Source organism: Oreochromis niloticus, linkage group LG16, assembly GCF_001858045.2.
Source record: "Oreochromis niloticus isolate F11D_XX linkage group LG16, O_niloticus_UMD_NMBU, whole genome shotgun sequence".
Classification (NCBI taxonomy): Eukaryota; Metazoa; Chordata; class Actinopteri; order Cichliformes; family Cichlidae; genus Oreochromis; species Oreochromis niloticus.
In genome coordinates, this window is record NC_031987.2 from 2,501,099 (window position 1) to 2,789,456 (window position 288,358).

The following is a 288,358-nucleotide window of genomic DNA, read 5'->3' on the forward strand; positions in this document are numbered from 1 at the left end:
CTCGGTGCTCAATCAGTGTGGAGACCACTTCTTTCTTTCTTGCATGCTTTTTTTTCATTACTGTACTTTCAGGTGCTGTTTGAAGAAAAAACCCTCAGCTATAATGAAAGGAAAGGAGAGGGAAAGAACAAGTTATCAAAAACATGGAAAGCTTTTAAAGGTCAGTGTGTGTGCGTGTGTGCGCGCTGGTTTGTGTGTGTGTGTGTGTGTGTGTGTGTTGTTCAGGCAACAATTACACATGAATGCCAAATGAGGCATTCTCGCACACGTTTCAACTTCTTTCTCACAATTTCTCTTCTCACTCCCTCTTTCAGCCCTGTGACCTGTTCAAACCATGACCTGTTAAAAATTCAATTTATGACTGCTGTGATGTCTCCCTTATTATTTTTTGTATGTACTTTTTTCCCTTCCCACTTCAAATGCTATCTCCATCTGCCTCTTTCCTCTTTGTGGCAGGTCAGACCCTCACATGGTGGGAGAATTAAAAAAAACCCACTGTATGCACACAAACTAGCCTCATATCTTTCTTTGTCCCTGTTTGGTTTTTTGTTTTCAAAACATTTGTTTGAGATAAATAAAAAGCATTTAATAGACTGTCATTAAAGCCGAACAACATCTCCACAATGTGAAAATCGAAAATAACTGTAATAAAAAAGGCATCTTGTCACTGCCAACACTAGTTGCATAGAAAAGAAACCACGTTTAATATTGTATCCATCCCTCCACCCTTTTTCCTAACCATTCATCCTGGATGGATGGTGGTGCTTATCCCAGCCATCACTGAGTGGGACGTGGGGTACCCCCTGAGCAGGTCATCAGTCCATCAGAGGACTTCTGCTTCATCAATTCCAAAATCAAGAAAGAAAAAAAAGCTTTCATTTTGATTCCTGTTTGTTGTTCTCGTCCCTGCTTCCACACAGACAGACAAACAAGCAAATTTACAGACACAAAATCTTCTCTGGCCTGTTATAAAAAACAGTGTCCTTCTTTGAGGAGAGTTGAAATGAGTGATCTGAATTTACTTTAAAAGCAGAGATCTTAGTTAATTAGAGTCAGATCAGTGACTGATCTGACTCTAATTAACTAAGATGTTAAGTAACCAGCTGTCTGTCCCATCCCTGTTCTTTTAGGGGCATGAACGACTTCCTTTTGTCTGACTGTTTCCTCTCTTTCTGTAAATATACTGTAAAGATTAAGATGATCCACGTTAAATAAAAAACAAAGAGGTGTTGAAAACAACCAAAATCTGTTGGCTGTTGTGAAGTTTAGTAGTTTTTACTTCTGGTTAAGGCAAAATATACAGTAGATTGAAAATCTGCACACATGCTTCGGCAGAGCAAACTCAAACACATATGAAGCTGTTAGAGTCCGATTCATTTGCCAAGAGAGAGACAGGAATATACTTTGTAGGTGTAGCTGGTTCTTTCTCACTAGCTCATCATTACCAGTAAAACCCAAGTTAACTAGCAAACTGCATTCTGTTTGTCTGTGCTTACAAAAGAGACCAAGCCAATAAATAATAAATAAATTAACTTCATCCAGCAGTGCAGGTCAGCAGATCAGTGCCTGCTTTGCTTTGTTTCAGATTTGGAAGTGGGAACCAAACACTTCATCTACATGTTTCAGCATTAAATCCATGTTCCCACCCCAACCGGTCGCAGCAGATGGCCCCGCCCCTCCCTGAGCCTGGTTCTGCCGGAGGTTTCTTCCTGTTAAAAGGGTTTTTTTCCTTCCCACTGTCGCCATAGTCCTTGCTCATAGGGGGTCATATGATTGTTGGGTTTTTCTCTGTATGTGTTATTGTAGGGTCGACCTTACAATACAAAGCGCCCTGAGGCGACTGTTGTTGTGATTTTAGATCAAATTGAATTGAATAGAAAAATTAAATTGCTATTCTACTCTCAGAACAAACTTTGACAGATATCAATGCCATTGTTTGATGAACTGACACACCAGCCATGCCAATATAATACAGAGAGAGAGATGATGGGCCAGTTTAAAGATGCAGATTTGGTGGTTGAGAGGCTGGTGACAAAGTCACGAGTTTGTTTGCAAACAGGCACCTTTTCCCACCCTGCACAGTGCTGCACCGTGTTTTCATTTGCACCCTAATTCAGCTTTCTCTCGCTTTTATTCAAAACGTACAGATTAACAATATTAAACCTGCACACGGAAGAGTGACGAGAAACCATACGGGACGAGCTGGGACTGAGAACTGTCTCTGTATTGCCGTAAACCAGACCCACCACGGCACAGACGCCAAAGGTCACCTTGTTAACATAGTGTGAGACACAAGCAGCGGTGTTTGATGCCCTGGGAAAGAAAATGGGCCAATTAAATCATTAACCATGTGCTGGGAGAGAAAGAGCATTACAGTGACGTATCATATCAGCATATTTGTAGCTCATAAAATACTTTATAATTATCAACAAATGTTTCTTTTTTGCACACACATATTTGGTTTTGCAGTTGTACAGAAACTGAATTTCTGGGACACGAGGAGGGCTCGAACAGAATCGGTGACTTGCCTTTTTTATTGTCTTGATCTTCAGGAATGCACATATTGTATACACTTGAAAAGGAGCAGACCATTTGCATACAGGAAGCATACAATGAATGCTTCTTTGCAATTGCTGCCATTTCTAAGACAGCTTAAGAGTTTACGCACTTACAGTAGGTGGATATCTACAAGTGCACACCGGTAAACATATTATTCTCCGGCTTAAGGGCATCAACACATTGCATTCTGTGTAAAATTCTTTGAACTGCTTGGGGATTAATTCAAAGCAAGAGTCTGTGTCAATCTCTGCTATTATTTGCAGTGACAGTGTTAAGATGAATAAAGCAGGCCAAGACATTTCCACTGAGATTGTGTGTTTAACATAACAAAAGGATGTTTTTCCCTGCATCTTATTCTCTTTTCTGAAAAACCTTGATTTCATTCAGGCAGTCAGTCAGTTTGCTATAATCTCTCTTTTTCATTGCCTTGTTGTTTAAGCCCCTGTGAAGCCCCCATCTTTCTCTTACCCTTCATAATATTTCTCTTTCTTTCTTGCTTTCTTTCCTCTCTGAGGATTTGACCCAGACTTTTGCATATTAAATTATTTATTTGTTTCTTATTTGCATGAGGCCGAGGGTCTGACGGTGCACATGTCTGGGTGTGTGTGCGGATCGGAATGGAAGGGCGGGGGCTCGATATAAGAGGTCAAAGAATAAGGATGATGTGGTTATGGGTTTGCAATTAATGAATTTACATACGGTAATAGGGAATGTTTGGCAGGCAAAATGCTGCTCCCAGATGGGAACGAGTCTGACCTCTGACAAATGGATTGATCACAGAAGCAGAGAGAGAAGGAGAAGTAGGAAGAGAGAGAGGGACTGACCTGAGAGAAAACAGACCATTCTCCCACTTAATTTCACAGACACTCATTTAGAGACGTTTTCATATGAGAGAGCGCAAAGGAAAAGAGATTAAATTGCTTCATGCATTGATAATATCTTATATTTTGTTATAGATGGAGACAGGACAGAGCCAAAGAAAGAACGAGGGAGAGAGATCGACAGACTGACCAATCTCTGGGCGATCACCTTAATTTCACAGACGCTCATTTACAGGCGTTTTCATAGAGGAGGGAGAGATTAAATTGCTTCATGCATTGAAAATGTCATATTTTTTGTAAAAGAGTGAGAAAGGAGATAGAGGGCATGAACCCGCTGGTCTTTTGGTCTGCAATTCCTCTGAATCCAATTCAGAGTTACTGCTTCCTATCCCATTGCCCTATTCATTGGCTCACCTCAAATTCTGATTGCACTGAGAAGTGCATTGATTTGGAGCACCGGGCTGGTGATATTAAGTTTTTCTCATTGTCAACAAATCCCATGAAAATACCAAAACCAACAGAGAATTGATTCCACTGCTGCGACTGCAATGATATTTACTTGTTGCAGATATGCATGTTTTTCTCCTTTGCACATGACAGGTGTGTGTGTCTGGAAACAGGAGTGTGCTGAGATGGGGAAGGAACAGGCTGACCATCCAGTATGGTGACTGGCTTCCATTCCTATAGACCTACAGAAAACCCCAACAATCATATGATCCCCTACCCATATGGAAAAGATATATATATATAAATCTTATAAAGTTTGTATCTGTCTTGTGTGAAACTTGTATGAAAAGCATACAAGAGTGAAAACAGATATAAGATCCCTTGAAAAATTATATAAATGAAACTTGTATGTTTTGGATACTTACTAAAACAATATATGAAAGTAATGAGAAAGTGGCCACTTTCATGAGTAAATCATATAAGCCTTATATGATTCACTATATGAAGTAGGTCACATCTGATGCAAGTCTTTTATAAGTTTTTTCTATTTCTTTTCCATATGGGTATGAGCAAGCACTTTGGCGACAGTGGGAAGGAAAAACTCCCTTTTGACAGGAAGAACTCTCTGGCAGACCAGCCTCAGGAAGGGGCGGAGCCATCTGCTGCAACCGGTTGGGGTGAGAGAAGGAAGACAGGATAGACATGCTGTGGAAGAGAGACAGAGATTAATAACAAGTATGATTTAGTTCAGAGAGGTCTGTTAACACATGGGCCGGGTCCTCAGAAGGTCGGGTAGGCCAGAAGTAAACGGCTGTGGAATTGGACGGTCTAGCCTTCAGATTAGCGTCACCGCTGTCTCGGTGGAGTTTAATAAACTCGGCCGCCTGCTCCTTGCTATCTAAAATATAACAGGACACTGGCGTAAATTCTCGACCATCTCACACTTCTGTTTAATCAGTTTTCTGTTTGACGTTTATTAAGCTGTGTGAAAACCAAGGAGGAACCCACCCGGGGGATTAATAAAATTTTATTTTATCTAATCTAACCTAATAACTTTAATCTCAGCCAAACCGATTTACTCACGAACAAATAAAACACTGAAAAAAGCCAAACAATATCATTTTTAGGTTGTCTAAGTGACTTATATATCACGTTTAACCTGAGTAGCGAAAGACCGCGGTGATCTGAAAATGATGTGCCGGGAGTTTGCCGTTCTCGCCAGCTCTAGTGACCCCCGAGCTCCAGGCTAGCTATCGAGCTGGTGGGTAACAGACATCTCCGAAAACATCGGAGCACTTTTGCAAATATGTGATATCTTGATAAACCAAGCAGATATTTGAAGTTTACACAGCTGCATTCTCGCCTGAAAATATGTTAAAAGTTTATTTTGTGACCCAGAGTAATAAGAGTAATATTTAAACTTAGTAGTGGCCGCCATTGTTGAAAACTGGAATTTTCAACATCCTTCAAATTCGGGGAAAAGGAGGACACATTTGTCAGCTGCATTCGGAGGAGTCTACGGGGGTGTCCAAATTCATGGGCTGCATTCTCCTGAGGCTGCATTTGTAGGCTGATTACGTCACAGCGACACGACCAAGGCTGTCCAAATTCATAGACCTGAGGACCCGGCCCACGTAGACGGCGAAGGACGGGTCCTCAGGAGGATGCAGCATATGAATTTGGACACCCCTTACACGAATTTGGACAGCTTTCGTTGCGTTGCTGTGACGTAATTGGTCTACAAATGCGGCCTCAGGAGGATGCAGCCCATGATTTTGGACACCCCCATAGTGAGTGAAGAAGAAACACCCAGTGCATTATGGGAATCCCCCAGCAGCCTACACCTATTGCAGCATAACTAAGGGAGGATTCAGGGTCACCTGATCCAGCCCTAATATGCTTTAGTAAAAAGGAAAGTTTGAAGCCTAATCCTAAAAGTAGAGATAAAAGTAGGAGATGTCTGTCTCCTGAATCTGGGCTTGTTGTTTGTGTTCATAAAAAGATAAAGAAAGAAACAAAAAGTGATTCCTCACCTCGTGCTCCTCAACACTCCTGCCCTTTGTTCTTCATTGATCTCCTCCACTGCGTCAGAATGACAGCCCTTCAAACTTGACTTGAATTCACCATGACAGAAACGATTAAACGATGATTGTGTTGGCGTGGCAACAAAAATGTCTGAATTTGCAACGTGCTCTGAACAGGGAGCAGAGTTACAGTGACAGGTTGTTTTCATCAGATGTTCTCCATCAGATGCTTCATAACGTTAGAGCAGAGCTTGGCATTGACACTTAATCCTAGGTGATGAATTTGGAGTGCACAACCCTGTAACCACCGGGAACAGCAAAGCACGAGCACGGGAGCGGTACAGGGTGCACGAGGAGACAACCTTGAAGTGGATAGCAGCCAAACTGAAATCAGGTTTGGTATGAACTATTTATTCTTATCTGAGTTATGTTTGCTGTATGATTCCCAACTGTTTATGACACACCAACAGATTTTTACCTATTTTAAAGCTTTACATCTAAAAGGTGCAGAATTGGAAATGAGAACCGGAGCATGGAAGTATAAAGGCACCGGCATTGTTTCGATCTGGTCTGATCAGGAGTGACAAACAAAAATAAAAATAAATAACCAGCCCACCTCACAGGACAGGCCACATGTTGCAGGAAGCTTTGGGATATAGAGCATATCCCGTGTTTCTTTGCATTAAACAGTTTTCTCTCAACGCAGCTTATCTGCTGTTGACCACAAAAACAGGTTTGGTTGCTTCTTGGGTTTTTCTTTCTTCCACAGTTGTAAGTCTGTATCTGTTTTGACGTGACTGATCAACACACGCAACGTGCAAGGACATTTTTGGGATAAATTACACAGAAGTAAGTATTCCTTTTTCTTAGTGAAGTTAAAGTCAGCTTCGATGTATTTTAGCATTTTTCTGTGGCATCAGTGGCGAATGGAGAGAGTGTCTTTGTCACACTGTCACACACACACGTTCCCATCCCCACAGCTAATAGCTTTCAGGAGCTGTCGGAATAATTCTCTGCTTGTTATACACACATAATTAGTTTTTAAAGTAGCTTTCCATGAATATAGTATCAATTACTTCCTCTCACTTCGTTATCCTCCTTGGAGACAGGTGGATTTAGTTGGCTCGCGTTTCCTGACGTGACAGCGTGTTAATTGAGCTATTACCCAGAGGTGTGTGTGTGTGTGCGTTGGCGTGAAAGAGAAAAAACTCAAGGTGTGTTCGGGTTCAGTTCATGTAAACACATGCTTCTTCACAGGTGCTTGGTCATATTTTATTTCTTTCTTGTCTAATTAGCACCTGCTAACCACAGCAAACTGATAGGTGTGAAATTCAGAATTTCTCTCATTTTGGTTTATTCATGGATTTATTTTCAGTTCTGTCACTTTTTTCAGCGAACAGCAAAAAGAATGAATCTTTTCCACCTTTTAAGATTCTTCTATACATTTATAAATCAAGTACGACAAATTCAACACAAACACATGATTTATAGTGTTTCTATAGAAAAGAGAAAAAATGTGCACTCAGGTAAAAGTCAGTGTTTTTTGCTCTATGTTTCAAGTTGCTTTAGTTTAATCTTGGCATGCTGCAACATTCTCTGTCTTTTATACATAATATATTATCTTTCACATGCAGGGATCCAAGTATCATAGATTATATACAGTACTGTGCAAAAGTTTTAGCTAGGTGAGAAAAAATGCTGTAAACAAAGAATGTGTTAATCATTTATTTTCATCAGTCAACAAAATGTAGAAAAATAAATCACATCAGTATTTGGAGTTATCACCCTTTGCCTTCTTCTAGGTCCACTTTCACACAGTGGTTGAAGGAACTCGGCTGGTAGGTTGTTCCAAACATCTTGGATGTAGGCTTCCTCACATCCTTCTGTCTCTTCCTGTAATCCCAGACACACTCGATGATGTTGAGATCAGGGCTCTGTGGGGAACGTACCATGACTACCAGGACTTCTTGTTCTTTACGCTTTTTAATGCCTTTGGCTGTGTGTTTGGGCTCGTAGTCCTGCTGCAGAATACATTTGGGGCCCATAAACAATCATTTATATTTCTGAAAGGATTCTTTGTTTGCAGCATTTTTTCACACCTCCCTAAAACCTTTGCTCACTACTGTACACGTCTGTGTGCAGGTGCACAAGTATGTTTATAAAAGTGTGTGTGTATATATGTATATATATGTAAATTTGAATATCTTTTGATATGTTACTGGGGTTATAAAAGCAAATACATGTAACAAATTGTAAGGAAGAAGGAAGAATAATGATGGATACCGACATAAACAGGAAGAAAAGTTGTTGACTATTAGTTACTAAATAATATAAAAGAAAAAATAAAATAGGCTCATGCTTCTTCCTACTCCTTTTTGAACATGTAAGTTATTTATAAGTATTATTGTTTTGTTTTCCTCTTGTTTTGTTTTGCTTTGTTTGTTTGTTGCTTTTTTTCTCTGTTGCTGTTGTAATACTATTTTAACATGTTCAAAATGTAGATAGAATACAACACAATTACTAATGTCCACAGGGCGTAGTGATCGTGGGTATCTGTAATTCAGTCATTTCTGAAACACCGGCCAGTAAAACACAGTGAGTAAAACATGCTGATCACAAGGCTCCGTGCTGACGTCCACTGGCTGCTAAATTTTTGTGACTGACATAATTAAACTAGTCCAAAGATTATTACAAGCATCTTCAAAGACCATTACTAAAACTCTATAAAGATAAAAGTGGGAACAACACAAAACCAAAAGGAGCTGTTGATTAAATACATCAGATTACAAGTTTTATCTTCCTCAAATCTGTCAAAGCATAAATAAAAACTTGAGTTACTTCTAATTCTCTTTGAGCTTTTTTGTGTTTCTTGTGTATCCATATCTGCTTTGTAAACTGCTTGTGCTGAAATCTCATTTGCAAAAAATAGAAGGGATTTGGTGCAAATTTTGCACCAAATCTTCTAAATCTTCCAGCGCCTGTCTAGATTGAGACTTTATTTGGATACAGCTCATCAAATCTGTGCATAAAGCACCGATGTCAGGGTTTTTATCACAGAGCAAACAGCACAGCAGATGGTCACACATAGCCAAAGAGCAGTCTGCTTCCCTAAAGCCACAGAGAAGAGGGCACATATTAGCTCTTCTGCACCTTCTTTTTATTTTTAAATCTAACTTACATACAAACACATATTTTCTTTCTAAATGATCAAAAAAAAGGATAATCCTACTTTTTATTTCCCGTTATGACAGCTAAGTGGTTACTCTGGCATAAATTATGCACAGAATTCCACAGTATATTTGGTTTCCTAACACTTCCACCCATCAGTTAATCAGTCAGTTAATCCATCCATCCAGTGGAATTGTTTTTAGTGTCTGATAAAGGGAAGGGTGGTGCATGTCACAGTGAAGATCTCTGCTGGAACAACGAATGATCGATGGGGCTGCTGTTACTTCAGTGCATATGTGTGTGAGGTTGCGTGTCAGAGCATGTAGCGGAAGGGTCTATTGACAGCACGCTATTTTTTCCGCTGTGCAGCGAGATATGGGATTTGACCATTTGTGAGGATATGTGTGTGTGTGGGAGCCGGGGGTTTAGGGGTGAGGACAGAGTGCAGCTGATCAAAATCACCCCGCTGACAGGTCCTAGTATCGATCTGTCTGCATGTGCCCCACAACACACAAAAACACGCACACGGCACCAGACCGCAGGATGTAAGAAAAATCTTTCATTACCACGCTGAGTACCAAGTCGGGACATTTATTCAGTTAAGATAATTTATTGATAAGATCTGGAGATTTAGGATGCAATAAGGAGCGCGCAGGCAGAGTAATCCAAGCAGAGAAAAATGTTCAACATTAAAAAGACGGCATTATTGAAGACACCGATCTTGATATAGCATCCTTCGAGACGCATTCTTTATCATGCAAAAAGTGCGGTTTACAAATAACTTCATTCTTTTGTCAGCCCATTATTCAACGTGTCCTATTTCCATATGCATTTTAGGACCAACGAGACTTTATGTGGGTTATGTGCTCAAACAGAAATGGTGGTAGGTGGAATTACATGAATAAGTTCTGATAACACCTACAGCGCAGCCAAATACAATATTCATGCGGTGCTGTTAGGGCAGATGATAGCCTTGTTGTTCACAAATGCATCAAATCAAAATCCATCCCTTCCCTACTGTACTCTGCAAATGCAAATGTAAAGCAAAAGACCTTCAATACAAAAACTTTCGGGTGCTTTGCAGCTGAAACTGTCTGTGTTATCCAGCCGGTTGTAATAATCTGATGTGTAATCTGTATTGTTTTTGGCCACTTGAGGCCAAACAACAATGTGCAAAAACAACACTGAGGAATATCACATAATAAAGCACTTGATGTTTCATCTTTTTGATGTCAGATTATCTTTCAGATAGGGTTTGGATTGGAACATTTTTACAAAGGGCAAAAAACACCTAGTAACACCCACTTACATCTGGCTTTTATCTTCAGTGGAAAACGGTGCAATCGGCCTTTCTTTCTGGGTCAAATGACCTTACAGTGGTCTGGTATTTATTGGCTCCGGCTCCAGCTGGCAGTGATGGAAATATGTCACCCGGGTTGACGCCCAAAGGTTTGTTCCTTTTCCACTGCTGTGCGCTGTGCTGGGCTGCAAGAGTCAGCAGAGCCCTGGCACAAGTTTTTGAAACGCATATTGTCCAATCAAAGTAACTCACATCAATCACACATAAAGGATCCACTGTACTCATCTGAGTACAAGCAACTCAACATTAACTCTACCGGGTGGCCTTTCATTATAGGCAAAACTATAGTGCTGAACATATGAGGGGGGAAAAAGTACGGCTAAATATAAAAGGAGTCAGTCACTTTGTTTTTTTAACAAGTTCAAAGGCATATAATAAATTAATTCAGTACATGCAAGGGAATGAGCACTGTTTGTCGAAGCCAGATGAGGGGCAGCCAATCAGAAGAAGGGCACCTCTAGGAATGGGGTCTTTAAAGAACCAGCGACAGGGTCATGGGTGGCCAAGATCACTGATGCACGTGATGAGACTGAAGGCCGACCCGTGTGGTCTGACCCCGCAGATGAGCTACAGTAGCTCAAACTGCTGAAGAAGTTCATGCTGGTTCTGATAGAAAGGTGTCAGGATTCACAGGGCATCACAGTTTGTTGTGTCTGGAGCTGCAGAGCAGTCAGGGTGGCCATGCTGACCCCGTCCACTGCCAAAAGCACCAACAATGGATGCGTGAGCATCAGAACTGGACCAATGTTTGAAGGTGTCTTGGTCTGATGAATCACGTTTTCTTTTACATTACGTGGATGATCTAGTGTGTGTGCATCGCTTACCTGGGGAGCACCTGGCACCAAGATGCACTTTGGGAAGAAAGTGAGCTGGCGAAGGCAGTGTGATGCTTTAGGTGATGTTCTGCTGGGAAACCTTGCATTGATGCAGACCACCATTTAATGGAAACAGAACTCCCTGATGGCTGTGGCCTCTCTCAGCAGGACAACGCCCTGCCACAAATCAGGAATAGTTCAGGAGCGGTTTGAGGAACACAACAACCTGTTTGAGGTGTTGACTTGGCTTCCAAATTCCCCAGATGTCAATCCAATTGAGCATCTGTGGGAAGTCTGATCCATGGAGGCCTCACCTTGCAACTTACAGGACTGCAAATGTATCTGTTAAACACATTACAGTTATGTGTTTATAATAATTACTTGCATCTCTTTGTCTTCTTAAAAATGAAAGACTGTTTGCAACCTTGAGCAAAAGCCAAGAAGGTTTTATTACATCAACATTAAGTTTAAGGATTGGTCAAGATTTATAATTAGTGTTTGTTAGTATTTCTATTTAAATCACCCCTCTGTCTTCAGCCACATGTGCTGCTGTCTTGTCTTCTCCTCTGAAAGGTTTCTGTTCATTTGATCTCAAGCTGCCTAGTAAGAATATGAGCAAAGACTTAATATTCAGTGTTATTATAAAGGTTATTTTAGGATAAGAACAAATTATATGTCCATCTAATAATGTGCTTTCATGACCAGCATGTTCTGTATTTGTACCCTGTGTATGTGTGTTTGTGAGTGCTCGTGTTTTTCCATGCTGCAAGCATTACACAGGCATCTTTTAATACTCTACTCTTTCCCACTGTGCCTTTTCATTTTCTTCTTCTTTTTTCTTTAACACAGAACGTGTTCTACCACATTGATTTGTTTGCCGGTGACTGGATGCACCTGGGCCAGCAGCAGGGGAGCGTTCACATCCTAGCATGTTCACTGTGGTTCCTAACGGTTCATAATGGAGGAGGCATGACACAGAACACTGCTGAGGTTAGGATTTTACCATAAGGGGTGAGGAGGGGGCATGAACAGCCATATGGATCAATTGAGAAAGGTCTGAATAGAAGCGTGCATGTGTCTATGAATAGAAAAGTAAAGTGGGGATGTAGTCTGGCAGCTGTTCGAGGGTAAGGACTGGCTAAAATAGTCCATTATAGTTTGCATGTGATATCATCATCATATGTTCTTGATTGGCTACTTTTAAAAAATGTTAAACTAAACTAGCCTTTTTAACACTATTTTCTATCCTTAAAGGCAAAATCTGTCAATGCTGCATTTCTGTAGTCTTACAAAAGTGTAACAGTATTCTCTTGTTTCCTCTTTGTGCTTTCTCTTTAACAGAGAAAACATGATTGAACATGATTTTAATTTGCCAGACCTTTTGTATAGTTTGCATTGTGGTTGTAGAATTTATTATTTGGGTCTATTTTATATTATTTTTAGATTTGGCCATGATTTTAGTTTTGATAGAAGTCACTTTGTAAATATATTAATTAGCCACCGTGCTTAATATTTTACATGTTGTTTTCTCGTCACCTTTAAATAGGAAATTATAATATTGTGGATACAGTTTCAGTCATAGTGTTTTTATAACAGACCTTAGCAGCGGAGTCGGTTTGTGGAGACCGCCATGCTTCTGCCATCTGTACCACCGAGATGGACATCGCTGTTCTGTCTAATCGTGTATTAAGTATGTGGGTAGAGACTCATGCCTGCACCTTCAGATTCAACATATGAAGGGTCACAAGAAGCAAAATGCAAAACAAAGAGACAACGCGTGGACTTTTTGGGGTTTGGAGCTCCACGTGGTCTTTCAGGGAACTGCAGTTTTGGCACTTTATGTCAAATGTGTTCATTTGTTAAATCTCTTTAATTGTGTTAAAGAGGTTGCTGCTCTGAGGGACCAGACAAAGAGCGATTCAGAAGACCCGTATGAAAAGAACATCGAGGGAACAGTTTACCCTGCCCGGGATAGGGTTACCGGGGCCCCGCCCTGGAGCCAGGCCCGGGGAGGGTGCCCGAGGGCGAGCGTCTGGTGGCCGGGCCTTAGTCCATGGGGCCCGGCCGGGCACAGCCCGAAGAGGAGACATGGGCCCATCCTCCCGCAGGCCCACCACCCGCAGGAGGCGCCATAGGGGTCGGGTGCATTGTGTGTCGGGCGGCGGCCAGGAGCAGTTCAGAGTACCCAGCCTTCTTAGAGTCCCTGGGGGGGGTGCTGGAAGGTGCCCCACCTGGAGACTCTGTTGTCCTACTGGGAGACTTCAATGCTCACGTGGGTAACGACAGCGAGACCTGGAGGGGCGTGATTGGGAGGAACGGCCTCCCTGATCTGAACCCGAGTGGTGTTTTGTTATTGGACTTCTGTGCAAATCACAGTTTGGCCATAACGAACACCTTGTTCGAACATAAGAGTGTCCATAAGTGCACGTGGCACCAGGATGCTCTAGGCCGCAGGTCGATGATCGATTTTGTAATCGTATCACCAGACCTGCGACCATATGTTCTGGACACTCGGGTAAAGAGAGGGGCTGAGCTGTCAACTGATCACCACCTGGTGGTGAGTTGGATCAGGTGGCGGGGGAGGACGCTGGACAGACCCGGTGCACCTAAACGCGTAGTGAGGGTGTGCTGGGAACGTCTAGCAGAGGCCCCAGTCCGCGAGATCTTCAACGCACACCTCCGGCAGAGCTTCAACAACATTCCGAGGGAGGCTGGGGACATTGAGTCCGAATGGACCATGTTCAGCGTCTCCATCGCCGAAGCTGCTGCATTGAGCTGCGGCCGCAAGGTGGTTGGTGCCTGCCGTGGTGGTAATCCCCGAACCAAATGGTGGACACCAGAGGTGAAGGGAGCCACCAGGCTGAAGAAGGAGTCCTATCGGGCTTGGTTAGCCTGTGGGACTCCAGAGGCAGCTGACAGGTATCGACAGGCCAAGCGGAATGCGGCTCGGGCAGTGGCTGAAGCAAAAACTCGGGTGTGGGAGGAGTTCGGAGAGGCCATGGAAAAAGACTTTCGGACTGCCTCGAAGAGATTCTGGCAAACCGTCAGGCATCTCAGGAGGGGAAAGCGGTGCTCTACCTGCACTGTGTATAGTGCTGGCGGTGCGCTGCTGACGTCGACTGAGAAAATTGTCAGACGGTGGAAGGAATACTTCGAGGACCTCCTTAATCCCACTGACACGTCTTCCGAGGAGGAAGCAGAGTCTGGGGATGAGGGGAATGACCCGCCAATTTCTGGGGTCGAGGTCACTGAGGCAGTTAAACAACTCCTCGGTGGCAGAGCCCCTGGTGTTGATGAGGTCCGCCCCGAGTTCCTGAAGGCTCTGGACGTTGTAGGGCTGTCCTGGTTGACACGCCTCTACAATGTTGCGTGGAGATCAGGGGCAGTACCCCTGGACTGGCAGACCGGGGTGGTGGTCCCCATCTTTAAGAAGGGAGACCGGAGGGTGTGTTCCAACTACAGGGGGATCACACTCCTCAGCCTCCCTGGGAAAGTCTATGCCAGGGTGCTGGAAAGGAGAGTTCGTCCGTTAGTCGAACCTCGGATACAGGAGGAACAATGCGGTTTTCGTCCTGGTCGCGGAACACTGGACCAGCTCTTTATCCTCTCGAGGATACTTGAGGGTGCATGGGAGTTTGCCCAACCAGTCTACATGTGTTTTGTGGACTTGGAGAAGGCATTCGACCGTGTCCCTCAGGGTGTCCTGTGGGAGTATGGGGTGTCTGGCCCATTGCTACGGGCCATTCGATCCCTATACAACCGTTGTAAGAGTTTGGTTCGCATTGCCGGCAATAAGTCGGACTCGTTTCCGGTGGTTGATGGGCTCCGCCAGGGCTGCCCTTTATCACCGATTCTGTTCATAGTTTTTATGGACAGGATTTCTAGGCGCAGCCAAGTGGCGGAGGGCTTTCACTTCGGTGGCCTCAGAATCTCATCTCTGCTTTTTGCGGATGATGTGGTTCTGATGGCTTCATCGGGTGAGGGCCTCCAGCTCGCACTGGAACGGTTCGCAGCCGAGTGTGAAGCAGCGGGAATGAGGATCAGCACCTCCAAATCTGAGGCCATGGTTCTCAGCCGGAAAAGGGTGGAGTGCCCACTCCGGGTCGGGGATGAGTTCCTGCCCCAAGTGGAGGAGTTTAAGTATCTCGGGGTCTTGTTCGCGAGTGATGGGAGAAGGGAGCCGGAGATCGACAGACGGATTGGTGCTGCGGCTGCAGTGATGCGGACGCTGCACCGGTCCGTCGTGGTGAAGAGGGAGCTGAGTGTAAAAGCGAAGCTCTCAATTTACCGGTCGATCTACGTCCCGACCCTCACCTATGGCCACGAGCTGTGGGTAGTGACCGAAAGAACGAGATCGCGGATACAAGCGGCAGAAATGAGCTTCCTCCGAAGGGTGGCTGGCCTCTCCCTTAGAGATAGGGTGAGAAGTTCCACCATCAGGGAGGGGCTCAGAGTAGAGCCGCTGCTCCTCCACATCGAAAGGAGCCAGTTGAGGTGGTTCGGGCATCTGACAAGGATGCCCCCTGGGCGCCTCCTGGGTGAGGTGTTCCGGGCATGTCCCACCGGGAGGAGGCCCCAGGGCAGACCCAGGACGCGCTGGAGAGATTATATCTCTCGGCTGGCCTGGGAACGCCTTGGTGTTCCCCCGGATGAGCTGGAGGAGGTGGCTGGGGAGAGGGAGGTCTGGGCTTCTCTGCTTAGGCTGCTGCCCCCGCGACCCGATCTCGGATAAAGCGGATGAGGATGGATGGATGGATGGATGGATGGTGTTCATTTGTTAAATCTCTTTAATTGTGTTAAAGAGGTTGCTGCTTTAAAGAAGGTTTATTGGAAGTGTTGGAGAAAACTGCAAAATAAAATTAAATAGATAACTAAATGGAAAATACATAACCGCAAAAACTGCAAATTATGTTTAAATTAGTGCTGCCAATCAGGTCACATAATGAAAAGAATTAAATTATTTGGAACTCTCAGTCATTTAAAATCAAAATAAAATCACCATCTAATGTTTTTGCCTACAGCTATGAATTAATTCTATAATCATGTATAATGTACTGTAAAGATAAACATGGTAAGGGAATTTTTAAAAAAAAGGCTATTGCCAGTAACCCCTGATCTACTTAGTTAATGTAAACATTTTGAAATTATGCAAAAAGATTAGCTGCAAATATACGTCCAACTTTCAAACTTGCATAACAGAAAGAAAGAAGAAAGAAATGCATGCATGCACAATGCTCCTCCCCCCCTGGGTTTCATTAGTAGCAATGGAATTCAGTGACCCAGAAACTAAGCCTAGCCCTAATCAATTTGCAGACGTTCACAAGCATACACTTGAACTGCTAATTACAAAGCCAAACTCCTCCCCACAGGGAGGGGTTTCCTCTTTGAAGATGAGCCAAACAGTGAAAAGCCAAAATATTTTGTAAATACAGTATTTTCATTGGCTTCAACATCATAAGGATGAACTTGTGTCAGAAGATGTTCATGACTTTGTTTGGGTTTCACGATTAGTAAAATGGAAATTCAAAGCCTCCTGTATTTAATATTATTCTCATTTCATGTCAACTTCAGGTTTTATTATATGATACTTCAGACAGGAGGACAGCTGATTACATTTTGGACACTTGACATTAACCATGTTCATCTTAAGAAAAACATATTTATTGTCATTTCACTGTATTTTTGTATTAAATGTAACTTTGTAATATTCCCTTGAAACAGACAAAACCCTTGTGTTACACATTATTGAACATCTCACCAGACTGAATGCAGGCTAAAGAAGTTAAAATGAAAGATCAACAGGGTTTGTGTTTAATTAACTCTACGGTCTAATGAGGAGGCGATGATGCAGCTTTTCACACCAGAGGTAATGATGGCTCTACTCTAATGCACCTTCAAGTGTCCAAGGCTTGGCAGTGGAACAATAGGCCAGGATGCATTTACACTGATTCTCTCATTTACATCTGTCCTTCTGCTGCAACATGTATAACTGTATCGTATTTTATTATATGTTTAGTGGAGGTAGGTATACTTGTCATATTGCAGTATTTTATCAGTGCACTTGGCAATACTTGTATCAGTAAAAGACTTCAATAGCTAACAACTTCTGAGTCACAGTGACAAATCCCTCCCCGACTATTTACTCCAAGATTCCCGTATTCTCTTCTGCTCACGAGAGAATAACTCGAGTTCTCACATAACACAACTGAAGCCTGACACGACAGAGCTCATGATGTCTGCAGCGTGAGCCCTGGTAAGAAGTTATATGTGACAGTGGTAGTAAGGAGGGCTGTTGGAAACAAAGCAAATACTATTTGTTGACACTTTAATAACTCTTGAAGGTTAAGTGGATTTCTGTTTTATGTAGGACAACATTAAGCATTGTCTTTTTCTATGGTGTTTTTTTTTTCTTGCTAAATATTGAGCACTGCTCAAACAACAACATCTGTCTGAACACCGCATTGATTTCAGCAGCATTTCCATCAATCCATTTTCATCCATACTGGAGTGAATCCCAGCTCTCACATCCTGGACAGGTAGCCACGCTGTAGAGTTAGGTTTATCATTTGTTGGACAATGACACATTTTTATAGTTTCGTGGGGTTTTAAGAAAAACTTGGCTTGAACTGTCTAGGAATTGAATAAATGAAAGAAAAAAGACAAACAAAATAAACTACAGAGAACAGCAACAACTTTCGGGGTGGCCAAATCAACAATCTAGTACTTTTTTTAAAAAAAATTTTCAATGCACTGGTCAGCTCAGCAACACCAAAGATCCACCAAAAATTCCACAGATGACAGACTTATTTCCATGGTTAAGGGGGGAACAAGCCTTTCACCGTCATGGTTCTGGGTCATTTGACTCAGCATTTGGAGTTTATTGTGTTTTTGTGATTTCTTGTTCACACCGAACGCGATAGACGCGAGCGAAAACGCCCCAAACGCCCCTAATTTGACGTGTGCACATTCGCACCTCAACGCGTGTCCAAGAAAAATCCATCGCGCGTCAAAATTGCATATTTTGACGCGCGTGAACCGGAAATGTGGGAGGAAGTTTTGAGTTATGAGTGTTTTTGTGCTGTTTTTTCTATTGGACGTGATGGTTATCAAAACCAAACATGATAAGTTTGGCAAGCGCAGGAGACACGACACGGAGGAGATTTGTCAATCAGGCTGCAGAATGCAATGCGCATTGTTGAAAGCTGTATGGTGCAATAACAAAAATCAGCGAAATGTGACGGGTGAACAGCGGGACTACTGTATACTGTTTTATTAATAAACAAAATATATTCCTATATGACAACACGCATAAATTAACTGCCTACATTAATTCACTGTAAACCTTGTCCTTCTGACTGACACTCCCCTGCTGCCTCTCCGGGCTGTCCCTGGTCCTCGGGGGGAAGTTCTCCACGGTCCGCACCATATTGCCGCTAGTCTCCCGCGGGGTGAGGAAGGGGTCCAGAAACTCCATGACCGCGAAGAACTTCCATCTCTTCCCCGATCCTGCTGCAGACCCACTCCTCTTCTCCTTCTCTCTCCTCTTCTCCTTATTATGTGTCCCTGAGGCTCTTCCACTTTCTCCTGCAGATGTCCTCTGAATAAACACTTTATCTTGTTAGCGGAAAGGTATTTGTACATCAGTGGGAAAATAGCGGGACAGTATAGGCGTCAGAGCTATGTCACCAGGCTCCTGATTGGTTGTCGCGGCGCGAATTGACGCCGGAGTTCAGATTTTCCAACTCGAGCGGTAGAGGCGAAACACGCGTATGCACAAAATGCAACACAAAAACTCACGCGCGTGGTTTTTTTTCGAGAGTCAAACGCGCCAGACGCGATACACTGACGAGCGTTTCACGAGTTTTGGCATTTTCGCGACGCAAATCTGCTTCCGAATTTTCGCCGGACGTGCAATCACGTGTCATCGCGCTCTTTCCATTGACTTTACATGTAAACCTGACGCTCTGGCCGCCTCTATCGCGTTCGGTGTGAACGCACCGTAAGAGTTGTAATGATTTAGTTTTGTATAATTTAGGACTGAATTTATTTGTTTCCCCGTTACTTAATTACGTCTCTGTGCATATCGCTCCCCCGACCTCTGTGTATCTTAGCTGGGTTGTTGTGTTTCATCTCCCTTTTTCAGTTCACGTTCCTCTCCTTGTGTTTCATTCCTCACTCTCTCCCCCTCCCTCCCCGTCTCGTCTCCCTTAACTGTTTCCATCTTTTCCCTTCTTTGTCTCTTCAGTCCGTATAGTATCCAGGTGCGTTCCTTCCTCCTGGCTCTTGTGTCAAGCTGCGTTTCTTAGTCTGCATCTTTGTGTTTCCTGTTTTACTTTGACAGCCCCGTCTCCGTGTTCAGGATGTTCAGTTTTTCTTCCTCCTGTCTCGTCTCACCTAATTTGTTCCTGCTGTGTTCCCCATGTGTTTCCACTTCCCTTGTCACCCTTCTGTGTATTTATTGTGTGAGTTTCCCCCTTGTTTATTTTTGGGTGGTCTGTGCTTCATGGGTCATGTTCAGGTATTCATGTTTAAGTGTTCCAGTGTTTTAGTTTTCCCAGTGTAGTCCAGTTAGTCTCCTGCTGCCTTTTGTTTTGTATCGCTCTCCAGCCTAAATAAAGACTCTGACATTCACAACCTCTAACTAAGTCAACAGCCACAAGGAGGTAGACTTATTGTTGCCAAAGTCTACAAGCAAGATATGCCTTCATGAATGTAAATACAGAAGGATTACAACAAGCCACAAACCACTGGTTACACTCGAGAACAGAAACATGTAAAAGAGCCTGATAAGATTCAGTGTTCTGAAAAACAAAATGTTTTTGGACAGATGAAACCATAGTTAATTTGAATGAGAATGATGGATGAATTGTGACGTGTGCAGGACTACACTCTGCTCAGATTCAGCCAAATACTGCAAAACTGATCAGATTAGCATCTGCACCAGGACAAACCAAAAGTCTTTAGATTACTTACTGTTCAAACATCCAGTCTAGTTAACTTTATTACCTCTTGCAAGGAGGTTATGTGTGTCATAATATCTGCATACGTGACAGCTCAAAAAGTTTTGAATTAATTCTGATAAAACTTTGTAGGGCTGTAGATTAACAATCCATTAAAATTTTCTTACGTCCACCGAGGTCATCAAGGTCAGCGTACTTAGAAACTATGACTTTTACAAGTGTGGTGTGTGTTATCAACACATATAAAGTGACGTATCAAGATTTACATTATGTCAAAATTGACCTCTGACCTCACCCCAACCGGTTGCAGCAGATGGCCCCGCCCCTCCCTGAGTCTGGTTCTGCCGGAGGTTTCTTCCTGTTAAAAAGGACTTTTTCCTTCCCACTGTCGCCAAAGTGCTTGCTCATAGGGGGTCATATGATTGTTGGGTTTTTCTCTGTATGTATTATTGTAGGGTCTACCTTATAATATAAAGTGCCTTGAGGCGACTGATGTTGTGATTTGGATTCTGTATAAATAAAATTGAATTGAATTGAACTGAATGCTTCAAAGTCAGTAGACTGAAGGTCAAATAATGGTATATAGAGCTATTTAAAACTATGCTTTTTCAGATATCAGTTTAAAATCACTCACTCTTTTATGTCTTTACGAGGTGAGACCCCCACTCATATCATCGAGCTTCTTCACCCTTGCTCTCCAAACTGGATCCTTAGATCCACTGATGGTGGTCTGATGGCTATTCCAGAGACGCCCTTTCCAAACCCTAGCACCAATACTGTGAACCAGTTTACCTCCCACTCTACGCACCATGGACTCTGTGGCTTCTTTTAAAAAACAGTTGAAAACTCAAATATTTATGCAGGCGTTTGGGTAATGTTCTTGTGTAATATGTTGTTTTGTCTGATATGTTTTTATATTACCTGTAAACTACTCTGTCTTAAAAAGTGCTGTATAAATACATTTTACTTACTTACTTCTTACTGCTACTGTTTGTATTGACAACATATAGGCATATAGGGAAAAATACAGTATATATGTGGATTCTAAGTATCACGTTACCTTGAACCTCTGACCTCTCCTTTAAGGTCAAATAAGGTCAAACTTTCATAAATTTTCTTTTATCTTTAAAGCGATGCTAAAAGTCTAATGTGTTTGTTTATACTGCCAACATTCAGGAAATGATAGAGGTATATGGGGATTCTCAATATCACATTGTAGTTTGCATCCAGATATCATGTCGCATTTGACCTTTAACCTCACTTTTACATTTCACAGCTGACTCCAAAGGTGTGTTATGCCTTTAAAGAAAGTATTGTCAAGAGAAAGCGAAGCCGAGTTAGTTAGAAATACACTGTAGGATAACACCATATATAAACTCAAGTGTTTCATGTCCAGTTATTACAAATCAATACCTGTTATCGATTACCTGCTCCTACATAATGTTTGAGTAATCAAAGTAAACATCTGTCATGTAAAAGTAAATACTGCAGAGAGGGAGCTGCCTTAGAGAGGCTTGTGCTCTTGTTGTTATCATTATTGTCAGGGTTCATATAAAAAGCAGTAATATGAGGGACGCCAGCATCAGAGAAAGCAGAAACCTGCGGGTTAGCAGTCTGCTGCTCTAACATCTGGTCTGGTTAACTCGTTAATATAAGTTGACCATCCTAACACTGTAGGCTACAACCGGAATCTGGATCCCTGTGCATTACTCCCAGCTGCAGCATTAACTGGAGCACTTCCCCTTTAAGAAAGTGAACAGCGTGAAGCGGTGGAGGAGCTGGTCAGGAACTGGTCAGGAGCGGTCGGCAGTGAAGGAATCTCAAAACTTTTCCAAAACACAGTTTTACTGCTCCGTTACCTGCTCCAGTACACCCCCAGTTTACCGCCGAATATCACAACTGCGTCCCCGCCTTCTTACCGTGCCTGTCCGGGATGTAGTGGATGCAAGTGACCGCTTGGAAAAAAGGAAAGTTGGGAGAGGGAAAACTTGTGGAATGATGCCCGACCGACTGCATCCCTCCCTCCAAAGTTCAGCTAAGGTTGCTAACGTTAGCTAGCGAAGGAGCCAGCGTCGGCTAGCTGTTATGTGAAAGTTTGGATAAACTTTTCTCTGACTGGTAAAACACGTAGAAACACGGCATCTGTGATAGTGGAGGAAGCGTGTGGAGATCGAAGAGCTGTGACAGACTGAAAGCGTCCACCCCGGGTTTGTTATCATAGCCGGGGCTAGTGCAGCTAGCTGATACACAGCTAACTTTATTACAAGTTAACTAGAGTCGGTTAAGCCGCCGTGAGGCATGACAGGACACACCGCTCAGCTCCATCATGCAAACAGTAACAGTGCAGTACTTTAACGCTTCAGGAAGCTGTGTTCAGACCTGCTGAGTGGTATCCTTAGCTGTGCTTGAGGAGCGACAGCCATGGTTATCTTTGCATGTGAAGGCAGCTGGATGTACTGAGATCACAAAATGACTCTAATGCCTGTGGAGAGTTCTGGAAAGCAGTTTGGGTTTTAGAAATCTAACTTTTATTTGGATGCAGCTTTGTTCAAGCCACCTACAGCCAGTACTGTATTTTTACATTTTTGGTATTTGATGACATCCTTGCCTTCTTGTCAAGTCTTTCCGGGAGGCCTTCCTGCATTGTTATGAACATTGCTCATCATCTGCATCCAGAGGGCTCGGATCTGGGATAAAGTGGAGAGCAGCCATCATGAAGGTGACAGTAACATTTGGGCAGACAGGTGTGGTGGTGCCATGCAAGGAGGGATGGACCGTGAGGGACCTCATCCAGCAAGCCACGCAGAGATACAGAAAACTCCTGGAGCAGGTACTGTGGAGAAGTTTGCAAAGCACCTGTCTGTCTTTACAATTACGCCTGATAGCAGTCTTGGCACGAGAAGTGACTGTTTTATTCAACACTTGCACACATTAAACGCAGCACATCTTTATACTGTGACTGTGGCAAAAATCTTAGCTGCAGAAAAATATGTTTTTGTCAGTGATATCCCATAGAGCGAGCGCTCTGCTTGGGAAAAATGAACAAAAAGCACGAACAAATGCTGCCTTATCTCTCTCCGAGTCCATCTCACCCTTGAGCTGTCAGTTAGCTCCATTATTTATTGTAAGAAGTAGTTCTGTAATAATGTGTTAAGATTTTCATGAACTCGGAGACAGATAAGTTTTTATGAAACAGCACTTTCATAACATTTGAGGTTTTCCCCCTGAAGTCATGAAAGAATAATCGAGAGCTCAGTCATTTTTATATCATGAAAGGACCATATGATTTTCACATCTAAAAGTCTTGGGAAATTAGACAAAGCCATGGAGGTCCAGTTTTCCATAATTGCTGTATAAAAAATTAAAAGCATATCTGATATGAATTGTGATGGTCCAGACAGGAGCAGGCGAGAGTCATTTCCAATTTAGTTGTGAGTGTAAAATGCAAATGACTCCGTCTTGTGATTCCTTTATGACTGCTGTTGATTCCCGGCGCTGCTCTCAGGGCAGGAACCCCATGACCCCCATCACACAACCAAATCTTCTCAGTGACTTGCTTCATATTGGGTCCATTATTCAAAAGGCACAGCAGTCATATGGATGGATCGTCTCAGCTGTGATTGAGGGAGAGATGTCGAAGGTGTGTGTGTGGGTTTATATGAGAGAGTGCTAGAGATGCCGTCCTGTGTTTTTTTTTTTTTTTTTTTTTTTTTTTTTTTTTTTTGCTCCCTGGACCTTTTTTCCTTTTTAATCTGCTTCCACCTGTCCGTATATTACCCCTCACTGCACAACCCTCCTGTGTGTTTTGCCCCCTTCATCATATTTATCATTCTTATCTTTTACACAAGTAAATCTCCTGTTCACCTTGTATATTGCTGTGCACGTAGCTTGAGCCGTCGCGTCCCTTTCGTTTAAACTGTTCTTCCTCATTGAACACTTCCTCCCTCACATGCAGCTCTTCTTTAGAAGATAGCCCCATTCCAGCTAGAACTAGAAGGGTATGGATAGAGGAACTGTCACCATCTTCAGCTCAGAAAATGGAAGCTATGATGATGACTACCTCTAGAAGTAAATGTGTCTGAAGAAAAGATTCATGCGGGTACATGCCTTGAATAAATCAAAGAAAAGGGCCTATTTTCATTTTCACAGTAAAGATCAGTTTACACTGTTTTGACTGTAGTTTGTTTGCTCTTAAGCGTGATGTATGGTACTGTCTCGAATCCCCGCTGTAGCGAGTGATGTTGTTGTGTCTCCATTAGCTCTGCTATCACGAGTCTGATTGAGCCGATCATGCTGGAATTAGAGTCAATAAATCTTAGGCAACAGTTCACTGAAGAACTGACTCTCAAGTCTCCTTTTAGTAGCTCTGACTTTGTTTTAATAATAATACAGTTATTTGCTTTATAAAGGCATCATCCTTGTGGAAGGATGCTGTGTTTCTCAGACCTGACACAGCAGTTGAGGTCTGCTTTGCTGTAGTTACATATCGGGGAAGGTGGACTGCAGGCTACAGCATAGATCTAACGCGGTGCTATGAAGCTAGAGCAGGAACATCTGAGGTGTGCTGAGATGTGAGTGCCTCCCTGCTCTGCTGCTTTGGTCTGTTAGTGTTTAAAGTCTTTGTTTGGTGCATGTGTCAATGAAATTCTTTGCTAAGAACATGCTCACTCTGTGTGTTTTGGCCTGCTCTTCTCTTCTTCCTCTGTTTTCTTTCCCTTTTCCCGCTGTCTCCCACACCTTTGTCAGCAAGTCTCAGTCTCTCCTCCTCTTTCCACCTTCGCGCTGCACTTTGTACTCCTCAAATGGTTTTAGCCATTTTTCCTCTTAATCATTTTCACAGTAATTGTCCTGTTGTTTGTCTTCATTTTTTCAACCCTCCCTTTCAGAACTTTTGACATCAGACTCCAGTTCTGCTTCTTGGGGGGTGTGAATTTGAAGTCTCCTTCTTCTTCCTAAGTATTTTCTCTGTGTGTGTTTTTCTGACTTTCTTGTTGTCACTCAGTCATTTTTCTGCAACACTAATCTCTTGTAGCTGTATAATTATGGCTGTTAGCGTGTTTCGGGATTAAAAATCTAGGATATCTGTGTGTGTTGTACAGCAGTCCAGTCCCTAATCCTCCCTCCCAGTGCCAGGCAAATCATATTTTTATGTCACAGAGACTGGTAGCATTCTCTCTTTCCCCTTCCTCCCTATCTGCTTCACTCTACTTAGAGAGTATGCTGCTTGGATTAAAAGCATTTTATTATCTTGTGTTTCTGCATGCACTGTAGCTAACTGATACTGGCAGTACTATTTATCAGCTGCTTTGTTAGGTGTTCCCACAGTGGTGCTTAAGAGGAGCTAATGCACAGCACAGACATTAGCGCTACATTTGAGCGATCTGAAAAAGAGTTGGGCTTCATGAAATGTAGTCTTAAGGTGAGCTTCTGAGAGGATTTAATCCTGTTTGTGGTCATTTTAGTTTTACATTCATCTCTGAATTAAAACTCGTATTGGTTTAACCCACAGGGTGCACCCAGAGAGGATGGAAGAAACAAAAGGCTTTGATATGGCTGCTTTTTATATGAAACTACTGTTATTTACTGATACATTAAAGGTTTTTTTCTAACTTTTTCTAATTCGTTTAAAGCTCTTTTTAAAGATAAGGCAGGTCTCGCATCACTAAGTACCTAATTTAGCTTGGTTAACACGTTTTTGGATGTGGCTTTAGAACTCGTTCACCACACTGATGCTAAGCCGTAAATTCTGTTTTTATTATTATTTTGGGGGCTTTTATTAGTTTTTTTTAGTGAAGAGAAGGAGAGTGGGGAAGACATGCTGCAAACGGCGTCGGGTCAGAATCAAGCCTGGGTTGCTGCGATTGGTCTTGTGGTCTGTTCAATCACAGAACTAAACCAGCACCCTGTAAATGCATAGTTTCGCAAAATGAGTAAAGAAAAGCACCGAATGAAGGGCATTAGATAAAAAACACTGTGTGGAACCCTCACGTTATAATTACAGGAGCTGCTCGGTCATCGTGAACCATCTCATAAAGCTCCTGGTGCACAGACTTTGTGCTGATGATAATACCAGAAGATGTTTGAACACAGCTGATCTTGAATATTTGGAAGGGGTGAAAACTCACAGACTGACTTGTTACAGTAACAGACTTGAAACTGCTGAGCTCGAATGAGGCTGCTTTTGAAAGCTGACTGATATTACACACCTGTGGCAACGGGACTGAAAACAACAGACACCTTATATTAAGAAGTGTGAACCGGTTCTTTTATCCCTATAGTGTAGATGCATTGTTTATCATGTGTTTAGTGAATAGTTTTCCCCCCTTTCTTTCTGGCCTGATCTGTTTGCTGTTTGTTGCCCACTTCCTGATTTCTTTGTTTTTTGCACCTAAATGTTTCTGAGCTTCAAATAAATTTTAATAATAGACAACAACAATCTGAGTAAATACAAAATGCGGTATTTAAACAATAACACACCTGCCCCGTGTGAAAAACCAATTTCCCCCTAAACCTAATAACTGGTTGTGTCGCTCTTGGCAGGAGGACACACAGTTATGTGTTTATGAGTCTTTCACATTGTTGTGGAGGAATTCTGCTCCACTGTCCTTTACAGAACTGTTGTAATTCTGCCACATTGGAGGGTTTTCCAGCATGAATGACCAGTTTGAGGTCATGCCAAAATATCTGAGTCTGATTTAAACCACTACAAAACAGCCCCAGACCATCACACCACCACCACCATGTTTGACTGTTGCTCTGATGTTCTTTTTATGAAATGCAGTATGTAATGGGACTCAAACCTTCCAGAAAGTTCAGCTTTTTTTCTCGTCAGTCCGCAGAATATTTTCCCAGAAGTTTTGTGGATCATCCAGATGTTTTGTTTTGTTTTTTTGGCAGATGTGAGACGAGCCTTGGTGTTCTTTTGGTCAGCATTGGTTTTCTCTTTGAACTCTCCAGTTTTGCCCAGTCTCTTTCTTATTGTTGAGTCATGAACTCTGACCTTGACTAAGGCAAGCGAGGCCTGCAGTTCTTTACATGTTGTTCTGGTTCTTCTGTGACCTCCTGGGTGAGTCGTTGACGCGCTCTTTGAGTAATTTTGGTAGGCCAGCCACTCCTGTGAAGCCTAAGACTGATGACAGCAAGACACTGACTTAGTTTATCAGGTGTTTCTTTAGATTGTGTCACGATGTGTTGATTTTTGAGATCTTTTAGTCTACTTTACTTTGTCAGACAGCTTCTATTTAAGTCATTTGTGCCAGTAATCGGGCGCGGCTGCTGAAATTGAACTGTGGTTAATCACAGTTGAATTGGGAGAAATTATTTCCCACACAGGGCAGGTAGGTTTGGATAACTTTATTCCCTTAAGAAGTGAAATCAGCGTTTAAAAAGAAAAAAAAAAGGTGTTTTGTATTTACTCTGATTATCTTTGTGTAATATTAAAAATTGTTTGAGCTGAAACATTTAAGTGTGACAAATACGCAAAAAGAAAGAAAGAAATCAGGAGGGGGAACCGTACACATTCTCATGATGGCGTCCCTTCTGTAAAATCAAGTGAGGTTTGATTATGTCTTTTTTAAAAGTGCCAGTGTATGCCTAGTAAGTATTTTTACCATTCAAATAGTATCCATTTATTATAGTTAAAACATTTTTCGTAGACTTAGGGCAGTGTGAATGTATCTGATCCTGACAGTACTGGTTAACTGTAGCACGCCTTTAGGACACTCATGTAGATAAAGTGTAAATCCAGTTAGCTTTTAAGAGAAAAGCACAGATTAGTCAATTAGTCTGTAAGTTTTTATTCAGCAGATATCATTAGATTAACTGTCATCCACTTCACTCAATATATCAGTGATCTAAGAGCACTGTGATCTTTAATTATTTATCAGAGCAAACAAGCCTGCTGACAGCTAGAGCATAATATAGAGCTATCACTGTTGATGGATGATCATAGAGGGCTAGCGCAAATTATTGAATGGAAGCACCGAGCATGACTGTATCAAGTGGAAAAAATGGTGATATGCAGGGTTTTTGTAGAGCGTTGGCTGTGAGGAGATTAATAAACCATCTGAAGAAATCAGAACAAAAGCATTTGAAGATAGCAGAGAGAAGAGGAAGAGGGTGGGATGAAGGCGGAGGTTGTTTTTTGTGGAGAGTTGCCAGAAAGTTATCAGCCTAATTGCCTTTGGCCAAACAGACACGTGTGCGACTGTGTGTTTATGAGTCCCAGTACAAGTGAAATGCAGGTGGTGTTGCCTGTATAATCCAGAAAAATGACACTCAGCATTCTGTAATCATGTCAGAGTTTCAAAATAAAAAGCAGATCCCCACCATGGGAAAAGTACCTTTATTGTTTCGTTTATTAGAAACACAGGTTCCACGTTTAATGCCAATACACAGATCCTGCACAGGAGAGACCAGTTTTCTTTAACTGTACAGCCAGAATGCATGAATGGGACTTTATCTAGAAAACACTGATATGAAATTTCAGACCTTTAGGGCAAACTTTACTGGAGATTGCAGCTTTATTTTGTGTCTCTAAACCCTCTATAATATCTCCATTGCAATGGCCGAATTATGCGAATTGGTTTAAATAATTTCTGTGACATTGGAAATCATAATGAAACATTTTGAGTCCTCTAAATCCTTTCACCATTATTCCAAACACCGATGCCGTGCTTCTCTTGCTGCTAATTATACCAGGGCAATAATGGGCACAAGCAGGCTGTCCTTGTCCTACTAAAACAGAGACAGTGTTCGGACACTCGCATTTTGGAGGCCAAACAAATATTATGGACAACGCTGACCGGCTTTTCATATTGAGAGAAGTTTTCTTTTTATTTTCTGAACAAAGTGGGCAAACAGTGAACAATGAAATTTAATCAGTAATATTTGAACCTTGGTATAATTTACAAAGAATAAAACAAACAAAAATATTAATAACCGTTCCTTTGATCTGTGGACCCCCGTGCGGTCTGTGGATAATAACACATGATTGGACACTTCAAAGGTTCAGAGCTGTCACTGGGTTTTTTTGTCTTTTATATACCCTGCTCATCGTAGATTGATAGCAACAAATTCTTCTTGCACAACTTCACCTACTTCCATGGAGAAGACAAAGATCTGATGATCACTTACAGTAATAGGGATCACTTACACTTAATAAAGCTGTTCCCTATTACTTTTAAGTGTTGCTGGAGTCTTCACGTCATGTAAAATGAAGTAAACAGTTGAATTATAAAGAATCTAACCAATGCGAGCATGTGTAGTAATGGGAAAAAGGGAAAAAAAAAAAAAAACATCGTTATGTGAAACTTTCAAATGCTTTGAACTGGCTACAACAGGTCGCAGGTGGCTGTTAAAAGGTTAAGCCTATAACACTGAGGTCCTGGTGTTCTCTTTGCTTTTAAAGCCTGTGCTGTCCTGCCAAGATCTGAATGGTTTTCTAAGGTCTTCCAAGTTAAGACTGCAGATGGCTGTGAGTCAGCAATGTACAGGTTTCTAGCACAACCTGGCTTACTACCAGGGGGGCACGGAGGACAAAGAAGGGGAACAAAGTCTTCTAATATACAGAACAACTTTATTGGCTGACTGATGTGTATACAGTAATACATTAATGTAGTAAACTAGTTCTACAAAGTAAAAGTTCTAAGGATATGGGTCTGGGAAAGCATTCAAAAGGATTTTCAAATTACTTGAACAACTGTAACTGAGTGGACACTTTGTAGAGGATGGTCTAGCAAATTCACTGTGAGAGCAGTTAGCTGCAAACAGCATATGGACGTCTCTGTTTGAGCACTCAAAGCAGAAATGAGTCTCCAAAAAAGGAGATCTGGATCTGCAGGAAACTTTGCAGCTGTTGGTGTCATAGCGGTTGGATGTAAAGGCAAAAATCATTTTCAAAAACTGGACCTGCACCGGGTGTGTGTCAGAAATAAAAACGTCCAAAATATAGGTTGCAAATAAACGTGTAGGATCAGCAAATGCTCCTGTGCTGTATCTCATTGTACAACTATATAGTGACAATAAAGGCATTCTATTCGATTCTATTCTAAAATCAGTTTCAGGCTGACACGGTGAAACTAAAATAATACATGAACCATTACTTGCTTTCATTGCTTGTCTAAATGTATAAAACATAAATAAATAAAAGAAACAACCACGTGACTGCACATATTTGGACCAAGATAAGAAATCTAAGGTATAGATGAAGCCAGATGATACATATATTATGCTTTAAAAGCTGAAATCAGTTGGGTTTGTGGGCTGGTGGTGTTTTTACACTATTCCTGTGTATACACTTGTGCATATGGATTTCCAGGTGGATGTGTATGGAAGGGTTCTTGCCAGTGTGGGTGCACAGTGTAGTTTCATTAGTCGGGATAGGAATGCTGATGAGGCGTGGCCAAACAAGCTGATAAAATCGTACAAACATTCTGGCCCCATGCCACGGCATAGGCAATTATTTCTGAGGGCGAGGGAGAGGCCGGGAGGAGACACGTGCCTCCTCCTCTGTAGACAAACCACAGGAATGTGTTTATTGAGCCTGACTTTTTAGAAAGGACTCGGAAAGGTTTGTTTGAACGCACTGTTCGAGTTGGTGTAACCAAACCATGAATTTTTCTATACAACGTGACAATAAATGTATCTTTGCTTAATTGGATGATTGAAAAGTGAGCTTGTGCCCATCTTAAGTGCGGAATGCTGTTGCAGGGTCACAAGGCAGGTCGGGGGGTGATTCAGTTTAGATTGTTTATTTTGCTATTAGTCACTGCCTTTACAGAATTATCGATAATAAAATGATATAATACATACATACATTTCCTTCTTGACGTCTGTGATGATTTCAGACCTCTCAGTTCTGGATAAGGATCTGAATGTGGGCGAGTATTCAGCTGAAGCTGTGGTGTGGATGTTGCACTGCGTGACTCTTCAATCACACCTCTGTGGTTTATCGAGGTCCACTCATTTGCACGACCTTCAGTTTGAGAGCAGCGTGCATACCAGACTCGTTTGCTAAGCAGCAGACTAAAAAGGCGTACTGTTCAGAGATAAGAATGGGAGCGATGGTACAGAGTGTTTTCACTCAGGAGGGAATTTACTCCAACCTATTAATCATTTCCACATCATGTCACGAGAATCAAATATCCCAAATTACCCAAGATTATCTGAAATAGACTCAGGCAAAACACTGCATTAAGTGCTAATCCCCCTGATTTTTGGATTTGATCGCCGTGTTTACAACTCTTATCTTTAAACTTATATCTGCCAGTCTCTCTGGGTTTAAAAACCGCTAGAGTTGGAGGGACAGGATTTGGTGCTGACACTTTATCAGATTAGACGAGTGTGCTCACGGCTTATCTCTCAGAATCTTCATCTCTCGTCGGTACAGCTGTACGGCTTGCCTACTGTAACAGAGAAAGCCAAACAGGCGTTGATGACCTCATAGCAGCAGCAGGTCGCCGAAGGAACGAGGCTGTTTTCACTGTGTGTTTCTCATTGTGTTTCCAGGTTACAGGGATATGCTAGAAATGAAAAAAATGGGGGTGTAGTACGTGTTTCCCACTTGTTGTAGTGATTAGTCTGCTGATTAGTTTCGTGAACAATTAGTTGAAATTAAAAAGGTTCTGATCCACTGAATATGTAACAATGTAACTTGGAGAAAGACGGCATGGTGCGTGTCATCATGTGACCAGGAAACAATTTTAGCTATTTGACATCACACACAAGTCATTTCAGTCTCTTCAGAAACCACTGAAATGATTCTGTATCTAATTAGAATCAGCTGATTAATGTCAGATTTATGGTTGGGTGTATTTCATCTTTGACCTGATGTGGTACTTTCTCAGTACTTTACATGTTCTGAAATAATAAATTCTAATTTGCAAATAAGTCTTTACTAGTCAGGTTAAATATCATCTGACTCTAGTCACATGATTATTTGTTAATATTCAGTGTTAATGTGGCAGTCTTCCTTTTTTGCACCTTTTCACAAAGTTTAATGATATTTGTCTTTGTACCGTTTGTGTAATCCTGCTGGCAAACAGACAAACTACACTGTAAATCTGTTTGTGCACAGGATCTTTGCTTGCTCAAAGATTTACAGACCGTGTTCTGTGAAAATCAAGTTTTCCACCTTCGAAACATCAATTTGCTGAATCCAAGTAGACACACGAGCAAAATAAGCTGTCAGTGTCAGACTAACCATTTCTGCCTTGGTAGTAAAAAATAGTTAGTAGACGTTGGTGGGGGTATATTTAATATGAGCTAACTTGGCAGGTCAGGTGGTTGAGAACAAAATTTAGCTACCAGAGCGGTGAGTGAGCGTTGGAACATTTGGAGGCTGCGTAACTTTAATTAACAGAGTTTTTTTTAAGGGCTTAATCGATAATAACTTAAAGATGATGGATTTGGGTTTTCAGCAATAAACGCTTAAAAACCCATCTGTGCTAGTTTGTTGTAATTTGATGAATGACTCGTTGAGCTTTAATAGATTAGTTACAATTATAGGCGGAGTATAAGGGCTTCTGTGTGAATTGTACTTGGGTGGTGTGGATCAGCCCACACACTGAGAGCAGGCCCGGCTTAGTTTTCTGATGTGAGGAAGTAGAATACAAGCTGAACTCATCACGCCTATTTCTCGAGGTACGATTGCTCGTGTGGCGTCCCGGTGTTTGTGTGACGATGACTGATTGAGGGCTGGACATTAGAACTAATAAACAAAATTTAAAGCGCAGGCAGTTACACAAACACACGCACTCAGTGTGTGTCCTTGAGTTAACATTTTCCAAAGCCTTGATTGGTAGTGCTCAAGGGGAAAGAAGAAAATAAAAGCGAGTATTTGAAAATCTCTCTCTCATGCATCTGCACTGGGTCTCAGCCAAGTCATTGTTACAGCGGAGTCATACTATAAATTCCAGCTGGAAGGAAGGGAGGAAGAGTTACAGACAATAGAAGAGCATAAATGGTCTCAGTGTCGGAGCTTTGTGCAACAAAGATTGTTGAATAGCCATTGAAATGGCGTGTTTTGTAATTGGACGTGTAGAAAACGTGTGCACATGTACCTTTTTTAATTATTACAGTGTACACAGTCGACACTGATAGAAAGAAATGTTGCCCTTGCAGTGATACCCGTGGACACAATGGCTCATCTGATCTCGAAATCTTTCTAATGCGAGTTTTTGAAAAACATTAACGAGCATCTGACCCTGAAAGAGTGATTTACTGGAGCACCACCCTGTAGTGTTTGGAGTCGCACCTTTCCTTAGGCTGCGTGTGATTTGTCTTGAGTATGTGTGTGCATGCTTGTGTGTTGTCTCAATATGTTGTTCAACAACCAGCTCTATGCAGTCAGCTGTCCAGTACAGTTTCAAAGTCATTAATCACAGGCCCAACACGGCGGAGAAAGGGAGCGAGGAGGGAGAGAGAATGGGCCCAGCTAGAGCTGTAATCTGTACAAGGCACCTCGGGGAAGACGTGAGAGATGTGTGGAGCAAAGAAACAAAGGTGAGGCCAAAGTTGAGGGGAAGGGGAGTCGGAGAGCGAGGGCTTTAGAAATGAGGAGTTGGTGTGCAGTAGATTCTTGTAGGTGTCCATCAAAGAATTACAATAATTTTCATTTATTACTATGTTAATGTGAAACTTATTGGTCGCTGTGTGAAATTAAAGAGCCTCTCTCCATTGTTCTGTGTTTGAATTTGGAAAACTGAGGGTTTTTATTATAGGAAGCAGATGGTCAACAGTGCCTTTCTAGTCTTTTTGACCAATGTGTGATTCCAATACAAGCCACATTCATGTATCCGTGCTGTTATGTATTAATTAATGCCTACGGTGCAGACAACACCACTGGTGTTTGAATCCAGTTCACGTTTATTTATAGAGCACCAAATGCACAGGTTCAGACGAACTGGGATCATTTCCGATATTTAAAACAATTAGTGTGAGAACTTTCATTTATTTGGAATCTTCAAGTTGCAGAAGTGAGAAATACGTGAGAAATAAAACGCATTATGATAAAAATATCAAAAAATTGCAGTTTAGAAATCAAGTTGGAATAAACGCATGATTACGATTTAAAGAGAACAAAAAACACATTTTTTACAAATGTAAAAAAGATGAACATTTTCAGTGCAGTAATAGTGCAAGAAAGATAAAGTTGGTTTAACAAAAAGTAAATTTAATACAAATGCATTGGGAACAGAGAAGACTTGAGTTTTCCGGGACTTGGATTTGGACCTTGGAAACTGAACGCAGCTTCTCCATGTTTAGTTTTGACTGTGTGGGCTTCAATATGACCTTCCTCTGAAGATGGACGAGGGAGATCTCTCTTCTGGATTGACAAGAGAGACGATTCATCCTAACGTCTGCAGCACAGAGAGCACAACCTGTAACATCTCAGGCTTAATTCAGCTCCGGTTTAATATCAGATTTTGGCAGCTGTCCCTGAACAACTAAAGAAAAACATCCCTAAAGAAACGTAAGAATGCAACAGTGATGAACTCCAAGTCATTTCTGTGCTCTGTGATGTGTAATTTAACAGCAGTCCGTATCCTTCAGACTGAAGTGTGCCCATTTTAGGATTCTGACAGAAAATGTTGGATAGTTTTCCAGCATGTTGTGGTTAACAGTCCGACAATACCACGACTGAGACTCCACTGTCTGTGATGGCTAATGTCATTCCTGATGTGGAAAACAAAACAAGTGTTCTGTTAGAAATGTGTGCAGGTGTTAAAAAGCAGTTGTGGGGTTAGTTGATAAGTCTGTTCACAAGTCGCTGATTTGTGTCCTTTGTTGTAGGAAGGAGATTTCTTCATCCGGACGCACCATGTTGAATACTGTGATGGGGGGATTCTAGACCCCGACGACATACTCAGTGATCTGGTAGAAGACAAAGACAAGGTAAGTACATCCTCTGCAGAATATATTCTATTGTTTCTGTTTAAGTATGATTATGGGATTATACAGATTGCTGTATTTTTTTGGAACAGCTGACTGGTTTGAGTTTTTTATTTGATTTTAACCAAAAAACAGAAACCCTGCTTCTTAATTAATAACTCTGAAAAACAATATGTGAAGTTAGTTTTTGTGAGCTTTAACTGGAATAGCCTGTTTCCTGAATGACCAGCACAGCAGATTACACTGGCATGTGCAACTGACCACCCCAGACACGCACCAGGCAGCTATTGTTCTGTGCACGGTTACAAAATCACAGTATTTACTTTGGCCCATAAATATTTGCCACAATTTTTGTATATCTGCTTCTGTATACGATCGCTGTGGATTTAAAAACAAAATCCAATGAAATGCTATACTTCCTCTCTTGAGCTTCTCTCCACACCTTCAGTTGCTGTTGTGCATTCAGTTTTCCCTTCAGGTACTAAAAACTCTGCTCGGTCAGGTCCAGATCAGGTGGTCTTGTGTCATTTCACTGCCTTCAGAAACTCATGGGTGTCTCTTGCAGTTTACTTTGGGCTCTCATCCATTTGAACTGTGAAGTGCTGTGCGATCAGCTGTGTCTATCAGCAGTCAAACATTAATAACACTAGTGGCACAGTTGCACTGGCAGGCCATAACAAACGATTTTGCAGGATTGCACAGTTTGGTTTTAAATGTTTTCTGCCTAAGTCTGGCTTTCTTGTTGTTGTGTGTAACCAGTGGTTTGCACTTTGTGGTAAACTGTCTCTATTTACATTCATGAAGGTGCCTCTTGAATACAGACTGCCATCTCCTTCAGAGTGTTCTTGACTTGGTTAGAGGTTGGTAAAGCATTTTTCTTTCATAAAGGAAGCCTCCTGAAATCATCATCCACCTTAGTTGTGGTAATCTGGCCTCACCATAAAACTGCTTCAGTAAGCTGTCGAATTACTTTTGACCCTCTGAAACGAGCAGCTTCAAACAGTTAATACTTTTATACCTGAAAGTCTGCACTGCAATTTGTTTTTTGGAAATGTACAGATGTGTCATTGTCCAACCTGCCTTTAGGTCGACCTTCTGTATCCCTAAAGCTATAGAATACACTTTGGTTTGCGCAGTGCAACAGTGCATGGCAGTCCCGTGTATTTCTCTTCGCTCTTTGGTTTGATGCTAGGTCACGCGGAGAGCGAGTGTGTGCCAAATGCAAAAGCGAGTAACAGAATGCTGACTGCAGTTGATGCAACAGTTTTATGCTGATTACACAGAGAAGTAAGTGAGCACATGATACTGTGTGTCTGCTCAAAAGTGTTGCAAAGGCTGAAGTGGAGATCTTTGTCTTGTATATTGTGTGCCATTGTATGTGTGTGCAGAGTATTGAGCTGCAGTGGCATATAAGCCACTCCCTTGGATACAATAATGCCTCTTAAGCAAAACTCAGAGGTAAAGGTTTTAACTTGCCTTCAGCATCAGGCAGCATCATTAGTAATTCACGTTTGGAGACTTGAGGCAAACTTAATCCATATATTCCTGTTTATTCTTATTTTTCCCCTGAAGAATGTCATTTGTCATTTAACCCCTTTGGAAGCTGAAGTTTTTCATACTTTTTTTTAAAAGATCTGGCATTACACAGTGTGATCAATCCCATCCCCTACAGTAAGGACTGTTGGATAATTGCTCAGAGCCTTAAATGAATCCGGAGCCCTTCTCTTGGTGGCTCTGCACATTAAAACAGTGTCAACATGTTTTAATGAGCTTGTGTCCTATGGATAACTGAATTTTTCATTTAGGTCACTGCTAAAAATGTTGAAGAACCTGCTGGCTAGAAATTGTACAGATACAGTGCGTTTCCCTGTCCTTGGATCCTACTGTATGCCTTTAAGCATGTATAAATACTGCAGGATTTGTTGGAAATTCACCGAACTAATTAAGAACAAAGTTGCTGTAGTTAGCAATTTCTCTCGAGGCTGTAAGAATCTGTGGGAAGAACTGCTCTTAATTTAAGACTCAGGCTTTTGTGCCTCTGTTCATGTCAAAACAATCACTTATTTTACATTTAAAAGGGTAGTTTTGTTTTTGAGAATCTAGCTATAGCTAAAGGTTTTTAGCTTGATTGGTCAGTGTGCATGCCAACAGCTTTGGTGCATGGTTACATGCATGAAGTGGCCCAAGACTGACCTGAAGAAATGTTACTCGTGACTGTGTCTGTTACTAAGAATTGATATTCACACATGACATTTTAGAATTTCATGAAGCCTGGATTGTTCCTCCATCCTGAGTGAAACGTCCTGATGAGCTCTTGTGTGAAAATGGTGCGGTTACATGACACACCGAGCCGCAGCGCACGGCCGCATGACTCAATGACAGGAGCAATAAAAGAGTCCGGAAAGCAGCAACTGACCTAGAAGATTATTGTTCTGAGAGCCTGTTGCCATGGTTTTGGTGAGATTTGCAGTCCATCATGCACTGGTCCTGCTTTTGCCTACTTGTTTGTGGTGCTTAATGTGCCGGTGTTACAGTGTGGAGTTCTGTGATGATTAGTTCCTCTACGTTAGAAATAGCTGTGATGGTGTGTCTTCGATTTTGTCTAGACCATAGCACCCGAGCACCTGTTTCCTGAGAGAGCTCAGGGTTACAGCAGTTTCAATGTTGTCTTTCATTCTGCAGTTAGAGAGAAGCATTGAGTTAATGGTTGATATCATTTACTGAAAGTAAATGAATGTCTTGGTGACGGCGATCCCTAAAGATGCACAATACATCTGACGACTGTGTTGTATTTTTATTCAGCATGTCCCTCGATGCTCTCTTCTCTCATATTCGCTCAAATAGGATAGCAACGCTTGTAGGTAACATACTTCGAATGCAGTGAAACTGCCAAAGACATATTTTAGGGCATCAAATACGACAGCAAAACGCATCAAAACGTAAAGTATTAAAGCGCGCGATTTCTAGAAAATATATATTTCAGAGCTGAGATGAAAACAGTGCAACACACTAATGCCCCCAAAACACACATATGGTACACATACACACAGACACGCAAACAAATAAACTGTACAGAATCCTACTCGGCGATACACACTCCTGAGCACCAGAGATTGCATATGAAATGAAAGTGTGAAATATTCATTGGATTCTGAAGCGAGGCTGTCATAGTATTACTGAGCTGAGATGAATAAATGGCTCCTAATCCCAGATGAGTGTTTTACTGTAGGCAGACTCAGACTGCCTGGCTTTAGGTTTAAAACCACAAAGAAAATAAAAGATATTTGAGGTCTGCTGAAGAAAGAGGTCAGGAGTACAGTTTAAAAAAAAAAAAAAAATGGCTGAAATATACTCAGATACTGTTTCCCTCCTAAATCGCCACCGTATCGTGATTGCAAACGCCTCCACCGCAGTGATGGCGTCTGGGGTTGATGAATCTTTAGGATTATCAAACGTCACCTCTGTGGTGAGAAAGGAGCCTGAGCGAGTGTTTGTGGTCAAGAGGAACTCTCTAGATATGGTCGGCACATCTGTCCAGCTTTTAAGGCTCAGTCTGCAAGCGTGCTACAACTGAGTGTAATTCATTTAGCATTATTTTCCTCCCAACCCAAGTATCTGGAAATAAAATGCCTGACGGTATTTATCTGGCTTAATTAGGTGTACTGAACCATCACAATTTTATGACAAAACAAACGCCGTATACTGAACATTGTAGGAGGAATATAGAGTAGCGGTTCGGTCTAATTTACAAAAAGAAACTCAGCCTACAAGTTAATGCTGCTGCTGTGTTTGGATACAGATGACACGTTATCTTTGCATTAACATAGAAAATATTTTACTGCTGTATTTTTTCATTATTCTACAGCTTGATAGAGGACAGTCTCGTTTACATGGTGCTCCCCCAGGATCCACCTCTTAGGAAAATTATACTATACCAGATAAAATAAATGATCTGTGATGTGGGCTAACTGTTGTGCATTGTTGGTAAATGTACCTTTAGTCCCCCCATCCAACACCCTCTCACTCCAGCCTTTTTTCTCCATTACCCTAATGCCTCCCCTGCACGTTGTTTTTCAAGCACACTCACAGCTTTGTGCCAAAGGAAATGAAAAGTAAGCAGAAAATATGGATTCCCATCAGCATTTTCTATGTTGCTGGAAGTGTAATTCCTAATGTATTTTTTCCATCTCGGAGGTATGCAGAAACAGACTTACATGGCCTAGGGTGTGTTTAAAAGGTTAGCTGGTAATGGATGGATGGGGGAGAAACACTGTTGCCTCATATGATATTGATGTTTGTTCTGGGACATTAATGTCACGTACACTTGGTGAATGCACACACACTCTACATTTAGCTTCCCTGACAAATAAGATTTAAGATCAGAGAAACCACTCCCCACACCCTGAAACACACATCCTATCATGCTTATTATTGTGTCTTTTATAATGGATCCCCATTCAAACCCCCTCATGAGCGTGTACCCTTTTACCCTATCAAAACAGAAAGGAGGATATTTATTACACAGACGGCTAGCACTCTAAATATCTGCAGATGTTATAACAAAGGATGTCGTATAATTTTGCAAGCTGATAAATCGACTGCTCGCGTTCATAACATATGCACATATATGAAGGGCGCTCAGTTAATATATGTTGACTGTCAGTGTAGATTGATATATGTGTCAGCGTTGTGCAATTTACCAATGAGGCCGTAGCCCCATCAAATATAACTCACAGTCTGGCTGCTGGTTGATATCTGAGGTCCTAAGGAAAGAAGAGGTTTACGGCCATTCCACCCTTCTCAAGGACTGCGGGATACACCTGTCAATGCTCACACAAGACAACTCGTCAGTGATCACTATATAATGGCGAATGTCTGGCTGCATAAAGAAATGACACCTGAGTCATCTATAGCGGTCAGGAGGAACATTTTATGACTCGTATAACCTTTTGAAGGACTAAGAGGAGCAAATATGCACACAACCTAAAGACATATGGACACAGCCTGGCATTAATCTGTATTTAGCACTTCTAGATGAACCGTTGTACCACGGTGTGGACCAGCTGGAGTCCTTTATGTTGGCAAACCACAAGTCAGTTAAAACTGGAGGCTTGTTTTCCAGTTTGGTGCTACAGTGTCGTCATGCTGGATGACAAAGACTTGGGCCTGTAAGCAGGTTGCATTCATTGTTTTAAGGTCATGTTATATAAAGAATCCATCTCATGTTTGCACATAGAAGAGAGGGGCGGATACAGGCTAAGGATTCACTTGGCTTCATCATGCTAAACCTCTTTTCTGTTGTATTTTATGATTTAGTATAGCTAGAAAGATAATTTAATTTTACTGAAGAAACTGTTTTATTTCCTGAAGACTTTAAATGATTAGGCTGTAAAAAAAACATAAAAATGGTGCCCAGTAAATGACACTTGTGCAGCGTGTGAAGGCAATAATCGGCAATGCTTTCTTTAGTGGAAGGTCAATATTATTCTCACCAGCAGCCAGTTTATGTGGGGGGCTGAGGGGGCAAAGGTTGCTTAAGCACTGTTTTTGTGTGTGTAGTTGGCCTTTTGGTTCATTCACTTAACCTTTGAAAGCCGACATCAGACTTGGGAAGAGAAATATATTTGAACTTGGCTGTCCTCACAGATGTGTTGATAAATATGATTAGGACGGGCTGGAAGTGATAGAAGAAAGGTCCATATTTGAACACTTTAGCTTTAACACTTCATCCAGCTCAGTAGGTCTAATGATATTCCACATATCCAACATAATTTGTGAGATTCAAGACGTGGTACCAGTACAGATACCTTTACCAGATATATTATTTTCACTAGTTAAGAACATCTAACCAATCTATAATCAAAGCAAAGTCAGTGATGCAGGCTCAGGAAAATGTCAATGTGAAACACATTTGTGGAGTAGAAAAGGCTTTCATTAGATGAACCTGGGGTCAAGCCCAGCAGCCCTGCTGGCTCGAGATAACAGAGCAGCCACTCGCAGACCAAATCTGATGAGCGATAACTCTCTGCTGTATGTGGAGGCTTTTTACAGAGGGGCACAGAGAGGTGACACTTGAAACCCAGATGCTGAATACCCTAAAAAATAAAACTGGTCTTAGCTAAACTCAAGTTAAAACCAGAACAAATCAAATCACAGAAATGGGGAATTAATTCTTCAGTAAATTCAAATTAAAAGTTAGTGGAGAAACAATTCCTGCAAGACTTCCTGCTGCTGGCATAGTTGCAAAAATCATCATTAATTAGTGCCTAACACAATAATAATGGGATCATTAAGCTGAAGACAGAGGTGCAATATGAACAATGAGGTTTGTTGCACGTCTGTCTGCTTGTTTTAAGCATCAAGTTTTTGTTGCGCTGTATGGGATTAAAACGCTGTCTGGACTGCGTCAGCGTCCGCCCACACAAATAACCGCTTCTCACTGTGTCATATCACACTGCACATTTTTTTTTTTTAATCCCTCTCAAGTCTGTTTTGATCGGGTTCACGGTTTAATTAATGTTGACACGTCGACCGACATGACACGCAAAGAGAAATTCACAAAACTACCTTAACGACACGATTCCAGGCAAATGCTGCCAGACTGTCTGGTGTCTATTGTCTTCATTATCTTGTCACAGCAGCACAAGCAGCTATGAATAATCACATTGCAACTACATCATCTTTACCAATCAATGCTTTAACTGTGGCTTTGTCTGTGATTTCAGAAAATGGGGCTGGAAGCCATTTCTGTCAGCACGTATATACTGCAAGGTCTTAATGTTCATGTCGTTTCTGATGAAAACTGTAGAGGAGGATTACAGGGCATTATGCATAATAACCTTTCCAGCAGGGTCATAATTGCCTTATTCTAACTGGCTTGTGTTTTCTTCCTCAAAATGAAAGAGCTAAGCTGACGAGAAGGGAAAAAGGAGGAGGGGAAAGGGAAGAGAGGGAGGCATGTGCAGCAGTGGGAAAGCTGGGGACGGGTTGATGAAGAAGAAAGTCACACCTGAAACGGTTTTCTACTTGCAGATCTTTGTAAATGTAAATTACAAGTAATAACAACAGTTATTAAACATAAACCTCTGAGTCCATCTGATTGCCTACAAGCATTTATCCTTTCTGCTCGTCTACCTCAGAGATGGCTCGGTCCATTATTCACTGCAGGCTTCAGAGACACACAGATGTGTGATGCGATAGATAACCTGGAGTTTCCTGATGTGAGGAGAAACACAACTGCATGTGAACTTTTTGAACCACGCTGAGCATTAAGGAGCCCCACAGCTAATTGCCTTATGAAAGTTAGACTAAATGATTTCTAATGATGAATGTCTAAACGATTATATTCCAGCCTCACTGTAAATGCTATTATGAGTCCACACAATCAATGATGACTGCAATCAATCTGCAAATAATGCAGCACATACATTAGCTCGGCCAAATTAGTGTGTGTGTGTGTGTGTGTGCGTGTGTGTGTGTGTGTGCGTGTGCGTGCGTGCAGCAGCCTCGCGTTATAATTTCTGTCTCGTAGCTGCTAAACGCACATTTTGATCTTAATTGACTCATTTGTATCAAGAACTTAAGTTTAGCAATTACAGTTTTAATGTTCTGATATACTGTGAGTTACAAGGGCACTGCGTAAACTGCAGACTGGATAAAAAATGATCACGTTATGGAGAGTTGATACTGTAGTTAGAGATGGTAGATGTTTTCATGGAAGTGTACAGAAGAAGTACGGAGCAGATCTTCTGGTTCTGCAGTGACCTTATGGCATGATTATAATTACAATCACTTATAAGCACAAATGCCTTCAGCAACAAATGCGTCCCCCGGAGGTGTCCCTCCCCGGGGGAAGGGGTAACTTCTTGTTTCTGATGCTTTTAAGATGCTCAGGGAAAAAGTGATCGTTACTGTCGAGTAAATCTGAAGGACCAAAACTGGTCAAATTTAGGTCACCAGTCTCATTACACTGAGATTTGTAAAAAGGACATTTGTGTCTGGGTGAATCGTGTTGTTTTGCACTGCTACAGATGCATTTTGCTCCGTTTTTATTGCTCTTTTCTGTGCACAGTGGATGTCGTGTGTATAACTCGGTATTGCTGTCTAGTGATTTTTTTTTTCTAATTATTTTTTAGTTGGACTGATTTTGACTGAAACTCACCATTCGCCAGTTTTAACCTTAATTTCGAGCAATGTGCCGATAACGTTACCTAAGAATCCTCAATATTTCACTTCCTCAGACTCGGGCACTTCCTCACTATTTGCTGATTCTGATGAGTTTTGACAGTCGGATGGAACTGCATTAAACTTTGGCCCGATGCATGTGTAGTTTCTTTATTAAGAACCATTTGAAGCCCATCTGTATGTCTCAAAGTCTGACTGCTTAATGCTGTTTCTTCTCATCAGCCGGCCAGACATAATATCCACCACACATCCTTCAGTCTTCATCAGCGTGTTCTGTGCTCGGGAGCTTTGGTTGTAATCAACATAAAATATTAGAAGCTTGGGCTGGTGGGGGCTAAATGACTCGAGAAGGGCAGGTGCCTTTCGGTTTAATTAAAGGCAGTCATTTTCAGGGGTCCCGAGGATATAACCCCAGGGCTGCATGAGAAAAATTCATTTTAAAATGATCAATCGGACTGAAAGAAACTTTCTTTATTTTTTCCTTCTTCGTGCAGAGTTTTTGTGTTGCACATGTGCAAGCAGGTCATTCTCAGGTGATGCTACTCACTGAGCATGCCCGGGGCGAGAGAGCAGCCACATGTACCTGCGCTGGTGACCAAAAATACAAAAACACAAAGGCAAAAAAATGGAAAGAGGTATGAAAAGTCACAGATTCTTTAGTAACAAAGTTGCAAAGTTGGCAACAACATGAACTGAAGCGTGTTAATCAGCTGTGAGTCAGACAGATGTCAGAGGCCTATGCTGAGATGGGAAAAGCATGGATCCACATTAAAAACAAAAACAAAAAGTCTTGAACTTTGTGACACCAAAGATGTACCCAGGAAATAAATCTCAGCCAATAATCCAAGTGTAGCTCAGGCGTCTTTTGATTTAAACAAATGTTAATAAATGTGATCAGTGCTGCTTGAAGCTCTATGTATTTATTATAAACTTTGTCTGTGGTCTCAGCAAATCATCTGTTAGAATGCAACACACACACACACACACACACACACACACACACACACACACACACACACACACACACACACCAAGAGCACTAATGACTAAAACAATCTTTGACATTGCACTGCTTCATATGTCACAAGCACATCCTGCTTCACTTGATCAAATGCACAGATGGGTAATACAATATCACTTGTTTTGAAATGGTCTGTAATGCCTCATTAGTTTGATTGCTTACAGCCTGTCACACACGATGGGCAGAAACAATAAAAGCAGAGCAGACAAAAAATTAAATGGCTGTTTTAATGTTTTAATTTAATGGTTTAATTTTAATATTGCTCATTTACGACAAGAGTGACGCGATTAGATCGTTTCACTTAGACACAGATACACGTGCACGCCGAAGGCTCCGCACGCAGATATACTAATGCGTATACACACACACACACACATGCACACGCAAACACTTTTGAAAAGCAGTGGAGTGGAATAATGGACAAGTCAACGGAGTAGTGGGCAGATTTTATCATTCACACTCTCTTAACCACCAGCCATCTGCTAAATGTATGCATTCTTATCGTTGTGTCTGTGTGAATGTGTACAAACGCACACGTGTGCACACGAGAGGCCGGATCAAACACTTTACTCGACGGTGCCGTCCAGTTCAAACACAACCGCGTGTCTTGCTTTGCAGTTACAAATCAATGGGTAAAACAGTACAAACGCCATGTGACTGTGTTGATGTGTGATTTAAAGCCAGGCCCTGTTTGCAGTACCTGAGGGGTTAATACTCCTGCAAACACTCGTGTGTGCTGTTGATTCTGCACTTTCTTTGCAGTGATTTTAGCTTAAATTTGCTCTTTACAACAGTCGGAAAACGAGATAAAAGGATGAAAATAAATTGCAAAGTAATTAAAATAAACTCCAGAGTCTACTACAATAGCTTTAAACATTACAATAAACTGCTGTTTTAAGATAGATTTAGCTTGGCCTCAATTTTTTCCAATTAATGGAAATTTTCCCAGCTAAAGGTCATTCAGGCTCGGCTCATGTATCATTATCTCTCTGTTACATTGAGAGGTTGCTCATTATGACAGGATAAAGAGGAGTTGGACAGTTGGATTTCCTTATAATGAACCTACATGCTTCCTCTCACATGTCTACTTTTTCCCAGCTCTTTGTGCTGCTTTTCAGCCTCTCCACAATTTGTCCTCATCATTTTTCTCTTTCACTCTTTCTCTGCCCAACACTACCTGTCAATATATGGTGTGGTCTCGAAAATACAGATTTTATCTCTGTTATTTCACTGATGCTTATTATGTATTTATCTTTCCTCGTCTCCTCTTGTTCTGCGTCTTTCTTTACCCCGTCCTGATTTTTCTAGCAGTATTTATGGAGCTTTGGTCCCCTCCCTTTCCTCTCACTCCCTTCCTTTCCCTTCGCCCCTTACCTCTTTCTTTCACCATTTCCTCTAATGAATCCAATCATTTTTAAGTCACACCTTAGTGTGCTAGCATGTGTGTGTGTGGACCCTTCATTTGTCAGAGGCACAGATTGGATCCAGGCCTGATACATATGTTGACCCTTAGCCAGGAACCAAGGGGGTTAATTGAGTAATGGTATTTGAGAGAGACAGAAAAATAGAGCGAGACTAGTGGGAAGGAGGACGAGAAAGAGACAGCTAGAAAGAGGGGATTAGGAGAGTGACAGTGAGACAGATAGGTGTAATTTGTAAGAGCATATGAATGAGAAGCAGACGGCTGAAGGAGGAGAGAGGGGTTAATTGTTAGAAGTGAATAAAAGGGAGACAGAGGGAGGCTGGTAATTAAAGAACTGTGGAGGAGAAAGTGAAATAAAGACAAATGTGGGGTTAATGGTAACCGTATGTGAGGTGGGCATGAGGTGACAGCAGGGGGCATCTTATCGGCAGGGTATGGAGGGTTGATTTTAAGTGATAGTGAAAGCATTAACAGAGCGATTGAAATGAAACAAGGCAGAGGGTTCAATTATTATGAGAATAAACAATGAAGCCTGTAATCTTCATGGACCTCGGCTCTTAATTAAGAAAACACAGCCACACCTGGGACCCACCTACAATAGACGGGCACATGGTACGGCATCAAATTGTGTGTGTTATGAAGTCTACCTCATTATGGATTCATTGTGATGATGAATTATCTTAATGAAGTGCCTGAATGTGGGTTTTGGAGAGATGGACTGGCTAAATGACCAAATAAATAAGAAAAGCTGCATCGTCTGATCTCAAGGCGGCTCTCTGCATCCTCTCGTCTCTGCTTACTGCTTTGACTTAAGGACATGCAGGGCAGCACATTGCTATTTTTCATAAGCTTTAGTTATTAAATCAAACTACTTGTCTAATAGTTAATGTTTTTCCTTTGGCTTGAACGTATTAAGGAATAGACATGCCAGTGAAATTAGACTGAAACTGTTTAATTTTTATTAGAAGCATTTAAATGTTGAATTTTAAGACTAAATGAATAAATAGAGGGTTTGGTGGGTTTAATCTTTAATTTTTTCACTTATCTTCAGTCCACTCCTTGTACCTGACCACGTAACGCTGGCTTATATCACTGAAGCATATAAAGGCATCTAACAGAAGGGATGAACCAGTGTTGTGTCTACATGTAACAAACTTGGCAAAGAACCAGTTTTAACTTGTGCCTTTAGGCTCTGTCTTACGAAAAGCCTTCCATATACATACATACATACATACATACATACATACATACATACATACATACATACATACATACATACATACATACATACATACATACATACATACATACATACATACATACATACATACATACATACATACATACATACATAGATACATACATAGATACATACATAGATAGATATAGATATCTATCTGTATATACACATATATATGTGTGTATATATATGTATGTATATAGTTTGTTTCCATTTCTCTAGTCGAATCTACCAAAAATACCAAAGATGACGCAGTTTAATGGCCATTTGTGCACCAAATGCCTGTTGGCTTAAAACTTGACATGAAGTGTGTCCTTACAAACACTGAGCAATCTCAACAAAGCAGATGAACTGTATCTGAAATAAATCGAGAGCTGACTCAGGACCTGAGAGGATCCGCATCACATGCTTCAGTTGATTCATCTACTGTTCACTGAAGCCTCATCAGAAATGGTCTCAGCGGAAGGGAGTCTGCAGCCATCTGTGAAACATGGTGGAGGCTGTGTCAATGATCCCAAACACCACCAGTGTAATAAAAACATGCCTCGATAGAAAAACACACCATGGAACACTATCAGTCATGGATTGGCCTCCCCAGAGTCTGGACTGGAGGTCTGGCAGGCGACCCACTCTGACTCCTGAGAAGCAGCTGTGGGATCATCTTGATAGAGGACGGAACAAAAGGCAGCTAGGCTGTAGTGAAGAACAAAATTTAACTCTCGGGCTTTTTATAATTGTGCAAACTCTGCTTTTGGATTATGCTCTATATTTCCATGTATGCTTTTACCAGTTTCAACAAATTGCTACCCCATTTTCTCAGCAGAATATAAAGAAATAACGGGTGACACAAGTACAGTTTAAAAATCTCTTACACAGAGTGTCTGCAGACCTGTCAGTCTCAATTTGTTCACCGTGGTTAGAGCACAACAGTGCAGACAGCATAATTTGCTGCTTGAACTAATAATTTAAAAGGTTCAGTTCACAGCGTTCCATGCCTTAGGGCTGTTTAAACATAATGTTTTTAATCTACCTGTGAGATGTCAGTGTACCTGAACACCGGGCTGGACTAAAATGTATACTCCCAGACTGGTTTTAGACTACTTTAATAATAAATATTGTTTGCTTTTGAACTAAAAAAGTTTAATAATAATAATAATAATAATAATAATAATAATAATAATAATAATAATAATAATAATAATAATAATAATAAATTATTATTATTATTATTATTATTATTATTATTATTATTATTATTTACAGTTGGTCAAATCAAATATAAAACAGTGCTGTAGTACAATAACTGTATAGTCATTAATTGGCATATTTTACAGAAGCAACATAAATAAAATCAAAGTAATCCTTTGCTCTATAATGTATCTTAAATAAATATATACTTTGATTCCATGTTATGGATCATTACTATCCAGCTCTGCCTACACTTCCTTCAGTGTTGAGATGGATTTGATTTGTGGTCTTGTGCACAGACAGTGTGATCTGTTTAGAAGACTAATGTAATCACTGTGTTCTCTATGAGCTCCACTCGTCACCTCAATCACAGAGATGTTGGAAGGACCACCTATCACGTCAACCCTTTTAGAAGGAAAAGCAGTCAGTGTGTGAGGTGTTGTTCTCTCTCTCTCTCTCTCTCACACACACACACACACACACACACACACACACACACACACACACACACACACACACACACACACACACACACACACACACACACACACACACACACACACACACACACTGATCTGCAGAGCTAACAGCAGTTCACAGAAAGATTTAAATACGTTGAGAGAGTAATGTACCGGGTGGTGAGAGCTTTATGAAGAGCGAACCTGTCCCTGAATGTTTGAGTGATGTTAACAGGCTCATTTAATACCCTAACCTCTCACACGCTCACATGCTTTCATGCACACACGTGCACACTGACACACACATCATCAGCTCCCTCAGTAGGCAGTACATAATTTCTGTCACTCACCTCAAGTAGGTGGAGGTAAGACAGGATGATGGAGCAGCGGGAGAAGGAAATAAAGGAGTAACTGTCATCAGCATGAGAAACACATCCAAAGCTTATGAGAGGTCAGAGGTATTAACGCCGACTTTTTCTCGGCTTTCGCAAGTTGAAATTAATTGAATTCTTGTGCTCATTAGTTGTTTTACATTCCTTGTTCAGATAAGTAAGTTGAAGTATTAATTTCGGTGTCAAAAACATCTAATGCATAGTCCCCCACCTCTGCCTTATTGAAGATCTAGCCTATTGGGCCAGCTTCTTGTAGTTAATCCCAGCTCTGTTGCCAAGGATGAGATAATGTTGAATATTTTTAAATAAAGAATGATGACATGGAACATCTTTATTTTTGGCTGATGGCACTGAGCAGATGCTGGAGAGAAGATCTGGTCATCTTGCATGCTGTTGCTATGAGACTGGTCACACATATTTGCAACCTGTGCTTGCTGCTAAAATTGTGCCTGACGCTGTATCTCACACTGTCAGATGCATCCAATAGAACCACAATCCAATGGGAAAAATGAACAAATCGGGGCTCTCCTTTGTGAACTTGGCCACTGCGAGTAAGGTCTTGTAAACGGTGTGGTTCTACATGGGGTGCCTTTGTTGGGAGTCTAAAGCTTTTAACAAGGAAATTTTTTAAAACCTTTGAGTTGAGAGAAACACTGGAAAACTATTTTAAAGGAAGCAAAATGTCTTTTCCTAAATTTAGCATAAATTGCTCTTGAGTGTTGGATTATAGCAAATGTCCTTGGCAGCAAATTGATAGCAGATCCAGCTGGGTTTTTATCGCGTGTATATGAAGAAGTCTAGCTTTGAACCTTTAAACAAACCTTCAAACTTCAAACTTTCTTTTCTTATCATGGATTAGCTCCGCATGGGAAGAGAAGACAGCTAGAGCTGGACTTTACATAAAATCACTGTTGTGGTAACAATCGAGTTAATGATTTTTTTATTAACACTGTATTGCACTGTTGTTTTATTAAGAGTCAACACGTAAAGTTCTTTTCTCTGTGCAGTATAGAAAACATAAGTGCACAATGTTAAAGTGGACAAAGAGAAACTTTGCAGCAGTGTGATTGTGTCACCTCAATAACCAACACAGGTATATCACGTATATATGGTCAGCTGACTTGTGTGAAACAGGTTTGGTATTTGAAGCTTTGAGGGTGAAGGGATCAGAAATTGCATTTTAGTTTGTTTGTTGTATTACTGGTTTTACATGAGCCTGGATTATTGCAGCAAAGTTTGCTATGCTTAGACATTTGACCTTTTCCTGTGTATTTATATTTGTTTCACACTAATACCATTAGGAGTAACATTAGAAGGTAGATTTTGGTCCCATCAAACTCCTGCTGAGCCAACCTGTCGAGGATTATCTTGACTGTTATCTTGGTGTTGTCTTCAAACTGGTCGCAGTATTGGAACAATGAACAGGTGCACTTGAGTTAATCTTGCCAACAGTCCATCAGCATAACTATGAAGCACTTCAGCTCATGTCATCAGTGTCATCAGTTTCGCTCTGACATGTTACAGGCAGCATATTTATATGTAACCCCATAATGTTTTACATGCAATACACTCCCAGCTTCACATACATCACAGTTTAAAGCTTAAAAAAGGCCACTATGGTACAAATTAATGTTGTGTTTCCTACTTTCTATCAGTCAAAGTAGTAAATCCTCCAGAGAAAAAGAATGTATGGTACTCTAAAATGTACATATATGACCGACATTGTTAGAATATGCTAATCAGCGTATCATTGTTTTTGTGTCTGCCAGCAGCCAGAGATGATTATTTTGACAATATGTGATGATTCGATATTCATTTGATTGTTTGCTGTTGTTGTTCAGCATCATCAACGACACACAGAAAAAAAATTACCAAAAACAATCCATGTAAAAAATGTTGTGATAGTTTGATTGTCACTACTGGACCAATAGAGTCACTCGTTCATCCTGACTTAGGGTGGGTCAAATAACCTTTGTCATTCACGTGAAATGTTGACTGGAACTGATGAAAGCGATGACAGACATACGAAGGACCACACCATCAGTCCTACATTATATAGTACGATATAGCAACCCTCCAGCAAAACACATCAAAGGGGTTTTACAAGTTTAACAAAGTTAAAGTCGTTCGTGTTTGAAATGTACAAAATAAAAGAATACGAGCAGTCTGTCAGTTTGTATATGTTTGAAGAAAGCATCATTAACATAAATCATTACATCTCATTTTCCACTTTGAGATAGTTAACATGTGTACGAGGAGCAGATTTAGATCTACTCTGTAATTCTTGTGTGTTTTTTCTGTGTGCATTTGCATCAGTGTACGTGCACACGGCACAGATCACGGTTTAGGACTGTCAGCTTCCAGTGATTACCTCTTAAGAGTTTTGACCTACAAATCCTTTGGAGAACAACCACCAAAACACTGTGTGTGTGTGTGTGTGTGTGTGTGTGTGTGTGTGTGTGTGTGTGTGGGTGTGGCCTAATCACTGACATCTCACACATCCAGCAAATCCTACTTCAAAAGCCACTCATACATTCATTGTATGTGGAGATCCGACTGAATGGGATAAGATGCTGGGGGAGGAGAGGATGAAGGAAAGACAGCTGCATAAATGAGCCGTCAGAGGCTGAAGGCGCTGTGAACTAAACCTTGGCATTGATTTAAAGATTGACAACTTTTTGAGGCTGTATGCACAGCGCTTCAGCTTTGACGTCATTACATATTTTCTTCAACAAGACCATAGCTCCATATGCAAACCAAGGTCCATAAAAAAGGTGTTCTGGATGGAAAATACCAAAGTCCTTTGTTTTGTATTGAGATTTTTTTGGGAGTCAGCTTTTTTTTCCTTTTTGATCTTTTTGCATATAAGAATAAAGACCCTGATGTTAATTTATCTCATCTAAAACACAAAAACTCTGCTGGTTTAATTTAATTTTGTGTGTAGCCTGCTGTGGAGAGAAGGGAACGGGGCTCTGTTGTGGTTTTTCCTCATTTTTGGTCATATACACTTATATCCACTCATCATGAGCATGAATGCCAATTTTGGGTTTTACTGATTTCTTTGAACTGTCTATTTTTCATGGTGATTGTAAAGCATCGTCACTGTCCATAGTGAAGCCAGTTTTACATTGTCATGACATGGGAGGGTGCCCACCAATAAAGAAGCACCTGCTCCAGAATCAGCAGCTGCCCAAACGCCTTCTGGAGAAACGTGTGATGACCAGATGAGACAAAGACCGAGCTGTTTGCCCACAGTGAAAAGAAATAGGTTTGGAGGAATAAAGGTGACGGTTTCAAAGCTAACACTGTACCAAACATGGTGGTGCAGCATCATCCAGTACAGCCACAGTGGTACTGGTACATTCACAAACTGGATAGAATAATGAAGGTGGAGGACTACGGCCAATTTCCTCAACTTCACCTCAAATCATCAGCTAGATGCTAACTGTGTGTTTCAACAGGACAATGATCCCAAACCCGGATAAAAACTGGTTCTGGAATGGATTAAGCTTCTGGAATGGCCCTACTGAAAATTTGTAGATTACACTGAAAAGTCCATGCTGGGAAACCCGCCTATTTAAATAAATTCTGTCACAGCCACTGGTGAGAAGAGTGGTCAAACTTCCAGCCAGAATTATGCCAGAAACTTGTTGATGCCCACCAAGAATCTGGTCATGGTGCAACCTGTAAGAGACCTTTATCCAAATATTAGTGGGGTATTTTTGGTCCTGTGTGATTAAACAAAATCCAAAATAACTTCTGAATTTGCGCACTCAGTTCTTGTTGTTTAAATCATTAATAATGCATGCTGTATAATTCTTCCACTCTGGAAAATGAACCGTTCAAAGAAATCATTAAAAACCCTAATTGGCCATCGACCATTCAAGCCGATGATGAGTGCATATAAACTTCTGACCACAACTGTGTATACTTGTCTAAAGATTAATGATCATATTAAACATAGCCAGAGTTCCAAATAATGAGATCAGGAAATGGGCGAGTAGTCCATATGATCCACAAGCTCAGGCTCTAAACTGCTGGCTTCAGACAATGCACGTTTGGCTCTGCACACTGTATCATTTAGAGCTAATATCCGTAATAAGGTCATCACAGGCACACAGCTCTGGCTGTGAAGACAGAAACCCCTCCCAGCCTCCTGTTCAGACCTTTTCTTTACAAGGGGAGGTCAGACAGAAGAAAGCTGGTCTAAAAGGAAGGTGACGGGAACTAAAATAGCTGGTTTCAGACGGTGGGTGAATTCTTGTTCCAGTATAAGAATAATTAGAGTGTCTCTTAAATTGTAAATTATACTAAGCTACTGTAGTGGAGTACCAGGTACTGGTTGGTTGATGCAGGACCAGCTTGAAAACACTTTTTAATGTCCAGAATATTCGAATCGGTGTGATCATTATCAGTTAATAATACAGATTTGATGATTTCTCTCATTTTCATTCAGCGGGTGCCTAAACAGTTATCACTGGTTACAGGCTCTTCTGGCTTATGAGTGCTGTTTTTTAGACAGCTACTGGTAGATCACTGAGAATATGGCCAGTACAGAATGTGTCCATCTGTGCCAGTGTGTCTCCATAATGCCGTTCCATATGGCCAAGCGTGGTCTACACACAGCCTCAGGGAGATGGTGGTAGATGGCTTACAGACACACACACACACACACACACACACACACACACACAGATATTCTTTTTCATGCACAAACATAAATGCATATATGTAGGGATACAAACAGTCATGCACGCAAATATGAATGCAGAGGCGTACACACACCATCTGTAGGACCTTGGAAACAGAAGTTTTCATTATATTTTGGCGTTGTGACAGACACCGAAGTTCAAAAAGTCACTGAACAGTTGCGCTGCTTTACTCGCGACAGTTTCAATTTTTCTGCTTCCTCTGTCATTAGATAACTCTGTATGTCAGCTATAATATGTTTCTGTGTGCATTGTTGTCTGGCTGTCTAACAGTTGGAACTGTGTGTCTGTGGACCCTCTTTGTCTTTGTGTCTGAGTTCTTTCTTCGCAGTATTTCTGCCTCCCATTCATCTTTTCCTTCCTGTCTGTTTTGTCTGGATTTCTCATGCTCTGCTGAGAGGCAAGGTGACTGGAGATCAATAGAGGAAGAGAACTCGCATGCGCACGAAACTACACAAATACACACCTACACACGGCTGAAACTGCTGAGCAGTGGAATTTCATTCATCCATATTCTCCGTACAGACACAACCCCATCCTAATTATCGATTAGCACATCAACGGATCGATTGTAGCAGAGAGGTCATACTCAGTTTGTCCGTCTGTGTGTGCGTATAAATATTTTTGTCCCTGTCCTTTGGCATTTATGTGTAAGGTTAGCATGTACATCCTTTGGGACCGAATGTTTTCTAATCCATGTTCTGTTGTTAATGTTTGACTCATTTTTTTAAAGCATGCAAGAGAATAAAAAACACACGGTAGGGGACAAAAGCGAACCCTTAGGAATAAAACAGTCAGATTAAACAGAGTATCGAGACTGAGAGAGCGAGCGCGGGTGTATCAGATTCATGTGTTAATCGATAAGCTCTTTGTTGCTGTGTGGGGATATCCAATAGAGCAGAGTGCTGGAACATGGTGATTTACATCAGCCGATTTGTAAGGAGCCACTATAACTCAGAACATCACAGCGGATCTTAAAAACTGTTAAAACATTTAATATTCTCAAAATAAGACCTTAAAAGTATCGACTGGTTGTCAGATGTCTTGCATGTTTTTTCCTGACCTTTTATGTGATCAAATAAATACGGTAACATCATAAATAACTGTCAGATGTCTAAAATGCTTTGTGTATGGGTCTAATGTTACAGTGGAGGGTTTTTTAGTGCGAGTTGGATGTTGCAGCAGTACAGGCGGTGTTCCTCCAGTGCACTGGTTTGTTGCTCCGGTGTGAAACAGTTATCAGGAAATAAATCAGCATCGCACACCTTTACTTACGTTCTTGAGCCTCAACCAAAACACAAACACAGAAAAGCTACATCTACATGTCACGTGACATGGAACAGCCATAACTTACTCCTCCAGGTACACATTTGGGCAGAAATGTAGCTCTGTGGTTAAAACATTCAAGAAACAGTGTGGTGAGCTTCAAACACAACAATGAAATCCACGCTCGGCTATTCCCTTCTGCTTTATATCAAAGTGAAGTAGGGCTGCCACGATTAGTCGACTAGTCACGATTACGTCGACTATCAAAATCGTCGACGACTAATTTAATAGTCGACACGTCGTTTGAAGCTTTGTAAGATCGCAAAAGACGCAGGAATAAGTAGTAGGATTTAAGAGTGTAATAACGGACGGAAACAGAAGATGGCAGCACTGCATGCACAAGGATGCCAGCTGCCGTTAAACCCCGAAGAAGAAGAAACTGTCCCAGAATTCATAGCGCGACCCATCGCGGCCCTGCTCAGTTTCCAACAATGGCGGCAGCTAGTTAGTTTTAATGTTACTCTTATTATTCTTTCTGGGTCACAAAATAAACGTTTAACATATTTTCAGGCGGGAATGTAGCTGTGTAAACTTAAAATATCTGCGTAGTTTATCAAGACAACACATATTTTCAAAAGCGCTCCGACGTTTTTGGAGATGTCTGTTACCTACTAGCTCGATAGCTAGCTGGGGTTGACGGCTCACTAGAGCCGGTGAGAACACCGGACTCCGGGCAAATCGTTTTCAAACCCACCGCTGTCTTTCGCTACTCAGGTGAAACATGATATATAAGTCACTTAGATAACTTAAAAATGTTATTCTTTGGTTTTTTTCAGTATTTTATTTGTTCCTGAGTAAATCGGTTTGGCTGAGATGAAAGTTATAGTTTTTACACAGCTGAATAAACGTCAAGCAGATGACTGATTATCAGAAGTGTGAGATCCTCGAGAATATACTCCGGTGTCCTGTTATATTTTAGATAGCAAGGAGCAGACGGCTGCGTTTATTAAACTCCTCCGAAACAGTCTGCAAATTTCATTTAAATTCAATAAACTATCATCTTGTCTTTATTTTTAGTTAGCGCATACCTTAAACACTTAAAGCTGTAAGATAATGATAGTTATATAAGAGCAGATGCATGCTGGCGCAATAAGCTGTATGTTTTACGTTCAATGGATGCATGATCTGATTAGTCAACTAATCGCAAAAATAATCGGTGACTAGTCGACTGTCAAAATAATCGTTTGTGGCAGCCCTAAAGTGAAGTCAGGTTTTTGGAGAGGTGGAGGTCTGAAAAATAAGCATATTTGATGGTGAAGTGTCCACATACCCCAGGTGGAGCAGTTCAAGTGTCTCGGGGTCTCGTTTGCAAGCTGTGGATACAAGCAGCAGAAATGAGTTTCCTATGACGAGTGGACACCTGAGTTCTTGAATGCGATGACTCGACTACGAGGCGATGTAGGGTTTTCAAATTGATACCATAGGTGCATCTAGCAGGAGGCTGATTGTTGGCACCGTCAGCCGACTGTGAACATAGAAAAGAGTCAAAAATGACACATTATATGTAAAAATACCAGTATAAGCAGGTCATAATTGGCATTTTTAGTTTTTCTCCAAACTTTGGTTACTGTAAAGATAATCTTCAGTTTAATTCTGAATGAGATTAAAAGACCTGCACACACTTAAATCTACGGTAAACTCAGAGAACCATGTCAGAGGGGAGACGGGTTAGCCGAAGAAAGAAGCCATGGAAAAACAGTGTAAAATGAAAGGAAGGCAGGGGAGGAGAAAAGTGGGAAGCAAAAGAGGGAAGGCAAAGCAATGCCAGAGGGGGAAACGGGGCTAAGCAGGAATATCTGCTGATGAAAGAAGAAAGGCCAACTTGTAGCCTGGAACAGAAGAGCTGACCTGCCTCAGGGTTCATTCAAATTCTCTTTGTAATCTGCACAATTTATGCACGATTATTTTTATGGTCAGTACTCGCTCCACTTTAAAAGTATAATTTCTCCTGAGTGTTGTTCTTCAAGCTTAGCTTTAATCTGCTGCTCGAGTGGCCGTAGCTGCCCACAGCAGCAAACCAGATGTTTGTGGTTGGTGCATCACAATTATGTCACATGTTTTTAAACTTTGGGACTACACCTAAATAACTTATAGAGCAGGGAGTGAAATAACAGATAAAACAGGCTCACAAGCTTGTAAAGTTGTCTGGTAGTTTTAAAATGTGATGAAGTGTTTGTGTTTTCCTCTGCTTCTGGGTCACGTCTTTACTTATCTCTTTTTTTGTTGAAGTAGTAGACTCATAAATTACACAAAAGCAGACTGTGACGGTCAGAGGTAGGTGTGTGTGTGTGTGTGTGTGTGTGTGTGTGTGTGTGTGTGTGTGTGTGTGTGGCTTGGAAGGTGCAGTTTCTTTTGAGCGTGACTAGGTGGTGCTGTCAGTCTATCCTCTGTCAGTGTGTGTGTGCTTGTTTGTGTGATCATACTTGGTGTCTTTCTTATGTGGTGTCACAATAAAAGCTATGCGATTTTTGGGCCTGGCACACTTGTTTATTATCCTCAATTCACTGTTTTATTCGGTTCATCTTAGTTTATTATTCACATTTTTAAGGAAGGCAATCATGAAAAGTCGGCAGTAAATTAGCATATTTGCAAAAAGAAAAATGGAAAATTGTTATTTGTCGATCTTGTTTTTCCTTAATCTTCGTTTCTGTGTGTATCACACCCAAAGCCATCTCCAAAACCAACCTATAAAACAATCAGTGAAACAACATCCATAAACTATTCATGAAATACTCCCACAGTTGTGGTCATGTATGACTGTATTGATGCAGCTGTGGTGATGGAGTGGTCATTGCTACGGATATTGCTGACTGGATAAGATGCCAAAGTACGCACACAGACACACAAATACACACTTCATCATCATGGATTTTTTATGGTAAGTGGTTGTGAGTGGAAATCAAAGGTCAGTGGTGTGCGGATAGCTTAAGCGTGTTTAAAGATTGTTTTGTTTGGGTGTGAAAGTGAGAGTCCGCAAACTGTTTGTGAGCCGCGGATGTACTCGTGCATTTTTTCTGATTGTAGCGTTTTATCGATCCACACCAAACCAATCAATCGGGCTTTAATCGAGCCGATTAAAAAGCATATCATGCGGAAAAAGATGGTAATGGAGGTGTGTGTGCATGTGCACCGACGCCAATTCTGGACTGCTATTAATTTACCCATATCAATTTCATTTACTTCACAACAAAGGCGTAGGAGCCAGCTCTGCACTCACTCACACTAGGACATGCTGAGCAGTGTAAACATGGTGCATCATGTAAAACATTTTCCTTTCACTGAAGTGAAGTTACTTTATTAGAAAATGAGAAAATGAATGAAAAAAGAGAATTATCAGTGATGAGGCTTCACATGTTTAGATTTTATTTAGTCAATGATTACTGTTGTTTGCTAAACTGGGAATAATGACAGAGGGTTGTTCACTTGTAAACTGTGAAAGTATTAATTAAAAATAAAAGGACTAAAATTACATGTATTTTATTATGAAAAGACTTGGTGCCAAAAATTGGATGTACAGTATGTAGATCAGAATGAATCATGGAAACAAGCAAAGGCATACAAGTAAATGTAGTTGTGTAAGTCTTGTCACCTGCCTCTAAAAAAAGAAGAAAGTATTTTTGAATTAAGACTCACAGACAATTAGAAGACAATTCTACATGATGCTGTCAGCAACACGATCAAAGTAAAATGTGTGACAGAAGAAGGAAATAAACAAAATTTTACTGCCATTGTCTTTGAGTTTTGACGTTGAAGGTTAAATGTTATATATAATTACACGATTGAGATGAAGAGTCGCAGAGAGAAAAATTACAGTTTGGTAATAAAATATTACACAAATCATCAGGTTTTGAGTCAAATTTTGACCCAAGTTGTTCAATATTTTTCAGATATGTGACAGGGAATCTGTTTTAAAATTTCCTCTAAATAAAATGTCTGTGCTCGGCCTGTGACAGGTGAGCAGGGCTGGAACTGGCAGCATGTAACTTTTCATTTTGCTTACACGTCATTGCACATGACACAGTGACTCTCTGACAGTCTCCAGTTCCAGGTTTGCTTTTTGCTCTCTGACATCCTGAAGGTTTTTACACTACCACACATCTGTCAGTCTGCCTCGTTATTATCATTATAAGTCTCTCTCGTCTCCGTCTCTCACGTTCTCTGTGCCCATTTGTCTTTTTCGGTGCTTTTGCTCGGTGCGGTCTCACCTTTCCGTCTCTCTCATCCCGCTCTTCCTCGCGTGCTCAGGCTGTGGTGTCATTTTGTTTGGCAGGTCTTTGAGTTCCCTGTTGAACAGAACAGAAGCAGAGTCCTCCCATATCTGCTCCGCTTGTCTTTCTTTTCTTTCCCCCTCAGCTTTTTAAGAGACTTGGCAAGGCTCTGTTGAATTTGTCTACACATTTTTCTTCCAGTCATCCTTTCAGATGTTCTTTTTTTAACAATCTCTGCCACCGCTCTGTGCTTGTTTTTATCTGGAAGCTATTAGTCTTGTTCTTAAGCAGTTTTCTGGTGAGGAATGTGAGCTCTTTTTGTTATGTCGTGCCAACACAGACATGACTGGAAGTATTATCTTTTTAACTGTATGTCAGACTGTCCCGTCCTCTTGAATGTCTTGGAGGAATTTCTCTTACTCGACACTAATATTGATTCTTACATCCAGAAAGTTAAATGTTCTTCTGATGGTATATTTCTTTGATTATATGTCAAGCAGGTACATTGTATCCATATTGTAGAAGTTCAGAATGAAAAAAAAACCAAACAAACAAACTGGAAAAGGGTCCAAAATAAAAGTAACACCCCTTTCATCACATTTAGTGTTTTGCAGGTTTTCATCTTCCAGTTGATTGGTACTCTAAACCAGCGGTCCCCAACCCCCGGCCCACGGCCTGGTACCGGGCCGCGAGAGTTGAGGCTCGGGTGTGAAATTTATGGTTTTCAAAGTTTTTATCATTAACTCTGTTTCCCTGGGTCTTTTCCTGTGTTGTAGTTGTGTGTCTTATTTTGAAAGAAATATTTACGCGTCACCATAGCGACCAGAGAGCATTAAAGGGCAGAGAGGAGGATGTTACTCTCAGTGTTGTTGGTGCATTTCAGCAGGACGCTGCTAATAAAGTTACACAATTACACAGTAAACTCGCGTTTATTATTATATTTACAAAATACCACAGTTTGTGTCTCGGCCGTATCATTTTATTTTGTTGTTTTTATCCGCCACACCTTAAAGGCCGGTCCGTGAGAATATTGTCTGACATTAAAGCGGTCCGTGGAGCACACAAGGTTGGGGACCGCTGCTCTAAGCGATCGCCGTGAGTAACGGGTAGAACAATTATATTCTCTTCCACTAGAGGGCAGTACAACTACCTGCTATAATTAAATGGGTTGCCAACTGCCAGTAAAACAGAAGAAGTCGAAGAAGAAATTATATAATAATCACGCTGTGAGACAACGCAGCGCGTAATAGCAATAGATAAATATTTGAAAAGAAAAAGCAGCCAGTCTGACCTGGTCCTGGAGAAAACTCTGACCCAGGTGAAGGCCCTAGCATGAGTAGTGGTCAGAATAAAGCAAAAGGGGTATACTGGGGACAAACCGAGCCAATTCTGCTATGCCTGGTGTGCGGGGAAAAATATCAATATGCTTTTTGTCACATTTTTGGTTGGTGGTGTGCCGTGTGATTTTTCTAATGTGAAATATGTGCCGTGGCTCCAAAAGGTTGGGAATGACCTGGGGAAGGATAACAATGTCAACAGAAATATGGCAAAAAACGAAGATTTGTTATAAGAGGAAAAATTGAGTAAGACAAAGAGAGAAATCCGTGTTAGACAGATGGAAGTGGGGAATGTGACAGAACATGAATGTGTGAAAGATGGAGAGGCCTTGATTGTGCTGAATAGCTGGTGAGATTTGCTGGGAAGATGGCAAGAAAGGTGCGATGTTGTGTAACTTGATACTATTTGGCTCTTCCTGGAGAGTTTATGCTGGGAAAAAGCAAAAGTATGTACAGAAATGGGAAAAAGAAAGTACACCCTCTTTAAATGGTAGGAAATAAAATTATTTAAAATGATTTAATTATGATGAACTAAAAATCAGACAGATTATAATTTGTATAACAAAAATGAAGCCAAAGTGTAGAACAGCACGCTTAGAAGCCATGTGCTAATAATCAAATGCGCTGGATTAATTGATCATCAGTCTGACCGCCTCTATAAAAGCAGGCGTTTGGCAGTTTGCTGGTCGGGAGCAATGATCCAGGTGATGAGAGCCAGTTGTTGCTGCTCAGAAAAGGTTATATGTCCATTTCCAAACTGTCTGAATTTAATTGGTCTGCAGAAGAATGCAGATTTACAACATTCAAGACAGACGGCGGTCTTCCCAGGAGTGAACATCCCAGCAAATTCAGCCTGAGGTCAGACTGTGAAAAGCTCGGAAAACCTACAGAAAACAAAAAAAAAAAACAACCTCTGGACTGTCATGAACTTGAACACATCCTATCAGAAAAAGACTGGGAGAGAAAATCTCTTCTCTCTTAAGAGAACATGACAAGACCTGATCTGAACAAACTTCTGGAGTAAGAAGTTGACCAAAGGGGAGACGTTTGGTCAGGATTTGCACGACACATCGCTTGGTGAAACTGCAACACAGCATATCAGCACAAACACTCATACCCATGTCGAGCACAATGATTTGGCTTGTTTTGCACCACAGGAACTAAACCCGTCTGTATACTAAAGTATTCTAGAGCTAAACATGAAGCTGTCTGACAGCTAAAGCTTGGGAATAATTGGGCAATGCAGCAGGACAGTGATCCCAGGAGCAGTGGTAAATCTGCACATCTATGGCTGAAAAAGAAAAGAATGAAGTTAGTGTAATGGCCCAGTCAAAGCCCAGACCTCAACCCATTGAAATGCTGTGGTGGGTCTGTGTTATAAAGCAGAGTGGGCCAAAATTCCACCACAGTAATGTCACAGACTGATAACGTCATACAGGAGTGCTTCCAGTTACTACTGCTAAAAATGGTTCCACAAACTATTTAGTTCCCGGGTGTATGTAGTTTTTCACTTACTGCTTCTGCATCTTGGCTTAGTATTTGTTAAAACAATTATTCATCTCAAGTCGTATTTACTGCACTTAAAGATGCTGCAAAGGCTGAATAATTTCTTACTACGCCCTGATCTGTGTTTTTATTGATGTAGCTTCAGGTTGAGCAGCAGATGTAGAAGTATAAAGATAACACTGCTTGAGTTGACAGCAAGTTGTTACATTAAATAATAGCATCCCAACAAATGTTAACACCGACCTCTCCACAAACAGTGAGCCCAGGGAAAATTACTGTGAGACTACAAACAGGTGGATACTCAGGCAGGTCCTTAAGTCCTGTCACACTAAGCTTCTTCTACAGAAAGCTGACAATTTGTCACTAGCTGACAGTCCAGGCTCCAGTTGCGTAGGTGACACCTCTAACGTATTTACCAACCGCTTACATGTCAGTCTGCAGTGTCATTCACTCCCATTAGTTGTCACTTTAATTGCTCCCCTCAAAGCTGAGAGTTTAACTCTGGACCTGGTTCTTATTTTACTTGTTGCTAGTCTCTTCCTGTGTGCCTATTGTATATGAACCTGTGTATATGAGAAAGTTATAATAATGAGGTTCTGGAGTGTTTATTAATTACAACTGTGAATGGCTGCCAGCTAATGCAGCGTCCCAATCATAAAGGGTGAAAGGTGGGGTCTGCTAGCAACACACAGTGGAAAGGGCCGTACACAGTCTAACAGTGATGTTATGGTTGTGGAATTACAGTAACATTTAGTAAAACTTTACATCAAAATATATCGCCAAAGAACCCAAATATACAGAAATACATTGGTAGATTATTGATCCACTGATCCCAGTCCATGAAAAAAGATTGCACTGTGGGAACATAGTAGCATCTGCCTGAGTAAGAGACAGCAAACAAATCCTAGTTGTTGTTGGGTCCACTGTCACATGAAGCCTCTGGCTTTGCTGGCAAAGTCTCCTTTCTTTACTCTTAGCCACTATGGACACGATGCACATAAACACACACATACACACACAGGGCTATTCAGCCTGTGCGTGGAGGCCCCTAGAACACAGTGTGGACGAGCTCTGTGCAACGTTAGGCTAAACACAGACTGGGTGCAGTGCTCAATAGACAGGGATACCACCATATAACCCAGTTAGAGTTAGCACAGTGAGCACACATGCACAGAGGACATTAATGGAGTCAGTGGTTAATCAGTAGGACACGCTCTGTCACAGGAATGCTGGGCTCGTTGGATGTCCTCTATAGCGTGCTCATCCACAAGGTAACACATGTTGAGTGCTTGTGCATGCAGTAAACCAAACAGAGCTTCTATTGTTTTTGGTTTATTTAAAGAAGCCAGCAGGCTGTTTATGGATTAATGATGAAGTATGAGCACTGTTGATATCCATATGTTGGTTGTTATCTCTTAAACCTGCTTTGTTTTCTACAATAAGTAGTAAAAAACTGATATTATGTCCTAAAGCTTTACTCTGCTGCAGTTATTGTTTAAATGTGAAAATACCCAAACCAGAAAAACCTAACCTGCTGCATTTTGTGTGTTTTCCTGTAAGCTGATGGCCGTTTATGAGGAACATGAAGCCCAGCAGAGGAGCACGGCTAACGCAAGCCTGGCCCCGAGTCCTGACCACTACCAGTCTGAGCTCTCGGTTTTCCAGCCAATCACAGGAGGAGAGATTGAAGTCAATTCCACAGCCCTCAAGTCCAGTGAGTAATATTTGTGTTTCCGTCTAAAGCAGAAATGTGTTCTGAGCAAAGTCTGACAGGCCGGTGTGTCGGTGCTCACATCAGCCAGATGCACTAAACTAAGCAGGAAACCACCTGCATGTGAAAGACCGCAGCTGCTAATATAAATCCTGATCTACGCCCTGATTCCTCTTCACAGCTATATTAATGCACTTAAGGAGCAATGAATGTGGACTAAGTTGGCAATTATATTTAGGCATGAGGCAGCTTACACTGACAAGTGGAAACTATTGCAATCACTGTTTGAAAAGAGTGTAGCCCATGTTTTTGTAGCTCATATTTACAGGTTTCCCCTAAACGCACCACATGCTGGGAATCATTTGAAGACAATCATATATGTATATGTATATAGATAGATAGATATAGATAGATAGATAGAGATAGATATAGATATATATAGAGATATAGATATATAGAGATATAGATATATATAGATATAATGTGTATATATATATATATATATACACACATTATATCTATACATATATATATATATATATATATATATATATAGAGATATATATATATATATATATATATATATAGAGATATATATATAGATATATAGATAGAGATATATATATATATATATATATATATATATATATAGAGATATATAGATAGAGATATATGTAGAGAGAGAGAGAGAGAGATAATCACTGACTGTATGTCGCTTACAGCGTGAGTGAGTCTATTTATAAAAACATGTCCAGCTGTCGTGAGAACCCGTTTGAGTTTTAGACAGTCACAGCAACTGCATTTTTTTCATTTTTCAAACTCCTTTGACTTAAGATTTTGTTTCAGGCTTAAGGTAACAACTAGGTCAGGGTTAAATTGAGGGTTTGACTCTTATTTGTGATGGGTAAATGTAGGAGTTTGAGATTCCCACAAACATACGGACACACAGAGTGGAGCAGGCAGGCAACAAAGAACAACTCTTAGTAAAAATATGAGAACTACTTCCAAACAGCCTCACCTGCACCTACCGCTGCCCCCACCGGCACAGCCACCGAGTCTGAAGTAGAGTGGTTTTGATATAGGCAAAGAAAAGCTACACAGAGGGATTTCTCAGATTAGCCAGAATATGTGAAATGAGGACATCGTTTGACCCCCACAGCAGATTCTCTGTGAACCCCAGCTTACACCAATGGAACTTAGTAAAGCTTTCTAATTGTCACTGAAGAAGCGATGGGGTCCTGAGCTCTCCATGACCAAAATCAGTCAATATCTTCTTTCATTTAAATAAGAGAGCTGAGCTGTTCAAATTCTGGGAACCAGGACAAACTAACTGCATGACTGCTTAGCTAGCTAGCTAACTGTGTGCCGTAAAAACAGCTAGTGTGAGTAACTCAGAGAGCAGCTCCAGTGCTGCTGCGCTCTTATATGGATTTAAAAAAAGGAAAAATCCTGATCATAAGTCACATGACATATTAGTTTTACAGTCAAATTTGAAATTCAGTAAAACCTACTTTTCAGGCTTTTTACATTTTCTTGATTTGTTCTTTATTATGTATAATAACCACATGCTGAAAAAAGTCCTTCAGGAAGCTCATTGCCTTTTAGCTGCAGCCTGCAGGTCAGTGCATAAACAGGTGAGTGAAAAGAAACAAGTTTCATCCTCCACCAAATTACAAAGGAACTAATACAGTCGATGGTTTGAAGAAAGAATCTGTAATTTTAAAACATAAAACGTGTTTATGAGGTTCAGAGCCATTTTCTGAATTCCAGTAAAGACAAAGAACAGGACCTGATAGTCAGGACAGATTAAAAAAAATAAAAACATGATGGTGGCAGTGTGACGGAGCTGAGAAGGAGACACAGGAAGAGCAGTGTAGAAACTGATGCCTGTCTGGTCAGTGTTACCTGGCCCGACCTGTCTGCACGACTCTCTCTTTGCATCACTTTCCTCCTTCCTGTGTCTTTCTCGCCTTGTCTCGCTGTCTCTGTCTTATTTCAAGTCCTCGTTCTTGTTTAGGAGCAGTACTGTACATGTGAGTATAAAGCTGTCACAGTCACTTTGATTCAGCTTTGAAACAATGAAACTGTGCACGTTATGGACAGTGTCTGCTAACTTTTAGCCAAAGCAAATGTTAACATTTCTAAATATTTTAGCAAAATGTCTCTAAAACAGTGTGACAGTGCTCATTCATCAGTGTGCACAGAGATATTTCTGCATTCAGTGACCTCATTCTTCTCTCTGCAGCTTAAAGGACACGTCATAAACACATTGTTTTGTTTGGTAGCAGGTCATCGCACTTCTTTAGACTGAATTTCACACAATCGCTGCCACTAGTTTTATTTCGAACAGTAATACAAGAATTGACTTTTCGGCTTGTAGGATATGACCTTCCTTACTCGTAAAGCGGGACTTCACTGTATGATCCAGACGCTGTTAAGACAGGAAGTTTAGTCTGTTTCAGCGTGGTCGCCTGTCAGCAGAGATTAGCTGTAATGTGTGACTGTCACGGGAGATTAGAGGTAACAGAGCTCTGCAGACTATCACTGTCAGCGGGAGAAGGTCAGGCTTAGGCCTCTATCACCGTCTGAGCTTTTGGCTCTGAGTTAAGTCACTTGTCTTTTTCTTACACGTTTCCTCGTGTTCAGGTTTTACTTTCCTGGATTTTTCTTTTCTTTTTTTGTCTAGCTTAGTAATTGACACATTTCATTCAGTGAAACGAGGGACTCAAAAATATCAGTAGAGCGAGGCTGATGAGCCCGCAGTGCTTAAAATCAGGAATCAAAGTGCTAAAATTCCTCAACTAGGATACATAATCAGCATTAGAACGGATCAGGAAAGATTTCTCATAAGAGTCAAAAACCACTGATTGTAGTGTTTTCTGTAAGTGGCACACTTACCTTGATTCCAAGGTTTTTCCTGCATATAAAAAATTTGACATGTACTAAAGAGGTTTTAGCTTCCAAGCCAAAGGTAAATCACTGGGACTTTAGCGAGGAAATCTTTAAATCAAATAGTCAAAAATAACATGAAAATACCCAAACCTTTATAAACTCCGAACTCTGCGTGGACCAAAGATGCCTGAGTGCGTGCTCACCTCCCCGAGGCTCATTTTAAACCAGGAAAAAGCCAGGATTGAATAACTTCTCCTAATATCTACCTAATTCTACATACATGATATAATCACTGTCTGCTGTTCGTACAGTGAATATAATTTTCTTATCTCACCCTTTATACACAAACATGCTAATAATGTATGTGTAACTGTCCTGGAAGTCTTTTAAACCAGTAACATCCATCCATCCATCCATCCATCCATCCATTCAGCCGTCATCCATCCGTCCATTCAGCCGTCATCCATCCATCCATCCATCCATCCATTCAGCCGTCATCCATCCATCCATCCGTCCATCCACTCTCTTACTCCTATCCAATAACTAACAACATTTAGGCACGTTGATTATATTTAGATGAGAAACATTCAGCGTAAGATCCACTCACATAATCATGCTGTCATCATTACACACCACAGTTTGTCAGGAAGTGAACGTTAGTGACGATGACTAAAAAATCTAGAATTCTCTTTAAATTAGAATATCTTTTGGAATATGCCAAATATCTTATTTTAACCAATTTTATTGTTTTCTTTTTCAGTATTTACAGTATAGTCGTATTTTGTTTTAAATATATTTATATATTTTCTTTTCTTTCTGTTTCTCTGCCCTCATTTTCACCACTTCTGTCCTCCATCCATTATCCCTCTTTCATTGCTTTCTTTGAGGAGATGAATTCATTGAAGCGTTGATGTAATCCATATCCCCCAGCCCGTCTTAAGAGCACCAAGGGTCCATTTTGTGACGATCAATAAATGACCCTACAAATACCATTTGGCATGTTTTCTGAGTAGTGCGACCGTATAGAGTTCCCTCCACCCTCACCACCACCTTACTATACTATTCCCTATTGAACTGTAGACACTATCATGACAGTGTTCTTAATGTATGTATGGATTGATGGTCCCCATGAGCGGGAGGGGTAGAGTTAAGGTCTGGGAGTATACCACACATGTCATAGTAATGCCACTGCTAATAAATCTCAGTAATTGGCTTTAGTTTTGCAGTTTTTTCTTCCAATTTCACATTTTCTCCGTTCTGCACAAAGCAACGGCACGCTGTGTTTCATTTATCAGTTTCTGTTAAGTGATTATTTTATGTGAAGGGGTGATGAGATGCAAAGACGAAAACACTATCATATATCAGCAAACAAATGTGCAGATCAACCCTTTATGCATGAACATCAGTGTATACATTAACGTGTCACACATTAGAGCTCCGTGATGTTCTGGTTGCAGATACACACATTCAGAAGTGTCACCATGCCCTTCCTCACCGGGGGGAGCGTGGCGGTCCTATCCCTTCAAACTTTGCTTTATGTTAACAAGAATTAATTTGTAATTACCTTTACCAATGTGCTTGTCCTGGAGAGGGTGAGAAAATTGTGTTTTATACATTTCCCACTCCATCATAGCACATGACCACTGGTCTTCTTTGCTCCCATTGGTTGTTGCATCAAAGTTGAGGTTCGTTAAACCCAATGCCAGCTCTTATATCGACATGGATGGGATTCATGAATTTGCTAAATATGGCTCGTGTTCCACAAAGTACATCCCACTTAAGTAAATATTCTGAACTGTGGCTGCTATTCGCACGGCCTCACCAAAACTAGATACTAGAAGATTGCAGAAACTGTTCTGGGTCTAATGAGACTCCATTTCTTAATATTTTGATGGTAGGGTCAGAATTTGGTGTAAATGACATCAAGCTGTTCAGGGTGGTGGTGTAAGGGTGTGGGTCTGTGACACACTTTAGGACCCATAATGCTAATTAAGCGTCATTTAAATTCCACACGTGTCCATCCCTTTATGATCACAGTGGACCTTCCTGTCATGGCTGCTTCCAGAAGGATAACACACCATGCCACAAAGCTCAAATCATCTCTAGCTGGGCTCTATCATGAGTTCACTGTACTCTAATGGTCTCCAGTCACCAGATCTCAATCCAATAGAGCACATTAGGGATGTGGCGTAACGGCTGTTTCCCGCCACAGCTGCGTGATGCTGTCATATCAATATGGACCGAAATCTCTGAGGGTTTTCCAGCACCTTGTTGAATCCATACCATGAAGGAAGGATCCACCTGCTACTAGCAGGGTGTACTTTTAAAGTTGTCCAGTGAGTGTAAATTTATGGCTATTTAAACAAACCTATTTGTTAATCTACAAAGTTGGAGTTTACACACTAAACAATCACAATCTAAAATCACACACTTGTAAAATGTGTCTTATATAACAGTGTAGCTGCTGTAGCTGTACATTTAAAATTAACACATTAAATCTCAGGAAAACGTCCCAGCTGTGACCAGAACGTCACATTTATGTGTTTCCGTGTGCATTTCTATTTTTCTGTGATAAAGCTCTCGCCCGTCTGGCTGTGGAGCTAGGCACTGTCTGTTATTTTGGACTGACAGACAGAGAAGCTACCACAGGAGCAGAGTTAATGTGGCTTCAAACCAACTGTTGTGTGGTTAGTTGGTGGTTAGATTCATGCTATGTGCTTTTTCCTGAACACCACTTATGCAAAGATAGAAATGAGGGAAAAGTGGTTGATTTATGGGCTGCTGAACATCTTCAAACATTTTGAGTAATTAATTAGTGTGCACACTCAAGCTGCATAAACAAACACACATTTGTGCACTCGTGTATGTATAACCATGACTTTAGGCGGCAGATCTTCTCACTTTCAAATTCCTCTTGATTTTGCATCATGTTGCAGATAACACGTATATGTCTCTGTTAGTGTATGCTCATCAACTTACAATTAATGTTTAAGTATCTGCGCATTAAGTCTGTGGCTGACTGGATGCTGTCCTCTGTATGCTTATTATAGACACACCCCTGCTGGTGCGAAGCAGCAGTGATTCTGCCCTCAGCCCCCAACCAGCAGAGTCTGAGCCCTCCTTCAATGAAGACAACACTTTGATGGTAAGACCCTAAGGCCACTGGAGACAAAAAGAGAACAACACACAGCACACAGAAACACACTTAAAGACCTAAAACTAAAATATAAAAATACTGTAATACTTATTTTTCAAGGATTTTTCTGGTATGTATTAAAACAATACTTATATGTTCATATATATATCACGGGAGTAAATGGTAAATGGCCTGTATTTGTATAGCGCTTTACTTAGTCCCTAAGGACCCCAAAGCACTTTACACTACATTTAGTCATTCACCCATTCACGCACACATTCACACACTGGTGATGACAAGCTACATTGTAGCCACAGCCACCCTGGGGCGCACTGACAGAGGCGAGGCTGCCGGACACTGGCGCCACCGGGCCCTCTGACCACCACCAGTAGGCAACGGGTGAAGTGTCTTGCCCAAGGACACAACGACCCAGACTGTCCGAGCCGGGGCTCAAACCGGCAACCTTCCGATTACAAGACGAACTCCCAACTCTTGAGCCACGATACCCCCCCCCCCCCACGATTGGGGGCTCGTCTACCTATGACTCAGACTGGACATGAGGCACACCTGTGGTGTACGAGGCTAAACGATCAGGCCTTGGTCGGTGCAATAATGCTCTCCAAAGTTTTCCTCAAGCTTCAGCAGTTCAAGTTAATTGTGGTTAGTCCAGATGTTCCTCTATTATGGAAATACACATAATGGCTGAGTATACATTTACTGTTGTTAGCTGGATATTTACGGTCTTCTTCTGTGATGTACTGTGTTAAATAGGCACTGGCTAACTCCTGTATGACACCACATACCACAGCATATTTATTAAGGTTGAACTGATTGGTATCATTTGTCATGGACTAGCTGTGTGAAGGCAGATGAGGACCCAAACGCAAAACTCATGGAGACAGGAACTGTACTCAAAATCACTGCTTTACTGCAGGACTTACAAAGAAACAGAACTGAACTGGGTAAACTAAACTGAGGACTGAGGAAACACAGAAAGGCCCACTGGTTCGGGAAGGAGACATAGACGACGCGACACTGAACTGAGAGAGACATGCACATAAATACACAGAGGGTTAACGAGGGAAGTGGGAGCACACGGGGAACACAGCTGACACAGATAATCGCAACGAGACATGGCAGGAGAAACACGACACTGACGGGAGACTGTCAAAGTAAAACAGGAAGTACAGAGGTGCAGACAGGAAGAGAGAGAGAGAGACAGGAGAGCACGGGGAGAGCACAGGCATAGCAGGCTGGGGAAACATGGAATAAAACACAAGGAGGGGAGACGAGGGTTCACAGATACAGAAGGGCACACAGAGGGTAACCAAATAAGGAACATCTTAACTGAACAACCTAGGAACCAAGGCATAAATAAAGAACAAAATACAAAAATACACGACTACTAAGAATGCTGGGCCAACATGGCCCAGGATCTTGACATCATTAGGTTCTTCCAAAGTTATACTATCTTTTTAAAATGTGTTTGAATAGCTTTTGTAAGTTATTGATTTACTCTAATGTCTCATCATGGGCACTGTGAGCTTCCTTCTAATGCTGTTGTAAAAGGGAGAAACGATGAGATATTTATGCCCTTGTGGCTTTTGTTATAGCAGCGGTCCAGGGACAAATGCTCAATTTACCCCACTGCTCATAAAGCTTATAAAGAGTATAGCATTCAAAGTTTATATGAGCATGCAAACGTCTAATGTTGATGCTGCTGGGTTCATCGGATAAGGAAAATTCATAGTTTCTTTTCTAGTTGGAAGCATAAATGAAAGTAGTGGGAATACTTCACAGTTGGCCTGGTCTGCTGTTATTATTATGAATGTCTGGCCTTTTAATGTATGTAGGAAAGCATTATATACACTGTCAAAGGAGTTTGCAAAGAAAAGTGTCTGGACTTCTTTAAGTTGCTTGAAGACGTTTCACCTCTCATCCGAGAAGCTTCTTCAGTTCTAAGGTCAAATGGCCGAGAGTCCCAGATTTAGAGGGGTCCCAGAGGCGGTGGTTTACGACACCAACTGTCTGCCATCTATAATCCAGTTTTGAGTTCCCTCCCCAGACGCCTTAACGCCCACTCACATCCTGGGCCATCTGACCTCAGGAATTCACATGACAATGTGGGGCCAGGTTTCACAATGGGCTCACCCGAAACCCTGGCTGATTAGGTCCCACACCCGCTTTCACACCTTGGCGCATGTGATTAGAGGATCACCAGGGGGTCCTTTGTCCCTCCTTGGGGGGATACTCCCACTGGGTTTAAATCTGGGACTCTCGGCCATTTGACCTTAGAACTGAAGAAGCTTCTCGGATGAGAGGTGAAACGTCTTCAAGCAACTCAAAGAAGTCCAGACGCTTTTCTTTGCAAACTCCTTTGACTACGATGACCTGGATGACTGAGAACCTTCACAGACACATTATATACACTGTACATATACACAGTGATGTAAATGTAAATGCAACATTATTGCATGCACAATCCTGTCGTTTGAAGTGTTTTGTTTGATGTACGCTGCTCATGTTTGTCATGTTTAACACACGGTTACACGTTTATAACAGCAAGCTCAGGTGTCCTGTGGGTGGGTCAGCGTTGTATGCAGGGGTGTGTGTGTGTGTGTGTGTGTGTGTGTGTGTGTGTGTGTGAGGCACATGTGATTAAGGTTTGGGCTGAGCCTTTAGTGCCGTCATGTCCTTTCTCTGCAGACACACTTTGTCACTTCGGGCTCCGTTAACAAAGATGGATGAATACAGTTTTTCTTCCCTCTCTTTTCATTTTTTGTCTCTCCCTCTCTTCAAAGGTCATAGGGCAAACTCTTTTTTTTATCCTTTCCTCTCATATTCCCGGTGCTTTCCACCTTCTACACACTAATTTTTTTTTTTTTACATTTTTAACATTTTGACCCAGTTTGTGTCAGAATGACTAATTTGGACTCGCAGTAAATCCAAAGTAAACACAAAAGGAGCTGCTGTAGGAATACTAACCGTTTGTTGTCTCTCATGTTTGGGTTCTTCTCTGAAGCTGTTTGCACTTCTTTGTAGTCTCGTGTTCTTCTTAAAAACAGTCAGTCTGTCCATGCTGCATTTCTTCAGTTTCCTTTCTTTGTCCTATCTGAATACTCAGACCCAAAAATATAGCATGCACAAGTGCAGCGATGACACATCTACTTACATGTAGCGCGATAAACAGAACATGCATCTAATGGAGAATAGCTAATTTCACCCTAGCTTGAATTCAAATTGAACGTTGATTGAGCTCTGCCATCTTTAATCTATAACCTTCATTATCACGTTACTGTTTAATCTGAGAGTATTGGGCAGATTATTTAAAACATATATTACACATTACTTACTAGTTTTAAAACAAAGAATTACTGTACTTTGTCTGCAACTCCCCATTTACTTTCCAAGTTGTGCCTTAGTGTTGCAGCCAACAACCAACCAAACAGGCGTCGCATTTGCAGACAGTCAGCGTCTACCAAGCACATGATCAGGACTGCAGCAGCCTGCTGGCAACCAAAGCAATCACAAAGAGGCTTTTGGTGCAGCAGCAGCAGAAACCTGTTTGCTACTATTTTAACACTGACGACTGCCAGCAGCCTTCAGCTAAACAATTCAGGAATACATGTTTTTCTAGGTGAGCAGTGGTTACCAGTGGAGTCGGTCACTGGTCTGTGTAAATGGAGCTTTTGGCTACGACCACACGTACACGGGTATTTTTGTAAACTGAGATTTTTCATTTTTGTTTTTTTAAAAAAAAAAGGAAAAAACCCTGTCCACATGTAAACGCAAAAAACAAAGTCAAATGCTGTCAAGAACATGCCAAAGCAGCAGGCGGCAATATAATTGTAACCTTGTAGAAATGTTGGCCAATGAGAGGTCTGGAAGCCTGGGAGGGAAAGAGAAAAAACTGGAGATAATAAGATTAACAGCAAATAGTATTTTGTCTACACCTGCCATTGTAGAAATTCATCTCATGGAAACAATAACGTGGCGCACAGTGCGACGTGCGTGACTAAATCTCTGTTTTTCTCGTCCACACATAGTTTTCAAAAATCTCCGTTGTCAGTGATCTAAAACGCTGTTTGTGGATGAAAGGCTGCATAGAAAAAGCTGCATTTTCAAAAATGCGCGTTTAGGTGTGGACGTAGCCTTAGTGATCGTTTTCACAGCGGCTGGCAGCAACCTCAGTGTGTGACTGAGGCCTAACGTTGTCTTGTATAGTGGACACACATACTTCTTTATACGTCACAGTCTTTGTCGTTTCACATAACAAATTACAACAAGTACCACACAACTCCGCTGCTCAAATGCTATGGACCGCTCTGCAAAAGCACAAATTAAAGACACATTTCTTGTCTATACACATGTATCCAAATAATTAAATTAATCAAGTAAAACAAGTTATATAATGCTTTCATTTGTTCGCCTTAATGTCATTACAAATTTTTGAACCACTGAACAGCATGTCTTTATCCTGTCTTCCTTCTCTCACCCCAGCCAATCACAGCAGATGGCCCCGCCCCTCCCTGAGCCTGGATCTGCCGGAGGTTTCTTCCTGTTAAAAGGGAGTTTTTCCTTCCCACTGTCGCCAAAGTGCTTGCTCATAGGGGGTCATATGACTGTTGGGTTTCTCTGTATGTATTATTGTAGAGTCTCCCGAACTATATAAAGCACCTTGAGGCGGCTGTTGTTGTGATTTGGCGCTGTGCAAATAAAACTGAATTGAATTGAAGCGTTAAAATTCTTCATTACAAAAAAGTATAATATATTTTCTAATGCTTTATCCCATCATTGATAATTAAATACACCTGTTCATTAATAATTGACACGCATTAACAGAATATTATAATAAATAAAATCATTATTGTGTGCTTGTTGTGTAGACATGGTCCTTACATGTTGTTGTGGCTTTATTTACTCAGAAAGTCCCTCTAGTCCGCTGGTTAAAGGAAGCCCGTGCTTGATTAGACTCCTGAGTAGCGATCCTTGAGCCCTTGAGATTCCTGACTGGACAAACAGCCTTTCTTAATCACGCTGTTTTCCCCACAGACATCTCTGTTTGCAAGGTTTAGTGCTTTAGGGGAATGTGGTTGGTCCTCAGAGGTGGTCAGTCTCCATGCTCGTTGTTGCTGAGGATGACCTAACATGTTTGTGACTGTGCCACATGCATTTGTCCTGCAGAGTTCAACGACACCTGGTTGCACCTGTTGTCTCATGTCTTGTTGGTAGTTGTTAAGTTTTGTTACACTGACTTCACACAGGTGAGATGAGAAATAGACCAGTAACCCACAGAGCTTGGCACTCATAGTAAACTCCATTATAAATATTATGCACCTTAACTCTAATAACATTGATCTTTCCTGGAGAAATAAGGTAAGGAGGTTAGGGCCACAGAGTGTGTTATTCTAAACTCAATTTCCACTCCGTACAACTAAGCTGCTGTCACTCGTGCAGCTACTGATATGAAATATTACTGGATGTCAGTAATGCAGCAGGTCTGTCCAGGTTACGTGCTTTGAGGTGCTTGTATATTGGTCGACCACACAACAGCATATATGTGATCTCTCTTATAGATCATATCAGCTCCTCAGGTTTCCCCCTTCCCTCATTTCACACATAAAATCTCAGAACTGTAGTTTTCAACTTATATTACTCCTATTACTGTGAATTAATGTTCATGGTCTTTAATAACTACATTGTGTTACGTTAAAAGAGTCTTACCTGGACCAAAACCCAACCCAGCTGCATTTCTATCATACTGAAATTCTTACACATCCACATATACGTACACTTATCATAGGCGTGAATGTCATTATAATTTTGTGCTTTTAATGTCTTTGAACTGTTCTTTGTACATGGTTGGATAATTGTACAGCAGCGATTTTAAAACACAAGAATTTGGCGCACAAGTTTGAGTTTATTTTGGCTTTTGTCTAATCCACATAGATATAAAATACTGTGAAACTTCTGACCACAACTGTGTGTGTGTATAAACTGATCAGACATATCATTCTGATCACTAACAGAATGAAGTAGATAACACTGATTAATTCTCCATCATGAGGAGCACAACATCCAGTTTGAGGTGTTGACTTGACCTTCGAATTCCCCAGATCTTAATCCAATCAGGCATGTGTTGGATGTGCTGGACAAACGACTTCCATCCACGAAGGCCTGACGTGACTGTCATGAATCGCTGTGTGGCAGGCAGGAGATTGGACCCAAAATGCAGGACTCACGACACACGTGGATGAACTCAAAATGCAGCTTTATTTGGTGACACAAAGGAAACGGTACAAAACTAAACTGGGAAGCTCTAAAAACACGGGAAAACGCACACAACAATGAGGGACAACGCGACACGTAACTGAGGGAGACTCTGACATAAATACACAGAAAGCTAACGAGGGACGTAGGAGCACACAGGGAACACAGCTGACACTAATAATAATAATAATGAAACAGGGAAAAGAGCAAACACAACATGACGTACACTGATGAGAGACTGTCAAAGTAAAACAGGAAGTACACGACAGACATGGAGACCCAGACTAGACACTGAACAGAGGGAACACAGTACAGGGAAGACAAACACGAGGACAGAAGTGACCCTACACAGAACATGTGGGTACAGGAAACAAAACCTAAGCAGTAGGAATCTCAAACCAAGGAGAACAGGAGCTAGAAGTATAAACTGAAACCCAAAAACACAACCATCCTAAGAAAACACAAGTACAAAAAACTCAGAACACTGGGCCACCGACCCAGGATCGTGACACTCACAGCTTACAGGACGTAGAGCATCTGTTGCTAACATGTTCATGCAGATACCTCCAGGGATCTAGTGTAGTCCATGTGTCAACGGCTCAGAAGGACCAACACACATCTGTGTGTGTGTTTGCAAATATAAACAGTTACATCAGATTTAACCACCTTACCTACAAGTCCAATCGTGCCACCATACCAGAGCTGTAAAAAGAAATCTCTCACGTTTTTCCTTCACATTTTGTGTTTTGTATGGATGTCGGTGCCACACAGGTTCCCTCCATCTACCTGCTGTGCTGCAGTAACTACCATGTAAGTGCTGGAGTGCTTAATGGCCCTGTGCTGAGTGTTTTCTGAAGAAATTCTCTTTCTGTTTGTCTCTTCTTCATACGTTATTTTCTCAGTCGCTGTCAGTCTTTTTCTTTTTTCGTCTCTTTCAGCGTCCCTCACTCTTCGATTCATTCGCTCGTACTCACACATACACGCACACACTCGGTCACTGGCTCATCTGTCTCTTCTCAAGCAGCCAGGTTCAGATAGAGGTAATGGCTCTGGGTAATTGTTCAAATTGTCACTTGGCCTTTTGGTGAGAGCGATGAGGGGAAGAAAGTACTCTTCTTGGAGTAATTCTCTGTCTTTCTCCTGTCTCTGTCTTTTCTCCTTCTCTTGGTCCCCTCTCTTTATTTAATTTCGACCTGGAAAGATTTACTGGTGCAGCTCTTTCTTTCTAAATGCCAGACTCAAACGAGTACAGTACACCAAAAAAACACTCTTTTCCCCTTCTTACTGTCTGTCATGCTTACAGCACACACACAGACACACACAGACACATGCAGGCAGGGATACGTGTTGGTAAAAATGTGTTGCTCAGGCTGGGGGTGCTTATTATTGTCTAGAATACCACAGGGACACTGCAGCACTTATTTTTAATGCTACACCTGCGTGTGTGCATGTCTGCATGTCTCATCATGTCTTTTGTGCCACCTTTCATGCATGTTTGTCATTGAATTATTTTTTCATATACACGTCTATAACTGTGTTACTAACAATGTTTGGACAGAAACAGAAAAACGTTTGTTTGAAAAGCATCATTCTAAAAATTGATGTGAAAAACACAAAACACACAAAAAAGGGGAACAAAATGATGAAAAGTTGTACAAGTGGAGGAAAAATCCCAAACAAAGAAAAATAACACCTGGTGGAGTGAGTCACAGCTAATGGGGTTAATGAGAAACATGAGTGGGCGTAAAAAGGGCGTTCCAGAGAGAGAAAGTCTTTCAGATGTGAAGCTGGGGAGGAGTTTACCAGACTGTGTGGATGCTTAGTTTCTAAAATGTATGAATAATAAAACAATAATTTGAAGATTTTTATCATGAATTTCCATATTTGTACAGGAATCATTACTTCCTAATGATATAACATAAACCTAAGCTCCATAAGCTGCCACCCAGACAGAAGAGATGTTGCTTACTCGAGTCAGACAATCCCGCCCACTTGGAGCATTATGAAAGTAACTGGTGAGCAGCTGAAATTGTTAAAGAATAGGAAAATATTTGGCTTTCAGATAAAGCTTACAAAGTAACCAGAGCTGAGAAATGATGCCGGTGTTGGAATAGCGACACAAACTGCAGCTGCAGTGCCTCTAAGTGAAGTCTGCTGAAGGCTGGCTGCAAACACAAGCCCGTCTCCAAAGACTCAGTGTTAACATGACCAACTTCACAGCTTTAAAAAGACGGTTTCCAAACTGGTGGAAAATAATAGTTTTGTCCTCATCCACCTGGATGCTGTGGTTAGGGGCGTGGTCCGTATTGATTGACATGTGTCCCTGACACAGACAGGTGAGACCGACCACTGTGTGCTAGGCCTGCATTTTGTTTGAAAACCACCAGGTGGCGATAACAAAAACCCCTTCTAGTCCTGTAGAAGTCTTTGGGAAGTCTTGGACTCTGTAAACACTTTGCTGCTGAGTTTATGGGCTCAGTCACTTTTTCGGGTCATATTGAATATTCTCCATATTATCCATGATGTGCTTGTTGGCTAATGTGTTGTCTATCACAAGTCATCAGCCAATGAGTGAGAGGCCTGACAGTCAAATCACGTTTGGTTTTGGAAAACCGAGATGGGGATGGTAAGGATGCTAACGGTAAAAACCAAAGAATGATGATGTCACTGTAGCTAGTCTGTGGTTCAAACCAGTCCCAACTATAGAGTGTCTGTGCTTTTAAAATGTCAGCAGCGTGTTCAAAGAAGAAATGCTGCAGCACAGTGGTGAACACGCATCTCCTAAACATTTCCCTGAGATGTCTCGGTACACGTCCACTTATCCGGGAAAGGAAATTCCAGACAGGTGATTCGGTTCATCTAGACACAGTGTTTTCATTGGGACAAACCTGTATTACTCATCCATGGACTTCCCCGTCTCTGCTGACTGCACGCCCACACGGTCCACATCGTGAACAGGGAAGAATGCTGGTTTGAGCGAGCAGTCAACCGTCTCCGAACCGAAGAGGGGGTCTAAGAGTAAATCTATACTATCTCACAATGCTGTGATTGCAGTCAACCCCAGGTCTCTGTGAGTAGTAATCATAGCCATTAGTGGCCATGGCAGCTTGTGTGTGAACGCCGGTTACATGGCCGGGAAAACCTGCAGTCAGCTGAGACCGAAGAGCTCACCTGGATGATGAAAGGTTCCTCCTGCTGAAATCTTTGCCTCCAGATGAACCGAAGCAGTGTTGGGTTTTTTGAAGCTTTGAATTAATGATTCTGTTTTGAACTGAACTTGGTTTCATTAATTGCACTAAATGATTCTGACATGCACTAAAAACTACATTAATACCCAAGTGAAAAACACACACTTCAGTCAGCACGTGTGTGCTGTAGTGCGTGTTTCATGCTTCATGGATTCATTTACCTGCACAGACAAAAAAACATTCAAAAATAGTTTAATTTACCTTTAAAAATACAAATTAATTAATGAGAAAAAATATTAAATGTTATATCTCAGTGCATTATTTTCTTTGCTGTTCAGAATTAAAACAACTCCACATTTATTCATGCACATTACCAAAGGGAAGATGGATGATGTTGGGTTTGTCACTTTCATACAGATGAAGACACATAAAGTGCACACGCAGACACAGAATGCATTAATACTAATTCATCATCCCGGCTGTGGTAGCATTTTCAGGGAACACTTAGCCTGATTGGTCATTCAATAATTAGTAATATCACTAATAGTTTGCTCTTTTTATCCGCTTTTAGCATTTATTAGATTGGACCATGAACACTAAACGCTCGCAGCCCATTTGTTAAAAGCATAGTTATTCAAGGATTATCCATCACGGAGTCAAAATGGAAAATCTGCTTCTTTATTCTACATGTTTTGGAGAACCATTAATGCTCCAAGTATTGATTAAGCTGTCCAATTCTGACACACTAATATATTCATTTTTCCCTGCAGTGGTCCTCAACATATTTCAAATAAATCTTTGTCATTGAATAAATATATCTTTCTTTCTTATCAAGCTTTAGATCTTTCAATCATTACTTTTAATCAACTTTTACTTTTTGTCCAATTAAACTGTCTGTGGGAATGTTATAATTATTAATTCCTGTGGGCTGTGATTTACTGACACTGCTGCTCACGCTTTTCCTCTTCACTGAATTTGCAGCTTTGTTAATACTTCTAACCTCTAAAAACCAAATGAACTTTTATTGTTAATGTTTCAAAAACCCCGATTATCATCATGAAAGTGAGCTAATTCCTTAAAATAAGAGCAGTGACTGAAGTTTCCAAACTGCAAGAGGTTCAGTGTCTGTAATTAGAAGTGTTCAGAGGAACGCGCTCGTGTCAGTGTGAATAATGAGAAACATTTATTCGTTCAGATTCATTTACTTGTTTTAAATTAGCCTCTGATAAGTAACATACATTGGTGGCCTTTTGTAATTAATATGTTGCTCTTCCAAAGAGACACAGAGAGAGAGGCTGTTACTAAACACATTTATTAAATGAGACATACAATTAAGCACCAGAGGCTTTGCAGTTAATATACGAGTGACTGTTATGACAGCGAGGTTACTATAATTAATGTTACCTGTCATCCTGTTTCTAATTAAGCTCACGTGACGGCATCGACAGCCAGGCCAGACTAATTGATTTGCAAGCCGCCAAACCACAAACATATGTTTGCTATCTGTCATTCTGCGGCGAACGTGACCTTGCCTTCCTCCGTCTTGTCGTGTCAGCCGTTGTCTCTGACTTTACGTGTATTTCATGACTCGCCCCGACTTTCCTCTTCCTTACTCTTCCTCTCCGTAGTCTCATTTGTCTTCCTCTCAGCCGCTCTTCGTTCCATCTATTCCTCTCTCTGTCTCTGACAGGTGGAGTAGGTCATGTGGCGGTATTGGGGGGGGCTGAGGTCAGAGGTTAAAGGTCATATGAGTCCATTATGGTCTACCACTAACGGAGAGACTTATTGACCTGCGTGTGTTTGTCTCCATATGCTCAGACAAGCATGCTCTGATGTCCCCCTGTGATATTCACAATATTCATGTGTGAGTTTGGGTAAATCTTACAAATAATAATAAAAATTTCATATAAAAATAAATCTTCGGTTCTTTGCAAGTGTAGTTTGTGTAGTTTTTAGAAGTCTAAAAATGTATATAAAAAAATAATGGACGTAAAGTCTGTCAATAAAGATTGATTGACTGATGATATATCCAAAGGTATTATGCTTCACAAAAAATTGAATTTTGTGGATGTGTTCTTTCTGATTTTATTTAATTATAACGTTTAAACGTCTACTCTGAGGAGAAATTGACCAGTTATATTGTTTAGTTGATCCTGTGTTTGCGAGAGCTCCTTTCCACCAGCAATGACCTGATGCCCAGCCAGTTCTGCCGAGGTGCGTTTCCCAGTCTGATGATGAGGCAGCTTTACAGGCAGAAGCAGTCGAGTCATTCCCATTGGCTGACAGACCTGTGGCTTTTTGGCACCAGCACTCTGATTTTTTTGGTGCACTTTATGCAAACTTTACACTATGGTATAATAAATGTGATTCACACTTGCGTTTACCTTCTTCTAACAGGATCGGCTTCATATATGAATTGTTATTTGTTCACTTCACTCATTTCTTTATTCTTTCCCTTTATTAAACTCTGAATTTTAGGCAGTTTAAATCAAACACATAAACTTCCTCGGCTTAGTCACTCATTGCACTTTTATTTAAACCATAATTACTTAATTTGTCCACATGTCTACAGTATACGTATAATTTTTGTCTTTGGGGATTTTATTTTGCTGCTTATTTCTAACAACACTGTCTGTTCTGTCTGTTCTCTGCAGGCAGCTGGTCCCACTGTGGAGAGGCCAGCAGGGGTGGAGCGGCCAGCCAAACACCCCTTCAGTGGAAGGTCAGTGTGTATTTGTGTGTGTGCGACTGACTTATATGTGTTACTAATAGCTCACCTTGATAAACATGTAAAATATATTTTAAAGAAGTGTGGTCATGAAGCTGGTTGGAGCAGGGATGGAATAATGACTCACAGAGAGCAGCAAAGATGGTGGTAAAGCGTCTGCTGTTGTTTTGATTTGGTGCTATATAAATAAAGTTGAATTGAACTGAATTGAAAAAAGAAACAGTAAAAGTAACTGACTTTTGATAATGCTTCAAAAAGAAGAAGAAAAAGCCTGTTGTTGCCCAGGTGCGTCTCAGGATGGCTGCCGAGGGGTGAGGCTTGCTGCTAGAGAGGCTGTGGTTGAGGATAGTTCTTGTTTGTGTGCATGTTTGTCTACATTACTGTTTACTTCTGTTTATGTGTGTACTTCTGCCCTACTTTCCCTTCATTAAAGCTGTATTCTAATCCAGATCAAGGCCTTCGCAGATACAGTGCAAAAAGCTCCATCATTAGCTCACTACAAAAGATTGCCAAAACAGGGTCAGGGTCACAAACAGAAACGCAGAAACACACTCAGTGAACGCACACGGCCACGCAGAGACCGCCACACTCACATGGGCTGAAAATAAACAGCTACAAACACGCTTGCATCTTTTCTTTTCTTTTTTTTTTTACTTTCACAGGCAGACACACATGCAAACACTAATGAGTGCAGTAATTAAGTGTTCAGGGTGTAGAGTGCCCTGTGCCTCCTTTGGGCCTTTTAGGCATGTGTGTACACGTGCTTATTTTGGTAGTGAGGAGGGCAGGCTGCCACATTATAACACAGGGACAAACAGTCCACAGTATACGCAGTAATCTGTAAAGTACTGTAGATCTGTGCAGGAGTACGGAGAGTGAGGCTTTAGCCGGGTGTGTGTTTCTGTGGTCAAGCCCTGCATCAAGCTCCTCCCTCTACAGAAGCCTGTACTGTGAGTTGGCTTACTTTTACATGCAGATTAGCATGATAACGGACGCTGCACTCTCAGCTTGCTCTGGGCAGGTTATGTTAGACCCATCAATCGAGAGTGACCAATCGATTTTCTAGAAGACGGTGTCAGATTCCCAGAAGATCCCGAGGAGGGTGAAAACTTGTAGAGAGCTTGTAAAGGTTCATGTGTCCCTGACAAACACCAGTGAGAAATGCAGATTCTAAGCAGCAGCTTTCTACATTGTTTTTCTGTCTTTTGGCTCAATACTATTTAAAAGCAATTTCATTGTTGCATAAGCTTTAACACAGAAATATCCTGAAAACAGGCTACCTGAGCCTGGTCCTTGTTGACCTTATATCAAATTTGCAAGTAAGCCTCCTTCCCAGTTTGAATTATGTTGTATATTTGTTCTTTTTATTTGCGCTCAGGCTGTTCTACACCACTGGGATTGGCACTGAGTGCCTTTATGAAAAACTGGAGCCACCGCTCATTTATTCATATTTCAGTAGGAAAATGGGAAATGGATGCTGCAATTTATTGAAACGTGCAAACATAAATAGTTTAAGGATTGTAAGAAAAACCAGAGTTTGTGCAATTCTAACAAAGTTGTAAGTCGGTGCGAAGCCTCTGAGGCAACCTGTCGTGTGATTTTACTGCTTCAGGAGGCATAATCCGTGGTAGCGTGTTTCTATCCAGGAATGCTTTTATGGCATGTTTCAGGATGTTTGGGATCATGCTGAAAAATAACGTCATTGCCACCTTTGGTGCCATTTTAGCCGGCAGCAAAGGAAAATCACAAGTTCTGTAATGAAAAGATTCACGATAAAAATGAAGAATTCTGTAGGGAACTGCAGCACCAGCCTGTTTCTCTTCACTGTTAAAGTTCCAGTTTTATAACAGTATAGTCCTCTGATTAAAATCTAACAGGTAAACAACTTTATCTAGTTTTCTAACTTTCTGTGAATTGGCAACTAAGGCTGAGAGATGAAGGACGTCATCACGTACCTGATGCTCAAAGCCCAACATTGTTTTGGTTGACAATACATCCTTCTGATACTCATAGTGATACTTTCATTTTGCCAAAGCTCGACCACAGCTCGCTGTTTCTTCACATATTTTTTGTGTGATTTATTTATTTAGCAACAGTCACAAATACGAGAAATTCAGAGCTTTCTGTCAGACGTCGCAGCGCAGACTTGGTTGACGAGGCGTTCACTGTCAGAACTGTTCCAGAAAAATCCTGCATGGCATTTTTAACATGCTTTCCAGTCACAGAGTAACTGCCTGATAATCGTGACGTTACCTGAAAGAACAGTTTTATGTCCTCTCTCCTCGACTTGTCCATTAGTTGCCGTGGCACGAATGAAAACGACTACATGTACGTTTTGTTTTCTCGTTCTCTCGATTCGATGCGAAGGTCTCAGACAGATTCAAATGTGGTTTTCTGTTAACGATCGTGAAAGTGCCCACACACCCCAACAGAGTGACTAATATAAAAACCAAGACAGTAAATGAGTCAGCGGCTGTTACAAAGTGATCCATGTGTAGCGCTGACCTCCGCTAATGTAAAGTTTATTACCGAGTGCAGTTAACACTCAGTTAGAACAACATGTAGTTAACCTGTAAAGGGGAATTATGAATGTATGGTAAGAATAATGTGCCACCTTAGCCTCTGCTTTTAATGCTGTCTCCATAAGTGCAACCACGGAGCACACACAGGAGTTAGATCACACACACGTAGACGACACAGAAGCAGCCTCCGTGAAAGATGCGGGCAGTACCTGCTCTTTTTTCCGGCCTTTCTATGGCGTCCTCATTAAATCATGACTTACTATAACGCACAACTTTGCCTCCTGAATTAATGGACAGGCGAACTAAATGGGAACAACCTGAGTCTGATTACCTCTTGTGGCACTTTGCCGTTCAGTGCAGTAAATATAACAGTTAATATTTAAGACACCCGCTGAGATTTGTTTTATTTTCTCTATAACATTTTTTTTCTCACGCACCAACACTCGCACACACCAACCATCTCATCTGTGAGTAATGTAGAAGTGATGTAATGGTTTCCGTGGTCGCTGGGGAAACGATCCTTGAAATTGCAAAAAAGTCCAAAATGAGAGGAGGAACGCAGCCATAAATACTGGAGCAGAGAGGCATACGTTAGAGGAACACGTGCGTCCGTGTGACAGAGTATGAGTTTTGTGCGCCGTCGTCCTCCCGGAGTGTGTTTGCGTGCGAGCCTTCGTGCACCTTTAAATGTGAAGCTACACCTATAAATACGGTTATGGCTCATCATAATTTAACCGCGCTGCATGCACACCAGAAAACTCATTACGTTTGAATCAAAATGTCCTTTTTATACAGGGAAACAGATTTACTGTAAATTGGTTTATTGAAATAGCATTTCAGCTATATTATATTTCTTTGTGAATAAGGCAGGCAGAGTATCGGAGGTGTTTTAGAAGCTATACGAGGTGAAAAGGTAAGCAGGCTTCACTGAGTGCGGAAAACAAACTGGAAGTAAGAGGTTTAGCCTTGGTTTAACAGCGTATGAATATGTATTTTGGGACTGAACATTTCCATTTGTTGCCAGTGAATTTTACTGTGCTGGTGTTGTGATACTAATGTGCTTATTTAGTCTCTGCCTGCAGTTCAGGGGAGAAAAGTTTGAACCGAGATTGTGGCGTTGATTATTCTTATTCCCGAGGGGTCTTTTTATGAGGTGCATTTATGTGTGGTGTTGTGATATTCTTGGTCATAAGGAAAGTGGAAATGATGCGTTGCTATGGCAGGGATAAAGGACTGGATATATCGTGTCTACATTTAAGCATCAGTTGTATCGTATGTTTTTAGGATGTTAGGATTCCTGACTGTAAGAAACCTGTTATGTTGTGAACTGGGAAAAGAAGGACAAGCTTCATATAACTGGGGGTTAAATTACACCCTAACACTGTCATCCAGGTATCATGTAGGCTGCATGGAGTTACTTTGTAATTTTGGCTGTAAAATTACAAAATCTTTCTCATCCTTTAGGATAGGGCTGTGCGATAAGACATCTATCGTCCAATAACGATATAAATCACAAAAATGTAACATTTTCTGTAAATTCTGTGAATCTCGGGCAGCTCGACTTGCGTGAAGTGTTTCCAGCTGGGCGTCGCGTACCTGGAGTCGAGTGTTTTAACTGATGCATGAAACGATAGATTTTTAGACATAGGTTGTAACGGCCGCCGTTTTCTTTGTGAGTATTTATTACACAGCGTGCTGCGGGGAAAAGCCTGTTCTAACGTTTGAGTCTGAGGTTTATTTTTTAGCACCTGACGGCTATTTTTTGCTTCTCATCCGTAAATACTCTGCATCTTTCACGTGATTCAGTTTATTTTGAAAAGTCTCAACAGGATCTTGAGCTTTATTGTGAAAGGTTTATGTGGAACATAAACAAGCGGACACGAGGTGGTTTTACCGTCATAACGACATCGCATAAAAACAAGCGCTTGTCCGTCTCTAGTGTGGTTATATTAAATATAAGAGAAAGAGAGAACTTTAAGAATTTAATATAGCCACTACAGTGACCATCAAAATAATGAAAAAATATTGACGTAAACAGTTTATTTTGCGACACCACGAAACAAACGATAGCGTAAAATGAAACGATAGACGTTTTTAGTCATCCGATATATATCGTTATATCGAACAGCCCTACTTTAGGAACTGTTTCAGTTTTCTTCGTAGCCCAAAATGGTTGAGGAGTTACTAATGCAGGGGTCTGCAACCTTTTACACCCAAAGAGCCACTTGGACCCGGTTTCCACACAAAAGAAAACACTGGGAGCCGCAAATACTTTTTGACATCTAAAATGAAGATAACACTGTTTATATTGTGTTTTATCTTTATGCTTTGTGTGAACAACTAAGGTGTGCTGCTTATGAAATCCATGAAGTGCTACAGAGAAAATTAAATTATATTTATGTAATTAACACATTTTGAACTCTTAAAGAAATATAACAAAAGGAAAGACACCAACCTGAACTAAAATGATCCAGCAAACAAAAACTGTTGTCAGCCGCCACCCTTATATCGCCTTTGGGCTGTTGGAGCCTTGACCTGACTCTTAAAAAAATAATTGGAAAAAAGCACTATGCTGCTGAAAAATGAACAATAGATATTTGCAAAATTCTGCCTAAATATGTATTTTACCTGGTTAATGCGTGCGGCGGGGCGTGGTTTGCAGCGCCGCTGCAGGGGAGTGGGACGCACCTGAGCGACACCCGCAATCACGCCTCGCTGCCTTTACGTCTGTGCTATCTGTGCTGTTGTTGTTGGTGGTGTGAGCTGAAAAGCTACAGCCGGCTGTATGCGTACAGTAACTGTGTGTGTAAAGTGCTCAATAAAGAGATGCCCAAAAGCATGCTCATGGAAACATCGTCGGGTCTGCCGTGATTTGTTTACAATGGGACTTCTGCTCCTGAACCTCTGCGCACAGAGTCCGCAAATCGGGGTATACGAAGTCAGTTTACGCAGGACTGTAAGCTGTCATCTGTCAGGCGTGAACGGTGTTTGTCTTTAACATAGTTCACAGTGGAGAACAGCTGCTGACATAATGTGGATCCGAAGATCCATAATTGGCCTACCTGGGGTTGAAAGTCTCGATAAATGCACGGCGTTTCGGCGGGTACACCGGCTTCCGCGAGTGTGACGCTTATATTGAGCCAGGAAAAAATAATAGAATATAATTTTATTTTTATATTTCAAAATCACAATAATCTTCCAATTTAGAACTACGAGTTAAAAAGAACTAACATAAATAAAATACACTTCAGCTAAATACTTCTGATTTATTTGCCCAAACCACGCGGAGCCGCACTTTAAGGACTAAAGAGCCGCATGCGGCTCCGGAGCCACAGGTTGCGACCAATGGTTGCGACCCCTGCGCTAATGAGAAGCGCACATGGGAACATCTTTTTCTGTATTCATACCGCAGTACGCTATGAATGCTTTATGCTGCCATGATACACCAAATATCCTGGTACACTGCTTGTAAAGCTTGTCTACTGCTGCGACAATGGTTTAAAAAAATCATCAAAGTGACATAAAATAGTGCCGATTGATGATTTCAGTACAACTTTAGAGTCAGAGACAGTCTTTCCTTGGTAAACTCATTGCTGCTGGCAGGGGCAACACCAAAGTGGTCCCATGAATTCCTTTTTAGTGTTAATTTCCATTGAGTTACTGGTTCTGTCTGTAATTAGCGAACACACAGTAATGGGACAGACATGATGGGACTAAACAGGCTCTAAAACAAGTAATTAATTGGTTCAAACTCTTAAATCTAACTTCACAGGCAGTTTTAAAGCTGTGATGGTTTTTAGAGTAGGGCTCCATGGTCTAAATAACGGCTAACACATGCAGCGTTTCACATTTCAGCGCTTTTGCAGCCTCGGCTATCGCCATCTGGTGGAACTCGCAGAGAATGCAGCTTTAAAAACACAAAAATAAGAAACTTGGATTTTATGAGCTACAATGACCTTTGAAAGTTATTTGCTCAAATCAAACCAAAGTTAATCAAATAAAAACTAAATTTAAAATGTAGTACTACTATTTACTATTGCTACTCTCAGGACAGGAGTGGCTGTACTGCACAGATTGTCTCCAGTCCTGAAACTGCAACATCTGGGCAAAATCTTTGGTCCCTCTAGAAAAGCCCCGAATAAGGTGGTTTTGATTTTCCGCTTCACGGACTTGTTCACTTTTGAAAAGCTTCCTGTGCACGTGTCTGAAAATATTTGCGACGTTCGTTTGGCTCACTTACAGTTTGTTAAATACGCGTGCACAAGTTTTCCCCGACACACACAGATCAGGTCGTGTGTACATGTGGCGTTTTGAGAGTCTTCCTGAATCCATGCTCGTGCAGATAAACAACTGTAGGCTGGATTCAACTGCTAGAGGAAAACTGGGACATCTCAGCTTCCTGTGGAGTCCCGCGTCCTCAAAGAAAACAGCCGTTTTTTTCTAGATAAACAGAAAAGCTCATCAGGCCTCAACTAGAAGACTTACGCTTACCAGTTACAGATGCCTGGATCTAGTTATAGATCTAGTTGTTCCACGACACCTACATTATATCTACATTCAGAGATTAATTAGCATATTAATAGTGTTCGTCTGTCTGTTGTTTTCCCAGCAGAAGAGCATCCAGCATGTAGCAACAGCTTATTTAAACCATAAATAAACTTTCATAGGCATTTTTACACCTATGTGCACAGGAAGCTTTTTGAAAATGAAATGATCAAATTTGTGAAGTTGAACATGCAAAATTTGTGTAAAAATGATCGCTATTTATTCCACGACACCACACTGCTCTGTGAGCAGCTGACATAAACAGGATTTGTGGCACTTTGCTTCCTCGGAGCCTGGACTTGCATTCATTGATACAGCAATGAGTTCAAAATTTTCTCTTTTGCTTTTTGTGAGAAAACGTCAGGGCAGCGGTTCATGACCTGAAGCTTAGACATCCGTGTTTTAGATGAGATCCTTCAGTGTGACCTTTTAAAACAAACCAGGAATAACGATAAACTGAAAAAGTTTTTAACAAGGAGACGTCTGATATTCCTCCTCATCGATAGGCCCAGTCTGATAAAGGTTGATCCCCTTCATTCTCCCGCAACAGTTGTAGGGTTTTCCTCCTCCAAGGTAACGTGTCTGTGTAGGTAATGCAGGTGAAACATCTTCAGCAAACTTAAAGAAGTGCCGTCGCTTTTCTTTCCAAGCGCCTTCGATCTGACCGAGGTTGTTACTGTGAAATTTTACCGCTTCTTAACTGTGACAAAATCATGTTTATGCACTTTGCTCTTATACTTTAAATACTGTCACTAGTACTTTTGTTTGTGAAGGCTCTCATCTATATTATACTTTGAGTTCTTGTGTATTTTCTCACACTTATCTGTAGTATTTTCGTGTATTTTTACTGCTTTGCATTTACTCTGGCGCTGTGCTCTTGAAAGACTGGCTTTGAGGGGAAAAGGAGGGAGAGAAAGAGTACGATAAATAAGGAGGGATGAGACGAGAGGGTGCAATGCATAGAGAGGAAGAGAGCGCTTTGGTAATGCACATCCTCTGTTTTTGTTATTTCTCCTCTGTCTGTCTTTCATAGCGAGGATCAGTGAAGTGGCAGGTGGATAAAGGGAACACCTGCTCTCTTCATCTCTCTTTTGCTCCCCTCTCTTTGCTTTTTGCCTCTTTTTTCTGTCTCTTGTTCTCTCGTTGCGCTCCCTCTCTCCTTTCTCGAGTCTCACCCATTTTGTCTCTCCCTTTCACCCCGACTTCATTTTTTGCATTGATGCAGCCTGTCAAACATCTCACAGAAGAAAAAATGAGAAAGGAAATGCAAATGGATCTGAAGTGTTTGTGTGCGTCGGCGTGTTTGTGTGTGCGTGCCTGTGTTGTAGTTAGTGTTAGAGATCAGAAGCGCAGCAGCAGGAAGGATAGAGGGAGGGGTGGTTGTTATTTTCCCTCTTGTATTAATTCTTTTCATTAGCCCTGTCTGATTAATTCAGTGCCTCCTCCCGCCTTCATCTCTCTGTATTTTACTTCTAGACCTTGGTTGCTCGCTACTTTCTTTTCTCCTTTGTCCCTGTTTTTCTCCTTTTATACATCAGTGTTGCTCTTCTTTCCTCGTCCCCTTTCTCTTTCTTTCTCCTTTCATGCCATGTTCACATTGATGTGAGAAGGGTGGTATCGGTGGCTTTCTGTGACCAAGACTGGAACATCTCAGTAACTGTTTGTTTTAAATAAAGTTAGTTTACTATTGTGATGACTAATGCAGGAAAACATCTCAACTTTACATTGTCATTCGTAACTCCCAGGCGAGTTGCTCATTAACCCAAATATCTACTCAGCCAATCGCACGGCAGCAACTGAGTGCATTCAGGCATGCAAACATGGTTAAATCAAAAACTACTCTGAGCATCTCTGGGCACACAAAGTCTCAGAGCAGTGTTTCCAGCACCTCGTTAAATCTGTGCCACGATGAATCAAACCGGCCGACAGGGGTGTAACCCAGTGTGAGGTGTACCTAATGAAGTGGCAGGGGCACGTATGCTCATGAACTGTCCTGTAATGCTCAAAATTTCAGTCATCATACTGAAATATACTCCTGCACCGTTCCCCATACTAACTCATATTCATACCTACTTAAGTCTAACACCCTCCTGGGTGTGGGCCGTCAGTGGGGTCCTCCAAAGTCCTTGGTCTGGAGGCATCGTCTCAGTGTGACGCCAGGTGTAACTTCTCTGTGTCCTTCTGGAGGTCTCATCATGTATTTGTCCTTCCTCTGTTCCTCTGGTGATGTTGTTGCCTGGTTTCCTCAGTGTATGTCCGATCCATCGTTGGAGTTGGAGATTCTGATGGATCTATTCTTGATGTTCTTCAGCTGTAAGGAATCATCTCTTGTTTTGTCTGTTCTTGCTTTTATATTAACGTCTGTTCCTCCATGCTTGTGAGTGAAGGAATCTACCAGGGTGACTGCTTCTGTGCTGGCTGCGTTTACTCTTATGATCTTAGTTTTATCTTTGTGGATGTTAAGTCGTACAGCTGCTTGTGCGCTTGTCTTCTCTTGCATTTGCTGGTGGTTGCAAGATAGTAACGACAAATCTTTAAAAATAATTGTAAAAATCTGCGAAATCCAGGTCTTCCAGTTGTGCCGACTGGATTCTCTTTCTTCTTCTCTCTGTAGTTTTTTTTCTTTAACCTGTCAATCACTCATGCGATTGGGATTGGTGATAGGAGGCATGCTTGTCTCACCCCAGTCTGGATCTTAAACTCACGAAGAAGTTATCCAATTCATTGGTACTACAAGGTTCCTCTGTCCACGCTATCCAAAGCCTTTTCATGTACGCTCTCGAGTTCAGCTCAGTTGACTGTTCAAGGATGATGCGGAGGGTGGCAGTCGGGTCAAGACAGGATCTGTTTCTTCTAACTGTATATGCACGCTACGTAATCTTTACTGCAAGTTTGAAAAGGCACTCTCCATTAATGCTGTCTACATTTATTTCGGGATCCAGAGATGTGACTGGTTTAGATGGGATATGTTACCCTATCCTCTCTCATTTGGATCAGCCAAGAACACAAAGAAAAGTGTCTGGACTTCTTTAAGTTGCTTGAAGACATTTCATCTCTCATCCGAGAAGCTTCTTCAGTTCTAAGGTCAAATGGTGCAGAGTCCCAGGTCCTAGAGGAGTGTCAAGAACCCACTGTTGATCCTCTACCTAATCACATGAGCCAAGGTGTGAAAACGCGTGTAGGTAAACTCAAATCTGCTGAGTAGCGATGAGGCAGCATTAGCTTTCTGTCTGTGTGTGTGTGTGTGTCTGTCTGTCTGTGTCTGTCTGTCTGTCTGAGACAAGGAGAGAGGGAGAAGTTGTTTCTACACTTTGCATCTTTCCCCTGTTGCCACCCAGCATCATCAGTAAACCTCTCTGGAGTTTATCAGCATCTGTGCTGCTATCAGTTGATGGGGGGGTGGGGGTGGGGGTTTACGATTGGATGGATGGTCTATAGAGAGAAGGAGACAAAACGAACAGATAGAGTCAGAGACGGAGAGGGGAGAACAAAAACACAAAACCAAGTTCAGACCAACTGGCTTCTAAAAGCACGCACACAGAGAGCATAGAGAAGGTCAGGAGAGGATTAATGGCTGTGCGCTGATAGATAAACTAATCAAACAAACAAAGACTTCAGCACACACATGCATTAAAACACAGGCAGAATGTAAAGCAGATATATACTTGAATAATCCAGGCTAGACAGAGACACAGAGAGACTGAAAGCAAGTCAGAAATCCTCAGAGAAGGATGCCACAAAAAAGTTGTGACAGGCGTACGCACACAGCGGCAATCTGCACTTTTATTGACTTTGATTAGAGCGTTGGCATCGCCTCCTCTGCGGCCTGGGTTTGCAGACACGGATTAAGTCCTCGACAAAAAGTATTTTTAGCTCAGTGAACGCATCCATGGAAAATGACGTTTCAATCTCGGATAGCGCTTCTCCAAACTTTTCCTCCCGAGACCCTAACCCTACCACATGTGTGTGAGGGCTGCCCTGCTGTTTTCTCTCTGTCTGCACATTTAACATTTAATACTTTTATTTTGTGTCATGCCTGATGATTAACCTGTCTGTGTTTGGATACTTTTTAAGGCATATCTAAGCTTTTTATCCTATTTTTTGTTCTCTCAGGACTTTTCTGATTCTCTCATCTTGTCCAACAACTAACGTAGTTCCGTTTTTCTTGTTGCTGTGCTACATCAAAGCTACCCTTCCTTTCAGAGTAACTGAACTTGTATTATTTTGTTTTCTTCCTGTCTGTATGTGTGTGTTCACTGTGTGTGCGCAGCCTGACCAGAATGGTGGAGATCCTAGGAGAGGACAGCCCTCTGGGAATCCACGTGGTTCCCTACTGCTCGTCCCTCAGCGGACGGTGAGTTGTGCTCACAAACTCAACACACATCCTTCTATTTAAACCCGAATTCTCTACTTTAACCCCCCGAAGACATTGTCAGATTACCATAGAAAGCATATACTAAAGTCATCCCGTCACAATCCTGTTATTTGCTGCGCTGCACTACATAAACACCCAGAGATGCTCACACAGTGGGGAAAAAGAAGTGCACAGCTATGCAGGGCTCTTCTTTGGGTGTGTGACAGTCATGCAGTGGATGGGGATTTCCTCACGGAAAGCAGGATAACTTTTTATGACTGTTCTCATGACTCACCTGACCTCACCAGTCTCCAGCTCCTCGTTCTCTGTTTTTCCCCATCATGCACTCCACGGTGTTTTTTCCTCTCTCACACTCATCTCTTTGTTACCTTTTAACCTAGTTTCAGCATTTTGCAGCAGCAGCAGTGCGCATCAGTATCATCATCAAACGCTGTATTTTATTAAAGTTCAGGACCCGGAGTAGTGAACTGTTGACATTTTCTTACATATTACCATTTCACTCTCAGTTAGGCGTTTTTATCATCTAATACAGCTAACGTTAACATGTCCTGACATTGTTACTACTGTGTTTAAACTCATCCAAGGAGCCGAGGTAAGCAGGCAGTCTTTGCAGCAGCGACTAAATAAACATCATGCAATGCTGCTCTCCTCGATTTTTGGATCACATCCCACATTTTCCCACAATGCTGAGTGAGAGAAGAATCACCTGTGATGAATCGTGATGCACTACGATGCACAGAATCAACCAGCATCAAGGTGGATATAGGAGCATGCATTTAAACTACATCATCACAGTCAAGCGCAGACTAAATTATGGATTGTACGCTGATCTTATGATTTGTTTGTGAGAAACAGGATTTGTTTCTGTATAAAACTCCAGTTGTTATCGTTGCTGTGCTTCACTGATGTGCTGTGTTATAGCCAAACATCTCCTCTTTGGCCTCATCTCGAGTCTTTGCAACTTTGCAAACCTAAACCATGCTGGCGTGTTGCGTGCTTTCTCCTGACAGCCCTTCTAAACACCACACTTGTCTTTTTCTAATTATGCTGTCATGAACTTTCATGTTTAACATGCTAACTGAGGCCTGTCGAGTCTGAGATGGAGCTGTTGGGTTTTTTGTGATGTCTCTGAGAACAGCACGGTCAATTCTTGGGGTGGATTTTCAGGGATGCTCAACCCTCTGAACGTTAGGATCTGTCTTGAATATCTACCACTTCTCACTGCAGAATTAAGAATAATCAAATTATTTGGAAATGACATTATAACCCTGGTCAGACTCGTGGGCAGCAACAGTTGCATCTTTAAGCTCATTGCTTACATCTTTCCTCCCTGGCATCGTGTTAGCACGCACTTAAAAGCTCCGGACCAGCAAACTTCTGTTTTTATAGAGGTGCTCACACTTGCTGATGATCAGTTGCCCTCTTAATTCCTTTGGAAGTAGTCAGGGTGTTTTCACAGGACCACAGGGAAAACTTTCTTTTTCACAGGACTGTAAGTTATAGTGGAAACCCACAGTGGAGCTTGAAGATAAAATGACCATAGCTGTGGTAAAGTAAACCATATGGAGACCCGTCTGTCTGCGTGCAAGACGTTCTGTGCGTTTGTGAACCTGTGCATGGAAAACGACCTTTAATCGCTCGCTCCGTTCTTGCATGTTCTCCCGTCAGGGCTCTTGGTCTGTATATCCGTGGAGTGGAGGAAGAGAGCCGCTCCAGAAAGGAGGGCCTGTTTCAGGAAGACGAGTGCATCGTGAAAATCAACGACACCGATCTCCTGGACAAGACCTTCAGCCAGTGAGTCCAGCTGTGTTGATATGTGTGTTAGAATAAATGCAAAGATGTGGAATAAAATAAACACAGCGTAGCATGTTACGGTTAATGTCCACATGGTGTACGGACCAAGAAAGAACTGCTTTATGTTTAGGAGCTGCTGTTTCTTCTGTGGTTTTTGGTTAATGGAGCAATATAATCGTATTTAACTTTAAAAGTAGGTTTGGATTTTACATTCAAATTAAATTAATTTGTGGTATTGTTACCAAGTTAATGAAAAAACTAAAATAAAATATAAACCTCTCTTCCCCTGCTGTCTCTCCTTCTGTGAGGTAGCGCTGCAAATCCAAAGAAAGGCAGAAAAACACTTGGCAGATGTTTAGAAAGCACTGCTTCTGGATTAATGTGTGTGTGTGTGTGTGTGTGTGTGTGTGTGTGTGTGTGCTGTAAGCATGACAGACAGTAAGAAAGGGTTTGTTGAAGCGTCATTCCTTAAAGGAAAGATTTGTTCAACATTGGAGATCAAATGTTCCTCCGTGGAGTTTGCTCACGGTGCCCCTGAAGCCTGAACACGGCTACATAAACATGAGTGTTTAGAGATGTAATGTGATTACAGAGCATTAAAATGATAAAAGACACCCGTAAAAACAATTGCCACAGATTACAGGCACAGATGCGGATATTATATTGATTACACCACATTACACTGTGTATTCAGTTCACACAACAGTTCCTGTCCAGTCTTCACTGTGGTAATGAGATTACGCGTGAGGTATTTTATGCTGTACTGTAGGTAAATGGATTATCACCGCTGAGGTTTGTACCTATTGTTCAAAGACAGGTGTGTAGTCCCCTGTGCACTCTCCGACACACACAAACACACACGGACAGTTTTTCTCCTGTATTACACCCTTAATCTTACATGTGATATATTATCAGTCTGTTTCTCAGCATTAACAAAGTTGAATGGACTGTATGCACACACAAATGCTCTCAGTATTGTTCCGTCATGGCAGGTGTGATATTGTGATATGCAGCTTGATCCGGCAAAATACGTGTAAGTGGGCCACAGAAAGTCCACTGATCCCCCTGAAAGCTGTCTACACACACACACACACACACACACACACACACACACAGTCTTTGTCCCTGTCTGGCAGCTGTTTTAAGGGAAGCCCGCTTGATTAGAATATCTTTTTTACTCAAATGCGTGTGTCCACAATGCTTCCAGTGCAACCACACACACACACACACACACACTCGTTTTCATATCTTAGTGAGGACATCTCATTGACATAATGCTTTCCCTAACCCCTTACCTGAACCCTAACCTTCAAAAACGAATGCCTAATCCTAACCCTCAGCCTAAACCCAAACATAACCCAACTGTAACCCTGACACTAAAACCACATTTAGAGCCTCAAAAATGTCTTCAAACTCGTGGGGATCGGTGTTTGTCCCCATAAGTATAGTAGCATGCCAATTTTCTGTCCTCACAAAGATGTCTAAACATGTACACACACACACACACACACACACACACACACAGCTGTCATATCCACTGCCATTGCCCGTCTGTCTGTGACCACCCGTTAGCCCACACATCCACTCACATGGACTCTTCCTGTATAGTACACCATGCAGATGTTGGCCTTTGGATTTACATTTGTAATAATAATATAAAAGGATAGATTTCCATGAACCGCCAGCGGGCATAAGGGTTACAAAGGTCTACTTTTATGGTCATGTTTGCTAATATTAGAGACCGTTCACTCTTACTCCCTCTGAGTGAGTGAACTGACATGTCAAGCTCTCCTGGATGTCCTATGAAGTCTCTGAGTTTTCTCTGTGATTTTGCGTCGTGGCAGATATGATGCTCAGTCAGTTTGCTGTGAATGTGTATTACATATGTATGTATTCACAGAGGGGGACTCTAGCATGTGGGGAAGCCCTACTCTCACATTATCCTCAGTTTTTGGTATCAGATTTAACAAGATGCTGGAAGCCTCCTTTGAGGTGTTGGTCTATATTGAAAATTATGCAGATTTATCAGCTGAGCACTTACGCCGCAGAGCTCCTGACATCAGATATGGTTCACAGTAACCAGTGTAACCAGTTTGACAGTACTGCTTCTTTGTGACATGCTGAAAGTGTCCATTAGAAGAGGGCAATAAGAAATCTGTGTGGTCAGCAAAAATATCCATAAACGCTTTTAATTGGTACCATGATTGATCTGATATTAGTGCCCAAGATGTTCCAATAAAACATTCTCAGCACGGAGACCCCCACCATCAGCTGTGACTGTGGCAGGTTGAGTCCAAGTTTTCATGCTGTTGTTGCCAAATCTGACTTCATCAGTGGAAACTGAGATTCTTCACAGATTTAGTGACGTTTGCTCCCTGCACTCAGGAACAGACTCTCAGTGATGGAGGACAAAGCACTGACCGTGTAACGGCAATGAAATTCACTCACTTAAAGCAACGACGGGACAAGAAAGGAGCCGGGCGTGGTCATCTGCCGCTGTAGCGTACGGCCTGACGTGCTTTCTGAGATGTTGGTCTGCTGAGCACAGCTGCACAGAGTGGGTTCTCTGATGTTAGCAGCAGCCAGTCTTACGGCTGCGCCTGATGGTGCTCGTAAAAAAAGGTGTTCCCAGATGTTTTTAGGAACAAAACATCAAACTGTGGTTTTAATTTTCAACAACAGAACAGAAATAATATTTACTCAGAGCCCAGCACAGGAAGACAACATATCGTAGACACATTCACACTAACACGGCTTTAGCGTGGACGTGTCGTGAAGTCCAGTGGGATGTGTTTCAGTGTTACTGTGGGAGATCCACTGAAGTTGTGTATTTCTGCTGGCACAGAAAGTCTGAGATGTTTGTTTTGGATTGAAGTATTTGGAAGACCAAAGAGTAAAGTCACCGGGTCGAAATCAGTCCCAGTTTTCAGGATTTTCTGCGGTTCTCAGAGGAGTGATGAAGAGTGTTTGTGCAGTTTGGGGCAGGACCAACGGCAGTGTGGGAGACAGTGGCACACACTCCCCACTCAGGACGTAAAGGTGACGTGCCAGCCTTGAGTTTGGAAAGACGACTGGGTGTGAGATGAGATCCCAGGAAACCCCGTCAGCTGTTCACATTTTAATTTCCTAATTTTGATCTTTATTGTTATATAAACCGAAGCCTCTGGCTGTGACTTACAGTCACTGCTGTCCTAGATTGGATGTTTTCATAGTAAGATAACTAAATAAATAAGAACGCAGGTGTTTCAGTGAGTGTACTCCATGACGGCGGACTCTTTTCTGGCCATTGATTGATTGATTCTTCTACGTGGAAACGTCCCCACCTGAGTGTATCTTTAAGTAGTCAAAAAATCATTATAATTCCATACGTGATTTATTAGTTTTCACACAGGACTTTCTAAACATAGTCTCTGGTTACGGTTATTTCTAATCATTATAATGTGCTCGTAATCTGGGAGGGAAACGATACGTGGGTAACCCAATAAAATGCTAATAAACTGGATTTGCTCTGTCAGTTATCTGAGGAGAATAATGGTGTGTACTGCAGCTTCTGACACAAACGTTCCTCTAACTTACTTAGTGTGATCTGATATAGATGAATCCTCTGCAAAATGATCTTTTTTTATAGATCATGAGATTATGATGGCCTTCTGCACAGGTGTCATGGCTCGGTGTTGTCTCCTGTTCTGTCTTACTCCTGAGACTGGTCAAGATAAAAACATTAAGAGATGCACAGAGCAGCCAGCAGTAAGCAGTGGCACATTATGAAATGTGCGGATGTTATATTTCAGTTTAGGTTATAATTTCTATATGTCAAAATTAACCTTTGCACACACAAATATAAAATAAGAGCATATCTGCCATTAGTTTAAACTCCTGTTTAGCTGCTTATGCATCAGCTTACTTGTCAGAACAGGACTAGTCAGTCTTAGAAATGAAAGTTAGTCTTTTAAGATGAATGATCCTGAGCTATACTATTGCAAAAATCAGATATCCCATTTATATTAATTATCAATTAATTGACATTTTTTGTCATTCATAATCATATTTATACCATATGTCTTTTTGTGTTTTTCTCCTGATTGAGTTATCTACCCTTCAGTAATTAGTTTTTGTGTCAGAGATGGATAACTGCTCTTCCTGTGTAATTGTGATTAATGACATGATTCCTTTTAATGTTCAGTGTGTGCCACTTGTAGTACACGTAATGTGCTACAAACTTTAGTCGATTCTTAAGTGAAACTTTCTCCTCTCCCTCTGTTTCCTCGTTTTCGTCCTCTCAGATCTCAGGATGTGTTCCGTCAGGCGATGCGTTCCCCGGTTGTACGCCTGGAAGTCGTGCCTTCTTCCAACAGAGAGCGCTATGAGAAGAGTCTGATTGGTCAGCTATTTGGCAATAATACCGGTCCCACCGGCAGCCCCCGAACTGGCAAAACCAAAGAGCCTCCGCCCCCTGTCAAAGCCAAACCTGTGTTTAAACCCTCGGAGAATCCAGCCGCACGGCTGGCGGAAGAAACGGCCGGCCTCGAGCCGGGTTTTAGTGTAAGTTCCTCTGCTGCACATCCACAGACTGACACAGACTTTGCATCTGTCCTGCATGCTTTGTAAAAACTTTGCAGTTTTAATGGTTAATGGAAAAGTTTAAAGGAGCGAGTGCTAACTTACAGACCTCTCCACCCTCCTCCCTAAAGACAGACCATATTTCCCATGGTCTGTTATTCCGAGTGCTACATGTACAATTTTTTATTTTTGGGTTACTTTAAATTCTTTAGATGCTGTAATTGTAGAAACGGGTTAAAACCTTGTGTTATTTTGACCTGTTCCCACCTCTTTCCAACAACGATCAAGTCTTAAAACACAAACAGATGTAACTTTGTCGTCAGCATCACCATGGCGACATGGCTGACATTTAAAAACAGCTGGCATAGCAGCAGCAGTTTCTTAGCAGCAGCTGATTATGTGTTTCTGTCATGCAGATGTGATGGACTGTTCTCCAGACTCGCACGTGTATGCAGACTTTATCGATACTCTTTTTTCAGCACGTTTAGATCTTTTTCACACCTGTTTGATGGTCGTTAGAAAGTTTAACATTTTAAATTTAAAGCAGCTTTTATAAACTGCTTTTACAGCAACTGCAAGGTGACCAGTGTGTGTTAGACTTTGCTGTAACAGATATATGGATTCATAAATCCACACTCTTATTTGGGGTTTTGAAATGTGAAACAATGAATTTTATTACTATGGAAAATAATTTTATTGCTGCTTGTTTTTCAAATAGACCCCCAAGGGGAAAAGTGAGAGCCCCCTCCTGAAGAAAAGCCCCGCCCTCTCCAGCTTGATGGCCAATAAGAGAGGAGGACGGAGACTAAGGATCGATTTAAAGAAAGGTGGGACACACCTGTGTACAGAACGGAGCCTCACTCATCATTTTTCTGTGAATATGACTTTTTGTAGCTCTTTGTTCAGGAATCGTGTGCTCTCAGTTTGAGCTTCAGGTAAAAGTGGACACGAGTCTCTTTTATTTTTAGTTTTTTTTTCTGCAGCCCATCTGTGACTCTCTGGATTTTTATTAATCAGCGTTTGTAATATTTCTTCATGTCTTTACAGATGTTGCTGCTGTCTCTCCATAAAAAGTTTCCTTTCACTGTTTTCTGGCTTAGAGTCCTTCCTCTCACCCTTCCTCTCACCGTCTTCCGAGTCTCTCTCTTCAGGGTCTATTAAGTCTTTATTGATCTGTCCATTTCTGCTGATATGAATTCATTCTGGCCCAAACTGCTGACTTAGCTCTGCTAAAGAGACTAGACTTAATGAGGTCTGTAAAGCGCTCAACCAGTCCCTCCGTCTGTGTGTGGCCTTTTTGTCCACGCATGCATGTGTATGAATGCTTTTGTGCACATTTCGTGCACATGTTTTTCACTGATTAGTGTTTTAATATTCATCACCCCCGTTTCCGGAACATTCACTCTTTGTTTCCACTTTGTTTCACTCATTCCTCTCTTACCTCTATTGCCCTTTCCTCATCTCTCCCTCATTTTCTTTTCCACAAACCTTAAACAATTTCACACCTGCAGGAACTCTAACTGCGGCTGTAGCTGAAGGGTTTAAAGCCACACACACACACACACACACACACACGCACGCACGCACGCACGCACGCACGCACGCACGCACACGCACGCACGCAATCTCTTAAGACTTTGAATTATCACACTTATAGTATGTCGTCAGGAGCTGAGTCAACAACAGTGTTTGAGTTTTCAAGAGTGGTTTAGGTCCTGTGTGTGTGTGTGTGTGTGTGTGTGTGTGTGTGTGTAGGAAGGCTGTAGTGTAAGATTTGCACTCTCAGTCTCGGGGAATAAAAATAGAGAAGCAAGGGCAGCTACACAGGATATTTGTGTCAGGATAGGCCAAGAGCTGTTACTTGTGGCTGCTCGCTGTAATTCACCTCTTCATTCGTTTGTGTGGGTGTGTGTGTGGGTGTGTGTAGGTCCAGAAGGTCTTGGATTTACTGTAGTGACCAGAGATTCTTCGGTGCACGGTCCCGGTCCGATTCTAGTGAAAAACATTCTGCCCCGTGGGGCTGCGGTGAAAGATGGACGCCTTCAGTCTGGAGACCGCATACTGGAGGTGCAGCACAGCCTGAGCCACGATAACAAAACACGATGATGAGGAGGATGGGGATAATGGTGGCGGTGTCTTGACTCCATGTGTGTGATTGTAGGTAAACGGTGTGGATATCACAGGTGTGGGCCAGGAGGAGCTGGTGTGCATGCTGCGCAGCACGCGGCAGGGCGAGAGCGTGTCTCTGGTGGTCCTCCGGCAGGAAGACATGTTCCTACCCAGAGAAATGGTAAGAGCCAGTCACAGTGAAAGACGTGTGCCTCCCGATCAACAGACTTGCCCGGATGATGCATGACCTAAAAGATGATACACTTCCTGTTCAGTAATATTGCCTTTCTTTTTTCTTTTTTTTGAACTTAACTAAGCAGTCATGTGACCGAGTGTTTCAGATAACGTCATGACGGACTCGGCTGAGGCCGTTGTGACGCAGATGTTATTCAGATAGTCGGGTTTTTCCTTCCAGTCTTCCTTTGCTGCATTGTTTGTGCTGAATTTCATCACTGCTTTTAACAATAAAGACGTCTTTAAACCACTTTGATTCTATTTTTCCATCTTTTTCTGACTTTGCATGATTAACTGTTTTGCATGCACGGCTCATAATTACAACTGTTGCTCTTTTCGTCTTTGTCGTCTCCTGATGGTTGTTTAGGATATTTGCTCTTCGACACCGTGACTTATTTTATAAATGTTTTCTTCTTTTCTTCCCTTCTGCTTTCATCCTAGTTGTGCTGCACACCTGTGGCTCTGTCACAGATGGTGATAACATTTTTCATTTGGTTACATTTGCTCTTGTCTCCGGTCCGCCCGTCTCACAACGCCGGTTCATTTTTCCTACGTCTTCTTTCCTTTTCATGTTGCTTTTTATGCCTTTCTGCCTCTTGTGTCTCGTTCCACTCGCGTCGACTGATGTTTCCTCAACGGCTGCCGGGAAGTTCCACGTTCAGACGTGAGCTTGTGACCCTGAGCCCCATAGGAAACTCTGTTTCTGCAGACAGGAAGAGGGGCGATGTGTTTGTGCGTGTACATGTGTTACTGTTCAGGATCACCCACCATGTACGCATGTCTGAACTCCATGGCAGTCTGCTTTGTGTGAAGGGGAAGGATACCTCTCTGAGATGTGTTCCTGAGTGTCTGCACTTGTCATCCTGTTGTGTGTCCACTCAGAATCGCTCTGCTGGCCGATGCGACCATAATAATATACAGCAAAGAAAACAGTCGCGAACCAATTTAAGGTGGAGTGAGTCATTGTTTTTATGTTCTCCTTCATGATTTGTTGGTGTAAACAACAACAACAACATGTTCAGCTGCACTTACTGAGGGTCTGCCTGTTCTGTTAAAACTCTTAACTAAAGGTTTTATTCAAGCAAAGGAAAAAAACTTAAAGTACATGAAGAGGAGAAACCTGAGACACACACTGCACTTTAACACTGATCCAAAGCGTGCACTCACTCTCAGGTGGGACGACACACATGAGTGTGAGCTCTCCATAAACCCCGAGTACACCGATCAGACATAACATCCTGACCGCTGACAGGTGAAGTGGTCAGGATAACCAGTCCTGAGGTTATACTGGCCATTTCAAGTCAGGCTAAGTCAACAGCAGTGTGAGGTTTTTGACTTGGCCTCCTCGTTCCCCAGATCTCAGTCCAGTCGAGCGGCTGTGGGATGTTCTGGACAAATACCTGGATGGGTCAGAGCAGGTGGTCATGGTGTTATGCTTCCATGGACAGAAAATGAAGGTGAATGCTGATGAATGCAAACCTGTGAAATCGATTTGAACTCACGCATCTGTAAGAACCAAAACGTCTGGCTGCTTGAGCAGAAGATGGAAATGATACATTTTACCCTGATAGTCTTTCCTGTGAGTTAAGCTTCAAGTCTCACCTGCTCAGGAAACTAAACTCCCATTGGTCCTGGTTATTCCTTCACACACTCACTCAGCAAAAACACCAAAGTATTGTCCTTCTGCATAGAATATCAATGCACCACAGTGTCCCATAGGTCAAGTATTGTTCTCTGAGTTCTGTTTTTGGAGAGAAGCATAAACCCGGCTCGATTCAAGGGCACCTCTTTATTTTATTGTGTTGTTAATGAAAGTTCAGACCATTTGTGACTGAACTGACTTCTTATGACCTGTTAAAGACGTAAATAACCACAAAGCACATTTTTAAATGGACAAAGGAGCAAAAAATATACATGTTTTCAAGCTATTGATTATATAAATTAAACTTTACTGTAACGTTTACACCTTCATCACTGTAGAGGGAAGTGAAGCCTCATATTTGTCACAATGTTTGATTTAGTCTTTCTGCCCAGCACATCTTGTTAGATCCCCGCTTTACTGTGAGAACTGTCGTTTCAGTAGTTGATGCTGAATTAAGGGAATAAGATGATATCGAAGCAAAAAAGGACAGATGTGGTGTTAAAACCAGCAGAGAGAGTGTTGTTGGAAGGCAGACAGTCCCATTAAACAGATTTGTGAATAAACAGAAATGTGTGAGTTTGTTTGGACTGCTGACACAGAAACTGGGACACGGTTTCACTTTTGCTCAGTTTGGCTTGTGTGGGTGTGGTTTCGTACTTTTGCATGTGCAGTATTTCAGTGAATAGAGTTTCTCCTCTGCCTCTCTCTCCCTTTTCCCCTCGAATGTCTCTCTCTCTGTCTCCCTCGCTTGTCCTGACAGGCCGTCCGCCCCACTACAATTCACCTCTGTCTAATTAACAGCTGGTGGCATTTATTCAGCAGTCACAACACTTTTCAAGAGCAGCAAATACAGTTACAGTTTTGCATAATGGAGCTGTGAACACACTTCTTGATTGAAATTTTAATGTGCTGGAGTGTAGAACAGCGTGTGGATATGCGGGCGAGGGATTTCAGGGTGGTGGTAGTCATCAAGCGCAGCTGTTTTAGTGGTGAGAGTTTTTAAAAGGGACGAGTGCTTTTAAAGTGCCTGTCTCTGTGTTTAATTAGTGCATTGTACAATGTGACAGAGTGGATGGTTTACAGGCCGGGTCAGAAAGGTATCGGCAGAATTACAGGTAATATCAGAAAATATCATCCAAAGATCAAAGTTCATTTTAAAGACGGGGTTAATGCTGATGGGGGGAAACGGAGTTGCAGTAAAGCAACAACAAAAATAGTGTACCAAAAAAATAAAAATAATTTCTGAAGTTAAAAAAAACAAAACAAAAAACAATTAATAAAATAAATAATAATTATAAAAAAATGTGTGCAAAACTAACTAAATAAATACAAAATAAAATAAATAATTAATAAAATAAATAATAAATTTAAAAAATTTAAAAATTAATTTAAAAAAATTAAATAAATAGTTAATTTAAAAAATTGAGAAATTGTGTAAAACAAAAAAGTGAAGATCGAAGTTCATATTATAGACGGGGTTGATGCTGATGGGGAAACATGTAGTTGCAGTCGAGCTTTTGTCTAAAAAAGTGCAGCAGCAGTGTTTGTTTGATGCTTTCTGCACTTGGCATAAAATAATCACTTTTCTGTGGCTGGTGATGTAAATGCTGCATATAGACACAGCGTGTTTTCCACTGTGGTAACATTTTTATCACCTCAACAAAAAAAAAACCCAAAACAGTGAAAGTCTAATAATATTGTCACGCCTCATTAACCGAACGATCGTCCCACTTTGCTGGAAAGTTATTTTACATGAGCAGCATTCGCACAGCTCTGCATGCTTCGACTCGCCGTGGCCGAGGACGGCGTTGCCGACCCTCACCATCGCACTGAAACAGAAGCCTCGTACGCCTGTAAGTCCATCAGCTGGTGCCGCTTTTGACTTTTCCTCATTTTTGGAATATAGTTAATAAAATAACTGCTCAAAGTATCAAGAATCTATGATGGCGAGCGTGGTGTTTTTGTTATAATCGTAATTATTCTTTTATCTGTTGTTCTGCTCTGGTAACACTTTGTAGTACTTCTCCTGTAATTAAATAGAGTTTAAAGGTATATTATTTGAAATTAGAATGTAATTATATTTGTCTACAAATGCTTAAAGGCAGGAACACCAGAATAAGAAATAATGGAATAATTGTGTGAAAATTTATGGTAAAACCAAACAGTATTTCCCATCTTACAGGGTAAGTGTGCGTTACTTATGTTGATGTTGAAGTTCTCCCTCTCCAACAATAAAAAATAAATACCATGAAAGTTTGAAATGTTTGTGTGATCTTATACGAGGGAGCCAAGTCTAACTTAATTTTTTCTTTCTCTGTTCAAGCATTCAATTCGAAAGGAGCGTCTCCTTTCCTGTAACATACCTCCACGAAGTACAGAGTATGTACAAGTATGTGTAAGATGGTGAAATGATGTTTTTTCCACAAAAATACCAAGAAATTATGCAGTACTGAGAATGACTTACGTGTACTTCCTGGAAAAGAACCAGAAATTAGGCACAACTTAAATGTACTTACAGGATAATTGTGAAATACGTGAAGTTATGCAGTACTTGATATTACTTACAGACCACTTAAATTTACTCCTGTACAAACCTGCCTTGTTCTAGTGTGCCTGCCTTCACGTATTTGTAGGTAAATATAACTACATTGTAATTTCACATCAAATTCCTTGAAATTCCACTTAATTACAGGGGAATTACGCCTTGTGTCGTGGGCTGTATAATAAAGTCTTACACGTGTATTTAATATTTTTTTAGTGTTTGTAAGCGTAATGTTTCCCATCACTTGTTAGGAGTCAAAAGACTTGATTTAACGTAAAGAAACAATGTTGCACCGTCATCATCCGAAGCACAAAAACACCCGGTGTTGTCTGCTGATTTTTTTAAAGAAGGTTTTCTGTCGTGTAAAACTCTTTCCACACAGTTCCAGCGATTTTCTAAAGCGCTCTGCATCGTTGTTAAAACTGTGATATGACTGAAGTTTCCCATTTTTTTTTTATTTATGTCAGTGTGTTTGTGTTTCTGGAGAGGAAACAGTCGAAGGATGATGATGAAATGATGGAAGGATCTTGTCTATCTTCTCCTCCCCCTCTTCCGTTGTCTCATTTCAGCCCACCATCTGGTGCTGTGTGCTAATGTGTGCGCTTGCTGTAGAACAAAGACATTACACCAGCGCTACACACACACTCACATACACACGCATTCTTACTCAAAGTCACTTTTCTGTGAAATAAAATCATCTTAATACACATTCCACAGTATAGCAAGTGTACATCCTGCTGTGTTGGCTCTCTGTACGGACACACACACACACACACACACACACACACGTACAGTCGCTCGCGAACAGCATAAAACATTTTTTCTTTAATTTTCTTTGCACATGAACAAGCATACGCCTGCTGAGTTGGCTAGTGTCTTGAAACTAATGTTTGAGACAAAGATGCTCTTTTCTGCTTCCAGACTTTTCACACCTCCCTTTTCCCCACTCCCCCTCTCCCTCCCTCCCCTTCTTTTGTTCTTCCATACAGTTTATTTTTTCGTGCATGTCACTGACGACTTCCTCGTTTACCCTTTGCCAGTTTGCTAAAGGCCTCTAAAACATTTTGGGTCATAAAGCAAAATAGATAAACGTCTTTCAGCTGCAACGAAACGCCTTCCCTTTTCCTTCCTTGCAACAGTGATGAATCCTGCAGCAGACAGCAGGGCAGCTGGAGCCATGCATGGTCATGAAATCATAATAGAATCCATAGTTTGAGGCTTTGGGTTAGATGGCTTGAACCAATCTGTGTTGGATGATTAACAACTTGCCAATAAGGCCGCGTGGTTCGTCCAATTCACCTGCAAAGAGTTATTATGAAAATGAGGGCTTGATAGAGCATTTTATGTCCTCTGGACGTCAAACTCATTTTACATCGTGGGCCACATACACGAGTGAAACTCCTCTGTGTGTCAGTGTGAAGGAGTTTAACTACACATTTAATCCCTGAGATGTGATGGTATAAGAAAAACAAGCGCAGTTTCACCAGCACGTCTCTGTTTCTCTACAGGTTAGAGAAATGCTGCTGCAATACATTAAAAGAAAATAAAGAAATCAGAAATCAAATTAACGCTATAATGCCATTTGTGTCATATTTGCTACATGAGTTTCTGAGACCTCCATCTCTTCAACATGATCAATACTTGCCATAGTTTCAAAATGTTACGGACAACTTTTTTTGTCTAAAATTAACATTGATGTTAACAAAAAGTTGCCAAAAACGCTCAGTGTGTCAAATGTGATACAAACAATAAATAATATAACAAAAAAAATTAAAAAACAACATGATACAGCAAAAAAATAAAATTGTGGATTTTGTCTAAGGGTTCATAAACATCTCAGTTCCAAAAAATTTGAATTTTCTGGCTATTTTTTGATGTGTTGGGTCCTACAGGGTTAAAGAAGTAGTTCTAGCAGCTTATTTCTTCCACTGTCCAGTGATTATAAAGCAGGAAGTTTCTCTTATTTTACAAAAATCACCATTAAAACACTGTGGACCCAAAAGCTGTAAAACAAGAGTCCAAAATTTTTGCCCCCCTTTTGCACAATTTCCAAAGCTGTTCTGGGGCTGGACTGGAATCTGTGCTGGTCTGATTCTGGCCCTCGGGCCTTATGTTTGGCACCCCTGCCGTAGAGAAACTACAGGAATTACTGACGGCTTGCTACTGACTTTTTTTTTCTCCCGTCCTCGATGTGCTGTGTGCTTTCACGACCTGCACGCTTGGGTTGGTTTGTGGTTAACAGAATGTGTAGTGAAGAATGATGCTTAAAGATGACCCAGTGGGTTAGAACATGACATGAAGGGGTCCAGAGTAAGCTGTGGATGTGATGAGTCGTGTAAATCCATCCAAATCTGTGAAATATGTGTAAAATTGCAAACATAAACCCCTGTTGTGTTCAAACTCGCAGTGATTTCACATAAGTATGCTTTGAATGGCTCCTGCTAGATTAAACACCAAAGTAGACCTTTAGGTGGCAGAGGAACTTTTCTATTTAAAAAGTCAAAAAGCCAAGAAAACAGAAACATCTCTTTGAATGAAGTGAAGTGAAAGCTTCCCATAGTGGTAAATACAATCCAGGACTGGGGACTGCGTCTCAGTATTCATGTCCCCCACCTCTTAAGCATGTATGCTTGACACAGTAAATGACAATATGAATACAAACCATTCACAAATACACTTTGGATAGAAATCTGTGGGGCTGATTGGTCTACATTTGATTCCAGCAGGCTTGTTGCGTAGTTCTGCTTTTGGCATCTGCTCTTCGTCGAGCTCCACGGCCGTCTTCTCTTTGCTCTTCTCCTTTCCACAACAGGAAACATGCTTTTTTAGCAGCAGATGCTCCGCACTCACACAGACACACAGTGACATTTAAATCAGTAAACAGTTAGCAACTGGTGACAGAGCACATTCAAAACAAAACAACTTTATTGAACAGTTTCCTCATTCTGATAATCCCTCATCCATCACCGCTACAGTGTTTGCAGTCTGTTGTCTTTCTGTGTGTGTGTGTGTGTGTGTGTGTGTGTTACGTCTCACTGATATTGTCACCAATGTGACCTCACAGAGTCTCTACAGTAGATCCCCCATCTGTTACACCCTCAGAGACCTGTGTATGCACACACACTCACACACATATACACACACAAACTCCTTGGCAGCTTGGTGTCTCTGCAGGAGCTGCCATCATCCCAGTGGAGAGCAGCCGAGAAGGGTATCACGTCTCTTTTCTCTTTTTTTCTGGCTCTCTGTCTCATGTGACATCTCGCTGGTGTTTATTGAAGGTTTAGCAGCTTCATCATTTTTCCTTCCGACCACACTGCTGTGACTCGAACGCCTTTGCACACGAGTGTCACACATACTCACACATGTCAGTTGTGTCAATCCAGTGGGGATCAGCGCGGTTATTCAAAGATACGGTCCTTATTCGGAGGTCGTACTCATTTGCAGACATGCGGTCAGATGAAAGTGCACGTGCACTGAGCTTTGTGCACAGCCTCTGATGATGTCATTTACATCTCTCATACATTATTCATTCAAGGAGAACCCTACGTAATTAAGTTTCTGTGTCTGAAAACTAAAGCCTTTAAACCTGCATTCTGTCTTTTGGTCAGCAGGGGGCGACTCCTCTGATTGTGCATATAAGTTAACTTAAGTACTGTATTTTTTGGACTATAAGGCGCATTAAGTGAAACAAAACAGTCAGATAAGTCAAACTTTACTCAACTCAAGTTAGCATTCATCCTCCAGCTTCACTGTGTTTATGCTATGCTAACATAGCTGTGTCGCTAGCGATCACGTAGCACATCATTATATAGCAGCTAGCCCAACTTCAGTAACCCTACAAACGTCACTGCTGTTTAGTTTTCTGTCTTCATTTATGTTGGAAGTGATAGCAGAGCTGTACGTTTGAATGTTTCAGAAACCTCTCAGTCAGAACATGCTATATCATGCTTAGGTGGAAGCTAGAATTCATACATGAGGCGCACCGGATTATAAGGCACACTGACGATTTTAGAGAAAATTAAAGGATTTTAAGTGCGCCTTATAGTGCGGAAAATAAAGTATATGAGAAAATATCCTTCGGCTCACTCGCGGTCTGACCTTTAGTAAATACGTTCCTCGTGAGTTCAGCGTCACAATCAGTGGCTACAAGTTTTATTGTAAACAGCATGATATTCAATAAACAAGTGCACACGGTAACACCAGCAAGAGATTAGATAAAGCAAAACATTTTTACAGGAAATAATTACACTGTAACTACTTTTAAGTACTGCATTATTTAATGGTTGTGTTTTGCAAAGACAAACAGTATTTCTATAGAAGTACACTGCACTTTGTGAGGCACGACCTTTTTATGGAGTGGACTAATCTTGCTTTTTTACATCCTTATTTAATTTGCATTATGTTGATGTACATGATGTATGTTCTATGTTTACTTACTTAAGTTTTGTTTCTTTGTATCCTCCTACCCCGTATTCTAGCGTGCCTACCTTTAAATATTTTTAGGTAAAAATAAATAAATTATACTTTTCATCTCTGATATACTTTCCGGCCTGTGTCAGCGGGGATCAGCACATTCCCTACTTCCAGTCAGAGTTCCTCAGTGCAGCCTGACATGTAAAGTATTTTCTTTAACGTGTTGATGTGTGGAAAACGGCAGCTGCGACTTTGCTGTCGGCCATTGCCCAAAAGCAATTCTGTGTTCATGTGGGGATCCTCGGCACATGAACAGAAGGCTGCCCGGCTCGCACCACGAACCCGTAATGTAACACGATGGCCCATGACCACTTGTAAGCTTGGAAAACAAACCCTGTGCCACCAACACCTGCTGTGGATTTCACATCACCTACATGCCAGCTTGCCCTGCATGTGCAGACCTTTAATTGGGAAATCTATATTAGCAGCGTTAGCGCTTTACTTGTTGAACAGCAGCGACAGGCAGATATGAGCCAGAGTACGCTGCCTGATTCCACCCAGCCTCTCTGCAGAGATTTCTTCTGTTTATTAAATGCGTCGTGGACTCCAAGTGGTTTTTTCTTTCACACAGACATGTTAACCTCCAAAGCTTCCTCTTTTTTGTCACTCCTCATCATCTTCCTTTCTCTGTAGGATTGTAAATGCTCCTTTGTCTCACTAAGACGGGGCTGTGGAGGTTTCCGCTGCTGCTTTTACTCCAACCATTATGGAAGAATAGGGTGGGGGGCGGGGGTGTTGGACAACAGGGGCCCGTCCTGAGTGGTCAGTAATGGGCGGCTATTTTCATAAGTCAGAAGCATGGCCCATAATGTCAGGTGTGGTCCCTGGGAGTACTTACCTCAGCTGTTTGTGTGTATGTATGCTTGTGTAATCACACCGCCACGTTTAAGTACACGGCCACTCTTGTTTGGCCTTGTAAAATGGATCCTTGGGCAGTCATTCACACGGCATGGGGCTGTCCACACACTCACAGAGCCTCAGCATGGCTGGGTGGAAGGGCATCTGTGCACCATTCTCATTAAAAGACCATGTCGCTGAAAGCAGGTGTCCTCGCAAACACGCACACAGATAGAGGAATGGCAGAATTTATAGTGCAGAGTGTGAAAGCAGATCAAACACAACCGATAACCAAAATTACGATCGCCGCTCGTCTTTCCTCGCACTCCTCTGATAGTGTTTTAATCTTTGTGCGGCTCTGGCTAACAGTTCATCTGTCCTTTAAAGGTGATGCTGTTCACACTCATTTTCACATAATGCGTCTCTCCATCATTCCCTCTGTCATGTTTTACCGGCTCAGTTTAATAAAAAAAAGCGCACACAAACACACCAACGAAGCTGTCTTTTTAATAGCTTGTCCTCTCGTTGATCCATCGTCGTGGCAACCCATTTAAATGTTAAATGACCAGCATGAGGAGCGAGCTGTGCAAACAGCGTTTCCTGTAAGTGGATGGATTTGATGGAGTTTAAGGAGCAAAGACCTTTGCGTAGCTACAAACAGGGAACACACCCACAGACTCGCAGTAGTGTTTATTATTTTAGTGCATGTGAATATAGCCGCCACTCATAGTGACGAGGGGGAAATAATAGAAATGTTCGATTAAATTTTGGTGATTTTTCTTTTCTTTTTTTTATCTCACTACCTGTTAAATCCTCCGTGCTCCGAGGATGCGCTTGCTCCTTATTTTTATGGGAAATTGAATTCCTCACCCAGAAACCATCTTTACATATATTTGCATATTTTTGTCAGGTTCCATAAAACGTCTCACACCATTGTGGGTGGTCCTGGTCTCCCCACTATCTGAGAAATGCTGCAGTATAACATCCGTCCTCTGCTCTACATTCATTCTGACATTTGCTCTGTCCTGTGCCGAGCGTGAGAAATCACAAATAACAAAAGGATGCAGCAAAATCAGCCGAATAAAAACATTTTAGCTGCGGCAGAAAAACTGAAAAGTTGCCAAACCGCGAGCATCGCTTTGGATGGACTTTTCGAGCCTAATGAATCCTCACTGTAATTATGTGCTGAAAGTAGCTAACGTTCCTCTTCTGGGTGTTTTGAAGTTCTTTCCAAGGTCGGAAAGCTTCCTATCAGGTCTGGACAGTCAGTCTGATGGGGAAGTTTTTCCAGCAGGGAAAACAGTTTTCTGCAGAGTAGAGGACTTTTTGTCGGCTTAACGCTGTTAAACCTACAATCCCCACAGACAAACAGTGTCTAAAGCTGACACTGCTGACCCAAACAAACACACACACACAGAGGCAGACTCAGGCTGACTTAATGCATGTGTGTGCAGAGCCACAGACACACAGACATGGACTCACTCACAGATATATAGTGTAAACAGACAAATCAATGCAGTAATTTATGTGAAAGTATAGACAGTCATGGAGAGAGACGACACAAAGCTGCAGCCACTGAAACTTTCATGCAACAGGAAACACACACACACACACACACTCATTAAAAAGCGCCCCTGCATCAGATATCATTAGAATAAACCTGGATGTATCTGTTGGCTAAATGCTAATGCATATGTATTGTGGTATTTTCTGCAGAGTGTGCTAAATGTTCTGCTGGAGGTGAGATGTCACACGCACAGATATGTACCGTCTCTGTCCTCAGTGCAGAAAGCTGCTAAAGACTGCCTCAGTGACATCTGTGCTCATTAGCATATTTATGATGTCATCACGCTGTATGTGCTGCTGAAATCAGGATTTTACAACCTTTTATTGTCTGACTGGGTCACAAGTTAAAGATGACTGTACGTGAAACGATCGATCAAAAAGCAGCCGACTGAATTTCCAGTTTTCTGGGTTTGTTGCTCGTCCTTTTTTGGAGGACATCGGGTGTAAACGAGTCTAAAATGAATAACGATGAGGAGAATTTGTGCAGCATGAATCTGTAAAAGCCGCACTTGGATGAAATGTGTGTTTTTAGCTTTGGAAATTGTGTAATTGTGACGTTCTTCCTGGTGATTTACTCCAGCTGTGAGGTTTGTTCGTGCAGAGTGAATTTGACATCGTCTTTTTCTCATCTGTCTGTTTTCTTGACCTGTAGGAGCAGATGAGATTTTACAAATGGGGATTTAGCTGTGGGCTTTTTCAGTCCTGCTGTTGCTCTCATGTGGCATCGCTGATCATGGGAGGACGATTTCTCGCTTCCTGCATGAAGAAATGTTTGCATGTTGACATATAGCGCAGGTTGATTTAGCCAACAGTGATTAGGTAGAATAAGTGATCAGATATTGGCTGAACTGCTGTAAACTCGTGACATTTATCAGCTGTTTAACTTGAACCTTGACCTACGTACACTTATTCAAAGAACAAACATCCTCCTGTTTTCTATCAATCGATGATGACGATGATGATGCTGGGGATGATGGTGGATCTTCCGTGTGTAAACATGACGTGTTTGTGTTGTGTTGTCGGTTATATGTGGACATGTGACATGAACTGTAGCTTTGCAGGTTTCATTGATTATGATTGTCACTGAGCTGTTGTCAGTAAGTGCATCCCTGACGTCATCATCTTCATCTTCACAATTTTTGTGATTTTGTTGAAACTCTGGAAAAATAAAAAACTGCTGTTTACCTGTTGTTCCTCTTAAGCTCATGTAAACAGTATAATCCATATGCTGTGAAGCGCCGCTCGCTCTCTCCTGCTGAGCCATCACAGTCATAATTCTGACTGTCAGTATCTGCTCGCTGTCTTTGTTCACAGTCTTTGTCCCACTAACTCTCCCTCAGACTCAGTCATTACACCACACATCTCTCTCTCTCTTCATAATATGCAGTTTTTTTCCTTTTGCTTTCTGGCTTTATGATAGTTTTTATGTACATGGTCTGTCTTTGCTTCTTATTTCAGCCTTTCACCATCTTTCCTCATTATATTCACTCTGCTCTTCCTGCTTTAGTCTCTCTGGCTTTCTGTGTTTGTCGTCTTCTCCAATTACCTCGTGAAAATGCGCAGGTCATTTTATTGATATTGCAGACTTGAGAGATGGAGATGCAAAAAAAGGTGGGTACATAAAAGCAGGCGGTCCAAATGGCTTCTTTCTTTTAAACTTTTTATACTCTGACTACAATTTTTTTTTAGTTGGAGAGAAATTTAGTTCAAAAGCACCTGGTAGTTTCTCTCAAATGGAAAAGCTTTTAGTTTAGCTTTTGAAGACTGTTCAAGCTCAATGAGCTAACCCTCTGCCTCCTGCCTTCACCCCGTTCCCAACCCTTTCCCTTCATCATCCCCGTCTCGCCTCTTCTGCCTCCATTACTCTCTGTCGCTTCCAGAGGGACGAGGTGTCCCGTGTGCCGAGCGTGGTCTCGGAGAATGGAAAGGAGCAGCTCATGTTTGAGGTGCCCCTCAACGACACCGGCTCGGCGGGGCTCGGCGTCAGCCTCAAAGGGAACAAGTCCAGGGAGACGGGAGAGGATCTGGGAATCTTCATCAAATCCATCATACACGGAGGAGCTGCGTACAAGGTGACACAGTTTTCCCAAACATACATACACTCATGTAAATCACTTCATCTGTACAGTGCATTTTCTTTTGCTCCAATCACAGTGTAAAGTAACACAAAATGAGTTAGCCTCATCAGACGTGGACGTCTTTGCACACAAGATCCTGCTCCACTCATCGTTGACCTCTTACTCTCTGTGTGACCGGCGCATGCACACACACCCTCACACTGGGCGCAGCTGTTAGTGTTTGTGCACAAACAGACAGGAATAGATGGAAAGGGCCTGCTGCAGAGGAATTGTAAATATCCTGCCGATGCAGTCAAGCAGACTGAGCTGACGGGGGTCTTAGTCGATGAGGTGGAGACTGCGTTAAGTCAGACAGCCTTGAGAATGTGTGTGTGCAGGGTTTAAGTCATTTTGGCTGGTTTAACCTCACAGACGCACTCAGTGAAGGCCACAGGTGTGCGTGAGCGAGCGTCTGTGTGAGCTCTCCATCAGAGCTCAGTGATTTCCTGCCACTGCTGAAAAGAGAGAATGTCAGACCACAGAGTAGTGAAATGATATGCAACATGTAGCTGTCATTAACTCAGAGGCATGTGTGTCCGTGCATGTAGACAGAGTTCATGCAAAGACATATCTGCAATGCAAACTGCAGAAAACGCACACATATGTTCAGCAAACCGCTCTGTGTTTTACAGGATGGACGCCTGCATGTCAATGACCAGCTGGTGGCTGTAAATGGAGAGTCTCTGCTGGGACGCCCCAATCACGTGGCCATGGAGACGCTCCGGCGCTCCATGTCACAGGAGGGCAACGTCAGAGGGACCATCCAGCTGGTGGTGCTGAGAGCTTTAAAGGTACAGGTTTTGCCTCGTGTGTCATTTTATGTAATAGATAGATGAGCTAAACTAATGAGCCAGTGAGCAGTTAGTCATGTGAAAAACAAGTCTTTTAATATTATTTTAAGTAAAAATATGAAAAATAAATAAATATATTTAGACATCAGTCGTAAGAGACTTTGGATATGGGCTTCTTCAGTGCTGCCTTTAAATTAAATAACACTCGTCAACCTGTAGATTAATCAGGGTAAAGCAAATACACCTGCAGTAAAGCCTTTATAGACGGGCCGACGTCTGCTTGACGGCAATAATGAGGCCTCATGTCTGACATGTAAAGCTTGACCCAAACTGGTCATCAACCTCAATGCAATGAAACGCTGTAGCACAATTTCACATTTCCTCCACAGTCACGTGAGAGACGACAAAATCCCACAGAAAACGGTTACTTCGAGCTGTTGCTGTTAAAGGTGATGCTACAGGCGACTGAATCATTGGGTCTACTTCGTTTTCCACATGACTGCATATAAATGTCTTGGTAATATGTTTATCTTGTGTGTTATCTCTGCCTTCCACCATGTTTGAAAGCCCCTGCATTCTTCACACCGTGTCTTCTCTGCTCTCAGAGGCAGCAGCAAAAGAGCATTTACGCTCCTGCTTTTCGTGTTTGTGTGCGACAGAGTGTTCTTGACTCAGCTGTATCTCCTTTCTTTATAAGAGAAAGAGATGCTTTTCATCTCGCCTGCTTTTCAGCCGGTGCCTTTTCCACGGCTCTGTAGTCCGTCTGTAGAAATCCTTGCACGCACAAAGCCAGGGTTGTGGGCTCAAGTGCGGATGACCCTTCGGATGACCTGCTGGTTATTGAAAAAGCTATATACGCTGTGCAGTGTGCTCACATACAGGCACTCCAGACACACACTCAGAGACGTGAATTAACACAAAGAGACGCCGTTAAGAGAAGGTGTGTGTATTTAGAGCCACAGATGCAGTTTAAATGCAAAAAACTGATGAAAAGTTGGACTAATCGTATCAGTTACCAGCCTTGTTAAGATGGGATTTAGTGCATTAGTCGGATAAACTGGATGCTGGTTTCATGCATGCATGTAGCGTGTGCTTGGGCTTGCTGGGCTCAGGCCATCCTCCCTGTCAATCACCTGACGAGGAAAGCAGTGAGATGCATCAAAGAGGCACCGTCACCACTTTGTCTTAAAAATGGAGGGAGGGGGGTGATAAAGGCAGCTAGATAAGAGACTGTACCTTAAAAGCTTTTTCTGGACTCAACATTGATGCTTTTCAATGTTATAAAAGTGCAGCACTCTATATTTCCCCCTCTCTGAATCCTGTAATTTTCTCTCCCTCAGTTCTTCTGGCTGTGTTTGTCTCGACCGCTCTCTCTAATCTCTCACTTTATCCAGCTGCTCGTTTAATACAGGACCCATCCCAACACCTTCTGCCTGCATCACTATGGTTCTTCAGCTTCAGCGGGAACACTCTGACTTTGTTCTTGACCATCGGTCCTTCTGACGTCCCAAAAAAACAAGAAACAGATTTAAAAAATCCACCCTGTTGATTCCCTGTTAGTGCTCATCATGCAGAATAACACCTTACACTAAGGTGACCAAAAACCTGTGAATTTCACCTGATTTTTAGTCCTTTGATTTTTTTTCCCATTTGGCTCAAATGCTGTTTGCAGAGCAGCGCTCCTGCCATCCTTGGAAAGTCTTTTCTTAGAAAAAAACAACCATGAGCACAGAAAATGAGGCAGTGGTGTAAGTGCTGTGTGAGTGTGTGCTGCTGTTTTTCTACTTTAGCAGAGTGAACAAAGTCGGTTTCTAATGGTTTCATATTCAGAGAGGTGGATGAAGTCTTTAACTGAGATGTTACTGATGATAATTGGAGTTAATGATCAAAATAAACAAAGAACGCAGACATAGGGTGATGCATGTTTGTGTATCTCCAGCATTCAGGAGAAATCTGATTGCACTATAACACTAACTAATGGGAAGCATGCTGGGAGGGAGCCAGGAAGGGGGCCTGCTGGATGTCTAACACCCCGGCATAGGCTGGGTTGGAGTTCGGCGGAGGCTGGGCGAGGGACTGGAGCCGGTGCCGGGTGTGGGGTCAAGAGTAGGACGACATGGAGGATTTATTGCACACACGGCGTTGTTATGTCTCCTTTGTTGTTTGAGAGCGGGGATTATCCAACACAGAGGGGGCAAATACAGCAAAGAAACAGAGTACACTGAATCTCAGCAGCATACATATGCATGCATGTTAATGAATCCGGAGAGTTTTCTACACCCAAACACAAATGACAAATAAATGCAAATTCAATTCCTAAAGAAATAATACATGCACAAAGAGACACATCGACAGTATAATCAATGCTTTGTTTGACTAGCGCAGGGCCCTCAGAGGGCTGTCCTCTGAGGGGGAGAGGTGTCACCGTGTTATCCCACCATTAGACGCCGCTGGAGACCCGACGGCCTGGCAGTCCTTCCTGTTACACTTTGCTGTCCCCTTCAAGTCTGCTGCATAGTTGGTGCATTGTAATGTTCTGCACACACATCCACACGGACCCTCGCGCTCACCGTGTGATGATGATGTTTACGTCACTGGGACCCGAGCAGACTCGCGGCTGCAGAGCGTATAATCGAGGTTTCAGTGCCACACACTGAAAGAGGAAGCAGTGCTGAAGGTGCTTCTAACCCTGTGGGGGCATGGGAAATGCAGCCCCCTCCTTCACCTTGACCCTGTACTGTCTCCCGAGTGTCTCCCTCGGATTCGCTTCACTCAGCGTCTTATCGTGTTTGAAAACCTCTCACACGCTCGTCTCTCCGTTTAAATGCAGTCCACATACAAAACAAGTAAAATCCAGCACGTCACCCAGACTTCATCCATTTTTTTGTATTTATTGTAACAAAATATCATTCAGATCTACTTTTTATTTTATTTTGAAAGTGTTGAGCGGTCTTTGTTCCGTCCCCGTTTCAGGATCAACACGGTGGATCACCCAGTCGCTCATTTGACAGCTGCTCTGGCCTTTCTGCACCGATGAGCCCGATGAACGGTCAGGCCGCTGAGACCGTTCACCTCCCCCTGGTGACCAACGTCATTTATGCATCTAACGGTGAGTTTAGCGTGTTATATAACTGCCCTTCAATCATGTGGCGCTGACCTTGTGGTTGCTGTGAGCACCAAACGTGATAGCGTTGACAACAATGCAGATGATTCATCTGTGGATCTGAGTGCTGCCTCCCACTTCTGAAGGCTGTTTGTTTGTCCTTGTCTGTTGTCCTAAAATTTGATACGAGAGCGGTTGTTTTGTGAGGCTTTGGGCCGCTGGGTCGTTTAAATGCAGAGACCTAAACAGGAAAAAATCAGAAATGTTGTTGTGGTGAGTCGGACCCAAAAGTAGACTTCTGAAGCAAACTGGATAAACAAAAGAGGAACCTTTATTCTGGTGGAAGGCCTGACAAACAGGGCGAACTGAACGGGATCACAAACACACAATCTGACAGCGAACAAAGGGAGACCGCGACTGTGTATACACGGGAGGGCGACTGGGGCAGAGTGGAAACACCTGAAACTAATCAAACAGGAAATGACACAGAGGAAGTGATGCTATATACAACATACCTGAGACAGGAGACTATCAAAATAAAACAGGAAATAACTAAAAGATGAAAACACCTTTTACAGACAGAGATTTCCAAATGAAAACTTCACTCACTGATCACTGAGCATCAGTCCAGCTCTTGGTCTCCTCAGCTCAGGCGAGACGCTCCTGATGCTGTCTCGGGTTCAGGAGCAGCTTTCCTGAAGACGTCTCTGCATGGCGACACCGGCCTCGGGCCTCATTCAGCCATTCACATAGACACTTTGTATCTAACATGCACATTCCGATGAACACATCAAAGGGCCTTAAACCAAGTCCTCACCTACAGGAAGTGATTTCAAACTAAAGGTCCATTTGGTGACCTCAGGAGTGTAACATTACAGGAACGTGCTTGTTGTGAAACTTCAACACGCACGCTTGTTTCACGTGTCCTGACTTTATTCGAGCGCTTTTCTTTTCTTTAGTTTCTGTTTTGTTTTTACTGTAAAAGCAGCATCAAAGGTGGGCGTGTCATCTGCACCCGGTCCAGTAAAGCGAATCTGCTTATTAATCATAAGAAATAAACAACGTCTCTGAGAGAAAACAAACATAAACAAAAACCGTCATCTCGCCATCTCCAGTTGACTTAATTAGAGGGTATTCTGCCCCCGTTTTCTCTCTGTTCTTCTTCCTCCAGCTCTCTCTCTGCTTCTTTTTCCTCGCGTGTCCCTCAGGGTTGTTTTGTTTCTTACTGGAAGTTTCTGCCTGTGAGTGCGCTTTACAGTGCGCCTTCTATTATCACCATTGTCCAGGTATTACAGATGTTATGGAGATGAAATCTGATGTACACTCGTGATGTAAATCAGAGTTTAAGGTGAAGACATATTTGATGGTATATTTGTCCTAATTAAGAGAGTTTAAGGCGGCTGTGTGCACACTCGCATTGTCCTCAGTGTCTGAATGATATCAGTGCTTGTTTGTGTGTGTGTGTGTGTGTGTGTGGGGGGGGGGGGGGGGGGGGGGGGGGGGGGGTGTATTGGTTCAGGGATTTTTTTTGGGCCAGTATTAAACAGTGCTGTGTTTCTGTGTGTTTGCACTGAGACTGGCAAACAGCTCTGACCTTGAATACACTCTGCTGTTCAAATTCACCTCAGCTATCGTGTCATTTACATACACACATTAGTGTGTGTTGGCATACAGTAGCACATTTCTCAGGCTGTGCGAGTTGTTTTGTGTGCTTTCACTGCTGGGTGTGTGTGTGTGTGTTTCACTGTTCTAATGAACTGTTTCACGCACTGAAGCCACAGTTTTTCTGGCACGCCGTCCAAATTAAAACACTGCACTGTTCTGTGCATTTCAGAATAAATTCAGTGTAGTGATTCCTTACATATGCATTCATGCACATGTGTTATTTCTGCATTTTTGAGCCGTCTCTTTCTCTTATCCATCTTCTTCTTTCAGTCTTTATTCACTCTTTGTACTCTCTCTCTGTCTTTCTGAAGAGTTAATCTACTTGAGCTTAAATTAAGTACAGTTTCACATTATGCAGTCTTTCCTAATTTTCTCATGTTTATGCATTTAAATTGTTTTTTTGATGGACCACAAATGAAAGTGATGGTTTAAGAGCACCGTTTACAGATGAAGATGCAGAAAGTAAAATGTTTTCTGGGCATGAAGAAACTTAAGACAGAAAAATAACCTTAATGATGTCATGCAAGACTTGAGTCAAGCTCAGTAATGTGGGATCCATCCCAGGAGCATCCCAGGTAGATGTAGCCACTGTGAGGTCAACATTATTCCACAGCGTGTCTTTATCCTGTCTTCCTTCTCTCTCCCCAACCAATCGTGGGAGATGGCCCCGCCCCTCTCTGAGCCTGCTTCTGCCGGAGGTTTCTTCCTGTTAAAAGGGAGTTTTTCCTTCCCACTGTCGCCAAAGTGCTTGCTCATAGAGTAGATATGATTGTTGGGATTGTAGGGTCTACCTTACAATATAAAGTGACTGTTGTTGTGATTTGGCGCCGTATAAAAAAAAATTGAATTGAATCATTACTTTTGGATGCATGTTAGAGTTTGAATGCAGACATGTGGCTGTTTGAAGCTAGAAGTTCATCATCATCATATTTGGATGAAAGGACGGAGCTGTCAGCTAATGTTAGCAAGCTGACACACAGATCTGCTGGTAACAGAAAAAAACACAAACTTCTTTGATGGTCTGCATCATCATATCTGTCAGATAATCTGTTAACATGCTCCAAACACAGTGTACAGCTCCAGCTGGGCAGACGAGGATCTGGTATAATTACTGTTGTCCGTCAAAGCAACCGCGTCCCTGACTGCAGTAACCAGGTGGATGAATAACAGATTCAACCTCCCCGAGAGTTTTATGAAGGGGGATCTGGCTGAAGAGACTACAGACTTTATTTTGCACCATGTTGTGTCTGTAAATGTGCTTTTTATAGCTGTGAAGTTTCTTTTACCTGTGAGTTAAACCGTCCTCGTGTGGCACCGCGAGGAGCTGCAGTCATAGTTTTGTTGTTTGTTTTTTTAATGGCACATTTTGAAAAATATTACTAAACATCAAAGTTGAAAGCTATTGTTACAGGTCCCTGTTTATAAGATTTGGTTTAAAAAGAAGTAACGGAAACATCACGGTCTGTAAAACCTGCATGAGTTCTGTCATCACCACGCTGGGCGGCGTGGACAACACGAAAACTTTAGAACGAGGCGATGTACGATTTTCAAATTGATACCATAAATGTTTCTCACCTCATCTGAGGTTGAATCTTAAGGTCAGAGGTCAAGTTTTCTGTGAGTCTTTTGAATGTCATAACAAGCATGTCTCATAGGATTCTACATGGGATATTAATACTATATGGAAATATCTCACCACCATTGTTTGTACTGATGGCATTAGATTAGATGAAACTTTATTAATCCCTCGGGTGGGTTCCTCCGGGAAATTCAGTTTCATAATTCAGGCTTATCGGCATACAGGGAATGATATATGGATAATGACACGGCATCTAATTATGATTTTATGTCACAAAGTTCCTGAATATGTTTTTTATTGGAAAACAAAATTGTTGTGATCAGAAACATTTTCACATGTATTTGTATCTAAACCTTTAAACATGCTACACATGCATCACATGCACATAAGTAAAAAATAATACAAAGTAACTGTAGGAAACATTTCAAGTATATTGAAAGTTCCAGCAGAGAAAACAACACTTTAAACTTTTTCCTTTTGCACTACAAACATGTTAAAGTACGTTTAAAAAGAAAAAAGGAATGAATATTTACTGAATGTAAAGTTACTCCCTTCAAAGTAAGAGTTTATAGTTTAAGTTATAAGTATTTCCTGCACTCTCGTGATATTCCCTCAGCTATCTGTGGAAGCCAGGGTGCTTTTTAAAGGTGTTCCTACACGCGTGCAGCAGTAATCAGCAGCAGCTTCTCTCTTTATCCGGCTCAGGTTGGACATTTGTAGGAGCCAGATCTGCCTTTCTTTGTGGTTTTGGGTCAGTGTCCAGCTGAAAAAACAAATGGTTACTTTCCACGCTCATACAGACCCACTCAGTGCAACCTGGCTCATGCTCTCAGATCATTAAGAAGACCAGAAGTCGCAGCAGTTCTCTTAAACAATTCCAGCTGAATGAACTGCATTAAACTGCACAGCTAAAGCAAAAAGCCTTGAACTCACCAACAGTGCATCCAAACTTCTGACTGGTTCTGTATTTGTAAAATGAATGCGCCGGTTCCCACTGCTGCTAAGAGAGAGATGGGTGGGGATGATTGGACCAACAAGCCGTAGACAAATACAGATGACAGGAAGGAAACGTTGAGTGTGGAAGAAGAGGATTCATCTATCCTCTATTGGAGCAAACTGATACTGAGCTATCATCCACACAACAAATGCCTTTTTCACTTCAAATAGAGGGAGTCAGTGAGAACAGTGTGTGTGTGTGTGTGTGTGTGTGTGTGTGTGTGTGTGTGTGTGTGTTTGACAGTTCAGCTGATTAAGGTGCTGGCAGAGAGGAGGAGGGAGGAAGTTTAGGAAGGAGGAGAAAAAAAGGCTGAAAACTGAGTGGGAGATAAAATGATTTATGGGAGATCTGAGAGGAGAGATAAATGACAGCCAAAATATCAGATTGCAAGAAAGGCAGCAGAAGAAAAATAAAGCAGGTGATTAGTGTAGAAAGCGAGCGGGAGGGAGGGAGGGAGATGAGAGGCTGCGATGCGTTCAGAGGCCGCCGCTTTCCTCTCCAGTTGCAAACGTCTCTGCTTTCAGTCGCACGTGTGCAGATGCAGGCAGCTATGCACTCTGAGAAGTGATGACTGTATGTAAATTACGCTCGAGTGGATCGTGTGTCTGTGTATGAAGTTGTCATAAGCTCGTTTATCAGGCAGACGCAGCCATATCACTTCTGCACATCTGCACCAACTTTTGCTGTGAGGTTTATCTCTCTTTACTTTTTGCTCATCCAGCTGCTTATCTTTCCCTCCGTTTCCCTCTTGTCTCTCACTCGCTTTAGTTTTTATCCTTAAGACTTTCTGTCTGCGGAGCTTTTCGTGAGAATCGCTTTAACCCACTTTCTAATGTTCTCTCCTCGCTAAAGGCGGGTTTTCTAAATATTTAGAGGAGAGCTTTATGACGACAATAGAACAGAGTAACACGTGTTTATTTGACGTGTTCCTCCACCCATTTTTGATTATTAAATAGTCCGCCTCTAATGGCTTCAGAGGTGATTGTGAAACTGCAGCTACATGCAGCTGGAAGCTGAGGTGGAAATCAGTGTCGGGACTTCCTCCAAACACTCGCACAGCATAATTCACTTCCTTCTGCTTCCTCCTCGTGTGCTGTGTTTGAAAGGTGCATTCGTTATACAGTCGGCCTTACAGCAGACTCACTAGGAAACAAGTGCAGGCAGCTGCTCAGATGTTTTCTGCTTCAATGCTGTGCACCAATAATCATCTCTGTCTCATTAACAAACAGCAGAGCAGAAATTCAAAGCTAACAGAGGATTTCTGTCTGTGTTGAATGTAAAAACTACACAAGCACCTCCCTGAAAATCTAAGCAGCTTTTGTGATTGGCCTGTTTTTAAACCATCAGTTAGATAATCAATTATTATTATTATTGCCCCAATATGAGGAGTAATAGTCATATCTGACAAATATATTTGCCTGTAAAAAAAGTCAAATAACCGTAACAAAGAGAGAGAACCCAGGAAGGGATCCATGTGGGCGTTTTATACATTCCCATTCTGGCTGGCACGGCGTGAAACTCCGTGACCACAACAACACGGACGAGTCGGCTGTACGAAGATTCACTGCAGAATCGGGTCAAATGCTGAGTTTTATTTATTTATGACCTGATTCTAGAAAAGATGCTTGGTCTGTTTTCTCAGGCTCACATCACCACTAAGGGTTTTATTTTAAATCAGATTGATTTTTTTTTTCTAGTAACCAACGGGAGTTACTCTCACATGGATGAGGAAGAGGATGGGCTGCTGTATGGACATGACGCTGATTTCAGCAGCTCCAATCAAAACTCTTATCTCCAGGAAAGGTGAGTATTTGTCTTCTTCAGAGGTTTTTACAGACTTACTCTTTATCCATATGTTGGTGTCACCATCACAAAAACTGAACTGTTGCTCACATTATTATTTTTTAGCTGTTCCTAAAAAATAACATTATTGAGCATCTTGTGCTCCATTGCACTGTTTCCTCCTTAGTGTAAGATCATTGCTCTGCTTTTAGCACGCTAACGCTGCCGCAGTTATAATAATCGACGTGTGAATGTTGTCTGCACGAGGGTCAGACAACATAAAACCATTCAGAAGAAAATCTGCAAACACAGGATGCGACTTCCACACAAATAAAATAAGGGCTCTGTTTGCCTTGTGTTTAATTTGTTTAAGGGAAAAGCCTCACGTCTCTAGCCCGGCTCAGCCCCAGTCTCCCACCCAGAACCAGAACCAGTGGCAGATCCAGCACGTCAAAGCCTCGAAGAGCATGGACCTGGGTACGACTCAGAACCAGCATCACACTGGTGGGGACATGATCTTTTCTCGTTGTGCGCTCTGCATGGTGGCTGCGTGCATCCTCACATACATTTAAATATTCCTGCTGCTGCATGACTGCTGCACCACCAGCATGCTCTCAATAGCCACATGCAGACTGACACCTGTCCTGTCGCATGCAGGTGGGGCCTCTGCAGAGACACTGGCTGCGGCTTTGTGTTTGTCTTGTGTGCTTACTTACATCCTGTACTAAACAGAATCAGGTTCATGTTAAAGAATAAGACTACGCCGTTTATGCTTTTACATTTCGGGGCCTTGGACTGAGAATAATGTGATTTGGCTTCTAGGAGTGTGAAGCTGCAGCATCTTTGTGGTTGACCTGTGAACATCTGAGACTTCCAAACTTAAGAAAGCAAGAAACAAAGTGCTAACGCAATGCAGGGTTTAGCTACAGCTTCATTATGTTTTTTTATTCATGCAAACGGTGTGAGGAAGGTGATGCCGTGAGCTCACATCTCGGTCACCTGTTGCTCTCTGATTCGACGGTGTGGTGACATTTCAGCGACTGTTAAAGTCAGCTGTAGAGACGCTGCGTCCGTGTGCGTGCTTACGCCTGTGCTTGTGCATACATCAGTGTAATGTGACAGTGGATGCAGCAGCACAACAAAAGCCTATTGTTTCAAATGTCACTTCCCTCAGTCCTCCTCCTTGAGCAGGCTCTGCTTCAGATATGAGAGTGTGTGTGTGTGTGTGTGTGTGTGTGTGTGTGTGTGTGTGTGTGTGTGTGAATGAGACAAAGCAGAAGACTATTTGAGTGGCTCAGACATCTGTTTCTACACGAGTAACAGACTGATGGTATGCACTACATGCCTGTACATCGCCTCCTTTGTGTTTTTGCTGCCTTGATCTTCATTAAATGCACGACAAATAAATAAGGATTTAATAACTGATTGCTTGAATGGCATGTTTTCATTGCCAAACCATCAGGCAGCCACAATAACAACATCATATTAACAAACGCCTCAGTTTTCTTCCTTTACTGACAGCAAAAGAGCAAAATTCAGCTTCACCCAGAAGTGCTGCAGAGGGGAGGACCTTACATTTCGGGGATAAATGTTATCCCTCTAGGCGGGCCTGAAGTTCTGCTTGATCCCTCTCTGTTATGTTGTTATTCCCAGCATGCCCCGGGTCTCTGTAAAGTCCAGAAGAACATATTGCTCGCACATTACAAACAAGACGAGAGCGCTGAAGCTGAGAAGATGGACATGGAAGAAAAATGGGCAAATTTTGTTGACACATTATAATATGGCCTGTGACTCAGGGTGTAACTCTCCTGTAATTAAATGTAACTTATTAGGCATTATATTTACCTAACTTCAGGGACTTTACAGAAGAAACAAACAGTTTTTCCCGTCTTACATCATAATCACGCTGAACTTTTCCAAGTGCAACATCGCCGAACTTCCAGGTATTTTACAGGAAGTTTGTCCTGGCTCCGTCGTTATAAGGTCAGGGAGGCCTGGGAATTTTGATGGCACTTATTTTCGGTAGAGGAGCAGACACCTTATCACACGTACTTTGGTAAAATAAAAGGTCAGTTCAATAATAAAACATTCATCATGCACATCAATGCAGTGAATATTAAATAAAGATGTAAAAATTCAAGGTCAATCCATCCATAATATGACCCGCTCCCTGCAAACTTCAGCCTATTTACAGATTCAGATGGAAGATTTTGTTTTGTTTTTATGCAAAATTACCAAGAAATGTGCTTAAATTTAGTTACAGTGTAATTATTTCTGTGTTTCCTGTCAAATCATGATTTTTTACCCTGTTGTAAGAGTTTGTAGGTAAATATAATTACATTATAATCTCATTTAATAGAGGGGAACACAGCCTTAGTCATGGGCTGTTTTATAAAGTGTCAGCTTCATTTTTTGGTGACGGTTCCTGTGAAAGCGCTTCGATTGAGCTTCAGTGGTTTTATAAAAGTTTGTAAGCTGCAGCAGAAAAGCTGCGTTTGTTATCGCACCAAACACCAATGAAGTCATAACTACAGCCCAATATTAACCACAACCGCACTGCCTCGCCAGTTTATTCAGCTCTGCTAATTTGAGCATCAATTAGCAAATATGTCTCTGTCAGCCTTTGCATCGCCGTATGCAAATCAGATTTCTCTCATTAGTACTGTATGTAAATGCAGTCTCAGAATCACATGGACTGAGTGACGAGGCACGAGCACGGATCCTGTTACGGAGCTCAAAAGGAGATGAATCGCGTGCACGGACACACGCAAACGTCACCGTGGTGATAAAAGATTTTTCACTTTATATGCAATCATAGCTGGACGTGAAAAAAAGTTTCTAGCTGAATTCTTTTTTAACTTTATTTATTAGAGGCGCTTTCAGCTTGGCACTATTTAATTAAAGTGATATTTCAAAATCAGGCAGTTTTGGATATTTTATGGCCGCTCCAGCAGCAAAGAGCACAGCAGCGCCTCAGCTGGATTTAAGTGTTAATTTGCAGGCAATTGTTAGGAAAGCTGAATGTATGGGAGTGCAGCAGGGCAGCTTAAGACTAAAGCAGGAAGTGTTTGTGCCTCTGAATTCTGCTTACTGAAGAATACGTGGTCAGTGGAGACGTACACTCAGCTCAGCGAATAATCCTGTCGTTATACTTTGTGTTTTAGCGTTTTCACAACCTGTAAATGTAGTTTAATGTAAATAGTTCATGCAGTTATGTTAATAAGTGCCACAAATGTGCTTTAGTGAGAACTCCATTATCTTTTTTCATATAACGACCACATTCCCGTTAGGATGCGACTTCATGCTTTTGTGTGTTTATATAAAAAAAGAGCACGACACAGTTTTCATCTCTTTATCAGTGGGTCACTTGTATAATTTCATTTTTATTTAATTTGTCCTGATTTTATTTTCCAGCCCAATTAAAACCTGAAGAATTATTTAAGATCAGTTGCAAATGATGAACGCCTCCCTCGCTCATCGCCGTCCCTGTCGCTCGCTCCATCTCTGACACCTTTCCGTCTTTGTTGGCTTTCGCTCGCATCCTTTTCCCTGTGAATTCAACCAAAACTTCATTTCTTCAGTTTCGGAGGCTGAATTTGAGTTTTATAGTCATTATAAAAGTAGGCGACGGGCCTCCTGTGTGTTTTTTCTCCTGGTAACACAACACCGTGTGCATCACATGCGTGATCCCCCGCTGTCGGGGAATGCGGTGCACATCGTGTCAGATGCACACAGGCAGTTTGGCGGCACGCTTCAGGCGTGGTTTTCATTAGAAAAGTATTTGCTCAGAGAAGCCGTGTCACTGTGTTTGATGCAGCTCTGCTCATCAGCTTCTTTCAGAACGGAGGGAGAAAAAGCACGAGGGGGACCGAGGCGGAGGTAGGAAGTGTAAGACGATTAACAGCGAGAATGTTGATCAAAGGAGGGAAAGAAAGAGGAGCGACGGGCTGGATGGACGGGGTGGAACTGAAGAGAAAAGAAAACAGTGAAGTCGAGACAAAAGGGCAGAAGGTGAAGGGACAGATGGAGGTCAGAGGGAAGAAGACAGAAAGTGAAGGAGGGAAGGGAGGGGAGATGACAAATGGAGTGAGAGCGAAGGGAGGAAGGGAAATGACTTAGCAGTAGCAGCGAAGCTGACCCAACATCACAGGAAAGCAGAGCGGCCGTCCCGCCGTCGTGTAAAATGAGACAGAAAACATAATATTGGTTTAAAGAGCGACGGTGAGAGCAAAGAGCGGCAAAGTCAGAAAATAGAAGTGCAATAAAATCAAGCATTTTGGCGAGACAGGCGGGAGGACCGAGGACGCGGCGCGGCACATGTTTGTATGTTAACATCAGTTTCTTGTGTTTCAGTGGCAGATGAGAACAATGTTGGATCACTGGCCAGAAGCAATGCAGGTGAGTCAAACTCCCAAACACTCCTATATGATCAGTGTCACACACACATGCAACAGATTTCAGGAAACAGCAAATTCAGCCACAATAAATAAGAAACTGCAGTCTACACAGCAAACATATGCATGCTGGACGCGCTGAAGGTTTTTCTGGAGACAAATGGAAACAAAATTTACAAACGAACCAAGAAAGAAGAGCAAGGCCTCACCGCACAGTCGAGACTGCTCCTGAGGATAGGAGACAAGGACGTAGGAAAGCTGAAGTGCGGGCGGGCAGAGATGGACGATGCTTCAAAAGCTTTCACCACAGCAGCCGACGAGCCCGTGTTTTTAAAAGTTTTCACCTGAAACTTTTCTCTTTCTCTTTGCCTTGAAGTCTCCAGCATTACATTTGTGGCCCCTTCAGCATTAAGAGCACTCGTCATTGCACTCTGGTGTGAGTCTGCCTTTATCCTCGTCACTCAGTCCAGCACTTCTCCACTTCATTCATGCTGGTGCAGACTTTTATTTGTTAGCTCCATAACAATTCTGAAGATGATATAAGCATGAAAGACAAGTTATGGAAACAGAGATTTAACAGTAATTTTATTAGATTAGACCATAATGAGATAAAGATGCGCTGTCTGTTCCTCTTTCCATCATTCCGGTAAAAAGATGAGGAAAACACATTTTTCCTTTCGGTTTCTCGTCTTTGGTTTGGAGCTGAGCGAATGCCGGGATCCAGAAAATGTGAGTAAGGCAGACGAGGAAAGAGGACGTGATGAGGACTGAACTTGGTAAAAATGCAAAGGTGTGGACAGAAGTCCCAAACAAAGCTGTCAGATTTATATTTTTGTCAGCTTAAATCAACAGTGTTGATGATTATGGGCTGTTACCAGGAGGGAAGACCCGAGTGTTAATAATAATAATAATAATAATGCATTGGATTTATATAGCGCTTTTCAAGGCACCCAAAGCGCTTTACAATTCCACTCTCACATTCACACACTGGTGGAAGCTGTTGTAGCCACAGCTGCCCTGGGGCAGACTGACAGAGGCGAGGCTGCCATATCGCGCCATCGGCCCCTCTGGCCAACACCAGTAGGCGGTAGGGTAAAGTGTCTTGCCCAAGGACACAACGACCAGGACACAAAGGCCGGGGATCGAACCGGCGACCTTCCGGTTACAGGTGCGCTTCCCAACCCCCCTGAGCCACGGTCGCCCATAATAGTGTTTATATTCTGCTACTCGCTGACTACGACTGACAGATTGTAATTCAGATTAAACTGTGGCCAGATTTACTTGTTTGTCCTCGGTCAGTCTGTATGTTCTTCACTTTGGTCTCCTTCACTCTGCTGCACTGCCGGCTGCTGCCAGTTTTTAAAGTCCTGCAAGATAATAATGATGATAATAATAATAATGCGTGCTGTGTCCGGTAACTCAGAGATGTTTTCTTTACTGGACTCCTGGATATCTGACATGTCGTATACCTCACCTCATGGTTTACGGCCTGTTGAATGTCCAGTAAAGACACTTGGACACTTTATCTGTTTTTCCCCCCACGGTTGGTTTCCAGACTATTTTCCTAAGGCCCGTTTACACATTCCCCGTACCTGTTGCCTGTCAGCGTGTCTCCTGGTTTATAAGGCTGCACAGCCCAGAGAGCTGTTAAAGAGAGTGTGTGCCTGGCAAGCGCGACAGCCCACTTTCCTCTTCTTTAATCCATTTTTTACAACTGAAATGCTTCCAGCAGCCTCACGATAGGCTGTCAGGACAGCTGCACGGACTTTGGAGGAGGCAGGGCGTGGGGTGGGGTGGGGTGGGGTCCTGAGAAATGAGCAGTTTAAAGACAGTGACTTCTGGGAATGTTGTTTACACTTCCAGCAATGGTCTTTCCCTCTACAAACCCAAAGAAATCTCCGGACAACGACATCACACGCTCACCCACATACACGCGTGAAAGCTGTCACCATTAATAGTATGGTAATGGAAAGTCTCCATCATCCTGTGGAAAATGTGAACTTCATGTTATATTATAGTTCTGCTGAATTTGAGAGGCAAAGCGATGGAAATAGGCGACCATATTACAGACTGTGTGTGCGCGTGCATGTGTGGAAACTTTCCCTTTAAAAGTGAGTGCGTGCACGTCTTTGTGGCTAAATGAAAATCCCACGTGTGGAGGCTGCAGATGAGCAAACTGTCTTCAGTAAGATTTTCAGAAATTCTTGCGATAAATAAACACAGAAAAGCCCCGCTTTTACATTCTGACAGATCGTGTCGGGGTTTGTGGTCAGACGTGTTTGACGTCTTTGTGGTGGCATTGAGAAATAGGAGCTCCGGCATTCTGGTAATAAATCAAACGAGCTGTGGAAGAGTCGACAGAAGAGATGCTCCCAAGTAAATTCCATGAAGATTACTTGAGTCATTATTGGGTGTACATGATACTGCTGCTTACATGATCAGAACACATTAGCACGTATCGTTCAGTAGTGCAGACTCATCCTTTAACCGCTGTGAGAAGGACGATGGAGTCAAACACACGCACACCAAAACTGCTGACAAAACGTAAACGGTTGCAGCTGTGCTCCTTTCGCTGTGCCGAGCCTCGGGTGATGAAGGCGGCCTCGAGCTGCCCGTGTGTTTGTGAGCCAGCGCGCAACAGTGCACGAGAGCTGTTTTCATGTGAAAGTCAATTGTGGGGAATAAACAAGCTCTGGAATCGAGAACATTTCCATCCACGCGCACAAACGCCCTCAGTTGTTTCTTGAATATGCGTGAGTCCTTAATGCAGATGCTTCCTTAAGAAGTGGGAAAGAAAAGGTCTCGTGTGTTTATACTCGTGTGAGTTTTTTTTCCCTGCAGCAAACATGTCTTGAACTGCCAAATTTCTTGTATGCCTTTGTTGCAGTTTTATGTCTTTGTATTGCCGAGTTTTGCTTCCTCCACCCACCAGCAGCCCTCGCTCACTCACTTTCTTGCCAACGCCATTCAGGCTTAGAGGCTGGCAAACAGGCAGAGGAGCTTAGGACGGACAGCATCTCTCTGAAAGTGTGTGTGTGTGTGTGTGTGTGTGTGTGTGTGTGTGTGTCGGGGGGCCAGTGTGATGCTGAGGGACCCCGGTGCAGTCCATTGTCTGAATCGCTCTCTGGTGAAACTTTGACTTTGACAGCAGTTGCACGCTGACACCACTTTGCCAATTTGCGTCTTCAGAGAGTCGCATCTCTCTGGATCCCCTTCTGTCTCCTTCTCCCTCTGATTGTCTCCTCCTTCCTCTCTTCCTTCCTTTGTTTCCCAGTCTCTCTGGCTCTCCCAGACTTTGCTTTGGATTTAACCTGAAAGCCACCTTGTTAGGCTGATGTGGATTGATGGATTAATTTGTCGCAGGGAGAGCAGCTCAATTTGTGTCTTGTGTCAGCGTGGCTGCGTGCATGTGTGCAGATCGTGCTCGATGCCGCCTCACATTAGCTCCTACCGGCTGTTATTGGAAGTAGTGACTGCTTTTCCATCATTCTGTGTTTTAACTGTCTTTGTGTGTCCCGTTGGCTGTGCGCCCGTATACCTAATGACCTTTGACCCCTCCCAGTCTCCCTCAGTAAGCCAATAAAGGTAAGCAGTAATCGGGAGATGGTCAGAGCTGTCGCTTCTCGCTGGTTTGGCCATTCGTCGTTTTCAGGCTGTACAGGATGATAGCTGACGTGTGCTGCGCTGATGTTGTATGATGCATGAGACACTGCACGACGAGGTGGAGGCCAATGTTTAAGATTTCCATCTTTTAGCAAACTGAAGCGAGAATCTATATGAGCCTCCACAGCTCGTGCATTAATGAGTGAAAAATAGATTCTCTTCTCTAAACACCTCGTGCACATGGATCTCAGATGAAGGAGTCATTATCCTGCAGAAACGACACATCAGCTCTTGTTGGCAGCGAGGCCGGCGACCATCTGGTTTTTGGGGTGGCGCTCGTGGAAGTCCTCCATGCTACATATTTGCATTATCGCTTCTTTCGGTCAATTTTTATACCGTCGCCTTTCGGTACAGCTGCATCTGCATTGAGCTCTGTGGGAATCTGAAAATAAATACTGAGACATGAGACTGGTGATGATGTCACGTGTTTGTATGGCTTATGATGCCCGTTCAATTATTACGGGCCCTGTGGGATCGGAAAACCTCATTTCGTCGGCCGGGATCTGTGAACCGCTCTGCACACATATAATAAACAGGAAACGGTTGCTTACACAAACCGTCCTCCCTTCCCAGACTGTTTCACAGCAGATACACACGCACACACACACACACACACACACACACACACACACACACTCTCTTAGAGATGCTTCGTGTAGCCTTGCACACCTCACCCTTTAGATCACTGTGTCACTTTATTTTAAGGAGGAATTTTTAATTAAGTGTGTATGTCTTCTCTAACGCCGCATGCCTGGGCCGGGTGGTATTTGTGCTGTGATGTAATGCTTTTCTTCCCCCGATGGGACAGTGGGAGAAGCTGGATATTGTCTTTTTCCATGGAAAAGTGGAGCACAGAAATGGAGCTGCATTTCCTTATTAGAGCGTCCAAAGAGTGCTTGGGTTCATCAGAAGTTGGGGCTGTTGTTGGGTCTGCTGGCTTTGTTGCTGCTGCCTGCTGCTAAGCTGCTCCTTAGTGTAATTTTGACTTTGAAAGTAGCCCGCTGCCTTCCTGCCAACAAAATAGCCTCGGGATAGCTTGGCATTCTCTGTCTTTGTGCTCTGTTTTTAATTTTTTATTTATATATTTTTTGTTTTTTCCTCTCTCTCTCTCTCTCTCTCTCGTTGTCACTTCCATCCTTCCTCTTTCATTCCCAGGCCTGCTGTCTTTGTTTCTTTCTTCTTTTCTCCTCTCTGTTTTTCTCTGCCAACCCCCACCTTCCTCCTCCTCCTCTGCCTCCAACCATTTTGATATTCTTGTCTTACTTGTGATCCCCCCCACACACCCCCCTCGCTCTCTCTCACTCTCTAAAAGCAGCTTAATTCTATCATCTTACAGTTGGACAGCAGTAATTACATTTATGACACAAATCCTGCTACTCAAAGCAAAAAATGTTTGTGAGACCTTGTGTGTGTGTTAGCTATATATCTTTATAAGTGATTGTGTGTGTGTGTGTGTGTGTGTGTGTGTGTGTGTGTGTGTGTATTCCCTGATTACCCAGCCAAACACCACAAAGCTATTTATAAAACTTCGGCTCATCCAACTACTGAGTGTTTTGCAAACAGTCAGAGTTTGGACTCAGAGGTCAGTCTGTGTTCTTGGTTTTATTAGCTTCCTTGTTCCCGTTTTGCTTTTTGAATTTGAGCAAATAACATACGCTTTATTATATATATGCAGTTAAGTCCATACGTATTAGAATAGCAACATCACTTTTGTAGTCTTGTCTCTGTGCGTCCATTAAACTGTCCAGTCCTTTCAGGACGTTTTCTCATTGTTTCATTGTTTAAACACAGACGTGATCTGGAGCTGATCTGGTTGCTGGAACTTTCAGCATGAAGTCCACAGAGGTGTTGATGCAAATGAACGAGGCTATCATCAACCTGAAAAACCACAATAAAAAAGTGGAAAAATCAACAATCTGCTACATTCTTAAAGGCAGTGAACGCACCGTCCAACTCAGCATCACCATCAAGTTTAATTCAATTCAATTCAATTTTATTTATACGGCGGCAAATCACAGCAACAGCCGCCTCAAGGTGCTTTATATTGTAAGGTAGACCCTACAATAGTACATACAGAGAAAAACCCAACAATCATATGACCCCCTATGAGCAAGCACTTTGGCGACAGTGGGAAGGAAAAACTCCCTTTTAACAGGAAGAAACCTCCGGCAGAACCAGGCTCAGGGAGGGGCGGGGCCATCTGCTGTGATTGGCTGGGGTGAAAGAAGGAAAACAGGATAAAGACATGCTGTGGAAGAGAGACAGAGATTAATAACAGATATGATTCAATGCAGAGAGGTCTATTAACACATAGTGAGTAAAGAAGAAACACCCAGTGCATCATGGGAATCCCCCAGCAGCCTACGTCTATTGCAGCATAACTAAGGGAGGATTCAGGGTCACCTGGTCCAGCCCTAACTATATGCTTTAGCAAAAAGGAAAGTTTGAAGCCTAATCTTGAAAGTAGAGATAGTGTCTGTCTCCCGAATCCAAACTGGAAGCTGGTTCCACAGAAGAGGGGCCTGAAAACTGAAGGCTCTGCCTCCCATTCTACTTTTAAATACTCTAGGAACAACAAGTAGGCCTGCAGAGCGAGAGCGAAGTGCTCTAATAGGGTGATATGGTACTACAAGGTCATTAAGATAAGATGGGGCCTGATTATTTAAGACCTTGTATGTGAGGAGCAGGATTTTGAATTCTGGATTTAACAGGAAGCCAATGAAGGGAAGCCAAAACAGGAGAAATCTGCTCTCTCTTTCTCGTCCCTGTCAGGACTCTTGCTGCAGCATTTTGGATTAACTGAAGGCTTTTCAGGGAGTTTTTAGGACATCCTGATAATAGTGAATTACAGTAGTCCAGCCTGGAAGTAATAAATGCATGAACTAGTTTTTCAGCGTCACTCTGAGACAGGATATTTCTAATTTTAGAGATGATGCACAAATGGAAGAAAGCAGCCTTACATATTTGTTTAATATGTGCATTGAAGGACCTGGTTTGTCCTGGTTTCGGTGCGTAATGCCAGAATTATTTCCATGGTTAAGAAAAACAGCTTCACATCGTTTGAATCAAGTCAGGAACAGTCTCGAGGAGGCGGGTGTATTATTGTCAAGATTCAGATCGACATTACGACCTCGACATCTAAAGAGATGAACTTGTTACAGAGGGAAAAGACGGAGAAAGAAACCGCTCGTGATCCGAAGCTGATTATGTGTCAAACATGGTGGAGGCAGTGTTGCGGGCTCACAGACGAGCCAGGTCACCGGTGTTTATCGATGATGTCACTGCTGAAGTGTACGGGGCTCTGCTCAGATACGATCAGGCAGTGGAAATACAAACATTATGTTTCTTATTTCTTTAAGTGTGCTTTATTATAAATTCACTTAAAATAAGAGTGACAGATTATCAACTAAAGTATGAGGGGCGGGTCGGATCTCACTGAAGTGTAGTTCTACTTAAAGTTGTCAGGTGAAAGTGGTGTATGGGGGGTTTCTTCTATCACGCAGCAGCTCTACAGTCGAAAACTTGTATTTAAAATGATTTAGTTTGTTTTTCTTTGTTTAAAGGCAGAGTGCACGTAGCTTCAGCCCATTAGCCAGCAGCACACGGTCCTGTTGAGCTTCTGGAAGTCATAAACTATGTAATCACACTGTCAAAACAAATATAGATGCTTCTGTCGCAGTGTTACAGTTACACAGCTAACACCCTGTCATACCCCATGGCATATATGAAAATGCAAATCAAGAAAAATGAGTCACCCGATGTAAATAAGATTTGGGAATTCAGCAGGGACTAAAGAGCTGAGACGGTAAATCATGTGCTAAATGCTAACAGCACATAAAACTTTTCATTGTTTTGGTGTCGTAACAAAAGGTTGTTGGACCACAGCTGGAAGGGAACTGGTCTGTCTGCAAAGTAGACACTGACTGGATTATCTTTGCTTTTCTTAAACTGGTTCTACTGGTTTGTTGTAGGTTTGGCTTTGATGTTTGAAAGGAAAAGCATATTTTGCTGATGGCTCACGTAAATCTAGTGTTTCTTATTAAAAAAGTAACCCTGAAATAATTTAATTGAAGTTTCAGTCTCAGTTTTATGACTTTTGATGGAACATTATTGTCTAATTGTTTCATCAGTTCAGCTGTTCAGCTATCACTCCTGGGTTGATCCACTATGAAATAATCACATGGCGCTGTGATGATTCAGTGTGCCTCTGAATGTCATGTGGGCAGTGTTTATGGATGTGAGTCGACATGTTGTGGCCTTTGCCCGTCTCCTCTCTGAGCGGACCACTTACATTATGCATGTGCACACGTTCATTGTGAGTTATTACTCGTTGTGTGTTTGTGTGCGTTTGGTTAATGGTTGTTTAAATAGATGTGGAAGTTGCCTCCTCAGTCCTCGGTCATCTCCTGTGCAGTGAAAGCATGCGCGTGTGCACGCACGCACAAACACAGCAGCGCGTATAGGGAATCATTAGCTAAAGTGATGCAAGTTTAGCTATCATGAATCACAGTGGCATCATATCGACAGGCTACGGCCAGCAAGGAATCTGAAGTGTGTGTGTGTGTGTGTGTGTGTAAGGATTACCAGTATTTTGAGCTGGCAGCTAGCCCAGCCTTCCTCCCTTCTTCCTCATTTTTCTCTGTCCTCCTCTCTGCCACCAGGGTTTCCCATGATGATATCCTCTGGAGGAAACTTAATTTGCTCCCTCCCAGTCATCTTTCCTCCTTCCCATCTTGTGTCTTCTCTGTTTTAGGTGGCACAGGGTGACACTTGCATTACCTATTCTCCCTCTTTTGTTTAATAAACAGTAATCCTCTCAAGTGGTGGAGACATCACAGTGGGGCCCGAGGCTGAACCCGGTCCGGATGCTTTTAACTTGGGTTTATGCAGCAGATAGCAGCAGTTGCTAGGAAGCCTGCAAAATGCCACGAGTGCAAGCTTTGCTGTTTTTACAAATGTAGACTTTGTGTGCTTGAAACGTGAGGCTCCAACACACATCTGATGTCTCTCTCCCTCCCATGAATACTTCCACCGTTGCACTGTCTTCTCATCCATCGTTCTCCTCTTCATCATGCTTCCTGCTAGATCCCTCCCTCCCTCAGTAATATCTCTCACAGCATACTCGTGATGATGGATGGAGATCTAGGAACGGTGAAGCAGACTTCCCATCCATCACAGACTCAACAACAGGATAGTTAACTGCATCGCTTTTTTTATTGGCACTTCTCTCTGGAGTTCAGCCGTAGCCTGGTGGGTCTGACTTCTGGTCCTCGTGTCTCCTTCAGGTTTTTAATCTGATCACAGAAAGGTGCTGCAGGAATAAAGCTTTTTTCGATCACCACACCTGGGCAAAGGTGTCTCTCTCCTACTGTATATGTGCAGGTCGGGTCTTCTGAGGCACTAAAACCAGGAGCAGAACGACAGCATCTACATCGTGGACGTGCAGTGAAAGTCTTCAGATTTACCAACAAAGTTTAAAGATGATCTAATCAGAATTTGCCGATCAAAATTTAACATGTTTTTGGTCAGAAATTAAGATGTTTATTATTAGAAATTCTTCAAAGATGCTTTCTGACCTTTTTAACTTGATGCAGTAAAGTAAAGGAAGATGTGACACTTCAAACTAATCTGTCTACCTTGAAACTGGGGTTTCATATTCAAAACCACTGTGTGCTGCCAGCTGTAGCTTTCTGTGCTGTCAGTCTCACCTTCAAGGATCAAATGCAACCTGACTGATTGTCAGGAGGAGACAACTGCAACATGCTAATATTACTTCCTTTCCCCCACAGCATCATCAAGCCCCGTGGAGCTCGGCCCCACCCTGGGCCTGAAGAAGTCCAGTTCGCTGGAGAGCCTCCAGACGGCCATGTCGGAGGTCAACAGAAAGAACGAACTCCTCCCGTTCCACCGCCCTCGCCCAAATATGGTGAGGGGAAGAGGCTGCAACGAGAGCTTCAGAGCAGCTATCGATAAATCCTACGACGGGCCGGCTGAAGATGATGACGGTAAGCGGGAGAGAGAGACGTGTGTCTGCGATACGCTGACGATGCATTGTCATTCATTTGTCTACACATCACTTGTTACTGCTTTAGAATTACCGACTTGTATCTGCAGCTCAGTCTGATTGGTGACGTTTATCTTCACCACCTTCACATGGAGTTTTCTAACGCAGTGATTGATGCCCACTCGGCTCGCCGCTGTGCGCAAGGTGTTCCCCAATTACATTTTCTCAAGTAAAGTGTGACAGGGGCTTTGCAACAAGCACCTTATGCCTCCAAATATCAGCACATATCCCATTCCCAGCTGTGTTATTAGCAGCCAGGTCTTATCAGTCACCACCAGAGTAATGAGTTGGCTTGTTTCAGATCACTACACTCACACGGGATAGGACTAATAGGGCATTTCAACACACACACACACACACACACACACACACACACACACACACACACACACACACACACACACACACACACCTGTCACTATCCTTCTAAATATTCAACACTTTCAGAGCTGCAGTTAATCGACAGAGAACTCTGAATCTGTCTTTCATTGCTCTCCTGTGTGCTTCTCTTTGTCTGTTGTCATCACTTTTTGTTTGGGTTTAAATCATATCAGCGTCGGATGTAAATGCTTATCGAGCGCTGCCTGTCAGAGGTGAGTTAGCACTCTTTAGCCCTGGACCTGCGTTCGTTAGAAAGGCAAACGCTGGTAATATTTTGACAGTGTAAATGAAACAGTTAATGTGCAGCAGATGCATTGTGTGGGGTCCTGAGCTGAGTCCAGCTAATACCACAGAAGAACAGCGTGTCACAGTTTCTAATCTATTCACTTTGATGAGTCAGTGCCTTTGAGGCCGTACTTCAGCTGGGATGGATTACTCTGAATACTTTTTCTCATTTCTGTTTAAATTGGATCACTTCTTTATTTCTTTGGCGCAGAAAAGATGAAAAAGTCCCGACTTTATGCTGACATGTGACGAGTCTCTGGCATCAACGTGCTTTGAAGCAAATATTCTGATTATGATTCAACCTGTTGTTGTGATATTTGCACTTTTTCTGAAACACTAAAATTCTGTGAACAAGCCTCACAGGAAAAATAAAAACCCACACATGTGCACAATTATCACAGCAACAAACGATCTTTAGTGAGATCACGTCTGCTGCCATTGTGGAGCATGATGCTGTGGGTCTGCAGCAACACAAACACACGCACACTTCCATCCTCCCGGAAGACGGTCTTTGTAATTAATGCTGAAGTGAATACCCAAATAAAATTAAGCCCCATTTGAAGTAATAAATTTAGTTTGGTTAGCTTATGAAATCTGACAAGGAGTCTATAATTTCTGCGTGTTTGTGTGTTTGTGTTGCGTCTCAGACCTCCAGTCTGTCGAAGAAGCAATGAGGCGTCACGGTTTACTCTGTGAAGAGCAAATCAGCTCTCTGTAAAGCTGCTAAGTGCGCTGTGGAGAAAAATGTAAACTCTGAGTCGTTTTTATTTGTGCGCATTGTTGCTTAATGCGTTTGGGTTTTTTGGCCTTGACCCTCTTTGTGACGTGTTGTGTGAGCACCAGGCTCAAGATCTTTTTATGTTCCTTAAACTTCCAGGTGAACATGCAAGAACACAACTGTGCAAACAGTTAAGCAGTCACTTGTAGCACGTTTGTACTCACAGTGTCATCAGCCAAACGTGGAAAAGTCACCAGCATCACTGACTGACTGGCCGGGTCACACCCCCAGAATAGTGCGTTGTTTTTTGTGTAGTTTATTATCACTAAACAACATTTCTCAGACATAACCTGCAGTCATCGCACGTTAGCTTAAAGCTGCCGTTGGTGGTCTCTCCTGCACAGCATTCCTTCAGGTCAGGTCGATGATTCAGATGTTTATGTTTTATTGAATTAAATCCAAAGTAGTTGTTTTTGCTGCTTTGTTTCATCGTTCTTATATTGTTCTCCTCTTTTTCCCCTCCAGATGATGGTACCGAGCCCAGTTCAGGTCGGGACACGCCTGCGAGTAGTTCCTCTCGGCAGGGAGTTGGTGACCAGGCCGAAGAAAAGGGCAAAAAAGAGAAGAAAAAGAAGGCAAAAACAAAGAAGAAAGAAAAGAGCAAGGCGAAGGGAAAAGAGAAGGAGAAAAAGAAGGCAGAGGAGCCCGAGGAGGCAGAAAAGAAGAGCAAGAAAATCGGCTTCGGCCTGCTGAGGTGAGGGGCTTTAAAACGAGTGCTAGCATTAGCTTCACTTTACTGTGTCTTTGTAATAAAATACAAACTTTGAGCAGAGACGCACCACAGCAGACTAAAGATTCACTTTAAACAGATGTTATAAAAGCCAGAAACCCCGCTGTCCCCACGGCTGTCCCCACGGCTGTCCCCACAGCTGTCCCCACAGCTGTCCCCACGGCTGACCACACGGCTGTCCCCACAGCTGACCACACGGCTGTCCCCACGGCTGTCCCCACAGCTGTCCCCATGGCTGACCACACGGCTGTCCCCACAGCTGTCCCCATGGCTGACCACACGGCTGTCCCCACAGCTGACCACGGCTGACCACACGGCTGTCCCCACAGCTGACCACGGCTGACCACACGGCTGTCCCCACGGCTGTCCCCACGGCTGTCCCCACGGCTGACCCCACGGCTGTCCCCACGGCTGACCACACGGCTGACCACACGGCTGACCACACGGCTGACCACACGGCAGATATCAAAGCTTTGAAATCATTTCTCACAGAGCGGTGATTTCCAAAACCAGCATCAAAGCGTTTATCAGACAAACAGATTTGTTTTAACGTGTCGCCGGCTTCAGTTTCACAGTGAGCATAAACCTTTAAAAGGTCTTTGTGATTTTTTAAGATGAATTTAAGGTGTGCACATTATACACACCATCCAGACTTCAGTGGAAACGTGGTGGTACCAGTCTGACAGTCTGCTCCGCTTTGCTGTGCCTCACTGAATAAAGTTTAGTGTGTTTGCTGAGACGAGAGAGAAATCTGTGTCTTTCTCATTTGCACTTTTAGATATCAGCGTTTTTTACTGTTTGCTGATCACTTTTTAGCTGCCAAGTCACCGATAAGCAGTCCTAAACTTTTCTGCTGCTGCTGGATGTTCTCTGTCCTCTCAGAGCCCACGAACCCCCAGCTGCACAGGATCAGGTCACCTTTGGTATCAATGCAAGGAGCAGAGTTCACTAGGCCGTCATCTTTTCTTTGTTTATTGCCAGAAAAACTGACGTGCATCATCAAGTGTGTGTACATCCCACCTGCGTTCATACCGTGTCGGACAAAACATGAACACTGAGCTCTGCTTTGTCCCTTCATGAAACGCCGTCACGTGCTGCTGGGCACAAAGAGCGCTCTGAGACTGGTGCCCAAATTTCCCTTAAGAGGTCCTGAAATGTTCACTCAGAGCTATTTTGTATGATTAAGACTGCACCTCTCAGCGTGACTATAACATACGTAGCATGAATGAGGCAAAGTGTTTCAATGAACAATTTACTATACTTTCCACCTTAACTGCTGCCTACTATCAGTGTTTTTTCCCCACCGTGGTTCTGAAGTGGGATTTCACATGACTATTACACAGATACAGATCTTCAGATAAACAGCAGCGTGCAATTTGATCTGCAGCCTTTCAAAATACACTCACAAAAGCAGTCTGTGTGAACTGGGACACAGAAAAGCACTTCCAGATTTCAAAGTCCCATTTTATCACAATGATTATATCTCCAAATTGCATGTTATTTAAAGTGTAATATTAGGCAGTTGGACTAATATGCACTAATTTTGTGTAATCGAATATGTTTAATTCTTTTTCTTTGAAAGTCGCCACCTTTTCCCCGATCTCCCTTCAGTTTCTCTCATTCCTGCACCATTTAATCATTAGGAAATAAACCTTTATGATGCGGAGATATAGCCTCGTTTTATTGTGCTAAAATTCTATCTTTGTTATTCAGTGGACTGTGTAAATGGCTAATCTAAGCCTGTTAATAATAACGTCAAATGTTTTTTATTCTTCGCTAAGTGTGACCGAGTGTGAGGATGACTAACGGAGCGCTGTGCATCATGTCCTGTGTGGTTTACCTTTACAGGAGCTACCTGTCTGCCTGTTTATCCTTAGTTCAGCTGAGATGTGCGTACCTTAATGCCGCCGTCCTCAGCGCTCAAAACACAAAGAGACCTTGTAACACAGAGCAAAGTTCCTGATAACTGAGCAGAGATGAACGGGCTCTGAGTTTGATGAAAAGTTTACCTTAATCAGCTTTGCTAGCTGTGCGTTTGTTTTTTGTCAGCTGTGTTTGTCAGTAGTAAAACTGAAGGTCTGTGATTCACTCTGGGTGTTTCTCTGTTCTCTGGAGGGACTTTGCTGTTGAGTTTTCAGACTTTTCGAATTAAATATTGCGATATTTGAGGATTGTGAATAAAACTGCAGTTCAAGATCAGATAACAGGAAGTGTGTGTGCACAGAAAGGGAGAAAATGGGTCCTTTTCTTTGTGTGTGTGAACTGATCTTCATCATAGCCTGAACTCGTCTTCAGGAATAGTTCTCCGGGCTTCCTGAAGGACGTTCAGAGCTTTCCTTTGGACGTTTCTGCCGAGATGATCCCAGGATAGATTAATAGTGTTGAGGTCTGGGCTGTGGGGATGCCGATCCGTGACGGTTTTTGTTGTTTGTGTGTTGTTTACGGCACTGGCAGCGTGTTTGGAATCACTGTCATGCTGAAAAATGAAGCTGTTTCCAATCACATGCTTTCCAGATGCACGAATCTAAATCTGATGGTACTTAAAAAAAATCTAAACAACATTTGTTTGCAGAAATAAATAAATGCTGCTTCCTGTAAGATGTGGCATTTTAATATATTGTCACAAATATAATTGCTACAAATGTCTTTGAAATATTTGATTGAAATATTAAATTTGATGCTAAGTGTCTAATGATCCAGTTTAAGACTGGTTCTCTGTTATTTGCAGAAACAACACTGGTTTCTCCCTCAAGGTGCCTTTTCATGCTTGAATGATTCCCAGATCAGTGTTAAGTGGCTTAACAAAGAAACACCCAAAAAAATATTCCTCTGAAAATGCTCAGATGCAACGACTGAAAACGATGAAAGCAAAGCAAACTCTGAAAGACCTTCAGAAAGTCTGGAAACTGTAGAACACCTAAAAAAAGAGAGCAAAGTCTGGCTCGTTAGAAGCAAAGGTAAAGAAATGAGGAGAGGATCAAGACTTTTGCACAGCACTGCATGTATATGGAAGCAGGTGAATCTTAGCTTTGGACTTGAGATGAATGATGTTGTTTAAACATGTTATCAAAATAACTGCTGATGTCGTTCATGACGAAACGTTTGATCATCGTCACTTTTGTCTGAAATCAGCAGTGAAGGTCCAACAAAAACAACATGCCGACTGGGTCCTAAACTCCGTCCTCTTCAGGTCCCAAAGTCAAATGAACACTGCGGCATCACTGAGAGTTAAAAACTGTCTAAATTCTTTCATCTGTAATAAAATGATCAGCGTTGCTGCTTTACCAGGTGTAACAATTAAGTTTAACATCCAGGCATCCATGAAAACAGGATTTATAAAGTTTAACAGAGTTAGAAGTTAGCAGGAAGTTAGCTCGCTAGCTTCCACCTAAACATGATATAGCATGTTCTGACTGAGAGATTTCTGAAACATTCAAACGTACAGCTCTGCTATCACTTCCAACATAAATGAATACAGAAAACTAAACAGCAGTGACGTTTGTAGGGTTACTGAAGTTGGGCTAGCTGCTATATAATGATGTGCTACGTGATCGCTAGCGACACAGCTATGTTAGCATAGCATAAACACAGTGAAGCTGGAGGATGAACTCTAACTTTTTTCCACTCGATAAAAGTTAACGTGAGGGTTCCCGATGGTTAGGGACAAATGCAATCGCATGGCAGGATGCTGTAAACGGACCAAACTTCAGTCAGGAGAACAACTGAGATAATCCATCCACAATACCAGGTTAGTCATTAATATAAGATAAGATAATATTTATTAGTCCCACACATGGGAAATTTGTTTTGTTACAGCAGAAAGTGGACAATGCAAAGTTACATAGCAAAAATTATAAAAAAATTATAAGGCATTTATGTGCCTTATAATCCAGTGCGCCTTATGGTCCGAAAAATATGGTACATGTACTAGTATTTGATGACTTCATATAAAATACACACTACAAACAGAGCTAAGTAACTCAGTCATAAATCACGTTTATATAAATTATATAGGTAAACGATGACAGAATGTACCTCCTCCTTCTCTTTCTAAATGTCTTTTTGTTGCTGGTTGCACTCCTCCACCACACGTCACAGACTGAAGGATGTGGTTTCTCCACCTCCTTCGCTTCATCACGTTTGTCTTTGTTTTGAGCGCCTCAGAGTTCAGCGAAGGTTACAGCGATACCTTCTGCGTGTGTTCATCCACCTCTCTTCCTCTTGTCTGCCACTTTGTTTGATTACAGTTTGGACAGCCTACGCCGCACACCCGAGAACATCTCCAGTTTAATCTAAGCGAGCCTTCTCTCTGTCCATCCTTTCATCTAACCACCGGCTCTCCCATCACATCTCGCCACGAGTGCTTTAAAACCATATAATACACCCGAGGATATTTTTAGACCTTTCCCCTACACCTCATCGCTCATCACTGTAAGAGGGTCTTGATTAGAGCCCAGTGATAATCTCAACCTTTCTCTCCTTCTCTTCTTCCCTGCCATCTTTCTGCAGCGACCACCCCCACCCCTCTCTCCATTCCCACCCCGCTAATCTTTGCATCATTCCAATTTTTCCCTCTCCGTCTGCTCCCTCCAGCTCCTGCTCTCTATCTGCATTTGATTGCATGTAATGGTGGTAGACTGAGAAGGCAAATTGGTGCTATTCAGTACAGTTCAATCTGGGGCGAGCTGCTGATTTGTCATATTCATCTAAGGGCACCTTTGATTGGCCTAATGGTCTGGAGGAGAGGCAGTATGGGATACTCTCCCTTACTGCAGCTCTCTGGTTTTACTGTAGTAAATGTGCATGTTTGTCATAGACGGTTCGCACGTTTGAAACTCGAATTCAGCCGCTGCGTTACCTCGCTGATCGTGCACCGCCTCTGAAGATGCTTACTTTACTGGATTTTGTGATTTGAATTGTTAAGTTGGATGAAGGGAGGGTTCAGCGTTGCAAGTACCTGCAGTAACGTAATTACTGTATGTCTCATTCTCATCGTTAACCCCGGCCGTAACGTCCAACTCTAAATGTTTGTTTCAAATGCCCTTTAAAGTGGACAGCTGGCTCCGTCATCTGAACCGTTGCCACTTGCCAATCAGATATGCCAGTCATCTGCATGTGTGTGCGTGTGTGTGTGTGTGCGTGCACTGTGGTATGAATATTCATGAATATTCATGTGCTGATAAAACATGATTGGTCACACAGTCAGATGGTTGTCATATAGTTGGCACATGGTTACTGTGAATCTTCCAGAGTGTGTGTGGATGCATTTCTTTTTCTGTAAAGTGTGCGTCTTTTGTCTTTCTTGCTCTGACTGTTTAGCGTTGTGTTATTGTGCTTTATGTGTACAGAGATGTAGTGTGTACACGCAGCCATAACTCTGTGCTCTGCACATAATTTACACGGGTGGAGAGTACGGTTGTTGAGCTGGTCCGTCATCTGTGTGTGTGCGACTGGCTGTGAAAGAGGAAGGGAGGGAGGGAGACAGTCTGTACAAATGAAAATATGGCGATCTATCAGGTGTGACTGGGAGAGGACGAGGTCTACCAGAACAAAATGTAAGCGGGTCTGCTGCTGTCACTGCATCATATTCATGTGGTTATTGATGCGTGTGTGTGTTTGTGTGTACACGCTGTTGATTTTCAAATTTAAACTATGTTTATTCGAATATCTGATATCTAATGTGTCTGCCTATATGAAGCACCGTGTGTGTGCATGTGTGTGTTTGCTGACTGTCATTTATAATTATTGAAAAGGTTTCCCATGAATGGCACATGTATACTTAAAGAGCTTTGAGCCTTTAGCCCATTCTCTTTTTTTTACCTCTCACTGATACCAGTAATTAGACTTCCCCCATATTGTCCCATTTTTTTCCTCGTGGCTCCTCTCCCGCTCTCTGCGCTCTTTCCAGCTGGTCATAATGCTGCATCTCTGTTAGACTTAAAGTGCTCCATCGCTGGGACTATTAGCCCATCTCAACGGTGGGGCCCATTAGGACTGACTAGCTCCATTGTGGGCTGTGTAATGGTTGAGCTTCATGCTAGGCCTATTAGCCCGAGTCTGTGCATACTGTATGCCTGTGTGCTTTTGAATGTGTGTGTGTGGTGCTTAGATGAAAAGGTTGATGGCAGAAAATGGACTTACTTTGATGCTGCAGTCCCCATCATTTGCTGGAGACTTTCTGATTGGTGGAGCTGTGCTGTGTTTGAATTAAGCTGCCTGTAAGAGTTGGTGCTGTGCAGTTGCAGCACTTAGTCAGACATGTTGGCAGTTTGATGGAGGCCGTATTTCACTCCCGATCTTAGCACAAGTCCAACAAATGTCATTTATAAATGTATATTATCTTCACATTCAGGTTGCTTGAGTCAGACCAGCTTCTTTCTCAGTTAACCCTCGGTCATAAGGACTGGGAAACTGGTCTGGGATTATCCTGCAACTGGTTGCTTTGCTGGAGGTTGCTGGCAGTTTCGACAAAATCTGATGCCAGGTTCAATTCATGCAGACCTAAAAACCAGTCAGTAACCCCTGGTAACCAGTGGTTGCTAGGGAAAATTGTGTACTCCCCAGCTGTTTAGTGCCTGGTTGCCGTGGGTTGCAGATGGCCGCTAGTGTGAAATTGAACCACCTCATGATTGCTTTGGTTGCTGCAGTTGTCCTTAGTCTGCGTGAAAGTTTCCAACTTGTCTGCAAACGAATTTTCATTTCATTCAATTCCACATTTAGACTCAGTTGCAGTTTTTGTTTTGCATTAAACTCGATTGCATGCATCTTAGATTTTTGTATTTTGCCCTGCTGCTTGCACAGGGCCATTGAGAACAGTCTTAGTGGCCGCAGGAGGTTTTAATTTGCTTCCAACTGTACATGAAGATAGACGCGTGCAGTGGAAATGAGATTTCAAGGCACTCGAAAATTTTGTGCATGGAAGATGACTCCAAATTCCCCAAGCAGGGGAAAAAACTGGCTTCTGACCAGACGCTGAATTTCATTGTTTCATGATTAGAGAGCACATGCTTGAAGCAGGGGAAGGACTCTGCCAATCAAACGTCTTGACAGGAAGTCATTGGGGTGTCACTGACTGATGTCATGCCTGTCAGTCATCAGAGCGTGTATGTGCATGTGCGTGCGTGCTCGTTATTGTATTGCACTTGTCAATCACCCATTCCCTCATGGATCCATTTTCCAATGATAGGAAAGGAAGGCGTGTCCTAGGAGTGGCAGAGGGAGGGAGTGAGAGAAGAGCAGGAGAAAGGAAAGAATAGATGAAGTGAGAGTCACAGATGTTTGGCCTGATTTTTCTCAGTTATCAGTGGGTTTATCGGGAAGCGCAGGTGTGTAACAGCCCTCTGAAGACTCGGCACTCCGCATCTGTGTGCATGCTAATGTGTGTGGATTGTACATTGTTACGAGTGTTTTTGCTGAATAACGTTGTAAAGTCAACATAACGGCTGGTACTGTTTGCTTCCTTCACTAAAATCAAACATTGGTTGGTTACATTTGAGTTCAATCATGAAAAAACTAATTAACCACATTTTTTTGGAAAGCTGAGTTTAATTTCACTACCCACACCCCGATCACTGCCAGACCTGCTGCATAAAGAAATCACAAACTGAAGAAGGCTAAAAGACCTCTAAAAGCAGCTGCACTCTAAAGAAAGAGCTGTGACACAAAGTCACTGACATCTGTTGGGCTGAAAGGGTTACAGAGACATTTCTAAGGCTTTGTGACTCCAATGAAACACGGTGAGAGCCGTTATCACACGTGAAGGAAATCTGGAACCGCGGTGAACCTTCTCAGAAGCAACCGACCCACCAAAATGACTCTGAGAGCACTTCAACGACTCATCCAGGAGGTCACAGGCGAACCAACAACAACATCTAAAGAACTGCAGGCCTTAATTGGCTCAGTTAAGGTCAGAGATCATGATTCAACAATAAGAAAGTCCAAGAAGAGAACCACTGCTGAGAACCACTGTCTCACATCTGCCAAAAAACATCTGGATGATTCCCAAGACTGAGGAGATAAAGGCTGAACTTTGTGGAAGGTTTGAGTCCCGTTACATCTGGTGGAAAACTAACTGAACATCATAGCAACAGTCAAACGTGGTGGTGGTAGCGCGATAGTCTGGGGCTGCTTTGCTGTAACTGGTGAAACGTGGGGAAACTTGTTCACAGCACCAACGTTTGGACTGGAACAGCAAGCTGAAAGTCTTCCACCTGCTATCTTTTCTCTCTCGGTGATTCTGTGTTTACTGTCAGGAAGTCTTCACGGGTCCGTTCTGTTTAAACAGAAAAATCAAACTAACACATCAGATCTGTGTGAAGAGCTCACACACAGAAGCAGAAGTTGAAAATCCATGTCTAACATAAACACGCGTACGAGTTATATAGAGTAACCACCACCTGTCTTTGACAAATTAAACTAAAAGTAAGACTGAAATGACACAGCAGTCAAGCACGAACAGTCTTTCTCGCCATCTGCCGTGATGACATGTGCCATAAAGTTTTTGAAACATCGACGGAGTTGCCACAGTGTTTTACTGTCTGTGTACTCTACCCACTGTGGGCGTCTCTCTTTCATGAAGCTTGGGATTAAAGCCAGAGACGGACGTTTACTGTAATAAGGACGCACATATTCCCAAAGACGTAGTTCCCGTCTTGGTCGGACTTTTGGGTGTTTGATTTCTTTTCCCTACACAGACGGGAGCTTTAGGAAAACTGGCTGTATATCTCTAGAGCAAACTTTCTCACATGTAAATGAGCAGCCATACACTTTCCATACAGACTGAGGTGTTACTTGCTGAATATTCATGACTTATCGTTCTGTTCCCACTAATGACACAACAAGAGGTAATGTATTCGTCCGAACTGGCTGATAATCAGCTGCTAATCTTCCTCTGATATTTCTTGTAAAACGATGCTTCTCAGGCGATATCATTGTAAGTTGTAATTAAACCAGTTTTTGTTTTAATTCCTAAGATCAAAAACTGTGGAAGTGAATTCCATCCCACCATCATTGCTTTATATTGCATTGGATTAGTTCGACAAGGAGGTAACAAAAACCGCAGCCTGTCTGTCGACTGACCCGTAGTGTTGATGTACATTGCAAAAAAATAACAGTTTGCTATAAAGAATTTCTGTTGCTTTTGCTCTGATGATTTTTCTAATAAAGTTAATTAATCCTGCCTTTTACACTTAGCCAAACCAGCCTAATGTTCATTTTTTTAACACACTTTACAACTAAACATCTGTGTGTGTGTGTGTGTGTGTGTGTGTCTGTTTGATTTGACATTTTAAATCCTTTCCACTTTTAGGTGGTTTCAATTCATCAAATAGAAAAATGATCCAAATTTAAGTATCAAATAAATGAAGCGCATAGAGGGAAAAAAACTGGAAAAAGTGTATTCTCACCTGTGAGACCTTTCTACTTCTGTGCGCAGTGATTACATGCAGGCAATGGTTTGTGATTTAACTGATTATCTTCGTTGGACAAAAGGCGTTTAACAAAGGAGAAAATGACGGGTTGTTGAACGAAAGATTGAACGAAACGAAAATGAAACAAGTTATATTTGTACCCACTGTTCAACAAAGCGGCGTTTAGAGGGACAAAATCAAAGCATGCCAGTTTGTCTCCAGTTTATTTATGTGTTAGTTAACTTTTCTTACCGTGTGTGCGAGTGCATGACGAATACGCTCAGCAGGAGTGTTGATTCAGAAACCCCACGTGCTCAGGCGGAAGGTAGTGGCAGGAGATAAGACTTTACTGTGTTTTATTTTTATTTCCTTATCATGTTGTAAGGTCTCTATTGTGAAGAATGAATCTTTGTTCAACTGTGTGTTCCCAGGATGGGAGAGTGGGCTTAATTAAGCTGTGTGTGTCCGTTTCCTTTGAATCTCTTTCTTCTTCTTCAGCTGTTCTCTCATTTTGCTGCAAAGCGTATGTAAATCGTCTATAGCTGGATGTGGTTGCTTGTCTATTTTCAGTCAGAGAAGAAAAGCAAAAGAGGGCAAATGAAGGATAAGTGACACATTAAGGATTGTTGTGTGTGGCGTCAAAACTACGCCTGCCAACAGAAGACCACATTAACGTGGTGCTGATATGTGAAAGAATCCATGGCATCGTGATTTCACATGGAAACGTGCATTTCAGATGCACATCTTCCTTTCTATATCATCACCACCTCCAAGAAGATGATAATTTGTGGTCATAAAGACTTGCCCGTGGTCAGCGGCACCACTGCGGAGTGATACTGCTGGGCCCAAAGCTTGCCAAGGAAGCACTCCATGCACCATTATGCCATGGTGTAGGGAACACCACCAGGATCCGTGGCGCTGTTGCCAATTTCTGACTCTACCATCTGCGTCCTTAAGCAGAAATTGATAATTCAACAGACCAGGCAACATATTTCCAGTCTTCAGCTGTCCAATTTTTAGCTGTCCACTGTAGCCACACATTTGTGTTCTTGAGATTGGTTTTCCAACTTTGTAAAGCCTTTCTGTCAGCTTAAACCAGTTTAGGGCATTCCTGTCTGACTTGCCCCATCACCAACGCGTTTCTGCCTTCTGAACTCCGACCTTTTAGATTTATTTATTTTCCAGCAGCGTTCTGATTAAACTTTGGAAACTGTTCTGGAGACAAATGAAAGCTGATCCATTCAATCCATTCGATCTGACGAGGCTTGGACGAGGTCGTGAACATGCCGTTCGGACCTGTGTAACCAGCATTATTTATAATGAGTTTCTATTAAAGTAGTCAAGTCAAATGGCCAACCATGTGCAGTGGTACAGTACACAGTGAAACGAGACAACGTTCCTCCAAGACCACAGTGCTACGTATGACACAGGACAATCAACACAGGACTGCATAAAGTGCAAGTGTGCAAAAAACTGCAAAAAAACAAAGAGGTGCAGACACAACAGTGCAATAGACAAATGCAACAATGACAGTGTGTTGGGCAAAAGACCGAGCATTGTGCAGAAAGTAAGTTGGTGTATGAAGGTGTGCGTGTGTGCTTCAAATTAGGAAGACATGGCGATAATCTTGGTGCTAAAATGTGTTCTTTAATTTTCAGAGAAGGGTTCTGTTGTTAAAATATATGTTGTGTTCACGTTATCATCTCTTTTTTCTGTTAATATGAGAAGCCGACACTGTGAGGACGCAGGGGTGAGAAGCATAGAAGAGAGGAGAGCGATTAGCTTAAGAGAGAAGTGGTTGATAGCAAAGGGAAGGAGCAAAACGTCAAAGGAGAGGCTGAGGTGACGGGGTGAAAGCAAGGTATGAAACGAAAGAGAAATAAGGTTAATGGGAGGAAAGCGTGCGCTGAGGAAACGGTCAGAAGGAGTAGACATAAAAGAGCGGTGAGGAAGGGTACGAGAAGGAGTTGAAGGAAAGGGTAAGCCTCTATAGGCAGCGGTAATTAGAGCAAGCCTCGTCCCCTGTGAGGCAAACACACACACACGTGCTGTTAATTCACACAGATGATTGGTGCCCTTCATTGCCCATCGCGTCCACCTCTGTGGGTGGTAAATAGGCTTTTCCCCAGTCTACATGAGGCATTTCAAAGAAACCTATTACCTCTGTGCTCACAATATACCTTCTTTTATTACAGAAGCAGTGATTTGCACGCGCTAAAACGACATAACAGTCGCACTTTAGAGAAACTGCAAATGTTGTTTGAAATAAAACACAAGCAGGTATAGTGGCACGATCATATATCAATAAATTCACTCGATAAATTAAACATAAAGGGTGTAATAAGGTCATGGTTTGTGTGTTGGAGGTATTAGGTATTTAATAGGTTTGACTGGCTCAGTTCACCATGTCCTCCCGACTGTACAGCAGCTGGTTGTAAAGTTTAATGAGCTACCTCCTCCCCCATCGAGCTGGGAGTACTGTAATCACCTCTGGTTTAGTATGGAAAGATCATACTTGGTTACGATTTTCAATTGAATTTTATTTATACAGCACCAGTTTACAGCAACATCTCCTCCAGGTGGTTTATTTTGTGAGGCACAATCAGTTGATCTACTTTGAGCAACAGTTTGACAACAGTGGGGAGGAAGAGCTCCCTTTTAACAGGAAGTGACCTCTGGCAGAACCAGGCTGAAGAGGGGGAGTCAAAAACTGCAGAAGCTTTAGGGTGAGGGGAAATAGAAGAGAGAGAAAAGGAGGAGTAGAGATATTTTGTTTCTAAACTAATCAAAATGTGCGCAGGTTTTGTAACGTAAATGTAACGCTTCAGTGCTAATGCTGCTAAACAGATTTGTACAGTACAAGTTTTCTTAATTACCCTAAAGATAGAGATGTGGAAGTTCAAACTGGATCATGGAAAAGAGAACATTTTGTTTGGTTGCTCTTTGAGGAAGTTTGTGCCTGGCTAATTACAGTGCACAGGAACATGTTTCATTCCAGACTCATTATTTATTATTTTTGTTTTTCATTGTCCTACAATGATTTTTAAATCTTTTGTAAATCAGAGTTAAAATAAGGTTGCTGAGAGGACACAGAATCATCTAAAGACGGATACACGTAAATGTCTTTAGCAGCAGCACAACTGCCTCCATCATCAAGTTTGGAGCCACCGACTGAGTTTTGAGACCCAAAGTTTCTGAGTGGCAGCCTTACAGGAGGAAATCCATCAGTGCGTCACTTCACCGCTCTAACCTTTGTGGTCGGCTCCCATTTTCCATAAGTCACATGACTGGCCGCCGTGGAGTTTGCCAAGAGGGATCTAACTGTAGGAAACCAGACACTGAGCAGCACCTCATTAATACCATCCCTACAGTCAAACACAGTGGTGGCAGCATTGCTATGTTGGAAGCTCTTTCTGTAGCGGATAATAGCCTCGAGCTGTCTCCGGTGAAAACTTCTTCCAGTGTGCTGAGCAGAAGTTTACATGCCAACAGCACAGCAAGCAGAAGTTCAAGAAGGAGAGATCACTTGGAAGAACTGAATTTATTGAGATGGAGAAATTAAGGGTTTGGTGATTAGACCGACACGGCAAAATGAAAGGACCAACCAAAGTCTAGACGATGGTGGTGAAGATGAAGACTGAGGCTTGGGTGGAGCTCTGACTGATGTGTCTGTGAGGTGCAGATGGGTGGAGGTGGGTTGCATGAATGAGAGTCTGAAAGGGAGAATGACAGAGAGCACAGATTTAAACTACGCAAAGTGGAGGCTGATTGGCTCAAAGAAGGCAGGCAGGAAGATGACTGGACTAGAGTACTGATGGCAGTATTGATGATGCCAGATGAACATCTGTGCCTGAAATGGGACAAAAACAGTTTAAATCTTTGGGCTCGTTCCCAAGAAGACACTGAGCTGCCATCGCTGTGGAAGGTGCTTTAACTAAAGGTCCTTTACAGGACTCTCCAAACACTGGCTGTACTTTGTCACTGTGTGTAGATTTTTCAATGCACGCAGTGCTAATCTTATTAGGAAGTTTAAAGCGAGGCCTGGTTTGTACTTTAGAAATAAATCTTACTTTACTTGTTTGCCTGTAATTGATTTTGGTGATTTGCTGTATATGCATTCTTCCTCTGCAGTTCTAAAGAGTCTTCATTCACTGACCACTTATATTTTATATGGTCGTATATTTTACTTTATAAAGCCGTTCTAGGTGGACTTCCCGTCTACATCTGTACCCTTCTCTGTCCCAGGACTCGTAGCTACCAGCTCCTCTGCATGGCTGCTTTTCTTGAAATAATTTACAGAAACACCTCCATCTAAAGCATAATGAAGACTGCAGTGACGGAGACTTGAGGACCATTAAAACCATTAAAGTTTTAAGTTATGGGCATTTTTATAATGTGTATGTGCTGTGGATTTATACTCTGTTGTATTTGTAGTCTCTCTTGTGAGACACATTGTGATCCCAGTGGGACTTCCTGGTAACATAAAGGTAATAATGTTAATGATGATGATATTAAAGGTTAATAAGAATGTTGAATCCATTTGAAGACGAGTTTGAAATTGAGCAAACAACCTGATTGGGTGAAAAAGCTGGAAACCATAACACAAACGGAGATCAGTGCCTGACAACAATTTATTTCCCACTTTAGTTCACTTTTCATTTTCAGCAGTGGCGGCAAAGTCTGAAGATATAATGATGCTCATTATGACATCCAGTGTGTGTGTCTGCCTGCATCTCCTCCAGGTAATGAATTGTCTGGTGTCCATTAGTGCTGAGTACGCTGTTGATGCTGACCACACAGAAGCAGTATTGACTGCTGTGGTTTGAGTATTGATATGTGGCCACTTAAAGCGGGTCTTTAGGTCTGTCGCACGTTTGCCGTCTTTTAATTTATGTTAGCTTGTATAGACTGCATTCCTATTGAGCTTCACGTGTATCCTTCCTCTGTCAAATCTGGTAGGATTAACTGCCTGCCTTTTACTCCAGCGTCCGTTGAGTTAACCACCTGTTTGTCCAGTTTACTAAACCATCGTGGAAGCTGGTTCAGTTGACATTCTGTATGTGTGTTTATTTGTATGTGAGACGCGAGAAAAAAATCAGGCCGTATCGCCCTGTGATTCTTTTAAGAGTGGCGCTGATGCAGTGTTTGTCCTTTATCTACGTCCCCTGTATACCAGCTGTACTGTGTGCTGTCTCCGGCTTTCTTTTTGATCCACATGCTGTGTCAATGTTCACTTCTGTCCAGATTTGGAAAGAAAAAAGAGGAGAAGAAGGAAGCGAAGGCCGCTCTGCAGCGACAAAAGTCAGACCTCCTGAGTGACCATGAGCTCGAGAGGATGAAAGAAGAGAGAGAGAGGTGGGGAGGTTTCTATCCATGAGATGATTAGGATGAAATAGCTGAAATACTGCATGCACTCAGAGGAGGTGTGTTAGTCTCTCTACGCTGAAGAACGTCTTTTGTTTTACTGGTTGATGATGGATGAATGTTCACTTTAACAACTCTTTTAATTACCTTTATCAGTCTGTCTCCACCCTCTGTATTCTCCACGCCTGTCATATCTGAGCTCTGTGCTTTTGATTTTTTCTATGCTAGTCCACTCATCAAAATACATTCAATAGATGCAATAATTAGTCCTGCGTTTCCTTTCCAGAATTGAGGCATCGCATCCTGAGTTACGAGATCAGCGGCAGGGTGGCGGCGGCGGTTCCGCATATCCAGATTTTGAAGATGATGACGCAGATCCCAACTATGCCCGTATACAATCCTTCAGGGACCGAGATATGGGCTCGGTGCCACAGCCTCTGTCTCAGTCGCCTCCCTACAGCGCGTTTCAGCACGCTCGTACGCCTTCCCCTCTCGGCCCCTCCGGCTTTCAAGGGCACGGAAATCATACTAACGAGCCCGGAGTCATCCCCGATGATGACCCTCTGGATAGGCTCTACGCCAAAGTCAACAAATCAAGGGGAGCTGGAACTACATCTCCTCCTGTTCCTGCTCAGGCCAATGACAGGTAAGGAGCTCTGACCTTGTTGGGATGTAATGATAAGAGTCTGTCAAGGATTTTGAGAGCACAATAGTCTTATTCATTAGTTATGCTCAGATTCTGTAGCTGGAACATATGAAAGCTCAGAAAGTTATTGATACACCAGAGTCCCACTAGGTGTGGCATATGGGAGGCTCCCAGTGGAGCTTGTGAAAAAGGTTCACCATCAGTGGGTTACAGGGGCCATCACCCAGGTACAGCGTACTGTTACCTGTGTGTCAGAAAGGTGTTGTGTATACACAGAACATGACCAAATAAGTGATAAACACCAGCGTGCTGTCACTTTGAGTCCACCTCCTGTTCCTCGTCAGTGTTGCAGTACAGCGTCATCATCATGTTTCCATTCTCTTTGCTCTTCTGCTGAATCACATTCATCTGCCTGAGGCCAGTGTGTGTGTGTGTGTGTGTGTGTGTGTGTGTGCGTGCCAGTTTTAAAACAATACAGATGGAGACAGACAAAAAGGAAGCTTCAGTATGAGTGGCTGTGTACTGACGTACACATAACATCCATGTGTGTGTGTGTGTGTGTGTGTGTGTGTGTGTCCCATAAGAAAGCAGGGCTCAGTGTTTTTCTCCGTTTCCCAGTCCTGACTTCTTTCCTTTATGATGTCAGTCACAGCTCACTTACCTCTGAATATATCTGCCAGTGCAGATATTCTCCCACACACGTGTGCATCCACCTCATTTCTGTACCTGTCTTCTTGCAAAGGAGCAAAGCTGTTTGATGGACAGCTCCGAGCATCCCGGAGATGTTTTCTGACGCCGCCTTTCCTGTATTCTTACCTTCGTGCCTAAAAGGGTTTTTCTGTTTAAATGCAGAGTCAGGACTCTTTGACCTTGACTCAGAGTGTCGAGTCCCTCAACATTATTAAAAGAAATCAAATTGTTAAGAGGATGGACAAAAAGAAAACTGTCTTACTAGGATGTAAACTGAGCTTGGGAATCAGATAATACACTGAAAGACAATCATCTACAGTATCTCACAAAGCTGTTTTCTCCAACAGTCCACAAATTCCCCCCTCTCTGAGCTTTGCTTCTTCACTGGAAGCTGGTTAACTGCCATTTACTTTACTCTAATTAATTTGATAAGCGCCACCACAGAGAGCCACAGAGTAGCTATTCTGGTAAGTCTAATTGGCAGGGTGGGAAATCAGTTTAGAGTGCCTCCATGTTCGAAGACAAAATATTGATATTTGCCTGTAGTGTATTGATAATGTATTACAAGAAAAAATTTCACAATGTATTACTGTATTAAGTCTCCCACTCATAAATCTCATTCTATACAAAAATGGGCGGTGATATAAAAATGTTCTTGTTCAAACGGTTCACCTTATATGATCTGTAAAACCAACAAAACCTCTGAACTTAGTCTTTGATACTTATTTTGTTAAATCCAATTTATAGTTGGGAAGATTACTTGAAAATTAAAAGTTTTCTCATCTTCTCTTTCCTTATTTAAAGCAGCACAGGTCTTAAAATGTCTTGATTTTTTAGACCTATATATCTATGGCCACAGGTTTTGGCAGACAGTGCTGTTCATTTATCATCACTTCCTGAAACCTGATGATGCAGACAGAAGGAAGTGCAGGTATTGGCTGACAGTAATCGATGGTGCTAGAAAAAGAAGGTAGTGTGTCAGCGCTGTGTGTGTGTGTGTGTGTGTGTGTGTGTGCTGCTGTGCGTCAAGGGAGGCCTGAGCCACTGTATGCATGTGGGAGATAAACAAAATCTCTAAGAACTCCATCAGCACGTCAGCAAAGCAGTGAAGAACACCTATTTCACACACATGCATGCAAACACACACACACACATCGACACAGAGACCAACGCAGTGACAGAAACGCCGTGCAGCTCACAGCTGAACCCAGCTATGTGTGCTCGTGGAGTTAGATGTGTGTTAGGTGCAGATTTGTGTCTGTTAGAAAGAAAGTTGATTAAAAATGGCTCTAAAAGCCAGATTAAAAGCAGGATCTGTATTGTGCCAGCTGATATTTGATGATGATGATAATTTAAGTGATAGATGACATCACACCAAAAACATTTCCATCCAGTGTTCAAAAATAAAAAGAGACTCTGGTGTAACTGGTGAACAGCTGCTTTGTACGTACTGGTGCACCCCTGGAATACTTGGACACCCTGATAAGCCCCCTCTGTGATTTGACCCTGCAGCTGCGGAGTCTGAGACCAACACCAAAAAAGCCTAACAAATACAGATGCCTACATATGTGTAGGTGTCTATGAAACGTGCAAGAAAGTTCACATCAGCAGTGAGTGGGCAGTCAGTTGTTAGCTAGTGCTTGATTGTGCAGTAGATTGTGAGAGTTCTGGAAAACAAAGAGAAGAGAAGAGAAGAACACACTTTATGTGAATTGTCCTGCAATAATCCCACCGTTCTTCTATTATTTGGTTACATTAGGTACACTAAATAATTCTTTAAGTTATTTAATAGAAAAAAGGATATTGTAATCAAAAATATGCATAGAATAGTATGCAATTACATCTTCTAATGCATTCTCATAAACTTCGTCAAACAGGAAGGAAAGAGACGGTGTCATTAGTGTCTTAATAAACTTCATCCTCACCTCGTGCCTCAGCTCCAGAACTGAAGTCAGGGCTCTAACACGTGAAAACGTGCATAAACATGCTCGTTGTTGCAATTATTTATTAAAGCTAATAAATACTGTTTAATGTTGTTTAGCTAGCTCTCGTTGGGCAGCTAACAAGAGCTAGCTAAACAGCAACAGCTGCTTGTAAGATAATGTTATGCCAGTTACTTTTATACACTTTCCTTTGATAAACAGTCTGATTACATTCATATATATTAGGAGAGTTTCTTCACTAAGTGTCCAACAAAGTTACATCCACTTCAAAGAATGTTTACTAATACTACTTAACAGCAGCTAACAAAAGCTAACAGTGGCTAACAAGAGGTAGCAGAGGCTAAGAGTAGTTAACAGCAGCGCTTCCTGATGGTTCAGCATATCCTCAATGATTCACCTCAGTCACTGGTCAAAAGTGAGCTTTTCTGATTTACTGACTCATGTCGGACTCTGTCTGAGCCCAACTGCCTCTTCCAGACTAAATAAAGGTGGACACTTCTCACCTGGCATTGACAGCTGAGGTAAACAGTGGACTCACAGCACTCCACAGATAGGGAAAAACTCTGGGGCGGATGCGGATATGGTCCAAACAGTAGTAGAATCACACTGGCTGGCCACGGGCGTTATGGCGGTACAATAAGAACTCGATATTTTTGAGCTCCTGGCTGACTAAAACATGTTTGTCCTACAGCAGCCACCGTAGCTGGGATTATGCTTTTGTATTGGGAGGGTTAAAAAAAAACAGAAATCATTTGAAATTTACATCTAGCACCGAAAACTTTACCTTTAAACATCGTATCATTTTCATGCAGCATTTACATCAACATTACTACATTTGTATGCGATATGTGGATTCTAATGTATTTTCTAATGCCTAGGAATTTGTTTCTCTCTGTATAGCTGGCTTCATGCGTGAACCTTACATTCCAAGATTATATTTAGTTATTTGGTTAGTCAGGGATTTGTGTTAAACAGTTCTATTATGGAAGGACAGTTATTTAACCACACAGCACAGCCATATATCACGCTGTCTGCTTCTCAAGTAGCCGACCACCTTTAATTCCAAAGGGCACATCCAACTTAATTCCATATGCATGGCAGAGTTTAGTGCAGACTCATTTAGTAAACTCATTGGACGGACACGCACACACACACACACACACACACACACACACACACAGACACACACTGAGGCATCCAGACACAACACATTTGGTAAAGATAATAAGCACTAGCATAAATGTGTTTTCAAATAAATGAGCCACATCCTCTCTTCACGTCTACAAACACAGCCTCAAATTTAATAATCCATGCGCCCGTATAATCTATTGTGACAGTTGCACACATTTTCTTTCCACCGAGGGAAGGATTTCTCACGTTGGCGTTTCTTCTGATAGACTGTCCTCCTAACAGGCCTCCCAGCATCATCTATTCAAACAGTGTAGTGCCACCCCTCAGTTTTTTTAATCAGCAGGTTATGATTGCTTTGGCAAAGATAAATAGAGTTTAATGAGAGTATCTTTGCTGCTGATCACACTCATGCAGGTGTTTCTGTCTCTGTGAGGAGACTTGGTGAAAATGCATTCACTGTGCCCGCCTTAGCCCTGACGTTAGAAACCACAGCCTATAGCTTAAGTGAAACCAGCCTCTAATTTTACCGTAAAGCTAAGTGTCGATCCTCCAGCAGATGTTGGAAGTTGTGAGTCGGCACTCAGACTGTGATGGTTTCTGCACAAAAAGACTGTGGCACACCAACACCCAGTCCATTTTCTGAAGTGACTACCTAAGCCTTGGATAAGAGCTGCCCTCAGTTTTCTTGAGTGGGTGCCCCCTCCCCACCCTTACCCAACCACCACCAGCACCTCGTCCAACCCTTCCAAGTACCCCTTGCAGGTTTCCATAACAACCATGACCCCTGGCACTACACCAATTAGAAAACAATCAGCCTTGAGAGACCAGAATGGAGTAAGGCTGAGAGAGAGAGGGAGGGAGGTATTGTAGCACACGGCTGGAAGATAAGTAGAGAGCAATATCGACAAGAACTAAGGAAGAGACATAAAGAAAAAACGTCTAGAGTGCATTTGTTTCTGATTTCACAAAGAGAAAGCACAGTTCCTCCTGACTTAATGAAAATAATAGAGCAGCACAGCAGTACTTTTCATTAAGAAATAATACAGCCCCGTGTGGTGGTCTTGCTCGCTGCTTATAATGTTGCAGGTTCAGCGGCTGTGGAGGTGTTGGCAGTTTATTTCCTGCCCTGCAGTCTGAACCAAGGAGTTCATTAGGAAACTGAAACTAAACTAAAACTAGATTTGAAACAAAAATAGTTTATTCAAATAAAAATAAAAACTTTGAACTAAATGATCTTTGAACTGAAATAAAATGCAGCTATAGAGGAAATCTTCTTAGTATTAATATCTGTTTATCAGTTTATTTAAAAAACAAATAAAACTTGCCTGTTGAGGCTTTGATGGACGTGTTGACTGACTGAGAGTCTCTGTTTTCAAACCGTTCTGGACTGATTTTCTTCAGTTTTGCCTCTGGCAAATTCTCTCCATATGGAAAAGACTAAAACTAAGACTGAAAATAATAAAAACTAAACAGAAACAAGAAAATCTGCTCTGGAAACAAAACTGAAACAAAACTGAATTAAAAACAAAAAGTCAAAATAAAATAAAAACTGCTAAATTATACAGTAATATTACACTTTCTCAGAATTTCCATTATTGTAACATAATAGCCTGTTCAGTTCAATTCAGTGCTATTTATACAGCGCCAAATCACAACAACAGTCAGCTCAAGGCGCTTTATATTGTAAGGTCGACCCTACAATAATACATACAGAGAGAAACCCATCAATCATATGACCCCCTATGAGCAAGCACTTTGGCAACAGTGGGAAGGAAAAACTCCCTTTTAACAGGAAGAAACCTCCAGCAGAACCAGGCTCAGGGAGGGGCGGGGCCATCTGGTTGGGGTGCGCGAATGAAGACAGGGGTCTGTAGTTGTAGTTGTTGTAGTTTCTCACACATAAGGCTGTTTGCAGTTCTGCTTTTATATATTTACGCAGCTCATCACATATAATGCACATAATGGGGTGCTGGTTGATACACACATTAGTGGAAACAATATACGTTCTCAGGATGCATGTTCAGAGTTGGATTAGTGAAACATAGCGAAACAGACACAGCGGGCGCTCGTACAGGAATAAGTTATGAGCTTTTAGCGTTGCTTGGCTGGTCACTGGAGAGGCTTTCTTTCCTCTGCGTTAATTAATCAGACGTTTTCTCAGCTCGTCGTGTCGCACACAGTCACACTCACCAGAATACATACTCACTGTCTTTAACCTGCACACCTTTTCCTCTCCCTCACTGTTTCTCTTACGCACGCACATACACACACACACACACACACACACACACACACACACACTCTGCAGGAAGTTGTCAGGGGTGCCAGGTTTGTCTGTATGAATGCCATTTGCCACATAAATCTCTCCGTGTATGTATTTAGCTTTTGGAGGGCTTTGTGACAACTAAGACTCCATAAACCTGTGGGCCTGTTTTTCTGCTCATATTTACGCTGCACTGGAACTCTGGAGTGATGTAACTGTGGTCAGTGGATGGTAATTCAGCATTTTGGTCTTTTATTTTGCTGCAATATCTTTGGAGCCTCTTCATTTTCTCTCTGCATTGCTTTGCCACTTTGGTGGCTGCCTGCTAGCTGGCTAAGATATTGACAAAAATATTTTATTTCAGTCAGACAATAAAAAATTGCATTAAATTCCACCTGCACATACAGCACCGTGCAAAAGTCTTGAGTTACTCACTATATTTTGCTTCCAAGGATCAAAACTTTCTGGTCATGTTTTAAATAATTAAACCAGTTTTGGGACATGGCTACTTTTTCTCTTTTTTTCAGTCCAGTCCTTGTAGCTGACCATTTTCGTTTGTTTGTTAAAGTACTTAACACTGACCTATGAATTATTCAGAATATATAAGTCACTTTAATGGATAAACCAGTGTGGTATCTATACATAACAGACAATTTAGTAGAGAGTTTGATAGTAATTTTGCACAAGCTGATTCTCAGAGATTTATTAGCTGAAAACCTGGTGTATCCAGGTAAGATGCGCATCTCCTTAAAAATGTGAGGAAACAGGACAAAAGTGGCAGTTCTAAAAAAAGCTTTCTAGAGGCTGAGCGGTATCTGACAGAGTCGTGTCTTTCATGTCAATCTTATCAGAATTAATGGAATTAAGAAACCAGAAAAGCACCATCAGATTATGATCCACCGTGCAACAGCATGTGGAAAACATCTCGTTTAGTAGTTTTCATAATGACAAAAACCCCAAACACACTGCTGGGTCAGTAAAAGCATACATAGATAGAAAAACACAGAGTGGAACACTATCAGTCGTGGATCATCAGAGCCTGGCTGTCACCATTACCGAAGCAGTGTGGGATCATCCTACAGAGAAGAGAACAAGAAGAGCTTTGAATATCCTTCAGGAAGCCTGGAAAACTGTTCCTAAAGATACTCAGAGAAATGGCAGAGAGTTCAGGTTGTGCTAAAGAATGCAGGTGGTCATTGTTTGGATATCTTTAAATAAATTACTGCAGCTTTTTCCCAATTTCTCATCAAAATATGAAGAAATGAGGGCAGGCTCAAGACTTTTGCACAGTATTACAGGGTCTGTAAACTGTTCCTTCTTACCTTTTCTGACTGTTGTCATGGGTAGTTTACAGGGAAAGCTAATGTTTGACCAGTGTTTACATGTGAGACTCTAAATACTCTGTAGCTAAAAAATAGAAAACCGAATCCTACGACCAACGGTTACTGTGAAAATCATCCTGCATCATCATTTATAATCTTGCTTATAAACTGAAACACACAGTTGGATCCAGGAACCAAGGATTGTTTTAGGAGTAAAGGAAGTTCAAATGAAAGGGGAAGTGGGTTTAAGGACAAAGAGGAAGGGAAGAGTGAAGGAAGCTAGAAAGAAGAAAGACTGGAATGACTGCTTGTTGCTAAAGGAACAAAGTAGCAGAAAGAAAATGTAGGATTCAAATCTAAATATAGGAAGAGACGAATGTGGAGTAAAGAAAAGGGTAGTGGGTGAATAATAATAAGAGAAGAAATAGAAGATGAGAGAATTAAAAACGAATAATTTAAATTAAAAGAGGAAAACTCCACACGAGAGAGCGACTGTTGTAGGTGGTCCAAATTTTCAGTCGTGAGGAGACGCAAATAAATGCAGGAATGAGAAAAGTGGATCAACTACTGTAGAGAAAAGGAGAAAAGAGGAGGTAGCGAGGGATTCAGAGGGGAAGAGAGGCTAAGTACATGTTTTGGGAAAATTCAACCAATGAGATGAGGGGAAGTCGGTGGACAAAGAGAGGAGAAGGTCAGTGAGTGTCCGAGGCTACAGGGGCAAATTAGACTGAGAAAAGTAGATGGGAACACAGAAAAAAGTAAAGGATAAGCTGGACTGAGATGCGTGGAGTAGAAAGTGGTGAATGTGAAGAGGACTAAAAGAGAGGAATGAGAAAAGGTTGTGGGGTGAGGGGTAGTAATGGGGAGCAGACGAGAAAAGAGCCCGAGTGTGTGTTTTCTGGACTCGAAGCGTGTGATTCAGCCTGGCTAATAAGGAAAAGCTCTCAAGAGGCACTCGTGTGCTCCATCCTTTCCTCCCCCTTGCTCTCTTTCCTTCAATAGACCCTTTCTAGGTCTCTCTTCCCCCTGTTGCACTCTCTTCCTCTCATTTAATGATTTCCGCCTCTCGTATTTGCACAAGTAGTTCTCAATGAAAAATAAATTCCATGCAAAGGACATCCGCCCGCGATAGAGCATGAGCGTGGTAAAAGGACACATGGGCACATGCACTCTTCCTCTTCAAAGGACGAGTGCACGCACGTTCGCAGACTAAAACTTTCAGGACAAATAAACTCTGCTATTGTTCATCTGTCATTTTATTATTCATACGTTGATGGTTTTCCCTCCTTTTCATCTGTTGTGTGTCTACAGATGCCTGTGTGCCCTCGGACTGTGTGTTACTGTGTTACAGCCTTGCTAAGACAAAATGTAAATGTGCGTGTTTCTGTCATCATACGCTCAGTGTGAGCTTCAGTTTTATATTATAGTGCTAAATTTGGGTGCAGCCTCACCCAAACCTACTACAGAATTAATGCAAACATGGACAGGAAACATTTAAACAATACCGCTTCTCTTTTTTCTTAATGAATTTTTTATGTCTTTAACACATACGTGATTTAAATCCATCCCGTTTGCCCGTCTAGGCTGTCAACTTTGCCACCTCTTCCATCACCGCTGCCTTTTTTTAGGATAAGGTCGTACGGACCAGATATTGAGAAGCATTTCAGTGAAGTGGCTCCGTGGTGTGGTGGTTTACACATTCGCCTAACAACCAAAGCATCCCCAGGAGGAGACACAATCCCTGTGGGGTTACGTCAGGAAGAGCATCCAGGGTAAAAGTGTGCCAAATCAAACATGCGGAGCTTCCCGCTGAGCGACCCGTCGTGAATCAGGGAGCAGCCAAAAGCTGAAAGTGGCGCATGGTGTCAGAGTGCAGGTGGTTCGTGCCAGATGTTTTCCCTCAGAGACCTCGGTTCATTACAGTAGACCTCCATGTTGACAGTGTTACCCGGGGGATGAATTAACAGTGCAAATGTTAAAGAGAAAGAGCATGCTTGTGGACACGCTGCTGAGCTTTCGTGTCGCCTTCAGGCTCGGACTCTCACACCGCCGTGTGGCTTTGGAGTCGTAATCAGAGGATGGTCTTCAGCATGAAAGTCAGATCACACCAAATACGATGAGGTCGGTGATGAAGCGAGGAAATCACAGAATGCGCAGGAACGTGGTGGGAACAGGACTTGGCTGGGAAACAGCTGGAAGCAGTGCAGAGCTGCACGAGGAGATGTTTATTTATGACTTTTAAGGCGGGAGTCTGAGAACTTTGTGATCACATTTTTACAGAAATTTGAGATGTTATAAGAGACAGACATGGTCCCCAATGTGAGGATGCCACAGGACAAAACTGGAGGTAGACGTTATCTTCTTAAAATCTTATTTTGGTGTCTCGTAAGAAAATCCTTTAATCGGCTTTGTTTTAGATCTAAATAAAGAAAGAACGTGTAGCTAAAGCTTCATAAGGACTCTTTATATAGGCCCAAAGGCCCACCTATGACACACACACACACACACACGTAGGCTAGTCTGAATGTTATGCCCGACAATATTGAATCTGTACAGTACTCACAGGCTCACTGATTGCCATGGCGATTGGATGCCAGCCTCCTCTGCCGCTGTGAGCGCGTCTCTTGCACACGCAGGGATTTAGACAGCTAGTCTGATTGATGTCATGGCAGTCGATAGAGTGCTAATTACTCCTCGTGTGCAGACAGCGCCGTATAAGAAGCAGTGTCATATCCTGTCAGCTGCATTTCAAAAACACATGTCACTTCCTGTTAGCCTGTATGGAAAAAGAAAGAAACCAAGTAGCCTGACAGCCCGTCTGTGTGCCCGCCCCACATACACACCAGCACCGTGATCCTCGCTCTTTTCATTCACACACACCCTCTCCCTCACTTCCTGCCCCTTCCTGTCTTTCTTTTTTCCCCTCTGTTTCTCCTCTGACCCACCTGCCAGCATTGGTGATCTTTTGTTGTCAAACTTCATTAGTGGAGATGTCAGCTAATTAGAGCGAAGCTTGGGAGATTAGGAGGAAGAAGATGAAGATGAAGAGCGAGACGAGGGAGGGAAATGAAGGCAGGGCAGAGGAGATGGAGAGATTAGGATGGAGTGGGAGGGAAGGAGAGATGGATTGTATCAAGCTCGAGATGGAAGTGACAGCAGAGATGATTACCTGCATAAACTGAGGAAGGTGAAACGGGGCAGGTGTGAGAAATAGATTGCTGTGGAGATTTACTGTAGGAAATTAGCCACGGCAACGAGAAATGCAAAAAGAAAATTGAATACATCACAAAAATGTCAAGACGACAGAGCAGATCTATGCTGAAATCTCATATCCGTGTGAACGAGATGATGGATAACGACTGACACTGATTAAGCTGTTTGGTAGCGTGCAGGTAACCCCGTGTGTGCGTGCGAGTGAGACGGGAACAGCAGAGTGAAGCGAGCTAATGCATTGACCCGGATTCCTTGTTGTGGTCCGGTTGATCCTTGTAAGACACAGCTGATAACGATCCGGCGCTCTACAACTAGACACCGGGGAGAACACACAGGCGGCACACATTCGTGGACGCGTTGAAAGAAAAAGTCTACACCTCGATCTCGTCATCCTCAGTCAATAAAAAGCTATATTTCCTCTGTTGTGCTGCTTCGGCCTTATCGACTGCAGTCTGTCAGGTCTTTGCTGAGAGATAATGCGGCTTATTTTTAGGCTGTTTGTTTGTGGGTGCGGGTATTTAAGATACAAATAATTGCTGTGTAACAAGACGAATTTATCTCATTTGGTGAAACTGTAGTGAGAAGCTTGTTTTCGGGGTTTGAGCCTTATTACTGCCTAACGCGGCTGAATGAGACGTCGATGATCATTTAGCCGTACGGTGAAAAGCACGAGGCGGTCATCTGTAACTGAGACACGTTTCTTTGTTTCTGCAGTGATCTGAATCAGCAGACGATGCAAACGTTCCTTAAAAAATAAGAGATTTTTACAAAGTTTGCACCGTGACACGAGCGTCTGGATCAGCTGCCGTTTATGTCTTTAAGCTTTATTGATTTTTTTTTCATGGCTTCGTGTTTGTGCTAATGAAAGAAAATGCAACTGAAAAAATCTCAGGGTCAGCAGATCTGTGGATGTTTATTTTTATCCTTTTTCATCCAAGAATGCAGCGCTGACAGAATCTGACACACACACACACACACACACACACACACACACACACACGTCGGGTATTCGTATTTTGTGGGGACCTGTAAGGCTACGTTCACACTGCAGGTCTTAATGCTCAATTCCGATTTTTTGATCAAATCCGATTTTTTTGTCTGCTTGTTCACACTACAAATAAAATGCGACAGCAAACGCGCTCTAGTGTGAACGCTCAAAGCGGCCCGCATGCGCAAAGGAAGATGTCACACACAACGCGCTCTGTTTAGACCCAGAGCAAACAGTATTGTTTGACTGATGGCCCTTAATATAAAGACTTCGGACTTTACGTTTCCCAAGTTTTGCTTTAAGTTATTTTGTTATTTACATAATAATGTAAATAACCTAATAATGATTGAAGCACCGCTCCTCTAAAACAGCAAAGGATAATCTGCAGATTTCTGTCAGAATCTGCAGATTATACAGTACAAATAAAATGTTCACGTTGTCTTCCCAACAGTTTCACTAACATCTATACAGGATGGCCAGGAAGCGTTCGCGATGTCTTCTCCGGCGCTGATAATTGGCGTCTGTCTTGTGTCAGTGACGTAAAAGACGGATTTAATGCGACATGACCGTTCAAACAGCAGTCGCTTTCTAAAACATCGGATATTCGGATATCTATCGGATTCAGTCGGATTTGATGCGCTTTCGCCTGCAGTGTGAACGTAGCCTAATTGACATAATGCTTTCCCTAGCCTCTTACCCTAACCATGACCCAACTGTAACCCTGACACTAAAACCACATTCTGAGTCTCAAAAATGCGAGGAAATGTGGGGACCAGCATTTTGGCCCCACAAGGGCTGTCGGTCCCCACAAGATGGGGACCGACAGCCCCTAACCCAGTTTTTGGTCCCCACGAAGATGTGAATACTCGTTCACACACACACACACACTTTTTCGTGTCTTTTGCATACCTTTCTTTGGCCCCATCTCTCAACCAGCAAGTTTTTAAAATATTTTGATATGAAGTATAGCGACATGCATTTTGAGCATTAAACATTGGATTATCTTTAGAGGATTTCAACTTATATCTACTGGATTCCTCCTGAGTAGACCATCTTACTGCCCCGGCCGCTGTGCTGAAACACTTTTGTGACTTTTACTTCGATTATTCGTTGCACAGATTCAATAAGGTGCTGGAAACATTCCTCGCAGATCATCGTTGATGTTGTTTCTGCAGTTTCTGCAGATTCGTCGGCTGCACATCCATGATGCACATCTCCCGTTCAACCACATTCCAAAGGCAGCCTGTGCAGCTCATACAGGAAACAGGAGACCACACCCCTTCTGGTCGTCTGATGATGCAGGACATCTATGAGGCTCGAATTGTTGTGCATTGAGAGATGCTCTTCTGCATCCCCTGATTTTAATAACTATCCTCAGACGATTGTCTGTGAACCCTCAACCACGTCTACGTACCTAAAAGCATTGAACTGCTTTTATGTGATTGGCTGATATTTGCATTGATGAGCAGCTCAGCAGGCGTAACCCAGCGCGTGGCCATGACCCGAGTACACGCCAGATCCCAAAACTGCTGTACAGTAAGCTGGGACGCAAAATTTTAGGGGTTACAGAAAAAGAAACGGCATCTTTTATAACGAGTCGCGTAAATATTTATAGAGTTTAGTGACAAAGACATATTTCTTTACTGTGGACGCTGATATATTTTAGGGAGCATCTCGCCATGTTATTAATGGAACAGAATTCTGAATTATTAATAGCAGCATTATTAACAGCTACGCCGAGTTTCCGATTCTGATTTTAAACATTTATAAAATTATTATTGGTCTGACAGAGCAAGAGCATGAGATTGATCTCCCTGTGCTCCCTGTGTGTGTGTGTGTGTGTGTGTGTGTGTGTGTGTTAAGGAGGAAGTAAAGCCTGCTCTTGTGGGGCCCGTGCCCTGCTTTACTTAAATATAGATTAATGAAAACAATATATTTTACTTTAAAATGTATTTTGGGCACAGTGTCGTCTACAGTGTCGTGCATGAACGCTTAGCAGAGCTGTGCTGCAGTATGAGCCGCTGTCACATGACGCAGGCGTGTTCATGTTTAATGACCGCGCCGTAGTTAAAAAGTGAAGTCATTCCAGTCTGCGCTCTTTATGGCTCACTCGTTTCTCCACAGCTGATCAATAGCTCCTTCAGGTCCTCCGTCTGTGGCCGTGAGCTGTTTGCACACATGTGTGCGGGTAATGTCTGTGTTTGTCACACTTATTAGTTATTCTTCAGCCTGTCCTCTTCCTTTTATGCGGGGTCATAAATCACATGAATTTCCTGTTTGTGTGCGTGTGTGTGTGTGTGTGTGTGTGTGTGTGTCTGCAGACAGAAACAAATGCTTTGCTCATTCGTTGCACATAATTTTCCCTCAGGCCCTCCGTCAATAAAACGAGCATAAGGTGAGGGACATGGATATATTTGGTGTGCGTGTCGTCTGAGTGATGTTAGCTGGGTAGCTACATATACATCCAGGGTACATATACCTCCACCTCTCTATATTTCCTTCAGTCCCTCCTCCTCTTCTTCACAGGAGCACATGCACTCACGTATGGTCGGACAGATTGATCAAAGAGTGAAGGATCTGTGAGGTTTTTCTACTGCCTTCCATGAGCTGGAATAATATACGACCTTCAGGATCCTGAATCCTGTCAACATAAAATACACCTTTAACATTTTAGGATATGTTTACGTGATAAAATACACGCATAAACTCATAAAAGAGAACTGTAAACATTTATTTGAGAGAAGATGATGATGTTTTCCCTCTCAGTGATGAGGAAGTCTAGACTCTAAAACGTGTTTTGCTTGGTCATCAGGTACAGCTGGCATCTCTGTTCGCTTCTCTTCTTTCACTTCCAAATGTACTCATTTAACAATGGATGTTATGGGTACCTGCTGACACAGCGTTCTTTCACATTTAGGATAGAGTATCAAGTAGAAACACTCCTACGCGCGCGCGCGCACACACACACACACACACACACACACACACACACACAGACTAGATTGTGTGTCACTCTAATGCATCCTCCTCTGCTGTACATCAGTGCAGCTTTTTTAGCATAGTCTCTCCAGTGTCTCCGGTAAACTGATGAATGACTAATGACTACATTTAGTGTGCTGAGGATTTTTTTTTCTGTTAGAGGTGGACACTGAAGATTTCATCATTGCACAAATATCCAGAAAGTTACGGCGTTACCACAGATCTTTTATTGGCTCGTTTTTTAGGGTTTGCTTAAATCTAATTTGTTCGTCACATCAGATCTTTAGCACAGACTGTCAGCTGGATCTGCTCAGACTTGTACATGAGACATACAGTACTGTGCAAAAGTCTTGAGCCACCTTTCATTTTTTTGAAGCCAAACTTTCTAAGCTTTTCTTTTAGAAGGGGCTTATTTTTCTCTAGTTTTCAGTCCAGTCCTTGTACCTGACCATGTTCAGAGGAATGTTTTTGGTTGTTAAGCCACTTAACACTGACCTGCAAATCGTTCAACCATAACAAGGCTCCTAACTGAAGGGGTGAACCAGAACAGACAACTCAGTAAATGACCAGTTTTAAATGAAACCTTTAGGCAGCCTGTCACAAAAACATATAATTTGTTCTCATTTCTTTAGCTGAATCTATGAAAAATGTCAGAGAGCTGTTAACGGTAAACTTGACATATCTCAGCATGGTGTGCAGTGTGTTAAAAAAAAAAACTGAGGAAACTGGACAAACGTTGGAGAAATGAAGAGGTGACAGGCAGCTGTCTGCAGCTGAAAGTCACGTCCTTAAGAATGAGTAAAAACACAAAAAGATGTGAGATGGAGCTGAGAGATGCATCTGGACCTTGAGTTAATCTTATAAATGATTATCAGAAATGATCTCAGTGCAAGGTGAGTGACAAAAGAGAGAGAGGTCCAACGGTGGAGGTTCTGTCATGGCTTGAGCTGCGTTTTTGTCAGTTGTGTTGACGATCTTGTTAAAAGTGAACAGAAAAGTACTACCAAATTTTAATCCACCATGTAATACTCGCTGGAAAGCATCTGACATGATCCCAAACACACCTGCCCGTGCAGTGAAAGCACACCTGGATAGAAAAACACACCTCAGCATCAGTGAAGCAGCGTGGGATCATCCTACAGAGAAGAGAACATCAGACTGCAGCAGAAGGAGCACGATTGGAGACAGTTCAGGCTGTGTCATACCTAATATTGGTAACACACTCTGCTTTTTGCCTTTTATATCTTATTCTCATGTATGTTTACATGAGTAAATTAGGAAAATATGATGAAATGAGAGGTGGCTCAACGCTTTTGTACAGTATGATATCACAGATTTATGAAGAGCTGCACCATTTAAACTACCTCAGTTTTTATCTTATAAAAAATATAGCTTTGAATTAAGATTGCAGCAGTGACCTTGTTTTTCATTTGCCGTTAGAGGCCCTCTCAGTGTCGGCTGAAATTACCAATTCAATCACCTCCTGAACAATGGTTATTATTACTTTCTTTCCCAGGAATTAGATCACTTAGGCCACCTCTTTTCTTCTTTGCCTGCCAGCCAGACTGCCAGCGACCAACTGCAACAAACCTGATATGTGAATAAAAATATACCTGCACCTGCATTTCAAAGACGTTTCATGAACAAGCATCTGGCTTTGGGCTTTATTCTCTCCATCTGTGTGCGTGAGTGCTGGTGGTTGAGACACATCAAAAAGGAACAGATGTCATTTGTTAATCTGAATGCAGCCATGGCCATGAAACCCACAGAAACTGATGGAAACTTGTGGTCATGGAGCTCATTTCTCATAATCATTTCTCACTAAAAGTGCATTGAAATGTTTTTCTTTCCATGCTATATTTTTTTACTCGAGTCATTCTGGTCATGTGCTCGCATTCATTTAGAATGTATTTTTTTATATTATCAAATTATTTTGGAAAGTGTATGAACTATTTAAACCTGCATAACTGTCTTTAGAACCCATATATAGAACGCATATGAAGAGAATTCTGGACCATAGCTTCATACAGCCATTGAATAATGGAGGTTATTTAATAGAAAAAAGGATTTTTTGCAATCGTGTGGAATGACATCTTCCGACAAACTGATGAATTGTTAGAAACTCAAAAATAATGTTTTGAGAAGGTTTGTGGAATCCACCATGTTTCCCCACCATGTTTGAATACAGTGGCTGCAAAGGACACCTGCCTTATGACAAATGCTGTACTACATATAACCATATCTATGTTTTATCTTTCACCTAAGAAACAAAAAATGAAGGAAAGAGTCAACATTACCAGCATCGTAAAAACATATCATCCTCTTCCTCGTCACCTCAAGCCTCATTTCCTGAACTGAATTCAGTTTATGCATGAAAACGTGCAAAAACATGAGCATTTATTTATTGTTTGCAGTTTAGACATGCTAAACCGCAACAGCTGGTTATAAGCTAGCATTTTGTTAGCTAATGTTAGGCCGGCGTGTCAACATTACTCTGATAAACAGTTTGATGACATTTTCACATTGAATGAGTAGCTGTGTCCTAAAACGTCAGCTGCTTCCTCCTGAGGCCACATTTGAAGGCCGATTACATCACAGCCAGGCGCCGAAGGCTGTCCTAATTCATGGACTCCTTCAAATGCGGCCGACAAATGTGTCCTTCATTTCCCCGAATTTGAAGGATGGGTCAGGTGTGTCCTTCTTGGCTCACCATATCCCAGCCTCGCACTTCCGGCCTTCTCAGTCTTCGAAGGACCCGGCCCATGTAGACCGCGAAGGCCGGGTCCTCCGAAGGATGCAGCCTATGCTTTGGGACACAGCTAGTGTCAGACTTCAACAGTGTTACATTAACTTCAAAGAAAGTTTCACTAACAGCGGCTAACAGTGGCTAACAGCAGCAAAGAGAGGCTAACAGAAGCTAACAGAAGCTAACTGTAATGCTACTGGCAGATGAGCATATCCTCAAGAACTCATCGCTGTGTGGTTGTCATCAGTCAGAACTGAGCTTCTCTGGCTCATATTTGACTCCTTTCATAACATTTTACAGAGTAAATAGTAGGTAGTAAATAGGTGGACGTTTCTCTTTGATAGAACAGAACTCGGTTCACTGCAATTGGTGACTTTACTGGTTTCAATGGTAAAAAATATACCCAGTGAAACACAGAAGCAGTTTACTGTATAAATTCCATTCTGTTAACATTATTCATCATAAGCACTTTGTGTGTCACATGGTTATGAAATCACACTAACTGTTTTTTGACTAAGAAGAAATGCTACACTTCTACTACAGTGCTTCTGGTATTTGCTGTATTGTAATTCTGTTTTTCCCACTCCGGCATCATCACTGTGGAATTTCTTCCTGCCTCTGTGTCTGGACATATAAGGTCATAATTCTTACTTTATAATCTGGTTTTCTTAGCTGCGTCAGAAGACAATGGCTCATTGACGGGCCGATCTGAAAGGGCAGACAGCCATGCAATGATTAGTCCAAAAGAAGTCTACAAAAGCATTCTTTTAAAATAAACATGCAGCATGTATGCTTTCAGGGGTGCTTACTATTTAGTTTTTGCAATTATGAGAATATTTGAGATTTCTCACCTGGTTCAAAACCTTAAATTAGAAAATCCCAGTAAGCTAGAATAAGCAGTTTGAAGCAGAGTTTTACAGAAACGCACATACTGAAATGTAGATGGGACCAAGATTCATGCATGATCTCCCAGGTTTTGTTCAAACAAAGCCTTGAGGTGAATGTGAGTGTGCTGCTATTTTTCTGACTTTTTAGAAATCACCTGATGTTGCATCAGTGCGGGTTTTTTCTCCTTGTAGCATTTCAGTTCATGAAATTGCAAATTGTAGTCCTAATGGTGCATATGGGTACATATGTGTATGATATGACTTTCTGTATTTCCATTACGCACGGGTGAGTGAATCTGTGTGTGTGCCTGAGCCCAGAGTTCAGTGTTGATATGCTGCATATTTCCTGTGTTGACAGAGAGAAAGCATATTCATAAAATGATTGATGTTTTTGTTTTTGCAAGAGAAAAATAAAAAAAGATGGAAAAACAGACACAGATGTAGAAAGTGACAAAGATCAAAATATTGGTCCTTGCAAGTGTGCTCACAGAAACTGAAGATATGCTTGCATGTACCCAGCTGGCTCTGTTTCTCTGTGACGCTGACCCGTTCTAGTGGACTCACTTTCAGTCAGGGAAGAAAATGGTTTGGTCGCAGGAAGAAAAATAACTCAAAGGATGTGGCCACACCGAGGTCCCACTCCTAGCTTGTTACAGATGACTGGGCAAGACTGTATTAACTCATTGTAACAGTTGACACAAATAGTCTTAACCGTAAGAACGTTATTTTAACCAAAACCATTAACTTTTCAAAGTAAAATATGTCAAACTGCTTTTTTGCATTCATCAGTGCAGACGTCTAAGATTGCACCATCTTAGTCAGTGTGTTGCACACACATCGTTGCTTGCTGGCTAGCCCCTGTGGTTCGTGGATAGTGAAATGTGAGATCAAAAAATGTGGGGTGGCTGTATCTCAGGTGGTAGAGGTCAGCTACTAACCGGAAGGTTGGTGGTTCCATCCCAGTCTGCATGGGCAAGATACTGACCCCATGTTCCTCTCCCATGTGAATGTGTATGAATGTTAGATAGGGAGCTAAGTGCTTGTGTGAATGGGTATGATTGGGTGAATGAATTCGTTGTGTAAAGCGCTTTGAGTGCTCAGACTAGAAAAGCGCTGTATAAGAATCAGTCCATTTACCATCAAGAGAGTAAAGGACCATCTCAAGGTGACAAGCAACCAGATATCCCTGGCCAACTTCAACTGTGACTTTTTATTTGACAAATTTAAGAAATCCAATGTTAGCCACTTAAAACTACGTGTTTTTCCTTATTGATTATCAGGACGGCCGTTTGATGATGATGATGTCTTTATCCTGTCTTCCTTCTCTCACCCGGTCACAGCAGATGGCCCCGCCCCTCCCTGAGCCTGGTTCTGTCGGAGGTTTCTTCCTGTTAAAAGGGAGTTTTTCCTTCCCACTGTTGCCAAAGTGCTTGCTCATAGGGGGTCATATGATTGTTGGGTTTTTCTCTGTAATATAAAGCGCCTTGAGGTGACTGTTGTTGTGATTTGGCGCTGTATAAATAAAATAAAATTGAATTGATGTCATTTAGTGTTATATATGTCTTATGAGTCACTCCATCTCAAATCATCACAGACCGTATTCTGCTCGGCCGCCTCTGATTTACCTGAAAATTGTACAGTTTGAAATTTGCATATATATGTGTGTGTGTATGTTTCAGGTCTTTGTTTTCATACTGAGCCAATATTCAAACATGTCTTATGGAAAAAAGAATAAAACCAATGATGTAAAGTTTCCTAACATTCTACTAAAACTGACAGAAGAAAGCTGGTGTAGTGTGTGTGAATAGGAAATCGTTGTATTTCAGAGTAATTCACAATAAAAGATGCAGAGTACTTTTTGACATTAAATTCTTGGTCACAAAAATGAAGAAGGAAAAACTTTTCATTCAGCTTCCGAGTTCAATCAGCAAATATAACAAATTGTTTAAAAAAATAAATAAATAAAAAAATCTGTTTTTATGCGAGTTGAAGAAAATTCTGGAGTTTCCAGATGGTGCTCTAATTATAACTGAGAAAATAATTTTGTTAAATATATGCATGTTTTTTTCATATTGGGAGCCACGCTGTAGACGTGCACACAGCACACATGAAAGCACGACATGCTGGAGGCGGGCTGACCATTTACACAGTCAAAAACATCTACATCCAAATCTCAGACTAACATTTCTGACCTATGAGAAAATTCTAACCTGTTTATCGAACTATCTGAAAAATTAAGTTAATTATCGGTTTGTGCGTATTTTCTGAATTTCCCAGAGGAACCCACCCGAGGGATTAATAAAGTTTTATCTAATCTAATCTAATCTAATTTTTCATTTGTATCATTTTGCCTAAATATGGCATTTTTGTATGATTTATTCTGGGTTTACAGAAAACACACTGATGAAGAAATCTCCACACTCAAACTCATGTCTTGAGTATGATACAGTTGGCAGTACAGAGTTAGCATCCATACGTCCCACAGTTATGCTCATTATTTTCCAATAAGAGTCTCTTACTCTGTTTGTTATGTTGGCATATCTGCAATAATCATCTAAAGCCTTGTTTCCTTTTGCTTTTGTTTTCTGTGTGCATGTGTGGCTCTCTGCCTACCTACTTCTGTGTGTGTGTGTGTGTGTGTGTGTGTGTGTGTGTCAGTATGGACCGGATCCAGCAGCTGAGACGAGAATACCAGCAAGCTAGAAGAGAAGGAATGGTGCCGCCATATGAAGAGTTGGACCCACGACGCAGAGGCCATGAAAACGAACCACACAGGGTAAGCAGCACAGTGACACACACACACACACACAGATCACAGTGCTGTGTGTGTGAGGTTTCTTATTCTCTATCAGAATGATCACTGCTTTTATTGCGGCTGTCGAGTGATGAAGGCCCTTTAGCTGTCAGTCGCAAGGTGCTCTTTGACGTGAACGGCTCCCGTGGGCATTGAGCCGATGGGACTGATATGATCCACTTTTCATGAGGATGACACACACGGAGGAGATAAGTAGAGGTTTTATGCGCTTGTCGTTCGGCAGGTAGTGTTTTTCAAATCACAAATTCACATCCAGGCACATTCACGTCTGCGCTCAGATTGGCTGAGTCACGCTGGAAGACGCCGAGGAGCACGTCTGCGATGCCGTAATAATGTTAAATTATTAATGTGCTAACAAGAACTCACCTCCCACGTTAGCACCAGGTGTCACCCTGCAATGACTGCGCTTGTCACCGTTGCAAATGAAGTGCATGCAAATATGTTGTGGACTGAACAAAGCCGCTGGTTTGGCACATCAACGTTTCTGCTTTCTCTCCTGCTCCTTTAGGTCCTCATGCAGTAACTGTCTGATTATACAGGTGCTGCAAGTTTTAACAGTTTAACAAAAAAAACTCACAACTAATGTCTGGATGAGTAAACCTGAGTCAGCTCAGTGGATCGTGTCCCCGACTGCTGTTATTAACATACAGAAACACGACACACAGAGTGGGAAACAAACCAGAGGCCCGTCGCCGTGACTCTGAGGAAAGAAACAGTTTCCTTCTTCACCAAGGAGCTGAAATTAATCTGCTATAGCAAACAGATAGGTTTATTGCAGCAATCACAGTTTAACTGCCGTACCGTGAACTTTACTTCTGTGTACACAGACGCTGTCAACATTCATTATAGCCAGCTTAAAACATAAAAAGGATAATTAATACATGCAGTCGGGCTGGGCGATGTCACGACTACGAGGTGGCACATTAACCACATCTGCGTGTGGGTGTGTGCGTGGGAAAATGTAAAGATCCGGGCAGTATTTCGTTTGGCACCGTTCCCTATGGGCGGCGCGGCGCTGCAGTGGTTAGCGCCGCTGCCTCACAGCCGGAGAGGTTTGAACCCGCTCATCATCCGTGGCCTCTCTCCCCGGAGTTTGCATTCTTCTGGCTGTGCCTGTTTTCCAGTCCATTTGCAGCTTTAGCTGGACAGACGCTTTAGGAAATGGACGGGTGGATCATTTGGAACAAAAACAAGCTGATAATAAAAGTTTGTTTTAAAGTTATTTTTTTAGAAATCTGTGACTTTTTAAAGTAATGAAATTACCATGATTGATTAGGAATTTGATCGCCTGTGTCACTGCATCTAAACAGCTTGCTTATCCAGACTTATGCTCGGCTCCCGCTTTAATTCACATCTAAAAGTAATTTGGTTTGTGACCCGCCGGGGGCAATCGTCTTTCCCCTCCGATCGATAGCCTCGCATTACACTCTTCCCTGCCTCCAAATAAGAAAACTTTGTCGCCGTTTATATAGCAGAGCGTGAGAGCAATTAGCATGCTTCAGAGGTGCAAATGAAGTTTGAAGTGTGAAAGTTGGAAGAAAGACCAGTAGCGGTTGCCACGGCACCTAACGAGCCCCTCTCATTACGGATGATGCATTTATTAATTAAAGCATAAGCAATTATTTACCTGACTGGCTCTCTGTCGCAAGGTTGGGGAGAGAAGTAATGCTTATGGAGGTGAGCTGGTGGCTAATTCAGCTCCACTTCTCTTGGTTTGTTTTTCTTCTTCTGATGTGTGTTTTTATAGGATTGGCTGAATGGCTTTGAGAAATAAATGAAATGAAAAGTAAAGTGTGGAGCGACCGAGACCAAAAACACTGATAAAGGCAGAGAGAGAGAGAGAGTGCCCATCTTGCATTTTTGCCACAGTGGGCTCGACGAGTTTCCTCTTCTTCTTTTTCCCCTATGGCTCCATTACCATTTCACTGATTCATGGTTATGGGTTAGCTGTCTCCGCTAGCAAAATTATGTTTTGCTAAAAACAATTATCAAGCAACAAAAGCCACACCACAACTGTGTTTCCAAGTGAGCGCAGTGTGTGTGTGTGTGTGTGTGTGTGTGAGTGTGTGTGTTTTGGAAGACAACAACAGACTTTCTCCCTAAGGAGACGGGGAACTAAATCAACAGGGCGCTGTTGTGTTGTCCCACACACACATTTACACACAGTTATTCACACAGACTACTGTACACAAGCCAATTGTTATGGTGGGTGGCGTGACACAGACTTTATTATTAGATTAAATTATAATGAGCAACCATCAGATAATTTTGCCGTACTTTGGGTTTACATATGCGTGCTCATTTACAGTTAGTCGTTTAATTACTAATGCTGTTTTTGTTATGTGAGGCAAAACGAAACGACCTCAGGTTTCAAATTTAAATCTGCCTACTCACTGAGCTGGTTTGTTTTCCTACCGCCGTAACCTCTTCGCCGCACCCGCGTCATGTCAAGGCGATGTTATTTATATATATATATACATATATATACACACACAAAACACCCAGCACGCCCCTGCGGGCGGTTTATCCTTCAAGCTCGGGTCCTCTACCAGAGGCCTGGGAGCTTGAGGGTCCTGCGCAGTATCTTAGCTGTTCCCAGGACTGCGCTCTTCTGGACAGAGATCTCCGATGTTGTTCCCGGGATCTGCTGGAGCCACTCGCCTAGCTTGGGAGTCACCGCACCTAGTGCTCCGATTACCACGGGGACCACCGTCACCTTCACCCTCCACATCCTCTCGAGCTCTTCTCTGAGCCCTTGGTATTTCTCCAGCTTCTCATGTTCCTTCTTCCTGATATTGCTGTCATTCGGAATTGCTACATCGATCACTACAGCCGTCTTCTTCTGTTTGTCTACCACCACTATGTCCGGTTGGTTAGCCACCACCATTTTGTCCGTCTGCATCTGGAAGTCCCACAGGATCTTAGCTCGGTCATTCTCCATCACCCTTGGGGGCATCTCCCATTTTGACCTCGGGACTTCCAGGTTATACTCGGCACAGATGTTCCTGTACACTATGCCGGCCACTTGGTTATGGCGCTCCATGTATGCCTTGCCTGCTAGCATCTTGCACCCTGCTGTTATGTGCTGGATTGTCTCTGGGGCATCTTTACACAGCCTGCACCTGGGGTCTTGCCTGGTGTGATAGACCCCAGCCTCTATGGATCTTGTACTCAGAGCTTGTACTTGTGCTGCCATGATTAGTGCCTCTGTGCTGTCTTTCAGTCCAGCTTTGTCCAGCCACTGGTAGGATTTCTGGATATCAGCCACCTCCTCTATCTGCCGGTGGTACATACCGTGCAGGGGCCTGCCCTTCCATGATGGTTCCGCGCCTTCCTCCTCTTTCTTGGGTTTCTGCTGCCTGAGGTATTCACTGAGCACGCTGTCAGTTGGGGCCATCTTCGTGATGTATTCGTGGATGTTTCTTGTCTCATCCTGGACTGTGGTGCTGACACTCACCAGTCCCCGGCCCCCTTCCTTCCGCTTAGCGTACAGCCTCAGGGTGCTGGACTTGGGGTGAAACCCTCCATGCATGGTAAGGAGCTTTCTTGTCTTTATGTCAGTGGCTTCTATCTCCTCCTTTGGCCAGCCTATTACCCCAGCAGGGTACCTGATCACGGGCAGGGCGTAGGTGTTGATGGCCCGGATCTTGTTCTTACCGTTCAGCTGACTCCTCAGGACTTGCCTGACCCTCTGCAGGTACTTGGTGGTTGCAGCTTTCCTAGCGCCCTCTTCATGGTTCCCATTCGCTTGCGGGATCCCCAGGTACTTGTAACTGTCCTCTATGTCTGCAATGTTGCCTTCTGGTAGTTCAATCCCCTCAGTTCTGACTACCTTCCCTCTTTTTGTTACCATCCGACTACACTTCTCCAGTCCGAATGACATTCCAATGTCATTGCTGTATAGCCTGGTAGTGTGGATCAGTGAATCGATGTCTCGTTCACTCTTGGCATACAGCTTGATGTCATCCATGTACAGGAGGTGGCTGACAACTGCTCCGTTTCGTAGTCGGTATCCGTAGCCAGTCTTGTTAATGATCTCACTGAGGGGGTTCAGGCCTATGCAGAACAGCAGTGGGGACAGAGCATCTCCTTGGTAGATCCCGCACTTGATGGTGACTTGTGCTATGGGCTTGGAGTTGGCCTCTAGTGTTGTACGCCACATCCCCATTGAGTTCCTGATGAAGGCTCTTAGGGTCCTGTTGATCTTATACAATTCTAGGCATTCCAGTATCCAGCTGTGGGGCATTGAGTCATAGGCCTTCTTGTAATCAATCCAGGCAGTGCACAGGTTGGTCAGTCTGGTCTTGCAGTCTCGGCTGACCGTTCTGTCTACCAGTAGCTGGTGTTTTGCGCCTCTGGTATTCTATACATATATATATATATATATATATATATGTACAGAAGATGACCAAAGTTCTGCAGAATGTCCCATCATCATATTAAAACACAGAACGCACAAAACCAAACAGCATAACAGAAATGGAGCAATAATTCACAGGTGCAGCGATTCTTTAACACTCGCACGTAAATTCAGCAGATTTCATTTTTGTGTCGGGGTCAGACCAAAATCAGTAAAGACTTTATGTTACCCACAAGGTTTTTATGGATCATCTTCAAACTTCACAACAACACACTTGGCTTTGGGGGACACGGGTACCTATGTTGGCTAGGTTAGCACCTTCATTGTTAGCGTCCAGGGTCAAAGTTGACCCTAACAAAAAGTTCAATAAACCATAAGGAGTAATATGTCATATGAAAGGGCATGAGGAGAGCTGTACAACAGACTTTTTATTTTTTCAGTACGACGCCCTATGATGTCACAATCACGCCATAGCATCAAACACAAAGTTTTAGTTTGGCCCTTGTCCTTTGGGAGGGATTTGTGCTCTCTGAGTGTGTTTGCTGTGTAACAGTGGAAATACTGACAGCTGTCACTGGATTACTTTAACGGTAACAATGTAAAAAACTGTTGGATTATAAGACGAGCTGTGACTCCTCTGCGTTCCCGATAACGCAGCCTGTTGTAAAGCATCACTGCTTTAAAAGGGACCAATCACTTCTTCAGATTTTGACATAAATATAATTTATATAAAGGTCCGATCCTTCATTTAGAGGCAAACGGGAAACAGGAGATGTCGGCAGGATGACCTCTGTGACCTGGAAGGCAAAGATCTGTCATGTATCGTGGATTAAATCCACGCTTTGAAAACATGCTGTAACATTTTTAATCCACCTGTAAATTTAACATGTAGCCAGTGCAGCTGAGCTAAAACAGCAGCGATGTGAGAATGAGTGGGTGTGGACAGGTCTGCATACAGAGCGTCCAGCTGTGGGGTGATAAGGGCGTGGATTACAGTCTGCAGTCCTTCCTGTATTCTTATATTTATATTAGGAAAGGGCACAGCCTCTGCTGGTTTGATGCTCGTTTATCACAATAATCTCGTGCTTTGTCCATTCTGTGGTTCTAAACAGATTGCATTAATTTATTTCTGTTTTAAAAAATCATATTCTTATAAATGTTATTCATGACTAAAAGGTAAAATGAAGAAAAATCCCCCGCCGCTGACCTTTTCCCCTCAAAGAAACACGCTGATTCATTTATCTGCACAAATTTGTATCTTTGTCGTCATTTCTGTTTCTTCCTTCTCGTTCGTGTAACTTCTAAAAATGTCTGTTTCCTGTCGATCGTCCCCGCCGTGCCGGTGCAGATGTGCTTCCTGAAGCTTGACATTTGCAGAAGTTTGTGCTAAATTTGACAAAGTCCTCTATTTCCTGCACTCCCTGAAAATGCCTGTCAAATTCTATAACCGCTGAGCTCATCCACTTCTCTGATGATGACTCTATCCTCTTCGTCACAGTTGCTAGGCAATGCGGTTCACTTGCATTTGTCTTTTTAATGCCGTGTTCGTTGCGCCGACTTGACAGGCTCTCCAGCGCTAAATGTTGCTGCTGTAGCTGCATTCTTGTGTGCGAGCTGAACTTCATCTTATTAACCGTGCTGGGGCGGAGGGAGTCGTCCGCTCTGGATTTGGGGTATTTTGAGGTCTGTTGGTGTTAAAGTGTTTTTGCCAGAACAGCAGATCGGTGACAAGTAAAACTGATTTTTCTGCCTTTGATCAAACCGAACAACAAGTCCTGTTATCGGTTAGACGTGTAGCTTCTTTGTAGTTTTATTTCTTTGCTTTCCTTTGAATAGAATTAGTTGCAGGTAATATTTAAAAGGAGAGGTCACTGTTACCTCTAACAGCTTCAGAGCGACACATGGAGTAGATTCAGTTTTATTGTTATTGGCAGCGAAGATCAAAAGTGAAAGAAGCTCATGAAAAATTGCTCATCTATGCCGCCTCTGAATGTTGCCCGTGCACGTGTATAATAGGACTTTTTATCATATCCTGTTGATGCAGCCTGAGTTCCCTCCACTCTTATAACCATGTCCGGTCCTGTACATAGACGGGGGTGTCTGTGTCTGTGTGTGGGTGTGGGTGTGGGTGTGGGTGAGCGTATTTTCTGCGATTGTTTGTCTTTTTTGGTTCAAGGTTCCAGTCCTCTGAACTGCCTCCAGTATTTTCTCCAACCTCGTCAGAAAAAGGCACACCATTGTGTGATTCACAGTAGAATTTGGGAAAATCCCAGCACAGTAATTCCCAGAACCTTTCCCACATAAAAACATATCTTGTTTTTTGGCCCATTCTACATTCACTCTGTCTGCCGCTTTCTCACTTTTACTTATTTGTCTGACACCTCGACTCTGTTTGCAGCGACATACGCAGGTTTGTAGCATTAGGTGGGAATTAAACCCACCGTCCATTTCAACGAAATCAGGAAGGTTTTGGCAGTTTGGGGTTTTCCCCACATTTAACCTCCAAGTTATCCTGAGCCCATCCTTAGCAGACAGAAGCTTTAAACAGGTCACAAACGCTGGGACGTAGACACATTAACAACCTTCTCACCGTGTTCAGACATTTTAATGGCATGATGTGGGAAAATGTGTCACGTTAGTCACGAGTTTCAGACGCCTGACTAACATAAACACAGTTTTCCTGCTGTGGAGGCAGCGTGAACAGAGCATGTTAGTGAAATACTTCCTCCCATGTTTAACGTGCAGTGTTAATGAAAAGATCTCTGCTTTCTCAGGTAAACGTTTATCCATCCCTGCAGTGTCACATCTCACTGTCTGCTGTTTATCTGTGATCCAGCTCCATCAGGAAGTCCTGCAGTCAGTCACCAGTGGGCCTGTCACATGTTTAGTTTAAGTCACCCAGGTTATTATAGAAAACTAACCTAGATGAGAAAATATTCTAGTTGACTAAAATAAAAGTTATATAGAAGAATAGAGAGGGAGTGGTGTTAAATGACTAACCTTAGTTGTAGAAATCTCTGCCATGTTTTTAACATCTGTACTAGTTTTCTTAAATCTCACCTCTGACATATGTCTCCCACACAATAATGATTAAAATGACTAAAACTAACTAAAAAATAAGTAAAAATAGACGTTTTTCAATCAATAAAATAAAATCCACTTTGTAAACTGAGCTGGATTAAAACAAAAACATCAAAAATAAAATAAAAACTAATTATGATAAATGGACTGATTCTTATATAGTGATGTTTTACTCCACTCGACCACTCAAATCATTTTATACAACATTTTATCTCCAAATGAAGATTTTGGCCTGATGAATAAATCACAACCACCAGAATCCAATATCGAGTCCATCGTGTAGTCGTCCTTCAGAATATTGTGTTTGTCCTTTCACAGTCGTGCCAGGGCATGAGTCTGTACTAACACACACACACACACACACACACCTTCCCTTTGTGACCTTGAAATGCTTCATTTTAGAAATTATAAACAGGAAATGTTCGTGTTTCCTTGAGTGTTGTATAGGTGAACGGGATTAAACCCCAAATCTCTGTTAGTGAGAAAGAACAGCACTAAACCTTGTAGCAGAGCCGGCAGGGTTAAGAGAGATGCTCGTAGCCCCTCATCCCTCCTGCATCTTCTTCCTCCTAATATAATTTTCTATCACATTCACTTTGGTTCATGGCCTTTGAGGATGTTTTCTCTCTAAACCTCAATGTTTCCCATTTTTCCACTTTAATAAGAGTTGCATCGTTTTTTTCTATTAAATATGACATTGAGAAATAAAATGCTCTTGTTGGTGGGCTGAGTTGATCAATAGCTCCATCCATTTAGACTCATCTCCAAGCAATTGGACACGGCAGAATATGGAAACATGAAAAACAAGAGTTGTGCTGTTCTGCATCCTGACCGGGCCACAGCTAAGCCCTGACACCAGAGCGCTGCACTGCTGCTAGCAGACACTGTGATAATAGAAGGAACGGAGTTTAAGGGGGTGTGGTCTCTACATCTGCACAAATAAATCCACACCAAAAGACATGCATGGAAAATAACGCGCATGTATCGATACCAAAAAATCTACATTCAAACATGGAAAAAGACATAAGTAACACATGCAGGCAGTTTCAGGAGCAGTCGTGCTATTGCATGCTGCACATAGACACTCTGCCGAATGCTTATATTAAAACCACAGGTGGTTTTCTCATGGAAAAACACATAAAACCTATTGCAGAGTTCATATTCTCTAATGTTCTCTCTCCGCAGCCTTAATATAATAAAGTTATATTAAATTGCAGCTCAGTTATATGAGACAGTCTCTGTCAGTGAGTACTTTCCCCGTGCTGTGCATTTTTGCAGAAAAGGTCTTTTATTTACTTCACTGACAGATTCAAGCAAGAATTGAACCGCTTATAAATTTCACCCATTGCACAAATTGGATAAAGTTTAGTGTTTGGCATCTCTGGAGTAAAGCAATGTAAATTAATAATCTGACACATCAGCATTATTCCAGAAACAGCGTGGTAAGACCTGCAGTCCTTTGTTGGCTTTGCTGAATACAGAACTGGCTGACTGGCTGCATAAAGAAATGAATGCTAATAAAGGAGATACACTGTGTCAGGCTGCTCGCACAAGCTGCTCTGCAAAGGTTGTGTGAGACGCACAACATCCCAGCCAGTAGCACGTGATCGCACACCTCCATCCACAGTCACAGTGTGCAGACAGTCAGAGATGTTTCCTATATGATCACGAGACTGAGCCCAGAGCTGATTCTCACTCAGGCCTTATAAGGACAAGTAGACCCTTGGAACGGCACAAATGTGCTGAATCTAATGGAACAGAAGGGAAACTGGGATTACACCGATGGCCCAGAACAACTGTTTGCTGGAAAGAAGGAAGAGAAATGACACAAACAATAAGACGAGAGAGACAAAGTGTCTGCAGAGCAGACGTTCTACATTACTGAGCAGGATTTGACTTCTATATGTGGTTTCTTCTGTATAACAGAAGGTCAAAGAGAGCCCATTTACTGTGATCGTTCCTAACGTAGGACTTCCTGCTGAGTATCGAACCTTTGCATCATTTATAATCCTTGGAGACTTGTCCTGTAAGAAAACTAGTTTAGTTGGAGATAAGCCTCTCAGTATGTATAGTGTGCTGTGTTCACTGCCCGATGAGAAAGAAAATAAAGGTCAGTCGGTCAGAGTGCAAAGAGTTACTGGCTAAGGTGAGAGCAGAGACACGGTACGTCCCAAAAAATGTGAGCAGGAACTACAAAAATGGCGGACTGAACACAGAGAAGTTGTTTGCAACACGTTTGCATATGCATGTAACTTGGTTTAAAGCTCACAGAGTTACTCGTGTGCTGCCTCAGTCACTATCCTGAGAGGTCTGTGGGGTCAACATGAGCAGATGTCCAGATTCTGATTTGGGGGAAGCGCTCTGCTAACCTTTACATTCGTAGTTTTGTCTTGGTTGCTCTCTCACTGCTGTGTGTCTGTGTTGATGAATGGTGTCCATGTCCAGTAGCAGGTCAAGAGGTTACATGTCAGACAAGATGAGATCAGTGTCAGCTCAGTGGACTCAGACACACACACATACAGTGAATAATAGAGATGCTCTCATGTTCAGGCAGTCATTGTTCACCTTTCTCTCTTACGCTGCTTCTGTCTCTCCTCAGTCCCCGTGGACCACTTTGTCGTTGAGCTAAGCTTCTGCTCACACACTGAGTCATGAGGTCATCTTAGGCAAGGTTTGGTGGTTATGACAGGCTGAAGCAATTAACGACTGACTTATTGTGAGAGATTTGGAGCCATTAACAGCTAAATCATTCACAGTGACTGACCGAGAGAGAGAGAGTGTGTGTGTGTGTGTGTGTGTGTGTGTGTGTGTGCTGTTGAGAGGATGAAACCTGAAAAGTGTTTAATGTTTGAAGAATACTGGGAACCAGGTAAAGGTGAAAACTAACAGAAATCTGTTTGCACTGTCACGTTGCAGCGCAGAAAGAAAAACAGGTCGTTAATCATAAACCACGATTTAAAGTTAAAAAGTCAGAGTTAGTTCTTCCTCTGAAGTAACTGTCTGCGTGGCTCACACAGCTAACTGCAGCATTGTAATGAAAGACGCTGCAGAACATTAAGCCAAATGCAAAACCACTTTGAGTCAGACTGCTCTGAGCCAAGTCACACAGCCTCCATTTGATTTGGCTGGAAAACAGTCGAAGCAAACCTGGTGTCGATAGAGATCCTGTTACACACACACACACACACACACACACACACACACACACACACACACACACACACCACAGACTGTATATAAATGACTGAAGAAGTCAGTGTGATGTAGTCAGTGTTAGCATTTTTCCACCGCCATGTTGGTTTTTGGAGCCCAGACTCAAGAGGGTCAAGTGCTAAAGCATCAGCTACTCCTCGCATTTACTGTAAATAATCCTGAACTAGGGTTAAATAAAACACTAATACAGTACTATAATGCTCCCCATTACTGGACACTGACGTTGACTTTAACACGCGTCAGATCTCTTCTCCTTTCGGCCGGGCCCTTTAGGGGGCGCCATAGCCAGTCCTTAGCCTGCTACCATAAAACCTCCTCTGAGGTTTTCCTCAGGTCTTGCTGCCTGGGAGCTCCATCTTCATCCTCCTTTGTCCACTCACTGTATCTACTCTTTGTCTCCAAAACACTCAACTTGAGCTCATCCAGGATATATTTGTTTCACATTGAGTCATGTGTGAAAAACAAAAAACAGAACTAGAGAATATTTGATGGAAAAGTTGCTGGAAGAGGACGATATTTTCAGAAGTTATCAATTACGTTTCCATTGATCAGCTGGTGTTGTAATTGTAATTATGACCCAGAGTGAGTGCAGATCCTTACTGAACCAAATCGATGTCGGTTCTTTTGAAATCTGACTTGGGTGCTTTGGACAGTGCTGGAGTCTGCACGGTCATTGAGAGGAAAGAAGGAGAACAAAAGGTGTAAAGACGAGGTGAGGAGGTAGATACAAGTCAAGAGAAAACAGGCAGTTTGATGGAGGGAGGGAAGAAATGTCTGAAAGAGGAGAGCTATGCATTGGGTCATTATAGAGGAATGTTAATATGATTAGTGAATGACTGAGCTCGCTGTCTGGGACTGGTGCCTGACTGGTCTGATGACTGCTGAACATCCATTAGACACACACACACACAGACACACACACACACACAATAGAAGAATGCAGACATACATCAGACACATATGCCAGAAGAGACACAGGCGCAGGGATCATGAGGATGAACTCACGCTCTCACATTAACTGAGAAGTGTGGAAGCACATTTTCTCTTGAACACAGACTCTTTCTCTGACTTGTGTGGTTTGTGTGTTCGGTCTGCCAACAGGGCAGAATGAGTCAACATGTCATGACTTATTATCTGTTTTTGAACACGCATGATTTCCCTACAGTCTGGTCGCAGAAAGTTTGGGTGAAGACCAAGTAGGATTCGGGACTCTTTGGTTTCGAGCTCCCGCACGACTTCCTCTGTAATTTGTTTGTTCCTGAGTCTTCAGCATCGAAACGCCACAGAAGCTTTAATGTCATGATTTAATCCTCCGTATAGCATCCAGCAGCACGATCAAAGTTTACAGCGCTGCTGCCAGTAGCCGTGGAAACATGGAAATAAATCATGTACAAATTTTACTTAAGTGTCATTTGTGGTTTCTGTCCTGCAGTACTGAGTTTAAAAAGCAGAAGCCATCATTTCTCATAAAGACCACACTGGTTTGTGTTATTTGCTAGGATGAGCTGAGGCATGAGGGACCGTGTCGTGGTCTCAGTGGAATCATATATGTGTCACGGTCCTGGGTCAACTGAGCTTTGAGTTTTCTTGTATTTTGATGTCATTTTGTATTATGGTTTAGGTTCAAGTTCATTTAGTTAGTCCTGAGGTTATTGCCTAGGTTATTATTATTACTAGATTGCCCTTGTGTCTTCTTCCCCGTGTCCCCCTCTGTGTCTCGTCTCCTCGTGGTTACATGTTTCCCCTTGTGTCAGTCCATCTGTCATGTGTGTTCTCCCTGGTTGTGTGTCTTAGCTCTGCGTCTCTGCACTTCCTGTTTTATTTTGACAGTCAGCCCTTTGTTGTGCATCTTTTATTGGCCACAGTAAATGGCTTGCTTTTCGCTAAAACCTAGTCCTCTGCTCTCACTCCACAGTCTGCATTTGCTGATTGTGACAATATAAAGTTATGCTGTGAGTGCACTATGGAAATGTTTATGAGGAGAGAATATTCATGCATCGTTTAGAGACATGCAGGAAAGATAAAGCAGCAAATTTAACTTTTAATCAGTAGATGTGCATGAGTGGTGTCACAGTGTGTACCTGCCAGACTGGAAAGAAGTCCAGAACTGATTGTGTTGAAAGGTAAATGGTTCTTATGTACAGCTGTTCTACTCTACTTCAACATGCCTCGTTCTCTAATTCACACAAGCACTTTTTTTCTACACCTAAGTGCTTCCTGTTAAACAGTCGTACACATTCACACTCGGGTTCTGTATCCTGCCTAGGGATACTTAGATTGGATGACTCACTCTGCCTCCTGAGAGGCGACAGCCAAACCTTTTTACTCCACCTGGTATTCCCAGGTAGCTTCTGAGCTCAGACGAGATCGGGCGTGGTCAGGGTGGTACGACCATAAGCTATGGCGTTCTCAGCCTCAGAGGAACAAAACACTAAGTTTGTGGTGCTGGTCTTTCAACCTCTAACTATAATGATATTATGATATTATGATTTCCTCCGGAACAGGTGGGCCAATCACAACAAAACTTAGTATGAGCACATCCAGGAATTATGAACATCTACATGTTTTTAAAACAGATTTATTATAGATACCAGTTCTTTGGATTTTTGTATATTATCTTATCACAGGGCTGACAAAAACCACCTGTAAGGCAGGTTTTTGCTAGTAAAATGAAATAAAATTGGTTCTTTTTAACACACAATATTAAACAAAACCAATTATGCGTTGTCTCATTTTCTTACATGTCTTACATGTAATCACTAAAAAACTGATTTGTAGGGATACAGTAGAATAAAATAGAATAGATCTGTATTTCCATTGTTATGCAGCACATTGCAGCTCTGCAGGTGTTCAAATGATTAAATTGTAGGAATAAATTTGATATAAATAGTAGCAAAAAGTGCAAAACAATGACAACAATCATGGAATAGTACAGCACTGTGTAACTGTATATTTATATGGTCATCTGCAACAGACACCGCGCTCCCACAGAGTTAAATTATGGTCTTGGAAAATGTTTGCCCCCATTTTTGCAAAACCATCTCCTGTAATAGAAGCACAGCCATTAAATTTCTTTCAGTGTACAATCAACTGACAGTATTCAAAATCAGTTTACAGTCAGCATTTTCCCGGCTGAGTTACCTTCAGTGATTCTCAACAGCCTCACTGCTCAGCATGTCGACACGTTTCTCCAGTATTTTTCCTGAAAACATGATACAGTTGGAAAAAACAAAGAGAATTTAACAGAATAATAAACTGTTACAACCAGCAGCAGGTAAATAATGAGTGTAATGTTTTCACACGGGGATGTCCCGCTGTAACCTTTGTCCCGCCTTCACGATCGTAGGCTCTCGGCTCTCGTGCTTAAAATCAGATGCGGACTCAAACATGTGCCCACATTTGGGAATTTCCCATTTTTAATCAATAAGATCCTCGCATGCAAACGGAGCAGCAAAGTTGTCTTTGCTGGAACAGAGCAGTTTGCATGGTTTGTATGGTGGTGACATTCGTCTGTGCTTGTGCACGTGTGTGCAGGTATTTCCTTTCGTGTGCGGCTCTTGTGTCTTGATGGCGCATTATCAACTTTCTGCTTTGCTCTCACAACTTTCATTGAGGATTTCAAGAAAGATGCCAACAGGCAAATGTGCAGTCCAGCTCAGAGAGCCTGGACGAGGTGCGTGTGTGTAAAGAGTGATGGGTTTTGGTCCAGTGGAGAGTGTTATCACCACTGGCCACTGCACTGTGGACAGGACAGATAGCCAAATTGTGTGTGAGTATGTGTTTGTTCGCGTGTGTATGCGTTTTTTTCTTCGTTGTTGGCTCAGCTGTGTTATCGAGGACATACACACCTCTGCGTGTCACACGTGCACCTGTGTGCGTGCCGTGCACGCACTTTTTGTCAAGCTGTGAGCAAGCAGAGTTAAAGTGTGTGTCTGTGTGTTTGATGTGTGATTCCTGAAGCAGCGTGCAGCTCTTGAGCTTCTTAGAGCTTCTGAGAGAAATATCTGATGCTGAAATATGGTGAGTCATCTGATAGATAACAAATACCAAGAGATGTGTGGAGAGGAAGAGAGTGGGCATACAGTAGTAAAAGTCAGAGTTTCACAAGGAGAGCAGGTAAAAGAAACTCAAGTGCTGTCAGCAGAGACTGAGGGAGCGAGTGAGAGATGGATTGTTGACTTGAAGTCACACCGAGAAGCTGAAAGAGTGCCGGGCAGCAGGGAGAGGGACATAAACAGGCCTTTTCCTGCCTCTGTTGGGACTTTAAAGCTACAATATGTGTTATTTTACATTTTACAGTTTCACTTCTTCTTTTTGTCATTAAAAATAGGCAGACTGCTACGATGATGGGAAAATTTTCCCTCCAAATCAGTGGAAGCACTGAGGCAGAGGAAATCCCCCTCTCCTCTGCAGATCACGCCACCTTCTCCATCCAGCTCGCTCATATTTTTTTCACCTCAGTAACATTTATGCCTTCTCACTGAATACTTTTCACAGTTCATTTCACTTTAAAGAGCTCTTCATTAAATCAGGTGTAATTTATAGTTAAACATGGACTGCTTAAAGATCCTTTTTCTCTATTTAAAGTGTAGCAGAGGTAGACAAAAAGAGAGGAGTACGAATTAGAGCTGAACCTCTGTGCTGTGTAACTCATCCATAATATCAATAAGCTTTACTGTAAGCTCAAAAGCTTTTACTTTTTTTAAATGGCAACATGTTAACTATGTTAGGTTTTCCTGAGAACTCACAGGTATTAAAGATAAATATGACGTGTGGCAGGTCAGCCGTTGGGTTTTCTTTTGCTCTCTTTTATCAGCTTTTAAATTCTCCCATTGGTCCCTTTTATGGAGAGATTTGTTTCCAACTGTTAACTCAAAGCTAGCCAGCCTCTTCAGTGAAGATGTCTCAATAGTGTTTGGGAATTCAGGCCAAGACCCCGACACCCTCTCGCTCACACACACTCACACACTCATCCGTACTCCCTCTCCCTCTCTGTCCTCCCATCTGTGAGTTCAGATGAACACAAGTCTCCTGGGGCTTTTCATTGGCCGAGCTCCACACTAAGAGCCGAGCTAATTGGCCAGCTGGGGCCCAGCCGGTTGTTGGAGACAGGGCATTGGCCAAGAGAAGGGTCAAGTGACATGTCATTGGTCAGATCGGATGATAACCCGGCAACACTTGAGGCTTTCTCTCTCGAGTAAAGTCTGATATGAAGAAAAAAAAAAAGAATCTGCAGTAGACTGTTGGACAAAATTTGGCAACAGATTTTCTGAAGACAAAAAATCTTTGTTAATTTGCAGCTTTTTGGTTACGTAAAAGTCCTCGCAGTCCTTGTGCGAATTTGCAAATAGCCCTCAGTCATGAGGCACTAAATTGCTGGACGCACTGAGTCACCTTCAGTTTCACCAATTTATCAGTCCAACTGCGAGTTACAGCCAACTGGTTACCATGACAAGCACAATCGTGTGTGTGTGTGTGTGTGTGTGTGTGTGTGTGTGTGTGTGTGTTTAGTCTTATGCCAAGTCGAGACCAGCAACACTGAATGAAGGAGGCCTGTTTTACTGTCTTTGTACGAAACAAATCTGTGCTGTGATGACCTTCATCAGATTTAAGTTATTATATTTTAATGGCCATCTCTGTGGCCATGCTGTGGTTATGTTTATAGAGTAAAAGTACATGGTAGAGGTTAGGGAATGATTATGACCTTAGTGCTGTAGCTTGGCTTTAAAGACTGTGTTTAGTTGCAGAGTGCAGCTGATTTTACAACGACACCACAACAATAACAGACGGTGTCAAACAGAAAGTCGACTGATAAAATTTACTGTCTTGGCTGCAGAGCTGAAGAGGATAGCCCAGCATCAGTAGTGTCGCAGTCACAAGGCCCATCATCAGTACAGATGCAGACGTTAGCTAGCTAACAGTCACACAGGCCTAGAGACCAGTCTGCAACTGTCTGGCAACTACCAGCCATTAAGGGGAAAACGGGTCGTCCCCAGCGATTTGTGAGTGGTGTTGTGAAATCGATTGCTAAAGCCCCGTGTGGTCCTGCTAACCACCGGTCACTGAGGAAAACTATATAGTCAGCAACAAGTTGGCAAGTGGTTGCTGCAAGTTGCTGGAGTGAATTTGGATGCAAACATATATGGTGCTGTACCAAAAACTTCTGTTTGCTTTGGCGGCTAGCAGGTTGGAGCGCTCGGTTGTAATTTGTGTGGAAGATTTGTCTGCAACTTGTCTACAAACTACTCACCATCCACCGTGAAGTGACACATCAGGGTAGTGAATGGCTGGGGTCTGCATATTCCATATAAACTGTGACTGTCCACTTCAATCTGCTGGTGACCAAAATGATCATAAGGAGGTTTTTGCACCAACAAAATTCCCAGCAACCTCCAGCAACCAGTTGCCAGCCGGAGAGTACACATCTCAAAGTTCTGCAGCTAACATGTCAAACACAGCAGTCGTTATTTGAGTGCACAACAGTGTTTGCACCACACGTTTTACATAGTGTACCACGAGAATCAGGGTTAAGAAAGTTTTGGTGTTTTCGGACTATTTCTGGTTAAACCTAACACGGCTCAGTCCTCATAAGTACTGACTGTAAACTTACTCAGTAACATCCCAGTGTGTCCTCATGCTGGTCATAATCTGAGTGACCACCTCCTCGTTTTCATTTATTAATTTACAATTTTTTTTATCATTGACTTGGTCTGATATTCTCCCTTCAAGGTTTCACTGTAACGTCCTACTGCTTCCACACTTGTTCTTCAGAGAGAACGTGTTATTCACAAAGTCACAAGAGCTCTTTGTTAGGAAACATAAACAAATGACTAATGTCATTTTTCCATTCTCCAAAGTTAGAGAAACACAGTCCTTTTCCCTCCCACACAGGTTAATATTGACCCACCTTCAACTTTTTTATTAAGTAGCAGAGTTAGCTAATCCAGAGGAAATGAGAGGTGGAGGTTAGCCGCCAAGGATTAGTCCGGTCCCAAGACATCAAAAGTCCCATTCCCACCCAGGAGATAATCATAGCCACATTAGCCAGGAAATTAAGTCGCTGCTTTAAGGGGGTTTCTAATCCCCATCTCGCTCTCTCCTTACATTTCTCGATCTTTCCCACATGTCCTACTTTATCTAGTTCTGTCTCGGCCCATCCCCCATCAGCTACACCTGGACTCGAGCTACATCCTGGTCAGTCTGCACATCCGTCTCTGTTTCTGCTGTTTGATGGATGACTTTTCTTGTACTGACAGTAATATGTGACCTTTCAGCAGAGTCGGAGCTTTCAGACAAATTGAAAACTGTTCTGTGATGTTTTTCATGTCTTTGTCAGAATTTTAAGAATTTCAAGTGGACAATATCCAGCGAAGTGCCTGGAAAATAAAGGACTGTCCTCTCATCTCATGAGCTCAATCCTGAGGCCATGAGAAGTGGGCAGAGCATGTGTTCTAGTAGACTTAAAATTGTGTCTTACTCAGTTTCTGCAGGAAATTGGCTTTTAGAAAAGAGAACGGTTCTCTGGGGTCATAGGTCAGAAAGGTCTTAAGGTTTAAATACTTCAGAGTTATGTGAATTTGCATGCCTAAGACTATCAGAAAAACAAGTCACCCCTTCCTCTGCCTGTTTGTTCGTACATATCTGTTCATGGATTCAGCTCCACAGTCTGAACAAAAAGTGGATTCCTGCCTCCGTCTCAAGCATGTCATGCAGCACAAAAGCAAATATTGCCCCCATTTTCCACACTTCTTTGTCCATGTTCACCCGTCTGCGTGTGCTCACTCATACAGATCAGATGTGCACATAAACAGACCACGTATGAAAACGGCAAACTGTGAGTACTGGATTACAATGAACACATATCAGTACAACACTTTCATGTTTAAGGATTTAAAAGATTTCATCATGGATGGATGGGTGGATGGATGGGTAGATGGATGGATGGATGGGTAGATGGATGGATGGATGGGTAGATGGATGGGTAGATGGGTAGATGGATGGATGGATGGGTAGATGGATGGGTAGATGGGTAGATGGATGGATGGATGGGTAGATGGATGGATGATGGATGGGTAGATGGATGGATGGATGGGTAGATGGATGGATGGGTAGATGGATGGATGGATAGATGGGTGGATGGGTAGATGGATGGATGGATGGATGGATAGATGGATGGGTAGATGGATGGATGGGTAGATGGATGGATGGATGGATGGGTAGATGGGTAGATGGATGGGTAGATGGGTAGATGGATGGATGGATGGGTAGATGGATGGATGATGGATGGGTAGATGGATGGATGGATGGGTAGATGGATGGATGGATGGATGGATGGATAGATGGGTGGATGGGTAGATGGATGGATGGATGGATAGATGGATGGGTAGATGGATGGATGGATGGGTAGATGGATGGATGGATGGATGGATGGATAGATGGGTGGATGGGTAGATGGATGGATGGATGGATGGATAGATGGGTGGATGGGTAGATGGATGGATGGATGGATAGATGGATGGGTAGATGGATGGATGGGCAGGCATGTGAACACAAATGAAAGGGAAACAAAGGAGATGATAAAGAAATGTAGCACGATGACAGAGGAAATGTGAAGAGGTCAAAATTTTCATGGAATTAGAATGAAAGAAAAAACATTAGAAAAATCGAAAGGAGCAGACAGACTTCGTGGCCATCACCGTGCGACTGGAACCAATCATCTGAAAGACGAACTGAGCGTGTGCGAGAGGCAGAAAGAAAAAGTGCCACTTTCATCCTATTACAACTCCATCTAACCTGCCACTGTGGCCACCTGCTCCCACTGTCACACAATCATAATCTCACACACACACACACACACACACACAGGCGTATTTCCAGCCCTGTATTCAGGTTCTCTCCCGCGCAGCAGAAATATGCCTGTGCTGCTCTTATGTGCTTATGCTCTTATGCTAAGTCTTGCTCCTGATATCATAGAGAAATAAATAAATAATATGAAAATCCACAAACACACAGCCAGCAGAGATTTTCCTACCTAAGGCACTGACATTGTAAAAAAACGGCAGAGCAGGTAAAAATTTCCCCCGCTCTCATCTTTACTGTCTCCGGCTTCTCCTCGCTCCCATCATTCGCACTTCTCCGTCAGGTAAATTGTTTCCCCTTTAACCCCTACCTTTTTTCACTCCCCCGTGCTTCCACTCTCTTAGTCTTCCTTGGAATTCACCTTCCTTTGTTCCCGCTAATCCTCAAAGGGGAACTTTTTTTAAGTCGGGAAGTTTGAGCAGAGAGGAGGGGATGCAGAAGGAGAGTGGGGAGTAGAGGTAGAGGGATATTCTATCTGGGTGGCAAGGAGGGCTTAAAGGAAACCAAATTATCTCCCTTAACTTTGTAGGCTCCTCATCTCCTCATCCTTGTCTCTGTCCCTGTGTATATGGCATCGCCCTCGACTCTCCCTTCCTCTATTTCTGCTCTCTTATCGACTCCCCACCTTGCACTTTCAAGGACGAGCTTAACTGTTAAGAACACTAAGGACAGAATAAATGTGTGTGTGTGTGTGTGTGTGTGTGGCACTTCTAGCTATTATTTTTTTTATTAAAGTATATATAGTATGTATCTATTTCATTGCATGGGTGTGCACTCGTATGGTGCACACACACACACACACGCATGAATGTTCTGTGTATGTGTGTGTTTTATGTGAATTTCTCCAAAGGCTCTGCAGCAGAGACTAATCCTATCCTCTCTGCTATCGCCTTACCTTCCCTCTTACTATCATTTATTTATCCTCATCTCTCTCCCTGACACACACACACACACACACACACACACACACACACACACACACTGCTTCCCTTTTCTCGCTCTCTTCTGTATCCATCCTCACTTTCCTCGGCTTCTTCTCCTAAAATAAATAATTATATATGAAATATACACACGAACCCACAGAAATAGCTGCATGTTGAACTGAAAAAGAGTAGCTCCTATTTCAGTTTCTTTTTTTCTTCTTGGCATTATGTTCGTGCAAGAGTGTGTTTTCTTCTGTGTGCATTCTTACTCTTATGTTTTTTACAAAAATACATAACGTGGACTCATTTCCTGTTCAGGAAAAAAATGTTTCTTTTTTGGAAAAACAGTAAAACTGTAAAAAAAGCGAGTGAATGAGTTACACCAACACAATCTCCTCTCATCACACATTTCACACACTGGAGAACATCCAGGGCAGACACCTGCATGAGGTAACCAGAAAGTAGCTGCTTGGTCCAGAAGTGCACATGAAGATGAATTTGAAGGAGAGATTGGCAAATTATAAACTGGGTAAGGTTTTGATTTGTTTGGGGAGATGGTTGATTAGGTCCCACCATCATAAACTGTACCAGAATCCAACAATTCATGTCTATTAAAGACCAGTTCTTCGTAGGCTCCCGTCAGTGTTGGCAGGAGTTGTATTTGTGCCCTGTCTGCCTGTGCGTTAGTGTGCGTGTCGTCTGCTGAAAGTTTGCTGGGATGCCACCAGCTTGATAACTTTTAAATGCCATTTAACAAAAAGGGGTTTTAATGTGATTGATGGGTCCAAGTACTGATATGCATACAAACACGCGCACAAATCAAATGCCGTCTCCTCCATCCCGTTTATGCACCTACACCACATAAACGGGATGCTTTGCATTAAGTAGTATTAATAGCTGTATTGGCGAAGGCGCTCTAAGCTGTGAGCTTTGGGGAAAATTGACCTTCTGTGTCTTAATTGTACCAGAGGCTCAACAGCGCTGTGACATTTAACTGTGCTCCAGTCTTAATTCTTAGCGCTTTATTCTAGTGCATTGCTGACATTTCAGTAGGAAGAGGTCTGAGAATAAAGATGCTTGGCGCGTCTTTGGTGTTGTAAACAAATAAGCGCATTTGCCCTGATTATTTTATTCTCTTGCTATCTTCCTCCGCCTCGGTTGCCGTTGAGTCTGAGACTTTCAGATTTGTTGTCTGTCACCCTCTCGCTTTCGGCTGTCGCTCACGCCCTGCAAAGTCCGGCGAGATTTTACAGCCCAATAACACAAAGTGACCAGAAATGTGTGCGTCTGCAGGAGGCTTCCTGCGGCTGGTGATCAATAGCGGTGACTCAGCAGAATTTGCATTCTGCTTGTTAAACACTCAGTCGCTGGTTTTAAGACTAATTGAATACAACGTGATGTTCATGATATAAAGTTTGGTCCCCATTAGAGTCAGACAGAAAGAAAAAAGCACTCAGGTCTCAGTCACGGGTCACTGGTCCCTAATCGATGGCTTAATATACGGTCTGCAGTTTGGATCGCAGCTGGGATGTGTGTTTGCTGTTTGTTTCTTAGAAGTGTAACCAAATCAGGATATTTCCACAAATGTCTCTTTAATATCCAAAGTAATCCCAGGTTAAGAGAGCTATAAGCTCAGCCGTTCTTCAGAGAACATTTCCCGCAGCATGCCGTTTGAATAAGATTTGCTTTAATGCAGCTGACTCTGGCTCTGTGCAGTGACTGTCTCCTGTGAGGTCAACATATTAGAAGAATGATGAACTACGCCAGGACCTAATTTGAATACTTATTTGTGCGTGTGCACGCCTGTTCGCATTCACTTGCGTGTGAATGCGAACAGGCACGGTCTTGTGAGTGTGCTTGTCGACTCTTTCCTTTAGTGCTACTTTGTTAAGAGGCTGTAGTAATTAGCCTGAGAAAACGGATGGCTTTTTGCCAGCAGCCGCAATTACTGCTTTCTCTAGAATGAATGGATGGGTAAATGGACGGAGGGAGGATGGTATACAGTATTAAATGAACAAATGGAGATTTACTGAATAAATAAAAAACGGGAATGGTGTGATGGAGAACAGCTCTGAATGAACAGAGGGAAGCATGCGTGGATGGATAGAAGGTGGATGGAGGAAAGGCGAACGGCCCATTTTACTACCCGAGTGATGGTGGGTGGCAATCACAGGTCATTACACGGAGCCGGGAATGGCACGGAACGAACTCGATTTAATGCGAGTTTCAAAAGAAAATGGAAAAGAAAAAAAATTACAGACTGATGCAAAGATTATTTTTTAAAAAGATGTCTTTGTGTAGGGTGCTATTTAAAAATCAGAAGCATAAATTACAGAGGACATGTGTGATTGTGTCCTCCTCTGTGGAAACTAATGGATATATTTAGTCATGTCGTACTGGAAATAACGCCATCACACCTGAGTGAAAGCTGGAAGGATCCTAAAAAATTTCAAAAAGCGAGCCGAGTGTTGTTGGCTTTGTATAGCTACAGTACTTTTTGAGGGAAAGGCAACGCATTTTTAATCGCATTAGATATTGTCTTTTCATTTCCAGTTGATCCTGCTTAAAGGGATGCCCGAGTTTTCTTAAAAGTACAAGTTTTATCATTTACAGCTGAATCTTGCTAAAACTGATCCCAGGTAAACACAGGGTCCGCTGCACATCTGTCTGCACGGCTTCGAACGATTAGCGCCTTCTTCTGGGTGACGTTCATTTGTGCATCTTATCTGCAAATGGTGCACCGCGGTGTATTTCCATCGAGTGGAGAGCCAGCTTCCCTGCTGCTGGCCAGCACTCAGCTCTGTGGAGATTTTGTAAATCTTTGACTTTGGGCGAGTGGACATTGAGCTGACTTGACTTGATGGTGCTGCTCATATTTCTGGAACTCCATCCAAGATATTTGAACTCTTGATGGGGCAGCTGGCGGTCGCCTGTTGCTGGGTACAAGCGGTGGTGGTAAAAGGGCTGATCCATGATGGATCCCAACCTGGATGGTGTAAGAGGCCCCTGCTGGGGTCTGTATGAGGCTGGTGACATTGGTGACGTAGACTTCAGGGACACTATAGGCTTGCCAGATGAGCTTATGCAGTATCCGGTATTTTCCAAAGATTTTCTCCAAACCCAGAAATGCCATATGGACAGGCGGTGAGGCAATCTCACTTGCTGTTAGTCCAGGCACAGGTTAGCACATGTACTAAATACCAGCCAAGAGGGTTTTTTCTAGTTTGGCTAACTCACAGTGTAATAACAGATCCTGGTCTTAAGTATGAACAAAGGAAGAAGAAAAGAAGCTAATCGTGGAACATTTTGTGTCGTGAGGGGAGTGTTGTGGGACTCTCTGGCTCGTGTTATGTTTCATTAAAAAGCTGATGTGTAAACAGTGAAAACAGGAGTTTAAGTTCAGACACATTTTTGATGTGTGAATTCACCAGAGACGTCATTAACATGGCATGATGCACATGGGGGGGTTAGTTATCTCACAGACAGTTCAGGTGACTCCACACGCTAACATACAGATGTGTGCATACACACTAGGCTTAGCGGCTGTGACACAGAGAGAGAGAGGAGGCACAGGGAGCTGTGTTTTAATTGAATCAGCCGAAAGTGCTGGCTGAGCAGAACGATATGACTGATACGGATTACAACCAGCCTCCCTTATTCATCGATTCCTGCAGGGGTGGGGTGGGGGGGTGGAGAGAAGACAAAAAGGGAGTAAAATCTTTGTCTATTGATTTACAGAAGGAGAAAATGACAGTGGAAGTTAAAGAAAGACGTGTGGCTTTTTATCTTGTCTGGTTTTCCAGATACAGATACGTTGTAGCAAAAGCAGGATTCAAGTTAGAAGAAAAGAGTTGATAAGTTTAGAAATGATGGCTGTATCATAAGAAGAGTAGGAGCCAGATGTAGGCTGTAGTAGGAGGAAAGAGTTAAGAGTTTGGATGGGATCTGTCCGTACTCACAGGTCCACTTTATTTCACTTAAGGGGAACATTTAATGAAAGATGAGGTGTGGACAGGGAGGGAATGGTGAGCACGGATGGGGGGGGTTGTAAAAAGTCTGATGTGGGGCCAGTGATGAAGGAGTTTAGAAGAAGATAACACGAGGGGGAAGAAAGAGACACTTCACATTTGGACTAAGTGGTCTCGTTTAAGCAGATGCATCTACCAAATACTCCACGTCGATCTAAATCCCTCTGAAATCCTTCAGACAGCTCGAGTAAAGAGACGGTGTGTGTGTGTGTGTGTGTGTGTGTGTAAGATCGGCTAAGAAACGAGAAGAAAGGGGAGATAGAAAGAACAAGTCTGTGAGGGTGTGTCAGTGCTGAAAGTGATTGGGTGGTGTGTTTTATGGGTAAATTGAAGGGTCTGTTAAAAGGAGAGAGATGAGCCCTTGTCTCTCTCTCAGTGTGTGCATTTGTAAGTGTGTGTGTGTGTGTGTGTGTGTGTGTGTGTGTGTGTGTTTTCTCCCTCTGCCTTCTGTATCAGTCTCTTCTGCTTGATTTCCGCGCACTCCTCTCTGCCTCTCCTCTGCTCGCTATGCCGTGAAATGGTTTTTCACTAGACCATTACCCCAACCAGTGCGCTACACTCCTGCCACAGCCCTCCATGAGTGAGAGGGAGTGTGTTTAAGTGTGTGCGCGCTCCTTCAGAGGAAAGAAGGTTGTGTGTTTGGCTGCGTGCATGTGAGAGATTACATTACACAGAAGCTGTGCTGAAAGAGAAAGATTGTGCATGTTTTGTTTATGTGCGTGGAAAATGTTGTTTGTGTGTGTGTGTGTGTGTGGGGGGGGGGGGGGGGGGGGGGATAGAGGTGTGTACAGTGTGTCCCACACCACCTCAGCTGTCGTAGTGTTTGCCCTGCCCTGCAGTCTTGTCACAGTTGTCTACTAACGTCTAGCATTCTGTGTCTTACAGCTACAGACAGACTAATACTGACAGGTTTAGTCTTTTGCAGTGAGTCAGTTCACAAACTAACTCTGGGCTCTTCTTTCTCTGCCTGAATGGATTTTCAAACTGTCAGATTTGCTGTTATAAGCATATTTTGGTAGCTTTCCACCTCATCCCTCAGTCACACAGGGCTGCAGACCGGTGGGCGACCCTCCTTATGATTACTTTAGTTGCTACACAATTGCCACGGTTACCTGTAGTTAGTATCAAAGACATGCCTGAAATGTGTTGGTTACAGTTTCAAGGTGAAGCTTTTAATTTGTAATAAAAGGTCACAAATTGAACAACAGCTTAAAAAAGAGAACAGTAAACTGCGACGGCCAGGTTTGCTTTTTTATTTTATTTATCGCATTTTTCACAGTTTTGCTGCAGAGTAGTCGCGCCTCTTTGCAAACGAATCAGCGTCTTTCATGCATGTCACAGGTGACCGCGGCACCTGGTGGTTGCTACGGCTGCATCCATAGACTGTATTGGTTCACACATGCATGCTAATTAGAGATTAGTCTTCTTCTTTCGGTTCCTCCCTTTAGAGGTCGCCACAGCAGATCTGCCTCCACCTCAGTCTGTCTTCCCCTGTCACTCCAACCCTCTCCATGTCCCTCTCTGTGACATTTTCCTCCAGCCTGGCAGCTCCATCTTCATCATCCACTCTCACCTCCAACCTCCCGCTTTTCCTTCTCACCCACTCCCACCACATCTCCCTTTTTTCTCTTCCGTTGACTTTGGCCCACAGTAGCAGTGTTTCCTCCGGCACTCGTTTGGCCCACAGCACCAGAAGTGATCGTTGTTAACCCGGGCCCTGACCTATCTGGTATTGAAGTGTCGTTCTTTATGATCCACATGTTTGATTTGGCAAAGATTTCACTCTGGACGACACAACCCTCCCCCTTTTATCCCAGCTTGGGACCGGCACTGGGAGTGCACCATGTGCTTGTGGCTGGGTTGCTAATTACACCTAAGTAAAGTAAAGGAATTTGATTCTCCAAAAGTGGAGCACAGAGTTCTCACATGGGCCATTTGTAGAATTAACCTCACAGCACACCATGTCATTTATCCAGTAACTGCATTAAAAAGGAAAAGAAGAAGACGCCGACAGCAAACGCAGTCTCAGCATCCAGCTCAGTGACCTGAAATAGATAAAGTTAGCAAGCTTTAGCTCTGCTGCGTGAGTGACTGGGAGATGGACACTCTGATGTTTTCATTTGATTTATGGACGATAAATAATAATAATAACAGTAATAATACCACCTTTGTAGAAGTTTGTATTTTCCAGCTCGTCATCTCCCCACTTCCACTCCTCCACTCATGACTGTGCCCTTTTTCCACTCCCTTACTCATCTCTCACCTCAGCCTCCAGGAGATGATGCAGTGTTTCACCCTCACCTATCTCCAGTTTCCTCGTTAACATCTTGTTTAAATCGTGTCTTTAATGTCCCTTTCACCTCTCCAGTCTGTCGCCCTCATCTTCACCCCATTCACTCCCTTGTTTTATAATTCACCTCTCATCTCGGCCCCCTCCCCTTTCGCCACCGCTCAATGGCTTCATAATATCACTCCCCCTCTCTATATCACACTTACCTACTCTCTAACTCATTTACTTCTCATTCACTCTATCTCTCTTTCCACCTTTCTTCTCCTCCTAATGCCTTTTCATTCTTTTGCTCCACCTCTCTATTCCCTCTTAATATCCCGCTGTCTCTCTACCTGAGATATTGAAGCTATAAAGACAGGTGTTCAAAAAGAAAGCCGGGCCAGCAAATCTGTTTTATATGCCTTCTGGCATCATTCCCTGGAATGCAGAAAGAAGAGAGGCAGAGAAAAAGAAGAAAAGGCTGCGGTCTGTAATATCTAATTCTGGGCTCCACGAGGAGAAAAGAAGAACCTAGTTTTCTATAAAACCTTCAGCCTTTTGTCTCCATCACTTGGGACATACACATTTAATTCACCCTCATTCTGTTTTGCTCTTTTTGCTATAAAGCCTCTTATTCTTTCTTTCACTGTGTGGGAACGGGCTGTACACCCTACTGTAACAAAATATTATGGCTTCAAAATGTGCAGATGACGTACAGTAATGTCTCGTCAGCGGCGCAGTAATGGTTACGGGTTACGCAATTTTATCCAATGGAAATGTGAATTATTCACAAAAGCTGAATTTTACAGGGGTAAAGGTTATTTAGACGACATGTTCAACATTACACACACAGGAGGAGCTCCTTTTTATTAATGTTAAACGCTTTCTTACCTCACACAACAGCATGCAGGCTGCTGATGGAGACCAAGTGTATATGGGTGTGTGTGTGTGTGTGTGTGTGAGTGTGTATTCATGTCTTTGTGGGGACCAAAAATTGGAAGTTTACTATACTTGTGGGGACCAACAGCCCTAATGGGGACCTACAAGTTTGAAGGCATTTTTGAGACTCAAAATGTAGTTTTGTGTCAGCGTTACAATTGGCTTACGGTCAGGTTTAGGGTAAGGGGCTAGGGAAAGCATTATGTCAGTTAGAGGTCCCCACAAGATATGAATAACCAACGTGTGTGTGTATGTGTGTGTGTGTGTGTGTGTGTGTGGGTAACAGGCAAAAATAGAGGAATGGGAATAAGTGGAGGAATAAAAAATGAGATGTGAGAGTTAAAGAGAGAGCCAGTGAGATGAGGAAACAGGAGATTGAACTGTCAGCAGCTTGACTTAAGCTTTTTCCATTTTTTTCCCAGTATGGAGATGAGACGCGACTCTGTGTGATTTTGAATGTGTGTGCGTGTGCATGAGCTAGACAACTCCATCCTGTTTTGAAGTAACCTAATCTAGGATGGAGACCTCCCTCCTCCCCCGAAAAACCTCAGAAGACCAAAACTCTAAATCCCTAATAACTGGCCTTTGTCGATCCTAAATTACCCCAGTATCACAAACACGCACACATGCAAAGACAGTGCGCTTTGCACATGCTTAGACTCACAGTTTAGTCCTATATCAGGAAAGACTGCTGCCAGTTTTACATGAATGATATCCAGACTTGGTCACTGAAGGCTTTGCCACCCGTTTGCTTTTGTTTGCCAGGTGCCGGGCAGAGGGGCAGATCATCGTCTGACACCACGCTATGAAGAGGTGGAACGCCAGTATGCCTCCTTACCGAGGTACAGCATCTTCTCCTTCATTTGTATGAACGTCACTGCTGTGTGTTCTGCCGTCCTTCTTTTCTCTTCCTGTAATTATTCTATATTTCTTCCTAAGTGTCTCTGGGGCTGTGCCTCAGCCAGGACCTCACCTTACCCCTTCCCCTGGGAAAACAAGCTGTGTACAGGCTTGAAAACTGATCTCCTCCCCCTTCAAACTCCCGTTACTTCAGCATGTGCTCGGAGGCTTTTCGAGAGCCTGAGATGCCGTGTGTCAGCGGGTGTAGTCAGCTAGCTGTTGGGCCACTTCTACAGCTTTCTATAAAATTTCAGATTAAATTATCAGAAGATTTAACAAAATTGTTTTGTGTGTTATTAGCGGCCTAAAGTGTTAGACTTCTGGATGCAGAAAACTTTGCTCACGTTTAAAACAGGGAAACATATAAACGCTCAACTGTGCTTTATTATATTGCTCTGCATTTTGTTGTTTTGCTCCCTGGACAGCATGAAATATTGCTAACATTAGCCAACAGCAAGAACAATAGCAGCTTCCCGAGTATATTCATCAATTCTTGAAAGATTATTTCCATTTATTTCTCATTATGTGTTTTCTGATTCAGTCAGATAGATATCCTGCTGCCCCTGGAAGGCCGCAGTTGTGCAAAAGTATAATTTGCTGGGAGCATGTACAAAGGCGCAGCTGTTCGCTGGCTATTTAAACACGTTAACCTCAATGTGAAACACAATCACAGCTAAACTACATTCTCCGGCTATCATCAGTCACTACCGGTTTTCAGCATCTTATTTTTCATTTGCCGCTTTCTCTTTCTTCGCTCCTTCAGTATCTTAACATTTTATTTTTCCCCAGACTCTCCCCTCCCGGGACCTTCTCCCTCCCCTCCCACTCGTGTCTGATGTCTTACTCATCCAAACGTACTTTATTCAGTGTCATTTTTTCTCATTGCTTTCCCGAGACGAACAGCGCTGCAGTAATGTGTTTTAGCAGGCTGGGTATCAGTGTATCATAACCTCATCTCTAAAAATAAAACTTTTTTTTTAAGTGAAAACGAAAGTGTAAACTTTGGCAGTAAAAACACAGACTAGTTGTTACTAGCTCCTTCTAGCCTCTGACTACGACACCTCAGCAGACCAACAAATGTTTGTGTGGGGATGTTAGTCAGAGGAAGAGAGAGTGAGACGAGGTAAGCTAAGTGGAATGACAGAAGTTTAGAGCGTTTATAGTCGGGTTCCCACCCCTGTTAAAATGCTGCAGGATGGCTATTTCACACCTCTTCTGTGTGTGTGTGTGTGTGTGTGTGTGTGTGTGTGTGTGTGTGAGATGGTGTCTGTGTGGGTGATGACTTTGGCAGATGGAGGCGAGAACAGTGATGATAGTTTTGAGGTCTGGCTGTGGTATCTGAAAAAGCCTTGGGAAATTGGACACACACTCACATACAGTACACCCCGTCTCCGTTTGCACTCGCACACATGCGCCGTAATCCGTAAATACTGCGCCAATTTTACATGTACGCATCATGTTTGTAAGAGGCCACGAGATACTTTCATGGGAATCGCTCCAACAGTGCTCCAGCTTTCAGCGTGGTAACTGTGATAATACAGTGAATTACTGCAATGAAGCTGCACAATATTGCACACGTGTTGTCGTCTGCATACCCAGAAATTCAGCATCCAGCCACGACCTCGTAGAGCTGAGATTCAGAAATTCCACCACAAATTGTGACGTAGTTGTTGCAGGACGGCGGCATAGGCGCTCAGCTACCTCGCTTCTATACGGGAGTAAAACCAGCTGAACGGAGTCACAGAGGCGCGTCGTAGATGAGATACGCTCATCGATGTTAACCTTCTCTAATCTGTTACCCAAGCAGTTGCCTTGCAATCGAAAGCAGTTGCTGCAACCACTTGCAGTCACTCATCAACTCCAAAAAGCCACCCGTTTTTCCAAGCCGCAATGAGGTTGCGGTGTTCTTTTACCCTAGTGTGCCTGACCCTTTATTAGTTTTTAGCCGTCCCTCTCATATCCATGGACTACATCACTGTGTGTGTGAGTTCAGCTGTGCTGGGCGCTCAGTATACATTAGTTTGTCTTCATGCTGCAGTGACAGATAAAAAAACTGTCCCTCGTGTCTCCTGCAGTGTCCTTTCCGTGCTCAGGTAGCGATTAGCTTTGCTGCAGGTAGGTGGCACTATATAAATCGAGCGTGCAGTTGCTCTGGCAGAGCTACAGAGTGAAAATGAGACTGATATTTACCCCAGCAGAGTACCAGCTACTACTGTGGCATTAGAATCAAAAGGAAACCATAGACAAGCATTAGATTTTACACTGATTTCTACCGATTTATGTATCATGTGCCCTGTTGCTACACATAGTTAGCTACACACAAGCTAAAGAGAGCTACATTATCACAGGCTTGTTGATCGGTCACTGATCATGGCTAATCAGTTGGCCTTTTACATTCGCGTGAATCACCCCTTGCTCTTCCAGGTCTCTCATGAAATGTCAAATATTGTATATTAATTGTAATTAATTGTATATTATTGTATATTAAAAGTCAACTTGAAAATGTTTCCCTTTTCAGAGGTTTAGGTCAGATAGAGGTGCAATTCTTTCTCATCTCTGCCTCGGCCTCTCCGTCTACACTTCTTCCTCTGCTGTCACTTAACTTTAAAGATATTTCAGCGTCTAGAGAGGCTGAGATCATGTTTGGAAACTGCATCCAAGCTGCTGACCTTACGAAAACATATTATTTTGCGACTGTCCCAGAAATAGCGGACAGGCTGTCTGTATCTAGTGTCTGCATTCCTGTATACCTGTGTGCATGTGTGGGTCCAGCCATGTTGGTGTGTTTGTGTGTCTTTTAATTTTTCAGAGCCCAGAGAGCAGAGCGGCTACTTATAAAGGTACTGTATGTTTGACTGAACATCAGTCAGCCGGAGCACCGAGTACATTATGTCAGTGTGTGCGCGCGTGTGCTGTTAGACAGGATTTTGATGGCTCTAAAATTAAAACATGACCCAGCACTGGATGATGTTTCCCTGCCTAAAGCGCAAACACTTTACCAAACAAACTGTCAGCAAATGTCACAGCTTGAAATAGGAGGGGAGGCTGCTCAGAGTACTTTGTATATGTTGGTACTCCATAAAATTGTTCACTGTGATGATATTTACCAAAAGATAAACAGACTAAAGCACTAATTAAACGTGCTTTTACTTCAAACGTGATCCATTCTCGAGCAGCTCAGATTCCTGAAGCCAAGCATTCGTTTATCCATCTGACAACATGTGCTGCGCTTGTGGTTAACGAATGACAGAAACTGAAACCTGCGCTGGAGCGGTCCTGCCACTACCTAGAGAGCCATTCCTTTTAAGGAGCGTGGCCTAACCTCATGTATGTTTAGTACTATGAGAAGTTAGCATAAAGGTGGCGCAAAGGGGGCTGTGATTGGTCAGTGTATTGTCAGCTGTACATGATTAGACACCAACCCGAGCATCAGGCAGGAAGAGGCACAAAAACACTGACGCTGCCTTGCTTTTAAATCTTGTTTGATATCAAATAAAATAGATACAACTGAACCTCGTAGGTTAGAATAACCCCAAAAAGTGAATATACAGATCACAGCGCGTGGCCACGTCCGGTTCGGCTTTCAAAATTCATACATCCTTACCGATTTTATGATGCAATGTTTTAGCTGTTATTATGCTGAACCAGTCTAATGGCAAATGTTAATGTGTGTCGTATTTATTCCAGGATCTTCATCCAGTTCGTTTTAATCCTTCAGAAACTTGCAACCCATTTAAACATTAGTATTTCACCAGCGCATGCATCTGACACTTAATGATCTGTGCTTGATATTCACAAAATATCACCCTTAATTATCACATTTTTCCTTGAACAGTTGAGAGATTTGGAAAAGGAAAGGGGGAGGACCGAATAATGTGTCCTTTCACTCAAAACCCCCGAAGGTTTTCTCCTACTGCCATGTGCCTGAAATTACCCCTCACCCCGTTACCTCCTTCTTCTTCTTTTTCAGCATTTATTCTACCGCTCTGCTCCCATCTTACTTTTTCTCTGCACATTTATGTTAGTGAACCAAAGCACCATCTCTGTGCCGCTCACACGTAACAGCTCAGTCACACAAGAGTCAAACCAGAACCTCAGTCTCTGTGTGATTAGGACAAGTTTGTGGTTCAGTTTCTTTGCTGTTGGAGACTGATTAAAAGTAGTTGTGGCACCAGGTTCCCGTCCATTGCAACTGACTGATCACTGTCTAATTTATAGACAGAAAAACTGCCAAAACGTCAAAGTCAATCTGAGTCAGTCAGCAGTCTAACTGCTCTGCATCGCGTCTGTTTGCAATAGGAGACTCAACCCAACTGGACGGACTGGATTCTGGTTTTTATCCTGTCTTCCTTCTCTCACCCCAACCGGTCGCAGCAGATGGCCCCGCCCCTCCCTGAGCCTGGTTCTGCCGGAGGTTTCTTCCTGTTAAAAGGGAGTTTTTCCTTCCCACTGTCGCCAAAGTGCTTGCTCATAGGGGGTCATATGATTGTTGGGTTTTTCTCTGTTTGTATTATTGTAGAGTCTGCCTTACAATATAAAGCGCCTTGAGGTGGCTGTTGTTGTGATTTGATGCTGTGTAAATAAAACTGAATTGAATTGGTAATTTTCCGATATAAAAGTGAAGCTCCTGACCACCGACGTCATTTTCAGTGAAAGCGCAACTACGTTTCAGTTTATGTAGGAATTTCTGAATTACTGACTGGACTATGTATGAATCTAAGTATATGTAGATTGACCGATTGACCCTGATTGCCAAATGAAAAATTCAAGTTGCCTATTAAAAATAATTTAGTAAGAAGGGAACAGCGTGCTCGATGGTGATTTCAGCCTGTAGTATTCAGATAAATCTGCACGTTTCTGGTGTTTTCTCTTCACTCCTCGCTCTTTCTAATGATTCGTGTTTATAGTTCAGCTGTGCAAAAACCAGCCTTGACCCAGATGCCAAACGCCCTCTCCGATCTGTCCTCGTTATTGCTCTCATTAGATTAAAAGAACCAATCAGAATTGTTGTTCAGGTTACTGCAGAGACCGTCACTTCCTCATTATAATGATAATTAGATAATTGGTCATTACAAAGCAGATGTTGTACTGTATCGTGCTCCGTCTCTTCCCACGTCTTTCAGCCGTTGTTCCTCATTTCTTCCTCGCCTCGTTCCTCCCTTCCACTTCTCATTTTTGTGTTTTCTGACGATGGGGTGAAAAGGACATTGTTGAATATCATTTCCCTCTCCCCAAGAAGGAAATGAACGGGGAGTGTCTCTCACTTCTCTTTCTCTCTTTCTGTTTCCCCACCTCTCTTGAGGAGACCTCCCAACGAGGCCCAAGAGTTTCCCAGACCACTTTACAACTGCTCCATAATCCACTCCATTGTCCAGTTGTTTTTCTGTGTTTCTCTGGACTCATCGAGACGCCGCTTGTTTGTTAGCAATGCTGGGAATTCAAAGAAAGACCCTGCCTCTCATAGTGTGCCTCCCCTCCTTCCCCCTCCTGGAGTTTTTTTCTCTCGTGACCCCTTCTTGTTCCTAACTTGTAGCTTTCCTGACGCGGCCGCTCATTGGTAAATGCTCTGATTTTGACACTAAAATGTTGGGTTATAACACATAATGTGTTGCAGAACCAGCAGGTGGGTACGACATGAGTATGATGTGCTTTCATTTATATGTACACCCTGGGGTGACGGAGGAAATATCCCTCTCGGGTCCCAGCTGGTAGATGTTTAACAGATTTCGGGGTGTCCTGGGGTTGAACTGAGGTTAAGTGATGCTGTGTGCTCGTCGAGTGAAGCTTTTCTTGAATAATTCTGCGTAATTTAAAGCATCAGAGTCCGCGTCTTATTTTAGCGAGGTATCGTCCGTTCTGTGGAGTCAGAGATGTTTCTACAGCGGTTAGTCATTCATCTGTACATGAATATCATCAGCACATAAAGGCTTTCCTATACATTATTATTTACTTCTGTTTTAACAACAAGAAGATGGACCGCACTTCATAAATTTTTACTGTTGCAGCTGTGAAATGTTAACATCTGGCAACAGTCTGCTGACCATCTGTCGGTCCTGCGCTGCTGGAGGAATTCTCCAGTTTCAAAGTGATGTTAGAAAGTTAAACGATCATTAAAGTGTTCTTCTTCTCTGTTATTTTAACTGCAGCGTGCAACATTTTGAGTCCGTGTGCGGTTTGAGCTCACGTGAAATTCTGTGTGATCTGAATCTCTTCTGTCTACTCACATGACCGTACTCGTGTCTGTTCTGGGATCGTCGCCTTACGACTTTAAAAACTGCTCTTCATGCACCAAATTAGTGGATTGTAATTTTGTCAGGCTCCCCGTGTTCCTGCAACGGGGGAAATTCTTCAGCTTGAAACTATTACGCTTTGCTGAGGGAAACTACTGGCCCAAGATGGGCGATGAAGACAGTTTTGTTTTTCTGAATGGGAAACGGTGTTATCAGTAATGGATTTCATTATGTTTCAGGAAGTGAGCCACTATACTGGCTGTAAGTGGTTATATATACGATACTGCTGTAACTGAATGTCATCTTTACTTTGAGTGATTCCGGCTAGCGTAGATGGGCACGGCCGTTTCACTGTCAGTGTAATCAGTCTGTCTTTATGGCCGTTACACAGGTGAATATCAAAGAGCGACCACAGGCTCGGACCGTTTAACGTGACTTACGGCTTCCAGCTCGGGCTCTCCACGCTCGGGCTGTCTTTTCTTCTAATATTACAGCTTGTGAAAATGTATATCGTTTCTGTAGGTCCGTTTGAAGGCAGCCCGCAGGGATACCACCGAGAGACCTCCTCAGTTATTCCCCAACTTGTTATTACACAAGTATGAATACAGAGTAATGAAATACAGTTTGCATCTAATCAGAAGCAAAGAGCAGATTATATACAGATAAGGTTAGAATAAAAGGTGGGAATAGTTATGTACAGATTATGTACAAATAGGTTATGTATGCAGATGTTTATATTGCTATACAGATGTGCTACATTTATACAGATGTACTGATGTGTGGTAAACAGATCTGTTTACCACACATCAGTACATCTGTATAAATGTAGCTTTTATATCATAATTTTTCTGAAATTATTAATGTAAATATAGAAAAACTATCACTCGTTTTAAAACTAGCTGCAGAAGTCTCGTTGTTCTGTGTTGTTGGCCTATTACATGGAGTCCAAGGTTTTTAAAGAGTGTTTTTTAGAAGCCGTTTTGTTACCTAATTAATCACAAACAAAACACTGCTATTCATAATTTGACATTTATTTTCATTCATAGAGAGAAACTGTGGTTTAAAGCTCTATATTGTAAAACGCACAGTTAAAAAAATGACTGGTGTCACTATGAAATGTTGATTATCGACATGTTTTTAAAATAAAACGCTAATAAAGAATCTGATGAAACTGTGACAAAGTATGAAACACATAAATGTGTGTTTTCTGCCTGCCAGTCTTTTCATTAGTAGCTCAAACGTCTTAGAAAATCATCTGGAGCTTTTTACATTTAGTAAGAGTAAAATGGTATTTCCATGGCACCTGCTTCACGACAAAACACCCGAGCAGGAAACGAAATAAACCACCGATGAGTTTCATCTGTGCTTTGGACAGAGACCTCTGAGTCCACACGTCACCAGTGTTTCCGAGTCTGCAGAAGCTCCGAGTCCGAAAGAAAGCGGCCGATGACACGAGGTCTGTCTGCGAGCGTCAGGTGTGAATGAGATCATCAGCCGGCTCCATCAGCCCATCGTACATTCTACTTGTTGATCAGATTCCTCGTCGGAGGAGCCGCCTGCTGTAAATTGTCAGCCTCTGTCATTTTTGGCTGCAGTTTTGTCGCTCCGTTTCCAAATGGCACGGCCGTATTATGATGGGATGCGAAACACCACTCCAAATCCCCATTGTTCTGCCCTCTCTGTGTTTCCGAGGCAACAGTCTCCTACCATCTGGAAGGCCCTCATCCCTCAGTTCCTCTCATTTTCATCTAATGGCTTTCTCCTCTGTCCTTTTCTCGTCTCATTTCTGTTTCTTTCGCTACTGTTTCTTTTTCTTTGCAAAGACATCTTTTTAAAAACTTTTTGTGCTCTAATTTGATCCCCTCTCTCTCTCCATCTCTTTTTTCCTCATCCTTTTTTTACTTTAAGTGCTTCAGTGTATTACGGCACTCTTTCACTTGCTCCCTGCTAGCCCTCTTTTTAACCTGCTCTGGCCATTTCTTCTCATTTCATCTGCCTTTTTTATCGCTCCCCCCTTTTATCAGTTCAGCTAATGAGTACATTTCTTTATGCGCTATCTCACATTCACAGTCACACGAGGCATATTTCCTAAATCTGTGCATACACACATACACGGGGGAACGTAATCATGTTAGTTTCCTACACTGGCATGTAATTCATGCATGATTTACTGGAGGATTAATCACACTTGACAGAAATTTATTGACAAAGACAGATCGGAGCCCCTGAAAGGTGCTTAGTTTCATTGAAACATGAAGAAGTAAGAGTGTGTGTGTGTGTGCGTGTGTGTGTGTGTGTGTGTCCGTGTGTCCGTGTCCCAGAGTGGGTCCCATTATTCTCTGCAGATGCTGACCTTCAGCATGCTGGCTCTCTGGAGGGCAGCACTTGTTTCTCCGCCTTAATTCTTTCTTTTTTCTCTTATTCCTAATCACTCCCTCCCCCTCTGCTCTCCTCTCTTACATTTCTTCTTCCCCTTCTCCCCCCGTCTCAGTTTCTGCCCCGTTCTTCCGTCCTTTCATGTTTTTTGTCTCAGTTTCATCCATCTGAAAGCCTCAGCCTCTGGTACTTGAAGCCAGCAACTTGTTTTCTACAGTTTTCAGATGTGAGGTCTTTCCTTGTTCTTTTGTCTGCTGCTCGACTAAAACTTGGAAAACCTGCCTGTCCTTCATACCTCATTATTTAACAGTTAATGTCTCTCCCTCCCCCTTGCCTCCTGTTTTCTCCCTCCCTCTCCTGTCTGGCGTGGCCCTCTGTGGCCGCGTCTCTTTGTCTTGTGTTTACGTGGTTTCTTATCCTCTCTACATTCATCTACCTTCCCTCTGTCCTTTGCTCTTTGCTCGTTCCTCTGCATACAGATGAGCATGTGATTCCTCGGCGGTCTCCTCTCTGCCTGTAAACTGTCAGCTGGTACTCTTAATACAAATTTCGCTCGAATGCGAGGTCCTCACAGAATATGTGGAATTAGTAGGCAGGTCCTGAAACAAAATAAATACTTTTCATTTTAGTTGATAAAACGGTACCGGGGGAAAAAATGTCTTCTTTTTATTTATTTATTTTGCACATTTTCAGCTCTTTATTCAACCTCTTGACTTAAATTTGTTCGGTATTTGCATTCAGCTGCCCTCCTGACGACTTGGGTCACTAAACCACGGCGACTCGTTCAAAGTGGAGTACGATTACCTCGGGTGTTCGCATTATTCTCCTCTTTATGCACTGAACGATGCAACATTTGAATACAAATGCTGATGGTTGTTTTTGTAATAAGACTCGGCATAAATAATGAAAACATGGCACCAAATCGAGCTTCATCTTACCGCAGAAGAGTCTCCTCTGATTGGCGTAAACAGTTTAACACTGCTGCTGACGTCATATCATCTGTGTTGATATCTCGATATTTATGCTGACCTGTAGGTAGCCACAGGGTGGAGCTTATCAAGTCAACCATCTTTAAGCTGGATGATATTTAGGTTTTCTTCTTCTCGTGCTCACCGTCAAAGCAGTGCTTAATTTATTTTAGAAATAGTGTAGTGAGAAAATAACATCAGCCAGGTGGATGTGCAGCTTCATGCAGACTTTTAACTCAGCTTACCTTTAATTATAACACCTGAGAGGACAGCTGCTCTGCTGATTGAGCGATTTTTCGGGCGTTTTGCCCTTTAAGGTGTCATAGAGTTGCTTTGTATTTACACTGCATCACATCTAGGCAGCAGATATGAAGTAGGATGATTTTTTGACCTGCTGGTTTTATCTCAAACATGTATTATAAAATGTATATTTTTTTAAGACGTGTTGTTTTATAACAAAGAAGCTGGAAACACTTCAAAGTCATTTGTGGCTGTGTAAAGTGTTTTGTCACTTCTGGGTAACCCACCTTTTATAAAATATGATGTCACTGACCAAGATTATTGTAGTTAACTTAAACTAAACCAGAAACTGAAGCTAGAACTTTTTGGTTAACTACATTTATTTATTTATTTATTTTAGTTAACTTAAATAAAAATAAAAGCTCAACATGTGACAAACATGAAGTCTTTTTTTTTTTTTTTTTTTTTTAGACATGAAGTCTAACTGAAATCATTTGACCTTAACTAAAATAAAATAAAACTATAGAGGAAACTAGTCGTTTTAGCTTCTGTTAGTTTGGTTACAATGTTACTACAACTTTCCTGATGAGGACGAGAATGAGTCACTGCTTTTAAAAAGTTTTTTAAAATTTTCTAAAAAAAATAAAACTAATATTAATAATACTAGTTTAATAAAACTAAACTAAATCGAACATTTTCAAACAATAAAAACTGAAAGCAAAATGAAAGTGAAATCAAAACAAAATAAAGAATACAAAACTGTAGAAACTCTACAATCTGTAGGTTAAAAATTACTAAAGATTTTGTGGGTTTTGTGATTAGAATGATATTAAAGGCCCACATGTGACAGCTTTTAATACTTATCAGTGAAATGTGTTAAAAAAATGAAAACGCCTGAAAGCTTTATTGCTCTGTCACCCAGACGTGAACCAGTTGGTTGTTAGCTTTAGCAAATGGTGTCAAACGTTCCAGTGTATGTCTATGAACACGGTATGCCCCCTAATCCTGGTTCACAGTACCCTTGCTTAGCCTTTGACCCCATCTTCTAAGTGTTTGGTGGGAACTGATGGAGTGTCATGTGACTTCAAGAGGTCAGAGGTCAAGAGAGGTATAGGAGTCACCCTCAGACCAGCTCAGAGACATTCACCGGCACAGCTGAACCAACAGCAGGGAAACATCCTCCTCAGTCAAACACAGAGTCTCTGTCTGCTGCTTCACCTGCAGCAGTGCAGTGTGCTCACACAGCAGCTTCGCTTGGTCTTAGTTAGTCAAACAACGACGTCTGCCAGTCGCTCTGAACAATTCCTTCTTTTGCCTAAATATAGTTTAAAGTTTTTCACAGTTTTCTCTGCAGCCCCGCCACTGCACACAGTACACCTGGTACTGTATCAGCATCTCGGTGCCTCTGTTCATAGAATAACTAACAATGCATGACAGAAACTCATAATTACATCTCAGGACCTCACCCCAGGTGAAATAATCAGCTTGTGAAGCACTTGTGTGCTTACAGATTTATGCCACAAGTATGTAAAAGCACTTGTTGAGCTAAGTGTTCGGTGACCTCCCTGTGGATCGGCGTGAGGGGAGGGGCACTGCCTTATATGTGAAGGAAACATAAACCTAAAAGTTTTCAGGATTATCAGGCAGTCAGAGCTTCAGCCTTTATTACGACAGGCGTAACTAACTTTTATTTATTTGTCCTGTACTGTAAAATGAAAGGATAAATGTGTAAATCCAGGCTTGGGACTACACAGCCTCACTGACTCCTCCCAGTCTCAAACTGGGGAGCTTTCATGTGTAAGGTGGATGTGCCATATTATTTGTTACAGTGAAAACGCTCCACAGCCAGCACGGTCACTCTGCAGCTACATTAACCTTATAATGTTAATATGCAGCTGAAAAAATGCAGCTTTTTGGCACTTTTTGCTTACAAAAGAAGAAGAAGCTGTATAACATCTTTGGGCCACGTTCCCTTCCCACTGGCGGGTAATATGCCCGTTTAATTCACAATATCTAAACATATTAAAACAGTTTAAAACAATATTAAATGTTATTTGGCAAAAATAAAACAACTCGAAATCATGTATCTTCCTCCAGCGGTCCTCCAATAAACAGGCTTTACTGTCTTTCTCTTGCCTTCCTTAGATAATAAGATATTTCTCTGCCCTTCATTATTTTCCACTTAAGCTTTTATTGCCTCATTGTTTGGATGGCGGCGTCTGTGATTAAAGCTTCATAATGAAGTATCGCATTAGGAAGATGAAACAAAGTTAAAGTTAGTTTAACTCCGGCAACATTAAACCACGGCAGCTCTGTTTTCGCCGCGACTCACAAAATGACATTACGACAGCAGTCGCAGAACAATTTGAGCTATTAATCTGTTTTATTACCACACTGTCAAAATAGCATGACTCTCACTGACAAAGAATCTGACACTGTTGAATGCAATTTGAAAATATGAAGCGCTTCCCCAGCTTAAAATCTCAAATCACATTCAAGTGGATATCGACACGAAGTGAGGCTTCGGCTCTGTAAAGACTCATAAAGATATAACTGAATTAAAGCTTCGCTAGTTCATTTCCTCCACTTCTCCTTCGCTTACTTTAAATATTACTCTTCGCCTCCCCGCCCGCCTTTATTTATTTTTTACCTCAGCTTCTGTCTGTGGCTCCTCTCGTCGAGCCGCTGCCGTTTGTGCTCCGCTGTTTGGTTATATTGAGGCCATCTATCTGCGCCGGGGCTGTCATTGGCTCTCAGGAGTTTTTTAATGCGCTGTGACACAAAGCTGCATCTTGTCTCTGTTTTTAAAAGTTGCTGAGAGGCAGGCCTGCGTGATAGATGACTCTGTGCATGTGTGTGCAGCAGCCGAACAGCTGTAAGCAGCCCTTTTAGAAAGAGTCAGTGAAAGTGTGTGTTTATGAGAGAGCGGGGCAGGTGCAGATGACATATAACAAGTCCTTGTTTCCCCTGAAATCCATCAGAAATCTCTTAAATACCGGGGAATTACTAAGGATCACATTACTCTCAATTACTGTCAGACACGGAGAGAAATCCTTCCAATTATCCTTTTGAATATGTGACCCGTGTAACTGTGAGCGCGCTATCCACATAACAGCATTAAGGAAGTCATCCCTAAACAGGTATTACATAGTTGAATTTCCCTTCAAACTGAGCGCTCACTGGCTTTTCTGTTCTGCCTGGAATGTTTTCAATTCCTCGTTTTGGTTTGATGACTCTCTCAATTATGTTAAACTAGTTGTTGCATGAGCCAGGAAGCTGTTCTCATTCATTACATCTGTTTCTCTCGTTCTGTGTCTGTCTCTCTCTCACACACACACACACACACACACACACACACACAGACCACCAGCCCCTCATTTGGTCTTAACTCTTCTCCAGCTGTGTGCCAATTTGCCTCCTCCAGAGTGCGTGGGGTTCGGGAGGGGGGTGATTAGGAGTTACGGGCTGTATTTAAACAGCGCGCCTGTCCTCTTTCGTGTGTTGATGATAAATGTTCTCACTGTGTGCATGTCTACATAAGTGTTTTAGTTCTCATACTGGGTGTGTGTATGCATGCTAGTAATGGGTTCCATCCACATCGCTCCCTAATCCCCAGCTGCCGCGCGGTGCTGACTGGGTTCCTGGAGGGAGAATTCCAAACTTGCCACCGGATTTACAGTGGATTCTCTACAGATTACCACTGGATTTCTGCCCCGTTCCCAATATGGAAACTCTCATAACACACTAGGGATCACGTTATTATTTTTCAAGTTATTCAGTAACTGGTCAGTAAGTTTTTGAACGAATGAATCTTTTAGTCAAACGATGCTTTTTTCTTATATTAAAGCACAAAGAGTCTGTGTGTTCTACGTTTTTAAATTTCATTTACAAAAACCAATACAAGTAAACCTCAGAAATCCCCGCTCGTGGTTTCCAGTAGCTCCGTCTTCGACTGCTGGAGTAACAAAGGTTTGGGGTCGAGGCATGAGATAGAAATGTGAGCCGGCCACAAGCAGTCAGTACAGCTGCACAGAGCCATTCAAACCAGTGTGTACTTCATAACTGGGACCACTGAGAAGCTACAGAGTTGGAATCAAAGTGTTGGTGGACAGAACAGTCGGGGCCACCATGACCCTTTACCACACAAGTGTCATCCAGACCAGCGGTCCCCAACCCCCGGGCCTCAGCCTGGTACCAGTCCGTGAGTCGTTTGGTACCGGGCCGCAAGAGTTGAGTGTCGGGTGTGAAATTTCTGGTTTTCAGGGTTTTTATCGTTAACTCTGTTTCCCTGGGTCTTTTCCTGTGTTGTAGTTGTGTGTCTTATTTTGAAAGAAATATTTACACGTTACCATAGCGACCAGAGAGCATTAAAGGGCAGAGAGGAGGATGTTACTCTCAGTGTTGTTGGTGCACTTTAGGAGGACGCTGCTAATAAAGTTACACAATTACACAGTGAACTCGCATTTATTATTATATTTACAAAATATCAAGTTTTTGTCTCGGTTGGATCATTTTATTTTGTTGTATTAATCCACCACACCTTAAAGGCCGGTCTGTGAAAATATTGTGAGACATTAAACCGGTCTGTGGAGCAAAAAAGGTTGGGGACCTCTGATCCAGACGACCTGCACTTGTTTTGTCATTTTGGTTATAACATAAAAAAAAAAATTATTCCCATCTTTTAGGAAGCATTTGAATTTTCTCTCTAGACTGAAATGTGAAGCTGATTTTTCTGCGGTACCTTGATTATTCCATGATACTCCATTCTTTTACTGTGCATCGGCACTATTTGCGTAATCCCTGCACCCTCCACCTGTGCTTATTTACTCCATCTTTGTCTTATCACCTCTGGTCCTTTCTGCTTTATCTGATTTTCTCTCGGTGTGTAGGTTTGTTGCAAATAGAGGCTGATAGCTTCTGATAAAAAGTGACACTAATTACTCTAATTTGACAGCCTAAAATCTCCCCTCACCCACCCCTAAATAAGAAAATACACAGACTACAGTAAAGTGATCGTGTAAGCGTGTTGATCAATCCTCATCATCTTAATCTTAGAGATGATGTCTTGTTTTCCAGCTCCTGTTTTGATCCTCCTCATCTCTCGTCTTATCCTTGTTTTTCATCTCCCATACCTTCCTCTTAACTTTGCCCCCCTCCTTATCTCTTTCTTCCTGCCCTCTTCACCTCCCCATTACCTCTCCACCGCTCTTATCTCTGCCTCTGTGACGTTATCATGTCCGGCGGCCAAACGCTAACTGACAGATGGGCTGACTGATACGGGGCACAGGTATACAGGCTCAGGGGTGAACAGCAAGCCCTGCAGCCTGGCGGGCAGGCAGACTCGTAGTCATAAAACGTCCAAAAAGAGAGAGAGAGAGAGAGAGAGACATTGAGTCAGACAGACACATGGACAGACGGCTAGAAGACGGACGTGAAAGAAAGAAGAGCAGACAAAACGGCTGCGGCCATTAAGAGCAGAGAAATCTGAGCCGTCCGGCTGAGACGCTAACCCGGAGCGACGTACGGTGAAGAAGACAGGTGTGTGTGTGTGTGTGTGTGTGTGTGTGCGCGCTGAAACACACATAAACATGCTAACCATGGAGTCGGGTGGGGCAGAAGAAGACATCCCAAACATGAAGGGCATGCAGTTAGTTAGACACTTCCCACTGCTGACCACCCATCCTGACACACACACACACACACACACACACACACAAGCATCAGCATGGAGACCACCAGGACTCAGGACCTGTGCAAGCGTTTATGTACATTACACAAAGGTCAGCAGGTGAATTATGTGATTGGTCAGAAGCTCCAGAGTCCATCTCACTCAGTGAGATATATTTATATGATAAACATGAATACTGCATGGATATCCTGCAGTAGATGGAGAGATGCGTGCAGACAAATGAAAGAGACAGAAAGACGGAGAGATAAAATCTAATACCTCGTAATGTTTGCTATGTGGACAACATGTGTTTGTGTACTCGCTTTCCCCGGCACAGGACATCGATATCTATTAAGGGGACGCGGCTGGATTACCACAGCTGTGCGTGTGTCTTCGCTTGCGTTAACTGAGCCCTAGCCTACTTAAAACTGTCACGTGTCACTTATATTCTGTTGCTATGTGATGTTTGGCCGGGATGAGCCGCGAGCTGAGCGCGTGCTTCGCCCTCTCTCTCCTCTGTCGCCCGCAACAAATTGTTTTCAGCAGGTTTTCCTGAATATTTCAGATTCAGTGCGGTCGCTGTTGGTAGGCTCTTTGCTGAGGTACGTGAAGAGAGCATCACTCTGACGGCGCTGTGCCGGTGCCAGCGGTTGGTTGATTATTTGTTTTATTGTGAAGGTGCTGGGGCAGAGCGGGAGGTTAGCGCTGCGTCTGTGCTCGGGTCTCCTGTTTATTCCTCTGATTACCTTTCATAACACTGTCTGTTTTGTTTGTTCGTGTATTTGTGTTGATTTTATGTGACAACAGCAACAAATGATCACGGCTCTTCTTCTGCCACAGCCATCGGAGTCACACAGCAGTGAACTCTGAGCCAACTCCTCCTCCTGTGTTTGGCCGGGTCTGGTTCATTGAGCGACTTCTCAGCAGTTGGAAAAAAGGACGTTTCGTACTATAAACGAGTTCAGTCGTGGAATTTCCCCAGAACAAGTTTTTGAACCATGCAGCCACTGGCTGCGTCTGCCTTATGACTGACTGGTTAAGGAAGCAACGTTGCCAATGGCAACATCCGTCGGTTTCTTTGCTTCAGTCTGATTGTGCTCTCAAATTTCTTTCTCTTAAATGCATAAAATTCTCTTTTCCAGACGAGGTCCGTTAGATGCAGCTGACTACCCGATGCAGCCGTGGTCAGGTCCCTACCTGGGGCCTCCGCACGCCCAGCAGGGATACTCCCAGGCACCATCCTACCCCACCTCCCAGTCTGCCCCATCTTACCCCAACTACCCACCTGGTCAGCCATACCCACGGCAAGGAGACCCTCGAGGCATTGACCCTGGCTACTACCCCCACCCTAGGTAATTACATGCAGGAAAATACCCTCATACCAAGACCTGTATGTGTACTGTACGTACCGCCGTGATGCTGTTGTGCTGGTTTTGTGATTCCAGTGCAGCGTACCTGGACAAGGGGGCGGAGCTCTAGATCATGAGCTGTTGCCTGCTAAACTAAAACTAGAGCTCAGACTTCTCAGGCTGCCTGTTACTCCAAATAGTCACAAAGAAAGCCAAATTATTTGACAGATAACAACATTAAAGACACCAACAGCCTCCAGTAGACGGCCGCTACCTACACCTGCCTCCATCATCATCATCCACCTGTCACTCAAAGCGGCTACGCCCTGAAATTTAAGCCTTAATACGTTTAAACAAAACATCACCCTGCACACGTGTCAGGGAAATTAGCCCGATCGCAGGAACTGCAGTTTTGGGGTTCAGCGTCGATCATATTGCAGATGTGATCATGCTTCATATTACTGCCGTTCATATTCGTCTCTGTTTAAGTATGTCTTCCCTCTCGTCTGACTCCTCCTTCTTTTGCATCTCGGAGTGTTTTGCTGTTCTTTGATCAAAGGTTGTTCTCTAGCTCTCAGCAGAGAGGGCCCCTGCGGCAGGACGTGCCCCCATCTCCCACCCCGCCTCTTCGGGGACTGCGGTACGACACGATGACACGTGGAACTGGGGTTGGGGGTTACAGGTAGGGCCGATTGGTGGATGAAGCCCATTCCAGGTAAATGCTCTAAAATGCTTCTTCCTGCCTAAATAATGAATAAAATTCTGCCGCTGTACTCGAGTAATCCGGCACAGCCCGCTGTAACTTTTAAGAATACGTTTGATTGGATACAGGCACCAGTGGGAGCTCGGTACAGACCAGCGTGGCTTTACTCGGGAGGGAGGAGGACGGCAACAGCAAACAAACCCAAAGCAGAAGACGGCGTGACTGCAGCTGTGCAGACACATCGAGTCCTGACATGAAAACAAGCACAAAGTCGACGTCTTCGTATTCTGAGCTTTCCTGCGTTTAGCTCGCCACTGAAGCAGAGTTAAAACCTCATAATGCGATGATCCGAATCCCCGTCATTATCAAACAGTGTGTGCTGGTAGGAGTGTACGGTAAGGTAAAGGAGGTTAATTACAGAGTGGAGGATGCGTAATGTCTTGTTGTTTGAAGTCATTTAAATTGCTTTGAATCTTCGGAGAGTTTAAAATTAGCAGGTTTTTACTTTTCACTGTACTCTGATTAAGTTGTCTCTTGTAAGAATCTGTCAGGGCTGCAGAGGTAATTGGATCCATTTAAATTAACATTCACAGCCGCTGCTCCAGCAGGATAAAGAAAAATATCCACAAATGCAACCTAAAGTAACGCGCTAACGCTGACTGTAGATGGAGGTTCATGCAGATATGAATAACACTTTATTATGTTTGTGTAATGAAAGCGTATTTATTCTTGAGATCCGACCGTTTCTGTGGGCAAAGATGGGACTGCAGCGCCTCCGCTTTTCCAAAACATTACTTCTTTCCTCTCTTAGTAATGGCTGCTGCAACACAAAGTCATTACAGCGCTCCAATCAGCACTCTGGAACGGTTTATTCCTCCAGATAAACAAAACTACTCGTTTAGAGGCCGGCCAATGTCTAAAGTGACCAATCAGGGATCATGCCACTAATACCAGCACAAGAGTAATCTGATCATATCCTGTGTTATCAAAAAGAGTTATTGATACGTGTAAATCACACTGAATACCACTATATGAATGATCTGTCCTCGCTGTTTGGTGCAGGACGAGGCGGAGCCCACGTCTGCTCCGCGTTTGTTTGACCCTGTTGCTGCGTTTTGAAGCAGCTTAAGAAGTACGAAATATCTCATTTTAGCAGAACTGGAAATTATCTTTGAATGGTCGCTTTATTTAAAAAGACCTCCACACGAATGTATGAGCAGCTTGCATTTTACAGACACATCCACCTGTGTGGAGTGATTTCACTTTCCTACTACCTGCAAGAAGCTCTGGAAAAGGCAGGACGACAATAACACAGTCGGGGTAATCAAGGTAACCAGGTGTTCCACAGGTGGAGCTGTTTAAGCTCTGCTTTTCCACACCGTCGAGTAAACCGGACACAGAGGATTTTCTTTTTTGGGCAGCTTTTTGCAGAGCGGGGATAGAGGTCGCTTTCACTGTGTTACTCTGCGCCGTGCGCTCTGCTTTGAATTTGAAGGACGTTTCAGTGACCCGACGGTGTAGGCATCACTGCTCGAACATGAAGTGAGCTTCAGAGTGCTGTCAGCGCCGCACCATAATGCAGATCCATTTTGCCACTTAGCAAAACCATCAGTTAAGTGTGACTAAGAGTTAAAGCCTTGCATAACATCTGTGTTTCACACCACAAAGCTCAGCAGTATTACTTTCACTGGAGATTAAATGTTTAAAATGACATCTCGGTATCGGGTGGACTGCGATTCTCTGTGTGGCCGAGGCTGAAGGTCCGCTAACGTTAATGTCGAGATTATTGCAAAAGAATGTAACGTGTAGATTTTATCAGAAAGGTTTTTGTGTATCAAGAGTTGGATAAAGGGAGGTTAAGGAAAGGTAGGGAAAGATGTGAGGAACAGGTAGAAAAGAAAAAGAGGGAAATAAAGAGAGAAATGATAGGAATGTGTAATATTTCAGAATAAATATGAAAAGGAAACTGTTGAAAAAATGGTCAGAGAGGTAAATGCAGTGCAATTTGTGCAGCATTAGTTGTGCTGTAGGAAGAGGAGGGTTGCAGGAGTGAATGTAGTGACTTTGTGAAGTATTCATAATTATTTCTCCTTTTGTGTTGTCACGTTTCACCAGTGTGAAAATCAGACTTCCAAATCAAGTAATAAAGCACATTTTCAGAGACTGATGAACAAATCACCTGCCAGGTTTAGAGCAGAAACACTAAAACAACTCGCGTCCCCTCAGATCATTTTCTCCGTCGCTGATGATGTTGATGATGTTACAGAGTGAGCGTGCAGGACCTGAGAAAATGATCCTTTTGAGAACACGTGAAGGATTTTCATGCCAAACATGTCAGGAGTCTCCCCCGCTGTGTGTACCTGAATGCTGGGTCAGCGCCTGGAGAAGCTTTTAAACATACAGTATTTGAAAAATGTGACACGTTGCATGAAGGCGTATCTATCTCATTACACAGTTTCCACATATGTAACTCTTCACAAGCATTTATTTTTACATGTTTCTTTTTTTAATGCTAGTTGATGATGTTGAATCGGACCAGAGCCACAGGATGTTTGGCTTTTGTTGCCACGGGTACGCTGCAGAGCTTCGATCGCTTTTTTCCTCCTCGTGTTGTTTAAACTGCACGAGCAGTTTTAAACTGGCGACTCTGCACAGCGTGGCTAACGCATCCAGCATCCTGCAGGGCTCTTTGGTCTTTAGCAAGTTGCACAAGCTGAAGGTACTCGCTAGAATCTTCTGTACGAAGGGTTCCTGCTACTCCTGGTTCTCCTTTTAAAGAGATCGGTGTATGAAGGAACCAACTAATAACCTCTGTTACCTAGAAGTATAACATGCTTTATCACAATGCTCGAATATATAAAAAAGTCAAATCTCATTTTATAATGTAACAATTCTGTCATTGTTTTCCAACTTTTTTATATTTTGTATATAACTTCTCCTTTTTTGCATTAAAGTATTCATTTTTGAACACATCTGGTCAACGATGTCATACTTTACTTCTCTTTAAGACACAATGCATGCCGAGCACATCTGCTGAGGTTAATTAAATATGAGTCAGGAGAAATTATTTCCCTCGTGTCCCCCGTACCCTGCAAGGTGAATCATTAACATTGCCAACCCAATTTAGTCCATCGTTTAAGCAGCTGATAAATTGTACTTTTGTGATAAGAGATAGATGGCCACAAATTAATGTAAGACTAATTATCAATTAGAAAAAGGAGATAAGGAGCGCTGATTACTGCGCAAAGTTTTCCTAGTTTCTCTGGCGTGTTGCCGGCGCGCTGCGAGGTCACTTCCCTCGGCTTAATAAGTATTTAGTGGCCGTGTGTAGCGTAAGGTGGTTTCTTATTTGTCAGACACTATAGGTGCTGGACTGTGGCTCAGAGAAGTTAGCAGTAATGAGACACAGAGGCCAAGGAAGCGTTTTATCAGGCAGGGCGTAATTAGAATATCCCAGACCTGTTGGCCAATGGGAAGAGAGCGAAGGGAAGTAATTAAATTCTCTTGAGTCACTGCCAAGGTTCAGTATGGATCTGCTGAGTGTGTGTGTGTGTGTGTCCAATATTCTGATTGTAGTGTCTGTGCAGGTGCTGGTGTTTTGTTTTAATGCATGTTAGAACTCGGATTAGTTTAAGAGATTAATTGCAGTGCACCTCTGGACTCTTCTCAGCGCCCGGATCAAACGTGTCGCTGAAGTTAAGCAAAAGTAAGTCAACGTTACACCGCAGTGACGGATACACCCACAGGACGGTCTTTTCCGTGGGATCATTCCCTCCATTTTGAGTCATATCACTGATGTTTGAAGACGTGCCATGATGTCAAATAAAATGTAACAAGCCTGTTCTGAGGACGTGAGGAGCAGAAAGCTCAGATATTTGTGTAAAGATGGAAAAAACTGTCAGAAAGATTAACACCTGAAAATTCTGCTCAGGTACAGTAATTTGTTCTTTGTTGTTTCCCACCTCCAAGCAACAAAATCAACGGTGTCCCGGTGACGATGACCCGGCTGAGCAGGTCATTAGACAGAAGCTGAGCACCTGGAAATTATCACAAGACCAAAGTTTCCGTTTCTAACAGAACTGATCGTCTGATTCAGCTTAAACATGTTAAATCTGTTAAATGCAGGAGGAGCTGGTGTACTCGGTATATCAGAAGTGTGTGATGTATGGGTGGAAGCAGAGTCTGACTCAGCAGTGCTTCCTAATCCAGCGCAGCTCCAAACAAACCCGCCTGTTAGCCAGAGGCAGGAAGTATTGAACCTCTCAGGTTTGTGAGCTTCACCTCATATTTGTGGGAAAATCCCACCGGTGTTTCTACTTTTCTTCATTCTGCTTCACCCTTCAGGGCAGGGGTGTCAAACATAAGGTCCAGGGGCCAGAATCGCCCCGTCAAAGACACCAACCTGGCCCATGGGACTGATTTGGAGAGCGTGAAGGAAAAGATAAATGTTGGAAATGTAACCGTGTTTTCATAAGTGTTGCAGCTTTTGATGTTAAAGACTTCCACCATGACGTTTCACACTAACCAAAGTAAATAAGTGATAGTTAAATAGTTAAATGACAGAAAAGTTTTTTTTAACTGTCCAGCAGAGGAATTTCTATTTTCTCTTCAGAGTTTAAAAAATAAAGTTTTCTGTGAATTAACAAGAACTTTGTTTTATACTTACATGACAGTCCTGGCAATGACGTGGCCGAGCCTTTTCTGCACTTCCAACATTAAAAATAAATGTGTAGTTAAGTTTGACTGATCCAGCCCACTGAAGATCAGAGTGGGCTGAGTCTGGCATACGTGCCGTCTCCTGGTGTGTCGATTATCAGAGCTAGTTACGTGTGACTAATGTGAAAGATGTGAGTCGGTTAGCTTTGCACAAAAATAGCTGTTAGAAATGTCCAAAGAGCTACTTTAAACTTTAAGTACATTTCACAGCGTGTACTTTTACACTTTTACTTGAGTAAAGAAGTTGAAGGAGTACTTCAGCTTTTACCAGATGTATGAGTACAACAGCTGAATACCTCAACAGAAGTATGAGTACTCCTGCTTCAGTGAAGAATGGCAGGAGTACTGCCGCCTCTCTCTTTAAGCACTAATGATGTTTTTTATTATTTTAGCTGGAAAAACTGGACGTGAATCAAACCCACATTCAGGAAAGTGCAGTACTGAATACACAAACCAACAGACTGACTGCAGTAACCTGGTCTGCAGTGAACAGCGATGTGTGTTAGAGTACTCGGATTACTTTTTCATTGTAATAAATGTGTTTTACAGTCCAAGTAATTGGTTACTAATTTTTCTAATAAGCGTTCTGTTGCTGTTAGATATGTTTCCCGCTCCTTTCCTTCTAACAAAGGGACAAAAGTGAAATCCCTAATGCTCTGCAGATGCATGCTGCAAAGTGGAGTGTATCTAATCCTGCAGCTGCGTAGTGAGTGGACGCCCTCCTCAATGACATATTTACGGAGAGCTTCTCTTTACACGCTGAAGAAGATGTGAGTATTTTGGGGAACACAAAGGTAACTGAGGAGTTGCCTCTGGGGGCGATACTGGGACAATAAGGATTCCTTTCTAATGCAGTAATCTTCAAAAGTTACAAGTTACTTTCAAAAATCATGCGATTGACACCGGAGGGGGCGAGTGGGTGGGGCACGTCAATCAACAGACAGCAATTCAAACCCTGAGATGGACGGACTACAACAGCTGATCAAGAACGGGAATCTGAGGCTCGAGGTCGCCCACACCGGGCAGTCAGACGTAGCCTGGCGTCCCGAGTCCTCCGGCCGACCCGGCGGAAGCGTCGCTGTCATGTGCTGATGGTTTTTGTGGCTGTTGCTGTGTTTGAGAGGCCGTCAGCCAGCCTGGTTGACTCGCTGACTGACTGCGAAACAGTCATTGACTGACTGGGTGTGTAATTGCTCCAACCTCCTTCCCATTGCAGGTCTGGCATGCTGTAATTATTAGCAGTTATTATTAGTAGTTTTAATCAGCACTGTAAACCATTGTAATTAGGATTTCCTATTATGAGTGGTTGCCAGTTTGTGGACGTGTGAGTGTGTGTGTCTGCTTGGCAAGGTATTGTTCAGTCATAGCTATTATTGGTGCCCTGGCAGCTGCTTTTTGTTCCCTTGACTTGTGATTGTTCTTCGTGTACACACTGTATGTGAAGGGCTTCCTTGGAACTGCCAACCCCCGAAAACCCTCATTAATTACTGCCAGCTAGCAGCCCTGTTTTCCCAATAATCATATACGACATGCACAGATCCTATCAGGAGTGCATTTTACTGCATGTTCATGCACATTTAGCACCCTGCTCATGTTCTTTGGATCGCTGGTGAATTTGAACTTGAGTTCAACTTGGACCTAAACTGTTTGTGCACTTCGACTCTGTAGAAATCAGCACTGATATGCAGAAGTGATACACATGGCCAAGTATCAGTTTTCCACCATGTCATCAGATTTCATAATCCCATTCAGCACTTTGTGGTCACTGCAGAAAAATATAAGAACTACTGTGTGCTGGGTCGGGTTGTTGGGAGAGATTATGAGATCTGGCCGAAACAACAGAGCGCAGCTGGAAAAATCCAGGTTTTAAAGACGGATTAGTGCCGTCTCTGTTTTTAAAGTGAAAATGGGCTTGGAGAAACAAACGCTTATCGCACAGCGTGTCTAAATATTTAAGTGTCCATATGACATTCCTGCGCATTATTCACTGGCAGCCTTTTCTGTCGTACGGTCAGCTCCTGTCAGAGAACATAAATGTGTTGATGTGAAAACGCCGCCTACACACCGGCTCACCGTTTACAACAAACTTTTTGAGGCTTGCAAAAAATTTAAAAGATCAACATATTATATAACACCAAATCAGATGACTCCAGGTGATTTGAATCAAATGACACCCCATGGGCAGGCACTTGGTGAGAGTGAGAAGGAGAAACTCCCTTTCAACAGGAAAAACCTCTGAGAAGCAGGCTCAGGCAGGGGCGGGGCCATCTGCTGCGACCTGTTGGAGGTGAGGCGAGAGAGAAACGATAAAGAGAGCTTAGCTTTAAAGGAAGCCCACATGTACACAGGATTCAGAGTAAAGGAGAGAGAAGATAAAGTGTGACGACACGCTGCAGTGGTGCATAAACATGTGGAGAGTGAAGGGCTCAGTGTATCACAGGAAGTCATGGTCACCTGGTCCAGCCCTAACTATATGTTTTAGCAAAAAGGAAAGTTTGAAGCCTAATCTTGAAAGTAGAGATAGTGTCTGTCTCCTGAATCCAAACTGGGAGCTGGTTCCACAGAAGAGGGGCCTGAAAACTGAAGGCTCTGCCTCCCATTCTACTTTTAAATACTCTAGGAACAACAAGTAAGCCTGCAGAGCGAGAGCGAAGTGCTCTAATAGGGTGATATGGTACTACAAGGTCATTAAGGTAAGATGGGGCCTGATTATTTAAGACCTTGTATGTGAGGAGCAGGATTTTGAATTCAATTCTGGATTTAACAGGAAGCCAATGAAGGGAAGCCAAAACAGGAGAAATATGCTCTCTCTTTCTAGTCCCTGTCAGGACTCTTGCTGCAGCATTTTGGATTAACTGAAGTTCTTTTTAGAGAACCTATAATAATAACTGGCAATTACCTTTATAATTATTGCATATACTGCCCCTCAGAAGCACAGAGACTGTGACCAATCAGAAGACACTGTGCTTTGATGAAGGGGCCTTAAACAGGCAGGAGCTAGAGCAGCAAAGAGGATCATGTAGATAATGCAAAGCTCCTCAAGTGGAATCTGCGGGCGAGCTGGAAATGTGTAAGAAATCTGTTTATATCAGATGAATCCTTTGAAATGCAGATAGCACTTAATGGTGAGAACCAGTGAGAGAGCAGAGGTGAAGCACTGGTTACAGTAAATCCTGTTTTGTGTGTGTGAGCTCTAAGATTCACATCCCGGCAGGGTCATGGACTCTGCATTAAGAGCACAGTGTCTCCCATTAAGTGTGTAAAAAATTACATTTCCTTTGTCCCCTGTGCACACTGATGACTTGTGGTAAACTCCACAGCAGCTGTTTCCCCTCTTCCCATCGCCCACTCCGTCCCCACCCCTCTCACACACACACACTCCCACCAGTGGTAACCTTGAGGCATGTTGCCAGCCCACACACTCACTCTGTCTTTCTTGCGGGTCCTTCAGGCCGCTGAGAAGAAAATGGTGACAGACGTGTCTTTGTTCCACGTTCTGATGCTGCTGGTTAGAGCAACCTTATGAACCAATGAAAAATGACGTATGTGCAGTGCTCAGTGTTCAACGTGTCATCAGTTTTACTCTATAACGGTTTGATGTGCTGCAGTAATTCTTTGCATAACTTTTGCAGCAGTAAATATTCTGGAGAGAAAGTAACGCAGGAAAAATACTATCTATGAAGTTATACTGCAAAGCTTGCTCTCTGTTCCCTCCCTGCAATCACACACAAATATTGTCAGCTTATATTGATTTACATCAAATTATAACTGAAAATCATGCTGCTGTTTGCACTGTGGTTGATGGTTTCTGTCTTATTCAGCCCAGCCTGGCTTTAAAAAAATTCCCACTGACCTCCCACAGACAACAGTCCCTGTAGTTATTCAGGTTCGACCTGTAGGCACATTTGAAACACTTTTAAAGTGAGGTGGCCTCTAGCAGGTGTCATCACCTTTAGACGGCCGAACCTCTGGCACTGTGTTTTCCTAGAAGTGAGAAACAATGAGCATCGTCCTCTGCAGCCACGCTTCATGTTGTATATTTTTCTTGAATGTTTTTATCTTTTTATCTTTGAACTCTAATTTCACCCCCTCCCTCCGCTCTCATGTCAATCACACTGCTGCACAGGTGATGCACGTTTGCAGTGGCTGAAAACTCCTCTTTGCAGGGAAGCACCTCTGCAAACCGACACAACCGCAGCAGCATAAGTTAAGCGTTAGTCGCCACAGGCTGTCATATGAAAAAGCCCAACTTTATAGCAAGTTTAGCTTTCTACAGATAATTTAGACCTTCACACGAGCTCTATAGGGGCTCCGCTACACTTCACCCCAGCTAAACAGAGTCACTGACGCAGGCCTCTCTGTGTTTCAGTGTGTTGTTTTTGCTGTGTGGTGAATAGTACCAACTCTGTGGTTTCTGACTTTTCCACCACTCCAAACTAAACACCAGCGATTATGTTGATATTTTAAGTGGAAAGGCTCCCGTGTGTCAGTCCAGCAACACTCACAGACGTCGTTTACATCAGCAACAAAAACCTAAATGATTAATAACGAGCTGGGAGATTTGTTGCTGTAATATCATTGAATAGTATTTGAGTTGTATCCGTATGAAAGCCTCAGTCTGTCTGCATGGAGGTGAAATGAGATTCGCCTCACTTTGTTTTTCTCTCGTCACTTTTGGCTCTTTTTATCTTCACACTGCGCCACGCTTTAAACGCCTCTTATTTTAATCACTCGTGCATCTTCTAACGCTCGCTGTCATTATTTAAAGAGGTGTAGAGTGGAGCTGTTATTATGATCCAGTTGTTAAACGGAAAAATGGCTTAATTTTCCATTAAAGCTGCTGTTTTACTACAGAGCTCGCAGTGGAGGCTGACTCCGTGGTCACGGCAGTTTCAGCACACAAGCTAATGTGAAATTTCAATTAGAGAAAGAAAATCTGTAATTGTGAAGCTGTCACTCAGCGGCCGTGACGGCGCTGCCATTGTTTTATCTGACAATTTGGTTTTTTCCTGAATAATATTTCATTTTGTAAAATAATTACAGCAGAAAAAGCGAGAAAGAAAAGCACAACAGCTCTGAGCTGACCAACCTCCCTAATTACACGAGTGACCAGTCAACTCATTTTTATTTATTGCCAACATATTAAAACAACAGACTTTGACCCGAGCCTTTAACGCGGAGGCAAGAATTACTGTGGCAAAAATAAAGTCATGCTGAAAAAACACAAAATGAAAACAGGGGAAAATAATAATAATAAATTCAAAATTCCTTTGATTTCTGCAGCCCAGTAGTATTATTCAACACCTGACGTGTCAAAGAAAAACCTAGTTTCATCCATCGACAAAGACTTCCTTCTTCCCAGCAACACTGTGGATCCAAGGCATCCACAGGCCAGATGACTTATATAATCTGCTCAGTGAGTTTAGGGTCTCCTCCCAGTTGAGTATTCCTGGAAATCCTCCAAAGGAATGTGCCCAGGAGGCATACTAACCAGAGGCCTGAACCACCTCAGCTGGCTGACCTTCATTCGACATGAAGGAGCAGTGAATCCGCTCCAGGATCTCTCCAAACTCCTCCTACAAAGGAAACTCAGTTCAGCCACTTGTATTCGTGAGCGTACTCTTTCTAACCAGAGCTCATGACCGTAGATGGGCTGCTCTGTTCACCACGATAGCTCAGACCAAGCCTCTCTCCTCCAATCCAGAGGAAGCACATGCCAAGTCTATGACGTCACCTCTCTAATAAATGCATTAAATACCAAGAATATGGTATGATAATAACCAGTGTTGGGTGTACTGCAGTTGAAAGTACTGCTAAAAATTTTAAGGAGCAGAGATATAAACTTGCATTTATCCATTTTCCTCCGCTTATCCAATTCAGGATTATGCGGCGGCTGGAATATATCCCAGCTGCCGGAGGCCGAGGGTCCACCGTGGACAGGTGTGTCACAGACAACCATTCCCACTCACAGGCACACCTGTGGGCAATTTCGACCCACCAATCACCTAACCCCACTAACTGCATGTCTTCAGACACAGGGGGAGATCACGCTGCCTCACAGACAGGTCTGTGGCCTTGGTGGAGTCAAATCCAGGACTCGGAGCAGAAACAAGTGCATCATCTCTGTCCAAGCATCTGCACAGACACCAAGCTAGCAGCAAAGAATCCTTCACCCAAAGCTGAGTGGATGCCATCTGCAGCCCAGCAGCTAAAGGCTTGATTTTTCTGCAGGAAACAAAAGCAGAGACTCCACTTCTATTTCTAGCCGTACCTGCTTCTGCAGCATTGTGCTGTGAAGTGCTCTCCGGGCAGGTTTTCAGCTTTGCTGTTGGATTAGTGTTCATACTTACAAACCTAAAGGAAGGTCTCGTGTGTGTTATTTGTGCCAGTGTGTGGATGTGTAGCCTACGTTTGTTACAGTACACCTCAGGCTGTTGTGCGCCTGTAACAAGTAGTGTAACGAAGTCACAGAGCACATCAGTAATGTAACAGGTTACTGTGACCTGTGTTAAAGTCCTGTTAGTGCTCAGAATGATGCCAAAGTGACTGTTTTCATGTGATCCCAAAAAATGTTAGTCATTCTGCTGACTTCCAGTCCTGATGTCCGGATCGCAGACAGCAGATATTAGGGGTGCAACGGATCAAAAATTTCACGGTTCGGATCGGATCACGGTTTTTAAGTCACGGATCGGATCAATTTTCGGATCAGCAAAAATAGAAAAAAAAAGACAAAAATTCTACTCGCCATTTATTTATTTAAGTATTTTTTGCCTATTAAAAAACATTCAACTGAAGACTCATTCCACGCACTTATATAAAAACAAATTAAGGTGCAATATGGACATTATGGACCATGCTGGGCAGCCTCTGCATCCTCTGCACACGGCCATAAACAACCAGAGGAGTCTGTTCAGTGACAGGTTGCTTCTCCCAAAGTCAAGGACCAGCAGACTTAAAAAGTCCTTTGTCCCACAAACTGTTTAACTCCTTGCTGGAGGGGAAACGGGGACAGAGGAGGGGGGAACAAGTAGCTGTAGTGCCTTTTCACTGTGCAATAGTTTTTGTTAATATCCAACGGTGTAATAGACTTACAATACTTGAAATGTGCCGTTCCCTTGTATTCTTATTCCTATTTATTCTATTTATCCCTTTTGTATACTCTGTATTTATAAATGTGTAAATATGGTATATTTCTGCTCACATTCTGCAACTTCTGTCGGTGCTGTGCTACTGGAAACTGAATTTCAGTTTGAACCCACCCGAGGGATAAATAAAGTTTCATCTAATCTAATGTAATCTATAGGGCAGTGCAGAGCTTTGTATCTACCTCTCCACTGTGATATAACGAGCGGTCACGGTCACGTGGCTTTCCGTTGCCCTGGAGCTCCACCCATTTGTAGTTAGAGCAACAGAAGATGCCTGGGACAGTTCAGCCATAACTTTAAACTTCTCCTGCTCATACATGCTTGGAACGATCTTGTCACTGAAGTGGACGTGCAACGAGATATCATAGCGTGGCTCAAGCACGTTCATCACAGTTTAAACCCCTTGTTTTGCACAACGGAGTACAGCCTCCCGTCTGCAGCTAAACACCCCATTAGCTTTAGTAATAGCTTTAGCCCGGTCGGACTGGGCAGCAAAGGGCTGCTTAAGTGCCGCAAACTCCTCTGCTCCGCTACTTGGACCGCTAGCGCTGACCATAACTACCGCTTGACAGACCCACCGCGCACCATACGCATACTTTTTTTTTCTTTTTCGAATCTTCGGATCACGTGCGTACCGAACCGTGGAGAGGGATCGGTTCGGATTTCGGATCAACCGTGATCCGTTACACCCCTAGCAGATATCCAAGTCAAGACTGGACTTCCTGTTTCCTACACTGGTCATTGTTTTTGAACGCAGATACATTTTTAAAATTCTGATAAAAGGTGTTTCACCTTCAGAAAATATCCAGTGGTTCTGATCTACATGGACTCCTGCATGCAAACAAAGCCTTCCCAGACTTCCCTGATAACAAGTTTTGTTGCTCACACTGTGTAAAGAGCTTGGAAAGAAAGTGACTGGACTTCTTTAAGTTTCACAGAGACGTTTCACCTCTCAGGAGAGAGCTTCTTCAGGTATATAAACCCTACTGGAGGATGTACCTTAAGAGGATCGTGCTATGACCTGGACGACTGAGAACCTACACAGACATCTGTTAACTACAGATTTGATATATTTTTATGCTGATACACAGAACTGTCATTAGAAGTCAGTTTGCTTTTATATCCAGGCCTTCCTCCTTGGGGGTTTTCACCATATATGATACTTTATATTTTGCTTCAAAGGATCCAAACTTTCCTGTCATTTTTTAACATGCTCTGCATCCAATAGTACTTTTGCACCAACAAGGTGATTCCCAAAGAGCTATTAGTTGAAAACTCAGCATATCTCGTCATGCTGTGCACCGTGTTCTTAAAATGTTTGAGGAAACTGAACAAGTGGAAGACAAAAGAAGAAGTGGACGGCTGAAGCCTCATCAGGAATGGTCTCAGTGGCAGGGCTGCTGTGAAGGAGCCAGTGTGAATGAAGGGAAACAGGAAGAAAAGGCTGAGGTATGAAAATTACACAAGAACTGGGGTGAACGTCAGTAAACAGGTCTGATGTGTGATCAAATTTCAACACTTTTGGTTCGAATCATTGTCGCTGTGCACTGAGGATGTCAGGAGACGTACAACGATGAGTGTCTGCAGCCGTCTGTAACACACTGGCTGCATTTCAGCCGGTGGGATCAGAATTTGATCCACCATGCAATACCATCATGAAAGCATCTGATTGGCCACAGCTTCATTTTTGCAGCACGGCAATGATGCCAAACACACGGCCAGTGCAGCGAAAGCACATCTGGATAGAAAAACACACAGTGGAACACCACCAGTGGCGGACGGGCCTCCCAGAGCCCGGACCTCAGCATTACTGAAGCAGTGTGAGATCATCCTACAGAACACAACAAAAGACAGAAACATCCAAAGAACGCTGCCTGTGCTGAAGAATAAAGGTGGCCTTACCAAATATTGACTTTCAAGTTTGTTAGAATTGTACAAACTGTTTATTGCCTTTTCCCCCTTTATGTTTGCACACGTTTCAATAAATCACTGCACTTATTTCCCACTTTCCTAGCAAAATATAAAGAATTTATACTTTTTCACAGAACTGAAAATCTGATCTTTGTTTTATTTTATTGCACGCCTTCATTTGTCTTTCAGCAAAAGCAACCAAAGTTCCACCTACGTAAATTTCTGCTAAGGAGCGCGGTATTTTTCCAGGGGTCTAGAGCTAAATGTGATGTGTGTATTGTATAAACTCTTGTGAAATAAACACTTTTGGGCTGTTGGACTCTGTTGGGCTTGTTCCTCAAACAAAGGCTGGTTCATCAGTCATAACTGTATATCTGAAAAGAGGCGTTATTGATGACCCTGTTAGATGTAATTTCGTGGCACCAAACAAGGCCCGATGGCTTGATTGGCCTGAGTTTAGTTTGTGAATTTCACAGAGGCTGTGCACAGACCATCCACCCACAAAATGCCACCAGTAGTTCGGCTTTTCAGATACTATAAAGGTGCAGCATTTGTTGAGCGCTGGAGATGAAGCTAGGAGGAGTTTAACATGTTGGATGACACGATGCTGAAAGTGCATCAATGAACAGAAAGAAGAACTTTGGGAGAGAAAGAAGACTTTTTTCTACCAAGTTGAAAGCTTTTCTGTCAGGGTCACCGATCTGCCTCACACACTCACACACCCACACACATTTTTCACACAGCCATGGGGAGTTTTCAGCCACTCACAAATCTTTGAGTCAGTCACAGGGATGAGACCAGCATGACATGAGCAATTATAATCTTCCCAAAATACATCTCCTCCTTTCTCCAAACCCTGTCCGAGCTAATAGAGTCTAGTTGTTGAGGATTTGTGTTCAAATCGCTCGAGGGAATGAAGCGGGACAGGGATCCGAAAATAGAGAGAGGCTATAAACATACATGAAGAAAAAATATGGCTGTTAGGTGCTAATCCTGAGCTGGTGATTTTGTTCTTTCTCTGCTTTCTCTCTGACACTCAGTTTGTCAAACCACAAAGTTCATTTCAAACTAGCGGCCATGGCGTGTTTTATTGTGAGGACGGCAGGCGGGAAAACAGGACAGGAGGGATGAACTTGCCTGAACGTATCACAGCTAAACAAAGCTTCAAGAGATATTAAAGGAGGCCGGAGGGTGAAGGAGAAAAAAGGGTTTTGTTTTTAAAAACCGGGGCACACAAGGACAGCGAGGGAATGAAAGATGGAGGGAAATGGCGAGAAAAGGATATTGCATATAGATGGGCCACTGATCTGTTATCTCTCCTGCTTTTATTAGTTTCATGAAGAATTCATGCAACAGGCAATAATAAATCACAGTGGGGATTTAATTTGATGTCAATTCTGAAATTATGAGCTACTCTATTATTGCTTCTTTAAGTGGCATCTAATTTTGGGTGAGGTCTCCCTACCCCCATTATCTGGTCCTAGTATATATAAATGCATTATATGTCCACATTTCCAGCATCGTACATGCAAGTTGAAGGTTTTGTGCTTGCGACCTCCTCACCTGTCATCCTCTCACCTTCAACTCGGATAAGCTCAAGGCCTACTGGGTAAGCGGGTGGAAGAATGGTCTCTCCAAAAGGCGTATGATCATTTTCACTCAGATGACTGAGACCCTTGTTGATAGTCTAAAGACTAATATTGTTTTGATTGGAAGTGACTTCTCTCTGATCCAAAGGGGACAAGCGAGCCCATGGCAGTATAACGCCTCCAACAGCACTACAAAGACGCCGGGTCCTTTCGCTTCATAAGACACAACAACATAGTATGATGCAACTCTGGGAGTCAGGAGTGGTGGGAAACGGGTCATCACACCCTCTCCATGGTGAATATACCTTACTCCCATCCGCAGATGTGAACATCTCATACCCTGAGGTCTTGTAGACCTTATTAGGTGACTCTGTTGAACAAATCCAGGTCACGTATGTGGTATGTTACAGTGTCACTTGCATGTAGCTGTATTTGTCTTTCGGCGATGTTACTGCAGCACTTACTTGTTGTTAGTGTCTTTAAAGTCTTTAATTCTGTGATGTCTTTTTTCTGACAGCTGTGATAAAGAACAAATAATCTAAATCACTTAAATGGTAAAATCACTGTTGTCGCTGGATTAACACACAGATTCTGTCATGGCCAGTGTTGGGGAGTAACGGAGAACATGTACCGGCGTTACGTATTTAAAATACAAAATATGAGTTTCTGTTACAGTTACCGCTTAAACAGGTGATAATTAGAATACAGTTACTTTGTTGAAAAAAATGGATTACATGGTGGTCTTTTCCTGCTTCATATGTTAGGCCATCCCCTTTCTAATTTTGGTGATTCCACACATTGCCAGAAACCCAAACAAAACACGCAATAAAAGGCTTTAAAGTAAGCGTCCTGTTAATGTTGGTGGTGCCAGCACAACAGAGCTAGCAGTGCACGGGCAGGAATGCATTTCTTACCTGGAAGAAGAAGAAGAAGTACAATACGGCGAAATCAGACCGTGCAATGAAAACTCTGTTTGCCAGCAACCAAGCTGCCCTTAGTGTCAAACGACTCCAACCTAAAGAAACATCTGGAAGTAAGTTCTTTTTTAAAAAGAACAGCTACCTTGTTTTAGTTGTGGTAGCTACTTGGTTAGGTTCCACTTCAGTATCTTCGATGTACTATCGCTGTGTGATTTATTACTATTACTGAAGGTTACTCGCCACTGAGCTAACATTGTTAGCTGGCGTTAGCTGAGGTTAGTTCTGTTAGACTTGATGGATAGCATTAACAACCTGCTAGCTGCAAATAATCATGTGCAGTTCTAGTAATAAATCACACAGCAATATTACATTCACGTAGTTGTAAAAAGCATTATAATATACAGTGGAACCCTGACTTACGAAATAAATTCGTTCCAGAGGGTCTTTCGTAAGTCAAAATTTTCATAAGTCGAAGCACCTTTTTCCTTCGCCTTTTGAGTAAGGCGATGCTGGCTGAAGACGAAGTTCTTGGTGGAGGAGGACCTCGCTCATATTTATCAATAATTTCTCTCTTTGTTTCCATCGAGAGCACTTTACGCTTCTTCTTTTCACTCGAATCACTTGCAGAAAGTTTTTTCGGCTCCCATTATGAATGAACAATAGGCTAATTGCAAACGAAAAGCACACGAAATAGCGCACTGCAACAACAATACGTCTTTCACGTGGAACAGCGAAATGTAAGTACGAAGGCCAAGGGGTTATCACATGATTTGGAAGGCATTCTGGGCATTCTGGGCTCAGCCAGCGGATTTCGTTACGCGGGCATTTTGCCGTACCACGGGCAGAAATATTGCCGTTCGTAAGCCGGGGTTCCACTGTATTAAGTAATCCAAAATATTCAGAATGTGTTACTCACTTTGAGTAACGTAACAGAATACATTACAAACTACATTTTGGGGCACGTATTCTGTAATCTGCAGTGGAATACATTTTAACAGTAACCTTCCCAACACTGGTCGTGGCTGACGAGAAGTTCAGTGTCTTAGATTATTAATAATCAATCGTAATCAAAAAGCCTGACTAACTAATAATTAATTGACGTTGGTTTATGATGCTGCAGGAGGGAAAAAATGTTTGACAGATTGCAGAGGGTGACCTCAGTAATTCTGCCTGTGCAGCAAAGGGGAAGAATGAAGTTTGAAAAAAATTGCATGATAATGAAATAATGTTAATGAATTTGGAAATGCAGGGTTGCAAAAGCACCGAGTACTTCCTTAAATTTGTGCGTATGAATGCAAAATTATTTTGAGTTCCACCAGAAAAAGACGAGAGGCTCGGTTGTTTACGTTTGACAGTCGAGCTGATTATAAGTTAGCGTGTGCATTTAAAATGTATTGTTAACTGATTAAACCAAATCTCATCGCCACCTGCGCAACCAAGTTTGCCATCTTGAGAACTCCGAGTTCGGTTCAGAGTTTGTAAAACCTGCATGCTGTCCATCTGAGGCCTCTAATACACCAGATGGCCCGTCCAGCCCCGGTTACTCGTTTGATACCAGTTGGTTGGTGGTGCCATAAGTTGATCTTCTCACAGTGACAATGAGAGCCATGTGCTGGCATGGGGAAGTGGTGGACAGATTCTCTCCTGAAACCCGTTTTATCCTCTGGAAGGCTGCGACGGAGCAGGAAGGACGGGGTGGAAGAGATGCTGAGACTGAGGGAGAGGGGTTTGTCAGGTCAGGACCCTCCAAATGTCACCAGCTTTTTTCTCTCTCCATCTGTCTCTCTGTAGCTTTCTGTTGGCTCTCTCACACATGCAGTCCTGCTCTCGCTTCCTTTCTGAACAGTAAATCTTAGCAAATGCGCAGCAGCTGAAGGTGTTTTGGAGACACTTGGATGATCTATGGTGTGTCTACGGTGTGTATCAGCGTCTCAGTCGTCCAAAGAAAAAGTTTGAAGACTGAGGAAGGGATGAGAAGGAGAGTTAAATATGGATAAAGGAGTTATAAAAGGATAAGGAGTGCAACAGGAAGCGGATTAGCTGCTGTTGATTTGGTTTGTTGCTAGTCTTTGTGTGCGTTTGTTGGTCTTTGAGGGGCTGTAGTTGTTTCCTCAGAAGCCTTAAATGATTCCTTCATAGGAGTTCATGATAATGACGATAATTTGCTACAAAACGAACCTGTTCTCACTGGACTGGTACTCGTAGCTTCCACGTTTCCCTTTCAGGGCTTGTCGGGTCAAGGTGCTCCGCTGTGTCACTCAGTAATCCCACGCAGGACTGAAAGTCGTCCATCTGCTGCTTTATTTGGACTTTTGCTGGTTGTTGTTCTCGTTCAGCAAAACAATGACAGCGAACAGTAAAATGTTACAAGGAGATCCAGGCCATCATGGAGTTTCTTAACATTTCTTTTCACGTTGAATGTTTAGCTCGTGATGCTTTGACTGCCACAAACTAGCTGCACTTCTCTGTGTTTGTGCTTTTTTATTGCAGCTACTCATGGATATAAGTGGCTTAATGACTCAGGTTAAGATACGCTTGAAGAGTAGTTCTTCTTTTATTCATACTCAGCTTTTCTCTTTTTCTCAAACATGGCGGGTCAGTCGAGGCCAAAGAGCTCAATTTATTTTCCTAAAGCTTCTCTGAATCATTCAGATGTTCACTGCAGACTTAAAACAAGGCTGTACATGTGCCTTCTAAGGATGGGGAACTTTGCAAGCGCTGCTCTGTATACCATGTTATCAGTGGTGCTCTTGGTGAATGTGGGCCGAGCTGCCCTGAGATCATTAACATGATCCTCACGTGTAATTTTAGGCTAATCCACCACTTTTCTCATGATCTACTCACTCCATGAGCCAAGACCTCGCATGAAGGTCCAGACTGAGAGCGACTGATGGTCATTTTATTTTTCTTCCATTTCAGAATAATCACATAAAGTCACATAAAGGTTATTATAGCCCCGTCCAGACTTGCACAGTCTAAAATCTGGTCCCTCTTTGGTCTTGCCCAGAGTGGTGGAGAGGAAGAACGTGAGTCTGTGGACACGTGTACTTTACACATACCAAGTTACAATCAGAACTATCTGTAACTGACTCGTTGTAATCTTTGTGCAACATCGCCGCACAACCAAACTGATCCACAGATCTGACTGGGTTGTTGGGGATCGAATACTTATTTCAGTGACATTCATCACTTTTATGTAATGTTTTGGTTGATTTTCTGTCATTAAAATGAAAATTTCACCTGTCAGTTAAAAATGAATCCACTGATATGATGGTTTAGTGAGTTCAGACTACGAGGGTCCAGGGCTGAGCAGATACTTTATATAAATCCAGGACCATGACACGGTGGGTGTGTGAAGTGCATACAGCAGCCCAGACAATACCCAGTGTCCTCTCCAAACACTGACGAGGGTTTGTGTAACTGTGTTGTCCTCATATATACTGACAGCAAAAACAAACCCAGCTGAAGCTCTAATAGTGTTTTTAATGCTGGTTGTAAAGAAAAATGTTGTAAAAATCAAGGTTTTCACTTTTTCCCAGTGTGATTACATTAAATGTAATTAAATTAAAAGGAGAAAAATTAAAATCTAGCAAATGTTCGTTCTATATTTCATATTATTTGATGTTAAATTTGTCGGTTAATGTTGTTATAAAATAAGATGGTTCTGTTAATGTGGATGCTGTGAAATCCTGTCAAATCCAGAGGATAACCAGAATCTGGTTTTGGTGTCCTGTGAGAAAGATTTCCTGACAGATTATTGGCTGTAATTACGTGCATGTGAGTTTGGATGCACAATGACATCGCTCTGTTTAAGAACAATTAAGAAGAAAGTAAACAACGAGCGAGGATGAGCGCTCGAGTTCCAGAGAGGAGGTCTGTGTGCTGTTTGAGGTCAGGACGTGTTTTTGTTGACACTCTCCGTGCGGATAAACTACAAGCTCTGAGTGTGTTCTTTGGTATGAGAGGACTTTGTGACGGGGGGTTTGGTGAGTTTGGGTAAAACCGACAACAAAGCCTCTCGATTTGTGCCAAATCACGTTTTGGAGCATGCTATGATGAAAGACCGCTGGCAGTGGCCACAGTTTCTTTTCCCCCCTCAGAGAAACTGATATGGGATTAATCCGTAGAGCCCAAAGCATTTAAAACCGAGCGGGCTCCAGAAAGCTTTTCAGTAATGTGCATCGGCGCTTGAACACAGTCGCACACGCAGATATACTCTTACAGTTTCCATGGAGAAACATTTTACACACTACGGTCACGAGAGAATTAAGAGCACTAGATTTCCAACAAGCATTTAAGAGCAGTGATGATACTGAGAAACAATTTCTATAGTCTACAGGGACTTCATTAGTTTTCAAGAATGCGACGTCCGTCGCAGCTCTGCTTTGTGAGCCGAGTCAGAAATGCCAAAAAGCTAACAAGCAAAGTGTGACATTATTCTTCTTGTCATTTCATTTTAAGCTCTGCAGCAATTGTGATTTGTTCATCGTTCACTTCAGTGATTATTGTAATGTGATAAAGGTCTGACTGACCAAATTAAAAAGAGAGAGAGACGCCATCGTGAGCCTAATTACACTTTTCTTTCAGGAAAATACAGAAATTCAATCCTGTGACATGTACGGAAGACAGAAAACGCCAAAAAGAAATAAATACATAATCAAAATAACCACGTGTTCTGTATTTGTTTACCTTTCCTCATTTCTTTTTTCTTTTTTACTCATGCTTAGACATGTACTTGCGGGTCACTTTATTAGGTATACCTGTTTAAGGCTACGTCCACACTAATACGTTTTCATTTGAAAACGCATCTTTTTCTCTCCGTCTTGGCCTCCCGTCCGCACTGAGACGGCGTTTTTGGTCAAGGAAAACGCAGCGTTTTGAAAACGCTCTCCAAGGCAGATACATTTGAAAACGCCGTTTTCGTGTCGCAGTTTGGACAGCGTAATTGCAGGCTTTCGGAAACGATGACGCATTTTAATCATATGATGCAGTCATGTGACCAATTAAACTAAGATAGCAGAGGGCATTATACTGTATACTACTTTCAGGTTTGAAAAAGAGAAAAGCCAGAGGTCAGAGGAGAGTGGCAAGAAGATACAGTAACTTTAATAACCACTTGTAGCAACCACGGTATGCAGAAGAGCATCTCTGAACTCACAGCCTGTGGATCTTTGAAGCAGACGTCCAACAGCAGCAGAAGACCACACCAGGTGTTACTGCTCCCTGCAAAGAACAGGAAACTGAGGCTACAGTCGACTCTGGAAATCTGTTTCCTGCTCTGATGAGTCTCCAGTTCTGCTGCAACATTCAGATGTTAGAGTCAGAATTTGGTGTGAATTACAAGAAAGCATAATTTCGACCTGCTTTGCATAAGTGGTCCCGACTGTTGCTGTCGTGGTGTGGACGATGGTTTTCATGGGACACTCTGTCCGTTCTTAAAGCTCAAATCATCTCAAGCCAGATTCTTGAACATGGCGATGAGTTCACTGCACACGAACAGCTTCCACGTGAATCCATGTGAATGGGGGATTCCCATCACGAAAGCACAACTGGCACATCTGCTGCAGCTGTGTGATGCTGTGATGTCAACATGGACCAGAATCTGTGGGGAATGCTTCCAGCATCTCTGCCATGAAGGATTAAATCATCTCCGGAGGGAAACATGAGTAACAAGGTGTACCTATTATTCCCTCTTTACACTTTCTCAGTCTTTTTATTTCTGTTTTTCGGTTCTTAATTATGCAAATAAACTGAAATTGTTTAAAGGGCCGGGTTTCGCCTGTAGTTTGATCGCTGGAGAACAGTGCTTTGCTCGTCTAATTGAAAATGATGCTGTCAGTCCAGATGGTTTAAGGTATAATTACATTTTTTGAACGTCTTTAAAAACATATTGACTCGATATTTGATTTCCATACAGTTTTATGTTTCATATCTATAATCATGTGTGGACTGATGTTGCTGCTGGTGACCTTTGACCTTCTCGTGCAGAGGCTTCTGGTCCGATTGAAGAGTCATGCATTTACTTGAGGACAGACGCGGAGCTGCAGGAGTGTGTGCAAATATGCTGCTGTACATGCACGTTAGCGAGGATTCTCAGACACTGTCATAACAAACACTTGACAGGCATTTACCAAACTGCACAGACGGAGTCCAGAGAGCAGGAGAGGGCAGGGGAACGTAAACAGCCCTGACAGGTATGCTAACACCGACTCCTCCAGTTAAAACTGAGCGTCCTTCCTTACACGTGTCCCTCCGCAGTCACTCTTTAAACACTTGAAATGTTTTATTGATAACAGCTCGTGAAATGCTTATTTTCCACTTTTGGCTGACTTGTGCAAACATTGTTGGTTTGCGGCTGAAAAGTGGAAACATTCACAGTTGTTGGAATAAACACAGCAAACAGTGATTATGTGATGGAAAATACTGACGCTCTGAAAGGGGAAAGGCATTTTGATTGATAAAAGCCCCTTCAATCAATTTGCTGTAATTGCTGAATCGTGCGTTGGGTGTTGGGAGGTGATACTTTTTTCTTTCTTTTTATTTCAAATTAATATATCTGTTAAACAAGCAAAATAATGGATTTTTGTGGATGGAGTAGAGAAATTTTGCTATTTCTAAAAACTATCACTTTAAACTAGAAGCCATTTAAAAGAAGCTTCTAACCACAGTTATTTAGGCAAAAGTGTTACGAGTGGACGGCTGAGCCAGCTCAAAACTCTCTCGCACTAAATCGTGTGTCCAGTATGAAGGCTAGCTACACATGTGGCCTCTGTGTGATGCCTCACAGGCCTCTTTTGATGAACACTCTTCTCTGTGTTAAAATGCGACACCTTGGTGGAGACTCAGAAAGAAAACACGCGCGCTTGTATTTACATACAGGCCCAAAGTCACGCGTGGACCGATACACACAGAAGAATCTGCGTTTGCTCACATCGAAACACCAAAGCGTGAGAAATGGTTTTCTCCTGGTGTGGATAGGATTTCATCCACTCTGCCACAAGAGTTTATTTGCTGCTTAAAACATTACACTGAGGCTGAGGGAGTTTCCCCGTGCTCAGAAATACTGCATTCCTACACACACACACACACACACACACACAGGCAGGAGAAACCGAACCTTTATTTTCCACTCTGTTTCTTTCACCAGCATCCACACCCCACCTTCTTATCTCTCCCCCACTCTCTCTTTTTCAGCCTCTTTCCCTTCTTCGCTCACTTAAACTTGCCGACACCCACACACTCCTGTAGGTGTAATGTTACGGCGCAGCCCGTTAACATTCCCGAGCCGGGCCGCTGAAGATTTCCAGATTGTTCTGTTTAGACGAACGGTGCCACAGAGGAGCGGTGCCGAGCCAGAGGAGTGGAAGGACGGAGCACTGATGAGAAAGTAGTGCCTCCTGATCTGCACAGGGAGTCACTTGTGCAACTTTTCTGTTCTCACACACACACACACACACACACACACACACACACACTTAGCCGTGGTTAGAGAACATCCTGCAGAAGGACCCTCGGCTTTCCGTATCTCATTACACTGTTGAAATGTCAGACTCGTTAAAGTGCCCTATTTGTCTTAATTGAGACGCAGAGTGTAAATAAATGCTTCAGTCCAGTTTGTTTTCACTGGTCTCTGCGGCACTCTGCTCTCATTCCAAACCAATTCATCAAAGAACCCTTCACTCGCTTTACTTCTTTCCTTTTTCTTCCCCTGCTTCTCCTTCCTGTCATTTTCACCTTTTCAGTCACTCCCAATTTGTCTTCTTTCTCCTTCGACTTTCTTAGAGGACGAAATCATTCAGAACGTCTCTTTAGACAAAACCCCTGAAAACGGTTAACAGCAGTACGTTTTTGGAACGAGTCGGTGCACCAGCTCAAATTTTAAAGGCTATTTTCCCCCAAAGTGCGAAGCTAAAAAACACTTGTAATAGCCAAAAAAGCACCCACTTATAACTCCTTACAGCAGGTGGAAGATTTTTCTCTGGCACCCACACTTTCTCATCATTTCACAGTCCTATTCAGAGCAGGAAAATGTTGCACAATCCCCACTTTGTGTCCCTCACAAAATCATTTTTCAAGTTATTTTGTAACTTCTTGTGCTCATAAACCACAAACATAAGCCACGACCACGCAGCCTATTTCACAACACTCGTTGAAGACATTTCCAGAGAGAAATAAATCAAGCAAAGAGATGTTCTGCTTCTCAGCGCCGTCCCCCTTTTGCCCCTTTCATCCACGCTTTCTACTTCTGCTCGGTTTATTGCTCCTGCTAGAGTCGCTCGCTGCCACTCTGACACACACTGAACCTTCTTGGTCTCGCAGTGAAGCAGAGAGACGAGTGAACGCTTGATCGCTCGCTCTTACTGTATACAGACCGTCTCATTGACCCGTACGAGAAAATACGGCTTCAAGCACACAGCCGTGCAGTCTCTTAAATGCAGGCGCAAATGTTCCCTCATTTCCTCTTTCCTGTAGCTGGTCAGTCAGGCGTGTGCGACACGACCAGGGTATCGGTAGCAGGGCAGGTTTGGCTGGCCCTGCACACACACACACACACACACACACACACACATTGAAGACGCACACACTCCCAGCCTCACTTGCAAATATATGCACATAAACCCACACACTCACACTCCTGTGAGCTCCAGAGCTGTGGTTCAAATCTTATCCAGTAACCCTTAACGCCTGGTCCAAGTGTGTGTGTTTGTGTGTGTGTGTGTGTGTGTGTTGTTCCAGGATGGTCAGCGGTGCATTTCAGAGCCAGGTGATAATGAGGTCCTAGTTGACCGTGCTGTCATGTCACTGCAGGGTTTTCTTTGCGTGTGCATGTTTGTCCAGACAGGTCATGGACTGTTGCTCTTTCCCGAGCACGGTGCCAGACAGTCGCGATCACCTGTGGAGGATCCGGCTCCGTCTCTCAGTTTGTTCTCACTCAGCTTAGTGTGTCCATGACTGAAAGTGTGTTTGTTCTACTTTACAGTACACTTAAAACTCAAGTTAATGTAAACTTTTATATTCCCATCTGCTTTCACCCGTGTGGATCTCCTCTATTTTGTACATCAGGGCTTAGTAGGGTAGCTCAAGTAAGTCAAAAAACAAATGTCCATTACAGAGTTCATAAATGAACAGGCTGGGTCTCAGGAGGATATATATATTCTTAAACTTTGGCCAATCTCCTTTTTAAGGCTGTCTTCTTGTGCGCCACCCTCAGGAGTCTCAGTCTCACCACATGCACTCTTGAGGTGTCTCTGAAGTATGATGGATCACCTCCACTTGTTGAAGGGAACAAAGGACAAAGTTGCAGGTTGAGGTCAATTACAGGGCAGGTGATGAGTGATGATACTGTTAGCGTAGCCAAAAAGCTGGTGCTTTACTCACTGCTCTGTGCGCTGACACACAATAGCAAGTATCACAGGCTGTATGGTTTCCATTAAATGTCCTCTCAGGACATTACAGGAGAACTCGGCACGCTCCTGACAGCGCTGGGTGGGATGTGATGCGCTGCCTTCAGGCTTGGATGCTCTGGACGTTTAATAGTTTGTAGCAAGAGTCTCACCTCTGATCATCTCCATCAGTGTGACATGGAAAGCTTGTTGGGGAGATTTGATGTCGACGGGGAACCTAAGGATCTGCATGTATGAGTGGTAAAAACAGGAGCACTGGAAGTGGGTCCAGAGGGGCATGAGCACATGACCTGTAAGGGAAGATCAGATCTAAAATCTAAAATATGCATACTGCACTATTCAATAGCACCAAATCACAACTCTACAACAATAGTCACCGTTTTCCTTTTTCCACAGATTCAAGCACTGATGGATACGTTTGCCTGTTATTTGCAAAACTGTATCTTAAAGTTTTGATTGAGTCTGTCCTCACTTCAACCTCTTTAAACAACCTACGTTTACTTTTTCCTCACAGATTAATGTCTGTGCTCATCCAAACGGTGACTGTCGTCTGAGCAACTCCAACACCAGACTGTTTACAACAGAAGGAACTATTCTCATTCACGTCCCACTTTTTACCTCCTACAAAGAAAATGCTCCCCAGACCTTAACCGAGCAGTTTCACTTTACTTATCCAGACTATATAAATCTGTACTAATCACAAAAATATGTATATAGGTCATTTTGAATGGCACTGACAGTCTGTGCAGGCCTGAAGATTCCCCTTTCCTATAAATAATCCAACAGTTCCACATCTATTTGATAAATAAACTACACTCATTTAAAAAGGGGTAAATGTTAGATATATATAACAACAGAAAGTCTGCATACTGATCTGTCTTGGCCACAGTTTTAAAGACATAAAATCACAAGGCCACACGTGGCTGTATGCAAATACTGTAAAGTGTGACCAACAACATGCAACAAGAGGAGACATCTGACTGCACATAAAAGACATAAAAGAGGCAGAATTAAACCACGAGGAGACATTTTGACCATAAAGAAAGGAAATGCAAATGAACGACAGCGTATACATTTACACAGACACATCTTCCTGCATTCTTTTGTTCTTAGGACGGCTTTATGCATGTAGGCGGAGAGGAAGCCTGCTCCTATAAACTGAATGTTAACACGAGTGAGGGTACCAGGGGCTGTATGTTTGTGTTTGCATTGCTCAGTTAGGTTACTGATTTGTCTGATTTGTGTGTGTTTAGGGTCCTGCTTGCACGCGTTTTTCTCTGTGTTGAATAAATGAGGAAGGGCAACAAAGGTTGAGCGTAGCGCTTGCTCCCCAGCTGGCTTGGTTGTATCATAGCAACTCCACATGAATAATAATCATAAACACACACACACACACACACACACACACACACACACACACACAGTAATGAACCATTCTTCTTCAGCTCCTCTGGTTAATCTCTCTCAGCTGTTTCTACTCTATACAGAGACCCAGTTTATAGAAAGCATTCGTTTACTTTTGCTAAATCCAAATGATGATTTAGAATTTAAATGATTTTGCCATTTTGGCCTCAGTGCACTGAGTAAAAAAACAAAAATATGCACAAAACCAAGACACAAAAAGAAGAAGAGCCTAGTTTGTGTTTTTAATGAAGATTACATGACAATGAATTCATTTTGAGATGTCCAGCCTCTGTGACCCCTGTTGAAAATATTAGTATTTATTTATGATTGAAATTTACTCCTTAAATTTTGCACACTGATTTCACACACAAGTATCAGTTAGTTTACTTTTCCCAATGCTTTGCAAACTTACACACATGCTCAGTCATCCTGAAGGAGTCACTGTGATGAGTGATGAAAACAATCAACTTCCTGGGATTCATCTAAAACCTGTAGTGGAGTTTTAACATGCCTGATCTGCACGAGAGGCTGATGCTCAGAATATTTGCCCTCTGCTGCTTTAACTTCAACTTTGCACAACTGCTACTGAGAGTCAGTGTAGTTTACATTTATAGCCAACGTCCTCCTAGATCCTGACAAACAAGCACAGTTCGTATCAGGCGACACGTCAAACAACAGAACAAGCAAAGGGAAGCATCTGCCCTCAGTTTCACTTCTTCACGTCTAATATTCATACCTACTAAATTTGTCATATTTTAACAAATACAGCTCCTGTTAAGAAATTCAACCTGTTAATGGTTGCAACTGTGAACTGGTAGAAAAATGACAATTACCAGCAGAAACTACAATTATGTGAACGGAGACAAACAAACACAAACACTTTGAATGTGTGCGTTCTGTGTCGCTATCAGTTGGTACACAGTGTTCCTAAATTGGCCCTCGCCAATCAAACCTTTAACAAACCCCCTGCTTTAGCGGAAATTTAACAGTTCTAGCAGCTTCTGACACTTGCAGCCCTTTTCCTCTAGCAGCAGGTATACGCCATCGTCTCCGTTGTTGCGTCGTTTGTTCGTTACGTCCAAACAAACGTTGTTTTGTACTCAACAGCAATAAAAACTAGAACTCAGAGACTAATCCCAAGATGTTTACTGAGTTGACCGAGGGCTTCCTTACACCTGGACATCTTTTTGTATATACAACGAACATTTAAAAATCCATCGCCGAGCTCAGATCTACCTGCAGTCTTACAGACACCTCGGGGCATCGTTACATGCTTTTCAATTCACCACAGATTTCAGTGGCGATGGTGCGCTCGCCGATCGAACCGGTGCTTCTGAACGTGATGTGTTTCGTCACTGCAGCACAGATCTGCTACAGAACACTAATATGTGCCCAAGGCGTCCTTTAGTCTGTGTGAGGATACAGCGGCAGCACAGATGACAAAATGGACCCAGAAATGCGAGGTTTTCTTCCAAAGCAATAAAACGGAAGTCAATAAAAGTCATGTGGACAGTTCAGCGGTACTGACAAACGCGGGTGAAGCAGCACTCACGCTGTTTACAGTGTTTCAATTGGTCTAGCACTGGAGAAAATGGCAATTTAACTGTGCTCTTAAGTCTGTGTGTATGTTGGAGGGAAAACAGTAGTTGAATGAAAGTGTTCTTTTATTGACCCCACTCCCTATCTGTTTGGTTATCTGCCAACGTCTGTATACACATTTTGAAAGAAGCCGAAACATGAAGAAAAAAGCTTCTTTTTCAGCCAGAACAAATAGGGCCTGGTATTAAAGTTGGGTGTATGGACAAGTTTAATGTTTAAAATTTCTTATCTCGGGGTTATTTTTGCTTATAATTGCTTCTCTAAATACTGCTGCTAATTTACACCGGCTTTACTCTACCTCTGTATTCTTTCATTTTCTGCCACATTTCTCACTGCCCTGCAACTCCGACCATCAATTTCAATTCACTTTCAAGTCAGACTCAACAGTGGGTTACTGTTTTATCTCGGTCGCAGGCTATTTTGTAACTAGCTGGTTGTTGAGGTGTTTTTCTGTGAACTTCTGTAACACATAAATCTGCAAATTAAAGTCAAATTGTAGACATAAAGATAAGAAGTTGCTAAATTGTATGGTAAAAATGTAGATAAGCATGCAGGAAATAGATGGAAGACAACGTGGCTGAAACTCTTTGAGTGCATACATCTGTCTTTGTCTCTCTTTCCAAGTCAAACAGAAAGGTTAGGGTCAGAGGGCTGGATGAGCAGGGCCCGTCCTACCAGTCATCATGACAGAGTAAAATCCGTTTCTTAGAGAAGTTGTGAAATAAAAAAAAGAGATGAGGGATTGTTTATCTCACACATTTCCTCCTCCTCTCAAACACTTGACCTTTACCCATCTCTCTTTTCATCCGCTGCTCTTTCTGCCTCCCTCTTCTCTTCTTCTTCCTCCCTTCTGTCACGCTGACACCCGAGAGACTTCTGTAGCTGTCCTCTCCATCACTCTCCATGCTCCCTCTCTCTCCCTGCACGCTGTTTCATGAACACACACAAGGCTGACACTACAAACACACAAAAAATGACCCTGTTCAATAAACAAGCAACGCAGTGTGTGAGAGTAAGGAAGCTTTTAGTGGCGCCTCTTATCTTGCTTCCTCTCAAAACACACGAAACAGAAAGAACTGCCTGCGAGCCTGAATGTCTTCTTTGAGAGTCATTCACCTTCCTGACACACACACACACACACACACACACACACACATTAACACACAGACTTATTCTTTCCCCCTCTGATACACACTCCATCCGCCAACATGGACCGGCTGTTGTGTGAAGTGGCTCGATGAAAGAGCCCTCACAGTAGCTTCAGTTCCTCAGACATGCATATGTGCATACTTTTATAAATATATATATCTGTGTGCACACAAAGCTGTTCGTAGATCTAAAAGGATTATGGAGAGAGAAATGCATTCATAAGTAAATGTGAAACTCTTCAAGAACTGAATGACAGCATAAAATTAGATATAAGCTACCAGTGGGCTCTGTAACTGAGAGTGGATCTGGGAGTCGAACCAGATCTCACCGGCCACTTCATCACTTACATTAATGGCACTTTGTTAGTTCTGGTCCATGTTGACCTGACAGCATCACACAGCTGCTGCAGATTTGTCTTCTGCACATCCATGATGAGAATCTCCCCATCCACCACATCCCAAAGGTGAGAAACAAGTGTGAGAGAATTTGAATTTTAAAACATGTGTGTGTTATCCTGCTGGAAGCAGCCATCAGAAGATGGTACGGTGTAGTCGTAAAGCGATGGAGATGGTCAGCAACGGTGTTCAGGTAGACTGAACTGATTACACGGTGCTCATTTGGTACTAAGGGGGCTAAAGCGTGACACAGCCCCGGCAGCAGCCTGAGCTGTTGATACGAGGCAGGATGGATCCATGCCTTCTTGTTTTTAACGCCAAATTGTGACCTTACCATCCCAACATTACTGTGCACTCATCAGACCAGGCAACGGCCGTTTCTCAATGCTCAAGTACGCGAGTACGTACTCGCGTTCTCGGTGAGTACGTACTCGCCGAGAACGCACGGGAGTACGTACCCGCCGAGAACGCGAGCACGGACTCGCGATATGTACAATTGGAACACCTGCGTACGTGATGATGTCACAGGTCCGGAGTTTTTACTGCCGTCCCCTCCTAATTTAACTGTGAGTAACATGTTATGAAGCTTAACTGTAATCACAGCCAAACCGGTTTACCCAGGAACAAATAAAACACTGAAATAAACCAAACATTAACATTTAGAAGTGATCTAAGTGACTTATATATCATTTTTAACCTCAGTAGTGAAACCTCTATTAATAAAAATAGTGTACATGTACATACGTGTACATACCTTAATAAAAACAAGCAGGTGAGATGTTAGAACGCTTTTATTTCTATTCTAGTGGACACTCAATACTATAGACAGCTGCTGGGGTTTCTTTAACATGAGTAGTGAGAAGACCGCGAGCGGGGGGGGGGGAGGTTGAAAACGATGTGCCGGGAGTCCGCTGTTGAGTTTTGGACGAAATGCATTCTGGGATATTTAGCTGTACCAAGTCCACACCGATGCATGCTCGATAAAACGGGCGGAGCGAGAACACATCCGGGAGTTTTTCGCGTTCTCGGCTTGATGCGTACTTCGAATTGGAACGGTACTTGGTCTCCGACTGATGACGTATCACGAGTACACGAGAACGCAAGTACGCACAAGTACGCATATTGAGAAACGGCCAACGTGTGAATTGTAGCCTCAGTTTCCTGTTCTCAGCTGAGGAGTGCGGCCTTCTGCTGTTGTAGGCCATCTGTTAAAAGTTGACTTACTGTTGCTTCACATCAGCTCGAAAGCAGTCTGGCCGTTCTTCTTTGACCTCTGACGTCTCTCTGAGAGAACCGCTGCTCACTGGCACGCCACTTACAAAGTCACTTAGCTCACCTTTCCTCCCCGTGATGTTCATGTTCTAAATTCTGATCAAGTTAAGAGTAAAACACACAAGTAAGGTGTGATTCAGGGTGTCGCTATCAGGTGACTGATACGTTGTTACCACATTATGTCCTTAGTTACTCTGATTCATCCCTCATTTGTGAGTTCTCGTTTGAAATTAATAAATAAAAATAAAGATGACGTTGATGTTATTGTGACTACATCCATTTTTAATATACAGTCTGTGGCTAAGATGTAACATTTATGAGCCGCCATCATTAAATCACCACTACAACTGCTTTGTAGTTTTTGGGGAAGAGAAAACAAAATCCATGTAAATGAGACTAATTAAACTGTGAATTTGGCTGAATGAAACACTGCAGAGGGGGAGCAGCGTATCGAGGCTGTGTCTCTTCCACTCCTCACCAGATGTTGTTTGTGTTGCCCAATATTGTCGTTTGCCACCTGAAAAGAGGACGAAGGCTTAGATAAAAGGCAAACGGAGAGGAAGAGAGGTTTGGCCTTTATCCTGTAGTTCTGGTTTGTTACTGACTTCACACCAAAATAAAAATGATAAAAATGATACTGCTTCTGAGTCAGCCGGGAATATCTGTGTGTATGTTCGAGCAGATTGAGCTGAACACAGACAGCGCTGCTACGTTGGCTTTGGTTTTTCACTGCGATGTGTTGTCATGGAAATGTTCTCTCCGTCTCCTGTGGATGCATGTGTGTTCATTAGGCTGATTTCATTAGCTGAATTAGTTGCTTTTGAAGCAGATACGCAGACCGGGGAGAGAAAGGTTAAAGATTCAAACCAAACCAGAAATGAAAAAAAAAAGGTGAGGAATTGAACCCAAAGAAGGGAAAAGTTGATGACTCGCTGCAGCTAAAATCCAGTTTCACTCTGCTGGGGATAAAAGTTAAAATGACGCTGATATCGTGTTTTGGCAAGTTTTCTGCAGGCTTAACGATGGTGCAGCAACAAAGTGGTTACTATCATCAGTGTGGTGAAGTTTAATAGTTAAACTACTTTGACAAAGGTGGTCATGGTTCTCCAATGCACTCACAGCCCAGGGTGTCAAATACTGCCATCCTTGCAGTGCTGCTGGCTTCACAGAGTGGTGTCCTTTGGTGTCCTTGCTGGAGCCAGTGCAGCAATAATGGATGGCAGAGACAACGGTCCTCTTTCAGAGAGCTACAGTGACAGCGTTAGGAGGCTGGACAAGTGATGATGGAGAACGTTACAGTGCCGTCTGCCAGGAGAATGTGGTTTGTGTCCAGTTTGGGAGCTTTTTGTGTTGGCTCTTTTGTTCCTTTGGTTTTCACTCCCCAGTGTGTTTGAATGTTGCTCACTGATTTAACTTTTACTTTGTGAGCTGGTTCGGCAACACGACTGGGTTAGAAACGACCAAGGACACAACTCCCCTGTTATTGAATGCAATTTCAATGTGCTTTATTTTGTAGTTATATTTACCTACAAATACTTAAAGGTACAGTGTAAGTAAGTTTTGTTTGTTTAAGAAAACCAAACAACTGTAAGCTGCAACTGTAAACAAACTGTAAGCACACTGTACTCTTGGAGTCACAGGTTTTATAGGGCGTGGCTTAGTGTTGCCTAACTTGTGGGTGTTTTACAGGAAAGCACAGACTCGATTACATCATAGGTGAGTAAATATTGATGGTATTCTTTTTTTTTTCTTCTTTTTTTTATCACGTTTGTCTTGGTAAAATAAAAAAAACAATCATAGAACACTGATAATGCACATCAACATGATAAATATTACAAAAAAAAAGATAAAAAAGAAAAAGTAAAGATGCAAAAAGGTCAGATTAATTCACTTTATAATACAGTGCATGCACCCAGAAAGAATTTACGATGTGAGATGGAGGAAAACTGTTTATTTTTCTGCAAAATTACAAAGAAATTATGTAGTGCTTCAAATTGCTTACACTAAAATGTGTCTCCTTTCTTAAAATACCAGAATGTATTACTTATGACAGGGGTGTCGAACTCCAGGCCTCGAGGGCCGGTGTCCTGCAGGTTTTAGATAACACCCTGGGTCAACACACCTGAATCAAATGATTAGTTCATTACCAGGCTTCTGGATAACTGCAAGACACGTTGAGGAGGTCATTTAGCCATTTAAATCAGCTGTGTTGGATCAAGGACACATCTAAAACCTGCAGGACACCGGCCCTCGAGGCCTGGAGTTCGACACCTGTGACTTATGTACTACTTAAATTTACTTACAATGTAACTATTTCTTCGTTGATGTGAAAAACACAGAGTTATGCTGTATTTAAAATTACTTATGCATTATTTGCACAGTGTAATTATTTCTTTGTATCCTGTAAAAACCTGACTTGTTACCCTGCTCTAGTGCACCTACCTTTAAGTAGTCATAATTACATTGTAATTACATTTAATTACAAGAGAATTACACCCTTATCTGTGGGCTGTGTTATAAAGTGTTACAGGAAATTTATGGTTTGGATTAAAAATACTGTTTTTCCAACACTGTGTGTACCTGGTGTATTTTAATGCTCAAATTGTTGTTTTTTCATAAGAGCTGGGAGTGAAAGACGTGTGTCACACGTTACCTAAAGAGGGTGTATCATGGAAGTCATGCCTAAGGGCGCTTATTGTGTGTTTTTGCAACAACCACGACTTTGATGAAACTGCAGTATTTCACGCCCTGGGAATGAGAACAGGCTGGGTTTTCATATCTTTGACTTTTCTCTGTGACCACTCCAGTACAGAGTAATCAGTCACACATTGGAAGTTTATTATTTGACCTACAGTTTTTATTAGAAAGTTGTGTTCCTCACTGAATTACAAAGGAGGAATAGTAACACGAACCTCTGAGAGCAACCTGCTTGATTTGACTGGGTCAGGCTGCTGATGCCTCATATTATCAGCGACTAATATGTATATTTTTTCTTTGTGTGGGAGCTGTGAGAGGATGTGTTCCTGGAGGAGAAAGACTAGACTGAATACAGTCCATGAGCAAAGACCTCCGGTACTCATTTGTTTGTTTATATTCATTTAATGGGATATGAACTCCTGGTGAAGTCCAATCATCCCTTTCCTGCTTCCTCAGTCTCAGTGTGTATGCACATGAATATACGTGAACACAGTTTCTCTGAGGGAGAGAGAAATGAACGCTGAAACGTCATCTTTTTTCATCTTATGTCTGCCTGACTGACTACTCCTGCTTTCCTTTCTCATTGCTTCCTTCTGACTTTGCTATCTTTATTCTAGGCGCATGTACACTTGCTGTGCATTATCGCATGAAAACGACTCAACCTGGAGCTATTCCACAGCTCTTTCAGTGGCTGTCATCATTTATTGAGTCCTGTTGAGCTGATGCTTATCCATAAAATCTCCAGAGCTTGTTTTGGAATATCATCTTCTTCTCGGTCTGAATGTTCCTAATTCAACGACCTCTCTAGAAAAAGTAAATGAAACTATACTAATATTCACCCACAGGCTCCTAAAGTGGAACTATTTGCTTTTTCTTGTTTTCTGTATTTCTGTAGCTACACTGACATTAAAAACTGAGCATTTAGATTAGTTATCTTTCTGGTGTTTGGTTTTTCCTGCTTTTGGGTCTGTATGAGGTCACAGCATGCTTGTATGTTTGTCTTTGGCACACAGCGCCACTCAGCTCAGTTCAGGGGTCAATCACAACAAGGCTTAGTGGGAACATTGTTTCAGACAGAGGAACACATTAGTGAACAGCACTAATGCCCAGCATAAAATATTAAGCATTATTCTGAACTATACAAAGATTTGGAACTAGCTCACCTTTTCATTGGCTGCTGTGAGACTGCATTAAACTTGTGAATGTATTTTTACATCTACAGAGCCAACACTTCTAGTGAGAGAGTATGAAAACCAACAAAACCCAAGCTGAGATGTGAAGGAAGTGATTGTAGGTTGAGCGCAGCTGTTTTGTTCCTGTCATATTTGAGTTCCTGTAAAGTCGAACCTTTGGTAAGATAAGTTTAGTATGGGTTTGTTATCTCGAGTGTCTTTCTCATTCGCAGGGCTGGACTGGTAATCTGGCATTTTCCCAGTGGGCTGAAGCACTTTTTGGCTGATGGGTCAATTGAAAGGCCGCTGTGCACCGGCCCTACAAGCACTGACAGCAGCCCATTGGTTCATTTTCAATACTGACACAGAATTTAGTGGCAAAAAGCTGGAGCTGAAAAGCCAAGACAGAAAAAGAAAGTAAAAATAAATGCTGCTGCTGATGCATCGTCAACAGCTGTACCAGCAACAAGTCCTCACAGTCACAGGAGGCTGTGACTGTGTAGAGAAGAGCAGGAGGAGGGAGCGCAGTCTCAAGGAGACCATGAGGAGGAGAAAGACGGAGGTGAAATTAACAGGGGACGTAGGGACGTAATTAGAAAGGGACAGATTCAAGTAACTTCAAGTGACTTTGACCATGAGCCACATCTAAAAGCTAAAGCTAAGAACTAATGCAACAACTGTACTAACCTGATTAAAAAGGAAAACTGTTCCAATATCGATAATAAAAACCAAATATGGCAGGACCGATTTGTCCCAGTCCAGCCACTTTACCTCATCCGCCCTCCCCTCTCATGAAAGTTCATGTTTCATATTTCCTCAGTTCAGTCACTGTTCCTCATTTCCTGCTTTACTTTGGTAACTATGTATCTCTGCTGTCTTGTGTTTGTCATTGCTTGTCTTCACCTGCTACCCTGCTGTTTCCACTACCCTGATTGTTGTGTGTGTCTTTTGCCCGTTTGCCTCTCTGGTGTGTTTTCCTGCATCTCTCTGGATTTATTTTACTTGGTTATTTGATTACTGGACTTCACTTCCACCTAACAAAGGTGTGTTTTCTGCTTCATCTACACGTCTCCATGTGGGTCTTAAATTTAAAAAAATGTGCCGCATCTCCAACAAGCTTCTCCTCCAGCTTTTTGGTTGCTATGGTGATTGCACATTCAACAGCCATTTGCTTATGACAGCAAGAAATCACCTGCATAAAGAGTCATTTTTAACCCCACCTTTCAAAATCAATTTTTATTGTCATTATTCTGATGAGGTGTGGCTGACCTTCACATATTTTACATTCATAACTAGACCTCAAGTATTTCTTAGTCTGAGTAATATTCACACCCATAAATTCGTACAAAAAGCACACACACACCATCAGATTACTCACCTACAGCACACAGAGTATAAAATTGAAACTCTCTGCACTGCTGTAGTTGCCTGGCAATATACTGAGCTGTGTTCCAGAAATAAACACAAACACCACAGAATATATGTGGAGAAGTATTTGTTATAATCCCTCTGCATATGCTCAGAGGAAGCAGAATATTTTCAGGAAATGAAAAGTGAATAAGGGAAATGAAGAAAACCAAATATATAGGGAGAAATGCACAGATTTTTTCCTACCAAATATAGACTTTATCTCAGTTGCTTTCTCTGACTTTTCTCTGCTACGTTTTTGATTTACTAGGCTGAATTTCAGCTTTTAATATCCTTACAGTTTTAAATGTAAAGCAAGTGCACACACATGCTTTTCTGTATAAGGATCAAGTAAAGACATTGTTTTGATTTGAAATGCAGAGGCAGTGAAATAGTCATTCAGGACATGTGTACACCGATGCTTTCATTAGAAAATGTAGAAGTTTTATGTCTCGTTATGTGTTATGTATGCTTTCCTGGCATTTAAGGACACCTTAGGCTCCAGTCACAAAAGCTAGAAATCCCTCAGAAACCAGCTGCAAACTCTGCCTGGAGGAAAAGTTTGTATTCTGCAGCCGGTGGCTGAATGATTTCTGGAGGTTTATTTGTGTAATATGAAACTGGGCACAGGAATAGGAATACGGTGCTGCACTGAAAATCTTGCACTTGCTTTCTTTGCCTGTTGTTTGCCAATTTGTCTGCAAACACTTGCAAACTTCTTGCTAAGCTGCAGTGAAACTGTGAAAAGTTGAACATAAACTGGGAACAGAGATGGATGAAACACATCAAATCTGCATAAAGGCTTCAGCAGTAAGTCACAGTTTTTACTTTACATGTGAATATTTTCCTTTTGCTCTTCGAGTAGCACTTCTTCAACATTGTTGAGTGTTTACAGGCAGGTTGGCATCTTGCCTGTAAACACTATCAAACTATGGCAATAACAACAATCTGCTAGTGACCAAAGCAGATGCAAAAAGGTGTATGCCTTTCCTGCAAGCAATTTCACCTGATGGCAGCCAGAAACCTCCAGCAGCCACTGGACTCTAGATCTGTGTGACCGAGACCTTAAATATAACTTTTGGAAACGTTTTGCTGACTAAGGGTCAGATTTACTAACAGGTTGCATCAGGGTGGAAAAAAGTACTGCTTGTATTTACAAACAACCCTTTTCCTCAGCTCGTTTTTCTATTGGATGGTAGTACCTGGTACCAGGTACTTTATTAGTACCTACTCGGCCGGGGTTCAAAGCGATCTGATCCTAATTTTTGAAACGAGTGGAATGCGTGCACAAGTGTGACAAAAAGCCATGCAGCAGATATACGGTCACCTGGTTGTCTTCGTGTTGTTTCTGTCGGATACAAATGATGTCATGGAGCGTTTGGCTGCGTTGAGAGCGCAGTGACGAATGTGTAGGAGGCGGGAACTCGTTGAATTTTGTGGCTGACCATGCTGCATATGTACTTCTGGGAGTTCTTTTCTCAAAACACACAGAAAAAATGTGTTTTGCACTGTATTTAAAAAAAAAAAAACAGCAAAAATGAAAACTAACCACACCTGTGAGGATTGAGCTCATTTAGTAAACATAGTCTGAAGTTTAAGTGTAAAAAGTTTTAAAACAAAAGAAGAAAATGAGCATTTCCAGACACAGATGTTTGCTTCCTGACTGGATCTTCCCAATCACAATAATTAAGGCAACACATGGTAGCTAGACTGACATATATTATTTCCATCTTTCTTGTGTGGGTCCTCCTTGCCACGGTTTCCTGCTGGCACTGCTCTTTTGTCATATTTGCTTTGCAGCAGCTTCCAATCTGTTTTCCACCTCCATAACCGCCTTACACCCATGTGCAACTTTCAGTTCCATCTCATCACTGGTCCTTGGAAGAATTCACCAGCCTCAGTTTTTACACCATCTTCTCTCTGCCTGCTGTTTAATCCAGCACTCACATGTGTACCCTGGATAAAGATCTGCACATAGATCATTTTCAACTGAAAATATTGTTTTAAAATAAACATATATTAGTGTAGCTGTAACAGCGTTCAGACATATAAAATGTGACCGGGATCAATGCATTGGTTTACTTATGAGTTATTTCATTAATTCATCTGTAATCTGTGTGTGTGTGTGTGTGTGTGTGTGTGTGTGTGTGTGTGTGTGTGTGATAGAGAACGAAGCACAAAATCTCACGCATCTAGAAATGTGTATGTGCGCGTGTGTGTTGTTTGTAAGTGGGTGTTAATTGATGCGTTCTCTCCTTTTGTCTGTTTAATGGAAAAGCACTTCTCATTAAACTGTCACTCAAAAATCTGTGCTGGTGTGTGCGTGGATCGAGAGAGAGAGGAAGACGGGAGCGGGTCATTATAATACAGTGTGAAAGGAGGAGAGAGAGGTTGCGGGAGAGGTGCAGAAGAACAGACCATTACAACAATTAGTGCGCCTTTTAAAAAGCTTTTCCTCACAGGCGTTTGATATTGAAATGAAACAATGTGTCTCTGCAGGAGGCTGTCGAGAAATTAGCCTAACAATACATTAAATGACACGCTCGCACGCTGCCTTTTCATCACCTGTGGAAGACTTATTGCCATCCCCCTCCCATTTCGCTCATTTCATTTAAATTAAATTCACTTTTGTTCAGATCTATTCAGCTGTGTTAAATACTTTTAAGTTTACCTCTATTAAGTGAGCTGTTAGTAAATTTTACTGAAGAAAATAATGTTTTTAAGGTTTACTTAATTTGCTCTGCTGTTTTAGCCTAAGCTTACTTCCAGCTTTAATTCATGGGCTTACAAAACATTTCTTATGTACTTGTGTTGGCCGTGACTCAACCTGTCACTTCATCCTTGATCTAAAACAAACTATTCTGATTAGCTGCCCTCACAAATAGAAAGTTTGAAGTGCAGTGGGTGGGGTTTCTGAGCTCACAGTGGCTGGGATCATCATACAAAAGCGTTCACTCTCAATGACATCACAGAGACCTGAAAGTGAAAAAATACTGTCAGTCACCAGTGCTACCCATCAGCCTTCTGCTAGATGCACTTGTGGTAAAAGTTTGAACATCCTAGGTGACTTCTTGAGGTATCACATTCACAAGATTTTCCAAGAACTTGACCTTGACTTTGAGGTCAAGGTCACTGAGATCTGAACTCGTCCCAGATTTTCAGTAGAAAACGTATCAACTTTAACATTCTATGTCACCTCATTCTCGAATGATCACCTTCGTAAAGTTGGACGTCCACACCGCCCGCACGCCAAACTGGGATGATGACATCAGCCGACTGAGGGGTAAAAACTGTTGGAAGGATTAGAAAGATTTTGACTCACACCAGTACTTCTAGCCTCATGTGACCTCATTAGGGTTATCTGCTCTTACTGATGTCATACACAGGCAAGAGGGAAAAAAAATGTCTATGTTTTATAGGCTTGATTATCAACACTGACACTGATTGGTTAGCTTATGTGACATAAATCTTTTTAAGAGATGAAACGCTTTATTAACCCGTTTCTTGGAGCCACACTAACAATTTTTAGTCAAGAAATCCCACAGGAGAGACATAGTTGTATATTTATCTTTTTCCTCTAAAACACTGATAAAATGTGATAAAATAATTATTACCTTTTGTTTATGTAGCAGCAGCTCATGTAGTCCAGTGTAGATCAAAGTTGGTCATGATGATGATTTTGTGTACATTGTGCTGCTCCTGTATTCTGATACGGGCCTGATTGGGAGCCTTTAAATCTGTGAGTGAAATGTTTGTTTGGTGTTATATGGCAACAGTTTTTATTTTTTTTAACTACACTTTATGTCATATTTATGTTTAATCTTTTATTTTGTTTTCTCTTGGAAAAGTCATCCAGAGTTTATTGCTCAATAAATCAAATTTTGTGAACTTGAACAGCTCGTTACTCCAAGTGTTGAGTCGAGTGTGCGTTGGCAAATCTACTCCTCACCACAGGTGGCTAAAATAACTACATTTGGATCAGCCGCTTAGAAGTAAAAATCTTTATGTCTTTCAGACATTAACGTGTTGAAAAAGGAGCCACAGTGCAAGTTATTTACCATCTAACTCACAGACTAGGCAGCACATGTTGTTCTGCATCACGGACGGACATTCTTGTGGTCCTGTTAAGCTGCCTGCTTATGTCGTCCACAGAGAAACAATACCTCCACAAATTTAGTAAATTCTGGAATTAGCTGTCATGCTTGGCAGGCACCGCGTCCATAAAAACATCCTAAGCCAATACTTTGTAATCTTGTGCGTGCCTATCTGTCAGCTTGGCTGCACTTATTCAAGACTGACACGTTAAACCGTCGTCAGATGAATGAAAACAGTTGCATGGTTGAAATGGGCAGCAATCTCTACGTTTCTTGGTAGAAGAAGAGTGGAGATTATGTGAAACTTGCTATGGAGGACATCGTTACACACCCACTATCCCCTCCCCACTGGGTCGTCCTAATACCACCCAATTTAAAAAACTTACAGTCTAATTTGATGTTATTTCAATCATATATTCGTTTATCAATCACAGTACCTCTTTTTAACCACTGCTAGTTGGATTTCAGTACGGATGCATTCATAGATGTGTCTGCTCCATGACAAAAAACAAAACAAAACGAACCAAAAACCAACAAAAAACGATTTTAACACAAAAAATCATAAAGAAAGAACAATACAGTATCCACATCTGAACCATCTGAGTAAACAGTGAAATGTGGATTATTAAACATTAGGTCTCTCTCCTCCAAGTCTCTGTTAGTACATGATTTAATAATTGATCAACTAATCGATTTACTCTGCCTTACAGAAACCTGGTTGCAGCAGGATGATTATGTTAGTTTAAATGAATCAACACCCCCGAGTCATTCTAACCATCAGAAACCTCAAAGCACTTTTTGAGAGTGCTGTAACTAAGTTTAAGAATATAATTCATCCACTGTTATCATCTTAGCTACCTGAAAGCTGCTCCAACAGAGGTCGATTATCTTGTTAATAATTTTACTGCGTATGAATCTGGATACTACAGCTCCTCTAAAAAAGAAAGCCTCAAATCAGAAGTACTTTCATGGCCTCTGACAGTGGACTCATCTCTGTGCTTGTCCTGCTAGACCTCAGTGCTGCGTTCGATACTGTTGACCATAATATCCTATTAGAGCGATTAGAACATGCTGTAGGTATTACAGGTACTGCACTGCAGTGGTTTGTATCATATCTATCTAATAGACTCCAATGTGTACATGTAAATGGAGAGTCCTCTTCACACACTAAGGTCAATTATGGTGTTCCACAGGGTTCAGTGCTAGGACCAATTCTGTTCACATTATACATGCTTCCCTTAGGCAGCATCATTAGAAGACATAGCATGCATTTTGACTGCTATGCTGATGACACCCAGCTCTATCTATCCATGAAGCCAGGTAACACACACCAATTAGTTAAACTGCAGGAATGTCTTAAAGACATAAAGACCTGGATGGCCGCTAACTTTCTGCTTCTTAATTCAGATCAAACTGAGGTTATTGTACTCGGCCCTGAAAATCTTAGAAATATGGTATCTAACCAGATTCTTACTCTGGATGGCAGTACCTTGGCCTCCAGTAACGCTGTGAGGAACCTTGGAGTCATTTTTGACCAGGACATGTCCTTCAACGCACATATTAAACAAATATGTAAGACTGCTTTCTTCCATTTGCGCAACATCTCTAAAATTAGAAATATCCTGTCTCAGAGTGATGCTGAAAAACTAGTTCATGCATTTATTACTTCCAGGCTGGACTACTGTAATTCTTTATTATCAGGATGTCCTAAAAACTCCCTGAAAAGCCTTCAGCTGATCCAAAATGCTGCAGCAAGAGTCCTGACAGGGACTAGAAAGAGAGAGCAGATTTCTCCTGTATTGGCTTCCTGTTAAATCCAGAACTGAATTCAAAATTAGAGTAGTAGAGTAACTAGAGTATTTAAAAGTAGAATGGGAGGCAGAGCCTTCAGTTTTCAGGCTCCTCTTCAGTGGAACCAGCTTCCAGTTTGGATTCAGGAGACAGACACTATCTCTACTTTCAAGATTAGGCTTAAAACTTTCCTTTTTGCTAAATCATATAGTTAGGGCTGGACCAGGTGACCCTGAATCCTCCCTTAGTTATGCTGCAATAGGTGTAGGCTGCCGGGGATTCCCATGATGCACCGGGTGTTTCTTCTTCGGTCACCTTTCTCACTCACTATGTGTTAATAGACCTCTCTGCATTTAATTATTTGTTATTATTAATCTCTGGCTCTCTTCCCCAACACATGTTTGTCCTGTCTTCATCCACTCACCCCCAACCAGTCACAGCAGATGCCCCCCCGAGCCTGTTTGTACTGGAGGTTTCTTCCTGTTAAAAGGGAGTTTTTTCTTCCCACTGTTGCCAAAGTGCTTCCTCAAAGTGCAAGCTCTTTAAAGTTAACAAGAAGCATAAAAATAATATAACACTAAAATATTACTTAAAAGCAAATGATAAATGAGGCAATCAATTTCCTAATTAGTAACAGGATCCCAGATTTCAGTGTTCTGAAATACAACATAAAAATTACAGTTCTACCTTTAAACTTAGATACACTAAAGTCATACTAACAGACTTCTGTGATTACATTTAATAACCTCTGGTAAACATAGCAACTCAACTTAATGCATAAAAAACAAATATTGAAAGCCACATTTTTAAAACATCAATTAAACACAAATATCTCCATATCTGAAACACAGAAAAACACGAGCTGAGTGTGTTTGTGTGTCTGTCTTCTGATAAAAGAGCGGCAGAGATTTCTTTTACTCACTTCTAGCGACCAGGCTAACATAGCGTGCTAGCATTAGCCTAATATCCTTGAGCAAAAACTTTTAAAAGCTTTGATTAGCAAACTCCGACCTCTGTGGGAGTTACACTGGTCGACTCATATATGAAATACAATGAGGTACAGGAGTTTGGTCATATTCAAATTGCAGTTAATGGCTTCAATAATCTTTTATTGACAGAGAGCAAAATGAAGGTTACCTACCTACAACGGCTCTTTATTTATAACTGGCATTATTGTTTCTTTCTGTTATAGAATCTTACAAGAAAGAGGCAAAATTGTAAAAATCCATCATGCTTTATTAGCTGCTTCGGTGAAAAACAAATCAACAATGCAACCCCCCCCCCAAAAAACAACATTGCAAAACAACATACTGGAAAATAGTTATTCATCACTTGATTGCTTCAATACAACCCTTGGGCACATATATGCGGGACTTTTCGTGGCTGTTTTGATATCGCTCTCTCTCTTAACGGATCAAATCTGGCTGTGGTAGCAGCTTTAAACTCGGTCTGACCCAGGCTGATAGAGGTGCCCAGTCTGGATCGCATTCCAGCATTTTGTAGGCTGGTTTTCCTACAAAACACAAAAAAACATTAGCCCACAAAGCCACAGTGAACAAAGCAGCATAGCGCAACGAATTACATTCAAATCAATATAAGACTTATTTGTAATCTACATCATCAATTATGTTATGATAAATTACGTAATAACTACAACAGAAGACGTACCTTTGTGGAAATGCTTGGAGCAGACTAACATGTGAGCTGGCGTGTTCTGGGACGTTATATTTGGTCTTCGAATGGCTGCAATCCAGGCCATCCGTCGCCTCTTTGTTACTTCGGAAACACGGCTTGAACAATTTCTCTTCCACGACGTAATCCGATAAAAAACAATCTCTTTACCCGTCATGCAACCGGCTATTGCAGTTAATAATACAACAGCTTCTTGACATTCTTTGTGTTTCTTTTTATTGCTGTGTGACTGTTTTCATGTGAAAGCCTGCGTGTGCTAGTACCGCTTGCCACGCGTTCCCAGAATCCTTTGCGGTTTTACCCCGGAATGACGTCACATTTTCAATCTCTATAGTAAATGAAAGAAATCTATCAGCACGGCTCTTTAGGGTTAAATTGTATAATAAATAATAATAATAATAATAATAATATAATAAATAATTCTGTAAAATTACAGAAAGAAACTGTTTTTAATGTTTTTAACTGTTTTTAAAGATCGGCTTAAAAAACAAATATCTGTGGTAGACGGTGAAAATCAGGAACTTCTCTGTCAGTGAATCGCTTATTTATTATTTATTTAGTTTAGCATAGTATGAACGGCAGGACAGGTCTTTATCACTTTATCAGTAGGAAAAGCTGTAAAACTTATGAAAATACAGTTAAAAGCCCAAAATCTAAGCCCTCCTTCCAAAAGCCGTTCTGTAGGCCTGATTGGAGTATTTGCCCGGCTGATGTTGGCCCCCGGACCTTATGTTTGACCTGTTTTAGAGTACAGCACTGTCACTAAAAAATGGGATTGCAGAAACATGAACAGATGGATATTTTTACACAGAACTTCTTTATTTTGGACTTTTGATAAAATCATTCAAGGCACAGTTGATGGCCTACATCTCCCAGCATGCCTGGATGGGTTCCACAGGCTACTCAATTTTTCGGCTGTAATGAAACTTTTGAATCTGGGTTCCACAGCTTTGACTTGGCATGTGCGTATCTGCAGTACTATAAGGGTGATGGGGTCACAGAGATTGCAGACCTTGTGTTTTAGTGCTTTCTCGCTGAGACTGGATGCTTGTTTATTTTGTTTGTGTTTTAAGAGTCACAGCCCATTAGTCTTAGTCTTGACGGACAGGGGCAGCAGCAGGGGGTCACACTTAGAGGTTAACTGTGATTATGAGGACTTGAGTTTCACAGCGATTTAACCCTTGTTGAGCAGTCAAACTCTTCAAAAAAGCTCTTAAAACTGTGATTTTGTGGGAACTCTTCAGTGCATTTAATCGCACATTTTAATTTCATTGTATTTCTTCTTTTATTTTGCTTCAGAGCAAACTTACCATTTATAAAGAAAGTTAAAAGTACAAAAGTGGCTGCCTGGCCACCTGGTTTGGGCCCTGGCTGTCTGACTCTGAGCTTACCGAATTGCTAACTGACCAGCTGAATGACCAAGTGAACGGTAAACGTCCCTCGCAGAAGCAATTCTTCACTGACCATTTGTCTTTCCTCTGTTTTATTACGCCACCGTAAAACTCTGCAGTGAGAGAAGAACCTTAAAAAGATAGGGCTGTAAAAGGAGAAGCTTTGTGTGTGTGTCTGTGTGTGTGAGAGAGATGCTTCATTAAATCCTTTGTATTTCATCCTGTGCCTTATTCTAACACCATTCAGAGCCATAAAGACGAGAAAGAGAGAAGCAAATGGAAAAGAAGAAAACATAAAAGACTGAGTTACAGTGGTCTTCTTCATCCCTCCATCTTCTCCTTTCCATCTACACTCTTCCTCTATCAATAAATCTGCTAAATGTACTCTTATCTTGGAAAAGATGCATTGCTTGAAAGTGGTAGAGAGAATTTAGGAGGACAGGGAGAGAGCGTATGCAGATAAGCATATCTGAAAAAGAGTGAGAACACGATGGTCAGTGAAAAATTGGTTTGGCAGTTTTTCTGTCGGATTAACTCCCCTGCCCTTAAAAAAGGAGCAGCACGTGGCCACGTCCCAAAGAAACAGGAGTCACAATACGACATCCGACATAAATTCAAGAAGGTTTAGTGCACAAAGTTTTTGCAGTCTCATACAAAGAGTTCATGCACACACACACACACACACACACACACACACACACACACAGTTTACTTCTAGTAGTCTTTTAATCCTGACTGAGCTTTTCATGATAGGTCAATTAGACAGTTGGGCAGCGTTCTTTTAGCATGAGGGAGAGAATCGAGGTGACGACAAGTGCGTGTGGTAAATGACACTGGGATACACTGCAGCTCATTTCTTACACAAATACATCAGGGACATCTTCTTTATGCATAAAAGCAACTTTGTGGCCAATTTATGCATATTTTTCAGATTCCACTTAATGTATGACTGTTATTTCCAACGAGCTCATACAGCTCATAAATCTTTGAAGTCGGTGTGATTTTGAGACAATCGAGTTGTTGTTCATGTGCGACTTTTATTGTTTGGTCTGCAGCCGGTCAGCAGAGTTTAATGACCTCTGAGCTTCTGACCCAGAATTCAGCGTGACGGTTTAATGATCACACACGATCACTCCAGATCTCTGTTATCAATCTAAAGGTGACCTGACACAGCACATGTTACGCTCCCATGGTCGAGCATGTGTGTGTGTGTTGCCTTTTGTATCTGCTCAGAAACAGCACACGTGCTCAGTCAAGCTTGTATGATAGCATTATAGGAGTGTGTGTGTGTGTATCTGTCTTCAGTCTGTGTCATCAAGCCATTCAATGTGTCATTGTGTGTGTTTGGTGTCTGTTAACACACTTTAGTAGGTCTGGGAAATGAAACAGCTGTTGACCCCCCCCACCCCCCCACCCCACCCATCTCCTGCACTGATCTCAGATGCTGTCCATCAGCCAAAGCTCCTCAATCAATTAGTGTCCACTAATATCTGTATATATGTGTGTGTGTGTGTGTGTGTGTGTGTGTGTGTGTGTGTGTGTTGCAAGGGGGTGACAGAGGATGCAGTCAACCATGTCAGTGAAGTGGCGGCCCCCAAATCACATTTGTGGGCCAGTATAGCAACCCTTCATTTCCCCTTCTCATCTATTCTTGCTCAGTACACACACACACACACACACACACACACACACGCACACACACACACACACACACACACACGCACACACACACACACGCACGCACACACACACACACACACACACACACACACACACACACACACACAGACTTACAACAGTAGATATACACATCCACACTAACTCTAGTTTTTTTCTGCACAGATTATTGTAATCTGACAATTCCAGGTGTTAAATCTACCAGCTGCAAGAAACAGGATTTTACAAGAAGCATCACATTCCATCCATCCATCCATTTTTTGTTTTTTTTGTTTTTATCAGGTCTCATCAGCTGTCCCACCACCACAGTTTCATCCATCCACCCATGCGTCCAGCTACTCAGCTAGCCAGCCATCTGTCTATCCTCTCCTCTAAAGCAGACAGAAAAAATGGGATTTTCTCCAGGAAGCAACTTTGTATTCCTCCTTTTCCCCCAATCCTCCTTCCATTCACTGTCTATCTCTGCCAGACTGCGAAAATAGGATTTTCCCTGGAAGTAACTCCAATTATTATATCACCTCCTCCCCCTTCTAGTCCTCGCTGCTCTCCCTCCCTCTGTCCTATAAATAGACACCCAGCTACAAAAGTGTTCGCTGGTAACTCCCTCTCTAATTGACATCATCACAGTCTTGATATTTAAGTTATTCTTATTTTATTTTTAAAATTTTAATTTTGTGTTTCTGGAGGTGGAGTTATTTTAAATCTGTGATTGCGAGCATATGTCATCCTCCCACTTTTTTTCATGTTTGTTCCAAAGAAATAGTTGCTTACTTCCTGCTTGCCAGAGTGAATCATCGTGTTATTATTCTGCAGTGCATTAAAGGCACCCTATTATGAAATAAAAAGTTTTGACCTTGTTAGCATGCTTGTGTTTGTCTGTTTTCTGATATGCTGGAGCAGAACAAGCAGCCGTGACAGCACCATGGTGTGTATTTCATTTGGACTCACGAGTGTCTGTTGCTGTTTTGCTGCCCTGCTGTCTGTCCTCTAAAGGAGAGACAGGTGAAGGTATGACTGCATTACTCAAGCTGACACCAGGTCATTCTTTTGCTGTAAATGTTAAGAAGTGTTAATCTGAGTAAATGCTTTGTTCTCCATTGTACTCCAGGTATCGTGGGCTTCTTAAAGCACCCTATGACCTTTTCTCAGCACCCTCTCTGTATTTTCTCCTCCTGTTAAGGTGTAGCGCACTTTTTTAGGCAGGAATGAATTATTTTCATGCCAAAAATATAGTTTTGATGAGGAGAGTTGAGGAGAGTCGTTTAAACAATGATCGGATAAGAACTGTAAGTAACCTAGGAGTACTTCACATTCACCAGCACTGGATTAAAGAGCGTGTCTTCTGCCTTTACATGAACGCCTGTTAAAGTGATTCCTTGAAAATTATGTAAATGAGAATCCTGTTTCTGGAATTGGCGTGCACCCCCCTGAAAAAAACCACACTGAATAATCTTGTTTCCTCTCTATAACCTGATTACTTAAATTCATGCAAATGCGCCGTGACCACTGAATTTGGCACCGTGGAAATCTGGTGGCACAAAATTCTAATCTGGCTCAGATTTTGCTGCAGTGCAACGTTTTGTGCACATTCCTCGAAGGAAACGGCGTAATTCGACCGACATCTCTGCTGACTTGATGAAGGGTTTAATCGACGCAGCCGTTCAAACCTGAGCGTTATGTTTACGACAGTGTTTTGGGTTCTGTGCCGTGTTTTTGGCACTTTATGCTCCATTAAGCTCACGGACGTATGGCTAAAGTGGACTCCCTGGTTCAGATTTCGTTGTGCGTAGCGACACGCCAGCGCCAACAGAGTCCCTCGCATTTTTTTAACACTGTTATTTTCAGTCTTAACACTGCTTTAGCCAATATCCTTCTCCATCTCTCTTCGCCCTGCTCCCTCTGCTTTTAGCTTCTTATATTTCTGTATCAGATATGATAGTCATGCCATTTCTTCATCCCCCGGTTGTGCCAGCCTTCTCCATCATATTCCCCCAATCCTACAGGAACCGCTGCATGAAGGTCAAAAAAGTGTATATATTTTAAATCACCTATAGGAGATGGAAATGCCACATGTACTGTATATGAGCTGCTTACAGCAGACTTAGTGCATGTTGCCCAGACATGCTCTTTCTAAGAACAAGTCCCCAGGTAAGAAAAAAGAGAGAGCCCCACTGTGCTGTAAACCTTGTATCTGTTTGTGAGTGTGGACAACAGCTTGATGAGTTCAGGGTGTTAACAGTCAAGATTAGCACACAGAGGGTAGAGAGGACAGGAAGCAGAGGAAGAACTGACTAAGACACAGAGAGGTGCCACAAATACTGTAACGCACAAACACACACACTGATACAGTTTGTGTAATGAGCCTCTGAGGGGTTAGAGGCCACTTAATCAGCGTTAGGTTTCCTGACCCATCATTTTATCATTATCAGAGGCTGCTCTCTCTCTCTCTGCATTTGTGCGCGCGTGTGTGCTTTTGTGAGTTCATGATTAAGCTATTAGCCATAATCCTATCAGTGTGTGTCATCTAAGACAAACAAGAGTCACCCCACCAAGAAAACCACTGCTATTGTGCTTCACACAGCCAGAAGGCTCCACTCATCAAACACAGACAGACTCACTAACAAATCCCTTAAGGCTGTTGTCACTGATGATGTCATTAGACAGAGAAGGATGCGGGGCTGTCAGCATCCTGTCATGTGTGTGTGCGTTCTACATACTTGTGAGCAGTGACCCGTTCTTCTCTTTAATTCCAGTGTTACAGTTGAGCAGCTTGCCCATAAACAGGTCCGCCCTTTGTTTCCCTTTAACAATACCACCATACATAGGAGTGCTCTGTCTGCAGATGGAAGGTGGTGGATCGTGCAAACGGTGCATGTGCATGTGTGCATCTCTTCCCCATAAGTAAAAGTAGAGTTAGTTCTAATTACAGAAACTGTGTCGGCAGTGGCTTAAAGAGAGAAGAATGGGGCGACCAATGAAGTGATCTAAAGTTAGAATAATAACAGAGTGAGGGCAACAATGGAGGGTGATGAAAAGGGGTGTAAAGAGCGTAAAGGGCTTTTTTCTTCCCCCCTCACTGTAAGCTGTCTCGTCAGACAGTGACTGATGATGCTAAACACAGCGCCTCAGCTCTCACACGGAAACCACGTGACTGTAAAACTTCAGGAAGGAGGCTGAGTTTAGACTGATGTCAAAAATTAGCGCCTTTACTTGGAAGCGGGGGTATTTTTCTCTACCATCTGATAAACTTTGAATATTTAAGGCTGCAGCATGTTTATGAAAATATTTTGTTGTTTGCGACGGTTCTGTGATTATTTAGACATTATTGATCAAAACAATTAAGAGGAAACAGACATGACATAACCTTTAATGCCAAACGTATCATGTCTGATATGAGTTTTTGTGAGTCATCAGTGTGATTTTTTTGCCCCGAAAAAAGAGAAAAAAATGTCTTCTGTAGCAAAAATGACACAAATTAAACTCATATATGCCAATTTATATTGGGTTTATTTTTTCACATTTGTCATAACGTTCAATAAAAACTCCAGTTTTTTTTTTTTTTAATTGAATTTTCTGTCAGTTCTTTGATGCTTCAGGCTTTCAAGGGTTAAAATCTGCATGACAACCAAGACAAAATAAAATGTTTTTTCATTTTCAACAACTCAGCAGATAAAAGTCATTTAGCGGCTCACCTGTAGAGCCATCTACGAGCGTAAAACAAGTTCTGAAAATAAAACTCTAAAGTTGTGAGCTAGGATTTCTTGCTAGACGTACATTTTATTTTTCTTAAACGATATGAATATCAGTTTGATACCCACTCCACACGCAGACGAGTACTTACAAAGTCAGTTTGACATCTTAGCAGCACCTGCTTTTTCCCCACTGTGGAACACTAAGCTGCTAACTGCTGCTGCTGCTGTGCTACCAGCTGAGTCAAACATCCAGAGAGGACACCCTTATCTCCAAACTGCACAGAGAGACAGAGAGAAAAGAAACGGAGGGAGGGCAGTGGGTAAAAATATATATATAGCAAGAGAGAGGAGTAAATGAGAAAGTCAGGCAGAATGGAAGAAAATGGTATAGGATGAAAGAGGCCTGCAGACAGAGAAAGGTCTACAAGGAAAGCACAGAAATTGTAAAAGAGTGGGAAATAAAGAAGAGCGAGAGGGCAAAAGTTACACGATGGAGAGAAAGAAGATAAAAGGGAGAAAGATGGAAGAGATGAGACGCTTCTAAAGAAAGCCGGACAATACCATTTTTAGCAAGAGTGTCGGCATCGTTCACAAACTCCCCACAGCTCTGACGGCCTACTGTGATCAATGAATGTCTGTGTGTGGGGTTGTGCGTATATTAGCGTCTCTCTATCGTCTCTGTGTCCTTGCTAATAGCTGAGTGGACTCCCTGCAGTCTCCACAGGCTGTACTGTGATTATCGCTGCTTAGCTGCGCACCCACACAGAAACACACACGCACACCGACACAGCTCCAGCGCTAAATGAGTATGTCAGTGTAGCGCGTGTTAACTGTTGACACACTAATTTACAGTGGCCTCCTGTAAGATCTGCTCAGTAATATGGCTTATTGATGAGGCCGCGGGGAGTGTGTGTGTTTGCATTACTGAGAATTTTCAGCGTGGGGCTAAATGGGTAAATACTAGTGGTGTGTGTTACTGCAAATTTTGGTATTGATCTGACACCAAATACATACTGAGCCAGTAATGCTGATGGAGATACTTTTAACTTATAAAGGCAGCTTATGTAGGGGAGAGCAGCGTGTCATGATTGTGTCATGATTTGTTACACCTGGATTTAGTTGCTGTGTGCGACTCCCAACCAGTCAGCAGATGGCCCCGCCCCTCCCTGAGCCTGGTTCTGCCGGAGGTTTCTTCCTGTTAAAAGGGAGTTTTTCCTTCCCACTGTCACCAAAGTGCTTGCTCACAGGGGGTCATATGATTGTTGGGTTTTCCTCTGTATGTATTATTGTACAATACAAAGAGCCTTGAGGTGACTGATGTTGTGATTTGTATAAATAAAATTGAATTGACTCTGTGTGTTTCTGAGACTCGCTGACAGATGTGGGTGAGGTATCATCATGTCGTGTGTGCCACATTGTTGTTACAGAGTGCCTTTTTCCTGTTATTCCATTTTTCTGGCTTTGTGCTTGGACCATATTTATGGCTGTTGTTTTTAGGAGAGAAAATAAAAGAAGAGACGAGAGGTAACCTGATTCACGATGTGGGAGAGATCTTGGACAGGAAATTTCATTTTGGACTGCGGTGAAAACCTGGACGAAGTGCAGCCCCGCAGAGTCCCCGGAGCCTTCAGACGTCAACAGGTTGACACTACACACACTTACTCAAAGATAAAAAATATCTAGTACTCTGACAGCTTCCAACTATGCACTCAGAAATCTTTAAAGTCGTTGACATACAGACACTTGCCCAAACATTTACTCCCTGGCACATTCACAGGCACAAATGAGGAGAGGTTGATGGACACACTGCTGCTGATCCCTCTGTGGTGGCTTTTAGCTTTAGAGGAGAAAAGCAGTTTCAGAGCGTTAATCAGAGGGCATCAAAAAATCTGGGGAGAACACTGCTATGCGCCCTTGCAGGCAGGACTAGCTGAGTGTGTGAACAGTTTGTGTGATTTTCATTTGTTCCCAGCTGACCTGGCAGAGCTGAACTTGATTCCTGGGATCTAATTTCTTTGGTGGGGGCTTTGAAAAAACACGGATATTGCTGATATTAGAAAGAGGAAAAAGCCAAGGAGCTGATCTACATCATTCACCTCCCAGGAAAAATGTGCCTCCCACTCCAGGTCTTGGGAAAACAGATTGGAAAGATGTGCTGTTTTGATAAAAAAAAAAAAAAAACTAGGAGTGGAAATTAGAAATAAATATTGAAAGAATAATATTTATAAAGTACAACGAACAAGAAAGAGAAGGACACGATTAATATGTGAAAGGAAAAAAAGTACAGAGCAGAAGTGAATAGAGAAGAAAAGCCTAAAAATAAAGAGGTGGCAAAATAAGAGACATGACGCAGCAGAGCGATGGTGCTGACGAAAACACAAATTGAGAAAGCAATGGAGTGAAAGACATGAATTCATAAAATCATTCGTCAGAATAAGTGAACGAGAGAGAGAGAATAGCAGAGGTGCAGCGTGTTGGCGAGGTGTGGACAGGCCCGGCATTGCTTGTCGACAAGACCGCCGACAAGTTCTTCCCTCGACGCAGAGCAGGGATCGCCTTACCCTCGGCTGGCTTCACAGCTCTGCAGAAACACTTTTTTATAAGGATGCGGTGATGTTTTATGTTGAACCCAGCAGGTCGGGTAAAAACATCAGGACTGGCAAAAACGACATTGTGGAACCTATAATAAAATGTAACAGTTACTAAATAGCAGTAAATGATTCATCATGGCCACACTGTTGAAATGTAGCATCAGAGACTTCTTATACTTAAGACAGAAAAATGTGTGTCGTTACCTGCAGGAGTAACTGACTCGGGAAAAGGAGAGAGAGAAATGCAAACATGCTAACGTCACAGCTCAGTGTTGCGCTACAGTGTTTCCTCTGTTGTGATAAAAGTTACACATTTTATTTATTATAAATCAAAAGGAGGGAAACGTGTGCTCACTGTTCTGCTGCACTTTAATCATTTCATGTCTTTAAAAGATGTTTTCAAAGACAAACTTTCAGTCCACACAATCTCTTTGCTGAACACACTGAGCACACACTTGGTTTCTTTTCCTCCATTTACAATCAAACACTGAAATCCTGTAAAGACACAGACTGTCTGTCACACTGATTTTCCGTCTCCATGAAGGATCAGGCTGAACAGTAAACTTCAGGTCTGGGAAACAAAGCCGACGTGGGGAAAACTGAGAGCTGGTGAAAATGTGTTAACTTCAGTGCTGTTCTCTTCAAGTCGCAGGCCTTTGTTGTGGCTCTCACACTGAAGTAAACTTCTCATCTGTGTTTGAGGTGTTGGTGGTTTTTGGAGCCGCTGTAATATTTGCAGTTATCTGACAAATATTATGTCTTCCTGTGTTATTTGTAACAGCACATGATCAAATAATCTGGACCATAGTCTTCTGATGACAATTCTAGTTTAGCTATCACTCAAACAATGTTCTGAAGATGATTGCTATTCCCTCCAAAAATCCAAGATATTCGATCCAAGATGATATTTCTTTAAATCGAGTCTTTGGTTCAAGTAAGTGTAAACGGTCTGAACTATTCTAGCATCTTTGAACTTTTTCTTATTTCATTTTTATTAAACTTTTTTAAAATTCATTTTTAAAATCTTTTCTTCAAAACATTTTACAGTCTATTTAATTCCTTCATTAAACACACAAACTAATGGCTGCCATGGAAGCTGAACATCTGGATTTAGGAGCTCAGGAGGACCCAGGAGTTCATACAGTCCAGACACTTTAACACGTGTGCTTTGTGGCCAGCTGACCGAAACACCTGCTCCACAGCAGGTAGCTGTAAGGAACAAATATTTATGGAAAATGCATCAATAAGAGAAATGCCAAAGCATCAGTGCATGGTAATGACTCTTTGTAAACTAAATAATAAACAATGGTAAGTGTCTTAGATATATTTGTACCCCCCAAATGTCACTTTATCGTGACTCCAAGTTGTGTTGTGTAATCAAATGTACCTTCATCACAGGCAGGTTTCCACCTTCTCACTGAGGTGGAAACACTGGCACGGTTGGTGCTGTGAGCAAACCAGCAACAAGTCTGTCAGTTTCCCCAAATTTGAGTCTTGATGATGTCATTGGTAAGTTCTGGGAAACCCAGTCGACTGTTTGGCAGGCAGCAAAGGTGTCATGGATCAGCAGAGCCTAGTTTCACAACACTGTGTCAGTCATAAAGAAGAACGAGCGGAGGGGAAGTCCAGAAGGTTTGGACTCGTGCAGGGTTGGACTGGGACAAAAAATGGGCCCGGGCATTTTGACTAGAGACCGGCCCACCAGGTATTATAGGAAAAACCATAAAGCCTTTGAATGAAAACAAACGCTGTTGTGACAGTGATGTACACCGTCTTGTTGGTATATATGTATCAGTCTAATAAACTTAAACCTTCACCATCCTCCCTATTCTGGTATTCTAAACAGTACCTGAAAGTAGACTGCTTGGTCGAGTTAACCTCCTGAACTTTCTACAACACATGGTGGAAACCTGAAATTAAGACAGAGAACACTAGAGGTGAGACATGATCATTACTGATTACTGATGACAGAGTTAGATATATTTTTGTAAATCATTCAGTTGCCACATCAATAAACAGCATGGCAGGGCAAAATATTTTTTCTAACATGGCAACCTTTAAAAAGTGAAAGGAGACAGAAAGACAGGTGAGAAAGAAAAACTTAATTGACTTTTTGATGGCATTTTACACACAGTACTGGTACAGAATCTAGAAAATGTGGGAAAATACTGGCATCATATACAGTACTTAGCTACTTCTGAAGAAATTATGATGGGACCCTAAAAAAATACTATGTACAATAATGGATTTCTATACATTTTACATCAGATGAAAACGTTTGTTGTAAGATTCAGATAATTATTTATTAAAAGCGAGACATTTTAAATGAGAATAATAAAGAAAAGTATTTCCTTGTGCCCCCCTCTCCCTGTTAATGCCCTACCTGGCCCCCTGGCAACACTTTGCTAGACCCGCCCCTGCACAGTTACCAGCTGTCAGCTACGTAGAAAAGGATCCTGGTGTTATTTGTCTCTCAGAAACAGTTCATAACTTCCCTTCAACTCATTCATGTCACCTAAAAGGTAAACCTGTTTCTCCATCACCTGTTCAGCTCTGACGATTCAGTAAGGACATCTCCTGGTTTCATCTGCATGTTTCCCTCTCACCAGATAACCAAACCGATATCATGACCAGCAGCTTTACAGCTGTGGCTCCAGCAAACATCAGCTGATACTAGAAATTAATATTAAATAAATTCTAACAGCAGCTGATCAAGCTTAAACGTGCTGCTGTTGTTTAGCGCGACATCCGCTGGTTTCCTCTTTCTGGCGCAAAGTGGGCGATCATTGATCAGTTTAATGATTGAAGTAGAAACAGGAGAGGGAGGGGAGAGAATGGGAGGAGAAGAAGAGGCAGCTGTGCAGCAAAGACAGAATAATTCCACCTTCGTGTCTTTTTCCATCCTAGCTGAAGTCCGGGACAAACTGTGTTCCTTTTCACCTCAATACGAAACGCGTAATACTCTGAATATGAGAAGATTCCGTTTTATACAGGACGGTTGGAAACTCTAATAACTAACCTTATAAATAAAATAAGATAAAACAAGTTCAACATCAATAAAATCACAGCACCCGCCCAGCTGCATAGAAACTCCGTCATGCTAGCTAGTACGCAGTAAGAGTTATTGTAACTGACTGTAAAAAGTCAGCATGACGAAAATAAACTCCACCTAAACTTGGTTTATATCTGACCCAGATAGACTGCAGGTCATAACTTCTTACCTGAAGTTCAGTTCACCGCCTCGGGTCTCTGCTCCTCCTGCCTTTCCGTCATCCACCTGCCAGCGTGTTGCATCTGCTGGCCTCCACCACTTGCTAATGTTACTGAATCTGTGGAAGCTCCGCAATAGCCACCACCAAACAACTGAGTTATTTTTACACATCTCCCAGCATCTGGCCAATCCACCACCTTTCAGTGTTTATAGCGTTACGGGGGGAAAAAGAAAAAAAGAAAAGAAAAAAAACAACCCCATCGGCCCATAAAAACGAAAAATCACCAACTGGGCAAATGCCCGGTATGCCCGATGGCCAGTCCAGCTATGGACTCGTGTCACACGGTGCCGTGGATGAGTTATTCGTCCCTCCAACTAAAGGATTCTCAGACTTCCAAAGCGTTTTCCTTTAGCATCATCTGCTCCCATCGTTAAAAAAAAGGACTACACTAAAATCCACTAAAAAGAGAAATTTTTCAGTCATATTCAAAAGCTTAAAAATGTTTTGGAATCAAGACTTAGAGTTAAAAACTGCTGCTGAACATCTCAGCTGGACGTACCTGCTGTCTGACTGCTGAAAGTAAATCATGTTTGCAAACCGTGACTCTGAGCGCTGAGACAGACGATACAGCGACATTACCATGTGACTGCAGTGCGCTCTCATCACCTGACAGATTCCAGGGGACCGGACCGGTTTCGGTTTCAGTGGAAAGACACAGCACGAAAAAGGCAAGACGGGTGAGTGGCAGGTTACAGAGGTCGTACACTAGAGGGACCCGAGCAATGAGAAGGGTGACAGTTACTCACTCTTTCCCTCGCTCTCTCTCTCACACACACACATTGAAATCTGTCATGGAAAAAGAACTTAATACCTTTAGACCTCCAGAGATGTTAGAAAACATCTGAGTGACTGTATGTGTGTGGTGTGTCGCTGCTCTGAGCTGAGATCACTGATTTACCTTTATTTTGCTAATTGGAGGACAGGAAACGTAAATTTAAACTGAACATTTACCTGCTTCCCTACGCGACTTTGATTTGGGAAAACAAAAATCCCACATCCCCCTTCCAGGCTGCTTGTTCTCAGAAACTCTTGTGTCAGAAGAAATATAAATATTTGGCACATGATGTAAAACGCATCAGCAGCCGTGTGATTATCGTCTCTGTAATAAAGGAGTTTTGATGGGGTTTACTTCCCACATGAGTTTTTTCACTGAGTGGTCAGTGGTGAGTTCAGCTGCGTGGATCTGTGTGTGAATTTGTGTAGGGTGTGTCCTGGGAAGGCAATGCAAAGAGCTAAGATTGGATTGGTTTTTCAGACCACAGGCTTTGGTGTTGCTAAAACACACCTCCCACTGACATCTATTATACTGCTGGGAGTGAGCAAATGAGCGAGGAAGGGAGAGAGAGCGTGCACGTGGAAAGAGAGTGGTCTTAAGTCTTAGTGCGTGTTCAGTAAGTAGACAGAAATCCAGTCACCTTTTCATTCAACTTCATTACCACTGCAAGTGTGTGTCAGCACATGTCCATGCTTGTGTGGTGAAAGTGTTTGTTTGCATTCGTGCGTGTGCATCTGCATAGCTTTCCTGTCTGTCCTCCGCCCCTCGTTTAGATTCTGTTCAGCACTGACCCATGTGCCCTTGGTAAACAGCTTTTTGCCCTGGCTTGTAGACAAGGGCTTATGTGTTTGCATAAAGGTGTGTATGAATTTTTGCATCCCGGAATTCAGCCTTTAAACCACAATGGCTGCTCTGCATGACAAGTAAATCTCTCTCATAATAATCCCGAGTCAAAGTTTACTTTACCCGGGTTGATCGAGAGATTCCCCTTCGTTTTGATTGGTCTATGCATGCAAACCAAACATGGATCAATGTTTCCCTGTAATGCTGTAAACCAGCACCAGGTACCTTAAATCTATCCTACAAAGCTCATAAAGCTGTGTTGTGGGCATCTTCTCTCCCAGTTTTCTGCCTCTCTCCTTTCAAACTCGATTCTCTTTATTACCAGAAGGACTGGAGGAAGAAATATGAGCAGAAAGGCGAAAGTATGAAGCCAAGGAAAGAGAATGAAGTGGAAAATTTTGGGGAGAAGGCAGAAAGAAATTTGGTAAAATGAAAGAAATGGTGAGAGTGGGAAAGATATGTAGGAGGTAAGAGATGGTCAGTGAGAGAGGAGATGAAATTGCTCTTTAATCAGTGAGGGGCTATATGGAGGCGGGCCGAGGTGCCTACTGTAATCCGATACACGCGCCCGCGCACGGCGTGCACGCGCACCAAGGCAGGGGACTGAGTGAGCGGTCCTGCTCGCTGCCACAAACCCGGCGGAGAGCGGAGGGGAAGGGGCGCGTGCTACCGGGAGAGAGAGAGAGGGAACAGGGCAGAGCGTCTGAGCGCAGACAAGCACAGTTGTGGGAAGACAGCGGAGAGGCACCACGTTTCTTTCTGCCTACCAGCTTTACGCACGCAGATCGAGCTGCTCGGAGATCCTGCGTTGTCTTTTGCGCATGAACGGACCATTACTGGGAAACTAGATGGGAACACATTTAATTTCCTTACCAAGAAAATGCGCCTTTGCATAAAACATTTGGAAATATTTTGAATCCAAGGAGGAAAGACGCGAGTTACTTTTCCCCGTTTCCGTCGCAGTTAGCGCTCTCTGATGATCTTTTTGGTTTCTAGTTAATTTGAAATGCACAATTTTCTTTATTTACTCTGCTGATCTGTTTCCCTGCGCTGCCGACTGTGCGCACAGCAATGGATTTTAAACTGTGTTTAGAGTTCAAATTGCGTTTCTAGACAAGTTGCTCTGGTTGAGGAGAAGTGGCGGCACGCACTCACACTGCCCGCATGAACTGTTTATTTTCTCCGGCGTGATATTCTTAGATAGTCGGGTGAACGCTGTCCCGGCTTTTGGATTTTGGACACAACCGTGTTGCACGTTAGAAAAACAGATAACTGTGGAAACGGACAGGAAAGTGCGACCTGGGCTGGAGCCGTGTGTCAGATAAAGCAAATAAAACCACACAGGAAGAGAAGACGTGTTTTATTCTGAGGGGGAAGGATGGATTTATTCGTTTGGCTCTGTGGATGTATTTTGGCTCTTCTGTTACCGTCAGCGGTAAAAGCCGGGGAAGGAGGTAAGTTTGATGCTATTGCTGTCCGCCTAAATTCAAGCGTCACACAAGGTGTTAAAACAGAAAATAAGAGCAGTTACACATCACAAAACGAATAAAAGTTTTCTTTCAGAGCAGAGAAAGTAAATTCAGGGAAAGCATCATTGCGCATTTGGTGACTACGGTATCGAGCCAAATCTACGCTCCGTTCCAAGTAATGCGCTGAAACGGCGCACTGCTGAGGGACGTTGATTACTTTCATCACATTTAGGATACAGATCCGTGCTGCTGGATGGCCTGTGAGCCAGCTCTGTCGGTCCGGTGCAGGTACAAACGTTAGGAAGTACGAACGTGCAGCAGAAATGATTTTGTCACGGTGATTTTACAGATGAAGTATCTTTGTCACCAGCCGTGTTTTTATTTATTTATTTATTTAACCCAGGGCTGATTTCGAAGGGATGCTGGTTTAATCAGCTTTGATTTTATCGTCTTGAAAAACATCAGTAACGATGTTCAATAATAACAAGATGACAAATCGAAATCTTCTGTAAATTCCCGTCGGGAGTAATTTTGTTGTCAGCAGTTCTTCTTCCAGCACGTTTCCATCTCATGCGCTCTCCTAAAATTCCTCGAAACTGTTTTTACTAAAAGGAAAAAAGCTGAATGCATTTCTTTACGGTGACAGCCTGTCATCCCGCGAGCGCGGAGAGGTGACGGCCGGTGTGACGGGACTGCTGACTCCGTGTACCGGAGGTCAGGTCCGGCCTGGCGCTCCACGGAGGCTCGCGTTCCCTCCAACTTCCTGAGCCCGTGTGAGCGACGGGATTTGCGGCTGTGTAACCCGACCACGAGTTCACCTTCGAGGGCATAAGCGGGAATCTGATGTGAGAAGCGGAACACGCATTTGCTTTTTACGCTCTGTTAAATGTGGAGAGGCAGAATCTATCGCCGTGTGCGTTTTCGTCTCCAGACAATCTTTACGCACGAGGAGGATAGCGACAGAAATCTTTTTCCATATGTGAACTTGATGCACAGACGACGTTTTAAGTCTCTTTGGTTACAACAAACCTACTTGTCACCACATAAAAGACTCGTTACCCAAAGTCTCTGTTGCATTGTCACAGGCAGGGGTGTGTGGGGAGACTCAGGACTCCGAGTGGTCTGACTCAGTTTACATAAATTTAGGAGCTTACGTTAGCTACTGCGGCCTCTACCAGGAGACTGATGACTTTTGTTTTCACTGCACACACTGATTGTTACGACTGGTTTCTCATTGCTGTCTATGTAAAGACCTGAATACTTGGAGAGCTACTTCTAGTCTCTCCTCGAGTTTCACTTTGTGCTTTGTGGTGAATGCATATGTGTAAATCTAGAGAGAGAGAGGGAGAGAGAACCGAAAGGGGGTAGCTGCAGGGAGCTTGGTGGCATTCGAGGTTTTACTGCCTTATTCTGGAGGGCTTTTGCAGATCTCATGACTTGGATTGAGTGGCCCTGATTGCCAAATGTTGTTTTGGAGAACCACTTTGTACAGAAGGCACAGGGAGGGCATTCTTTACATACGATTCACTTCTGATGTGAGAAACTGTGTGTGGTGGAACATCCTGCTATCTGTGGATATTTCTACATTAGGTTAAATCTGAACTAGTAATTTAAGGCCTGTGTGAGGTGATGTGAATGTTCAGATTTTCACAAATAATTAATAACTGCTGACTTTGTACAAAGCATGCAACGGTTCTGAAGCTTTCCTGTCCAGAAGAAATAACAGCAGGTCATTTGATCAGCAGTTGTTTGTCTTAAAACGAGTCATATTTATATTCAACACCAAAGCAGGAAGTATGCGCTGCAGTCCAGCACAGGAAACATTCAGATGGAAACTCTGTGGCATTCAAGGAAGATGAATGAGGTGTTTAACTTCAATGCCACTGACTGGAGTTTGTTCTTTTTCCAGCTAAATGGGGCTGACAGTGGGGTTAAATACGAAAACATGTGGATATTCTGTTCTTTTTTGACCTCTTACTTTATGTTTGCTGACAGCAGGTGAAGCCTGATTTTCCTGGGGACCCCCTCAAGCTCCCCTCGAGGTTTCCCTGCAGGTACACTGAGCATCTCTGGAACAAACACACACATTCTGAGCAGTAGGCTATGCAGAATGGAGCTTTCTCAGCAGTTAACTTTTATAGATGCCTCTACTTTGTTCTCTCTGGAGAGATGAGCAAGGAAGGCATAGTGAGACTAAGAAGTGTATATATAGAGAGACACGGGAGGGATGGAAGTACAGAGGGAGGAAGTAACAGAGACAGCAGAGACAGAAACAGGCAGAGGGAAGCAGCAAAAAGCAGTGAACGAAACGGAAGAATGATTTTTAGCCTCGCTGTTTGATCCTGTTTCTTCATTCCGTTTGATCACAGCTGTGCCTGGAAGGGAGATAAACGGACATAATTGGCCACTCAAGACCAGCTGTCTGCCTCCATAGTGTCTCTGCTGAAATATGGTGGATGATGAAACAGGATCACCATGATACTAAGTGTAAGAAGTGTGCTAGCGGTGGTGGTGAATTGCTCACAGGTACGCATTAAGGTTTGGTTTATGTGATTGTTTTTGATGGCTCCAACCGGCCTGGTGTGATTTTAAAAGTGTGAGCAGTGGGGAAGAATTTCAGGAGAGGAAGTTAACAATTCCATTTACATGCAGGGGAATAAATAAGAGCGTCTGGCAGACTTAAAGGCTTTCCGTCTAGCAGGTGCTTCACCATCCACATGAAGATGTTTTAGTTTGGTCACCGAACATGAAACAGCTTTTCCTGTACGTGCACCGTGTGCTGTGAGTGTGAGTGGGTCTGTGTTTCCCGGTGGGGTCAGCTTGTAGTAATTAAATGTTACATTAGTTTGGGTCATAATGCTTTGTAAGCGTCAGTTGGCCGTCAATAAAACAAATCATTCATGTCATTCACATAATGGGGTTATACCCCATTTTAGCTCAGAACCTAATGAACTGACTCGCTGCCACAAACAGTCATTCCACATAATTACTTCACTTTAGAAAAAAATCCAGGTTTTAACCTGAAACACTGCAAATATTAGAGTACGCAAATATGAATTCAACTGTATTTTCTCCTTTTTGTTTATGGATAATTGCGCAGGCCTTTATAGAGCTGTGTAGAAACTCAAACAGCAAACAGCATGCTTATCATTAAGAGCAATGAATGATTCTTAAATCAGCTTCTTTATGAATTTGTGTGCATTCTCCACAATCGTCTGAAATATTCTATTTGTTTTGAGTTATTCCTTTATGTCATATTTGTTTTGATTCTGAGGGAAGGAAAACAGGAGATTATGTGTAACGTGCGAGCTTTTGCCAACATCAATTGGAAACCTTTCTCCCCATAAAGTACACACAAAAAATGGAGCAATAAAAAAAATGAAAGAGATGCATTGAGCAAGAAATCAGGAGAGTTTGGACGTGCACAAGAGAGAAAATGAAAGGGAGAAAGTATTACGGGCATTAGTGAAATAAGAGGAAAGCAGCAGCGTGTGAAGCAGTAGTTGAGTGGAGCCACCTGCAGTAAACTAACCCAGATTTATTCTTCTCCTCTGAAACGCACAAGAGAGTTTCTAGGCAAGGTACTGCACATTTTATTAATAAATATGTACTCCTATTATGATACACTGAAGGTGAAGGATTTAATTTTCTTCATGTGATCTTGATAAGTATAAAATGACATTATAATAAAGGGATGTTTGACACTGTATATGAAATGTTGCTCACCCGTTTTTGCAGATATCAGGGAACAGATCAGACTAAACGTTGCGTTGGCCTGTGATGGTCAGGTTTATTAAAACATTTGATCAGATAGCTGAGTTTGCCGAGCTGCTGCAGGTGACACCTCAGAGCCTTTCCACTGATTTCATTTTAATCATCTTGCAGGCAGCAGGTGTTTTCCACCAGGCCTCAGGATTAAGCGTTACACATATTCATCAGTGACTCAGATCGCCATGGCGGCTTTTTTTTTAAACAAACAAACAAACAAAAACAAAAAACGCATTACATGCTACTGAGCCGTGCAACTAGAAGAAAAACAAAAATCACATGCATCAAGCACGATGACATTAGTCTCTCAGTCATTAGAATAATGATAACCTAAAAACAGAGTAGTTTTTCCATCGACATCAACAACCGAGCTGCAATGAGCGAATAAACATTAACCCAATTAACCTTTGGCACAGTCGCCCCTTCTCTTTCTCTCCTCTCATCTGTAAAAGGGAAAGGACAATTAGTGGGTCCAGCAGGATGTTCTAATTACAGTTATCATGCCATTAGTAAACTGTTAGTATTCTAG

The 288,358-nt window shown here is 42.4% G+C and overlaps 2 protein-coding genes and 2 long non-coding RNA genes across 10 annotated transcripts in view; 2 read left to right on the forward strand and 2 right to left on the reverse strand.

The window, feature by feature from the left end:
- Nucleotides 1–21,853: 21,853 nt before the first annotated feature.
- pard3bb (par-3 family cell polarity regulator beta b) lies at nucleotides 21,854–226,964 on the forward strand. 5 transcript variants are annotated; one of them, XM_019353170.2, is made up of 26 exons: nucleotides 21,857–22,984; nucleotides 34,948–35,049; nucleotides 63,599–63,752; nucleotides 69,692–69,786; nucleotides 81,890–81,957; nucleotides 93,301–93,384; nucleotides 95,074–95,199; nucleotides 99,483–99,741; nucleotides 100,478–100,586; nucleotides 101,687–101,826; nucleotides 101,921–102,049; nucleotides 115,046–115,237; nucleotides 115,915–116,073; nucleotides 119,047–119,182; nucleotides 125,115–125,220; nucleotides 125,573–125,703; nucleotides 129,553–129,597; nucleotides 139,046–139,261; nucleotides 141,230–141,458; nucleotides 156,146–156,256; nucleotides 156,552–156,911; nucleotides 177,732–177,849; nucleotides 206,326–206,402; nucleotides 223,085–223,294; nucleotides 223,863–224,006; nucleotides 224,123–226,964. In XM_019353170.2, exons 1-25 carry the CDS (start codon nucleotides 22,868–22,870, stop codon nucleotides 223,975–223,977), a joined length of 3,588 nt encoding a protein of 1,195 aa, XP_019208715.1. In that variant the 5' UTR covers nucleotides 21,857–22,867; the 3' UTR covers nucleotides 223,978–224,006; nucleotides 224,123–226,964. The 5 variants fall into 5 exon arrangements, with proteins under 5 accessions (XP_019208718.1, XP_019208717.1, XP_013125682.1 ...); XM_019353171.2 differs by having other exon boundaries at nucleotides 21,858–22,984; nucleotides 125,573–125,676; XM_019353172.2 differs by lacking the exon at nucleotides 34,948–35,049 and having other exon boundaries at nucleotides 21,855–22,984.
- Nucleotides 119,195–119,881, reverse strand: LOC102075566 (uncharacterized). Its single transcript, XR_265972.4, has 3 exons — nucleotides 119,786–119,881; nucleotides 119,506–119,641; nucleotides 119,195–119,417 (listed from the first exon to the last, which is right to left on the reverse strand). It is a non-coding gene; the product is annotated as an uncharacterized LOC102075566 (long non-coding RNA).
- Nucleotides 226,965–261,908: 34,944 nt separating the features above from the next.
- On the reverse strand, nucleotides 261,909–264,511 carry LOC109197536 (uncharacterized). The gene is made up of 3 exons (XR_002058593.2): nucleotides 264,389–264,511; nucleotides 263,990–264,064; nucleotides 261,909–263,750 (listed from the first exon to the last, which is right to left on the reverse strand). It is a non-coding gene; the product is annotated as an uncharacterized LOC109197536 (long non-coding RNA).
- Nucleotides 264,512–283,174: 18,663 nt separating this feature from the next.
- The window catches only part of LOC100695821 (neuropilin-2), a 93,027-nt gene continuing 87,843 nt past the window's right edge, over nucleotides 283,175–288,358 (forward strand). Inside the window, exon 1 of one of the 3 annotated variants that reach the window (XM_005450417.4) lies at nucleotides 283,175–284,046. In XM_005450417.4, the coding sequence (XP_005450474.1) occupies nucleotides 283,971–284,046 (76 nt within the window). In that variant the 5' untranslated portion in view covers nucleotides 283,175–283,970. The remainder of the gene's footprint in view (nucleotides 284,047–288,358) is intronic. The other 2 variants (XM_005450418.4, XM_005450416.4) reach the window with 2 other exon arrangements.

What these genes read in the sequence shown, in the direction of transcription:
- pard3bb (XM_019353170.2), top strand. Translation starts at nt 22,868, where the DNA reads ATGAAGGTGACAGTAACATTTGGGCAGACAGGTGTGGTGGTGCCATGC. An exon ending in TTCCACAGCCCTCAAGTCCA is followed by an intron (nt 63,753 to 69,691) that starts GTGAGTAATATT and finishes TGCTTATTATAG; the next exon opens with ACACACCCCTGCTGGTGCGA. An exon ending in CTGGAGACCGCATACTGGAG is followed by an intron (nt 101,827 to 101,920) that starts GTGCAGCACAGC and finishes GTGTGATTGTAG; the next exon opens with GTAAACGGTGTGGATATCAC.